We start from the raw sequence: 288,358 nt of genomic DNA, 5'->3' as shown, positions 1-288,358 counted from the left end.
GGCCTAGAGGTCTTCTGGCTCTTGATAGTGAATGATTGAATATTGAATGATATTGAATGCGACTTTGGGGTCGGTCTACACATTAAACTAAAAATAAAAACCTCCAAACGGAACTCCAAAGTGGGATGAAACACCTGATACTGGGTTTAGAGAGAGGAATGAAGGATAAAATTACCAGAAGTGGGGAGAAGGGACTTGGATAGTCAGTGCACCAAAAATACATAGAAAATTATACCATGTGAGAAAAGTTGGTCCTACCTAAAAGAAGGTTAAAGTTTTGCTTTATAGCCCATTAAATTAATCATGCCAGCCTAATAGCAATATTCTTAAAAATGGAAAACTTGTCTTTCTCGTTTTGTGTTATTCTTGAACACCCAAGATAAAGCATTTAATACAATACACATTCAATAAACATTTGTAGTCTGACTTAAGAACTCTGTCCACAGAAAAAGCCCAAATGGTTTAGGTGACAAAACAAAAGATGTCATAGGAAAAAATATAATATACTTTGGCAGCCTGACAAAAATTAAGTAGAAATAAAATAAAATTCATATTAGAAGCATTACCATAAAAATGTAAAATGAAAGCAAGGAAAAGGAAAGAGCACTCATGCTTTTGTACAAAGATGGACATCTCCAGTTTGTTTATATTTTTGTTTTTTCCATATAATGCTGGCATAAAGTGGTTGCTATAGCAGTTTTTTTATTTGTATAAATTTAAGGGGTACAAGTGCAGTTTTGTTAAATGGATACCTTGTATAGTGGTGAACCCCATGCTTTTAGTGTTACCAATACCTGAACAGTGTAAATTCTACCCAATAGATAACTTCTCATCCCTCAACTCCCTCTCATCCTACCAACTTTTGGAGTCACCAGTGGCTTTGATTCCACTCTGTATGTTCATGTGTAGCTCCCAGTTATAAGTGAGAACATGAGGTATTTGGCTTTCTGTTTCTGAGTCATTTCACTTAAGATAATGGCCTCTAGTTCCACCCATGCTGTTGCAAAAGACATTTCTTTCTTTTCTATGGCTGAGTAGAATTCCATTATACATATACACACACACACACACACGTACACACACACACACACACACACCCTATTCCAACATGGAGGATAACATGTATTTATATATGTATATATATTACATGCATGCACACATACCACATTTTCTTTATCCAATTATCTTTTAATGGACATTAAGGTTGATTCCATGACTTGCTATTGTGGATGGTATTGCCATCAATATATGAAGGCAGATGTCTTTTTGATATAATTTATTTTCCTTTGGGTAGATACCCAGTAGTGGGATTGCTGGATTGAATGGTAGTTCTATTTTTAGTTATTTGAGAAATCTCCATACTGTTTTCCTTGGAGGTTGTACAAGGAACTCAACTCAACAGCAACAACAACAACAAAAAACAATCTCATTAAAAAGTGGGCAAAGGACATGACTAGACATTTTCCAAAAGAACATACAAATGGCCAACAAGCATAGGAAAAGATTCCCAGCATCACTAATCATCAGAGAAATGCAAATTAAAACCACAATGAGATACACAATGAGATACCATCTTACACCAGTCAGGATGGCTATTATTAAAAAATCAAAAATAATAAATGTTGGTGATTATGAGGAGAAAAAGAAATGTTTTTTTTTTTTTTTTTTTTTTTGGAGACAAAAGTCTCACCTTGTCGCCCAGGCTGGAGTGCAGTGGCACCATCTCAGCTCACTGCAACCTCCACCTCCCGGGTTCAAGCAATTCTCCTGCCTCAGCCTCCTGAGTAGCTGGGATTACAGGTGTACACTACCACCACGCCCGGCTTTTTTTTTTTTTTTTTAATCTTCATTAGAGACAGGGTTTCACTATTTTGGCCAGGCTGGTCTTGAACTCCTGACCTCGTGATCTGCCCACCTCGGCCTCCCAAAATGCTGGGATTACAGGCGTGAACCACCGCTTTTCACACTGTTGTTGGTAATGTAAATTAGTACAGTCTCTATAGTTTTTTTGTTTTGTTTTGTTTTGTTTTTGTAAATGACAGTACTCCCACTCCAAAGAAAAGATCCCCCTTCCTCTTTGGGCTTCAGTATACTCAAATGACATGACTTAAAAATTAAAGGAAGGACGGGGAGAGGGAGGAAGAGAGGAAATTATTCTATTGAAGGAATGTGGTCATTTTAAAGATCTTTTACTACAATAAAAATTATATAGATAAAATGTATTTTCGCTTATGCTTTTGTGGCTAAAGCAAGAAAAAAATACATTTTTGCAGTTGAAATTCATGCTGCCTTAATTGAAGTTTTCCAGCTGTACCTAATCCTTCTTTATTTATCTGGCACATCCTCTCTGAGACTAAAACTTTCCCCCTGACTCTTTACAGTCTGAACTCCCATCCCCCGGAAATAAATTCATTTGAATAAGTATTTGTTGAGCAAGATATGGTTTCACTGAAATTAACTCACCAGCAAAGGGGCTCTTGGGAAGGAAAATAGAGAGTTGGACTGGAGAGGGAAAAAAGTGCAAGGGTAAAGAAAACTTCGTATTCCTGTCCACTTGAAAAGACAGAAGGGCTGCCTGCACTTTCCTGCTCTCCATCTCTACGCTTGGTTCAACACTCCTGTTGTCCTACCCTTCCCAGCAGGCTATTGCCTCCCCTGTCTTTGAACCATGTTTGTGTCCTACAAAATTCATATGTTGAAATTCTAACTCTTAATGTGATTTTATTAGCAGGTGGAGACTTTGAGAGATGATTAGGGAGTACCTAACCCTCATGAATGAGATTAGTGCCCTTATAAAAAGAGGAAACAAGGGATCTCTCTCTCCCGATCTCTCTCTCTCTCCTCTCTACCATGTGAGTACACAATGAGAAGACCACCTCTATAACCAGGAAGAGGGCCCTCACCACATGCTGAATCTGCCAGCATCTTGGTCTTGGACTTCCCAGGCTACAGAACTGTGGGAAATAAATTTCTGTTGTTTAGCCACCCCATCTGTGGTATTCTGTTATAGCAGCCCATCTAGCTCCCTCTGACTCTACCACTCCAAAACACACACACGCTCACACACACACACACTTTTCTGATTTAGTAGTAATAATGGTGTCAAACATTTACTGAACATTTAATGTGCAAGTATTGTGCTAAATGTTTTACAAACCTGATTGTCCCCTTCAATCTTCACCATAAACCAGTAAGTTAAGTACTACTGTAACTGACATGCAGGTTCAGTCCCTTGCCACTTGTGGAGTCCAATTAACAAGAGCAAGGTCTATTATTTAAAAAGTGACTTTTTATTCCAAAGCTAGTTTAGGGGAAGAAGTAGGTACAGGCTTCCTGCCTTAATGTACTGCTTTGCTTTTGGAGCAGGAAGTGAGTGCTTTTAAAAGGGGCTGTGGCATGAATGGCATGCAGGAGAGGAAGCAAGCAGAAGGGGGTCCACTTAACTCTCTTCGGTGCTTTATCTACCAGGCAGTGAGTTGGCATCTTCGTGGGCAGAACTAGATTGTAAAAGTGTTTAAAACTCTCCAGGTGGGAGAGAGTTTTGTAGTGGGCATACTTTGGGTTGTAAATTAACTGTTAACTCTTGTGGCAACCGTGTGGTAGGTGAGAGTTCTGCTCTGGAGCTTCTAAGCATATAGATGCAGCTGCCCTGTAAGGAGTGTCTGGTGAAGGGGAGGTAAAATGTTATAACTGCATTTCTAAAGAGCTAAGTAGGCAGTGGGGGGCAGGAGAAAATGGGGAAAGGAGAAAATAAGAGAAAAATAATTTTTAAAAAACTCATTCTGGTTTTTCTTAGAAAAATAGGGGTACTCAGTTACGCTACTTTAGCTCAATATTAACAACAGAAAACTCAGGCACAAAAAGGATATGATCTCCCCAACATCACACAGCTAGCAAGTAGTAGAGACAAAGTTTGAAACAAGGCTGTCTCCAGAGCTTGTGGATTTTTCTCCTTCCCATGTGCAAAAGCTTGGGGAGAGGGAAGTGTTTGGGTGAGGGAGAAATGACAAGATGGAGGAAGGTGAACAAGAAGGCACAATCCATGTTGTGGATTGTGGGAAAATGCAGCCCGCGCCCGGGAAGATGCAGATCAACCGAGCATGTACCAGGTGACGTCAATCTGAAGAGATCGAAACTTACCTGGCCACGCCTATGGAGACACCCCTATTACGCCCTTATCCCGCCGACTGCCCTCCCCCTTCCAGTACCAATGCATAAAAGTCCACTGCCGGCAGGAGCCGGTGTGACTTCTTTGGCCCCTCCTACTTGTGGACCGGAGAACCTCACCTGAGAGCGCCGGCGCGACTTCCCTGGCGACTTCCCTGGCCCCATACCTGAGGACCGGAGAACCTCGCCCGAGAGTGTGTGCATATTTGCAATAAAAGACTGCCGCTTTCTTATGTACTTTGGCCTCATGTTTAATTATTTAGCTCTCCTAAATTAAGTATTAAATTAAGACAATTATTAAATTAAATTAAATTAAGGCAGGAAGAAAATCTTTGCCTGATCCTACCATCCAATTAAGCCATTTTCCAATTTTCTTTCCTTTGGCCAGTCTACACCAACTGTTTATACATTGACTACTTGTTCTTTCTTCTCCTTCCTTTTAATTCATTCATCTTGCTATTCATTCATTTAGCTGCGTTAATATATGAGCTGCTGGAGATACAAGGATAGAAAAGCCACAGTACATATTTTCAAGGTACTTATAACATAGAGGGAAGAGAAAGACCCTTACAAATACTACAAGGTATGATACATTGCATGCCATAAAAGATATATATAAACACACTTATGGAAGTACTGAGAAGCAAACAGTTAACTAAATAAAGATGAATCACTGCCTGACTTTCTCTGTTACAAGGAGCACACGTGATAGGACCATTGAAAAGGCCTTTCCCTAATTCATTTATGTTGCAGCCTCCTCAAGAACTTGACTCTGTTGATTATCTTCTTAGAACTACCTGCTCCTTTTGTCTTCTGTAGTATTGCATTGTCTTACCCATTTGTTTATATAATGAGTATTTACTGAGCACCTATTCAACGTCAGACACTATTCTAGGCACTGGGAGTGCATAAACCACCTTTCTTTCTTTCTCTTTTTCTTTTCTTTCTTTTTTTTTTTTTTTTTAAACAAAGTCTTGCTCTGTAGCCCAGGCCAGAGTGCAATGGTGTGATCTTGGCTCACTGCAACCTCCACCTCCTGGGCTTAAGGGATCCTCCCACCTCAGCCTCCTGAGTAGCTAGGACTACAGGTGTGCACCATCATAGCCAGTCAAAAACATTTATACACATACACACACACACACACACACACACACACACACACACACACACACACACATATCAGTTGGTAATAGAAATACAAAGAAAAATAAAGCACAATAAGAAAAATAGAAAGGAATGGGTAGGGAGGGATGCTGTTTCACAGAGCGTAGGCAGGGAGGGTATCTCTGAGAAGGCGATACATGAGGAGAGAGCTGAAGGAAGTGAAGGATTGAGCCATGTGGCTGGCTGAAAGAAGTTTCCACACACAGAGAGAACAGCAGGTCCTGAGATGAAAGCATGCTTAGTGTGTCCAAAGAACAGCAAAAAGTGAGGAAGATACTAAGTGTGAATTAGACCAGAGTGTTACCAGATCATGTAGGTCATGGCAGAGACTGAGGGTTTCTGGCAATACACTCTAATTTAATGTTCTAAGCAAATCACTTTTGCTCTTAGGAGAATAAACTTCACGTTGGAGAGGGTACCAGACAGAGACCAACTTGGAGGTTGTTGCAATGGCTTTAGGAAAAGAAGATGGTCATTTTGTCAAGGGAGCCAACAGGGAGGGGCTGAGGATTATTTGCCTCCTACCTCTCTGCCGCTCCTGTGCCATCTTCTGAACTCGTTTATGCTCTTCTGATGTCTTAACATTAATTCACTTTTTGAGTCTTGGACCTTTGCTTTCTCTTCTCCCCATACTGTCTCTCTTAGAAAATTTGTCTGTCCCCAAGCTACCTCTCTCAGAGTATGGCCCAAGGGCTTCTCCTATGAGCAGACAGTTTCCATTTGACTGGCCCTGACTCTGTGTTCTAGTTTTAAAACAAACTAGTGCTAATAAATGATGTCATGTGATTGCATGGCTGTCATCTCATATTCATTTGCTAAAATTAAACTCCTCTTCCTGTCAAACTGAATGCCTTGTCTGATTGTATGTGTGTCTGCGTATGCATGTGTGTGTGTGTGTGTGTGTGTGTGTCCATCAATCTCCTAGCCAGTCAAACTTGAACTTGTTCTACGCCCATCCTCAGCTATAATTCTGACCTACTTTGGTTCTTTCTCATTGCGTTTTTTCCACTGACTCTTCTATCATCATAGTACTCATGCTTGGACAATTTTTCATAAGCTCATATACTTTAGAAATGTAAAGTCTCTGGCTATCATCAGTCTGGCAAGGAGAAAAAAATGAAGGAAGAGGGGTGGACTAAATCTCAATCAGTGGTTTCCTCTGTGTTAATCAGACACCCAGGTTCCACAGAGCTGCCTGGATAGCTGCCAGAATCAAGCAGTAAGAGACTTTCAGGCTGTGGCTCCAGTCCCCAGCTCCAACCCTGCTTCACTCACAGCAGCTCTTTCATTATCTGCTTTATATGTAAGTTCCAAGTATGATCACATCTGAAAATTTGTATCACTACCCTAAGAAAAAGTTCAAAAACCACTGTTAGGTGACTTTTTAAGGTCCTCAGTAGCTCTAAATTTTAAATCCTATGGACTCTAGTAATATAATTATAATAACAGTATTAGAGAAAAGAAATGTCTAGTTTAGACTTCTACTTATTACATGCATTTTTAGATCAGTTGCGGCTCTGACAACTTGAAAAATTTGAATGAGCTTAGAGTAAAATACAGAAACCATTTTGGGATTCCAGCAGTCAACAGTACAGTGTAATAAACCTATAAAAGCCCAGGATATTTGTAATGAAGTTGGGGAACGCTTCTAAGGCAACACATTTTCTGAAGTCCATAAGATCTCAACCTTCTTGCCAAATTGAATCACATTCTCATAAAATGCTTTCCACAGTCCATCTGAATTTAAACAGAGGGAAGATACGAGGAGTGGGAATTTCCAAGTTCCTATGTCTCATAGATATTTGAACTTTTTTGGCTTTTTCTTTGTTTCATACAACTTTGCAAAAGTAGATAAATAAATACCATTTAACATGCCTAAACAGCTGGTCTGGCCTTCATGGTTTGGGAGATGGAATGCAGTTGAACGGGTTCTGGTTAGTTAGGTTTCTATGTGACCAGTTGCTGAGAGAAACCTTACAAGCAGAGTGCCTCAAAGCCTAACCTCACTGACATAGTAGGGCAGCTGAGACTTCACCAGGGCTCGAGTCTGGGAAAGTGATTTTTCTCTTCACCTCTGGTCATCAACCTGACTTTTCTGCACCTGATTAACTCTGGGACTATAGGAATTCATCTAGGCATTATTATCCTTATCTATATACAAAGATTTTATGCCTGATGACTTAAAGCTGGTTGGAGCATTGGAAATGTATCTAATTTGAATTAAGATGTACTACAAGTGTTGTATAATACACACTGACTTTTGAAGACTTAGTGAGAAAAGAATATATGAAATATCTCTTTAATAATTTTGTATTAATTATATCTTGGCATAGTATTTGGATATATTGGTTTAAATAAAATATATTATTAAAATTAGTTTTCCCTGTTTCATTTTACTTTTTTATTTCGGCTGCTTGAAAATTTAAAATTACATACATGGCTCACATTAAATATCCGTGGACAGTGCTGATCTACACCCTAAAGGGACTGTGGCATACTGAAAGCACATAATATTTAGTGTGAGAAAAACCTAAATCAAGTTTCTGGTTTTATTATTTCTTTAAGTAGGTCACGTAGCACAAACGCTAACTTTTCCATTGACCTTAGCAAGTTATTACGTCTCTGTGTGCCTCACATAAAATGAATTTTCTCATCAGTAAAATGGAATCATAAAACATACCTTATAAGGTTTTGTGAAAATGAAATAATAAATGTGAAGAACAAAACCTGTCATATTAATAGTACCATATAACTATTAATTATTCATATCTCTCAACTTGCTTTTCCTTATATTGAAAGGAGAATGATACTTTAAAGGATAAGGTTATAATCCAATGAAATAATATATTTAAAATTAATTTATAAATCATTACAACTAGGCACATATGAGTAACGGTTCAGCTCTAAAAGTCAACAAATCTAGGCAATGCTTGATGGTCATTAACAAGTTCAAGTCCTGCCAAAGTAAATATAAGTTCAGCTTTCACACCTTTTCACTCCAGTGTATCAGTAGGTTGGTCTACTATGCATACTTTTTTATTCTATTACAGACTGTGTTCAAAGTGAAGTTTTAGTAAAAAGTCAAAAAAACTCAGGATTGATGTTAACCTTGCCCAATACTTATGTATATACACATATGCTGGGCATTTAACTTGCTTTCTCAATAATTTTGATACTGAATAGTTACTAGGTTGACTTGAGGCTTTCTATGACATATTATCCTTTAGAAGTATGTGGACATACTGTGAGAAAAAAAGATTTCAATTGTCATATATGGTACAGCTCCTGAAGGGAAGGAAGAGATTATTTTTTAATTTATTTTCAAAGATGCATAAGTGCTTGAACATTTATTAAGAGAAATAGATGCAAAAGAGTCATTTAATTTTTAATTGTGATAATTTTTTTAATGAGACAAGGTATCACTCTGCAGCCTAGGCTGGAATACAGTGGCACAATCATAGCTCACTGCAACCTTGAACTCCTGGGTTCAAGGGATCCTCCCACCTCAGCCTGTGGAGTAAAGTTAGGATTACAGCTGTGTGACACTGTGCCCAGCTAATTTTTTTATTTTTTATTATTTTATATTAATTTAGTAGAAATAAGGTCTTACTATGTTTTCCAGGCTGGTCTTGAACTACCAGCCTCAAGCTACACTCCTACCTTGTGCTGGAATTACAGGAATGAGCCACCACTCCCGGCCCTCTGATAATTTTTTTAAATGGAAACATGCATTCATTTATTCCACTAATAATTGCTGAATGCCTACCTTGTGACAGGCACTACTATAGGAACAGGGACAGAAAGACAGTCAACCCAGACTGAGGTCTTGTCTTCCTGGAGCTATGCAGTATCAAAATTACAGACAGAGCAAGTTAAATATCAAGCATATGTATATATACATACACAACTTCAAGGGTGATGTTGGCATGCATCAATCCAACTTCCTTGACTTTTTACTAAAACACTATTTTGAACATAGTTTGTGAGTAGGATAAAAAATTCAGTCCATCTCTTCACCAAATGTCAAGTTATGTATGTTCTTCTGTAGTAGTAAGACTCATCATGAAACTCCAGCAAGAATCTCACCTATTTGATGCCAGATGGCACAAAAAGCAAACCATTTATAGAGTGGAGAACAAGTAGACTATACACAAAAGTACTGCTGCTGCATGATTCCTAGTCTTTCAACCAAGTTCCAAGGATTTATGTGCTTTAACTCCCATTAGAATTTACAGAAATCAACAGTGCATGAACGGAATAAACAACCCTTAACTGGAAAATGAAGTCTTGAAGATCCCCAAGATAAAAGCCTGTCTTTCATATGTTTTTAATAATAATTTTTTAAAAAATTGACAAATCATCATCATCTATATTTATGGGGTATAATGGGATGTTTTGACCTATGTATACGTTATAGAAAGAATCTATCAAGCTAATTAACATATTAGTCACCTCATCAATTTATCTTTTGTTGTGATGAGAACATAAAAAATCTATTTTAGCAATTTTGAAATACACAATACATTATTATTAACCGTGGTCACCTGTAGTGCAATAGGTCAGTAAAACATTTTCCTCCAGTCTAACTGAAGCTTTTTACCCTTTGATTAACATATTCCCTTTCTCCATCCTTCTCCCTGCCGTCCATTGCCTCTGGTAACCCACTGTTCTACTCTCTGTTTCTGCGAGATTGACTTTTTTAGACTCCACAAATAGATAGATCACAGTATTTGTTTTTCTGTGCCTACTTAATTTCACTTAGCATAATATCCTCCAATTCTGTCTATGTTGTCACAAAAGACAGAATTTCTTTATTTTTTAAGATTGCGTATTACTACATGGTGTGTGTGTGTGTATATATATATGTATACACCACATTTTCTTCATCTATTTTTATCCACAGTGATGGATAGGTTGCTTGCATCAAAGGAAGCCATAGCTTTGTTTACTCATCCACAATGATGGATAGGTTGGCTGTTGTGAATAATGTCGAAATGAACATGGCAGTACAGATATTTCTTGAACATACTGATTTCAATTCCTTTAGATATATACCCAGAAGTGGGATTGCTGGATGATATGGAAATTCCATTTTTAGTTTTTTAAGAAAGCTCCGTACTATTTTCCAAAATGGCTGTACCACTTTACATCCCCTTTAACAGTATACAGGGGTTCCCTTTTCTCCACATCCTGGCCAAGACTAGCTATCATTCATCTTTTTGTTAGTAGCCATTCTAAGGGCCTTTTAAAATCAAATTTTAGAACTGTTTAGATTGTAAGTGGAGAGCAGATCACACAATATTCTGACTTTGCTTATTGGAGGCTAACTGTTGAAGAGCTGCCTCATGTAGTGGAAAACACTCTCTGGGCCGAGTCTGCAGACCACCTGGGTCTTAGTCCCTGACTCGAGCATAAATGTTTTAGATGTAGAAGAGCCAGTGTATGTGAAAGTGTGTTATATAACGCTATGCAGCATATACAACTGTACCTGCATAAGAACATTCCTGAACTGGTGAATGCCTGAGAGGAAATTGTAAATTTTATGTGATGGAATTGTTGTTTTTAATTAACTGATCGGATCTACTATGAAAGAAATGGAAAAGACCCTTGGCTCCCTTACAAGAAATCTGCTAGAAAAAAGTTGGAGCTTACAAAGACCTGTGGTTGTTGAAGAGTTTAATACAAGTAAAAGTGAAATGATAGCAGTCCTGCAGCTGCACACCACACCCCCATAGTAACTAGAGGAGTCACCAGGCTAATTAAAATCGCCAGAAATTTCCACATTCAGAATTCTCATAAGAGGATAGGTCATTTACCTGGATGCCTTCCAGCTTTTTGCCTGGACTACTGCCTTTCAGTTTACCTAGACTACTGTTTGCCCAAACAACTAGCAACTAATTCTGAAAATGTTAGAATCATAGTTCTATTCTACAACTATAATTGGGATTAAGTGATATGAAATGCACAAGTCAGAAAATATTGGAACCCTGGGCATGGGACTATTCCTACCTCCACCTCCTAAGCTTGTTCACATGCCCACCACTATGCAGTATGGTGCCATTTAGAGAGATGATGGGTAACAGCTAGAAGTACAGATTACAGTGTTTGTAGATGTAAGGCATTTGGTATTTTGAATCTCTAGATTCAAACAAGACACATTTTTCATAATACATGCATGCAACAGTATTCTTCATATCCCATAGAAATGATTAAAGGCCCATTAACTATAGCCATGCCAGAAAACAACTGCTATAAATCACTTATCAACTGCCAATACAGGATGTTGTGATTCTAGGTCAGATAAAGTCAACCAAATTCTATGTGCTGAAATTGTATGCACCCAGCCCTAGTCATTACTACCTTCTAAAAGTGAGCTGCTGCCACCCTGTTTTAAATTGTTGGAGGTTTCGTTCTGTGCTTCCTTGTTCCAGAAATTACAAAATCTTATTATCATCTCTGGACTGTGTTCAAGCTTAGAGGACTTAAAGAGTGATTTGGCTGGTAGCTTTTTTTTTATTATTATATTCAATTAGTAAGATGAATAAGCACTATTTTATATGAGACTTCTTATACTCAGCTCTAATTTAGGCCTGGTAAAGAAGGGAAAGGAATATCTTTTAAAAGGAGGACAAACAAAATGAAATAAACTGTAATCCTGATTTTTACCCAAGATTAACATCATCTTGCAGTTTTTTTCTGAGAAATGACCAGTTTCTGTTTCAACCCTTTGTTTTCCATCCTATAGGTAATTATTAATAATCCACAGGCAAAATTAGAGCAGAAAGTATCCATCATTTAAAAGGTTCTTTTTATACTATTGAGCTTTTTACTTCTGTACTGATAAATTAAGTTGTTTTTTTTTTCAGGATGCACCACCCTTTTTGCTATTAAAAAATTAATGATTGTAAGTCCAAAGCCAGATAAAAGCTGCAGATATTTTGTCATCTATTTGAGCACCAGGTTGTGAGCTCAAGGCATAAAATATCTGCTCTTGGCTCATAATCTGCATGAGAGACATTAACTTATTAGAAAATGGTTTAAAATTACTGAGTGGTAAAGCAAATAAAGAACTATGTAAATGCTAATGTAATAAGGCTAAAAAGCAAGCAAAATTACCCCAAATCCAGAGTAAATCTTTAGCCAAAAAAAACTTTCTGCCCATCATACAAATAATTATCCCAACCTTACAAAATTAAGAGAAACAGAGAGTCCAGTTGGAGCCTGTGCCATTGTCTTTCTTCTTCTTTTATATCCTCCTCCCCAACAGTGCCTAGTACAGCATCCTTTACGTAGTAGGATCATAACTTCCCATTGAACAAAACTGTGCCAAGTATCTTTGATACACTGGGAATGAATAGTGACAAAATAATAGAGCTCATATTCTCATGGAAACTAGAACATTTATTAAATGTATGAAATAACGCTATCCCCCAGGACTTATTCTTAATAGAGTCCTTTTTCAGGTGAAATTAGACAGATGATAGCACACTTCTGTTTTAACCAAATTAAAGTAGTAACCATATTTATGAGGGGTGGGAATTTTAGTTTTGTCTTTGTTTTTATTTTATAGGGTTAAGTTGTAAAGTTTAAAAAAAAAAAGAGAGAAACGAAGGTGGAAGGACTAAACAGAATGCAAGTTTGGTTAGTCAATATGAAAAGCTCTTTAATTAGAGTCTAAGGTAACTTTACTTATCTTAGAGTCTTTACTTTCAGCCATGTTTTAATTATGTTCATTTGTCAAAAAGCTGAACACCACAAAAGCTTCAATAACCATAATCTGCTCATATCATTTAATAAGTGCTTACGGTAATGGTCCTAATGCATTGCATGACTGAGACAACCTCTGCATAGTCAGAGAAAAAAATACCTCCTACTTCAAGGTTTAAAAATCATATTGCATTTTTATTCATGAAAATTCACAATGCATGTAAGATATATGTGACTCTCCATTAACCTGAATAGTAAATTAACTTCCTATTTCTTAATTATTTTACCAACACTTGCTTCTTCTTCCCACCTACCCTTCCAATACATTCACATGCACACACACTCACACCCATGACATACCCATGTGGGGGTCACTTTTTTGTCTTACATGGTTGAGGCTAACTGCATACTAAAAACAAAAAGGCAAAGGTGAATGAGACAACTTAGAATATTTTAACAGACAAAGGGCTTTTCCTCTAAGCTCTGAAGTTTCACCAGGCACTAGTAGGAAAACTTGCATTTGCTCTTTTCATTCACAGGGTCACATTTCAGTAATGTGTAATATAAAAAGAGCTTAAAGACTTCCAGAAGAAGAAACCATGCTGTTATTTATTTTAATAACCATCACTTTGTTCATAAAACATCAAGAGAATTCACTCGAACCTTTATCACTGAGACAGTGCTGTCATTAACGACAAAATAGTTTCTTAGCCTGACCTCATAAGCCTTTAAGCCTGTGTCCCTCGCTTGTTAATCCCTTATAGTCTGACTTTCTCTTCTGAAACTGCTTTCTCAAAGATTGCTAATGATTTTCCTCATCACCAGATCCAAGGATATCTTCTTATGTGTTGTTCTTCTAAATCTCCCAGTCACAACTGACACTGATGACCACTCCTTCTTTGAAATTCTCTCCTCCCTCAGGGTCTATATCATCGATGATCCTCCTCTTTTGGTTTGTTTTATGTCTAGTTCTTCCACGATTTTCCTGTTTCTTATATGTAGGCGTCCTCTTTGTTTTTCGGTTTGTTCAAATGGAGGGGAATGGGCATGCTTGTTTATTTGTTTAACCTCAAACTTCTTATCTCTCAACAATCTCTCTCGGCAATGTCGCCCAATAGTTTCTCTGTAAGGACTTTCTGAATTTGGGCTCTTCACTTCCAACTGAGTATAACACATCAACATTTGAATATTCCACCAGCATTTCACATTCAGCATGTCTAAAATTAACTCACTCTTTTCCTTACGAAACCAGCTCCTTCCTTTTTAATTTTTGTTTCCTCCAGTTAATGGTGTCTTCTGCCTCCCAGTTCTTCTCCAAGTTCCCAACCTGAGAGTCTGTTCTTACCGCTTGATCTCCTTTGCTTCCCTGAGCCACTTACTCCATAAGAAATATGGCTCCTCTTCCTTTGCTTCTCTTCATTTTTCCCACTCCACTTCCATCAGTTCAGGCTTTCGCTACTGTGATGTGTCCACCTGTAAAGTGGTCCTACCTCCCAATTTCTTGTAACTTGCAAGATCTAGCACAGTGCCTCACACAGTGTAGAAGGAGCTCAAGAAATATTTGTTAAATAAAGTGAATAAAGGAACGCGTCTTAAAGTTTTCTGAGAGGAGGAAATTGTCAACATAAAGGGAAGAAGAAAAGGTAAACTGCTGAGTTTTCAAAAGCCTGGCGGTTATCTTTAAAATTAAAAATGAATCATATTAACACTTTGGAACCTGTTATGGGGCAGAGCAGAGAGAAAAGTCTAACAAACGAACCTTTTAGCATTTTGGAAAGAAACATGCCAGATTTTTAATCTTTTAAAAACTCATTAACATTCTGAAAAAATTTCACTGTTTGGGATGTTCACAATTATGGTTATTCCCAACTCCCAAGACACAATTTTTCTAGCATATTATTTCATCATTCTGCTCCTCAAATAGATGAATATAATGCCCTAAAAACTTTCAGTTACTTAGATATCATTATGAAAAAGGTCACTTTTTGCAGCAACTAAGATGTGAAAACCATTATCAGCTAAGATGTGAAAGCCATTATCAAAACCATTATCAACTAAGACATGAAAACCATTATCAAAAAACGGAGATGTATAATCTCCCTTTCTATCGGTCACTTATTCCAGGTTAGTGATGTTTTTAAAATAATCAGTCAGAGAGTGTTTCTGTGCAAAAACCCTCAGTGAGAGCCTTTCTTACCAAGATAGCTAAAGTTTTTTTAAAAACTTTAAAAAGGCTCTTTTTCATATACAACTTTAAATTTTGGTAACAGTTGAGAGCACCAAGACACATGTTTTATGCTTTAAGCAGAAGACATGTTATTTGAAATGAATTACTAAAAATCTTTTTTTTTTTTAGAATGTTTTATTCTAGCCTATTATTCTCTGCAATTACCAAGTGTTATTTCCTGACACACATTTTCATGTAAACAATGCACAGAAAAAAAACACTGCTTTTGCTGAACATGATACTGTGCATGACTTGGCAAAAATCTGAAATAGATTAATTTTGAAAGGAAGGCCATTGGTTTTTAAAATAAAATGGTGTATACTTTTTATAAGAACCAAATTAAGCAAATTACATCTGTTTTCCTAATACGCTGATCAATATAGTGCATGTAATATTCCAACAGTTTGTAAATCTTCAGAATCCTTCAAACCCAAGGATTATGGCGTATAGTTATGTTTTATTTGCTTTGTTCTTTTACTCTTAACCTGAAAATCAAATTTTCTGGGTTTGGTGATATAAGGAATAATAAAAAAAAGAAATTAAGACCAATTAAGACTATGATCTAAACAATTTGAATCCATAACTTTACATTTGAGAACTTGTAGATGATACGAAACTTTTGTCAGCTTTTAGACATATTTTTTAAAGCCCTGCTGATGAAAGATGTAGCTTCCAGTGTTTTCTCCAGTAGAGTTAATGAACTAGATGGAAAATATCTCATTAATTTCTTAAGTCCCCTTGTGAGGCAAAAAAATGACATTCTTATCTAACAGCTGGAAAAGCTGAAGAATTAGTGGATGTAACTGTGCTCAACTGCAAAGGAAAGAAATAGCTTTAGTATACCCTGAGATGTGGATATGAAAGAATATTGCATACACACATACACTCTCCCTTATTTTTAAGGAATCAATATCTGCTTAAAGAATAAGGCTAGTTAAAACCCTTGGATCTTGGCCCTATAACTTTTGGCAGAGTATATTATTGCTTCATGACCTGGCAGTGCAGTGACTCTTTTAATTTACTTTTAAATAGCTTTTCCCTAATCTATACAACCTAACATCTGACCAATAGTGAATCTTCAGCAAACTTAAGTCTCTTATTCCATACATTTTTTTAAAACTGTAAAAATTCAGGAAATAACTTTTTGCAAAGTACATTGAAGCACTTACTGGGAAGCAAAAAAGCACAAGTTGAATTGATTTATAGTTGCATAAAAACGAATTTGACATTTTACTTAGAAGTTGCAAACCACCGCATGGTTTTGAGTTTTTGAATTCATTTGCTTTGCAAAAAGTGGAATGTTTCACTTGAATGGAAATGCCCTCAAGTTACTTCCAGCATGGCTGTAGGATTGATTTTTCTGGGTTAAGGGAGAACCAAAGTTTAGTGCCCTGTGTATATTCTTTTCTAAAAAAACAAACTATCATCCATGTATTTAAATGGACGTAGGAAATTCAAGAACAAATCAGGGAAATTTAACATCATTTCAGTATTACCAACATAGGGCTTTGTGTAACGACTGTGACATCAAGCTTTAAACAGATAAGGCTTTACCTCGGCTAGTCCAATAGAAATACAGTATGTAAATTAACCCATATTATCTGTATGCTGATTGGCCTGAGTTCCCCTGAATGTCACAATCTCACCATCCAGCAATGAGGTATTTTACTGCCGTCTCGAGATCAGATTATCACTGTAGAGAAGATTTTTATTTTTTGTTTCATTAACAGATTATTATAAAGCAATAAGCATGCAGAAAAAGAAGCAGACGTGTTACATTGGGAATTAATGAAAGCATGTCTGCTAGTTTTGGATAGGAGAACTGGGGAGTTCTTGCTTAAAATTTTATATCATCCCCACAAACAAAACTCTTCGGGAATGGTAAAATAAGAAAATGCATGATTCTAGAGGCATTCCTAAGCACCCACGTGTCAGGCTATGTGGTGTCTGTGGTATCATCCGACCTTTTGGACTGGTGTAAGTTTTACGTATTCGTTATGTTTCTAGTATTTTTCATCTGTAATAACAAAGGGGAAAAAAGGAAACTTGTACAGATAACTGCTTTGACATCACCCATCATTGGTCAGCTGAACTTGCAAGAAGGGAAAAGGAATACTGTTGCTTGGTGGGGTGGAATGCCAGGAATAGCCATTTAAACATTTTATAAGCCTGATTCTTTAGTGACATCCTTTAAGGTAGACTGAATGTAAATCATATTGTAGTTGTCCTCTGAACTTAGCTTTCTCCCTACTTTTACGCATATTTGCGTGCACTGGAGAATAGAAGATGACTAACAAAGACAGAGCTGCCCTAACTTGCCTCCCTTCTTCCCCATTGAAAAGATTTTTTGACTATGGGGAAAATAAATAAATAAATAAATAACTTTTTTTCTTTTTTCCCATTCTTTTCTTGTCTTTTTCCAGCCAACCTGCAAATTTAAAGGTTAGCTGGAGACATCATTTAAAAAAAAAAAAAAAAAAAAAAAAATCTAAAAGAAGCCTCCGGTGGTTTGGACCACCCTAAAAGGAAAAGGAAGAAAATGTTTGGGGAAGGTTAGGGTTCCGGGAAGCGGAGGGAGGGGGCGGGCGTCCGGGGCACTGTGACTTCCTCGTGCGCTGCCTTTGGGAAGAGGATGGGCCTGAGGTCCTGAAAGGGCCTTTCCAACCCCCCACTACAAATGCAGGGGGCGGTGTGGGGGAAGTTCGGAAGCAGCCACGAAGGGACAAAAGCTTAATGCTGCCAGTTGAACTGGACAGGGCAGTCAATAAACCCGGCCAGCTCTGGAGACAGGTAGGGGCTCCCGTTGGTTCCACAGTGGCTGAAGCAGCCCTGCCGCCGCCCTCGCCACCGCCGCCGCCGCGGCCCCTGCGTTACTGGGGGAAACGGTGCCGCTGCGACAGGGGAGGACGCGGCTGGAGCTCAAGGAGGCTCCAGCGCGCAGGCGCCGCCGAGCCCTGCCTGGATGCTCAGTCAAGGCACTAAGGCAAAAAAAAAAAAAAAAAAAAGAAAAAGAAAAAGAAAAAAGAAAAAAAAAAGAATCAGCAATTTATAGAAAGAAGAAGCTATAGTCTGTCGGGATATCCAACGCCAACAGGTAGGAGGATATACTCTTGGTTAAGTTTGGGGGATGTGGGGCAATGCACAATGTTGATGAAACTGCAGGTTCACCGGGAAAGAGCCCTCCCTCAGGTTGTGTGTGTGTGTGTGTGTGTGTGTGTGTGTGGTTTTGTGTGTGTGTGTGACAATAAACTGCATAATGGAAGTACATTCAGACAATGCACCTTCAGTAGGGCTTACTGAGAGTTCCATTTCTGGAAAGCCTTTCAAGACTGAGGAATATCAGACTGCGAATCACCGGGAACGGTTCCTTTGCAGCACAGAAGCAATCTCTCTCCCCATCTTCGCGTATGTAATGCATGTCTCTCTCCCTCTCCCCCTCCTCCACCCTCCCCCCATTATAAATCCAGGGGTGGCGGATTTCAGGTTTCGTAATGTTGCATGATGCGATCGGTATTTACCCTAGGATGTACCGGTGGGGAAATTAAAATCATCGAACGCAGTTTTGCCTGGGCTTCCATCAGCATATTCCGGGCCAGTGAGAAGTGGCAAAGGAAACACGCTTGGTGGGAATAACAGAGGAAGCCGATTTCCCTGGTGTGGTCCAGGCACCTATGAGACAATATGCATTTTGTTTTAAAAAGAAGCCACTTGTGATTTGCAACAAAGGTTATCAGTGTAAATGGGAAAGCCTTAATTGCCCAAGAAATACAGGTTCATGTTATATTCATTTGAATCCAGGCAGCCAAGGTTTACAAATGGAAGTGCATTATTCCTCTGGGTGTGTTTCCCTGTCCAATATTTACATTAACCATTTTAATAATCATGTGGGCTTAAAAGATTTGCCAAAAATGGGGGGTAGGGTGAAGAGGGAAAGACAAATGATTAAATCACATCAAATCTTGGGACAAGTAAGTTCCTACTAATTTTGAGGTCCAATTTTGAAATTTTGCTTTAAGATGAATCAACAAATACTCTTATGCAGCATGAATAGTGGCACTTAAGACATATTTTGCACAGGTTCTTTGGACCCACATCAAACAGAGAAGCTGCCTGTGAAACACTGACAGATACTAACGGATCTCAAAGAAATGTAGGTAGTGTCTCTGCCTCCTAATAGCAATCTTGTAGATTCCATTGCAATTCTACTGGTTAATTCCTGGACTGGCAGATTTTACAAGAATGGGACATTTTATTCCTTCTCTCCTGAAGGTACCTAATCAAATATATATTGTCCAAAATAGGGACATTTTAAAATTCACTTAGCTTGGAAAACTAAACAAGCCAATTCTCTGAAATCTCAAGCAAAAATATTTAGTAAAGCAAATATTAGTATTGAAAATTAAAACTTTATTTGCTTCCCCATAAGTGAACAGCTTTATGTTAGCACTGTCTGACATCATTGCTTGTTAACTTAAGAACTGATAGCTCTTTTTTTTCCAGATATTCTGATGGCAAATCAAATGGAAGAAAAGAGGAAGCATGACTGCAGATCAGATCAGTTCTCTTTGCGGATTATATTTTCAGTAAAATGTATGGATCTATCTTTACCTTGTTCTTATGTCTAGATCATGAGACTTGACTGAGGCTGTATCCTTATCCTCCATCCATCTATGGCGAACTATAGCCATGCAGCTGACAACATTTTGCAAAATCTCTCGCCTCTAACAGCCTTTCTGAAACTGACTTCCTTGGGTTTCATAATAGGAGTCAGCGTGGTGGGCAACCTCCTGATCTCCATTTTGCTAGTGAAAGATAAGAGCTTGCATAGAGCACCTTACTACTTCCTGTTGGATCTTTGCTGTTCAGATATCCTCAGATCTGCAATTTGTTTCCCATTTGTATTCAACTCTGTCAAAAATGGCTCTACCTGGACTTATGGGACTCTGACTTGCAAAGTGATTGCCTTTCTGGGGGTTTTGTCCTGTTTCCACACTGCTTTCATGCTCTTCTGCATCAGTGTCACCAGATACTTAGCTATCGCCCATCACCGCTTCTATACAAAGAGGCTGACCTTTTGGACGTGTCTGGCTGTGATCTGTATGGTGTGGACTCTATCTGTGGCCATGGCCTTTCCCCCGGTTTTAGATGTGGGCACTTACTCATTCATTAGGGAGGAAGATCAATGCACCTTCCAACACCGCTCCTTCAGGGCTAATGATTCCTTAGGATTTATGCTGCTTCTTGCTCTCATCCTCCTAGCCACACAGCTTGTCTACCTCAAGCTGATATTTTTCGTCCATGATCGAAGGAAAATGAAGCCAGTCCAGTTTGTAGCAGCAGTCAGCCAGAACTGGACTTTTCATGGTCCTGGAGCCAGTGGCCAGGCAGCTGCCAATTGGCTAGCAGGATTTGGAAGGGGTCCCACACCACCCACCTTGCTGGGCATCAGGCAAAATGCAAACACCACAGGCAGAAGAAGGCTATTGGTCTTAGACGAGTTCAAAATGGAGAAAAGAATCAGCAGAATGTTCTATATAATGACTTTTCTCTTTCTAACCTTGTGGGGCCCCTACCTGGTGGCCTGTTATTGGAGAGTTTTCGCAAGAGGGCCTGTAGTACCGGGGGGATTTCTAACAGCTGCTGTCTGGATGAGTTTTGCCCAAGCAGGAATCAATCCTTTTGTCTGCATTTTCTCCAACAGGGAGCTGAGGCGCTGTTTCAGCACAACCCTTCTTTACTGCAGAAAATCCAGGTTACCAAGGGAACCTTACTGTGTTATATGAGGGAGCATCTGTAAATCTTTAGCCTTGTGAAAACTAACCTTCTCTGCTGAGCAATTGTGGCCCATAGCCATATCTTGAGAAGAAATTCAAGAATGGAATCAGCAGTTTTAAGGATTTGGGCAACATTCTGCAGTCTTTGCAATAGTTCACCTATAATCCTATTTTAAATCTCAGAGTGATCCTGCTGACTGCCAGCAAAGGTTTGTAATTAAGAAAGGACTGAACCACTGCCCTAAGTTTCTTTATGTGGTCAAAAACTAGATAATGAAAGTAGCAGGTGCTAAGTATCAGTGCTAAATGCTCTGTATGTCACTACATATGAAAAAACATCAAAAAACAATTAGCATTGGACATCTTAATAAATTAAGTTGACATGAGTTAAATGTGTTGATAAAAACTAATTTTAGAAGTTTGAAGACTTTAAAACATTTCATACTATTATTGTTTTGCAAAGACTAAAATATTTGGGGACTTAAAGTACTGTAATCCACTAAAGATGTGCCAATGAATTATTGGAATATCATACTTTAAAAAACCGCCTTGTAAGTTCCGGGGAGCATTCCAAAGCAGTATATTGGTTCCAATTAGAGTTTACTTTTTTGTATTAATACATTGCTATTTCTAAATACCACTTTCCTTATCTACTAGTAAGATTGCTAGCATTGAACTGTGTTATGTGGTTTTTGTTGATTTGGTATAAAGTTTTTCCAATTCATTTATATTTTACAAATGCTAGATATTGGTCTGGGAGGCAACATTAATGGTACCAGCCTGTCACAACTGAGCAGTTCTAATAATGCAGAATAAACACATGTTGCCTTAAAGGGTTATCTAGTATCCTTCATCTTATTTAGCATTGGAGCAAATAGTCAAGGGAAATCGAATCAGTAACTGGTCATGGTCATGCATCTGAAAGTGCATGGAAGATCATTTAGTACTTTTTCCTTTTTTCTCACATGGTTTGAAACTTAAAGTGCACATCACTGAAATAATGAGATTTTCTTTTGAGGTGTGCTACCCTTCCTAGAGTGTTCTAAGAAGCAGGCAGTTGATGTATGTTTATATTTTAAGTCAGCTGTCAAGGGGAGACCACAGCCTTAGTATGACATCCTGCACAATTTGTGAAGCATTTATTCTACTGAAGGCACAGTCTTGTTTATACTTTCTGCACATTCAGTGTATTGGTCATTTAAATTATTTCAGTTTTAACTTGTGAAAGCTTATAATATGATTTCTGGTATTTTAGAAATACATTAGAGTCTGTGAGTCTCATTCTTTAAGATACAGATGTGTGAACTTCAATATAAAGTTGCATTTGCCAAAATTTACCCGTGTAGCCTGTTAATTTTCTTGAAATAAGTTTTACATTTTTGGCACTTAACAGCTTTTTTTGAATCTGGGCGGCAAGCACAAACTAGGAAGACTAGCTTTATTATGGTTTTGTTTTTTGATTCTTGTAGCTACTATATTCCAGACTGGAAATGTATGAATGATAATCAACATAATGCTGATAAACTGACATAATATTATCTTTAAAAGCATTATTTGGTAGTTTATTATAATCATCCCTCTATTATTCTTAAATACCAGTAGTATTTAGAGATGTGTACCTGCTTAATTAATTGGCTCAGAATTCTAATATAAATATCACACTTTAATTTGGAGCATAGTACCATAGAAATTTGGGGTTCTAAATATACAACTTGTAAGAATGGTTTACACCAACATTATGGCAAAACTAGAAAAAGTTATTATTTTTGTTTGCTTTCTGTTGTTTTGTTCATTGGTTGGTTTTTGTGAAGTTTTTTTTTTTGGTATTTGATAATTAAGATTAGGAATCTAATAGAACAGAAATCCTATTGCTATAGTACTTCTGTAAAGAGAGTATCAGTATAAGTAAGGAAAATAAATCAATGAAATATTTCGATGATATATGCAACTATTCAGTTTTGCTCATATAAGGACAGCTCAAGCCATGAATTAGTGAGCATTCTGACCTCATTTTTACTTTACACCAAAGTTGATTAGATCTGAGACAAAGTTTAATGCACAACAGTGAGTTGGATCTAGCAATAAAGTCTCCTTGGTACTGAAATCATTATCTAAAATAAAGGAAATCTTATCAAAAAAGATGTTCCGATAACATTGTGATTGCAACTCAAAAAAATTTACAGTAGAAACGTAATTGCAATGATGATAATGGTTAACTTTGCTTAGATGTTCAAATATCACCAGCAATCAGTAGAAAATTCAGCAATAATCTTAAGACTAGAGAGAACAGGTTCACCATTGCATAGACAAGAAAACAGGTATGGGTTAAGAGTCGGGGATTGAGGAGTCAAGAGCAAGGGCCACGTGAAGCTTCCCGACTCCACTGAGCTATTTGGAATAACCGATACCCACAGTTTTGGTAAGTGACCAGCCCCGGTGATCAGTGAGTCAGGCTGAACTGCAGTGACTTTAAGCCTACTCCTGACTAAGTTGGCATTTGCAGGTCAAGCAGGAAGCAGTTGACAAGACACATCCTCAGTGAATCAATGCCATTTGTAACTCAACTGGTAACAGTGGTAATCAAACAAAATAAAAGGCTACTTCAGTGTCTTAATGACCAAATCACATTATCTATTTTAACACTCATTCCAAAATTCAGTATTTAATGTAATTAATCTTTAATCCATAAAAATACATTCCCACTGTAGCAGGACAGGGGGTGTCCAACTTCCCTGTGAGACTGATTATCAATAATAATGTGTCCCTCTTGGACTTAGCACACATCTGAGATGAATGGTCTTTAAATCGTTTTTCATAATAGTGATGATATGTTTGCTTGGATATGTCTGTACTATTTCATCTGGTTCGTTTTGCACATAATAGATTTATTTGTGAGATGCCTGGCTGAAGCTAGGCATTCAGTTTGCGACTGTGGAATCCTATGCAGGTATTAACCAAGGCAGAAAGAGGTGAGTAACTTGACCAGTTCTCCACTGAGACCCTATTTAAATAACACAAAATTAACCATAGTGATTAGATGAAAAAAATTATTTGTAGATAGGATAACCTATTGACTCAATTATCTTTTGCAGATATCAGCAGGTTGGATTTCAACACCATGATTGTCTATAGAAGTTAACTGATTTATGATTGTTAACACATAAATATGGCCACTTATCCACTTGCCTCAAATTCCTTGAATGCTACCTGAATTGTTTGTTCATTTATTTACTTATTCAACAAATATGTGCTGGGTGCTGGGCTTGGTGCTGAGTGCATAGTGGAAAACAAAGCGGAACAGCCTCTCATTTAGATTTTTTAATCTAGTGGGAAAGAAATAATAAATACATAGTAGCAATGAGTTTTGAGTGTTGATATGGTAAAAATTCCTAAGAAGAACTTGGTCATAATGGCCATAAATGCACTGTTCTCCATTTTCACTTCGGGGCCTTATCATCTTTCTTTGCCCAGTGTTATTTGGGATCTCATATATATTACACATACTCCCTCAACTGAGAGGGAACCCCCTTATTCTATTCAAAGCACCAGGAACCTTTCATCCACACTTAGACGAATCACCATGTTGTATTTTAGAACCAGCTCCCATGTAGTTAATTCTATTTTCATAATAACAGCAAAACCTAAATTTTCCCTTCCAAAGTTAACTTCATATCCCAACTATCCACTTCCAAAACAGAGATATTTCAATTTCTTCAAGAGACATGGAGGTGTCTTTTCTGACATACTCCTATCTTCCTGCAAGATAGGATGAAAATGCGTGGGTAAAATGCAATCAAAGGAATGACTTATTTGTGTGTATCTTACGATGACTTGCAGGGACCCTCCCAAGTTACTTGTGAAACAGGGTGCATATCTTTTATCATTAAAGCATGCCACCCCTTCAATATTTTTATTGCTCCTTAATTGGAATACAATAAAACTCCCTAATCGCCTATCAGCTGAAAAGTTGGTTTGCCCTCCAAAATGTACTTCTATTGCAAGTACGATGAAACTGATTTATAACCATACAGATTATATTTTTCAGCTAAACTGTCATAATGAGTTGGGTTGCACCTGGGATTACTGTAGGACGGTTGCAAACAGAGCCAAAACTCTTCACTTCTGTGTATTCACTATTGGATACATTTACTGGGTTTCATTATTTCATGCCATGTGTAGCATAGGCTGTATTATTATTAAAACAAAAGCAGTTTGCATTAATTTCTTATTAAAAAGAAAAGAAAGAAGCTAAGATGATAAATGGTAATATTTCAAATACTGGCTAAAGACATTAATCAAGGTAGATGGTAACCAGAATTGTCAGATATTTATGGTTCTAAAATCTTGTGAATTTATTGTTCTATGCAAAAATAGATCATTTTCATGTTTGTTAATATTCTCTTATGAATATTTTAAATGGAAATTGCAGGATATACTAAGAATTGTTTACTGCTGTAATTTTTTGTTGTTATTGTCAACTGTGGGCATGTCAGCGTTCTGTGAGTTTCCTGATTCCCTCAGAAACTTTTTTTACACCACATTAAAAAGGTAGAATTGTTCAGTTTTGAGGCAAAAATTCATAATTAGTCTGTATAGTGGTTAAAGTGAAAATAACATTTGCAAATGTCTGGAATTTGTTTTTTGGCCATCAGTCAAAATAGTAAAATAAGTTAAAGGCATATTTGAATTGGAGCAATGTAGAGAGAAGTTTTTGTTGTTGTTTGGTTTTTTTTTGATAACTTTTTTTGCCTAATGCTGCAATGTAACAGGCTCTAAATAATATATTAAAACCAAAAAGCTTTAACTGTATGAAAAGATTATATAAACAAGTCCTGGTTTTTAAAATGGGGCAGGAGTTTTACATCATCCCTTTTTGCCAAAGGGATGATGTCCATTAGCTGCTCAATCCCTTTGGGTTAAAAGGCTTTTAAAGCCAGTTTTTCTCTCACCATAGCAGGCAGTTGTGACAAGGGCTGGCTCCCTGAGGAAAGCAAGGAGAATGTGTTTCCCTCTGAGTAACTGAAAAAAAAAAAAAGCCTCAAAGCCTCAGGTGGTTTGGGGTTTGGAATTATTCACACCTGACATTCACAGCCGCCTCCTTGGCTTCTGGGGACAGAGGACAACATCATGGTCAGAAAGACCTAGGTTCCAAGTTCAGTTTGGAGGCAGAAAGCAATTCCTTTTTCTTCTCTCTGTGTTTGGAAAATAATAGATTATTGACCCAAATATTAAAACTGATACTATAATGCGTTTCCTGGTTTGTGTGGTTTTGACAGACAATAAAGTAACATTTCACTTATAAGGGTATTCAAGATTATTGAATAAGGAAGCAAGTCATTCATTATCCCACAATATAAGGAAGATGACTATAATCCTACAATATAAGGAAAAGTGATTATAATTTTTAAAGCTGAATTGACACTTGAGCTTGAACTAGCTAAAGTTAATTAATTGTTTCTTTTCATAGCTTTCAGGGGAAAAATCTGACTAAATAGATGAAAAAAAAAGAGTTTGATCTTTTTCATCCAAAAAATTAAAAGTTAAAATATCATTTTCTTCCATGAAAAAGGGAATTTTTGAACATTTTTCTTAAGCATTTTTACTTAGACATAATTCAGTACAACAATCATTTATTGCACATCTACTGCATGCGTGATTTTGGGCAAGGTATTTAACCTTTCTATAAAAAGTGGACTGCAATGGTACATATGTCCTCGGGTTTTTGAGAGGATTCAGGGAGTGTGCATCCTTGTGAAGCCCTTAGCAGAGTGTGACATCTTAAATAAATGGTATTTTTTACTGAGTATGAGGGGCTGGCCCTCTCATGGTTCACCATGTAGCAGCAGAGATACCAACAAATTATGAGACGATGTGCTGAGTACTCTAAAGATGATATGTAAGATAAGTGTTCAAGGGACACAAACAAGCAATGAACTCTGTGAAAGTGGGAGCAGGAAGGTGAGATAGAAAAGGTGGCACTTAAACTCAGTCTTGAAGGAAAATTTTAATTTAATATGCTTGACAAAGTCGAGAAAGCCATTTCAGATAGAGGGAATAACAAGGCGAGCAAAAGGCAATGAGATATGAAAGCTCATGATGTGTTCAACATAGGGATTCACTAATCAGAGAAGTTTATGCGGTGTAGCTGGGATTTAGGTACTGAACACAAAGTACTGAACTGGGAAGGCCAGCATGGTGTAGAGGTTAAAAAGCGGGACATTTGGAGATTTAAGTCCTTATTCTGGCCCTTACTAGCTCTATGGTCTTAAACAAATCAGTTAAACTCGTTGAGTCTCAATTTGCTGATCTCTAAATTGAGGAATAAGTAGTAGCAACATTTTAAGATTTGCTTTGAGGATTAAATGAGATAAAAACATAACTATTATTTATTAAGTACTTACTATGTACCAAGCTCTGTTCTAAACACTTTTCATATATTAACTCAGTTGATTATCACAGTAATTAGATGCTGTGATTATCTATACTTTGCAAATGAAGAAACTAAAGCACAGAGAAGTTAAGTAACTTGCACAAGTTGGCAAAGCATTGCTGTAAAGCACTTAGTACAGTAACCAGCACATTGTGAACTTCAGTAAATTCTGGCTATTGTTATTGTCATTACTGCTGCTACTGCTGGTTTTGTTTTGTTTTGTTTTTGTTTTGTTTTCTTTTGTTCTTTTTAGATAGCTGACCAAGGTTACAGACTAATGGGAGCAGAAGTGACGGAGCAGAAACAGAGCTCCCAGCCTTCAGAATTCAGCTCCACCTTGCTGCGCTCTCTCTCCTTTCCCACTGAGAATCTGAAGGAAGCAAAGAATAGTAGTTCTAATATCCCTCTCCGCTTTCATATAGGATTGTATTATTGCAGAAATAGGAGAATCTATTTGATTTTTCAAATAACTTTTTAGAAGAACGTTGTTTAGATTTTAAAAGCGGGCTACACGGTTCACACCAGGTGGGGAGTTTACCTACATCCGGTTCATATTCTTCAGTACTAAATCAATTTTGTCACATTCTATGTAAAGTGATTTAAAGTTGATGATTATCATAGGCTGGGTACAGTCTTTTCTTGGAGTCTGTCAAGTCTCCCTTTAAAGCTCCACCTTCCAGGACCATTATTCCCAGTCCATGTCCCAACTAATTACACTTCTTTCCCTACTCTGATGTTGCTCTACAGCCTTCTGTAACACTAGTGTTTGTAGCTATATATAGTAAAGGGATAATTCATGGAGAATACAATGGCAGAATTACCCCATAAGTACTGTTTGCTTGTTATTTGCACATTACATGGTTTCCCCACTTTTCTAACTCTTGACTCGTGGTCAGCTGTTAACACACCTGGTCATTCGTCACATTTTTGTAGGCTGTTTTTTTGGCCATTTGGACCTCTTGCTTTCATTCCACTTGGGCTGGGCTTCCTTCTTTTTATCTGACCTCTTGCTTTACTTCTTACTGGCATCTTAAATAAATGGTATTTTTTACTGTGTCTGTGGGGCTGGCCCTCTCATAGTTCACCATCTAGAAGCAGAGACATCAACAAATTGTGAGACAATGTGATAAGTGCCATAAAGAAGATATGTGAGATAAGTGTTAAAGGAACTCTTGTATCAAGGTAGTTCCAACTTCTAACATAATAGTTGCTGGCTTCCTCCCATGCCAGCTTGGTGCTGTCTGTGGTCTCAGTAAACATAGCTTCTATTTAATTACCTTACGCAGTCAAGAAAAGCATGTCAGCCTGAATGTTAGACAGTGGGCTGCTGATCAGCTACAGGGCAAGGTCAATTCACTTGACCTCTTAGTCCCTTCAACTGTATAATAAAGGGGTTGAGTTCTAAAATTCCACTGGCTTGAAAAAAATCTATGATTTGCCCATCTGGGTCACTGATATTCCCCCGATATAAATGACATGGCTATTCTGAATCAACATAACTTCCCACAGCTGACACTGGTCCACTGAAAGCCACTTCCTATGTGTAGTACTCCAGCTAACTAGGTTTCTACCTAAGCAGTTGTAGGCCCAAAGTGATCCCTGCTTGTTGATATCAACACTGGAGAATGTCTACAGCACATTAAAATATTCTTTCACCGGGATTCTGCTTTATTCATGTGCCAACTTCATAATAGCGCTTTTAATTTTAATCAGACAGACTTGATGCTCTGCTTCCATTTCAGATGACTAAATTATGGATATTTGTGCCCCATTATTTCTTTGTATTCTATTCCTTGTATTTTGTATGTTCTCTCTCCAATTATAAATATGTTATAAATAGTTCATGGATTTCTTTTAGAGGGTATCAAACCTGTTTCAAGTTTCTGTTTCAAACATACAAACCAAAAAATTTAGGAAGATGTTTTAATACCACCACAGTTTTCAATTACAGAAGGACCCATTTTTGAATGGATACTTACTAAGCACCTACTTTATACAAGGAGTTCTACAGGGTTGTTAATAAATCCTTTGATCAAACCTGCTACTGGCTTGGGTTTTAGTCTCAGAGACTTGCAAACTGAACATAAATCTAGTTTTCTTTTTATAGATGCTTTTGCTATGCCTACCATTCATTAAAAAAATGACTTTTAAATTTAACCCAGTGCAAAAGTGCATACTATTTTTAATTACACACAAGGCTTAGATTTAAATGTCTATAATTAATAGTACATTTTTATTGATACTTTCTGATTTATATTTTAAAATGATTTATTTTGAAACATTCTTTTTGTATTTTGCATCTAGCAGCTTGTTGACTTTTAACTAGAAAAGATATTCTTACCATGGTAGTAACTTTTTATCTACTATTAAAAATAAGGAAGTTGGTAGGTAATATAGTAGAGAAAATAATCATGCATCCTAGAATTTATAATTCAAAGAAACAAGTGTTCCTGTTTTTAGATGGTCTTGATACACCCACAGAGCACTGGATATTCAGAACAATTATTGCCATCAATGTTTCTGGATATAATGCAACTGAGTTTCTTGATGCAGAAAGAACCTGTATTCTTCTCTGTGGTGCTATTATTTGTTATGCCTGGAAGGTCTTGAGCATTTTCTGTAGTGCATGAGCTCCAGTGCTTTGTGTTTCCATTATGGGCATAAAAAACTGTCATTTTCAGGAAGAAAAAACAAAAAAGAAGAGAGAAACACATTTTCTACTGTATTGAGTCTTACTGAGAAAGATTTGCTGTTATAATTTTAAAGCCAATTTAAATTGTATGTACATGAAAAAATAGATTCTCATAAATATTCAACTGAGAAACATTCTATTTTAAACCAACTAAAACTATACTTATATCGATAATCATGATCAATTATAATGTGTTCATCATAAGGATGAGGAGGAATATAATAAAGGAAATAGGAGACCCAGCTTCTTGCCTCAGATGCTTCTCCTTGGCAGAAGACAGAAAAACATAGTTAAATATATTTCACCATTAGCAGCAGAAACCAGGATGTACCACATACATAATCACCAAAGAGAAGTTACATAAAGAAATAAGAGAATGGTAGGCACCAGTGATACTCGAAAAAAAAATTATGAGTAGGAGAGTTTGAAAAGTTTGAAAGTAATTTTTAACAAAGGATGAGGCCAATTTTTTAAGTGGTTTAGAATTTGACCCCACTCTTTAAGAACCTTCAGTGTCTATTATATATCTGGGACCAAATTCAAGGCCCATTAGTAAGATCCTTTATGATACAGCTTTATTTTTATCTATCCAGATCATTCTCTCATTCTTTTCTGTTTTCCATTCTTTATCACCATTCCATAAATAAACACACACACACACACACACACACACACACACACACACACACTCCTACTTCTTTTTTATTTTTTTAAATACTTCAAGTTCTAGGGTACATGTGCACAATGTGCAGGTTTGTTACATATGTATACATGTGCCATGTTGGCGTGCTGCACCCATTCACTCGTCATTTACATTAGGTGTATCTCCTAATGCTATCCCTCCCCCCTTCCACCTCCCCACAATAGGCCCCGGCACACACCCCTACTTCTACCGGCATGTAGATACATACTTCTCCTTCTCTCCCAAGCTATCCAACTCAATCTATAGGCCCATTGGCCTTTAATCACTTTGACCCACAAATTAATTTCTCAATTTTCTGCATGCCAAAATTATATGTAATCAGTATGTGGCTTCACATGATGAGATGGAGTTCTCTAATTGCTTCAGATTTCTCTAGTAAGATTGTAAGCTCATGGGCCTTTTCTTCTACCTATTTCCTATTCCCACAAAGTATCCTAACTTAATACTAGGCAATAAGTAAATGTTTAATATGGAGAAATATTATTTACATATGATAGAAGAGAAAAAATACTAATTCAAAAAATTGTCCTATCTTTCTATCTCTTTTACTGGCACTCTTTTTGCCCTTGTCCCAGTTGGGATGCTAATTCAAATATTATGTCCAGAACAGGTGAGGTCAGTAAGGGAGGAGAGAGAAAAAAAGAAAATCTGTGATTACAATCTATATAAGCCTCTCCTCTCCCCTTTATGAATGAATATACTAAAATATTTTAACGAAAAAAGAACTTTAAAATTTTCTTTAATGATGATGAATTCTAAACTATTCATACTTTGTCACCTCACTCCCTTATGATTGGTTTCAGACAAATGGCCTACAGAATCAGAAAGGCTATATGACATTTTCTTTATAGCTGCAATTTTCATATAAACACGCTAAGCAATATTGAAGCAATATGTTCAACTTTTATAAGACATATTTTTATTTTAGGACATTTTTCACATTCAACGATATTCACAGATGGGGAACATTTTATTAATCAAGGATATCTCTTAATCTATGCTTCAGTAAGGACCTAAATTAGACTCCATTTAATAGATAATTCATTGCAACTTCAAAAAGTCATCATTTAGAAATCAGTTAAGTTCTAGTAGAAATTTTTTAAAGCCACACTTGCACAGATTACTGAGAACAAGATCAAGAACAAGAGTTATGCTTATCAAGTATAAAATACTGCCTTAACATCCATATATGTTCCCCAATAATTGAAATAAATTTATAAAATGTATTATAGAATAACCCAATTTTTATCAGATGTTTCAAATAGAGTGATTGAAAAATCCCTCTGAAACATCATTAAGAATGAGTCCATAATTTCATATTCCATTTCATGTGTTAAGAACATTAACCTAATAGCAACTGAATTTTTAATATATATCTAAGTATACTTTAGAATAATTTTGTTTCATTTCAAATAGATTACAGGCTGTTAACATAAATGCTGTTGAGTTTGGTGTATAATGGCACTCGCTATTTTTATTGAATTATTGTTATCATGATCATAGTTATTTTAAGTCATAATAAATGGGGACAATTTGGGTGTCAGTTGGACATAAGAGTAAGAAAGGCTTATAATCTTAGTTTATCTGAGACATGAACACCCTGGGTATTTATCAGTGATAAAACTGGATAGTTGGATTTCTTGATTTCACAATTTTTTTTAAAGCAAATGTTGTAAGTTCTAGGTGAACATAAGCCCATTTTTAAAGCTAATACCTTTTTTATACTAAAACCTTCAGTTTAAAAGTTCATCAGAGAATTAAATAATTGTTAGAACCAGGGACAAATAATTATAACCTTTGATTTTGTTAAAGGGTTATGAACTGAATGTCTTTCTCTATTCAGTTAACTGAACTTGGCTATGGTTTGGAATACTGAAGAAGGGATCATAAAGATTTTTCAATTGTTGTAAATCACTTTTCATTCACTCATTCAACAAATATTTATGCACCACCTACATATGTATCTTACATTATACATACTAATCTGGACAGCTGATTATCTCAACTCCAAAAAAAATTTTACCTTTTTAAAAAGTATTTTAGTAACTAACGTTCCAACTCTAGCTTTTAGATTTTAATCATTAAAGAAGATAAAAATCATCCTACATATTCATACCTGAAACACCTTGTTTCTCAAATCAGGAAAGCAAGTGCTTTATTCTATTAAAAATGATTGGATTCTGGGCGTCTTAATTTAAGCAAAAGACCAGTTATATCATAAAAGTGCATTTTACAGAAAGATGTAAATAAGGGAATAAGACCTTTGGCTTCTAAGCCTACAGAGGTTCCCAACTATGTGGGGATGTGATTTTATGCAGTGATGCAATGAAGTGATTTGGCTAACCAGCTCCCCAAGCTTCCAGATAGAAGTTAAGTTTCAGCAACATACCAAGAGTATTCATCTATTAGGACTGTGTTGTTTGGTATATTCTGAATTTGGTAAAAAGGAAATGAATTATTATTGATTTTATTTGCATTGGTTTTTAAATCACAAGGAAAGATGCCAAAAAAATGGACATTAGGGATTTATTTTTTAGCTTAGGCATACCTACCCTGAAGCAAAGCCACATTTTCCATAAATACAGTCAGTGCTGGACAAGCATATGAGAAGAGCAGACTTGTGGCTGGACGGGATTCTATGCTGGTCACTGAGCATAGTACAACACTGTGGATCCGGGAGGACTGAGAGTGACCCATGGTAGCATCAATCCCCTTCAACAGTCAAGTAACTTTTAATTTTTGCAACTTTAACAAGCTGACACTGAAGTGGAGGTAAGATGAGAGACAAATTGGGCTCATTAGAAAGCAGAAGAAATTTATGAACACCTTTTATTTCTCTGGAGCTACTTCTATCTCTCCAGACCGCAATTCACCTGCCTTCCTTTTATAAAAGGGCTAAAGCCTAATATCAGCCTGCCTCCATCATGTCACTGCCAAACACATCAGCAGTTGTTTTTTAGGTCAAGAGGTTCAAATGGCTGTTTTGAACAACCATTGCCAGTATAAGCATTTCTCTACTGAATTTACTTTAAACTATTCTTCTATTTTGCACAAATTGATATTGCTTTTACTCTGAATTTCTGTATTATTTCAAAACTTTTTGTGAACATCTTTTTTTAAGAAACTCAGATCCAATTACACTGCATTCACTTTTGAAGAAGGCACATTGAAAAAATGCAATTTCCTATTTCTTTTTCTTTGTCACCATTATACAGACTTGAAATTGTTAGGTGCCTCTTCTTTGTAAAGAATTTACCATAAAATTAAGATTTTTCCAGGCTATTGTGGCATAAGGGATCTAGATAAATCCATGTGTGAATGGAAGCCCACAGAAGGGCACATCAGTGGCCACAAAAGCAAGGCCTCCCACCCCACACAGCCCTCAGGAACTCAATGACTGGGTCTCACACATCAACCAAACAGAAGAGAAAACACAAAACGAAGGTTATGATTCTTGTTGATGAAATAAATGGCACCATAGGAAGAATAATAAAAACAGCTCTTTTAAGTCTATCAAAATAAAAAGTAATTTCTAAGGTATAAATGCCACAATAGGAATGAGTTAATAGGAAAATGGAGTCTGAAAGGCTCTGAAGAGAATGGACTTAATCGTGTCTAAGCTTATGAATCTGATGAATATTCCTATGCAATAATATCACAACAGATTGAATTCTTAATATAGAACGTCACATTGTTTCAGGAAATTAAAAGGAATTACAAAGTCATTACATAGATTGAAACTTCAGGAGCACAGAAGTATTGTTTTGCTGGCCATCCTGAAAGGCTTCTCTGAAAGTATTTATGTCTCCCAGTTTCTATATGTTACTAATTAATGGGTCACTTTAATTTGTTTATTAGCATAGAACAAATAAGTTCCATGGGGAAAAAAATGTTATTAAGCTCTTCATAGGTTTTGTGCATCCAAAAATGTATGTGTATTATTTATATTTTTACTTCTAAATGGATTACACCAGTGATATGGTTTGGCTGTGCCCCACCCAAATCTCATTTTGAATTCCCACATATTTTGGGAGGGACCTGGTGGGATGTAATCGAATCATAGGGGCAGGTCTTTCCTGTGCTGTTCTCGCGATAGCAAGTAAGTCTCCCCAGATCTGACGGTTTTATAAAGAGGAGTTCCCGTGCACAAGCTCTCTCTCTTTGCCTGCTGCCATCCATGTAAGACAGGACTTGCTCCTTCTTGCCTTCCACCATGATTGTGAGGATTCCCCAGCCATGTGGAACTGTAAGTACATTTAAGCCACTTTCCTTTGTAAATTACCCAGTCCCAGGTATATCTTATCAGCAGCGTGAAGATGGACTAATACAACTGGCATATTTTAGAAATACGTCTTTTCACATATCATAACAGGACAAAGCATACAGTTCTATCCAAGAGCCAGAAGACCTGAATTCTAATTCTGATGCTGCCGCTAACTCACTGAGTGACCGTGCCAATGTCAGCTAATCTTTTGGGACCTGTTTCATTATTCTCCAAACAACCTCTAAGAAAAACTCTGCTCTCATCCTCAGCCAGTTTCTTTCATTGTTTCAACTATGCCTTTTAAATCTAAGATTAATATAATGAAATTTTCATTTATATTCACTGCACAATTTCTTTTAATGAGATTTTTAATGGACCCATATAATAACAATAATCCCTACTTCCATTAATAGTTTGAAAAAATGGTCTGAAAAAATTTACAGAGATTCTAAATGTGTATAAAGGACCTACTTTATGCACAAAAAGTCTTCATTGTATGGGAAACGACTTTAAACAAGTATGTGTGTGTGTGCGTCTGTGTGTATGTGTGTTTGTGTATGCGTATTTATATATGTTCATATATCCTGAAAGCTATACAAGCCATAAAATGACTAAGGAGAATTTTTTTTCATTGGGAAGAAAAATAATGAATCACATAATTATTTTAAGAGAGGGAAAGAATGACTGAAATAACAAATTAGATGGGTGGAACACGTGACGCTTCCAGATTCAGACCCAATGGGGACTTCAGAAGAAGCCACGTATTGTTTTATTTATGGTTATAGGAACCAAATTCCTATACAGACAGAAACTAAAAGCTAACAGCATACAATAAAAACAAGGAAAACTTTGATAATATAGAAATAATTACAGCTTTATAAGATTTGCACCTCAAAACCTATCATCTCTAGCAAAAAGGTATGTTCTCGATCTAGTCATAGAGAGTAGAACCATTACAGGTAAGGGGTCAGCTTGTAATATGGACAACTGCTAGTTAAGGCTAACCTTAAAAAGAGTCGATGACCACCTACAGTGTATTACTTGAAGAACCATAAAATTCTTTCTCCTAAAATATATATTACCTCCTCTATGGCCTAACATTCCTGTCCAACAAGAGGCGTAACCTCCAGAAGGACACTGTGAAATCGTGTATGTGTAACATCATCGATTTGAGAAAGTCCCACTGCCCAACTCATCCTCTCTCAAACTACAGAGAGACCTTGTCCTATCAATTGTCCCCACCACACTCCTGAAAGTTGAGCCTCTCCTGTTCTGCCGGCTTTTGCTTTCTTGTATTTGTCATTTAAACATGTTCATTATTCTCTTACCTCAAATAGAGGATGAAAAACCCCTCAATCCTACATCTCCCTCCAGCTGTAATGCCTTCTCACCTCTTCCCAATCAAGTATCATCTTCTAGTCACTCTTCCATCAATGGCAGCCCTGTTTCCTTCACCACTTCTATTCCTAAGGTCCAAGAATATCAGGGCTGGTAAATCTAATGACACTTCTTTATTTTGAGATGGAATTTCGCTCTGGTTGCCCAGGCTGGAGTGCAATGGCACAATGTCGGCTCACTGCAACCTCCGCCTCCTGGATTCAAGTGATGCTCCTGCTTCAGCTTCCCCTAGTAGCTGGCACCATACCCAACTCAATTTTCATATTTTTAGTAGACATGGGGTTTCACCATGTTGGCCAGGCTGGTCTCGAACTCCTGACCTCAGTTGATCCACCCACCTTGACCTCCCAAAGTGCTGGAATTACAGGTGTGAGCCACCATGCCTGGCCCTTATGACACTTCTTGGTCCATGGGTTGCCTGATTTCTTAGCATCATCTGTCACACTTTACCACTCTGTCTTTCTTGTCATACTCTTTCCTTGGCCTCCACGATACCATGAGCACCTGATTTTCCTCCTACTTCTCTGGCCAGGCCATTTTGGTTTCTTTTGCAGGTTCCACTTCTTCCTTAAACATTGTTATTTATCCTTAAGATGCTACCATAGGTCATTCACACCTCTCTTTTGATAATGTCCTTGGAAAACCTCATGTGTCTGTGTATATATTTTTATATTTATATATATATATATATATAGCATGTATGTGTGTATATATAACACATATGTGTATACATATAGCATGTATGTGTACATATCTATATAATCTTATAATCAGCTGTGTTAGGGCCTCTGTTAACTATTTCAGCACCTTTGTGAAAACTAGAAAAAGATACTCCCTCCTTACTTAACATCTGCGAGATAGCTTTTACAAAAATATATAACTATACAATATCTATGATGTCAACCTTAGATGTGACACTTTTGTGTAGTGCCCAAACCACACAAATATATGGGTATGATTACAAAAGATGCCATCCTAGATTCGGATACAGCAATAGCTAACATTTAAGGCTTACTATGTGCCAGGCACTGTTCTAAGTACTTAACATATATTAGCTTATTTAATCTCACAACAATCCTATAAAGTAGGCACCATTATTATTCCCATTGGACAGACGATAAAACTGAGGTAAAAGAAGTTTATGTAATTTTCCCATGCTGGGGTCAGTATTTGAACCCAGGTGCCATCATACAATACTGCCTACTGAAGAAGTCTCATCTGACATCTCTTGAGACCTGAAATTCATCATGTACAAAACTGAGCTCATCATTCTTTACCAAACCTGCTTCTCCTGAATTTTCTGTATGTTGGTCTTGCTTTCATCTTTCTCACTGTTCGTTGGTTTTCAATCTATTTAATAAAATCTTTCTATTGCCATCTATTTCCTAAACTGGCTTCCTACTGATACTCATGAATCAGAAGACTAGAAAGGAAACTTTCTACCAGAATGTAAGCTCCATGACCTAGAGAATTTATCTTTTTCACTGTTGTATCCTCCTTGCCAAGCAAGAGTTCTTGGCACACAATAAGTGTTAATAAATATTTGTGGAATAACTGGATTCAGATATGAGCTTACCTTTTACTTATTTCACTTGTCTTTCACTTGACCCTCCAGGTCCCAGCCAGATGCCCTCTCTGTGGTACCTTAGCACATGGGTCCAATCACTTATTACAACCAGTCAGAATGCCCTTCTAGGCTGGGCCCTGTCTTTGCCATTCACCATATAATCCCTAAAATCCAGCACAGTGCCTGAAACAGAGTCCATTCATATTTGTCGAACAAATAAATAAATGAATGCATGAATGATCGCAGATTTCCTCCCCTTCTCTGGCTCATGCCATTTCATTGCTCGCTTGAATCACTGCAGAAGCCTTCAAACTGGAGGGACTGTGTCTGCTATTGCCCTCCTTCCAAAGTGTTTTCTGTATCTGTACTTCCTCCAAAATGAGGTTTCTGAAACCAAACTTGATGATGTTTCTGCCCAATTAAAAATCCTTGAATTGGCCGGGCGCAATGGCTCATGCCTGTAATCCCAGCACTTTGGGAGGCCAAGGTGGGTGAATCAACTGAGGTCAGGAGTTCAAGACCAGCCTGGCCAACATGGTGAAACCCCATCTCTACTAAAAATATGAAAAATTAGCTGGGCGTGGTAGCAGGCACCTGTAATCCCAGCTACTCCGAAGGCTGAGGCACGAGAATCGCTTGAACTCAGGAGGCAGAGGTTGCAGTGAGCCGAGATCGCTCCACTGCACTCCAGCCTGGGCAACAGAGTGAGACTCAGTCTCAACAAAACAAACAAACAAACAAACACCTTGAATGGCTTTCTAATGCTCTTAGGATAAAATCTAAACTCCTTGATACTGCTTATAAAACTACTTGTAACCTGAGCGCTGTGTACTTACGTCACCTCATCTATTTTCAATCCCTGTTTATACTCCATTCTCCAGCCATGCGAAACGTTTCCCATTACCATGAAGAAGTGATGCCCTCCTCTCATTGAGAGCTTTTGTACTTGCTTTGGTCTGGAAGACTGACTTCCAAACACCTGTTTCTCTTGATTAAGACAAAACTCTTTCCAGGAAGCCATTCCTAAACCCTCAATTCTGGATTCTGGTGCACATGCCATAGAAATTATTAGCATACAGTACTTCATTAGCCTACATCTTCTCCTCTTCACTGTAAGGCCTCTGGAGACAAATGCCGTATCCATCTCACTCATCATTGATTTCCACAAAACCTGTTACAGTGCCTGGCAACTGGTAGGTCCTCAGAATACATTGGTTGGATAAATATTCTCTAGCATTTTCCCATCCATTCAGAACACTTTCCTTGTCACGTTATAGGAACTTGAACTTGAAAGAAGAAAATAGGAGAGAAATAAGTTTGGAAGATGGGGTTGAGTGTCAATTTAAAGGAAAAATGTTCTGCACTAAAATTAGTGAATTAGGTACAAGTGGAGAGGACAAGCTCAGGAGTTCAGTGGCCTTAGGATATGACCCCTGTAACCGTAACAGGACAGGGAAGACTGAAAATTTCTGAGGACTTTAAATTAAGCTTACTCAATGAGAGCCAGGAGTCTTTGAAGACAGGCTTGACTGTCAGCTCTGAGAATCCAACACACAGAAGTCAAGGAAAGGATGACAACAGCTAACCATATATATATATATGTATATAATTTATTATATATAATAATATATAATATAATTTATTATATATAATATATAATAAATATTATTTACATAATATATAATATATAATAAAGAATAAATATTATTTATATAATATATAATATATAATAAAGAATAAATATTATTTACATAATATATAATATATTATATATTATATATAATAAATAAATTGATGGATGAATGAGTGCAGAATTATATATAATATATATTATTATATGTAATAAATTATTTACATATTTATTATATAAAAATATATATTTATTTTTATATAATAAATAAGTTAATGGATGAATGAGTGCAGATTTCCTCCAATTCTCCAATAATGCACTTGGCTTCTGGGAGGTTCACAAGCTCTGCTGGAAGAGCAGACCATGGCAATGAAGAATCCAGAGGGACGCAATATAGTGCAGTGTGAACTAGCCTTCTTCCTTCCTCTCTCCAGATACATCATAAAGTTCCAAGTGAGTTAAAGTTATTATCTCACTAAATTCTCTGTGAAGAAAGCACGATTATTAATCTCATTTTGCAGAGGAAAACATCAAGGTTCTGAGAAGAGAATAACTCGTTAATGATAAATGGTGTCAGGATTCAAATATGTGTCTGCCTGCCTTGTAAGCCCGAGCTCCTGCTCACCATGCTGTCCTGCCTCACCCCATAATAAACATCATATTTTGGTGCTTACTCTCTGCCAGGTTAGTTTCATTAATTACCTAATTTATCCACTCCCTACTCTAAGATATATAAACTGAGACTTAGAAAGGAAAAGTATTTTGCCTACTGTCAGGCAGATAAGAATTGAAGCTGGATTTTAAACCTATATCTGCCTGTCTCCAAAGCCCAAATGCATATCCTCTGGATTGTCACCTCTGTTTTGAAAAATTGATTTTTATTAAAAGAGGGATCTTTGGTTAGGGCCACGTGATTAGTCAGGGTCAATTGAGGTTAGAGTCTGCCAACACTGAGCTAGAAGAGAAGGACTTGAATCCTGCCTAGAGAGAGCTCTGACCATGACGGATCTTAATAGAACCCAGTCAGGTTGGGATAAGTGATGAAGGCATGAGGGAGAGGCCTAGGAAGAGAAAGGACAGGAATTTGAGGCAATCTGGACAGAGCATGTCCAGAGGACCAAATGGTTCCAACAATGCAGAATTGAGAACCAGTCTGGCTAAGATATCAAGCCAAGAATGAGTGGCTGTTGATAGAAATAATTCAGGGGAAAAATGTGATAACAAACCTATATTAACTACTTAAAATTTGTTTAGCAAAAGCTCTGGCTGTAAACCAAGACACAGTTCCATACTTACGCATATTTCCCTTTCTGTTCATTTTACATCCTATAGTTTGGTCATTCTGCAATGTTGCAATGAGACAGAATTTTCACTGCTCTAATCATTTAATATAGAGCATTTCTTTTAGGTTATAGAGACACTGCTGTGTGTGCTACCGTACCACCTAAATGAGGAAACTAGAGGAATAATGTCTTTTTCCAATCCAGGAAAGTAGCCACAATATGGAGTGATCTAGAAGAGACCAGCAGTGTGATAACTGTGACAGATTTTTTTCTTTCTCTCAGTTTGCATTAATTATTTTCTCCAATGTTTGTAATGCAATCGAATTATATTAAAAATAATAATTACTGTTAATTAGAATATGTAAATTAGGCTACAAATATTTTTCCTTTCTCATATGCTAATTGCAAAGAAGAAAGTCTATGTAGAAACCCAAGTGGAGGATCTACCAAATAAGGAAGAGCTGCTTTAGATGCAAAAGTGCCAACAGCAGTGAATTTCTTTGTTTGTTTCACAAGTTCATACATGGAGGTGTGGGTAGTTAATAAATGATATGTTAACAGATGATATTTGTATTCCCCTCTTTGTTAAGAGTCTGACAATACAGTGTGATGGCACCAGTGATAAAGTCAAGAATCTGGAGTCAGGTTGTAGATGTCCCACTAATTAGCCTCGCAGCTTTTAGGCAAATATCCCTCCTGTAGGCTTCTTTTGTCTCATTTGTAAAAACAAGATATTGGGATACAGGGTTGTTAAGATCTCTTTCTGTTCTGAGATACAGTGATGCTAAGTGAATTGATTCTAACAGCTCTAGTAGTTTTAGTAGCTGAGTATTGAAATCCTGATTGTGAGCCTAGCAACATGACAGTAACACTTAATAGTAGTAATTCATATCACAGGAATCCCATCTGATGGTCATTCACCCCTCTTCCTTCAACCCCTAGTCTGTAGCTGTTTCTAAACAAAAAAATAAGGCTAGAATGGAAATGGAAGCCAAATTCCCTGCAGCACCCTGAGAGTAGTCCTGTAGCACCTGCTTCTCTATTCTGTCCATTAAAATAAAAAATAAAATCTCCTATGTCCATCTGGCATCATTCAAAGGTTGCCAACCTGGCTTCATTCATGGGTACTAAATCCACTGACTCTTATCTAATACAAATTTTATACTTTCTATTCATAGACCCAGCATGAATGGAATCAGCAAATTGCGCTATAACTAGTTAGCTGCATTTAATTCCAATAAGCAAACCACAAATTTCATGTAACCAATTTTGCTCTATGTGCTTCAAAACAGATTTAAGAGAGCAATTTAAATTTTTGGAGAAGATAAGACGATTCCAACAGTGCACAGAGTTTATTTTAAAATAGCTAATAATTTGAAATCTAAGGTCACACTAAATGACAGAAAATAATAGATAAGTATTCAATAACAAAAATGGAAATTATCATTTAATTGGATGTACACAAATATAATTCTATAAAATAATGGCTATTAATTTTTTTAAAATAAAAAGTGACTGTGGCTATTTACACAACCTTGGGAAAGTTCGCAATTAAAGAGGCAATAAGGAAACAGGAAAACATTGCACATTCATTCCAATAAAAATAGTACCATAAGTATGAGGCGACTTCAAAAAGGTTGTGGGAAAATGGAATTAAAACACAAAAATAAGAATATAAACTTTACTTCTCAACATAAGCTCCATCATGTTTAAGACACTTATAAGTGATGGTATCAGCCACGTAGTCCATTTTGAAAGAACTGTGGGTCCTGGGAAGTTAATCATGTCAATAAAGTCTTTTTTACATTATTAACTAAAAAAAAATGGGTGTCCTTTAAAGATTTTTTAGTATTTGAAAACAAAAGGAAGTCAGAAGGAGCCATATCAGGATGGTAAGGTGGATGATAATGATTGAAACTCTTACAAAATTGTCCTTATTTGACGAGAAGAATGAGCAGGAGCATTGTGGGAGGTGAAAACTTCCTAGCAAAGCTTTACTGGGTGTTTTTCTGCTAAAATTTTAGCTTTGTCAACACATTCTCATAATAAGCAGATAATATCATTCTTTATCCCTCCAGAAAGTCAACCAGCAAAATGCCTTAAGTATCCCCAAAAAACTGTTGTCATTACCTTTGCTCTTGACCAGCCTGCTTTTGCTTTGCCTGGACCACGTTCACCTCTTGGTAGCCATTGCTTTGATTGTGCTCTATCTTCAGAATCATACTGATAAAGCCATATTTCATTTCCTGTTACAATTCTTTGAAGAAAGGTTTCAGGCTCTTGATGCCACTTGTTTTAAATTTCCCTAGAAAGCTCTGCTCTTGTCCGCAGCTGATCTAGGCACCATGGCCTTGGCACCCATCAAATGGAAAGTGTGCTCACCTGTGATTTTGCAGTTAAGATTGTGTAAGCTGAACCAATTGAGATGTCTATGGTGTTGACTGCTGTTTGTGCTGTTAATCATCAGTCTGCTTCAAACTGGACGCAAGTTAGATTCATTTTCTCTTCCCAAATTGATGTGGATGATCTGCCACTACAGACTTCATCTTTAACGTCATCTCATCTCTTCCTAAAATGAGTTATCCATTTGCAAACTGCTGACTTCACTGGGGCATTGTCCCCACAAAATTTTTGTAAAGCATCAATGATTTTGCCATTTTTACATCCAAGCTTCACCATAAATGTAATGTTTGTTCTTGCCTCAATTTTAGCAGAATTACTGTTGCCCTGATAGGGGCTCTTTTCAAACTGATGTCTTATTTCTGTTAGTGCCTCATGTTCAATTTTGTTCCGATATGCTATAATACATTATAAGAGAGTTTATTTTGATTCAAGAAAATGAAAACTATGCCTAGTTTTTTCATAACATGCATTTTCTATGAACTTTGTGTAGACATCTCATATGCATAATCAACCTAATGGTCTAATGAAATTTCTGTTTGTTATGAAAATATCAAATATCCATTTTGGCTCTTTTCCATAACATTTTATGGAAAATAAAACAGACCGTAGACATCTCAATTGGTTCAGCTTACACAATCTTAACTGCAAAATTACAGTTGAGCAAACTTTCCATTTGATGGGTGCTGGAAAGTAAAAGTGAAATAAGTCACTAAATCTTTTGATGCTAAGTTATAAATATATAAAGGTAAAAACTGAAGAGTTGGTCAGTCGGACAAAAATAAATTCTGGTCTTCTACTGTTTTTCTTTCTAGTTTATGTACATTATCATTCTAGGATACATAATTATGCAAGGACCATAAAGGTGTGTCATATTCCTTAGCCAAGGACAAGACGCTTTAATGGCAATTTTTACATTTATTCTTCCTAACCTTGTAAGAACTGTCAAAGCCAAGAAAAAGTGTTACCATATTTCACTCTGACCACTTGCTTGAGCTTAATTTCCACTCTATTACATATGAACTCTTGACGCACTTTATATAACTAAATGAGGGTAATACAGCAAAACAGGAGAAAGGATGATCAACCAGTAGCTATAAGAAGGTGATAGAGATTTAGAGAGAGCTGCGATTGTTGAAACTAAATGGTATGATGCACTGACAGAGGATGAGGTAAAATGAGGGAGAACATGTGGTCTGGGTTGTAGCCTTAACTCCAATTCACCTCTAATGAGGCTCAAAATCTGTTGAAGACATTTGGACCCTCTTACCCCCAGTTTCAATAATGTATCTGGCTCTCCTGCCCATTTGCCTCCCCAGCTCTCTCTCCTCCTCACTGCTGAGCCCACTGGACACTCATCTGTAGTTCCAGCTTCTGAGATTCATCTCACTTAGGTGATTTGGCACTGATTCATCCCAGCACAGTGGTTCTAAATGTTGGCTGAATAATAGAGACTTCTAGGTAAGCCCCACACCCAGCTTACACCCCAGACAGATTAAATCTGAATCTGGGGTGGGACTCTGAACTCACAGGTGTCAAAGCTTCCCATGTGATTCCAATTTGCATCTCATATTGGGAAACACAGGAGCTAGCTCCTGATTCTGATCACAAAATGTTTACCCTGATAATAAATTTGCTTCAGTAACTGGGTTTCTGAAAAATTTCTAAAGACTAATTGTACCCATTTGTACTCTAGCTGCAGTAACTAGTTGTATGCCTTATCCTGCGGGCTAGAGTTCTGCTTTAATATTCTGTCCAGTAATGCAGCTTTTCTAAGATGAGGTTCTTCTCTTCTCTAGTTAGCACCATCAAACCTGGACTCCAACACAGCTGCAACAAAACTTCTGATATTCCAAAAGCCTTTCTTTTTTTTTTTTTTTTTTTTTTTTGAGACAGAGTTTCACTCTTGTTGCCCAGGTTGGAGTACAATGGCGTGATCTGGGCTCACTGTAACCACTGACTCCTCATTAAAGTAATTCTCCTGCCTCAGCCTCCTGAGCAGCTGGGATTACAGCCCCCCGCCACCATGCCTGGCTAATTTTTTGTAGTTTTTAGTAGAGATGAGGTTTCACCATGTTGGTCAGGCTGGTCTCAAACTCCGCACCTCAGGTGATCTACACACCTCGGCCTCCCAATGTGCTGGGATTACAGGTGTGAGCCACTGCGCCCCGCCCAGAGCCTCCTCTTATGCTTCACTTTCCACAAAACTGTTCATAACCTTTCTATTTAAAAATATATTTTTATTATTAGAGGTAATACTTATCTATTGTTTAAGAAAATACTTAATAAGCCACTTAAAGAAGATGAGATCTGAAGCTGGGTCAATCCTACTCAGAGAAAGGGAGAGAGAGAGGGGTAAACTGTTCTACATTAGGGGAGAAAAAAGAAATTTTGTAAACAAAAGTGAATGAGCCACAAAGAAAGAGAGGGAGAAAGAAACCAGAGTGACATGTGCAGCAAAAGCATTATATAGTCTGGAATATCCCACAGGGTAGGGTAAGTGAAGACTTTGAATAACAGGGATACATAATGTATATGATGTTTGCTTTGAATTTATTTATACTACAGACCATATTATGGACATAATTTTCATAAACTAATGTATACTTGTATGTGTATATGTTCAGGGACAGGGTAAGAATTCAAACAATACAAGAGTATAAAATAAAAAGTAAAATTTTATTGTTTAGCCAAACCCCAATGGAAATAATTCTTAACAGTTTCTTGGTTACCTTTCAAATATTTTTAGTACATATATAAGAATATATACGGATAGTACTTATTTTTTAAATGATTAATTCTACATAGGTTCAAACAGTGGTTTTTAAAAAGATCTGCCATTATATTAACATAACATGATGATCTGATCATTTTAATGTATTTTATGATATTTATCCAGTGCTTGGTAAGGACTTGGAGCCCAACCTTGCTTGTCACATTCCTTGGATAATGAGTTGAGGTTTGGTGGCCACATTCACTCCTATAAAACGTGATGGGACGTTCTGTTGGAAAGCTGGGTCTTTGAAATTCTGTTCCAAAATCATATCTACTTAAGATATGTTCAAACTGTGGCAGGTACAGCAGGTATGACTAGAAGGCCCAGAAGAGAACAAAGGTATTTTTAATTTAGTTTACCCCTACACTGGGTAGTTTGAAACTATACCCATTACCCCCCAAATCTTTCAAATTTTGTTTTCAATTCCTCTATGTCTTTAATCACAAAACCTTTTACCAGGCTGAGACTTCTTTTTGCCTTCAGATTCTGACTTTTAATCTGTATAAAACTCTATAGTGTCCCCTTAAGTGAGTTGAAGCATAGTTGTCCTGCAAAAACTTTATTTCTAACAAATGAAAAAGAAAATCTTCTCTTGAAAATTTTGTAGTCATTCACCTCGTAAAACAGATTGGGGCACCTGAGATTTTTCTCAAGAGAGTTACTAAGTAGCTCTTCTCCTATTCCAAGGAGGTAAGTCTTTGATGATGCCCAGTCCTGGGTGGAACCAAGGTTTGGTGTGGGAGAAATTACATTTTTCTTTGTCCAAACTTTATAGTTGATGCTGTTTCTGTGTGTGGCACTAACATTAGGTTTTTTTCAGCAGTAATATCCTGGGGAGATAGAAGACAAAAAGACAGTGGAAAATTGTCAAGTTATGTAAGAACTGCTTAGAACAGAAAGATTTTTGTTCCCTCCCCACTCTACTTACAGTGGCCTTGAAACTCAAAAGCATGTCCCCATCTTCCCAAAGAAGGCATCTTCCAAAAGTAAGTTGGAGTTGGAGGGCAAAGTGGTGGAGGAGACATGGGGTAAGCTTGGTTCATAGTTATGAACCATCACTGTTATGAAAACAGACTTTATGGTCAATTAAAATTGCAGTATTTAAATGAAAATTGTTATCATATGTTCCCTAAGCAGAAGCAGAATAATATTCACCAATTATTAAGCACCAACTATGTTCCAGGCACTGTGTTATGTGCTTTACATACACAATTTTATCTAAAACTCCCAACAACCCTGTAAAACAAATGTTATTGTCTCCTTTTTAAAGATAAGAAAATTGAAGCTGAAAGAGGTTAATCAATTTGCTCAAAGTCACTGGGGATAAATGGTGGATCTGGAATTCAAATTTAGGTTTCTGGAATTCAAAAACATATGCTGTATTCATTAACAACAGAAGTCTTTATCATGTCAACAATGTATGGTTCGAAGACTACAAAAAAAATAGAAAGTTAAGTATTACGACCCTTCTTCATAGGTCCTCTAATTCCATCTTTCCACTCAATTAGGCAGCAAGAATAAGAGAGAAGTTATAAGCAGAAGGATTAAAAGACGTAAGGAGAGCTAGGATGAAGTGGGGAGAAGTACACTAGAAATTCTCAGGCCTACCTCAGAAAAGATATGTAAAGCACTAGATACGGCAGCCATCGCTGTGTTTTAAAAAATGTAGAACAGAATGCTGAGCATGAATCTCTTTTTGTGTTCCCAAGTGACAGCATTTTATGCATTGTTGCTTTTTTGAGGTTACAGAACAGAGAAGTACAGAATTTATCCTCCTGGCTTTGTATTTGCATTTTTTCAGAATTATGGGAGCGCATCTAGATGCAGACAGAATAAAGGCAAAGAATGCCTACACTGAAAATCGTCTGGAAAACAATAAATAGTATTCAGAGTAAATCTACAAAATGTATCCTAGAAAAACACACCAAGAGTACATATTTTTGGCAGATTTGTGCACCTTTACTCACCTACGTACGGAGAAAGACACAGACCTGTTTTCTCATTTATCCTCAAAATTTTCCTTTGAATTAGGAAATCCTTTACAGTAAGGAAAACTAAGCACAATAGTCACAAAATGTTGACCTGCACGTGTTAGATTCTGTAGTGTTTTTGTGTGTGGTTGGTTTGGGTTTGAGTTTTGCTTTGTTTTAAAAGATTATTCTATCATCTCTTTTTTAAAAAATGACATTTCAATGCTGAGATTACTAAGCTTAAATATCTCCAGATATCTGAGTGAAAAATTAAGTATGCACATACTTATTTGGCTATAATTACTCAATTATTCTAAAATTATTTATTTAACCCATTTATTTTATATCTATTATATGTAGGCAACATAGGAGAATAGGAGAAAGAATAATAAGATTGTATGCCTTCCACAAAGAAGCTTAGAATCAATTAACACAACAAAGGTGAATGCGTACATTATGATAATAATATAACTACTATCGTACTTATAGGAACTATGTCATAAAAGGGAAAAAATATATAACCAGCCAGGAGACCAGGAGTAGCTTGATGGAAAAGTAGCATTTGAGTTGGGTCTAGGAAATTATTTGACATAGGCAAAATGAGGAATTAAAAATGGCAGCATTCAGAAGCATGAAATATTAGAAGCATGAAGCTGGAAAAATTTAAATCATAATTTGGGGTATGGCATATATTCTACTTAAATTGTAGTCCAATATATATGTTGAAAATATTCTCAGAAAAGTAAATTTGGGTTCAAATTTGAAGGCTTGCAAGGGCTGACTGCACAGATAATTATGAGGAATACAAAGAGTAGAGGTGGGGTTTGTTGTTGTTGTTGTGGAAGGAATGCAATGATTTCCATCTTTAGACACTAAGGGCACTATGTCATGTAGGCTCAACTTCACCAGCGTGGAAGAAAAAATAATTTACCAGGACCTGAGTCATATTTGGTAGACGGGAAAATAGAACTGAATAGAAATGCCATAACAGCTAAGCAATAGCAAGGGCCCAGCTGAGATTGACAGCATGAGAGGATATGGGACCCGACAGTGCCATTTTGTCACTTTATTCAACAAAGTTGGAACAGATAAATAGTCAATGTGATTAAGGTTATCATTAATTAAAAGCATGTCACAAAGTCAAGACTGCAAAGAATTTTAGGATGCCACAAAAAATATTGAAGAGACATACCAAGAAGTCTGGCCTGGTTAAGAATGCAAGTGAATGCACAAAGTCATGTAACACAAGTCACATGGATGGCTTAGAGAATAGTGGGGAGTCTGTGAGTTGGAGATCATGAAAGGGAGAAACAGAAGCAGTAGGCGTGAGGGAAAAGAAAAAAGTGGAGAAAGACCCTCTAGACCCACAGAACATTATTTCATGCTAATGGATTTCAAAATATATGTATTCCAATAGTGAGGATAAAAACACTGGTATTTATTTAAAGTGGAAAAAGCAGAAGGAATACTCAGAGAAGATTGAAGGGCTTTTGCAAAGCATAATGCAGAAACTCACAGAGGACAAAAAAGGAGAAGTAGTAGGATAGAGCAGGTGTGGAAAGAGCTGAAGTGGAATAAGTACAGGTACCATAAGAGGAAGAGGAGGTACTGAGTGTCACAGGCAAGAGAGAAGCTGAAAATTCCAATCGGGGAGCTGTTATGTGGGTGAATTTTTCTTTAATAAAAGGTTTGGAGACTTGATTAGTCCTGGTGGACCAACTGAAATGGGGGTCATTGAAACTAGGCCATATAACAAAGGATCACAAACGGGTGGTTTAAATAAAAGCAAGGTATTATCTCATTGGTCTAGAGCATATAAGTCTGAGAGATCAAGGTGTTGGCCAGGTTGATTCCTTCTAAAAACTGTGAGGGAAAAGCTGTTTCACGCTTCTTGCCTAGATTCTGGTGGTCTATTGGCAATCTTTGGCTTTCTTTGTCCCATGAAAGCATTACCCCATCTCTGCCTCTGCCTTCATTTTCACATGGTGTTCTCTGTTTGTGTGTGTGTGTGTATGTGTCTGTGTGTGTGTGGCGGGGGTATGTGTCCAAATTTCCCCATTTTATAAGGATATGAGTCATATTAGAGCTCCACCCTACCCCACCATGACCTCATCTCAACTAGTTACATCTGCAAGGACCCTTTTTCCAAATAAGATCATATTGTGAGATACTGGGGTTAGTACTTCAACATACAAACTTTGAGAGAATATGCTTCAATCTATAACAGTCCACTTAGCATAATGTTTGTGGAATTGGAGCTATGAGATTCAGTCCGTCTAAGAACTTTATGGTCTTGATATCGCCTCACAGTTTCAAACACTGGGGAAGAAGTAGGTAATGGTGAACTACTGCATGTTTGGCCTCATGCAGACAGCCTTTGGATAACTGACTGTAGTTTTTGCATTTTGTATGGATGCTTAGACATTCATATATTCATAAATACAATCTGTGTGCATATAACTGTCTGCTAAAATGACCGTATACAAGTCATTCAAGTGTGAAGTGTAGAAGTGGGAATAATGCAAAGGAAGGCAAATTTGTAATATGATAATCCACAGGACAAGCATTACCATTCCATGCTGAATTCCTGAGATGTTCTCTCTGCAAGGCTGAAAGAGGAGTTCAGCCTTAGGCCATAAGACAATCAATGCAAGGTTGATGAACTGCAATTAAAACATGTCAAGATCTATAAGTTATTGAAGACAAATGGTCCTTTATTGAAGATGTTTCTCAAAGATAGGATACGTGATAGTCCTAGGAGACAAGAAATCAGTTCTAGAAAAGTCTTGGCCTAATAATCCTTCAAGAAAAGTTGACAACGTTCAAAATGTCAAGGTTTTTAACACTCCAGAAAAATACCATTTATGCCTTTGATTTTCCAAAGAATTCCTCAAAAGTAAGTTCAAAGAATTTAATGATAAAAAGACTTGCCCTTTAGAATTCCAAAAAATAACAAAAAGGTGATAGATAAAACTTCCATCTGCCTAGGACAGAGCACCTGGGGGAAGGGGTGGCTGTGGGTGCAGCTTTAGCAGAGTTAAACGTTCCTGCCTGCTGGCTCTGAGGAGAGCAGCAGATCTCCCAGCACAGCACTTCAGCTCTGATAAGGGACAGACTGCCTCCTCAAGTGGGTCCCTGATCCCTGTGCCTCCTGACTGGGAGACAACTCCCAGCAGGGGTCGACAGACACCTCATACAGGAGAGCTCTGGCTTGCATCTGGCAGGTGCCCCCCTGGGACGAAGCTTCCAGAGGAAGGATCAGTAGCAATGTTTTCTGTTCTGCAGCCTGTTCTGGGGATGCCCAGTCAAACAGGGTCTGGAGTGGACCACCAGAAAACTGCAGCAGACCTGCAGCAGAGGGGCCTGACTGTTAGAAGGAAAAGTAACAAACAGAAAGGAATAGCATCAACATCAACAAAAAGGATGTCCACATAAAAATCCGATCCAAAGGTCATCTACATCAAAGACCAAAGGTAAATAAATCCATGAAGATGAGGAAAAACCAGCACAAAAAGGCTGAAAATTCCAAAAACCAGAATGCCTCTTCTACTCGAAAGGACCACAACTCCTTGCCAGCAAGGGACAAAACTGGACAAAGAATGAATCTGACAAATTGATAGAAGTAGGCTTCAGAAGGTGGGTAATAACAAACTCCTCCAAGCTAAAGGAGCATGTTCTAATCCAATGCAAGGAAGCTAAGAACCTTGAAAAAAGGTTAGAGAAATTTCTAACTAGAATAACCAATCTAGAGAAGAACATAAATGACCTGATGGAACTGAAAAAACACAACACGAGAAATTTGTGAAGCACACACAAGTATCAATAGCTGAATCAATCAAGCGGAAAAAAGGATACCAGAGATTGAAGATCAACTTAATGATCTAAAGCGGGAAAACAAGATTAGAGAAAAAAGAATGAAAAGGAACAAACAAAGCCTCCAAGAAATATGGGACTATGTGAAAAGACCAAACCTACGTTTGATTGCTGCACCTGAAAGTGATGGCAAGAATGGAACCAAGTTGGAAAACACTCTTCAGGATATTATCCAGGAGAACTTCCCCAGCCTAGCAAGACAGGCCAACATCCAAATCCAGGAAATACAGACAACACCACAAAGATACTCCTCAAGAAGAATAACACCAAGACACATAATTGTCAGATTCACCAATGCTGAAATGAAGGAAAAAATGTTAAGGGCAGCCAGAGAGAAAGGATGAGTTACCTACAAAGGGAGGCCCATCAGACTAACAGTGAGTCTCTCTGCAGAAACCCTACAAGCCAGAAGAGAGTGAGGGACAATATTCAACATTCTTAAGGAAAAAAAATTTTAACCCAGAATTTCATATCCAGCCAAACTAGGCTTCATAAGCAAAAGAGAAATAAAATCCTTTACAGACAAGCAAATGCTGAGAGATTTTGTCAGCACCAGGCCTGCCTTATAAGAGCTCTTGAAGGAAGCACTAAATATGGAAAGGAAAAACTGGTACCAGCCACTGCAAAAACAAATACAAAATTGTAAAGACCATCGACACTATAAAGAAACTGCATCTAACGGGCAAAATAACCAGCTAGCATCAAATTGACAGGATCAAATTCCCACATAACAATACTAACCTTAAATGTAAACAGGTTAAATGCCCCAATTAAAAAATACAGACTGGCAACTTGGATAAAGAGTCAAGACCCATCGTTGTGTTGTATTCAGGAGACGCATCTCACATGAAAAAACACACATAGGCTCAAAATAAAGGGATGGAGGATATTTACCAAGCAAATGGAAAGCAAAAAAACCAGGGTTTGCAACCCCAGTCTCTGATAAATCAGATTTTTAACTAATAAAGATCAAAAAAGACAAAGAAGGGCATTACATAATGGTAAAGTGACGAATGCAACAGGAAGAGCCAACTATCCTAAATATATATGCACCCAATACAGGAACACCCAGATTCATAAAGCAAGTTCTTAGACAAAGAGACTTAGACTCCCACACAATATTAGTGGGAGACTTTAACACCCCACTGTCAATATTAGACATATCAACAAGATAGAAAATTAACAAGGATATTCAGGACTTGAACTCAGCTTGGGACCAACAGGACCTAATAGACATCTACAGAACTCTCCACCCCAAATCAACAGAATATACATTCTTCTCAGCACCACATCACACTTTTTCTAAAATTGAACACATAATTGAATGTAAAACACTCCTCAGCAAATGCAAAAGAACAGAAATCATAACAAACAGTCTTTCAGACCACAGTGTAATCAAATTAGAACTCAGGATTAAGAAACTCACTCAAAACCACACAACTAGATGGAAACGGAATGACCTGCTCCTGGATGACTACTGGGTAAATAACGAAATGAAGGCAGAAATAAATAAGTTCTTTGAAACCAATGAGGACAAAGACATAACATACTGCAATCTCTGGGACACAGCTAACACGTGTTTAGAGGGAAATTTATAGCACTAAATGCCCACTGGAGAAAGCAGGAAGGATCTAAAATTGATACCCTAACATTGCAATTAAAAGAACTAGAGAAGCAAGAGCAAACAAATTCAAAAGTTAGCAGAAGACAAAAAATCACTAAGATCAGAGCAACACTGAAAGAGATAGAGACACAAAAAAACCCTTCAAAAAATCAATGAATCCAGGAGCTGTTTTTTTTGAAAAGATTAACAAAATGGACCTCTAGCCAGACTAACAAAGAAGAAAAGAGAGAAGAATCAAATAGACACAATAAAAAAATGAAAAAGGGGATGTCACCACTGATCCCACATAAATAAAACTACCATCAGAGAATATTATAATCACCTCTATGCAAATAAACTAGAAAATCTAGAAGAAATGGATAATTCCTGGACACCTACACCCTCCCAAGACTAAACCAGGAAGAAGCTGAATCACTGAATAGACAAATAACAAATTCTGAAATTGAGGCAGTAATTAATAGCCTACCACCCAAGGAAAGCCCAAGACCAGATGAATTCACAGCCGAATTCTACCAGAGGTACAAAGAGGAGCTGGTACCATTCCTTCTGAAACTATTCCAAACAATAGAAAAAGAGGGACTCCTCCCTAACTCATTTTATGAGGCCAGCATCATCCTGATACCAAAACTTGGTAGAGACACAACGACCAAGGAAAATTTCAGGCCAATATCCCTGATGGACATTGATGTGAAAATCCTCAATAAAATATGGGCAAACCGAATCCAGCAGCACGTCAAAAAGCTTACCCACCACAATCAAGTCGGATTCATCCCTGGGATGCAAGGCTGGTTCAAAATACGCATATCAATAAATGTAATCCATCAAATTTACAGAACCAATGACAAAAACCATATGATTATCTCCATAGATGCAGAAAGGGCCTTCAATAAAATCCAACAGCCCTTCATGCTAAAAACTCTCAATAAACTAGGTATTGATGGAACATATCTCAAAATAATAAGAGCTATTTATGACAAACCCACAACCAATATCATACTGAATGAGCAAAAGCTGGAAGCATTCCCTTTGAAAACCAGCACAAGAAAAGGATGATCTCTCTTACCACTCCTATTCAACATAGTATTGGAAGTTCTGGCCAGGGCAATTGGGCAGGAGAAATAAATAAAAAGTATTCAAATAGGAAGAGAGGAAGTCAAACTGTTTCTGTTTGCAGATGACATGATCCTGTATCTAGAAAATCCCATCGTCTTAGCCCAAGAAAAGCTTCTTAAGCTGATAAGTAACTTCAGGAAAGTCTCAGGATACAAAATCAATGTGCAAAAATCACAAGCATTCCTATACACCAGTAATAGACAAACAGAGAACCAAATCATGAGTGAACTCCCATTCACAATTGCTACAAAGAGAATAAAATACCTAGGAATACAACTTACAAGGGATGTGAAGACCTCTTCAAGGAGAACTACAAACCACTGCTCAAGGAAATAAGAGAGGAAACAAATAAATGGAAAAACAGTCCATGCTCATGGATATGAAGAATCAATATCATGAAAATGACCATACTGCCCAAAGTAATTTGTAGATTCAACACTATCCCCATCAAGCTACCATTGACTTTCTTTGCAGAATTAGAAAAAACTACTTTAAATTTCATATGGAACCAAAAAAGAGCCTGTATAGCCAAGACAATCCTAAGGAAAAAGAACAAAGCTGGAGGAATCATGGCACCTGATTTCAAAATATACTGCAAGGCTACAGTAACAAGAACAGCATGGTACTGGTACCAAAACAGATATATAAACCAGTGGAACAGAACAGAGGCCTCAGAAATAATGCCACACATCTACAACCATCTGATCTTTGACACAGCTGACAAAAACAAGCAATGGGGAAAGGATTCCCTATTTAATAAATGGTGTTGGGGAAACTGGCTAACCATAGGCAGAAAACTGAAACTGGACCCCTTCCTTACAACTTATACAAAAATTAACTCAAGATGGATTAAAGACTTAAACATAAGACCTAAAACCATAAAATCCCCAGAAGAAAACCTACACAATACCATTCAGGACATAGGCATAGGCAAAGGCTTCATGACTGAAACACCAAAAGCAATGGCACCAAAAGCCAAAATTAACAAATGGGGTCTAATTATACTAAAGAGCTTCTGCACAGCAAAATAAACTATCATCAGAGTGAACAGGCAACCTACAGAATGGGAGAAAATTTTTGCAATCTATCCATCTGACAAAGGGCTAATATCCAGAATCCACAAGGAACTTAAACAAATTTACAAGAAAAAAATCAAACAACCCCATTAAAAAGTGGGCAAAGGATATGAACAGACACTTCTCAAAAGAAGGCATTTATGCAGCCAACAAACATACAGAAAAAAGCTCATCATCACTGGTCATTAGAGAAACGCAAATCAAAACCACAGTAAGATACCATCTCACCCCAGTTAGAATGGTGATCATTAAAATGTCAGGAAACAACAGATGCTGGAGAGGATGTGGAGGAATAGGAACGCTTTTACACTGTTGGTGAGAGTGTAAATTGGTTCAGTCATTGTGGAAGACAGTGTGGTGATTCCTCAAGGATCTAGAACCAGAAATACCATTTGACCCAGCAATCTCATTACTGGGTATATACCCAAAGGATTATAAATTATTCCACTATAAAGACACATGCACACATATGTTTATTACAGCACCCTTCACAATAGCAAAGACTTGGAACCAACCAAATGCCCATCAATCATAGACCAGATAAAGAAAATATGGCACATATATACCATGGAATACTATGCAGCCATAAAAAAAGGATGAGTTCATGTCCTTTGCAGGGACACGGATGAAGCTGAAAACCATCATTCTCAGCAAACTAACACAGGAACAGAAAACCAAACACTGCATGTTCTCACTCATAAGTGGGAGTTGAACAATGAGAACACATGGACACATGGAAGGGAACATCACACATCGGGACTTGTTGGGAGCTGGGGGGATAGGGAAGGGATAGTATAGGAGAAATACCTAATGTAGATGAAGGGTTGATGGGTGCAGCAAACCACCATGGCATGTGTATACCTATGTAACAAACCTGCACGTTCTGCACATGTATCCCAGAACTTAAAGTATAATTTAAAAAAAAAATAAAAAGATTAAAGTAAATATTAGATATAAAATATCATCACCTTTGAAATTATTGCTACAAGTATAATAGAGGAGGATATGAAAAATTTTATTTTTATTTTCGTTTTGTCATCTTCGTGGTAATTTGAAAGGTGCCCCTTACGTGGCATTCAGTAAAAGAGATTATTAAGTCCAAGCACAATGAACCTAAAATGCTCTCCCTCTCACTTCTCACCTACTCACCTTCATGTTTGAGCTAACTTCCCACTACCACCTTTGCCCCCAATTTATGTAGGGTTCCTGGAACTTTCAGAATATCACAGTTCTGACACACATGTGTATTTGTAAAAAATTGTTTAATTCCTGCTTCTCTGCATTAGACTCTAATGTTTACCAGAGCAAGTGAAGGGAAAATGTCTTTTTTGTTCACCATTGCATCCCCAGTGCAAATAGGTATTTCACTGTTTGTGGGAAAACATGAATAAACAAAGACTTTAAGGCAGAAGGACTAAATAGCAAACCGTATTTACTCTAAGTTGCTTGACTAGTTCCAATAAGAAAAGGGAAGATAATGTATACCTATTTGATAATATTCTGTGTAGATCTACTTTTTCTTAAATCTCCCACCATTTCCAGGCCTTCAGTTTCCACAGGAAATGTTGGAGTCAATACCAGGACTTCAAAAAGAACACTTTGGCACCATAAACACTCTATCAGTAGTATCCAAGGATCACACTCAAGCAGCCAATTGCATGCTTTTCACACAACCCCAGAAAGTTGCAATCCCCCATTAGAGGACCAAAGTGGGAGAATAAATCTCTTTTCCTAGATTTTAGCACCTAATTATATCAAAACATAGACTGCCCACTAATCGTAGAAAAAACACAGAGATGGTATTCACCAAAAGTTAAAGTAGTGAAAAACAAGCTTTTACTCCACTATTTTGCAATATCCATTAGAAAATACTCTCTTAACAGGTTCCTGTCTGGATAGGTTTTTGAATTGTGAAATGCCTTTCACTGTAATTGAAATGAATCATTCATTCCCTATGGAAATGTTCTACACTTGAAATTGCACACAACAGTGAACTGCAAAAATTAATTTATCCTGAAGAGGGAAATTTAATATTTATATAAATGTGCACACACACACACACACACACCCTTGTTTTCTGTCCAGTGAAATTTGGAAACTGAGGAAAACATTCTTGTGCATCACATTTCTGTTATAAACTTTCCCTGTGCATGATGAGAACCACTTTCCCCTGGTTTATCCCTGAGGATAAAAGCAAATACCTGCTCTAGAGGAATCAGTCTATGTTCAATGAAGGCATACAGAACCTTCGTAATTCAAACACACCAATCTATGGTGATGGTGGGAGGTGAGGAGTGGGGAGAGAGAATGATCTAATACGTAAAGTGAAAGACTATTAACCAAAGTTCTATAGCAATGAGAACTATATTTGCATTCAAACAATGAGCAATATTTGCATTCAAACAATGAGCAAGTTAGTTGAAATTATAGATAAGTCATATTTGACAACGCATTTGTAAGATTCTCTATGACAGCTTAAATTATTATTTGTAATATATACTCCATTTAATTGTCAAAAGATTTAGAACAGCTTGCAATAAAAGTAGATCATAAGTAAACAGGTGATTAAATATGAAAATAGATATCACAACTGTGAAATGGAAAGATATTTGCAGGATAGTGGTTGAAAAACTAAAATAATTACTAAAAATTGAGCACTGAATTTGACTAAGAAATGTCCTCATGGACAGTCCAAAAATGGAAACTTAATGGAAGTTTAGCTCTTCTTGATTAAAAATCTCATGTCAATTGCACTGGGGGGGAAATCTTTTTTTCTCATCCTAAGTTCCACAAGAAATTTTCTGCATGACTTCTTATACAAATGGAAGATTAGATAATAACATAATGGACCTGTTCAAAGTGATTCTGAAAAATGTAAAACTGTTTTTCATTAACTATTTTTCATTTCGCCCCTCTTATAAATTGGATAGTAAAGCATAAATCATTGAAGGTATTCCTCAGGGTAGCTAAATTAATACAGTCCAAATATTTACTCTGGAGTGATCCAAGTAACTGCAAGGGACAGAACTGATAGACCATAGAAAACTGTCACTCAAACCGCTTTAAGCCAGGGAAAACTATTCCAGCTTACTGAGAAACTCGACATGTAAAACATAAAAGTACAGCTGCTCTGACTGAAGATGGGATAGGGGAAGTCTGAGACCCTACCTTTCAGTTCCCCTCTTTACTCCTCCACCCCTGTCTCTGGTCAGCTCCAAGGATCTAGTAGACCTCAGACTGGAGTATAGATGCACTGTGTATTATGAAAGAGAAACTCACATGCATAAGGGAGCAGAGTGTTCCCTTGAAAGTTATTACTAACAGACTGCCAAAGAAAAGTGTGTTTCTGAAGAGTGCCCTGCATAAAATAAAATAAATCAGTATCAAAGCAAATTATATATGAGTCCTCATGAGTTTAAGACAGAGTTTTAAAAAAATAAAATATACAGGCTTTTCCCCTAAATTTATAAGACATTGCTAATTATTGCTGAAAAGTTAGAAGATTCAGAGACCACAAAAATTAAAATGATATATAACCCTACTTCTCAGAGAAAACCAATAACATTTTATTATATATTCTTTTTGTATGCACCCATACATACTTTCAAGAAATAGATTAGGATGAATACACTTCTTGGAAACCTGTTATTTTTACATATTATAAGTATTTTTCTACTTTATTAAGTATTCTTCCAAGGTATCATTTTTCATGTCTTCATGATGATTGTATGGTTGAAACAATCTTGCCAGTATCCAACATCTGGCCACATAAGTTATCTGTACAGTTAATCAACTGTGCTACAATGAACATTCTAGGATACATAATGTATAATCAACTGTGCTACAATGAACTTTCTAGGAGATACGTCTTTGCTTTTTTTCATAACGAATTTTTTAGAACCACATTGCTGAATCAAACGGCAGGCTATGTCTAAGTATTTTGATGCCCATAACTAGTTTGCCCTCACAACAAAACAAGAACGTTGTAGAAATTTACAGTTGCAGCAGGTTTGCTTCCTTAGGCAGCAAATTCTCAAATGGAAGTTAGTGTACTAGATGTTTCTTAAAGAGAGCTCTTAGAATCAATTTCTGTGGAAGGAAGGATTGTGCAGAGGTAGCAGCGGAGCCACAATGAAAGCTCAACAGTAACTCTCAGCTGACTCCGTGGGGAGCTCTGAAACTAGACTGGTTCTTCAGAATTGTCCTGAATTGGGCTGACACGACTAGGGATTTATACATCCCCATTTTTTCCACTGAGGCCATCCCTGAATCGCTGCAGATAAGACAGTTCCAGCAGGTAGCTCAAAAAGTGCTCCCTTGAACGAGGACATGGGCCACATATCACAATGTGGCCACACATCACAATGTGGCCACACACTAATATCTCCAGCACGTATGAGCAAGTCTGGTTTCCCTCACTTTGACACCACACTAATATGACACCTTTTGGTATCATAAACTATTTCACTCCTGTCATTTGAAAGGTGAATAATGGCATCTTGTTTATTGGCAATTTGGGTTTTCTGTAAATAAGCAGCTTATTCTTGATTTTTGCCCATTTTCCTATTAGAGTGATTTGCTTGGTTGGGGGGGATTGATTTGTTCTTTTTTAAAAAGCTCTTTACCTACTAACAGTATTAACCCGTTTGTAAACAATGCAAATATTCTTTCTCGGCCTATATGTATATCCAAAGTTGTTACAATATTTGATGGCAGAAACTTTCAGTTTATGTGGTTAAATCTTTTTATCTTCTTCTTTATGATTTCTGACTTGGGAACCTTGGTAATTGTGCTTAGAAAGGTCTTTGTCACCCCAAGAGTGTACCAATAGTGACCTGTATTTTTATTTATGTATAATGTTTATTTTATCAGGAAACTCTTGCCATAAATAAGGTAAAGAAATAACATTTCCCCAAATAGTCAATTATCTCAACACCATTTATTGAATTATTTATATTTTCTCTGATATTTTGAAATATCAGAGAAAAATTCTAATATTCTTACTATACTAACATCCAATGAATTTCTAATCTATTTTCAAAGTCCCTATTGAAAAAATGATTCATGAATAGTGTGCTTCAATGTGTCACACTGCACGGAATGCCTTGTATACATATTTTACCCAAAGTTTCCTAGTATCTCTCAAAAAGAGTAATTTGACATAAAAAAAACTAAATTAAATACTAAATATGAACATAACTTTCGATTCTGAATGGAGACTTTAAATTATGTCCAGCAACTGCTTTACCTATAGAATGCTAATATTATTTAGAATCATTATACACCACTTAGGTACCTTCTGTTTAAATAGCCAAGATGATTCTTTCTATTACTCTAAACCCAAGAGATTTAATCCTATTAAAAGTAATTCACATTAGCATCATTAAGAAGATAATCCTATCTGGCCTACATGCAGTTCCTTCCCTCCTTCGTTTCTTCGTTTTTCTTTTTCTTTCTCTCTTCTATTTTTTTCTCTAAACAATACAGCTTAGCTGTGTGTTTCTTTTGCCTACAAGAGAAAGAAACAGAAAGATAGAGGGGCCAATTTGGACAATGCTATCTCTACAGCTCTTTCTGCCTTTACATCAAGCAGTCAATCTCTGTACAATAAGTTGATAATAAAATAGCAGTTACACACATTTAATAAAATAATTTAGTTGCTGAAATTCTGCCCCATGAAGGGCACCATACTCTGCCTTTTACCTAAATAAAGACGGTCAGTCATCTTTTCTGTTGGGGGAGAAATTAGTCTGGTTCAACTTCAAGCCCTGGGTCACCTGGAGGAGTTGGATTCCAATCAAAAGTTTCAAGTATATTTTCTACACGTATAGAGAAATGAGTGTAGTAGTCATTAATACCTTTGACCACACAACATTTCTCTTACCTTCTTTTGGAAACAGTGGTGCTTGCCTCCATTAGGGAGCTTTCCCTCTTCCTCCAGTTCTGACTCTAAGATATACTCCAAAAAGAATCTGCCCTGTTTTTACATAATCCTCTTGTGCACACTATCACAGGTGGATACCCTACCACAAGTGGGTACTCTTCCTAAGATGAGCCATTCAGGATTTCTCTTTTGGATTTTTTCTAATTAAACTAAGGAGAGAACTTATTTTCTGGGACAAAACATGTAAGGTAGGAAGCCAACAGGCATAAGCAGCCATAGGATCCTGCCTTCTGGGATATGTCAAATTGCAACAGGTGAAGCTGAAATGGAAAGACAGAGAAACAATAGAATCAACACGTGCCTTTGAGCCTCTGGTTCCATTCATCCACAAAGCCTTTCATAGTCGAATTTCATAAATAACAAATTCCCCATTTGTGCTTAAGCTACAAGAGTGATGATTTTATTACTTGAAATACAAAAATTTCTGACCAATGAAATTACTCCTTCCATTGGTCCTAAACAAAGAGCAAAGGGGGAAATTACAGAACACTAAGTTTATAGGAGATGGGGCAACATTATAGAGAACCCTGTAGGTCATGACAAAGAATTTGAAATTAGCAATGGGAAGCAAATTTGTAGGATTTGACCAGAGATGATATAATATAATTTGCACTTTTAAAGATGAACCTTATTGCTGTGTGCAAAACAGATTATAGATGACTGAGAAGGTGGGGAAGTATGAAAAACTTGAGACTCCTTAGGAAATGCTTACAGTGGTACTGGTGAGAGAGGCTGGCAGCTTACACTACTAAAGTAAGAGGAGTGAAGATAGTGAGAAGTGGTTGGAAGCTGGAGTTATTTTTGCAGTAAACCAACAGGACTTGTTGAAAGAATGCAGTATTTCCTTAGGATACATTCCTAGGGGGGATATTATGGGGTCAGAAGATAAAAATATCTTTCTTATGTCTTTTTTAAAGTGAGTATAACAATTTGCAAATCCTGATTATAAGGGACTCATTTCTCCCCTCCCCATGCTTAAACAAACACTGGATATTCTCATGGGTTTTTAGAAAATCTTTGCTAATTAGATAAGCAAACAAAAAATAGTATTGCATTACAGTCTTAATGACACTTGTAATATTGAAAAAAATGTAAGCATGGATTATTTTCTTTGTGGGAAAATGATCATTTCTTATTTTTTGTCCCTTATGTATTAGGTTCTTTGTGTATTTCTTATAAATTTATATGAAGTCATGTAAATATCTTTTGTTAAAAATATTAATCTTTTGTTCTATTCATTGTAAGTAGTTTCTTATGTTACTGTTTGCCTTGTGGTTTTGGATAAATCCTTTTTATTATTTGTAATGTTTCAGTTATTAATGAACTATCTATCCAACTTGTATTAATTTCTTCTTGATCAATTGCCTTTAAGCTTAGAAAGTTCACATAGCCCAATCAGGAAATCTTATAAACATCTGTGCTTTTGGTGGTGGTGGTGGTGGTGGTGGTGGTGGTGGTGGTGGTGGTGGTGGTAGTAATTTTTGGTTTAACTTTTTTCACTACATTTAACTGATTGAATCCTCCTAAATTCTATTTTGTTTGTGCTATGAAGGATCACAATTCACTGTTTTCCCAATTGTCTCAAACTGTATATTAGATAACCAGAGAAATATTATTAAAGAATAACAAAAAGTGTGCAGGCATGCAATATAATAAAATCACAGTTCTTGGTAACCAGCTAAGGGTAGTGAAAGAAATAGCATTAAGATTTCATACTCTAGAGCAACATTTTCCTAATCGGTATGCCTCAGAACATCAACCTTCTGAGCCAATTCCTGAAATAAGGGTATTACTTGAATAAGTTTGGGGTACCCTACTATATCCCCCTCCCACATGGAAGAATAGTGGGGCACATTTGTATCAAAAACTTGAGAAGTATTACTGCAATTTGTTTAACTCTACTAACTTAGTGTTTCCCAAATCTTTTAAAATAAGAACCTTGCTTCAAATAACTGCTATAAACTGAACGTTTGTGTTACTCCCAAAATTTGGATGTTGAAAGCCTAACTGCCAATGTGAAGGTATGATGAGACGGGGCCTTTAGGAGGTAATTAGGTTAAGAGTGTGAAGCCCTCTTGAATGGAACTTGTGCCCTTATAAGAAGACACAGGAGAGCTTGCTTCTCTGCTCTCTGTCATGTGAAGATATAGTGAGAAGACAGTCATTTTTCAGACCAAGAAGGAGGCCCTTTACAGAACCTGACCGTGCTGGCTCCTTGATCTGGGACTTCCCAGTCTCCAGAATCAGGAAAAATAAATGTCTATTGTTTAAGCCACCCAGTTTATAGTACTTTGTTATAGCAGTCATAACTGACAAACACCAGAAACAACAAAAGGCATAGGTATACCATGGAACACACATGAGGTCATAACAGTAATGATTTCAAGATGTATTCAGACCAGTGCTCCATCTTCTGCAACATGGTTTATTGTGTTGAGATTCTATTTCTGTCTGCATATTATACCAAATAAGTAGCTGTTTACATACAAAATCATACTTAATTTTGTAATATAGTAACTATTTTTTAAAATCTTGCAGTTTTAACTCCATGATATACAGGATTCAAAATAAATGCATATAGTTCATGTCATTTAATATATAATGCTGTATTAGTCCATTCTCACACTGCTATGAAGAAATACCTAAGACTGGGTAACTTATAAAGGAAAGAGATTTAATTGATTCACAGTTCTACAGAGTTGGGGAGGCCTCAGGACACTTACAATCATGGTGGAAGGTGAAGCAAACATGTCCTTCTTCGCATGGCAACAGAAGAGAAAAGTGCAAAGCAAAGGGGGAAAAAAGCCCTTTATAAAACCATCAGATCTCATGAGAACTCACTATCATAGCATATTCCCATGATCTCCCCCCATGAACTGCTGCCATGATCTAATCACCTCCCACCAGGTCCCTCCCCCAACACATGGAGATTACAATTCAGATGACAATTCAAGATGAAATTTGGGTGGGGACACAGAGCCAGACTACATCAAATGCTAAGGTGTGTATTTCTATAACTGGAAAAAATGCTTCACCCACTCTGAAAAAGAGACTTTTTTAACTCCCACTAACATCATTCAGTTACTCTGATTAAGATAAATGAAACATAAGAAAGAAATGGTGAAGTGAGATAATACCTAAAATTTAATAATCCAAGATAATTTTTCATCCAGATACATTAGATAGGAACTTGCATTTGCATATTTTTCCAATTCCAATTTCCTTTTTTTTTTTTTTTTTTTTTTTTGAGACGGAGTCTCGCTCTGTTGCCCAGGCTGGAGTGCAGTGGCCAGATCTCAGCTCACTGCAAGCTCTGCCTCCCGGGTTTACGCCATTCTCCTGCCTCAGCCTCCGGAGTAGCTGGGACTACAGGCGCCCGCCACCTCGCCTGGCTAGTTTTTTGTATTTTTTAGTAGAGATGGGGTTTCACCGTGTTAGCCAGGATGCTCTCGATCTCCTGACCTCGTGATCCGCCCGTCTCGGCCTCCAAAAGTGCTGGGATTACAGGTTTGAGCCACCGCGCCCCGCCGCTATTTTCATCTTTCATAAATTGATAAGGTCACCTATACTATCCCTGATAATAATACACTATGTCTTTAATGTATGTTAATATAAATATTTGAACTAGTGAAACATCACCAAAGAACCAGAATCTGTCTTAAGAATAACATGACTTCAGATGACTTCATTCTCTAAAAATAACCACACACAGCAGTATTTGTTGCAACAAAAATTTATATACAATGTTCCACAAATATATCATGCAGGAGTCTAGAATGTTGACGATGCCTTCTTAGTATAAATGAAGGCTGAGTGAGTAATTTCTAGGCAGCATTTTTTAGGTCAATCTGAAAATGGTACTAGCAGGAAGATGCTAGAAGCATTCAAGTTAAAAAGCATTCAAGTTTTTTAAAAATGCAGATTTTGAATGGAGCATTATTCTCAGTGAATTAATTCAAATGTGCTTGCTTTGACTATATAATTATTATGATTTTTCTACTAGAACCTCACTATAATATTATCTGCTGTCACATGTCAGCAAATCTTAGTGGCTCTTCATTCAAAATATGTACAGAATTTAACTATTGCTCACCCTTTCTTCCACTACCACCTTAGAAGAAGCCACAGAAATCTCTCTCTCTGACCTAGGTTATTGTGACAGCATATTAAATGATTTCCCTGTTTGCACCCTTGCCACCTCTACAGTATATTCTCCACACAGCAGTACAAGTATCTTTGGAAAAATGTAAATTATGTCACTCTTCTGCTCAAAACCCTCACTTAGAATAAACACAAAGTCATTACAACAGCCTACAAGAGCCTACACGATCTGTGCCCCTCCCCACCCCATCCATGCCACCTCCTGGGCTCCATTCCCCTAACATTCTCTCCCTAGATCCCTGGGTTTCAGCCTCACTGACTTCTTTGCTTTTCCTCTGACACACCGAGGACTTGTTCTCTGAAGGACTTTGTCTTTGCCTAGAATGTTCTTTCCCCAGATATAACTAAATCTTTATACTTCCTACATCTCTGTGAAAATCAAGGTTCAAATCCCAGTACCACCCACCACCAGTTCTGTGGCTGCCATGGTTACCTATTCTTTCTTCTTCCTCAATCTCTTCTGTAGAAATGGAAATAATACCACATGCTCAGGCCTTTGCCCTCTTTCCTGGATAACCACTATTCTGAGATTTCTGCTTACGTCTGCCTCATTTCCTTCAGGTCTCTACTTATAGCTTATATGGTCTTTTTATCAGAAATCTTCCCTGATCACCCCACATCAGATAGCACACACAACACCCCTCTGTCCTTCTTCTCCCTTTAACCTGCTTTATTTTTTTCACAGCATTTTTTACTACCTAATATATTACATACTCATTTGTTCACATCTGTCTTCCTCCACTAAAACAAAAGTTCCTTCTATTTTTAATTTTTCTATACTTTTTTTTAAATAGACAAGGTCTCACTTTGTCATCCAGGCTGGAGTGCAGTGGCTCAGTCATAGCTCACAGCAACCTTGAACTCCAGGACAAAGTGATCCTCCCACTACCTCACCCTCCTGAGAGCTACAGGCACACACCACCATGCTCAGCGTTTTTGTTTTTGTTTTCATTTGGAGAGATGGAATCTCACTGTGCTGCCCAGGCAGGTCTCGAATTTGTGGTCTAAAGCAATCCTCCCACTTTAGCCTCCCCAGAAAGCTTCTTTTTGATACAGACTTGTGACTATTTTGTTCATTGCTATACTCCACCATCTAGAATTGTGGCAAATATCTGGCAAATATACAGAGCTTATCAAATAACATATTTGTTGAATAAATTAAAGAAGAAATTAGTATGCATTTTACTTAAGGTGAATTCATTTTGCAAGTTAATAAGATAGATTATTACTTAAATAATACATGGATTTCAATATAACCCAAGGCTTGCCTGTATCACACAATATATATCTGGAGAATAGTAGCCTTCAGTTCAGCATGATTTATACTGTGTGGAATCACAAGGTAAGCTAGGGATGTAACAAAATAAATACCAGTCTAGATAATTCTGGCCTTCAGAGTAATTACATAGTGGTTCAAAATATGCATTTTAATAATCTATAATAACAAAATTATCTAACAGCCTTTTGAAACCTCTACTCCCTGTACATGTGTGAAGAGTTGGGGCATTAAATCCAAACTGAAGAATATCAGATCTGATTATCAAAGTGCAGATCCACATTTGTTGGCTCAAGGAACGCTGTTAGCAGAGTTCCCATGCTAATACCAGTTTAATTTACTGTCAATAGTACACATTGTCTTCCATAAAGAAGCCCTAAGAGGTTGCATACCTATAGTAACAGATTCATTTTAATGAACCCTTTTCCATATTTAAAATGATCCTACGATATATGTTTGCCACAAAGAGCCAAATGAAATTTAATCATCTACAATATTATTTGCAAATTTTTATGTTGGAGAGTCTATTTTATATTAGAAATATATCCTTCTTTGAGTTAGAAGATAAAATCTAGGACCTCTCTTTGGAGACTATTTCCTTGACTAAAATAATACGTATTCCCTAGCTTCTTTCAATAGCAGCTAATCTAATAAAGCTCAAATTAAATAGTATAAAAAGGGCCAACTTTATTAGATTGTTAAAATAGATAACTTCAAAATTAGATTTTCTGGGAAATTGCTAAAGAAAATCCCTTAATATTCAAGATAGACACCTTGTCAATTAGCCAAATCTATTAGCTGGCACAAATTAAATTTTTACCACCTTGTTTTTTCTGTCTATCTAAAATATTCATAATGTATTGCAAGATTCTGAGAAGTGGTAGTTTGGGGTTGTGTATTTTACAAGAGGCTTAATTTGTAAAGAAAATATAAGAAAAATTTTCATATTCATATAAAATGAAGCAGATGGCTACTAGTTGTAATTCTGCTAAATTAATATACACACATTGTTTTGTAACTGCTATGTCTGTGTATAATGTTGGCTTTTACAATGTGAGTTAATTGTCAGACAAATCACTTTCATGCTGAAGATGGTGTAGAGAAAATAAATTAAGTCCAAATCCAATGAAGCTTTATTCCATTCTTTCCCTCCAGGAATATCAGAATTCATTTAACTATCCATTTGTCCTGATGAAATTCTCTGTTGTACACACAATACAGGTGAGCCAAGCGGCATTCTCAATTTCATCTGCTTTCACAAACCAAACAAACTACCAGAGTAGGGTGGTAGAAAGTACTGCAGACCCGGTTCCAGTACTGGTTCCTCTTTCGATTATGTGGCTCAATTCAGTTTCCTCACATGAAACACATGTGAGGAACACATGAAACACAGGAGGTAAAGCATGGGGCTTCAAACGTCTCTTGTTGGTATATTTTCTCCTATTTAAAACACATATCTCTAAAAGGGTCAGGAAGAGAGAGAGTTTGTTTCTTCAACAATGATTACAGCTCTCACATTTTTCTAAAGCCACAGAAGAGAATTTTAGAGCTAATGAGACCTAGAGATTATCAAAGTGGGAGATTTGATGCTGTTGATTACCCCCTGCTTCTGGAACTTTTATCCAAGTTTTCTTTATAAAATCTGATCATGTCACCTCTGGTTAAAAGCTTTTGTTTCTCCACTTGCTCACAGGTTGATTTGGACATCTTTCAATGGCACTACAGAAAAAAATCCATATAATTGAACCCACAGAACCCACCGCTGCTCCATTTCCTGCCACGCCTCTCTCTCCTTACACATTTCAGCAGACAATATCCTGAAAAGGCTCTGTGCATTTATCTGCATACTGTTCCTTCCACCTCCAGGGTCCTTATTCTCGTTTTTCCTTGGCAAACTTATACCTGTAGGGCGCCCTCTATTGAGAGCTTAACAGCTATCTATTTGTATTTCTATCACAGCCTTTATTACACTGTTATGTAACTTCTCTATTAAAGACAATCTACTCACTAAAGTATTACTTTTGAGGGGTGGGGGAAGAAATTCTGTCTCACTCAACTTTGTGTTGCCAGTATCTGGTACATAGTAAGTGTTCCATAAGCATTTGCTTTATGTGGAACTGTAGATAGATTTGGGCAATAAACAAGAACGGCTAGGAGCCAGCTCCAGCCTCAGTTGCTGCCTGGTGCTGTTACAGTTACCTAAAAAGTTATGGAAACATCCCCAGGATACATAATGTACTTCCTCATAGTAAATCAAGTTTTGACAGTTGAAAGATGAAAAAATATTCCTTTGATAGGTTTATCAGTCACAGAAAGAGTAGCACATTCTTCACTAAGGATTTTTTAAAAATAGAGCAACGAGTAGGTATAGACAGAAACTCATTTATAAACACTTTTTATTGCCCTCAGTGGATGAAACAACTCTACAGAGCATGCTTAGTAATAAAAATGTGGAAAGTTCAGGAGGTCAATTTTTCTAGGAAAAAAAAAAATGCTTCAAGACATCCTTTGTCACCTGCAAGCGCCTTTGAGTATCACCATTTGCTTGCTGGTGCTGAGATGAAAATGTTAACGGGAAAGGATCTCTCCCCAAAGTCAAGGAACTGAACTCAAGTAAGGACAGACTTATGATTAGAAAATGTAAATCTGTATGTTGAAATTTATTAACACAAACTGTTAATCCACAAACTTAATCATTACAGCAGTAAAAGTAGCGCCAAACTATTTTAAGGAAGAGTCTCAAAAAAGTTCTTGCACTGAAATGGGTCTGCAAAATCAAAATGAATTCTTAATTCAGGCTCCTTGGTCACTTTCTATACCAAGGCAGAAAATTATGTATATCATAAAGAGCAGCTTCTTAAGGTCTTTTTAATATCAGACTTGATTTAACCTGCCAGAAATAAAAGCCACAAATATCTTCTTAGAAAGAAAGCTCCTATATAAACTACATATGCTACATTGTACGTAATACATGCTCCATCTGATAACTTATATTTACTGAGCACATACCATGTGCCAGGCCTAATTGCTTGCCATGTAATCATTCAATTAATCATTACAGTCCCTTGAGGGAGGAATTGTTATTGTCATGTTTTAGTTGAGAAAACTGAGGCACAGAAAGCCTACATAATTTTTTACCTAACTTGGCTGGTTTGGATCAGAGCTGTATTACAAATCTAAAGAGCCTGGCTCCAACACTCTCAATCACCCCACCTCATTCTTCAACATTGACTATGTTATCCTCCACACAAGAGCAAGTTTTTAACAAAAATAGCTTTAATTGGCAATTTTTTCTGATAGCAAAAGTGAGCCACGTTCATTGTAAAACATTTTTGCAATCAAAAAATAAAATTATGTTTAAAAAGAAAGGATACAGACCTCAAAGAGCTTATAAAGAGTGCAAACTGTAGCAGTGTGGCCATAGAATTAACTGTGGAACTTTGGAACCCACAGAAAAAGAGCAGACCTCATTATCAATTTGTGAGTCATGCTCTAGTCTATAGATGATACTTTTCTTGATTAGAAAGCAGCAACTGCCTCTACCATCTGATAGTTTATAAATAGGCTCAGCTCCAACATAAAAAATAGAGCATCAGTGGTCAGAATCACCTCTGGATAGTTATTACTCTCTGCAATGATTCATCAGATAATAAGTGCTTGACATAATCAAAGACATTTTTGTGCCAGCAAGGCATGTAATGACTTTTTCTAGTATATTTCCCAATGGCTTTATTTTGTTTAAGGAAAACATGGAAGAAATTACAGTAACCTCAAGAAAGCTTAAAGCTTTTCCTGTATCTTTTAAGAAAATGAATCTTTTTTAAAAAAAAGAAAATCTTGAATAAAATGAATAAAAATCACTTATGCCATGACTAAAAAAAAAAAAAAAAAAGATGTTCTAATTACATCTTTATCTTTTTAAAATTCAGATATATTGTATATCAAAACCATATAGAAATTTCTAAACTTTTCCTATGAGTTCTTCATATTTTGATCTTACATGAAATATGGGTTCACCCTAGAATACTAACAGGCTTCTCTGTGAAGCACTAAAAATTTAAAAGAGTGAAGTTTTAAGATTCTAAAATTCTACATATTCACCATATAAAATTTACAATATCAACAGTGTGTTCATGGTGGCCTCAACAACTTAGGTAAGTGTTTTCTGAAAAAACAAAATTATAGAAAATATAGGTTTGTTATGTTTGTTTTAAAATACCAAAATAGAAAAGTATATGTTATAAATTCATCCAGCTAACAATATACAATCAGCCTCCATAACCATGAGTTCTACATTAGTGGATTCAACTGACAGCAAATAAAAAATATTTGGAAAAAAATTTCCAGAAAGTTGCAAAAAACAAAACTTGAATTCAGTGTGCTGAGTACCACATTGAATTCACATGAATGAAGTGAGGTGTAGGCATTGTATTAGCCATCATAAGTAATCTAAGATTATTTAAAGTATAATGTGGATGTGCATAGGTTATATGCAAACACTACTCCATTTTATGTCAGGGACTTGAGCATTCTCAGATTTTGGCATCATATCTTTGGGGGCCTCTAGAACCAATCCTCCAAGGATATTGAAGGACAACTATAATGTTGAAGACAATGACAGCCAGACTGTTAACATTTAGCATGATATAGGTGCAAGATAAATATTACATACTCAAAGTAGATTTTCCAAAACCAATACTCTCCTTTTTTATTTTTTGTTTTTTAAGACAGAGTCTTGCTGTGTTGCACATGCTGGAGGTCAGTAGTGTCATCATAGTTCTCTGCAGCCTTGAACTTCTGGTCTCAAGTGATCCTCCCCTCTCAGCCTCCTGAGTAGCTAAGACTACAGGCATGCACCACCACAGCTGGCTAATTTTTTTTTTTTTAAGAGATGGAGGTCTTACTGCATTGCCCAAGCTAGTTTCAAACTCCTAGCCTCAGGCATTCCTCCTGCCTCAGCCTCCCAAAGCTCTGGGATTACAGGTGTGAGCCACTGCACCCAACCCTAGCACTTTCATTATTCATCATCACTAAGGTTAAAATGAGACAACAGACATTGGCATGTGTGATATTTTCAATAATCTAAAATAAATTGGAATTGATTGAATACATCAAAGTGACAATTTAGTTTGGCTCTGTTTCCAAACTAAATTAGGATGAAATCTACATCTAAATCTATTTAATACATCCTGTATTAGAAATGACACAGTGGGCATGCAGTAATAAATCTGGTTAGTATTTCTCAGCCCTATTTTTAAAAACACAAAATTCTTTTTTTTTTATTTTTTTATTTTTTTTAATTTATTTTTTATTATTATTATACTTTAAGTTCTAGGGTACATGTGCATAACGTGCAGGTTTGTTACATATGTATACTTGTGCCATGTTGGTGTGCTGCACCCATCAACTCGTCAGCACCCATCAACTCGTCATTTACATCAGGTATAACTCCCAATGCAATCCCTCCCCCCTCCCCCCTCCCCCCTCCCCATGATAGGCCCCGGTGTGTGATGTTCCCCTTCCCGAGTCCAAGTGATCTCATTGTTCAGTTCCCACCTACGAGTGAGAACATGCGGTGTAAAAACACAAAATCCAAGCTGACCCTTTTATCAAAATAGACTGGAAGTCATATGTGATGGAATTTAGGTATTACTTATGATTAGAGCTATTATAATACTTAACAAGGAAATGTTTTCACATATCAAAACAATAATCCCACTTGATTTTTGTTGGTGTCTTTTGATTTATTTGAAATTGATACAGTGCTATATTTTTGTGCAAAAATTATTAATTGCAGAGTGTGTCTCATCTTCAGAAAGCCTGCTACCTACCTTGTTTTATCAACCTTACCACATCAATGATGGAGAATGTAATTCTAGATATATCCAAAAATAGTTATATAGAAGTAAATATTTTCTAGATTTCTACCTTTACCTTTAGATTTATTAAAAACTGGTGCCAAAATACACAAACTGTGCATTATTTCTTAGACTTTCCTACTTACGTTTTCTGGAGTTTATGTAAAAGAAGTTATTAATCTTTTGGGAATTATTAATCTATTAAAAATCTGATGATAGTTATCACAGTTTCCTTTTAAAAATGTATATATTCACAGTTTGTACCCAATTTCAGGACATCTACAGATCCCAAGTAAAGAATACGTTCTACAATGAATATTTATGAATACATCCCTTTTCTGGAAAGGACAACACTAAAAATTTATGATAATGCATTGGACTTCTCAAGAGAAAAATGAATCAGTGAGTTTACTGATGGAGAGCTGACATTTGAGGGGCTGATTACATATGGCAATGGAAGGGAAGTTCATCTGTCTAATGACAAACATATTTCACTCCCATAAGTGAATGTTTTTATAGCAACAAAAGGCCTATTCATCTCTTCGACAAGTTGTCTTCACCAAGTTTCTCATAATTCCCAACTCAAGTGGCTCAGCATTGCCAGTGCAAGTGAAATGGTTCCTCTTCTCCACATCCATTGATACATTAACCAGATATTTATTGAGTATCTACTATATGTAGAATCCTTCCTGAACAATACTAGGTGATATAGTTTGGCTGTGTCCCCACCAAAATCTCATCTTGAATTCCCACATGTTGTGGGATGGACCTGGTGTGAGGAAATTGAATCAGGGGGGCAGGTCTTTCTCATGCTGGTCTCATGGTAGTGAATAAGTCTCATGAGACTTGATGGTTTTATAAGAAGGAGTTTCCCTGCACAAGCTCTCTTCTCTTGTCTGCCGCCATGTAAGACATGTCTTTCACCTTCTGCCATGATTGTGAGGCCTCCCCAGCCATCTGGAACTGTAAGTCCATTAAACCTCTTTCTTTTGTAAATTGCCCAGTCTCAGCTATGTCTTTATCAGCAGCATGAAAATGGACTAATACACTAGTCTTTGAGGATACACACACAAACAAGAGATATAGTGTCCCTACACTCATTGAGTTTGAGTTCTAGTGAAAAGGAAGAGAGGCAATAAGCAAATAAGCAAATAACCAAGATAATTTCAGAAAGTAATCAGTGCCATGAAAATTATAAAAGAAGGCCATCCAATGAGTGACTGAGGCAGGGGCAAAGAATCTGTAGAATGTGATATTGATCTGCAATCTCAAAGGATGAGAAAGAGTTAGCTGTAGAAAGATTTGGACATAGTATGTAGCAAAGGGAACATAAAATAAAAGGTTGTGAGGTGACAGCTTACCTGGCATGTTCAAGGCACATAAATATGACTGGCATGGCTACAGTGTACTAAAGGTAAGATGAAGTAAGATAGGCAGGCTGGGTGCAGATTACATGGGGCTTTACATGTCATGAAAAGGAGTTTGAACTTCATTCCAAATGTGACAAGAAGCCATTAGAGAGTTTTACTCAGGGAAGTGGGCAACACAACCAAATGTTTGTTTTTAAAAAATGTATTATGTCTGCTATGACCTTAGATCCAAGAGTAGCCACAATAAAAGATGCAGTAGTTTCCACTCAGGTCAGATATATGGAAATTTCTGCTGCTGAAACTCAACAAAGCAAGTTGTCATCTTATGATTAACAATATAATTTTTAAAATATTTGCTATTAACAATTTTATAATAATGTGAGTTTTCAAAAGTCTTTAATTATACTAATGAAAGCTCTAACCCTCTCTCCGATTAACAAATAATTATCCAACAACTTCTATATAATAGATACTGGTCTAGCCCAGTACTTTTCAAAGTATCAGTGGTGAATAATCAGTTGTTTTTCTTTTTTTTTTTTTTTTTTTTGCTTTTCTTTCCCAATTTATTGTGGACTAATATTTTTATAAAATATAATAAAAATAAGCCATTAGAAAATGAATTTTAACATATTATTAAATTCAAGAAACATAAAATTAAATTTCAATACATATAATCAGAAAAAACACAAAGGGGACCGAAGAATTACAATAAATAGCAAAATTGTATGTGTTGTTTATTAAAAGAAATTTAAAGTGTACACAGGCAATTGATATAGAGACTTTCTAATACACTTGGAACTTTTTGTCCTTCCACAATGGTAACTAAAGAGTATGTAAAGAAATAGCAGTTGCCCATATTAAATGCCAATTCATACACTTTGAATAAACACTGATATATCAATATTTAAAGTTTTTAGTGCAATAAATGGGCTTGCATCTTGCTTGTTAAATTATCTAATCAAGGTTGGATTGACAACAATGCTACCTGAAGGAAATAATGAGTGCTAAACACTTTCTCTTTTGTTTTAATAATACACGATAAACAAACCAGTCTCACAAAGGTATACTGATAGAAATAAAAGAGATTTTAAAGCAATTTTGGCAATTGCTTTAAATATTCATTATTACCTTTTATACAAAATGAGGCAAATGATATATTTTCATCTTCAATACTTCACCATAGCCAATTCTTAACAACTTACCCAATAAAGTATTGTAAAAACTAAACTAGTCTATTCTTTGTTCAGTGAGCACAGGCCACAGTGTATAGACCTATCTTATGAGTTTACTAACTATGAACATGGATGTCATAAAAATGTCAAATTGCTATGAAAGCTTCTAAAGACTTGCTTCAATTTTTACACATCTCATCACAGAAAACAGTTATAAACAATTATTAGACCCACATCAGTCTAATCACTGTACTCCTCAAACTATGTGAATGATAGTTTGAGAACAGTACTCTTCAAACTATCAGTTACATAGTTTGAGGAGTACTATTCTAGACTACCTCTTCTATAAACAAAAAAGCTATATGTTTTTAAAATCATTAAATTGACCATAGAAGGATACTTTCTACTCATCTTGCTTATAGATAGCAAATATTAGAATTAGTAGCAATAAAACTCAGTGTTAACCAGGAAGGATTGCTGTCCATATGAAAAAGGAATTTGGGATAATTTATGTCTCTGACTACCTGGCACTATTTTCAATATCTGGGACTTGTTCTAATATATACTTTCCTACAATGATTTTCTATTTATAAGTACTCAGATCATTCTCTTGGGCCACTCCTCTCAAAAAAAAAAGAAAAGAAGAGAAAAAGATATTAAAGTAATTTAGTGTATTATAAAATCTAATAAGATTTTTTAAAAGTCTTATTCACTTAACCAATTTTATAATTTCAGCTTTTATTAGGTCAAAGGACTGTTACTATAAATGGAATCGTAACCAGTGGTGGGCTGGAGCTGGGTTATACTAGTCTGAGTTGAACCAATTGTGTTCATCTCTTCCCACTCAGCATTCAATGATTTCAGGTTGGCAGTTGAAATCGTGCTTGATGGAAGTATTTACACCATGGAAGTCAGCAAACACTACTAATCAAGGCTTTTTTCCCCAGAGATCTTGTTATTAAACATTTGCTGATTGTAATTAATGATAATTTCAAATTTCTTTAAAAAGGAATTGACAAGATGGCATTATAAAATTTGAAACATTTTAGGAACTATTTTTAAGACAGTCTGATTCACCATCTTTTAGCACTAGGCTAGGAACAAGAAAATATCCTCCTAGACTATATCATAAAATCTATCATTCAGTAAATTTACATTATTGTTTATATGTTTGTCCATATAGACATATGGGCAAAAGGTCACAAGTAGGAGTAGCTATGATGCAATGGGTATATAAGAAGAAGAGTATATTATGTATATATATGCAAATTTTTTTCAAACATGGGGTAATAATTATAATTCTATTGGCTGGAATATACTTGCAAAACTCCACTAATTTCTTCTAGGCAACAACAAAAACTAGATCTGGTGAAAATTTTTTTTGAAACAGTAAGAGAAAGAAAAGTCACTGTCTCAGGTAAAATGTAGGAGTGTTGGAAGTAGAACCCATATGCAAACAACCCATAGTGGTGTTTGCATCAACCAAGAAACAGCAGAGTGCACTAAAACAACTCAAATTCATCACTGAGAAATTATATTTTTAAAAAAATTATTCTTTGGTTGGGCATAGTGGCTCATGCCTGTAATCCCAACAAATTGGCAGGCCAAGGCAAGTGGGATAATTTGAAGTCAGGGGTTCAAGACCAGCCTGACCAAATGGTGAGACCCCATCTCTACTTAAAAAAATAAAATAAAATAGCCAGGCATGATGGTGTGTGCCTATAGTCCCAGGTACCTGGGAGGCTGAGGCATGAAAATCGCTTGAGCCCAGGAGACGGAGGTTGCAGTGAGCCGAGATCATGCCATTGCACTCCAACCTGGTCGACAGAGTGAGACTCTGTCTTAAAAAACAATTATTTTTTTAAAAAATGGGAAGAGGACAGATGCTAAGGATTTAATAAATGTTGGGTAGATGGGTAGATAAGTGGCAAAAAAAAAAAAAAGAAAGAAATGAGTAAGTTGCCTTGCTGATTAGAGTGGGATTCCAAGGAGGTTAGGAGTCATGTCAGGCCCCTCTAATCTGTGATCCTTGACTGAACACAGTCTGACTGTTGCTCTTGAAAATGCATGCCTACAGACACAGCAGAAAGCCAGTAAATCCAGTGACCCACCATTACAAGCATCCTAATTCAGTGCACATGAATCTTGGGGGCAGTGAAGCAGTAAGTAACCCCAGCTTTTGATACCAGGGGTTTCATAAATCAGTAACATCTAGCTCATTATATTCATTTATTCTCCTAATCAGGCAAAAGTGCAGTGAAAACCATATTGGAAATAAGAGTCACTTCAAACCTTAGGATAAATTTTTTCGAATATTGTGAAATAAAATATGTTTACAGAAAATACGTTTAACACATTAGCTTCACCTCCATCTTGTAACATTATCTGCTCAAAATAAATCTTCTTAAGGAATGCATATTTTCCCTTGAATAGTTATCTTTTTATGCTATTTGAATCTGAACTGATTTTCTCAGCACAGAAAAAAAAATAGGATCTTATGGAGAGATAAATGCTACTTAAAATAATGAAATACAGAATTAAGAAGATATTATAATAATTTAACCTTCCCATTTTGCAAAGATTTTCTTACATGGAAACATCTTTTTAGCAATTAGAAATTGCTAAAAAGAAAGTCCTCTGCTTTTTAAGTTATACAAAAAGATAATCTCTCTTTTCTCAGTTTCTTGCTCTCTTTTCTTTTCTTGTTAAGAGAGGGAAAAGGCCACATCACAGTGGTGCTCACAAGATACTTAACATTCTTCTTTTTCTAAGTGAGTTGTTGGTTCTTACACTGGCAGCCCTTTAATCACAGTGATAGCTTAGTGATTGCTTAGTAACCTATGTTTTTACCAACTATATGTATATTGTCCTTATATTTCTTAGTTTCAAAGACAAAAAAGGCTTATGTCAATATTAACTTCAACATAGTTTAGCAGCTACAAAAACATCTTTATAAAAATGTAAACAATGTGCCAAAATGTTATCAGTTTAGAAATAGAAGAAAAGCTAGATGTCCATTCCATTTTCTGATCTTTCTCTTATTGATTCAAAAGTTTTACAAATTAAAGATTAAAATGAAAAATATGATAGTGTTTTAGGAGTTTTTCAAAGGCTGCATAATCATAGTCAATATAATAATAATGTCTTCATTTGAGACAGTTTTCTTGTCACAGGATATAAACACACTTACTACTAAATAACAGTACTAAATAAGATGAATGAGTAATAAAAATCCTTTGCACTGAAGTTTCAAGAGGCATACTCCCAGGCATAATTATGTATTCACAAGTCATAAACTTAGCCTCCTCTATTTCTTTACATTTAGGAAAATAACGAAAGAATAACCACACATTTAATTTAGAAATAACTGTATTTTTCTTGAATTGTCACGTGTAATCCTCATTCATAGAATTAACTATTCACAAAAAATAAAAATCAAGAAAATAAATTACCTCACCAGAGAAAATCATCTTCACTAGAGGAAGACAGGAATGAAAGAAAGAAGGCAGAGAATATCACAAAACAACCAGAAAACATATAACAAAATGGCAGGAGTTTTTCTTATTTATTAATAATAACAATGAATATAAATAAACTCTTCAATCAGAAGACATAGACTAGCTTAATGAATGGAAAAACAAGACCCACTGATGTGTTGCCTTCAAGAAACTTCATCTATAATGACACACATAGACTGAAAATAAAAGGATGGAAAAAGATATTCCATGACAATGGAAACCAAAAAAAGAGCAGGAGTCACTATACTTATATCAAAGAAAATAGATTTCAAGACAAAAACTATAAGAAAAGACAAACAAGGTCATTATATACTAATAAAGGGGTCAATTCATCAAGAGGATATAACAATTTTAAATATATATGCACCCAACATGGGAGCACCCCAATATATAAAGCAAAAATTTTTAGAGCTAAAGAGAGAGATAGGTCCCAACAAAATAATAGCTGGAGACTTCACCCCACTTTCAGCATTGGACAGATCTTCCATCCAGAAAATCAACAAAGAAACATCAGACTTAGTCTGCACTATAGACCAAATGGATCTAACAGGTATTTACAGACATTTCATCTGAGAGCTGCAGAATACACATTCTTTTCCTTAGCACATAGATGATTCTCAAGGATAGACCATATGTTAGGTCACAAAACAAATCTTAAAGCACTCAGAAAATTGAAATAATATCAAGCACCTTATCAGACCACAACAGAATGAAACTAGAAATCAAATACAGAAGGAATTTTGGAAACTATACAAGCACATGGGAACTAAACAATATGTTTTTGAATGACCAATTAAGAAATGTAGAAGGAAACTGAAAAATTTTTTTGAAACAAATGATAACAGATGCACAACATACCAAAACCTATAGAATACAGCAAACGCAGCCAGGCACGGTGGCTCACGCCTGCAGTCCCAGCACTTTGGGAGCTGAGGCAGGCTGATCATGAGGTCAGGTGATTGAGACCATCCTGGCTAACATGGTGAAACCCCTTATCTACTAAAAATACAAAAAATTAGCCAGGCATGGTGGCGGGTGCTTGTAGTCCCAACTACTCAGGAGACTGAGGCAGGAGAATGGCATGAACCTGGGAGGCAGAGCTTACAGTGAGCGGAGATTGCACCACTGCACTCCAGCCTGGGCAACAGAACAAGACTCTGTCTTAAAAAAAAAAAAAAAAAAAAAGAATACAGCAAAAGTGGTACTCAGAGAGAAGTTTATAACTTTATAGGCACTTTATAAGTACCTATATCAAAAAAAGAAGAAAAACTTTAAACACAAAAAAGAAGAAAAACTTTAAATAAGCAATCTTTTTTTATCTTTTATTTTTATTTTTTATTTTTTATTTATTTTTTATTATTATTATACTTTAAGTTCTAGGGTACATGTGCATAACGTGCAGGTTTGTTACATATGTATACTTGTGCTATGTTGGTGTGCTGCACCCATCAACTCGTCAGCACCCATCAACTCGTCATTTACATCAGGTATAACTCCCAGTGCAATCCCTCCCCCCTCCCCCCTCCCCATGATAGGCCCTAGTGTGTGATGTTCCCCTTCCCGAGTCCCAGTGATCTCATTGTTCAGTTCCCACCTATGAGTGAGAACATGCGGTGTTTGGTTTTGTGTTCTTGTGATAGTTTGCTAAGAATGATGGTTTCCAGCTGCATCCATGTCCCTACAAAGGACACAAACTCATCCTTTTTTATGGCTGCATAGTATTCCATGGTGTATATGTGCCACATTTTCTTAATCCAGTCTGTCACTGATGGACATTTGGGTTGATTCCAAGTCTTTGCTATTGTGAATAGTGCTGCAATAAACATACGTGTGCATGTGTCTTTATAGCAGCATGATTTATAATCCTTTGGGTATATACCCAGTAATGGGATGGCTGGGTCATATGGTACATCTAGTTCTAGATAAGCAATCTAACTATGCATCTTTAAAACTAGCAAAGCAAGAGTAAATCAACCACAAAATTAGTAGAATAAAAGAAATGTAAAAGATAGGAGTGGAAATACATGAAATTAAAATAAAAAACACTACAAAAGATCAATGAAACAAAAAGCTGGTGTTTGAAAAGTTAAAATTGGCAAACCATTAATTAGCCAAACTAAGAAAAAAAAGAGAGAGAGAAGATCCAAATAAATAGAACCAAAAAGGAGATGGTACAAGTGATAGTGCAAAAATTCAAAGGATCATTAGTGGCTACTATGAGTGAGTATATGCCAATAAGTTGGAAAATCTAGAAGAACTGGGCAAATTCCTAAATACATACAACCTACCAAGATTGAACCTGAAGAAATTCAAAACCTGAACAGACCAAAAACAAGTAATGAGATTGAAGCTGTAATAAAAAGTCCTCCAGTAAAGAAAATCTCAGGACCTGATGGCTTCACCACTGAATTCTATAAAATGTTTATAGAAGAACTAATACGAATTCTACTCAAACTCTTCCAAAAAACAGAGGCTGAGGGAACACTTACCGACTCATTCTATGAGACCAGTATTACCCTGATACCAAAATCAAAGACACGTAAAAAAAGAAAACTACAGTCCAATATTTCAGATGAATATTAATGCAAAAATCCACCAGAAAATACTAGCAAACAGAATTCAAAAAAATGCATTAGAAGCATCGTCCATCATGACCAAGTGGAATTTATCTCTGGGATGCAAGAATGGTTCAATATATGCAAATCAATCGACATGATACCTCAGAGCAACAGAATGAAGGACCAAAACCATGTGATCAATTCAGTTGGCTGAAAACACATTTGATAAAATTCAACGTCCCTTCATGATTTAAAAAAAAAAAAAAAAAAAAAAAAAAACCTTTAAAAACTGGGCATAGAAGGAACATAACTCAACAAAATAAAAGCCATATATCACAGACCAGAGCTAGTATCAAACTAAACAGGGAAAACTGAAAACTTTTCCTCTAACGTCTTGAACACAACAAGAATGCCCACTGTCACAACTGTTATTCAACATAGTACTGAAAGTCCTAACTAGAGCCATCAGACAAGAGAACATATAAAAGGCATCTAAATTGGAAAAGAAGAAATCAAATTATCTTTGTTTGCTGATGATATGATCTTCTATTAGGATAAAACTAAAGATTCCACAAAAAATTTATTAAAACTAACAAACAAATTCAGCAAAGTTTCAGGATAAAAAAAATCAACATAAAAAATCAGTAGCGTTTGTATATACCATCAGTAAACAATGTGAAAAAGAAATTTTTTAAGTAATTCCCTTTACAATAGGCACACATAAAATTACATACCTAGGAATTAACTTAACCAAAGAAGTGAAGGACCTCTACACTGAAAACTATAAAACACTGATAAAGAAAATTAAAGAGAACACCAAACTATGGAAAAATATTTCATGTTCATGAATTGGAAGAATCAATATTGTTAAAATGTCTATACTACCAAAACAATCTACAGATTCAGTGCAATTCCTATCAAAATGCCAGTGACATTCTTCACAGAAATAGAAAAGACAATCCTAAAATATGTATGGAACCACAAAAGACCCAGAATAGCCAGAGTTAGTCTAAGAAAAAAGAACAAAACTAGAGAAATCACATTACCTGACCTCAAATTATATTACAGAGCTATAGCAACCAAAACAGCATGGTACTGGCATAGAAATAGACACATAGACCAGTAGAACAGAATAGAGAACTCAGATACAAATCCACACACCTACAGTGAATTCATTTGTGACAAAAGTGCCAAGAACATACACTTGAGAAAGGACAGTCTGTTCAATAAATGGTGCTGGGAAAACTGGATATCCATATGCAAAAGAATGAAACTATGCCCCTATATTTCTCCACATTTTAAAATCAAAATGAATTAAAGACTTAAGTATAAGACCTCAAACTATGAAACTAGTAGAAGAAAACTTTGAGGAAAATCTCTGGGACATTGGTCTGGGTGAAGAATTATTAAGTAATACCCCACAAGCACATGCAACCAAAACAAAAATGGACAAATGGGATCACATCAAGTTAAAAAGCTTCCACACAGAAAAGGATACAATCAAAAACAGTGGAGAGACAACCCACAGCATGGGAGAAAATACATGCAAACTACCCCTCTGACAAGGGATTAATAACCAGAATATATAAGAAGCTCAAACAACTCTTTAGGAAAAAACTCTAATAATCTGATCAAAGAAGGACAAAAGATATGAAAACACATTTCTCAAAAGAAGACATACAAATGGCAAACAGGCATATAAAAAGGTGCTCAACATCATTGATCATCAGAGAAACACAAATCAAAATTACAATGAAATATAATCTCACTCCAACTAAAATGGCTTATATCCAAAAGACAGAAAACAACAAATGCTGCTGAGGATGTGGATAAAGTAAACCCTTGTATGCTACTGGTGAGAATGTAAATTAGTACAACCACTATGGAGAATATAGTTTGGAGGTTTCTTAAAAAACTAAAAATTGAGTTACCATATGACCCAGAAATTCCACTGCTGAGTATATACCAAAAGAAAGAAAATCAGTGTATCAAAGAGATATCTGCACTCCTATGTTTGTTGCCACACTGTTTGCAATGGCTAAGATTTGGAAACAACTTAAGTGTCCATCAACAGATGAATGGATAAAGAAAATGTGGTACTTATACAAAATGGAGTACTATTCAGCCACGAAAAAGAATGAGATCCAGTCATTTACAACAAAATGGATGAAACTGAAGATCATTATGTTAAGTGAAATAAGCCAGACACAGAAAGACAAACATTACATGTTCTTACTTATTTGTGGGATCTAAAAATCAAATCAATTGAACTCATGGACAGAGAGAGTAGAAGGATGGTTACCAGAGGCTGAAAATGGTAGTAGAGGGTTGGGTGGGGTGGAGATGGTTAATAGGTACAAAAAAATTAGAAAGAATGAAGAAGAGCTACAATTTGACAGCACAATAGGGTAACTATAGACAATAACAACTTAATTATATATTTTTAAATAACTTAAAGAGTGTAATAGGATTGTTTGTAACTCAAAGGATAAATGCTTGAGGGGATAGATATCCCATTCTCCATATGTGCTTATTTTACATTGCACTCCTGTATCAAAACATCTCATGTACCCCATAAATATATACATCTACAGTATGTCCACACAAATTTTAAAAGGTAAAAATAAATAAAAATAATTAGCTATTGTCATTTCCGTTTTATGAATAAAGCAATGGGAGCAGAGGACAAATGAAATGAAACTATACTTATTCAATGCCACACATTTTATTCACAATAGAGATGCTAAATCAAACCTGACTTAAAAACCCAGGTTCTTCATCACCAGGGTATATTGCTTCATTTAGGTAACTGACAGGAAGTTTTGCAACTAACTCTTTTTGTAGGGTGCTTTAAGAAATCATCACATTACCTGACTTCAAACTATGCCGCAAGGCTAGAGTGACCAAAACAGCACGGTACTGGTACAAAGCAGACATATAGACCAATGGAACAGAAAAGGGAGCCCAGAAATAATGCTGCGCACCTGCAACCATCTGATCTTCAACAAAGTTGACAAAAACAAGCAATAGGGAAAGGGCTCCCTATTCAATAAATAGTGCTGGGATAACTCGCTAGCCACGTGCAGAAGATTGCAACTGGACCCCTTCCTTACACCACATACAAAAATCAACTCAAGATGGAAAAAAGACTTAAATGTAAAACCTAAAACTGTGAAAACTCTAGAAGTTAAGCTAGGAAATACCTTTCTTGACATAGGACTGGCAAAGATTTCATGATGAAGATGCCAAAAGCAATTGCAACAAAAACACAAATTAACAAACGGTACCTAATTAAACTAAAGAGCTTCTGCACAGCAAAAGAAACTATCAACAGAGTAAACGGACAACCTAAAGAATGAGAGAAAATATGTGCAAACTATGAATTTGACAAAGGTCTAATATCCAATATCTACAAGGAACCTAAACAAATTAACAAGCAAAACACAAACAATCCTATTAAAAAGAGGGCAAAGGACATGAACAAACACTTTTCAAAAGAAGACATACACATAGCCAACAAGCATATGAAAAAAATGCTCAACATCACTGATCATTAGAGAAATGCAAATCAAAACCACAATAAGATACATCTCACACCAGTCAGAATGGCTATTATTTAAAACTCAAAAAATAACATACTGGTGAAGTTGTGGAGAACAGGGAATGCTTACACACTGCTGGCAGGAATGTAAATAAATTCTGCCATGTGAAAAGCAGTGTGGTAATTTCTCAAAGAACTTAAAACATCATTATCATTTGACCTAGCAATTCCATTAGGGGATATATGCCCAAAGAAATAGAAATTGTTCTACCATAAAGAAACATGCACACGGATATTCACTGCAGCATTACTCAAAATAGCAAAGACATGGAATCAACCTAAATGCTTATCAATGGTACAACTGATAAAGAAAATGTGTATATTTTATATACACCATGGAATACTATGCAGCTGTAAAAAAAAATGAGATCATCCTTTGCAGCAACAAAGATGGAGCTGAAGGCTATTATCCTAAGTGAACTACACAGGAACAGAAAACCAAATACTGCATGTTCTCATTTATAAGTGGGAGCTAAATATTGAGTACATACAGACATAAAGAACGGAAAAACAGACATTAAGGCCTACTTGAGGGTGGAGGCTATGAGAAGGGTGAGGATCAAAAAACTACCTATTGGGTACTACTATGCTTATTAACTGGGTGATGAAACAATCTGTATACCAAACCTCCATGGCATTCAATTTACCTGTTTAACAAACTTGCACATGTACTCCTGAACCTAAAATAAAAGTTAAAAAAGGAATCAATATAAATGCAGTGTTTTTGAAACTCATAGAAAACAATCAGAACTCATATGAATAATGATAATTTACATGTGTATAATCATTTACTAAACTTTCCTGCACATTCTTTCTTTGGAACATCATTGTATGAAACTCGGAGTTTCCAATCTGAGTGTTATCTTTTTTTTTTTTTTTTTTTTTTTGAGACGGAGTCTTGCTCTGTCACCCAGGCTGGAGTGCAGTGGCCGGATCTCAGCTCACTGCAAGCTCCGCCTCCCGGGTTTACGCCGTTCTCCTGCCTCAGCCTCCCGAGTAGCTGGGACTACAGGCGCCCGCCACCTCGCCCGGCTAGTTTTTTTTGTATTTTTTAGTAGAGACGGGGTTTCACCGTGTTAGCCGGGATCGTCTCTCGATCTCCTTGCCTCGTGATCCGCGCGTCTCGGCCTCCCAAAGTGCTGGGATTACAGGCTTGAGCCACCGCGCCCGGCCTCTGAGTGTTATCTTTAAGCTTCCTTAAAGTTAACACACCCAGAAAAGTGTTTAGGTTAAATTCTACAGAGCAAGTCCAGGGCTTTTCACTGGGAACTATGTTGCCCTAACAACATGTACTTCACATAACCTCCAACTGGTGACCACACACAATCATGAGCATACTCTTAAAAGACTAATCAGGAGCTTCTAATTTTGAGCCCAGAGAAGATTAATTGTAGAAAGTTTCTTGTGACCTCATTCCTCACCTACTAAGATTTCAGAAGTTTGATATTGATGGATAATTGCCAGCCCAATGCTTTGTTTTCTCTTATGTGAATTTGGCCATTTTAAGAACAGGAATAGCTGGTTACGGTGGCTCATGCCTGTAATCCTAGCACTTTGGGAGGCCGAGGCAGGCAGATCACCTGAGGTCAGGAGTTCGAGACCAGCCTGGCCAACATGGTGAAACCCTATCTCTACTAAAAATACAAAATTAGCTGGACATGGTGGTGCACACCTGTAGTCCCAGTTACTCAGGAGGCTGAGGCAGGAAAATTGCTTGAACCTGGGAGGTGGAGGTTGCAGCGAGCCGAGATTGCACCACTGCACTCTGGCCTGGGTGACAAGAGTGAGACTCCATCTCAAAAAAACAAAACAAAAAAAACAACAAAACAAAACAAAACCACAAAAAACAGGAATAAAAACCAAAAGCTGTCACTGCTTCCTACAGAAGGATCGGGTAAGTTCAGGCATTCACCCACTCATCCCATCTTCAACAAATATGTATGTAACCTTACTTTTTTTTGCAAACAGGGGAAAGAATATCTTAACATTATTCTTTGTATCTAAGGAAAGGCAAATAATTGGCATTTTTAGTTTGATGTGGCAATCTAATCGGAAGGGCTTCAACTAAATGTTTACAGTTGTATTTTCTTTGGGTGCTTACTATTTTGTATCTTATACCTACTATACTGTAACAAAATCATCCATCAATGTCTAAGGTCATTCTAAATGATCAGTGAAATCAATGGCATGCATGTAGGTCAATCAAAAAATTGACTGGGCCACCTATTTATAATTTGATTGCACTGTACTTGACTAGCTATATCTGAAATAACCTACATGATACAAAATAATCATATCAGCAATTCAGTACTTATTGGGCAAGCCAAAGTTTAAAAATAAAGCAGGTTTATTTTATGTCACATTCAAGTTACTTGCTTGCAACTAGACTTTAAGATACAATTTAAAAACACTTTATTTAATAGAAGTATCCTTTCCATTGTAAAGTAATGAATGCATCTTGTAAAAATTCAGACAATACAAAAGTACATAAAGTATCAAGTCATCTCATAATACTAACATTGTTTCTAGTTTTCTAGGCAAATCTCACTTTAACCTTGTAAAGTTTGCTTTTTTAAAGGATCTTCTTCTAAATTTCTTAAACAATTATATAATCTCAAAGTTATAAATGTAAAAATCAGTAAATTGTTATCTCTCGGTGCAGCAATACTTGTCGAGAGAGAGAAAAAAACAAATCCCCCTGTCATTTAACAGCAAGTACATATTGTTTACTCTTGCCTCTCAAATACATGTGTTTATTATTTATAAATTCAATTATTTTATGACTATTCGATATTACAAAAAGTTGTTCTTTTTAAGCATTCTTTTCCATGTTCATTCATTTAATTTTTTAAATTAAATAATTTTTTAAAAATTTACCCATAAGAAAATAACTACTGTAATAAAATACAGAAAGTACATGTTCCCACTTGATTAAGTTGCTGGACTTACTTTCAAGAGACTATCAGTGGTTCTCAAACTTTAAGTGTGAGTTAGAATCACTTGTCAAAACACAGACTGCTGGGCTCCACCCTGATCTTTCTGAATTAGTAGGTCTGGACCGAGACTCACAAGTTCATATTTTGAGCAAGTTCCCAGGTAATCATGGTGGGTCTGATCCAGCTATCACATTTTGAAAACCACTATATAAAAGCATAAATGTCACTTCAGAACTCATCTTACTAACTGTTACTGAATCTTGATTTTAATAGACAATTTAGTGCTATGTATATAGAAGTTTTCTGTAAATGCTATTAACTAACCAGTTCTAAAACTAGATATAAAGCAAACTGGAGTACAAACCTACCAGCTACTAAATAATTCACCTTTTCCCCTAGTATGGCAATTGAGAAAATCTTGGCCTGGGCTTCAGAGAGCACGGGTGCATCAAATGGCCTTTGTTATTTTATTTTATTTACTGACAATAACAATTTCAGTCATCCTGATACAGGCAATACAATGGTAAAATAAAATATGCTTAATGAAACGTGAATGAAATTGTTGACTCCAGGATTTTTAAAGCAATGTTTTGACAATAGTAGAACGTTATTTTTAAAACAAATGAAAGCACAGCTTGATTTTTTAGTTTCATCATAACATTAAACTCATTTGCTAACATCTGGAATGTGTATATTAGTTTGTTTTGACAATTATCTTTCGCCCTGAGTTACTAATTTAAGTAACATGTTTCTTCTATTTTTCACCCAACACTATGATTAATGTAATCAATTAATTAATTAAAGGAGATATTTAAGTTCTTTCCCATAGTTGCACCAGTTCTACCAAATTCTGAATGCTACTTAAAATATCAATGGAACTGGAAGAAAATAGTTAATAATTATTCTTTCCTTTGACAATATGTTATGGTATTCATATGACTCCCTCTGGTGGCAAATGTAGCTTGGAATGTTAATCTTTTTCAAGGAATATGCATGTATACATTTCTTTTCATATAAAGTCAGTGATTCTTTCCCTCCTATTGTCTTCTCTATCTTAATGCTCTCAAAATCTGATGTGAGCATTAGAAGCTGTCAAAAATGCCCAATTCAGTCAATATGGATACTAAATTTCTGTTAAAAATTGACCTAGAAAATTGTGTCAAATCACTTATGCATCCTTTTAGGAATAAAACCAATACTAAAACAATTAATTAAAGAAAATGACTTCCCAAAATCAAATCTCAAACCCTCTAACTATAATGACGTCCCAAAATCAAATCTCAAACTCTCTAACTATAGTTAATTCACAGTAACATATAAACTTAGTCTAAGAATACCTAAGTGTCTGCATCAAAAAATATCCTCAGAGTTTCAGACAAATGAAAGTCAATCAGAGATAAATTTGAGTTTTACCTCTGCCACCTGGTGGATGGGTAACCTAAGTCAGATTATCTAACCTTTGTGAGATATGATTTTCATACCCATAAAATTGGATAATGCCTACTTTATGAACTTATTAAAATGATTAAACTAGGCAATGTTTTTAAAGGCCCATTACTGTGTCTAACATTTAGTAAAACACTCACTATTATTGTAGTTACTACTTTAATTAAAAAATTGAAGCAAAGAGAATTAGAAAAAGAGTTAGGAAATTGAGACCTTCCAAGCTCACCCCATCACCAGGCCAGCCCCCATGGTCTCAGGGATCAAGAACCACCCCTGTACCATGTCAGCGGCCATATCTTCAGGGATCCAGGCTTCAGATAGCTCCTGTGGACACGAGCTTCAGGCCCACACCTATGGACCCAGCGGACATGACTACCCAAGTGGACCCCAGAACCAGGTCAGTTGCTATGGACCCAGGAGCCAGACCTGCCCTAGTAAAAAGCTCCAAGCACACCCCAGTAGACAAGCTCCAGGCCTGACCCCACAGACCCAGGCACCAGGCCAGCTCCTGGGGACCCAAGTTCCAGGTCCACCCACTTGGATCAGCTGATCTGTATCAGATCAGCCTGCCCAAAACCCTAGCAGCATAAACCTGCTACCCATGGACCCAACCCATAGACTCTGCCAGACAGTCTTTCCCGGAATCTTTGGATAAGATGACTAGCGAAGGGCTTTACCTGCCAAAGCTAGTCTACAAAGATTGAAATAGGTCCCTACTTGTTCAAATATGCAGACACCAACATATGGCCAAAAGGATCATGAGTAATCAGTGAAACATGACGCCACTAAGAGAATAAATTAAAGCATCAGTAGCTGGCCCTAAAGAAATGTAGATCTGTGGACTGCCTAACAAAAAACTCAAAACTCAAAATAATTGTAAAGAAGCTCAGAACGCTACAAGAAAACAGTTCAAAGCTAAATGAAATCAGGAAAACAATACATGAACAAAATAAGTTTATCAGAGATAGAAGCCATAAAAAGAACAAAACAAAAATTCTAAAACTGAAGAACACAATGACTAAACTGACACATTCCATGAAGAGTTTCAACAGCAGGCTCGGTCAGACAAAAGAAAGAATCAGTGAACTTGAAGACAGGTCATTTGAAATTGCCCAGATTCGGGGGAAAAGAATGAAAGAAGAGAGAGGAAAGCCTACAAGATTTATAGGACACCATCAAGCAAAACAATATATGAGCAAAGAAAGGGGCAAAACGCTTACTTATTTTTTAAAAATAGACAAAGTTGTATGTATTTTTTGTGTATAATATGTTTTGAAGTATATTTACATTGTGGAATAACTAAATCTAGATAATTAACATATGGATTACCTCACAGAGTTCATCGTTTTCATGGTGAGAACACAATACAGTTACTCTCTTAGCATTTTTCAAGAATATAATATATGATTAACGATAGTCACTGAATTAGTTTGTTTTCACGCTGCTGATAAAGACATACCCACTGCTGATAAAGACATACCCAGGACAGGGCAATTTACAAAAGAAAGAGGTTTATTGGACTTACAGCTCCACATGGCTGAGGAGGCCTAACAATCGTGGTGGAAGGCAAGGAGGAACAAGTCACATCTTATGTGGATGGCAGCAGGCAAAGAGAGCTTATGCAAGGAGACTCCTGTTTTTAAAACCATCAGATCTTGTGAGGACCATTCACTCAATCATGAGAACAGCACAGGAAAGACCCTACCCCATGATTCAATCATCTCCCACCAGGTCACTCCCACAACATGTGGGAATTATGGGAGCTACAAAATGAGATCTGCATGGGGACCCAGAGCTAAACCATATCAGTCACCTTTTTATAACAGATACCTTGAATTTATTCTTCCTGTGTATATAAAATTTTGTGTCCTTTGACCAATATCTCCAACACCTTCATCTCCCAACCACAAAAGCCTCTGGTAACCATCATTCTACTCTCCACTTATATGATAGCAACTCTTTTAATTCCATGTATGAGTGAGATTATTCACTGTTAGTCTTTCTGTGGTTGGCTTATTTCACTTTGCATCATGTCCTCCATGTTCATCCATGTTGTAACCAATGGCAGGATTTCCTTATTTTTTTATAGCTGAAGAGTATTCCATGTGTATATATACCACACCTTATTCATTCTTTCATTGATGAACACTTAGGTTGATGATTCCACATCTTGGCTGTTGTAAATAATGCTGCAATAAACATGAGAGTGCAGATATGTCTTCGACTTACTGATTTCATCTCCTTTGGAAATATACCCAGACATGGGATTGCTAAATTATATGGTAGTTCTATTTTTAATATTTTGAGGAGCCTCCATACTGTTTGCATAATGGCTGCACTAATTTACCTTCCCACCAGCAGTGTACAAGTGTTTTCTTTTCTCCACATCTTCACCAGCACTTATTTTTTAAAATCTTTTTGATAACAGTCATTTTAACAGGTGTGAGGTGATATCACCTTGTGGTTTAAAGTTGTATTTCTCTGTGACATTGAACATTTTCTCACATACCTATTGCCCATTTACATGTCTTCATCTGAAAAATATCTTTTCAGGTCCTTTGTCCTTTTTTTGTTTTGTTTTTTGAGACAGAGTCTCACTCTGTCTCCCAGGTTGGAGTGCAGTGGCGTGCTCTCGGCTCACCGCAAACTCCACCTCCCAGGTTCAAGCGATTCTCCTGCCACAGCCTCCTGAGTAGCTGGGACTACAGGCACCCACCATCACACCCGGTTAATTTTTGTATTTTTAGTAGAGACGGGGTTTCACCATATTGGCCAGGCTGTTCTTGAACTCCTGACCTTGTGATCCACCTGCCTCAGCCTCCCAAAGTGCTGGGATTACAGGCCTAAGCCACCACATCTGGCCTTGCCTATTTTTTAAATCAGGTTATTTGTGTTCTTGCTATTGAGTTGTTTGTGAGTTCCTAATGTATTTAGGATATTAACCCCTTATCAGATGTACAGTTTATAAATATTTCCTCCCATTCTGTATATTGTGTCTTCATTCTGTTGATTGCTTCCTTTGCTGTAAAAAAGATACTTAGTTTGAGGTAATCTCATTTGTCTATTTCTGCTTTTGTTTTCTGTGTTTTTGAAGGTCATAAACATAAAGTCATTGTCCATACCAATGTCATAGGGTCTTTCTACTATGTTTTCTTCTATTACTTTTCTATTTTCAGTTCTTACATTTAAGTCTTTAATCTATTTTGCGTTGATTTTTGTATTCAGTGTGAGATAAGGTTCTAATTTTATTCTTCTGCATGTGGATATTTAGTTTTCCAAACACAATTTACATAAAAAATATATAGAAAATTTATGTTAATTAATCAATTTTTCACTAAAAAAAAAAAAAAGAAAATTGAGACCTCTGCCTGATTTTTGTCTGAACTTTTCAAAGCAACTACTTTAGCTTAGGTAACTGTGTGAGGTTCAGGTCAGAGGAAGCCCACAAAAGTGAAGAATGGCATTCTTGAATCAACTTCCCAAGTGATTTCCCAAGTGTAGCTTCATACACGTATGAAGCTAATCTGTTGTTTAAATGTGTAGTGTTTTAATACATTAACAAAGCACATCTAACTGCAACAGTGGAATATCAGAGATCTCTCCTTTAATTCAACTTGCCTGTAATTCTATAGTTAAGTCAATATGTGCATGCTTGTTTCTGAGCTAAGAGGTAATGATTGATTTTTTATCAATTCACTTTTTATTGATTGACTGTGATGTCTGTGTGCACATCTTGATTGATGACATCTGTGTGCACATTTGTGTTAACAGTTTTGATTGGTCAGTTAAAATAAGTTACTTGGCCTGCGTCATTCCTCTGTTGTTTTGTGAACACATTAATTTTTTGAGAGTTAATGGAATACATGCATGGCCACAAATGTGTGTGTTTAAGGATCTTTTTAATTGTCACAAACTTCATTTAGTAAGGCAGACATTTTACATTGTGAATTATTTAACCTTTCTTCCAAGAAAAAGTGATGCAAATATAGATTGGTCAGGGACAAGAGCATTATAGTTGGGCCATAGTGCTAAGGACATGATCTGTCTTTCATCTGGGAGTCTGTTTCTGCTTCTGAATGTCACTTTGTCTTTTTGGATGCCTGCCAATGCAGCTGAAGTAAGAGGGACCAGGGCTGCTCCATTTCCTCTTGAGCTATTATCATCACTCCTTCCCCTAGCAATGGCTTTTTTTGTTTTTGTGTCTGTATTTGTTGTGTTTTGTCTTGTTTTTGCCATCATAGAAGTGCAATTCAATATATAAATATGAATTTACAGGGAAGAAAGCTACTTGGCTTGCTTTGGCTCCTGCTCAGATTAAAACCAAGATATCAACCAGTAGTGCGAGAGTCCTTTGCCTGACCATGACTCTGTGCAGATATTCTCATTGACAAACTTGTGGGGAGAATTGGAATGTATTACTGGGCTTCTGTGTACAAATTAAGAAAATAAGAAAGAATGAGAAGAAATAGCACTCTGTGCTTTTCAACCAATATAAGTAAATTATCTAAAAGTATAAAGTAACTTCACAGTAATATAGTCAGCTTCCTACAGTTAATCATTTCTGGACCTAGCAAAAATTGATATTCCACTGCCAAAAAAAAAATCTGAAAAAGAACATTACCGGGGTGCTTTACGTCTTTTACATGTATTCAATGACAGAATTATATTTTATTCCTCCATTCCATTGCTCTACACATTTATTCACCAAGCCCTCTTGCCTTGCCTGTCTTCAAAACACCTCTCAAATGTATTACACATAGGAATTATCACCAGCAATTTCTCCCTTTCCTGCACTCTGTCTCACATAGAATAAATTCTTTAAAAGTAAAAAGTCAGATCTTTTCATCATAATTTCCAACTCCCCACAATCTACTTGGCATTACCCAATCACTCTCAGCTCATATTCTACCTTCTTCAAATCTGTCCTCTCTTTTTCATGAACTTATCTGCCCAACTGTTTTTCCTCCCTACCAAGGAAGTTAAAGTCCTTATTCCTATTTCATCCCCTCTCCTAAAAATTGGTTAGAATGTAGGCATTACATTCTCCTCTCAAGAAAGAGGAGGCCTATTTCTCAATTATAGTAAAAGAGGGTAGAGTATTTAAAAGGATTGAAAAATTACACAAATATGAAGATAGTTCTTTTGGGATTTCTTCTTACCAGGAGACTGGGAAAGTGAGGGCTCCAACCTGTCCCTCTGTTTCCACACAGCTAGGAAGATAAAGCTTCCCCCCACACACACACTACACCTGGGCATTGAGGCAAATTCTTTGCCTCGTACACACTCTGCTGTTTCTTTCTTTTAAAAAAAATTTTGGAGGAGCCAAGATGGCAGACTAGAAATAACTGTGGTCGGAGGCTCCCACCAAGAAGAATGAAAACAGTGAGTGAATTCTGCACCTTCAGCTGAGGTATCCAGGTTCTCCTATTTTGACTGACTAGGTGGTTGTCATGACCCATGGAAAGTGAGGAAAAGCAGGGTGGAGTAATGACCCACCCAGTAGCCACGTGGGGCAAGGGGAGGTACTTCCCGAACCAAGGGAGGTAGTGAATGATTGTGCTATCCCTCCCAGGAAACCATGCTTTTTCCATGGATCTGTGCAATCTATGGATCAGGTTATCCCCTTGTGAGCCCATGCCAGCAGGGCCTTGGGTCCCAAGAACAGAGCTGTGCAGATTCTCAGTAGCCACTTGGCTGGAGACTGCCTAAGACTACCAAGATCCCGGAGGAAGGGGTGGCTGCTGCCGCCTGCTGCCTGAGATGAGTGAGCTCCAGGGAGAAGGGGCAATAGCCATCAATGCAGTGCCAATCTGACCAATAATGAGTTATGAAATGATGTAGTAATAAATAGCCTACCAAGCAAAAAAAGCCCAGGATCAGATGGATTTATAGCTGAATTCTACCAGAAGTACAAATAGGAGCTGGTACCATTTCTTTGAGACTATTCAAACAATTGAAAAGGAAGAACTCCTCCCTAACTCATTTTAAGAGGCCAGTATCATCCTGGAACCAAAACCTAGCAGAGATACAACAAAAAAAGAAAGCTTCAGGCCAATATCCCTGATGAACAACTATGTAAAAATCCTCAATAAAATATCGGTGAACTGAATCCAGCAGCATATCATAAAGCTTATCCATCATGATCAAGTCAGCTTCATTCCTGGGATGCAAGGCTCGTTCAACATCTACAAATTAATGTAATTTATCACACTAAAAAGAACTAAGGACAAAAAAACACATGATAATCTCAATAGATGCAGAAAAGACCTTCAATAAAATTCAACATCCCTTCATATTAAAGACTCTCAATAAACTAGGTACTGATGGAACATACCTCAAAATAATATGAGCCATTTATTACAAACCCCTAGCCAATATCACACTGAATGGGCAAAAGCTGGAAGCATTCCCCTTGAGAACCAGCACAAGACAAAGATGCTTTCTGTCACCACTCCTATTCAACGTAGTATTGGAAGTTCTGGCAAGCACAATCAGGCAAGAGAAAGAAATAAAGGGTATTCAAATAGGAATACAGGAAGTCAAACTGTCTCTGTTTGCAGGTGACATGGTCCTATATCTAGAAAACCCTGTCGTCTCAGGCCAAGAAAAGGGTTTAAGCTGATAAGCAACTTCAGCAAAGTCTCAGGATACAAAATCAATGTGCAAAAGTCACAAGCATTCATACACATAAACTACAGACAAGCAGAGAGCCAAATCACAAATGAATTCCTATTAACAATTGCTACAAAGAGAATAAAATACCTAGGAATACATCTAACAAGGGAATTAAAGGAACTCTTCAAGGAGAGCTACAGACCACTGCTCAAGGAAATCAGAGAGGACACAAACAAATAGAAAAACATTCCATGCTTATGGATAGGAAGAATCAATATTGTGAAAATGGCCATACTGCTCAAAGTAATTTATAGATTCAGTGCTATTCCCATTAAATTACTATCAATATTCTTCACAGAATATTTTTAAAAACTAGTTTAAAACTCATATGGCAACAAAAAAGAGTCCATATTAGCCAAGACAAACTTACGCAAAAAGAACAAAATGACAAAATGGGAGTATCAGGCTCCCCAGCTTCAAACTATACTACAAGGCTACTGTAACCAAAACAGCATGGTACTGGTACAAAACAGACACATAGACCAATGGAACAGAATAGATAGCTCAGAAATAAAACTGCACATCTACAACTATCTGATATTCAAGAAACCTGACAACAACAAGCAATGGGGAAAGGATTCCCTATTTAATAAATTGTGCTGGAGAACTGGCTATCCATATGCAGAAAATTGAAACTGTACCCCTTCCTTATACATTATACAAAAATTAACTCAAGATGGATTAATAACTTAAATGTAAAACCCAAAACTATAAAAGCCCTAGAAGAAAATCTAGGCAAGACTATTCAAGACTTAGGCACAAACAAAGATTTCATGATGAAAACGTCAAAAACAATTGCAACAAACGCCAAAATTGACAAATTGTATATAATTAAACTAAAGAGCTTCTGCACAGCAAAAGAAACTATCATCAGAGTGAAAAGATGACCTATAGAATGGGAGAAAGTTTTTGGAATCTATCCATCTGACAAAGGTCTAATATCCAGAATCCTCAACGAACTTAAACAAATATACAAGAAAAAAACAAACAACTTCATTAAAGAGTGGGCAAAGGGTATGAACAGACACTTCTCAAAAAAAGACATTTATGCAGCCAACAAACATATGAAAATAAGCTGATCATTAGAGAAACGCAAATCAAAACCACAATAAAATGCCATCTCATACCAGTTAGAATGGTGATTATTAAAAAATCAAGAAACAACAGATGCTGGCAGGGCTGTGGAGAAATAGGAATGCTTTGACACTGTTGGTGGGAAGGTAAACTAGTTCAACCATTGTGGAAAGAGTGTGGAAATTCCTCAAAGACCTAGAACCAGAAATACCATTTGACCCAGAAATCCCATTACTGGATATGTACCCAAAGGAATATAAATCACACCGTTATAAAGATATATGCAGACATATGTTTATTGCAACACTATTCACAATAGCAAAGACATGGAACCAACTCAAATGCCCATCAATGATAGCCTGGATAAAGAAAATGTGGTACATACACACCATGAAATACTATGCAGCCATAAAAAGGAACAAGATCATATCCTTCACAGGGACACGGATGGAGCTGGAAGCCACTATCCTTAGCAAACTAATGCAGGAACAGAAAACCAAACACCACATATTCTCACTTATAAGTAGGAGTTGAACAATGAGAACACATGGACACAGGGAGGGGAACAACACACACAGGGGCCTGTCAGGGGTGGGGAGTGGGGGAAGGGAGAGCATCAGGAAAAATAGCTAATACTTACTGGGTTTAATACCTGAATGATGGGTTTACAGGTACAGCAAACCACCATGGCACATGTTTACCCATATAATAAACCTGTACATACTGCACATGTATCCCAGAACTTAAAATAAAATTTTAAATTCAAAGGGACCTGTGCAGGTTTGTCATATAGGTAGATTGTGTGTCGCAGAGGTTTGGTGTACAGATTGTTTCATCAGCCAGGTAACATGCATAGTACCCAATAGGTGGTTTTTTGATCCTCACCCTCCTCCCACTCCACCCTCAAGTAGGCCCTGGTGTCTGTTGTTCCCTTCTCTGTGTCCATATATACTCAGTGTTTAGCTCCTGCTTATAAATGAGAACATGTGGTGTTTGATTTTCTGTTCTTGTGTTAGTCTGTTTAGGATAATAGCCTCCACCTCCATCCATGCTGCTGCAAAGGACATGATCTCATTCTTTTTATGGCTGCGTAGTATCCTGTGGTGTCCATATACCACATTTTCTTTATCAGTTCTACCATTGATGGGCATTTAGGTTGATTCCAAGTCTTTACTATTGTGAATAGTCACTCTGCTGTTCCCTGCTGGCACACAACCACACTAGAGTTGTAGATAATCTTAGAGTCCAGCCTCCCAGGGTGTAGCTCATCGGATTTCTATATTGGGATTAATATTAAAACCTCAGCTTATCAAGGTCAGCTTGCTTCACTTCTGTTGAACAATCTTTGATTGCTCCCTTGAAGATCTTGAGGGTAAGGTGGTTTGAAGTAGGATTCAGATATACCTTTGTACTGGAAAAAAATACATTTTTTAGTTTTTTAAGTTGTCGCTGTTTTCATTTTTAATGTTTATTTATTTTTAAAAATACCATGTGTACATGGTTAAAAAAAAAAATTCAACAGGTAAGTGTTCCTCCTTCCCAAGTTCTGCCTCCAGAAATGTCTGTTAACTATATTTTACTATCACAATAATACTGTCTCTCAGTCTATGAATGGGGCTGTCATCATAGCCTACTCTGATGGCAGATAACAGATGGGAAGACAAGCAGGTGGCCTCAAACAGATTCTCACAGGTAGCAAATGTCCAGCTCTAATTTTGGGGAGGGCTTTAAGTTCTAGAAAACCTGAAAATGAGATATAAGGCTGACAGCCCAAAGATAAGCAGGACACAAGAAAAGTTTGGTACCAAAGCAAAAGGCAGATAACAGTTATCAGAGTAAGGGGCCAAAACTAGACCAACCACACAGATGGGCTGACCCTGAACCCCTCTGCTACCAGCCAAGTGTTCCTTGAATTCCCCTACATCATAAATATGATTGTTTCCACACCAAGGATGGAGGCTAGGAGAGCTAAGTCTCAGAGAGTAGAGAATCATGGTAGAAGGAAGATAGGCAGAGCATCATGGGAAGAGTCATTTCTGCATTAACACACGGCTCCTACGCATTTCCTTTTTGTGTGCGTGTTTGCCTTATCTATCATTTCAACTATGAAGTCCTTGAAGATAAATACCAAGTTTTTTTCCTACATTTGTACACAATAAATTATCAAATTTACTTATCTTCTGTGTACAGTCCACTGTTTTGAGTGATGTGAGAATTTCACATATTGATAAAAAAGTTTAATTCTTACCTTTCCATTAGAAGTTTGTTGGCCTTCTGAAGTGGGATACTTCCCTGAGGAAGTTAAAAGTGTTTCTGAAAAGTAAAATTAAATTATATTTCTGGTATATACACATTTTACCTACAGGTTGCCAAAAGCAATCAGATTATTTGGACTTAAGCATCAGAATCAAACTGAACTCCTTATTTTGACCTTGGATCAAAATGTTAATAGTATGATTAAATGATTGTTCAGAGTAAAACATAGTCAATTCTGGGAAGTTCAATATGATTAACATCTGATTGCTCTTTGCAATTTTGAATCCTTTTCTGGGGTTTTTATGTATAGTGTGATTGGATACACAAGAATAATCGGATAACACTCAGTCTGATATCAACCTCCAGGGAACCAATTGGAACACACACACACACACACACAAGTTTCATGGAGCCTAAATACTCTTCAGGTGTACTGCATCCTTCAGAGGTATATGGGCTTTAATGCCTAAATTATTAGGACTGTTGTTCAGCGAAGCAGTCTTGCTACTGTATTCCTTTCTGATCTCATCTCCTATTATTCTCCCACCTGGCTCACTCCACTCCCACCTTAGACAGGCCAGACATACTACTAACCCCTTAAGCTGTAGATTGCCTTTTCCCTCTATCGGAGCACTCTTCCTTCGGATATCCTCATGGCTCACTCTGTCAAGTTCACTTCCTTTGTACGATTGCTTGGATCCATCTCCCATGACCACAGAGCAATCTATTATTTTCTTTTATAACATGTATGACAATTTGTATATTTAATTTGTATATGTGATTGTATTTATTATTTAATTTTTTGTTTAATGGAAAATTTTGTGAAGGAAGAGACTTTGTTTTATTCCCCACTGTCTATTTAACAAATAGCCATTAAGTCTAACTATGTACCAACTACCATTATAATGGACACAGTTGTGAAGAAAGAATTTACGGTCTAGAAGAGTGAGAGGGGCATAGATAACACACAAAAATGATAACATGTTATTTCAAATGGTAATCAAGGCTTTGAAGAATGTAGAACATGGAAATATGATAAAGAGTGACTAATGGTTGAAGGGCTCTTAAAATTGGCTGGTCAGGGAAGGCCTCTTTCATTGGATTGAGATGGGAATTATATGATGGAGTCCATCGTGAGAGGATCTAGTGGCTGAGCACTCCAAAAAGAGGAAATAGAAAGTGCAAAGGACCAACACTAGGAAAAGTTTTAACATAAGGTGTCACAAAGAAATTCATTGTGTCCAGGGGTTTGTGAATGGCAGGGATGACATTGAATGGCAATGACAGAAAGGGACCAGATCGTACAGAGCCTTGCAGATCATGCTAAAGCATTAGATTACTTTGCCTTTTATGTGTAGAATAGATTACAGGAGAGCAAGAGAAGAGGCAGCAGGGAGGATAAGAGATGATGATGACTGGAATCAGAGTGGTTGTAGCCAGAGAGCAGTGGGGAAAAGTTGAAGTATAGATTAAAGGTGAAATTGACAAGACTTTTCAATGGATTGGATATATGCAATAAGGGGAAAAGGGGAATCGAGGATGACTCCTGGACTTGAACTGGACCTATTTAGTTGGCAGATGTCAATTCCATTTACTAAGGTATATATTCAGTGCTTTGCACAAGTAAGTGCTCAATAGCTATTGAATACATGAATCAACACTGAGGTTCTTGGTAAAATTTTGTTTTAATAAAACAGTTTCTCTGACACAAACAGAGGTTGGAAACTACAGCAATTAGAGTGATCTGGAGTTGTACATGCAGCTTTTTTTCTCATTTGAGTGAGTTGAAGTAATGACTTTACTATTTTTCTTGGCAGTTCTTCACATCCCCATAATGTAACAGTGGGTACATGCACACACAGAGCGGGCTTCTGGTAGGACCAGGGTAATGCCAGGCTTGATATGGATAGTCCTGGAGAACTTTGAAGATTACCCCTAGGAAGCTGGGACAGCTTGGTTGTGAATAAGTTTTCAGTTGCAAAACAATGGCTTGGTCAAATATGGTAGTTCAGACTGAGCTTGCAGTGTCAGAGGAGGGAAACTTGGTCAGGTAGGTTGGCAGTAAGACTGAGAATTAGGAACTGAAGACCCTTCGTAGAGAGCTCCCTTGAACAGGACAAGAGTACAGGCTAGAAGAAGTCAGAGATCCCCCTCTAGAACCCAACTCAGACAGCAGAGGTCAGAAGAGAGAAGAGGTTTATGTTGATTAACAAGAAATCATAAACACTAGAGAAACAGAGTGAGTCAAAGTTTGAGTTTCATCAAGAAAGGATGATTGTGCCCCCCAATTTTTTCAATTCTTTTCCACAGAGTAATTTGATGTTTTCCAGACATGCTAAGTTTACAGGATGTGAACCACTGGAAATTGAATGGGGAGTGAGAATGAGGGGCAAGGTATAGCAGAATCCTTTAGCTGAGGGCCTTGTAAATCACACCATATAAGCAATGACTTTCATTGACTATGTGCAAGGCCACCCTTAGGTCTGATTAGTTGAATAAATTGATCACAGCACGGAAAGGTTATCCACCTATAGAACTGCTGAGAAGAAAGTGAGGAGCAGGATCAAGAACAGATGCTTTATCTCCCATTAGGTTGCACAAACCTGGAAAATCTAGAAATCTGCTGCCACTCCCAGCACCTCAGACAGCTAACAGCAACCAGTGACAGACTCCAACTACCCAGAATAAAAACTCAGTGGGGCATCTGAAGTTGAAGGTTATAGATGTCAGCTGATCTGGCCTCTTGGGAAAGCTAGTGCTCTATTTCAATAGGATTATGAGGTTTAATTGATTAGTGCTGCTAAAGTGTGTACCATCTAGTCATAGAGTTTGTAGTCTTAGCTTCATAGATTTGAGTTAATTTCCTCCCAAGGGAGGCCTTTGCAATTTTCTTAAGTGATAGATTTAACCTAATACCCACAGTGGTTAAAATCTTGATAGTTAAAAAGTAAAAGTTAATGAGTTTCGAACAATCTGTTCCCAATATCCACATAATTTGTTTTCTTTTTTATGAATATTCCCAGATTAAGAGTGAATTGGATGAAATAGAAGAAATGCAAATCTATTCTTCAGATTGGGTTTCTGAGGCAACATCGAGCGCCAAGCAAGGGAAATTTCCATTTTCATTAAAAACAAATTCCCATTTTACTGAAAAATACTATCATTTTCTGACTGTAAGGATTAACAGTACTGAATTAAAATTCTACCACTTATTAACTATGCAAATTTGAACAAGTTACTTAATTTCTCTAAGTCTCAGTTTCCTCACCTGTAAAATAGTGGTAACAATAACTGTGACTATTAAATGAGATAATGCAAAATATAAGACTTAACACTTGCTTGGCAGATATATGCCACCTATTTATTGCTATTATTACTAAATGTTTGCGAATTGGTTTATCCTCTAATTAAGTAGCTACGGATGTGGGTATTTAATTTATAGGACTAAACTTGAACTCGAAAGCTTGAGCAAAGTGAACATTTTAAATAGTTTTTCAAATTATTTTTCTATTACTTCTCTGTGTCAAATCTGAGTCTAATTTACCTGAAAGATAACACTTAAAACTGAGGTGATTATTGTCCTGACAATTCCAATTATCCAGTCTTTTAAGGATCCTAATATGCATACATTATTCACTATAATCTTTTAATTTTTTAATGCTATCGGTTGGCTAAAGCACAGCTTGTTTGAGAAGATATTTCCTCAACTATATTTATAGAAAGAAAGGGTACATGCTACCGTGCTGTTTTGTTGAGTGAAATAACCCACAGAAAAATCCTAATCTTACTGCTAGGATAGTCTTAAAAAACAACAATCTACTTGAATTCAACTCTAAGCAGTATGTGCAAGGCACTAGGATACAATAATTAGTCATTAAGAAACAAGAGAAGCAGCTGCATTTCCTGTACAGTTCGTCTGAATCAGAAGCTGGAGAGCTTGAGAGAAATCTGTTTTAACAATTAAGAGAGATTTCTTAATCTCTATATGAACTATTAAGTAAGAAGAGTGAATACATGAATATATATTGAGAACACACCACCATTAAAAAAATCCATATCTATGTGTAAGGCTACATGTAAGAAAAGAGTTTTAAAGTCATAAAATGTGGGTCATCTTTGTGTGTTTAATCTTAAAGTTGAGTTAAGTTCTACTTTTGACCACACCTAACCAGGACTGAGCCATCCTCTGCCACAAACATCAGAAAATACAGACCAATATGCTCCCCAGCAACAGAGTAAATTCAAAATATCTGATGGTAGGAGAGGCAAGTTGTGCTTATCCTTTGGGCCATTGAGCAAATTTGGAATCATAGAAACCGTTTTTTTCCTACAAATACTTAGACTAGGAAATGAAAACAACAAACAGCACTTAAAATGATAGCATTGGAGCATGAAGACTTTGAGTATTATAATGAAAATCATTTTTATTTTTTTATTTATGAATTGCTTATTTCTGGAATTTTCCATTTAATATTTTTGGACTGCGGTTGAAATCACAGAAAGTGAAACCCTGGATAAAATGGGGATTACTTGTATTTCTTTTTTAAAAAAACTTTTATTTTAGGTTCAGAGGTACATGTGCAGGTTTGTAATATAGGTAAACTCATGTCATGGGGGTTTGCGGTACAGATTATTTCATCATCTGGGAACTAAGCCTAGTACCCAATAGTTATTTTTTCTGATCCTTTCCTCCCTCCCACGCTGCACCCTCAGGTAGGTCCCGGTGTCTGTTGTTCTCTATGCGTCCATGTGTTTTCATCATTTAGCTCCCACTTACAAGTGAGAACATGTGGTATGTGGTTTACTGTTCCTGCATTAGTTTGTCAAGGATAATGGGCTCCAGCTCCATCCATGTTCCTGCAAAAGACATAATCTCCTTATTTATGGCCACATAGTATTCTATGGTGTTTATGTTCCACATTTTCTTTATCCAGTCCACTTTTAATGGGCATTTAGGTTGATTCCTTGTCTTTGCTATGGTGAATAGTATTGTGAATGGTGGTGCAATGAACATTTGCATGCACATGTCTTTATGGTAGACTAATTTCTATTCCTTGAGTATACACCTAGTAATAGGATTGCTGGGCCAAATGGTAGTACTATTTTTAGTTCTTTGAGGAATTGCCATACTGCTTTCCACAATGGCTGAACTAATTTACACTCCCACCAATAGTGTATAAGTTTTCCCTTTCCACCACAGCCTCTCCAGCATCTGTTACTTTTTGACTTTTTAACAATAGCCATTCTGACTGGTGTGAAATGATACCTCATTACAGTTCTCATTTGCATTTCTCTAATGATCAGTGATTCTGAGCTTGTTGGCCGCATGCATGATGTCTTCTTTTTTTTTTTTTTTTTTTTTTTTTTGAGACAGAGTCTTGCTCTGTCACCCAGGCTGGGGTGCAGTGGCACGATCTTGGCTCACTGCAACCTCCACCTCCTGGGTTCACGCCATTCTCCTGGCTCAACCTCCCAAGTAGCTGGGACTACAGGTGCCTGCTACCACGCCTGGCTAATTTTTTATATTTTTAGTAGAGACGGGGTTTCACCGTGTTAGCCAGGATGGTCTCGATCTCCTGACCTTGTGATCCGCCCACCTTGGCCTCCCAAAGTGCTAGGATTACAGGCGTGAGCCACGGCACTGGCCTAGCCACATGTATGTTTTATTTAGAAAATTGTCTGTTCATGTCCTTTGCTCACTTTTTAATAGGGTTGTTTGGCTTTTTCTTGTAAATTTGTTTAAGTTTCTTATATATGCTAGATATTAAACCTTTGTCAGATGGATAGATCACAAAAATTTTCTCCCATTCTGTAGGCTGTCTGTTTACTCTGTTGATAGTTTCTTTTGCTGGACAGAAGCTCTTCAGTTCAATTAGATCCTATTTGTAAATTTCTGCTTTTGTTGTGATTGCCTTTTGTGTCTTTGTCATGAAATCTATGCCTGTTCCTAGGTCCAAAATGGAACTGCCTAAACTATCTTCCAGGGTTTTTTTACATTTAAGTGTTTAGTCCATCTTGAGTTGATTTTTTTAATTTTATTTTTTACTTATTTATTTATTTATTTATTTTTGAGATGGAGTCTCCCTCTGTCATCCAGGCTGGAGGGCACTGGCTCGATCTTGGCTCACTTCAAGCTCCACCTCCCAGGTTCACGCCATTCTCCTGCCTCAGCCTCCCGAGTAACTGGGACTACAGGCACCCCCTACCACACCCGGCTAATTTTTTTGTATTTTTTAGTGGAGACAGGGTTTCACTGTGTTAGCCAGGATGGTCTCGATCTCCTGACCTCATGATCTGCCCACCTCGGCCTCCCAAAGTGCTGGAATTATAGGCGTGAGCCACCGTGCCTGGCCGAGTTGATTTTTATGTATGGTATAAGGAAGGATTCCAGTTTCAATCTATTGCATCTGGCTGACCAGTTCTCCCAGCACCTTTTACTGAACAGGGAGTCTTTCCCCATTGCTTGTTTATGTCAGCTTTGTCAAAGATCAGGTGGTCTTAGGTATGTGACCTTACTTCTGGGTTCTCTATTCTGTCCCATTGGTTTATGTGTCTGTTTTTGTACCATTACCATGCTGTGAAAAGCTTTTTAAATACCACAAAATTGACATTCACAGTTAATCTCCAACCTCTTTTACCAATTATTACTTCCTTTTCAGAGAACATCATTACTTATGCTAAATTATTTAGTATATTAATGAGCAAAGTTTTATCTATAAAGAAATAAGTAATATATTTAGTAATTGTTATAGATTCTGATATACATATACATCAGAATCATAATCAAAACGTGCTGTTTTTATTAAAAAGCAGTAAGCTCACTTGCAAGTTAACACGTTCGCCTGACACACTTTTGTGGATACTGATAGAAGAGCCTCCTGAATCAGAAACAAAGGACCATTCATTACTCAGAGCAATAGCAGTAGCCAGAGTAACATTTGCATTTGCACCAGAGCCCCAATTCCCATAGGGTTATATTGTAAGAGTGGAACCCTGAGCTTAGGAGATCCAAATATTTTATAATAGGCAGTAAGAGTATCTGCCCATTGCTGCAGAGGGAGATACTATCTCTATGTCCCAAGGCCATAAGCAACCCTATCCTTTCACTGGAAAGAGACAACATCTCTATCTTCCAGATGTTTTCTCTTAGCAAACATGCTTGAAAAGATGGTGGAGAACAAAGGGTACTTAGTGCCTTGCTTTGCAAGATGTGCAGAAACCCATAGATAATTGCCTTATAACAATACTAAGTTTCAAAGGGAGACTTTAGAGGAAAGACAGAATCCTCTCCTGGTGAGTTTTCTGGTGCTGAGGGAGAAGAGTCCCCTTCATGCTCGGTAGGAGAGTTTGGGGAGAGCTTCCAGTTACTTGTGCCCTCACAAGAAGAAAATTTCATCTCCTATTCTTCCTTTTTTTTCTGTCCCAATCTCTCAATTTCCTGGAACTTGTTACAGTTGAGGTCTTGGCATTCCAAGACTTGACTTGAAAATCAATTGCCTTAAACATAATTTATAATGGGTGCCAGATTCCCTGACTATTCCTCTCACTGTCTCCAAACTGTCTCCCCAAAGGCCCTATTAACCCATAATGTATCTGATTTATAGAACATTCAGTTTCAAATGCATTGTAAATTAAATAAAGTTGGCAGGCTAGCTGGAGACCATAACCACCACTTATGGAGTGTCTCATGTGGGAAAATGTGTTCTTATTAATGAATCTATTTAACTAATGGCTTTATGGACCATGCCTCTTATTAGATTTTATCTTTTTATTTAATAATCACATTTTTAGAATGTCATTAGAGGAAGTTTACTTTTGCAACTGTCTTTGAAAGATGGCACTGTTTTCTGCAGCAGAAAAAAAAAAAAAAAAGTTTTCCTAAGCCAAAAGCCTGGAGAAAAAGTCTCTAAAACGGGATTAAAGCTAACAGTGTATAAACCAACATGCTCTCAGATTATCATAATTCTCTCCCTAGAGAAGCATGATGGCCAGAAAACAAATAGTAAAAGAAAAAAAATAACAATATTTCACAAAACTCTCAAAAATTAGTTTGTAATATGTCAGGAAGGAAAAGAACAGAATTATCTCTCACTAGAAGAGGATTCTAGTTTTGAGAACATCACTGAGTATTCCCAGTTTACATTCAAATTCTTTTATGTAATGGGGGCTCTTGTTATACAATAGAACATTACCATTTGTCATTACCATCAAAACTTCTCTAGTATTCCACTTTCAAGTGTGTTTTTGCTTAATTTTGTCCTATTTCACATAGCTGTAAAATCTTTTACTACATATTTTCTTATCTGTTTTCCCATTTAGAACTTATCAAACATTTTTAGCATTTCAACATTTTTATATCATACTTATTTTTAGAATTTATGCTCCAGGTTTTTTTTTTTTTTTTTTTTTTTTTTTTTTTTTTTGCTGGTTGAAAATTATCCAGTTAGTTATATTTTTCCCATATGGAGAGACAGAAAGCAACTAGCAAAGCCAAGTGTAATCTTTCCATGTTGTAGTGAAAGGGGCAATCACTATTTCTGTGCTAAAACAGATTGCTGACATTTTTTGTTTATCAAAGTGAGGTTTTCGGTAACTCTGCCACCTTTAACTGTCCTTTATTTTGCTGTTTTCATGAGATCTTATTTTATGCTGATCTTGGGGGAGAATGCCTCCTGGTTCTTCTGTAATTGTGGTTCTCCATCTCTTATCTATCTTATTGTTGAATTTGTGACTTATTTTCTGTATTTCTAGGGCATATTCTTGAAATGTTTCAAAATGTTACTATTATAAAATTATCAAGTTACTAAATTACTCTAGGAAGTAATTTTGAATATTATAGTAAAGCTCATATTAATTAACACCCAAAACTTAAAAATCTAAGTGAACATTATCTTCTTCAACATAACTGCCTTAAGAATTTCTACTTTAGTCCATCGATCTTGCCATCAATTAAAAACACTTTCAGGGACTCCTCTTAAAGGTTTGCATTTAGAACCTGCTGCTTTGTTTCAAATGAACCCAGTGGCAGCAAATGCTAATTTTTTAAGTGTAGACGTTAATTTTTGGATAGAGATAATTGTCATCAGTAGTGAATTGATTAATGATCCAACTAGAAGACTATTTGGAAGTAAAAGTATCTGATTATAGGGAATCAGAGTAGTAGTCTTGCCTGACTAAACTGGCTCTGAAGACAACTTCAGAAAGAACATCCAGAAAGTCTTGAGCCTTCTCAGGGGCCATTGGCTGCCCACATGCCTCTGGCTCCTTCACAAATCCCTGGTTCAGCCGGTGGTGGTGATGCATCACATAGTTCCTGGCATGCCATTGTCCTGAATTCGCCTACTAATTTTACCCTCAGAGAAACACAGAGTCTTTGGAGAGCTGTGAGGAGATAAGTGACATAAACTGGCATGTTCTGAAAGAATCACTCTGGATGCTGTGTGGAGAAAACACTGAAAAGGTAAGAGTAGAAAATGGAGTAGATACCAAGGGTTTATTAGGAAACTACTGGAATAATCCAGGCAAGAGATGATGGTGGCTTGACAAAGAGAGAAAATGGAAGTGGTGGGAGTGGTTGAATTCTGAACATATTTTGAAGATACAGTCAACAAATTTCCCAAACTTTGTCTAGACTGGGTCTCAACCAGAAGCAATTTTACCCCTCAAGGGGTATTTAGCAATGTGTGCAGGTATTTTTGATTATCAAAACTGGAAACATGCTGCAGTTGTCTAGTGGGTAGAGACCAGGGTTGCTGCTAAGCATCCTATATTGCACAGAACAGCATCTCACAACAAGATTTATCTGGTCCACAGTGTCAATTATGCTGCTGAGATTGAAAAACTGTGCTCAAGATGCACTTTGGGCATCCTTACTGTATGGTTAGGAGCGCTATAATTGTTTTTCCCATTATATTTTTTTCTGTTTTCCTTTTTTTAACTGATACATAAAATTGTATATATTTATGGTATACAGCATGATGTTTTGAACTATGTATACTTTGTGGAATGGCTAAATAAAGCTAATTAACATATGCATCACCTCGCATACTTATTATTTTTTTGGTGAGAACCTATCTATTCCCTCAGCAATTTTCGATTATACATTATTACTGAGTATAGTCATCATGCTTAACAACAGATCGCCAGCACTTACTCATCCTATCTAACTTCGGCCAATATCTCCCCATTCCCACACCACCACTCCCCACGGACACTGGCAACTATCATTCTACTCTGCTTCTGTGTGCTCAACATTTTTTATTTCACACAAAAGTGAGATCATACAGTATTTGTCATTCTGTGTCTCACTTATTTTACTTAACATAATGTCCTCCAGGCTCATCTGCATTGTCACAAATGGCAGGATTTTCTTCTTTTTAAAGGCTGAATAGTATTCTAATGTGTATATAAAGAGACAAAATTAGATAGAATATATATAACACTTTATTTGCCAATGGACATTTAGGTTGATTCCATATTTTGGCTATTGTGAATAATGCTACGTATTCTATGAATACATTGTATATTCTATGAATACATTGTAGCATTATTCTATAAATTCTATTCAATGTATTCTTTATCACAGTATTCTATTGTGTACCTACATAAAGCCAAAATTAGAAAGAATATGTGTATAACACTTTATCTGCTGATGGACATTTAGGTTGATTCCTTCTTTTGGCTATTGTGAATAAGGCTACAATGAACAGAGGAGTGCAGATATTGCTTCAGCATACTGACTTGATTTTCTTTGGATATACACTCAGAAGTGAAATTGCTGGATCATATGGTAGTTCTATTTTTAACTTTTTGAGGAACCACCATATTGTTTTCCATATTGGCTGTACTAATTTACATTCCTACCAAGAGCGTACAAGAGCTCCCTTTTCTCCACATTTATCTTTCATATTTTTATTATAGCCATTCTGACAGGTACGTGAGGTAGTATTTCCTTGTGGATTTTATTTGCATTTCCTTATTGATAGTGATGTTGAACTTTTTTTCATTTACTTATTGGCCATTTGCATATATTCTTGTTTTGTTTTGTTTTGTTTTTTGAGATGGAGTCTCGCTCTGTCGCCCAGCCTGTAGTGCAGTGGCGCGATCTCCGCTCACTGCAAGCCCCGCCTCTGGGGTTCACGCTATTCTCCTGACTCAACCTCCGGAGTAGCTGGGACTACAGGCACCCACCACCACGCCTGGCTAATTTATTTTTTATTTATTTTTTTTTTTCTTTTTTTGAGATGGAGTCTCGCTCTGTCCCCCAGGCTGGAGTGCAGTGGCGCGATCTCGGCTCACTGCAAGCTCCGCCTCCCGGGCTCACGCTATTCTCCTGCCTCAGCCTTCTGAGTAGCTGGGACTACAGGCGCCCGCCACTGCGCCCGGCTAATTTTTTTGTATTTTTAGTAGAGACGGGGTTTCACCGTGGTCTCGATCTCCTGACCTTGTGATCCGCCCGCCTCGGTCTCCCAAAGTGCTGGGATTACAGGCGTGAGCCACTGCACCCAGTCCATATATTCTTTTAAGAAATGTCTATTCAGGTCCTTTGCCAAGTTATTAATCAGGTGTTTTATGTTCTGGCTATTGAGTTATTTGAGTTCCTTGTATATTTTAGGCATTCATCCTTCATCAGGTGTATGGCTGGCAAATTTTTCTCCCATTCCGTAGGTTGTCTCTTCCGTAGGTTGATTGTTTCCTTTCCTGCACAGAAGCCTTTTAGGTTGATGCAATACCATTTGTCTATATTTGCTTTTGTTGCTTGTGCTTTTGGAGTCATATAAAAAAAATCATTGCTCAGACTAATGTTGTGCAGTTTTCTCCCTATATTTTCCTCTAGTAGTTTTTACAGTTTCAGATTTTATATTTAAGTCTTTAGTCCATTATGAGTTGACTTTTGTATATGGTGTCAGATAAACATCCAATTTTATTCTTCTGCATATAGGTATCCTGTTTTACAACACCATTTATTGAAAGACTGTTTTTTTCCCATTGTGTGTTCTTGGCACCATTGTCAAAAATCCATTTACTATAAATGGGTGGATTTATTTCTGGACGCTCTATTTTGTTTTATTGGCCTGTATGTCTGTTTTTATGCCAGCACCATGCTGTTTGTAGTATATTTTAAAATCAGGCATTGTGATACCTCCAGTTTTGTTCATTTTGCTCAAGATTGCTTTGGCTATTTGAGGTCTTTTGTAGTTCCATATGAACTCTAGGATTGTTTTTTCTGTTTCAGTGGACAATGTTATTGGAATTTTGATAGAGATTACATTGAATCTGTAGATTTTGGGGGGTAGTATGGACATTTTAACAACATTAATTTTCCAATCTATAAACACATGATATCTTTCCATTTATTTGTGTCTCTTTTTATTTCTTTTATTAATGTTTTATAGTTCTTAGAGTACATATCTTTCATGTCCTTAGTTAAATATATTCCTGTGTATTTTATTTATTTATTTTTGTAGCTATTGTAATTGGAATTGTTTTATTGGTTTCCTTTTTTGGATCATTCATTGTTAGTACATAGTTCATTGTTAGTACATGCTACTGATTTTTGTATGTTGATTTTTCACTCTGCACCTTTACAATATGAAAATATTCTGTTAAAATATTTACTAGTTCTGACAGTTTTTTGGTGGAGCCTTTAGAGTTTTCCACACATAAGGTAATGTCATCTGCAAACAGGAAAAATTGAACTTCTTCCTTTCCAATTTGGATGCCTTTAATTTCTTTTTCTTGCCTAATTGCTCTGGCTAGGACTTCCTACTGTATGCATTAGGGGAGCTCACTTTAAAAATTTTGATGATAAGCTAAAACTATTGTTCAAATGTCCATAGGAGAGGATAGACTCTAGTAAAATCCATTCATCCAGTGGACTCAAAGCCAAAATTCAAAAGAAGCTTCCCAGTGGACCTACTGCAGGACTAATGAGTACATCTTTTCAGATTTGGTTTGATCTACTAATGAATCCAGAAGGAGGTCAACTAAAATCAGGACTTTTGCTCAGACACCCAACATCTGGCCTCCACATCAGCCACTGAAGTACACATGCATGCAGGTTCCCTCTGATTTCCCTGAGATTGAGCAACAAATTAAGATAAATCTTTATGAGTCCAAGTGAAGCCTGCTCCACAAGTTTTCCAGTCTCGCTATGCCAGAGGAAGAAATCTGTTGTCCACCACAGCAGGGGGAACCACTGTACATATTTGCCATTTTAAGGATTCATCTACTTGGGGTTTCCTCACTCCATAAAGACATACCAAGCTCTGTGATATGCACCAAATAATGGTAACTTAGAGCACTACTCCATGAATGTAGGCCTTCTTTGACTTTTGGAAACATTTGGTTTGAGAAAATGATGATCAAGATTCTAAATCCCAATTCTAGGAGAAGTGGCTACTAGGTTGGGGCAAATAACAAAGTACCATGGGTGTTTCTCTTATCCATAACACATTAGAAAGGGCAAAGCCGTAAGACTCTCTCCCAGTCTCAATTGACAGTAAAATTAGGTCTTTCTTATTATCCATATATTTATTATTCAAGTCCTCAAACTTATAAGGTTTCATAGGCAGGCAGATGTAATATGATATAAAAATATGTGTTAAGGAACTGACCACACATGATATTCGTTTATACTCAAACATTCCTTCCTGCTTCACGTTAACTCTTATCCTATGCATCATTTTCATATCTTTGGCATTTTCTTACAAAAATTATGGCATGTTACAATTATCAATGAAACTGAAAATCTTGCAAAAGAAACAGACTTTCATGAAGTCTATAAAAGTGAAACTGGAAAACAACTCAAACCATTTCAAACCATTGAAAAATAAAGACTTGATGACAAAGTAAATCCTTCAAAGGACGGTTTGAAGAAGCCCTTGAATAGTTTGCAAAGATAACCTTCTTTATAAGCATGTCACAAAAGTCAAGTGAGAAGTGAAGGATGCCCTATTGTGCTATTCTATAATTTTGTTAGGAAAATTAACCCCTCAAAAAGCCTTTGATTTATTTTTTGTGCATCCTAAGAATTAGCACAATTATATGCAAAGTCTAACCTAGATGCTGTTAATTAGGAAATAAAATTAGCACCCTCTTATAATTTATAGACTAAACTAAAATCCTAGCTTTTCTTTCCAATATAAAAATAAACAGAAATTTTCCCCCAATTCCCTTATTCCCTGACATTCCACCATTCACATTACAAATTCAGTCCTTTCTTAAAGCTATGGTTTGCCTCTGCCTGTTTATTAAAGTGTGACATGTATCCTCCATCCTCCGGCTAGGACAACTTCCTTTCTTTTCAGTGGTTAAGTACTGGCTGGATTATTCACTTCCAGTAGTTGGACACTTAACTCCAGTGAGCTGCTAGGACACCTGGCCCAACCTCTCAAACAGGCCTTGGTCCTGACCTAACCCATCCTGTTCAGTTAGGTCAGGACCAAGGTCTATTTGAGAAATTTACTACCTAAACAAATGGATGGTCCTTTCAAAAAGCCAGAGGGTCCCGAGTTCAGAGCAGCCCCCAAAATGGCAAAACAGTTTGAAACTCAACATTTCAAATCAATGTCTAAACTTTAGATGATTCTAACTTGGTCTAAATTTGAACAGTTCCCCTGTCACTTTCAGAGCCAAACAAAACTCTTGTTGTGCTCCAAAACTCTTGTTTGTTTGTTTCAGAGCCAAACAAAACTCTTGTTCTTCCTCTTTTAAACTTCACAGATTGACCTGGCTGCAGAATGGCTTTATCCCAGTTTGCTGACCTGCCCTTCAGTTCAGGCCTAGCTCCTGTGAGCCTCCATTTTAAAAATGGAAAATGCAGGTTTAGAAGGATTAAGTGTTACTCAAGGTCATGAACCGAATAAGTAGCAGAGCTGAGATTTGAACCCTGGCAGCTTGATTCCAGAGCCTACGCACATCACCATACTGCAATATTGACTCAATTAGCATAGGAATATCAGGCAAAAATTGGAAAGAAGGCTAGTACTGTAGCAAGCCACTTAGAGAGAAACTGAATAATGATGACAGTTTCATGGTGAAACTTGGATCATACCAGGAGCAACTGCCTGCAACCCCTACACATGAGGGTGGATGCACCCATATAGGAATTAATAAATTTAAATCCCTAGAAATTTCTTCCAAAACAAAGCTGCTAGAAATCTTATATTATAAAAAAAAAACATTGTCTGGTGTTTAAAACTGGACTAAAATTTGAAACAAAAATAAACCAACAAAACCTAACATAGTGATTCTGATTCTTGCATTCAGTATACCAATCCTTGGGTATTTCCTGACTCTTCAGGAAATCTCTGTGCTTCTGTATGTTCATCTTAAACATATAACAACGCAGGTAATAATGCAGCTACACTCTCTCAATGAGTTTTAAATGTCAGTATTTTCTGAGACCATCAGAAAAAGAGTATCACACAAATTCAACATGACTCATCTTTTGCTTACTTTTAGCCATTCCTGCCATTTTTACATTCACTTGTATTACACTCTAATCTCTCTTACTTGATCATTGAAAGTCACAGCCTGTACTTTGTATCATATGAGTGTACAGCTACATAAAGAAACATATCCATCATTACTCATTTATCATTAAATTGGTTTTGTCATCAAACAACTGAAAAGGTTCCATCAAGAAACCAATCCATAGAAAACTAGATCATTTTTTAAAATCAGATAAAACTGCCCTTGTATTACATCAAAGACACATCAATTATTTTATCCTCTAAAAATTATATCATTTTTAGTGTAAAAAACCCATAAATTTGTTTCCTCCTTCATTATTGCTCTAACATTTGTGCAGTCTCATCGGGATATCAGCATTTGATTTTTTTTTTTTTTACATAATTCAAGTGATTTTTTTTGTACATAATTCAATGCGAAGTGTTTTTCTTTTCCACTGAATGTTTTTATTTGTGTCTCATTTTCCTTACCAGGTATTATTTTTGGTGATAGTGGACTAAATATCATTCACAATCTCCAAAATGATTTCATCTAGCCCTTTTTTAAAATTTCCGTGTGTGTGTGTGTGTGTGTGTGTCTGTGTGAAGCATATTGTGCTATTCATTTGAAGTTCCCTTTTAGGGGCTATGTTAATGGGACAACAGGAGAGCCTCAATTAACTGTGTAAAGCTTTGACATTATTATTACATTTAAGCAAACAAGCTTTCACAAGTTAAGATTTGTTAAGATTTAGGCTCTCTTTTGCTACTACAAAAGTTTCATTATAATGGTGGTTCCCAAAATGTGGTCCCAGGACCAGTGACATCAACATCTTCTGGGAACATTTTCAAAATTTTTGCTCCCCGTTCCCATACCCACAGAATCAGAAAGTATAAGGTTAGGGCCCAGCAACTTTGCTTTAACAAGCCTTCCATGTGATTCTGATGTACACTAAAGTCTGAAAGCCACTGCATCATGGAGATTGTTTTTAACGTCCTTGAGAGCAGGAATAATGTATTTTCTTGTTTGTATCACTCACCTGAGTGTACAGCACTGTGACTGGCACATAATATAGGTGCCTATTAAATAGTCTTGGTGTGCATAAATCCACTGATCAATTGTTTCTAGGATAAATTTGGCATTGTTCTCTCCTGACTTCTGTCTTCTTCACACTTGTCATCCATAAAATTGAGATGATTCTGTGAAGAGGCGTTAAGTATGAAAAAACATGACTCACGTTAGGCTCTGTCACTGTCTTCTCAGCACAATACTCTCACAGTGCCCAGTGTTACTTTTAAGTTCTCCATGATGAGTGGTTTTTCAGGACACTTAGAAGTAACTTGCATATCAAGGAGGAAGAACACAAAGAAACTGCAGGATATTGAACTCTGCAGAGCGCTACATTACACTTTTATCATCACATCATTTTATTTCCCTCCATAATGCAAGAGAGGAAGTCTATCATCAGATAAGCATTTAGCTTAAACACAGTTTCTGCTACATTGTTCCCAAAATATAAAGCCAAGAAGATTAACCGTGATATCTGAAACTGTAGTTATAATTCTATGCTCCAGAAGTAGTATTTGCCTGACCTGAGAATTATATAAGAAACACAGGGGGATTTTTTCCCCATCAGAGAAAAAATTGCCTTTATGAAGCTTTATGAAAAATGCTGCATGCATTTCTGTATTTCATGAAATATTTATGGATAATGACAGGTTTGCTAAAATTATGTAATCAGTTATTTCTAAATTGGTGCTGTTATAATTAATGTTTATTTGAAAATCCTCAGAGAGGAACAGAAGATACATCTCCAGTTTTGTAATGATCTGAGGTTATTCTCCTGGCTGCTCTTTCAAACACCTGGGCTAACACCTATGTAAATCAGATAATGCTAATAAGCACATATTAATGAAGGTCAAGCTTTACTGTTCACATAGCTAATTTAAAAAAAAAAAAAAAAAAAAAAAAAACTACTTTCCTCCTTTGGACAGTATTATTATCACAGATTCTTACCTGCAGATCAAACTACAGAAACCTCCCCCATCAGGCTTCAAGCCCCTCATCTCCCCTATTTTAAAATCCTCTTGCTTGCCGTTTCTAATAGTTTTGTCTGATATATTGTGAAGTCTGCTATTGTAGGAAGAGACTTGTATTTGGATTTCAAAAACCTGGATTTCAATTATTTAGCTACCATTGAAGGCAATCATTACTCCTTTGAACTGCAATTTCCACATCTGTAAAGGAAAAATGATAGGTTGGTGAAAGTGACCTTTAAAAAGTCAGTAACTATAGTTGCTATCAAAAGGAAAACAAACAAACATAAAATAACAAGTGCTGGTGAGGATGTGACAAAATTGGAACCCTTGTGCACCATTGGTACGAATGTAAAATGGTGCAGCCACTACAGAAAACAGTATGACTGTCCCTTAAAAGAATTAAAAATAGAATTACCACACGATCCAGCAATTTTACTTCTGGTTGTATACCCAAAATAATTGAAAGCAGGGTTTTAAAGAAATATTTGTATACCCACGTTCATAGCAGCATTGTTCACAATAACCAAAACGTGGAAGCACCCTGTGTCCATTAATAATGGATAAATAAAATGTAGTATATACATATAATAAAATGGAATAATAGTCACCCTTAAAGAGTAAGGAAATTCTAACACACGCTGTAAAATGGGTGAACCCTTTATGAGAATATTATGGTAAATGAAATAAGACAGTCACAAAAATGCAAATATTGCATGATTTCACTGATACAGGGTATTAAGAGTAATCAGACTCATAGACACGGCAAGTAGAATGGTTGTTGCCAGGATCTGGAGGAAGGGGAAAATGGAGAGGTTGTTACTTAATGGGTATAAAGTTTCAGTTTTGCAAGATGAAAAAGTTCTGAAGATTGGTTGCACAACAACATGAATATGCTTAACATTACTTAACTGTACATTTTTAAATGATTAACATAGTAAGTTTTATGTGTATTTTATCACAACTAAAAAATAAAAATAAAATCATTTGCTATACAAAATTTAACTTCTTATAATCTCCTTCCTTTGTCCTAGAATTCTGGAGTGAAAGTTTCATGAATATAAAAAGCAAGACAAGGAAGGGGCTTACGCTTAAGACCTTAAAGGCAACCACTGTGACAATCCAACCATTCTCTGGAGAATTCAGCAGAAAGCCAGTGGGAAGTAATGTTTTTTGTTTGTTTTTCTCTTTTTTGCCCTCCTGGCTATAATGAGAAGCCCAAGAAAATAAGTCTTTCCATTGCAGGTTAGCTAAATTGTACAAGCATTCAAATTTATCCCCTTTGACCCATATTCTGTCATCTCTATTTTGGCTTCCACTTTTGGAGAAGGTCTCCACCCCCTACCCCGGTCCTCTCCTCACTGCCCCATGCTTTGAATGCAAACACTCCAGATTCTCAACCTTCCCTCCTCCATTTCCGACTTCTCTTTCCCAAGAGTCAAAGCTTTTTCTGTACTAAATCTCTCAGATTGATGACAAATCAACTAAACTGCTATACTGATTTACGTTAGGTTTTGATTGTTGATTGTGGCTTACTCCAAAAATAATTTCAATTTTAGAAGAGCATTCAATGCCCAAACACAAAGTATTCATAAACCTAAGGTAAGAATTTCAGGCACTGTGTTTTATCCACTAGATTAAGGTATCAAGCAGTCCTTTTTGCCTTTCAAATCATGCCAAGTAATCAGCCGCTTGCTCTGCTGTATAAAGAACTATCTCTGCTCTTTAAACTATCTCTGTTCTTTAAACTCATGCAGTTATTCATTCAATAAGTACTTACTAAGCCTGAGCCACATACAGAGTACTGGCCTGGGTACTGTCAACATTTCTTCAACAGCCCAACAGGCAGCCTTTCCGTACCTCTCACTAAAATACCAATAAAAACACAGAAAGAAGAACGGAGCTCCCCGCAACACCGACAATCAAGATGGAAGCCAGCCTACCTCTGGCTGTGGGAAAGATTAATGATTCTAAAGCGGAGAGAGACATCTTCTCAGAAATAAGTACATGGCATTTCGCACCTTCAATCCACAAAAAAAAAGATGTCCTGAGAGAAAGGGGAGGAAGAAGCAATAAATAGTGTGTTGGCATAGATCCTAACACGGAGTTTAGAGGACGGTAAAGATTTTATGCAAGAAAGTATGACTTATGATAGAAAGTGTTTTTTCTCCATTTAGTGTTCCCTTTGTCTCCACAGGAGCCTGGTTCTTCAGGCTTCTGCAGAGTTCGTGTATCGCTGGGTTTAAAATACAGTGCTATAATTGAACAGGTTTTACTTTCTCTGTTTTAAAATTATTCTGTGTATTTAACCTTTTAAAATAAAATAATATGTTGAATACATTGTTGCCAAATTTGCGTGGATAATTGGCTCATTTATGCATTTTGTTTTTGGATAATAGCATTCTGTGCCTTTAAACCATGCTGCATTGAAAGTATACTAACATCCCCAGAGCTCACACAGTTATTTTTTAATATTACCATTGAAAATCTACTCCTATTACTGATTTTCATTGGTTTCTTCCAGTCCTCGATTTTTAAAATAGTATCTGAAGTGTAGAGCAGTTGAACAATCAATACAATTCCAGTGAAATTGTTTTTACAGGGAAAGCATATCAAAAGTATGATGTAAGTAAAAAGCAAAAACTGATCTCTGCTCTCAAGCAAATTCTAAAAAAAATAAAAATAAAAAAAAATTATCTTTACCTAGTTGTATTTGAAACAAATTAATAATTACTGGAGATGACAGTAAGCTGGCATGAAAAATACTTGAATTATTCTATCTGAAGGAAAGAAAACTCATGGTAGACAAAATAATTTTATTATACAATGGATTATTTTTATTTTTTAAATGGATGCCAAATAACAAACTCAACCAAAAATTAATCCCCATTTATAGATGAGGAAACTGAAGTGTTCTTTAATTATTGATAAATACATAGAGAGGGATAGAAAACTTTCTAAATTTGAGGGGGGTTTTTGTGTGTGTTTTGAGTCTTGTGCTGTAACCAATATTCCACTTTTTAATCTTTCAAACTTATCACCAAATAAACAGAATGCAGAGAAAAGGACATGAAAAACCTCAAGCTTAAAATGGCGTACAAACAAGACTGGAACATATAAATTAGTAACTTAGGCAGAACTGTGTTTGCAAGCAAAAATTTTGTAGAAAATTATAAATTATGATGTGAGTATAATGAAATAAAATTGTAATAATGTTCAAAAGCTGACTCTCCTTAAAATAATGTTATGGGAAACTTTCATTTTATAGCATTTATTTTCTTTTATTAAATATTATATATCATAGCTCAGATATAAATCTGACCTACCTTTTTTCACAACATAGCCCATGAGAATGCTTGAAAAGTTAAATGTCAGGATTATGCAGAGCCAAAATTAGCCAAGCATGGATAAAAATCAGAAAAGATATACCACAAATTGATAACAGTGGATGCCTTTACAGAATGGATTTGGACTTGGGGAAAGAGGGGGATTATTCTCTCGTGTCATGTATTTTGTTTAAATTATTTTGTTTAAATTAGTTATAATGATCACATATTACTTTTATGATTTAAAAAATTAAGCATTGAAACTTCTAATCAGATGTCAAATAATGCTGCTTCTGAGCTCAAGCAATTTCTGACTTAGGGGAAAAATATCTGCTAATGATCCATAATTTAATTTCCACATCTCCACATACATGAACAAGACTCAGAACTATTGCCAGTTGAGGTACAGGAGGGTGCAGAAAGGGAGGAGTACAGGTAGATGGAATTTTTTGACAATCCATGCATCCAAAAGAGTGAGTAAGGGAAGTTGTGGACAGGATGAACAGACTCTGAATCCAGATTCCCAAACAGGGCTCTGGCCCAAGTAAAATACTTCCTGAATTATTGTTATTATTAGTATTTCCACTTCAGTTGTTACACCTCATAAAATTCTACCAAGAAGATTATCCTTTGGTTTACATCTTTCTTAAAATGCAAATACTTCTGGAAAGGGTGAAGTGCTATCCACAATACACACATTAGTAAATGTTAGTTTAATTTCATGTCCTCATAATAGCCAGCTGAAATTAGCTTCTCTGAGGTGAGAAAAGTCAGACTATTTCTAACCTTATTTTCTTCTTTCTTTCTTTCTTTTTATTTATTTATTTATTTATTTATTTATTTATTTATTTATTTTTGTTTGAGACAGAGTTTCACTCTTGTTGCCCAGACTGGAGAGCAGTGGCACAATCTTGGCTCACTGCAACCTCCGCCTCCCAGGTTCAAGCAATTATCCTGCCTCAGCCTCCTAGTAGCTGAGATTACAGGCGCCCACCACCACGTCCAGCTAATTTTTTGTATTTTTAGTAGAGGCGGGGTTTCATCATGTTGGCCAGGCTGGTCTCGAATGCTTGACCTCAGGTGATCAACCTGCCTCAGTCCCCCAAAGTGCTGGGATTATAGGCAAGAACCCTCTCCCCCCCTGGACATTACGATCCACCTCGCAGGGGGGTGGACAACCCCTGCGAGGCGGGGAGTAATATCACCCCCCTCTACCCATCCTGGAGATTAAGACCCACCTCGCAGGGGGATGGACACCCCCCGCGAGGCAGGGAGTAATATCACCCTCCTCTCCCCCCCTGGATATTACGATCTACGTTGGACTGACAGCTTGTTTACAATGTCATGAGTAATATCATCTTCCCCTCCGGAAATTACGAACTATTTCCAGACAGATATACACCCTCTGCAGTATTGGGAGGAATATCGTCCTCTCCCCGCCCTTGATATTAAGAACAGTATCACAGGAGTGTTTTTACTCTCTGCGATATTATGTGTCATATCATCCTCTCCCACCTTGAAATTAGGAACAATATCACTGGGTGAGTGTACACGTTCTGCGATATTGAAAGTAATATCCTCCTCTTCTCTCCTGGATCATGGGAACAATATCACTGGGGGGTGTACACTTTCTGCTATATTGAGAGTAATATCATCCCCTCCATCTTTGAATATTACGGGCAATCTCATAGGGAGTCGTACATTCCCTACGATATTGAGAATGATATTATCCCCTCCCCCCTCCCGCATACTAAAAAAAAAATCACAGAGTGGCTGTACACCTCCTGCGATATACCTCCTGAGATGCGTAATATCATCTTCTCCCCTTCTGGATATTAGGAACAATATCACACGGGGGTGTACACTTTCTGCGATATTGGGGATTATATCAACCTCTCGGCCTTTGAATATTAAGAACAGTATCACAGGGTGGATGTACACCCCCTGCGATATGGGGAGTAATATCAGCCTCTCTCCTCCATGGACATTAGGAACAATATCCCAGGGTGGGTGTACACCTCCTGCTATGTGGGGAGTAATATCATCCTCTCCCTTCCTGGATATTAGGAACAATATCACAGGGTGGGTGTACACATCCTGCGATACTTGAAGTATTATCATCCTCTCCCCCTCTGGATACTAGGAACAATTATCACAGAAGAGGTGTACGCTCCCTGCGATATTGGGAGTAATATATCTTCTTTTGTGAATATTAGGAGCAACATCACTGGGTGGCTGTACACCCCCTGCTCTATTGGGAGTAACGTCATGCTCTGACCCATGGATATTAGAATCAATATCACAGGGTGGGTGTACACATACGGCGATATTGAAACTAATATCATGCTCTCCCTCCCTGACTATTAGGAACAGTATCACAGTTGGGTGTAGACCCCGTGCGGTATTAGAAGTGATAATAGTGATATCATTATTAATCATTAAATATTAATATTAATATTGATCATTAATAGTAACTAATACTGATTTCTAACACAATGCTATTATTAATTTTAATATTAATATTTGTTATTAATCAATATTGCTGATATTTTATTTACTATTGCTATTATTGATAGTGATTATTAATATTAATCGTTATTAATATTAATAATTAACATTAATTTTATTGTGATCACTAATTACTAATATCAGTGATTAATATTAATTAGTGTCATTTTATTAATATTAATAATGGACATTAATTTTAATTATTAACATTAATAAATATTCTTATTCCTGATATCAGGGGGGAGACAATGATATAACTCCCAGTATCGCAGAAGGTGTACACCACCTGTGTTGTTCCTAGTAGCCAGCAGGTAGAGGATGACATTACTCAAAATATCACAGTGGGTGTACGTCCCTTCTGTGATATTGTTCCTAATATCCAGCGGGGGAGGGGAGGATATTACTCCCAATATTGCAGGGGGTGTAGACCCCTCCTGTGATACTGTCTCTAATATCCAAAGGTGGAGAGGATGATATTTCTCCCAAATTCGCAGGAAGTGTACACCGCCCCTGTGATATTGTTCCTAATATCCAGGGGGCAAGAGGATGATATTAGTCTCAGTATCACAGGAGGTCTACACTCCATAGTGATATTGTTCCTAATATCCAGGGATGGAGAGGATGATATTACTCCCAATATACCAGGGGGCGTACACCCCTGCTGTGACATTGTTCTTAATAGCCAGCAGTGGAGAGGAAGATTTTAATCCCAATATCATAGCAGGGGTATACACGCCCTCCCCCCGCCCCCGTTATATTGTTCTGAATGTCCAGAGTGGGAGAGAATTATATTACTCCCAATATCTCAGGGGGTGTGCATCTTCCTGTGATATTTTTTCTTATATTAAGGGGGGAAAAGATGGCATTACTCCTGATATCGCAGGGGTTGTACACACCTCCTGTGATGTTATTCCTAATATCCAGAAGGGGAGGGCATAATATTACTCTCAATATCTCAGGGGGTGTACACCTCCCCTGTGATATGGTTCTTAACATCCATGATGGGAAAGGATGATATTACTCCCAATATCGCACAAGTAGTAAAACCCTTTCGATAATTTTCCTACAATCCGGGGGGAGAGGATGATATTACTTCCAACATGGAAGAAGGTGTACACCCTCCCCCGTGACATTGTTCCCAATATCCACATTGGCAGATGATGATATTACGCCCAATATCGCAGGGGATGTACACCCACCTTGGGATATTGTTCCTAATATCGAGAGGGGGAGAGGATGATATTACTCCCAATATCACAAGGGCTGTACACCCAACCAGTGATATTGTTCTTAATGTCGGGAAGGGAAGGGATGTTATTACTCCAGATATCGAAGAGGTTGTACTCTCCCCCTGGAATATTGTTCCTAATATCCAAAGGTAGAGAGGATGATAATACTCCCAATATCGCAGGGGGTTATACACCCCTCTTGTGATACTGTTCTTAATATTTAGGGGGGGAGACAATGATATTATTGTCCATGTCACAAGGATGGACAATACCCCTGTGAGATTGTTTTTAATATTCATGGGGGAGAGGATGATATTGTTCCTAATATCCAGGGGAAGAGAAATGATAGGACTCACAATATGGCAGAGGGTGTACACCCTCTGCATAATATTGTTCCTAATATCCCGGGGGGATTAGAATGATATTACTCCCAATATCACAGGGGGTGTACACGATCCCTTTGATATTGTTTCTAATATCCAGGGAGGGAGAGGATATTACCCCCAATATCGTAGTGGTTGTACACCCCCCAACATTGTTCCTCATATTTAGTTGGGAAGAGGATGATAATACTCTCAATATCTCAGAGGGTGTACACCCTTCTTGGGATATTGTTTTTTAATATCAAATGGGGGACAGAATGATATTACTACCAATATCGCAGGGGGTGTACACCTCCCTGTTATTTTGTTTTGAATATCCAGGTTGGGAGAGGATGGTATTACTGTCAATATTGCAGGAGTTGTACACCCCACCTATGATATTATTCCTAATATCCAGAAGAAGAGAGAATGATACTAGTCCCAATAGCACAGGAGGTGTACACACCCCTGTGATATTGTTCCTAATATCCAGTGGGGGAGACAATGATATTACTGGCCATATCGTGGTGGGTGTACACCACCCCTGTGATATTGTTTTTAATATCCAGGGGGAAGAGGATGACATTACTCCCAATAACGCAGTGCGTGTACACCAACTCTGTGGTATTGTTCTTCAAATCCGAGGAGGGAGAGGATGATATTACTGTCAATATCGCAAGGGGTGGACACCCTGTCTTTGATATTGTTCCTGATATCCAGGGGGGAGAGCATGATATTAATCCCAATATAGCTGTATACACCCCTTTTTGATATTGTTCGTAATATCCTGGGGGGGTAGTCTATATTACTGACAATATCACAGGGTGTGTACACCACCCCTGTTATATTGTTTCTTATTTCCAGCAATGAAGAAATTGATATTACTCCCAAAATGGAATGGGCTGTACACCTCCCATGAGATATTGTTCCTAATATCCAGGGGGGAAAGGATGATATTACTCCCAATGTTGCAGCGGGTGTATAATCTGCCTGTGGTATTCTTCCTCATATCTAGTGGGACTAAGGATGATATTACTCCCATTATTGCAGACGGTGTACACCGCCCTTGTAATATTGTTCTCAATATCCATGGGGGTAGAAAATAATATTACTCCCAATATCGCAGGTGGTGTACACCCCCCATGATATTATTTCTAATATCCAGGTGAGCGGAGGATTGTATTTCTCTCAATATCGCAAGTGATGTACACAATCTCTTTGATATTTTTCCTACTATTTACTGGGAGAGAGGATGATATTACTCCCAGTATCGAAGGAAGTGTACACGCCCCCTGTGATATTGTTCCTAATATCCAGGTTAAAAGAAGATGATATTATCCCCAGTATCGCAGGGGGTGGGGTGTACACTCCGCCTGTGATACTATTTCTAATATCCAGGGGAAGAGAGAATAATATTACTCTCAATAGCACAGGGGGTGTACACACCTTGTGAAATTGTTCTAAATATCCAGGGAAGGAGCCGATGATATTACTGGCCTTATCGCAGGGGGTGTACATCCTTCTGTGTTATTGCTCCTAACATTCAGTGAGGAAGAGGACAACATTAATCCCAGTATCGCAGGAGGTGAACAGCCCCCTGTGGTATAGTTCCTAAAGTACAGGGAAAAGAGAATAATATTACTCTCAATATCGCAGGGGTGTAAAGCTCCCCCTATATATTGTTCCTAATATGCAGCGGGGAAGAGGCTGATATTACTCCCAAAATTGCAGGGACTGTACATCCCTTCTGTGATATGGTTCCTGCTGTCCAGGGGGCTTGTGGTTGATATTACTCCCAATAACGTAGGGAGTGTACACCCACCCTGTGATTTTGTCCCTAATAACCACATGGGGAGAGGTGATGTTACTCCCAATATTGCAAGGGGTGTACACCACACCTGTGATATTGTTTCTTATATCCAGGAGGGAAGAAATTAGTTTTACTACCAATATTGAAGGGGTGGACACTCACCATGTCATATAGTTCTCAATATCTAGGTTGAAAGAAGATGCTATTACTCCCAATACAACAAGGGGTGTACACCCCGCCTGTGATATGGTTTCTTATATCCAGGAGGGGGAAGACAGTGTCATTACGAATATGGAAGGGATGTACACCCCCATGTAATATTGTTCTCAGTATCCAGGTTGAAAGAAGATGCTATTACTCACAATATAACAAGGGATGTACACCACACTTGTGATATTATTCATAAAATCTAGACGAGAGAATATTACTTCCAATTGTGCAAGGGGTGTACACCTCCCCGTGATATTGTACCTAACATCTAAAGGAAGAGATAATGATATTACTAACAATATGGCAGAAGGTGAACACCCCCCTGTGGTATTGTTCTTAATAACTAGTGAGGGAGAGCAAGATATTACTTCTGCCGTGGCAAAGGCTGTGCACCCTTGTGATATTGTTCATAATTTCCAAGGGGTAGAGAAGGATATTACTCCCAATACAGCAGTAGGTGTGCACCCACCCTGTGATATATCTCCGAATATTCAGGGAATCACAGGATTATATTATTTGAAATATCGCAAAAAATGTCCAGTCCCTTTATGATATTGTTCCTAATATCCGGAGGGGGCGAGGATGACACTACTTTCAACATCGCAGGCTGTGTACACATACCCTGTGAAATTGTTCCTAATATCTAGACTGGGAGAGGATGATATTACTCCCCGTGGAGAAGTAGGGTGGACACCCCCCTCTTCCCCCCGGATATTACCACCCACCTCGCAGGGGGGTGGACAACCATCAACCCATCACCTACATTAGGTATTTCTCCTAATGTTATCCCTCCCCTAGTCCCCCACCCCCCAACAGGTCCCAGTGTGTGATGTTCCCCTCCCTGTGTCCATGTGTTCTCATTGTTCAACTCCCACTTATGAGTGAGAACATGCAGTGTTTTGTTTTGTCATCTTGTGATAGTTTGCTGAAAATAATGGTTTCCAGCTTCATCCACATCCTGGCAAAAGACATGAAGTTATCCTTTTTTATGGCTGCATAGTTTTCCATGGTGTATACATGCCACATTTTCTTAATCCAGTCTATTTTTGATGGACATTTGAGTTGGTTCCAAGTCTTTGCTATTGTGAATAGTGCTGCAATAAATATATGTGTGCATGTGTCTTTATCATAATGATCTATAATCCTTTGGGTATGTGCCCAGTAATGGGATTCCTGGGTCAAATTGTATTTCTGGTTCTAGATCCTTGAGGAATCGCCACACTGTCTTCTAAAATATGTATTCACATTAGGATATTTCAGCAGGAAAAATAACAAAGCTTCCCCATTCCTACAAATGTGTTTATCAAATCAGTGAAAAACAAAAAAAAGACATAAAAACCACAATAGATAGATGAGAAAGAACCTGAATGAATCAACGGGTCACAAAAGAAGCTGATTGAAGAAAATATACAACCTCGCCAGAATTCAAATATACAAAATAAAATTTAAAAATATTTTAGCATGTTATAAACTGTCCTAAATAAATAATAATATACTTTTAGATGATAAAATTTATAGCAAATGATAATATGAAAATGATGTATTTTAAAATTAGGTAACTTTGAGCAAAGTGTAAAAGACTACAAATATTTGGGTAAAATACGATAGCATCTTCATTAACCCGTAACAATTATGAATCTTAATTCAATTCTTCTGTTCCATACAGATTTAAACAGAGGATTTTTTCTCTCAAGTTTTTTTCAGGGTTCCTCAACTGTTGGAGTTAAAATTGTTACTGTACCCTTTCTCATTTTAATAGTTATCTATGATCTCAGCTTACCTTTAACTTAGCTAGTAAAGTAAGTTCCCAGAGGGTTAACTCATTTCTTCAGAGTTCTAACTTTTCCTTTCTTATAGAATTTGACAGAAAGAGACCATGGTATAGGTCCTGCATTTCCCAGAATAACTTCCGTGTGACAGAATTCTTCAAATCAGCAGAAAAATTTCCTCTTCTGACCATATTTCTTTTTCATATCTATTCTTCTCCCTTTTTGTAACCAGGACTTATTTAAATCCAAATTCCCACAGCACACTTGGGCTCACATCGCATTTTCCCTTTAAAGCGATAGCAGGCTTTAGCTCACTTATAAGTCTACTTCTTGTTATTTAAGAAGACATATCTTTTCATTTGAAAACAAACTATAAAATACATTTAAACAGATACATAAAATTGTTTCTTTCTCTATACCAACTAATTTGTCCTCATAGTTGTACAAAAGCACAGATTCAATCTATTATAGCATTCTTTTAATTCAGTGCTCCCAGAAAATGAATTATGATATTCAGAAATGTCATATTTCTTAGTCATATCATTAATTTAAACTCTTGATAAAACAATGCTACGTATTTGAAAACAGATAAATATTTGTGATCTCACATTACCGACAAGACATTTTCAGTGATTACAAATAAACTCTCTGTATTTTTAGTAGCTCAGTTATTTTTTTAAATTCCTATTATTTCAGAAACCACATAAGAGTAAAACTAAAGATTCTAAAAATAGTAAAAAAAAACCTTGAAATATTCTTCTCTATTTTTCATTGAAATATTCTACGTCTATAATTACTTTTAATTAGGAAAAAATTCTAATTTTCTTACAATAGAAAAATATTACCACTCCAGTCTCATTTTCTGTTAACCCTTCCCTGCCCATTATTATATCTAGTTGCCTGAAATGCCTCTGGGTTTTCCTTTGCATTTTACAGATTCTTAATCATTTTTCAAGACCAACTCAAAGTCCTATATGAAGCCATCATTAACAACCAGATTTGAATCATTCATTGCATTATCTGTGGTCCTCTAGGTTTTTATTCATACTTCTTTCTACACATTTAGTATCTTTTCTTGAAGTTTATCTCACATGCATTTATATCTCCTTTCAGATTGTCAGATTCTTAAGGGCAAGCATAATGTCATCTTTTACCTTTATATTTTCAAAGTCTGGCAAAGTTGCTGGTACAAAATAGATGCCACATAAACATTTAATGAAAAGATAAATCAGTGTTAAGATTAGGAACACAGGCAGAGCAGTAAGACCTAGACAGGAACCAAAATACTTCAGCCAAGACGGAAGGAAAGGTTGTAAATAAACAGTATTGCTCCTTCATAAAGAAGCTTTCACCATTTCAAGGGTGAGGTGAAAAAAATCTTGGGAAGAAAATTCATCCAGATAATTATGAATTTGTTTTCAAAGCATTCATACTTTTGGTTTGGCCAAACTACAAATAGCTATGAATTGATTTCACAACATATCCTCTAAGAAATCAGGAAGAAACCAAGAAAAGCACGATTCAGAAAATTAGAGAATCGTTCAATGGGGTGATTAACATCTTTTTTTTTTTTTCAGCTGTTTTTATTTTTTATTTTTTATTTTTTTGCTTTCTTTTTCTTTTTTTTTTTAAATTTATTTATTATTATTATACTTTAAGTTGTAGGGTACATGTGCATAACGTGCAGGTTTGTTACATATGTATACTTGTGCCATGTTGGTGTGCTGCACCCATCAACTCATCATTTACATCAGGTATAACTCCCAATGCAATCCCTCCCCCCTCCCCCCTCCCCATGATAGGCCCCTGTGTGTGATGTTCCCCTTCCTGAGTCCAAGTGATCTTATTGTTCAGTTCCCACCTATGAGTGAGAACATGCGGTGTTTGGTTTTCTGTTCTTGTGATAGTTTGCTAAGAATGATGGTTTCCAGCTGCATCCATGTCCCTACAAAGGACGCAAACCCATCCTTTTTGATGGCTGCATAGTATTCCATGGTGTAACATCTTATCTATTATCAGACCAGGCTGTCGTTAGAAAGAACAAATGCAGCTTAATCCTATTTTAGGACCAGAGTGGGGAAACAATAAGCCTATGAAACCTTTAATATCTTTTGTATTAGCCAGAGTTCTTCAGAGAAACAGAACCATTATATATATACACTATCTTATAAATATATAAACATTTATAGGATACAAATATATCCTATTATTATAGGAATTTGTTATCTGGATTATGGAGGGTAACAAGTCCCACGTCTGCCATCTGCAAGATGTAGAACCAGGAAAGTCAGTGATATAACTCACTCTGAGTCCAAAGCCCTGATAAGAAAAGACCACCAGTTTCCAAAGGCTGGAGAATATAGATGCCTCATCTCAAGAAGAAGGAGAAAATTTATTCTTCCTCTGCCTTTTTGTTCTACTCAGTCCCTCAATGAATTGAATGAGGCCCACCCACACTGGTGAAGGAAATCTTCTTTACTCAGTCTATTCAAATGTTAAGGGTCCATAAGGACTTTCATTTGACATGCCCAGAAATAATATTTACCAGCTATCTGGGTGTCCCTTAGCCCGGTCAAGTTGACACATAAAATTCACCACCACAGTCTACAATATCCAAATAGACATGTATCTTCTTCTTCCTCAAGGGCACTAAGTAAAGTCTGTCTTTAGTTGAAACATGTGAGTGGCCTAGGAATATTTTAGATAAACTAGTTCTTATACCTCAAGCTAGTCAGAAGCTGTTCTCCAGTGCAAGCAATTGTAAGACTTTGCATGTATTCTGGTCAGAGTAAGCAGAATGTGAGAGTAAACACCTGAAAATTCTTGCCCGTGTTCCCCTTCTCCAAACTCCTGTAGCCTTTCCCTCTTCTGTAAACCAGTCTGTCTTCATATATATGTTAACATCATTAATTAGATTCTAGTTCCTTTCACATTTAATCATATTTCAAACATATTTCTAGGCCTTATTCTTCCAAATTTGATGAATAAAGTATACATAGATTTGATAATTTCATGAACTACATGAAGGTTTTAGTAATTTAACTCTTAGGATTTAACCTTATATTTCTAGTTCTGAGATAATCTCGTGCTAGCCTTCGGTACACTACCTCTAAATCTCAGTGGGTTACACTAATTTTATCTGTACATGTCTAATATTATAAGCCTTTGTGAAAACCACAACTCGACAAAAATAAGGTCCTTAGGCAACTCCTATAACCATTATTCACAGAGAGTCAACTCTAGTCTTGTTGAAGTGGAAGATTTTTGCAAAAACTTGACATTGTCCAAAATAAGCAGCTTGTTTAGAGCCTGAAGTATAGATACACAGTTATCTTTAATTGAGAAGTCTTCTGAAATTTTTGTTGTTGTTGTTCAACTTTGACTTTCTAATCTTTCGAATTTTCTAATGACTCATAGAGACACTATTTTTTGGGGCTTCAAATAAGGTAGCAAGCTTTTATAATATATTGGTCATAAGAGCTATAAAGATAAGTTCTTTTAAAACGCCCTACATCATTTCCCCAGAAGTCATACTTGATCTTCTTTCTCTCACAGCCCACATTCAGACCTCTTCGAAAATCCTGATGGCTCTGCCATCAAAATATATCCATAATCTGAATACTCCTCCCTCCCTACCCCGAGTGCTACCACTGGTCTAGGTCCTCTTATTAGTCCGTTCTCAAGCTGCTAATAAAGACATACCCAAGACTGGGTAACTTAAAAAGGAAACAGGTTTCATTGACTCACAGTTCCGCATGGCTGAGGAGCCCTCAGGAAATTTACGATCATGGCAGAAGGCAAAGGGGCAGCAAGGCTCTTTCTTCACAAGGAGGCAGGAAGGAGAAGTGCAAGCAGGAGAAAGGCCAGGTGCTTACAAAACCATCAGATCTTGTGAGACTCACTCATTGTCACGAGAAAAGCATGAGGGGAACCGCCACCATGATTCAATTGCCCTTGACACATGGGGATTATGGGGATCACAATTCATGGTGACATCTGTGTGAGGACACAGAGCCAAACTATATCAACCCTCATGAGTTACTATACCCTGAATTAATATAATTACCTCCCCACAACTGCTTTGTTTTTATCCTTTCTTCCCTCTAGTCAACACAGAAACCAAAGAGATCATTTTAAAACATTGATTTGTTCTCTTCTGCTCAAAACTCTATAGTGGCTCCCTATTTCAGAGTAAAAGCAAAGATCCTTACAGTGGCCTACAAGGCTCTGCATGGTCTACTCCTCCATCCCATCCCCTGCATTACCTCTCTGGTCTCTTTCCCTGTCTCACTCCACCTAAAACACATAGGCCTCCTTGTTCTTCTTCAAATATATCAACCACTTGGCCACTTAAGATGTACACATTGGTTGTGTCATTCATCTGCAATTATCCTTTACCTCTTTCAAGTCTATATTCAGTATCATCTCCTCAATGGGGCTACATGACCGCCTGGTTTAACATGGCAACTTTATCCTCTCTCTGGTACTGTTGATCTCCCTTATCCTGCTCCATCTTCTCTTTCTCATAACATATCATCTTCTAATAAACTAAATAATTAGTTTCTTCATTGTTGACCCACCATCTCTACAATATAAGCTTCTAGAGAGCAGGTATTTATCTGTTTTGTGCAGTGACATATCCCATCTACCTAGAACAGTACCTGGCTCATAGCAAGTGTTTAACAAATATTTATGAAATGAAAGGATGAATGAAAATGTTCCTATTATCAGTTAAACCAGTTATGAATTTAGAGTTCTTTTGCATGTAACAAAAACATGATTGCTGTGGTTTATATAGGAGTTATTTTTTCTCATGTAGACAGTCCCAGTTTTAGTACCAGATTTCTTATGTTTAAACCCCATCGCCCTTAGCATGGAGTTCCTTCCGTAGGTCCTTATGAGGGCTGCTGAACGTACAGACACTGTCCACTAGCTGAGTCTGTACCTTTTCTGGATTCTTAGTCTAATGACTTCTGATTGCATCTCATTGGCCAGGCAAGAACAATGGCATTCATAGCTGCAAGGAAAATTGTGCAGTGTCTATATTTTTTAATGGACATGTTGCATCCCATAACAGAAGATTAGAGTTAACACATGTAAATGTTTAGAACAATACACAACATAGAGTAAATGAGGCATGTACATGTTAGCCATTACCATCATCTTTGTCTTTTATTTTTTAATTCTGAAAGTGTTCTGTGAATATTTAGCCAATGAGAAAATTATAATGACTACATTGAATTAATATAATTAATATATTAAAGCTCTTAATTTATAAATAAAAGAATGATTAAAGTAGTTAAAATTCATTTGCTGTAAAGAACAAAATTGACAATAAGATCTGAGAGTTTAATTTTATGTAAAATCTACACATTAAATGCTACTTTGCTTTGAATCAGGTTAATTTCACACAGACAAAGTCATACTTATGTATGTTTTCTCAAATATTACTGATTTATTTGTATGCAAATACCTATTATGCATCAAGAATTTTTCTAGGAACTACTCTATATTCTGTGGCCAAAACAGTAAAACCAAAAATGTTTTTCCAGAGTTTGCATTCTAATCACAATAACGGTATGGAATTTATATTTTTAAAAAATCTATCTATAATCCCAACTCTCCAAATAACTTTCTAAATTAATTTACCTAATTCCTGAATATGAGAAAACTTCTAGAATAAACAACTTATTTAAAAATATGTTCCCCTGACTTTGAGGCTGCAGTGAGCCATGATCATGCCACTGCACTCCAGCCAAGGCAACTGTCAATAAATAAATAAATAAATAAATAAATCCTCCCTATCATAAGTCTTAGATAAGAATATCATGCAAAGTGTATTTTCTTCATGTTACAGGATAAGCAGTCTATTTCTTCCAAATTTTATAAATAACTAGAGTTTATTTTGTATATGCATAGTGTACTTGCACATGTACACTAATATTTCATTTTGTTTTAAGTCTTGATGTGCTATTCTTAACAAATTTATTCTGTTGAATTCATGTCTGTAAACATTTTGTGTGTAAAGAACCTATTGATCTAGACCTAGAGAAATCATTTATTTGTAAAATTATTTTGCAGAGTCATAAACATTAAATAACGTTCCTTTAAATTACTCACAAATATATAGGATAAGTTTAGGAGTGGGGAGAAATGGAAAAAGGTAATTACATTTAAAAATCCATCATTTGGAATAAGCTGTTAGCTGAAACCAATCTGAAACTATTTTATATCTTACGTTAGGTCAAGTCTAAAATAGAGAGCAATCATTTGGGAAGGAAATAAGCAACACAACTCAGAAATCCTATGAGAGAATTTTCAAGAAAATATTTATTTCAAATTACAGTATTTCTGTATTGTGGTGGGGGAATCATCCTTACCAAGGTTATTCCTGGCTGTCAGGGACTCGGGCTCACTTCCTAGACCCCACTTGTACCCCAGGCTCCCTGTGTATCACTCCTAACATAGCAACCTTGGGCTCAGTCACTTCAGTTCTGAAAATTGCTGTTCTCATTATAGACCTATTTGGTGGAGATTGAAGGAGCTATCTCAGCCCTCTTTTCAGCTATCAACTAGTACTTGCAGTTTCTGCTCACTTTTTGTTTTCTTCCTAGTCTTTGCTCATGATAGAAGCAAAGAGGTCAAAAAACAGCTCAATCAAAAACCTAGAATAAGGCTAATAGCCCAATTAGGCTATGTTGTCAAAGTTACAGCTTGAAATAATATGTCAGAAAGTCTGAAGAATTGGTTAACCTATTACCTTTACCCCAAACTGTTCACAAAATTGCAGTGTTTCAATCACAGTTATAAATCCTGGATCTTTCAGACAAAGAGTTCAAACACAGTAACAATGCTTTAAATAACCACCTTGTTTCTTTTTTTTTTTTCTGTTTTATTTAATATGGTCATTGACTACATAACATATACGTATTTAGTATGGATGTCCATTCTGCTTGAGGTGAAAATAAATTTTTGCAAAATACTTTACCCTTTTGGCACTGAATTTTGTGGAGATTCAGTACATAACACTTATGTTCATATCTCTACTGACCATTTCCAATTAGGACAACTCAGAGTACTTCTTTTTGTCAAAGGCTTTTAAATAATCTTTCTGGTTCTTAATTTCTGCTAAAAATAATGTGTGTGTGTGTATGTGTGTTTGTGTGTGTGTGTGTGTGTGTGTGTGTGTGTATTTAAGGTTAAGTGAAAACTATTAGAAGTAATAAGAATATTTAAAAAGTCATAGGTTACATAATTAACATTAAATATCAATAGCTTTCCAATATTTAATCAGTAGCCATATAGAAAATCTAATGGGAGAAATAGTCTCATTTGTAAAAAAAATTAAAATATAAAATACCTGTAAACTATAAACTTATAGGAAATACACATGATCCATATGCCTAAAACTTGCAAACTATACTAAGGAATTTTTTTAAAAGACTTAAATAAATCATAATACACACTATGTACTTGTACACTATGGAGATAAAAGTGTAAAGATGTCATTTCTCCCCTAAATTATTCAATAAGTTAAATGCAATAACAATTAAAATACCAAAAGGATTTCTTTTTCAACTAGACAAAATTATACTAAGAATAATCTAGAAAAAAAAACATGTAAGGATATTAAGAAAATTCTAAAATTGAAGAGTGAAAGGGACTAGCCCAACTAGCTCTTAAGATGCCATGTAGCTCCAGTAATTAAACAGTTTGGTACTTGAAAAGAAACAGATTATTAAAGTCAAGAAATAGACCAAAATACATATAGATATTACCTTTATGTCAACGTTGAGTTTCAAATCAATGTGGAAAAACTTCTGTTTAATGAAAACTAAAATTATAACCATAAACAGAGTCAAACAACACACAAGAAAAAGATTAACATGCAAAAAAATGATTAATTTCATTAATTTACAAAGAAATCATACATAGGAATCAGTATGGAAAAGATGAAAAAATCAAAGGGGACAATGGTAAAGATACACTTGAGTGTTTCAATAGACAAGAAATACAGATTGCCAATTAGCAAGTAAAATTTTCAATCTCAAGTTAACAATTTAAGAAATACAAATCTAAAAATATTTTATAAATAAGACTGACAAAAATGTAGAAGTCTAACGATATCCAATGCTGGTAAAGATTTGAGATGAGGACACTCTTACATACTGGTTGTAGAGGTACAAATTGATTTAAGCTTTCAGGAGGGTATTTGGCAATATCAATCCAAATTTTGAAACCACATGCTTTTTGGCCAGAAAATTCTCTGCTAGGAATTTACCCAGTGGAATGTTTACAAAGGTGCAACAAGATGTATGTGCTAGAATCTCTGTGGGATATTGGTTTAAAATATTAAGCTACAATCACATAATGGAATATGCAGGAATTTATAAAGAATGAGGGGATTTATATATGCTAATAAGGATATAATTCTAAAATATAAAATTCTTAAATGAATTTTCAGATGAGGAACTATATATATGAGTGTATTTATATTATATATAAAATATTATATATAATACTTTGTGAAAGAGAAAGAGGGAGGAAAATTTTTTTTTTTCTGGAACAAAGAAAGAAAAAAGTGCCTGTGATTACTTAGACAAAAAGTACTAGGGTCATAAGTTAAGTTATTGGGAAGGAGATAGAAAAGGGAAGCTTTCCCCTTTCAGTTTGTATCTTTCTATACCACATAGATTTTCCTTATCACATTCAAGTATTTATTTAATATATCAATGCATTACCTAGGTGACAAAATTTTAGGCCGGTATTTACTTTCATTATTTTATTTATCTAAATTAAAAATAAAACAAAAATTAATGCCATTTTAACATTTCAGATAAATTGCTTTATGTTGTCTATAATTCACTCTAAAATACTTCAGTATAGACAATATGATAGACTAGTTTCAGTTTAATCTTGCCCTAAGTAATTATCATTTGAAGTGTACTAATCAGGAAGATCTACTTCAGGGGTAGTTAGTGTTGACCCAAACCTGCAATCCAGAGGCAGCTACACCAGCCTTTCAAGTACAGTATTTTATCTCTGGTCAACACCAAAGGTTTTAGATATTAAAAGTGATTTTCACTGGTGAAATGTGTTCAGATGCATGCACAGGTTAGAAATAATGTACAGATTTTCCCACCTTTGAATGAATGGCTTAGTATCTAGGCAACTAATGTCCTAACACTTCTGAATAAAGCCCCAGCTTATGATTATAAATAAATTATTTGACTGCCTGATGGAGGATTTTTGTCACCTGACACTGCTAAATGGTTAGCTGCATTTGACACTGAAACATACATTTGTCTCTATTGATGTTCGTATGCAAGTTTCTGTTAGAGTGCCTAAAATGATGCGTTTGCAGAACAGGTTTTATGACTGTTTTTTTCTTTTTTCTTTTTTCTTTTTTTTTTTCATAGAATAACGTATTCCATTTTAATAATTCCTTGTCACCAACCTCGATTTTTTTTTTGAGTAGCATTAGGTGTATTTACGTTTTATTTTTTTATTATACTTTAAGTTCTAGGGTACATGTGCATAACGTGCAGGTTTGTTACATATGTATACTTGTGCCATGTTGGTGTGCTGCACCCATCAACTCGTCAGCACCCATCAACTCGTCATTTACATCAGGTATAACTCCCAGTGCAATCCCTCCCCCCTCCCCCCTCCCCATGATAGGCCCCGGTATGTGATGTTCCCCTTCCCGAGACTGTTTTTTTCAATAAACATTGCCATGAAATTTTCGTATGTGCAGAAAATTTGGTCTGAGACTCACTTTCATTGTAACATGTCATCTCATAGTGAAGTTATGGAGGAGGAAACCTACAGCCCTCACCTCAATTTGAATTATTGGAAGTCACTTCACATATCAACCCCAAAAAGATGAGTTATTGTGAATGACCAAATTATTTTAGACAGCATGCAAGAAATTTATAATAGAAGTTTTAAGAGTAGGAGCTACAAGAAGAGAGCTTAGCAACAATCTCAGCATGGTAAACTCCCTCTCAGTTATCATACCCTATCTCCAGAAATACAGACATGAAATTAGAAATTTAATATTTGATTATGGCACCTTTATATTTCTTTATTAGCTTATAGAATTATCTATTCCCCCCAACTTTCCTGTGTCATTTGAGATCACTATCATATTTCCAATTCTCCACCCCAATGAGCATTTTGCCTGGCACGTTGGCAACTTTTCTCTGCAAATATGAAAGTATTCTGCTGCTTTCTCAATAAGCAATGCCCAAGGACTTGTTTAGGGCCTTTCATCATTCTGCCAAAAGCCATGATAAAATCTTCTGACTGCAAAAATTCCTGAATTTGCAGTCAAAATATAGTCCTTCATAACATAAATTTCTGTTTTTATTCCAATTATCTTCATTTAGCATTGCCAGAGTACCCACATTACCTGAAATAACAGTTGCATTTTGTGGACAAAGTTTATTTTCTCACCAGTTTTACTCTTTGGGCATGTGTCACTTTTTAATTCCTATACACAAATTTAAATCATCTAATTATTTATTAACTTTTAGAATTTCATCCCACTTAGGTCTGTTTTGAAATATGTTCATTCTTTAAATCTAATGTAGTTCCAAGAGTAGTTAAAGTAAGTTTGAATATCTTTCCTTTGCAATTCTAAATCTTCTGTGTGATTGATGGGTAGTTTATGCTGGTATATCACTTTGGCATTACAAATTTAAGTTATATTTAGAGCTCCTCAGTCTCATAAGATCCTCCCCAATGTCCCTTAACAAAATTCTGATTGAGAATATTAATTATACATTATTTAATCCTCAAAGAAGATACTATCATCTATATTACAAATTAACTCCTTGACTGGGAAAAATTACATGAGACTATTTTATTCTTCTCATCTGGAGATGAAACTGCACGTCTTGCCATGAATTTTACACTGTGCCCTCAGATCACCTGATACCTGTGAAAACAGTTCTAATTACTAGAAACACAAAATCTGCTAAAGATCTCAGGGACAGGCTGGTTCAGTACAGTTATTTTAAAGGAAAATTGTGTTTCTCAGAGAGGTTTAACAGGTTGCTCAGGGTTATTTAGCATGTCAGTGACAATGGGAAACCAGAACCCAAATTTCCTGACTAGCCAATTTCCCCTAAGGCCACTTTCTTCTTCAATTAACTGATTCACTGAGGGTTTTTTCCTGAATAGTCTGGAACAGCCATGTCAGCAATGAAGAGTATGGTGAAATTGAAATAAAATCCACATGGAAATTTTGAACTCCATTGTTTAGATCTAGATAGATACCCTGAAGAATAGCAACATTAATTCCTTATCACCTTTAACAACAACAAAAATAATATCTGTTTTATGCTTTGTCCTTCATATTCCCAGATTAAGGGAGGTATGAAATTGATGGCTTTATTCCTTTTTTTTCCCTTTGTAGTCATCATATAAAATTAGAAACCCTGAAAATCTTTCTCTGATTGAACTCCCCTGAAGCATACTTTTCAAGTTTCATTCTTTGTGTTTCACATTTCATTCCTCATTTTGCTTCTAACCCTAAAACTGTGAACTTCTTTCCCTGTCCTTTTCTCAATGTTAAATTAACAAATGATGGGCAAATAGGTTCATAAATAGGTGAAATTATAAAGTAGGTTCTTTCACTCTGAAGCCAAGATAATTTTTCAGTTATACACATTTAATGCTTTCTAGTAATTGGCAAAGAATCTGAATAGTGCTGCATTCAAATGAATAAATTACTCCATAGCATGAAATAGTATGGTAATAATATGGGATATGCTACCCAGAAAAAGTAAGGATTTTATATCTACCAAATTATGGACAAAATCTAACATCTGTTACAATCATGAAAGGTGTGGGTTAAAAGTTTTTTTTAAATTAACTAAGATATACAATGTCTTAGAAATGCCTAAATATTGTTGAATATTGCCAACTATTTTTTTTAAATTTAGCTTGGCATTTTCTCATTTCCTTTGACAACATGTTTTGTACTGAACTTTTTAGTACCCTTCTCTTAAAAACTCAAGGAACTTTTACCATCTACTCCGTAGTGTCAATGCATTTTCATTTCTCATTCTGTAGTTCTCATTTCTCATTCTCATGGTGTGGTTCTTTGTTTTTGCTTTTGTTTTTGTTTTTTTTTTTTTCAAGAACCAGATTTGCAAGTAGAAAGATCTGTGTTTCTAAATGCATGGGACATGATACACTTGGAGAAGTGACTACCAAAGAGGCATGTTTATAACTGAATTCAGATGTAAGGGAATGAAAGACATTGCCAATTTTTATTGTTTTTTATTCTTTGAGGAATTATCTCTGTGGTCACCTTCTATGAAACATAATTTCCTTATCCATACAACAAAGATCCAAAATACATCATCTAAGTTCTAATTATAGGAAATTAAAGCAGCTACTTCAATGTCTATCCTATAACATAGCATAGTAACATAATCAGGTAATGTTATCCAGCAATTTCTTAGCCCACAACACTCCCCTTTCCTGTTGCCTGCCTGAACTCAGGTTTGGAATGAACACACATTTCCAAAAAGCCCATAAAGGTGTAATTATGAGATTTTTCTACTCTGGTAGCAGGTCGACAAATAATGAAGTCATAGTCTCTTCAATTGTAAAATCACAACACATGATATGATAGGCATTGTGATAAACCTAACACCTTACTATATTCAGGATTTGGAAGATGAAATTAAGTAGATATTCTTTGAAATTGCTGCTGCCCAATACACTTAAATACCCCTTCTCCCCCTTGGATTTTTGACTATTTCCTTTGTACAGCTAAAACAGAACAAAAACTGACAGATTTGTATTATGCTACAACATAAAGTAGAACTCTGAGTAAGTAAGACATCATACATTAGTATTATAAAAGTATATAATTATAAAATTGGGTTATAGATTCTTGTGATGAGGTATTTATTTTTCTTACCAACACTGGCGTCCAGTCATAGGAACTGAACTGTAAAGTAAAAGTGACCCTCCTTGACAAGAGTAAACACAAGGAATTAAGATGAAAGATGCCTTAGTTTATGTAATGTTTGGATTTCAGTGATTATTATTCTGAAAATAATCTTGAGTGGCACATTTGACATTTTCTGAAGCCAAAGTAAGTTTGATGTTAGATTTTGAAATGCAATGATTGAGATAGTTCATTGTCAGGTTTTCTACATTTTCTAGAAAATTTTAGAGTTATTCAAGAAATGTTAAGAATCAGTTCCCTTAGATGTGATTCTAAGGCTACCTGTCTTCTTATTTGTGAATACAGATGATTTTAAAATAAAGAGAAAAAGGGAGAAGATGGAAAAACTTAAGAAAAAAATAGTATTATCTGGTTAAAGAATCTTAAATAGTCATTAGTTATAAATCCTAATAATTAACATCATTACTTTAATAATGAATAATCAAGAAGATTTAAAACTTGGTATATTAGTCTGCTCAGGTTGCCACAAGAAAATATCACAAACCGTTGGTTTAAACAATAAAATTTATGTTCACTCAGAAGTCTGTGATCAAGATGCCAGTAAATTCAGTTTCTGGTGAGGGCTCTCTTCTGGGCTTGCAGACGGCTGCCTTCTCAAAATGTCCTCAACATGGTCTTTCCACTGTGAGTGTGTATATATAGAGAAAAAGCCCTTGTATCTCTTTGTCTTCTTAGAAGGACATCAGTGCTATGAGATTAGGGTTCTACACTTGTGACCTCATTTAACCTTAATGATTTTTTTAAAGGCTCTTCTCCAAATACATTGGGCATTAGGGCAGCACAAAATAAATTTGGGGGAAGGGAGAACACAATTCCACTCATAACATGTATGTTTTGGAATACCCCAAAATATTGGCTTTTCTACTTCAGGTCAAGCATTTCATGATAATTGTCATAAAATGTTTACTAATTGTGATAATCACAGAAAGTTAATTTTTAATTTGCAAGACCATCTCAATATTATCATATTATAAGAGTTTTATGCTTTGCCCCCAAGAAAAACAATGCAGAAAGATTGTAACACAATATAGTTAGCAAATTTATGTTGAAACGAGAATGTGAATGTGTCTGCTCCCTTCTTTAAGTAAGCTCAGTCCCCCTTCTTAAGACCATGCCTTTCATAATTCTTGATAAGTTACAAAGAAGGATTATGAGATGGGCTCACATATAGGGAAATTTCTCCTTATAATAATGGTAACAGTACAGCAATAGCAGAGTAGCTAGTATCAGACTAAATCTCTTGTAGACATTAATTACAAATTACAAGAAAAAAATACAAACACATACACAACTATTTGAAAGCAGTATAAAGTGTTCAAAAGCAGGTAGGAACTGAATAGGAATTTGATTATTGAAAGGAGAAAACAGTACTCAATAAGATCCATATTTATATATTTTCCCCCTAAGGCCATAGAGCAATTAGAACACAAACAGAAAGTCACATTTTTATTGGCTTAAGTATCAGAGGACAGAATTTGAGGATGCTGATAATTGGAAACTTTGTAAATAAATCCACAAAGGAGGGTGCCATAGAGAGGCAAGACTTAAAATCTTGATACAGACTACTTTTAAGCCTTTGGATAACCCCAAACTGCACATGTCTAGGGCAGAGTCCAAGGAGGACAGGGAACGGCAACTGAAGTAAGGTTTTAAAAGCTGGACAAGTAATCTAGCTGTTGACTACATCATAGAAAATGGAGTTTGAAGTTTGACTTTAGTCCAGTTGAAGGGGCTTGGTAAATGCCTCGAGCTTTCCATGGAAATAGCAGAACAATCATAATTTTTGATTCTAAAAAAATATATATTTTCTAAAATTGAATTATATATCCTAAGACTAAGAGCAAAGCTAAACACTAAGATTATGGGTAAAACCTTCCCTAACAAAGAATAAAATGCAAGCCTTGACAAGTTCAAGGTGATCAGCTAGTAACTTCACTGACAGGGCACATAAAAATTAACACTTCTCAGAGAGATATTTAAATATCCTGAGTCTCTATATTGCAACATTCACAGTGTGCAATCAAAAAGTACTAGACATGCCAAGAAATAAAAGAGTAAAACCCCTAGTCGAAAGAAAAAAGAATCAATAGAAAAAGGTCTCCAATTGGCCTGGATGTTAAAATTAGCAGGCAAGGACTTTTAAAGAAATAATCATAAAGATGTTCATGACTTAAAGAAAAAGATTATCAAAATGAGTGAACAGATGGGCAAATCTCAGCAGAGAAACAAAATTATAAAAAGGAACCAAATAGCAATTCTATGACTTTATTAGTCATCAGGGAAGTGCAAATTACAAACACCATGAAATACCATTTCACACCCTTAGAATAGCTACAATTTAAAAGGTAACAACACCAAGTGTTGGCAAGGATGTAGAGCAACCAGAAGTTTTGAACATTGCTAGGAAGAGTAAAAAAGATAAAGCCACTTTACAAACAAGTTTTGCCACTTTCTTATAAAGTAAAATACATACCTGTCCTAGGAAATCTCAACATTTCCATTCTTAGGTATTTATTAAAAAACAAATAAAAAATATTTCTACATAAATATTGCAAACAAATGTTAATAGAAACAACTCAAATGTTCATCAGCGGGTTATTAGACAACTAATTATGATCTGTTTATACAATGGAATGCAACCCAGCAATACAAAAAGAATGTACTAGTGTGCAACAACATAAATAAATATGAAAGACATCATGTTGTCTGAAAGAAGCCAGAGGCAAAGGAGCACACTGTATCCTTCCTTTTATAAGAAGTTCAACAATAAACAAAATATCCCTGTACTGACACAATCAGAATATTGATTTCATATGGGGAGCAGAGATTGATTGGAAAGTACATAGTGTAACCTCCTGGAATGATAAAACAAATTTTCTATATCTTGTTTAAATTGATGCTTACATGGCTGTATTCATCTACTGAAATTCACCACCATGTATGTATATTTTATATGAATTTTAAAAATGGTATCAGAAAGCATCTGCAGACTATATATTCACTTATAAAATTTAAATTCCTCAAGACCATTAGAGAATATGAACCCACTGCATGTAATTATTCTCCATGATAAAGCATTGCTATGTATAGTTGTCCATGTGATCAAAATAAATACTAAATATAGAAAGCAATGTGAGTACAAAAAAAGAAAAAGGAACAAGAAATTTTCCAGTCTTACAAAATAATGCTTACTTGGGAAAGGGAAACTACAGATATTTTCTGTTCCTTGTTAAAATTCTTTTTGCCTTCAGAAATTTACATTTTAAGTGGGAGAGAATTCAAATTGCTCCACTCCTTTGGAATAGATTCTGGGTCCAGCAAAGCAGAGTAAATTATTATAACATAGCATTTTAAATTGCATATTCATTGTATCCTAAAATCTTGTAAGTTAAAAAAATAGTGACAAATTGAAAGTTAACTCACTTATATTCTCATTTTTAAAAAGTTGTCACTAGAGGTACATTATTTTTTAAAAAGGCAATAAGGAGTGTGTGATTCTAAAGCAACTGTTCTCAACCCTAGCTGTACAATAGAATCACTTGGCCAGATTATAAAATACTATATACCAGGGCTTGACTCTTATTAATTAAAGCAGAATCTTTATGAGGAAAGAATTTTGTTCTATTTTATTCATTGTTATGCCCCCAGAGCTTAGAACAGTGCCTGGCACATGGTAGGCTCAATGAATATTTGATGAATGAATGAATGAATGATAAACAAGTTTTTGAAAGCCAAGGAATCATTTCGGTCTTATACATAATGGCAGAATCCCTTTAGATGACATAAAAGAAGCAATGCCAAGCTGCTATTTATTAAAATGTTTAATAATTTGTATTAACTTTAGCTGAAAATCATTAAGTTTTTATTGAAATTTCCTATGGATCAGGTATCATGCTCAGAGTAAGGTTTATAAATGTGAAACGACGTGGTCCTACATTTGGGAAATTCCCAGTCTATTGTAGATTAGTGGTAAAGAGAAAGTCTAGCATATAAACATTCACCCATTTATCTATTAATTTAGCACTTATTTATTAAGTGCTTATTATGTGCCATACACATATGTGCTAGGATACACTGTGGCAAACTAGGCAAATATAATACCTCTCCTCAAGGAGCTTACTGTTTAGTAAAGGAGAAAGACAATAAATAAGGAAACAAATAATAAAATGTGCAATGAATTCAATGACCTAAGTGAGTATAATGTTGTTATGTATTAACAGAATTTTGGTCAGGTGGAGAGCATTATTTTATATTGGATGGTCAGAAAATACCTCCCTAGGGAGGAAACATTTGTGTTGAGACATTCATGATGAAAAGAAGCCAACAAAGCAAAGTGCTAAGGGAAAAGAGTTTCTAGCAGAAGAAAAAACATGTTCAAAATACTTGAGGTAGAAAAGAATTTGACATGTTCAAAGACCTGAGATAATTCAATTGCTGGAACATAAATGGAAAATAGAACAAGTTGAAAGTGGAATAAAAGGTGGGGTTATAAAATGCACAGCCTGGTAGGCCATGGTAGACAGTTTGAATTTTATTAAGTACAACATGAATCTATTAAATAGTTTTAGGCAAAGAAATGGCATGTTGCAATTTGTATATTTAAAAGATTATTTCTTTTTCCTTATGTAGAATAGACTCAAGTGTGGACAAACATGGAGGCTTGTAGACTAGTTAGGAAGCCTTTGCAGAAGTCCAGGTGAGAGATGATAGAGGCAATACGTTGGTGCAATCACAGTGGCAAAGGGGAAAAGTGAGCAGCTCAGAAGGAATTGTTAGGACTCAGTGAGGGGTTGAGTGGATGAAAGAGAAGGAAGAATCAACAATGAACCCCAGAGTTCTGAGTTTTATAAATGGAAGGATTGAGGAAATATCTGCATAGATGAGAAAAAATAGGTCAATTCCACCATTTAAAATTTGAATAGAAAAGGAACCAACCAGGAGTAACCAGGATGGGGAAAAACAACAATAACAACAACAACAACAACAAAAACCCTAGAGCATGAGGAATCTCAGAATCTAAAAATCTCCCTTAAAAAGGAGAGTATTTCAAGAAGGAAGAAGTGATCAAATATTCTCAATGGTGCTAAGCAGCTAAGATAAGGGCAGAAAAGAATCCACTGAATATGACAAAATGAAGATTGTTGGTAATCCTAACTGAAGCAATTTCAGTAGAGTGAGTGAAATAAAATTCAGATAGGAGTAGGCTGAAAAGTGAATGGGAAGCAAGGCAGTTGAAGAAGCTGAAGCAGACAACTCTTTCAAGTTTAGTTTTGAAGGGAAGCAGAAAAATGAAATGAGAGCTGGAGGAAATTATTACTGAAGAGGAGATACCAGAGCATATTTGTGCATTGATGGGAATGCTCTAGTATAGACAAAAAGATTGATGATTCAGGGAAAGAGGGACTGTCAATAAAGAAGTCAGAAAGAGGAGCATAGTAAATTAGGGTGTTCTCAAAAGAACGTGACACCAACCCACACCAGTCAGAATGGCTACTATTCCCCCCACCCCACCCCACCCTGAGACGGAGTCTTGCTCTGTCACCCAGGCTGGAGTGCAGTGGCATGATCTCGGCTCACTGCAACCTCCACCTCCCGGGTTCAAGTGATTCTCCTGCCTCAGCCTCCCTAGTAGCTGGGATTACAGGTGCCCGCCACCAAGCCTTGCTAATTTTTGTATTTTTAGTAGAGCTGCAAATAACAGAGGTCTACTTGGGTGAACTTAACAATAAAAAATAAATAAATAATAAAATTAAGGGGGCTGTTCAATAAAAGGGTACAGGTATCCTATAGAATCCAAGAGTGGGAATACAATGACAGCCTGAGAAGAGGTTAGAATATGGCCAGTACTTTATTAATAATTTATCCTTTTCTTTCCCAGTCTGTTTCCTTCTTCTCCATTCCACATATTATAATATGGCAACTACCTAACTCATAATTATATTCTTTATAGGGGGAGAATAATTGACTCCATTCAAGTGTTCACTCTTGTTTCAATCAACTATGGCTGAAGAGTGAGGAGACATTTTTAATAAATATGGTTTCTGGAGGCCCATTCCTGTGGACCGTCAATATCATGGAAGATGATATTGTTAGAAGCTAGGCAGGCAGTTCTCAAACTGTGAAGCTATTGGAAGGTGTTTTTGTTTTTGTTTTAAGCATGGCATGGAAGGAACATGATCAAATCCATCATTTAAAAAAGAGAACTCCAGCAGCAATATGAATAATAGATTGGAAGGGAGATTAACCAGATTCAAAGAGGTAAGCCCAGTGAGAAAACCATTAAGAAAAATTACAGGCAAAAAATAAGAGAGTATTTTTTGTATTGGCAGAGTAATAGTAGCAACAGAAAGGCATGGGCAGATACTGAACACATTTCAGAGGTTGAATGGACTATATTTGAATATAAGTAGTGAGGAAAGGTGTAAAGGAAATGAATACTTCAAGATTCCTAGCTTGGGCAATAGGATAGATAGGACTGCTGAGAATTGAGACAAGGAAAACAAGAAAAAAAATATAAAGTTGGAGAGGGCAATCTTGAGCCTGAAAAGTTACAGTACATTCAATGTCAGATCCAAAGCTTAAGAATGTTGAGTGATCAGTATTTGAGAGATACATAGGTAATAGTTGTAGCTTCAGGATCACACAAGATTATTCAGAAAGCTCATGTAGAGTGAGAAAAGAGAGTAGTTTGCTCAGAAGATTCCAGCAGAAGAGATGGTACTAAAAGAAAGATAAAGAGTAAACAGAGACACACGAGAAGAATAAGAGCTGCATCTTAGAAGCCAAGAAGGAGTTTTAAGAGGAAGGAAATGATAAACAATCAAATTCTGCAGAAAAGAAAAGTAGGATGAGAGCTGAAAGAGGCTAACATATTTGACAATCACATCATTGCTGAGCTTTCTCGAAGCAATTTCCATAGAGTTGTTTGTGAAAACTAGATTGCAGTGGGCTGAAATTAGACCCAGAGACAAGGAAGTGGAAATGGTGCCTATGACCTGATCTTTCCAGAACTGTGCATTAACTGAAGTATATACTGCTATATAATGGTTTATTCTGTTAAAATTTATTTTATCACTATATTGTTTGGACTAAAACTAGATCATTAATAAAGCTCGCATTGAACCATGGACTCCTGACTTCCACATTTCTAGAAGTCATCTTACCTGCAGGCAAATTAATTCTATAGACTTCTGTAGATGTATTTCTAATAATATATCTCATCCTTATTTTCAGTGGTATTCATGGTATTTATTTTCAGTGGTATTCATGGTATTGTCTCCCACCATCTTTCATTTTTACTCCATCTCAGCGCTCAGACACATGACCTTTTTGCCAATCTCATTAAAGCTTGTGCTCATTTTGAGTTTCCTATCAATTGGGGTAATTGCTTCCTACACAAAACCCAGTCTCCTATTAACTGGCTCATTATCTTGAGTTAAAGGTTCAGAAACTTCTTCAAAGTGAAATCACTGTAGAGTCCTGAAAAGAAACTATTTTTGAAGATGCTGACACAAGTGTATGTCAAGACAATTCTTGGGTTGTATTCAGTGATTTACAGACCCAACCCATTCCTTGTTAAGTTTCTATCAGCATTGATTTTCCTCCTTCACTATAATGGTACATTTATTACTCTCCAAATCATAATAGCAGACATATAGAGTAGTAGAAGACAAAATCAGTTAACATGTTGATCACAGCTCTATGCTGATAGAGCTAACGTGGTTCAGAAAAGAAATACTATTAAACTTCCTCTAGTTCTCTCTCCAGCTGAAGACGATTAGCTTAATAAACATTTCTGCTCATTATTTCCATGCTAACTAGTTTTATCTTGGCATTTTTTAGGCTTACCTCATTGAGGCTGAACATCTTAAAAAGCTTCTGCTGCTTTGAGTCAGTGAAAAAGACCAAGAAACATGAATTTTTTTTAAAAAAAAAACATTTTTTTCAAATGTTATAAAATAAATAATATGAACTCTTACCTACAATGACTAATTTAAATTCTTCTTTGGTAGCACAGGTAAATATCTTCTCAAATAGATTTCTTAAGCATCTGTATAAGTTCAAGATGTACATCACTTCATGTAGAATAACATCTCCTGAAAAGAACTAAAATACTTCAGTGTACAACCAATGACCTGGCTATCAAACACTTATTTAGCACACATTACATGATGGACACTGTGATGTAGATATGGTCCTTGGGTTGTGTCCTCAAGGATCATACGGTGGGTTGAGGAGATACGATATGCTATCCATAGGAAAGTAAATAATAATATGACAGCATATTTTCAATGAGAAGTGAATAGTACAAAGAATAAGAGCTGTCAGATTTCAAAAGGAAAGAGCTATCACACTGAGGCAGAATAATTAGAAACTTTTCATGAAGGAAGTGATCTTTGTGCTGGATCGTGGAGAAAGTATAGAATGTAGATTAGCAAAAAGGCATGGAAAAGGCATCATAGGTAGGACAGACAAGTTAGGCAAAGGTCCAGTAGAATTGCTCAAGCTATAATAAACCAACTTGGCCTGAAAAAGGCCTGGAAGTATCCCCTTTTGTGCTCTGTGAGAAATTTGCCACCATGTAAAAAGTCTAACTAGCCTGAGGCTACCATGCTCTGAGAAACCCAACCTATCCAGGTGGAGAGGTCCTGTAGAGAATTGAGGCCACTGGCCCTGAGCTCCCAGTTGAAATAGACAATATCAACATGTCAGCAGGGTGAATGAGATCATCTTGGAACTGGGTCCTCCAAGAGTCCATCCTGCCTAAATTTCAGCATTTTGAGCAAATAAATGATTTATACCATTTTAAATAACTATATTTTTTAGTGAATCACTGACTTTTTTCTTAATTAAGCATGGGTTTAAAAACTATCAAAACCCTAGAAGAAAACCTAGGCAATGCCATTCAGGACATAGGCACAGACAAAGATTTCATGATGAAGACCCCAAAAGCAACTGCAAAAAAAGCAAAAATTGACAGACGGGATCTAATTAAACTAAAGAGCTTCCATACAGCAAAAGAAACTACCATCAGAGTGAACAGACAACCTAACAGAATGGGAAAAAAATTTTGCAATCTGTTCATCTGACAAAGGTCTAATATCCAGCATCTACAAGGAACTTAAATAAATTTACAAGAAAAAACAACCCCATTAGAAAGGGGGCAAAGGACATGAACAGATACTTCTCAAAAGATATACATGTGGCCAACAATCACATAAAAAAAATTCAACATCTCTGATGATTAGAAAAATGCTAATCAAAACCACAACGAGATACCATCTCATAACTGACAGAATGGCTATTAATAAAAAGTTAAAAAACAACAGATGCTGGCAAGGTTGTGGAGAAAAAGGAATGCTGTTACAAGGTTGGTGGGAGTGTAAATTAGTTCAACCATTGTGGGAGACAGTTTGTCATTTCCTCAAAGACCTAGAGGCAGAAACACCATTTGACTCAGCAATCACATTACTGGGTATATACTCAAAGGAATATAAATCATTCTATTACGAAGATACATGAATGCGTATGTCCACTGTAGCATTACTCACAATAGCAAAGACATGGAATTGACCCAAATGCCCATCAATAATGCACCAAATAAAGAAAATGTGGTACATATACACCATAGAATACTATTCAGCCATACAAAGGAATGAGATCATGTCCTTTGCAGGGACATGGATGAAGCTGAAGGCCATTATCTTCGGCAAACCAAGGAACAGAAAATAAAATACCGCATATTCTCACTTACAACTGGGAGCTGAATGATGAGAACATATGGACACATATAGGGCAACAACACACACTGGGGCCTGTTGGAGGGTGCAGGGGGGAGGAGGGAGAGCATCAGAAAGAATAGCTAATGGATTCTGGGCTTAATACCTAAGTGATGAGATTATCTGTGCAGCAAACTACCATGGCACATGTTTACCTGCGTAACAAACCTGTACATCCTGCACATGTACCCCTGAACTTTAAAAAATTTGGTTTAAATTGTGAGATAAGGAATCAAGAGGGCCTCTTGCTTCACTATTGTTCACTTCCCTAGCTTTAAGTTTTCTCTTCTACTTATAAGTATTTATCTTTAAATGCCATGTCAAATGATGACTGGTTAATTAATTATTATTTTTTAGTTAAAGGGTCCCTTCTTATGTTATTTATTTTTGAACGAGGGAAGACAGGAATATTTTCAAGACTCAAATATTTAAAAAGTTGGAGGTGGGGTAGGATGGGGGTATGTAATGAAGTAGAAAGAAAAGGAAACATGTAAAATCACCATGTAGGAGTCCAAAGTATCCAATATAAGCTACACCGTTTTGTGTTATCTAGCTCATAATTCTTTTTTGCCTAATTTCTCTACTTAGAAATACCATGTCACTTGTGGTACATTTTTAATTGAGAAAAGTTAATTACTAACCCTTGTTTTATAAAACTCATATGCTAATTTATGCTAGGCTAAAATCAACTTGGCAGATAATTATTTTTACATAACAAACAAAAGACTTTTCCTATCTGATGCTTTTCCCAAAACATGCAATATGAACCAAAGAGTAAAACAAAATAATGTATGACACTTATGTTCAACTAGTCTACCAACACTTCTGTTTAACTGATTTGATACATTCAGGAAAAATTTTCTTTAAAAGACATATTCTTCTAAAACTAATTCAAAACAAAACTCTTATTAATATTTTCAGTTCCTACCACTATCAATTATTTGGAATTAGACCGGGTTAAGAATTTAAAACTTTGCCTATCCTTTTCTATTTTAAAGTCATGGGTATTGATAAGGGACAAATATTCCCTTTGTGCCTTATAAGGAATTATTCCCTGATAAGGGAATTATTTAATCCCTAATTAATTATAAATAATTCCCTGACAAGGAATTATTTGATGTCTTTCATTTCCACTTATCTTCTCAGTTAACAGGTATGCCGAGCCTCTGCTATTTTCACAATAAACTGATTATTTGGTTGATTTAGGTAGCAAAAAAGATAATGAATCTGTATCAAATTTCTACTTACATTATTTTATGTATAGTAAATAAAAATTTCATTGCTGTGCATCTGTTACTAGTAACTACAAATTTTATAAAAATACAATTTTTTTATTTTTTGCCACTGAAGCTGCAATGACTAGGAGAATGTCTGGCATATAACAAGTGCAGAATTATTTTTAATAGCTTTATTAAGGTATATTAATATACAATAAAATGCACACATTTAAATTGATCAGTTTTGACATATGTACAGACTCATAAAACCCTCACCAAAATCAAGGTAATCAACAAATTCATTACTCCCAAAAGCTTCCTCACGCTTTCTTTGTAATCTCTCCCAACAATCACCCCACACCCCATCCCCATGCAACCAGTGATCTGTTTTCTGTCACCACAGATTAGTTTGCATGTTCTAGAATTTGATATAAGTGAAATTGAACAGTATATATTGTTTTCTGCCTGGCTTCTTTCACTCAGCTTAATTGTTTTGAGATTCATTTGTCATGTGTGAAACCATAGCTTATTTATTTTTATTCCTTTTTTTGACTAGTATTCGATTGTATGGCTGTACTACAGTTTGTTTATCCATTCATCTGTTGATGAACATTTGAGTCATTCCCAGTATGGGGCTTTTACAGATTAAGCTACTGTGAAGATGGGTACATAAGTCTTTATATAGACATGCTTTCATTTTTCTTGGTTGATACTTCAGAGTAGGATGGCTGGATCATATGGTAGGTGTATGTTTGACTTTTTAAGAGACTGCCAAACTGTTCTCCAAAGTGATGCTACTATTAAACATTTTCACCTGCATTGGATAGCATTCTCCCTTCCTCTCACTGTTGGTATGGTCAGTCTTTTGAATTTTATCCACTGTCATAGGTATACAGTGGTATCTCATTGTGGTTTTGCTTTTCCCTAATGTTTAATGATGTTTAGCATTCACGCATTTTTTTGCCATCTGTTCATCATTTTTAGTGAAGTGTCCTTATGTCTTTTTCCCATTTGGTATAGGAAGGGAGTTGGTTGTTTTCTTATTACTGAGCTTTAAAAGCTCTTTGTATATTCTGGATATAAGTCCTTTATGAGACATATGATTTCAAATATTTTCTCCCATTCAGTGGCTTATCTTTTCAGTCCTTTAACAGTGTCTTTCAAAGAGCAGAAGTTTATGATTTTACTAAAGTCCAAGTTATAAATTTTATATGGATTGTATTTTGAGTCAAACCTAAACAAAAATTGCCTGACTGAAGGTCATAAAGATTTTCTGCTATATTTTCTTCTAGAAGTTTTATAGTTTTAGTTTTTATATTTAGGTCTGTGTTCCACTTTGAGTTAATTTGAAGGGATTTTTGTTTTTTGTTTTTTGGTTTTTTTTTGCATATAGATGTCCAATTGTTTCAGCATTATTTGTTGAAAATATGATTCTTTCTCCACTGAATTGCTTTTGTATCTTTGTGGAAAATTCAGTTATTTATACACGTGTGGGTCTGTTTCTGAACTCTGTCTTCTGTTCCATTGATCTATCTGTTATTTATGCCAATACCACACTGTCTTGATTACTGTGGTTATATACTAAATCTTAAAATATTCAACTTTGTTCTGTGTTTTCAAAATTGTATCAGATCTTCTAGTTTCTTTGTTTTTCCATATGAACTTTAGAATCACCTTTTCTTTTCTTTTTTTTTTTTTTTTTTTTTTTTTTTGAGAGAGTCTCACTCCGTCACCCAGGCTGCAATGCGGTGCCAATGATCACAGCTTACTACAGCCTCAACCTCCTGGGCTCAGGTGATCCTCCCACCTCAGCCTCCCGAGTAGCTGGGACTATAGGCACACACCACCATGCCCAACTAATTTTTGTAGTTTTTGTAAAGACAGGGCTTTGCCATGTTGCCCAGGCTGGTCTCAAACTCCTGGGCTCAAGCAATCCTCCCACGTCCACCTCCCAAAGTGCCAGGATTACAGGCATGAGCCACCATGCCTGTCCCAGCTTATCAATTTCTACCAAAAAAAAAATCTTGCCAGAATTTTGCTTGAGTCTTTTTTTATTCTTTAGGTCAATCCAAGGAAAATTGACATATTATAACCATATTGAGACTTCTGACTCATGGCTCAATGTATTTTTATTAAATAAAAGAAGAATTTTTGAAACTTGAGTTTTGGAATAATTTTCAGAAGCTCCAGGAAAATTAGAAATATGTTTAACTGCTGAAAGAAACCATAGATGACACAAACGAATGGAAACACATCTTATGCTCGGGGTAGGGGGAGGAAATCAATATTGTGAAAATGACCATACTGCCCAAAGCAATCTATAGATTCAATGCAATTCCTATGAAAATACCATCATCATTCTTCACAGAACTAGAAAAAAAATCCTAAAATTCATATGGAACCTGCATAGCCAAAGCAATACGAAGCAAAAAAGAACAAGGCTGGAGGCATCACATCACCCGACTTCGAACTATACTACAAGGTTATCATTACCAAAACAGCATGGTACTTGTGTAAAAATAGGCATATAGACCAATGGAACAGAATAGAGAACTCAGAAATAAAGCCAAATACTTATAGACAACTGATCTTTGACAAAGCAAACAAAAACATAAAGTGGGGAAAGGACAACCTATTCAACAAATGGTGCTGGGATAATTGGCAAGCCACATCTAGGATAATGAAACTGGATCTTCATCTCTTACCTTATACAAAAACCAACTCAAGATAGATCAACGACTTAAATCTAAGGCCTGAAACCATAAAAATTCTAGAAGACAACATCAGAAAAACCCGTCTAGATACTGGCTTAGGCAAAGAATTCATGACCAAGAACCCAAAGCAAAAGCAACCAAAACAAAAATAAATAAATGGGACATAATTAAACCAAAAAGCTTCTGCACATCAAAAGAAAGAATCAGCAGAGTAAACAGATAACCCATAGAGTAGGAGAAAATATTCACAAAGCATGCATCTGAGACAGGACTAATATCCAGAATCTACAAGGAACTCAAACTAATCAACAAGAAAAGAAATAAATAATCTCATCAAAAAGTGGGCAAAGAACATGAATAAATAATTCTCAAGAAAGATATATGAACAGCCAACAAATATATGAAAACATGCTCAGCGTCACTAATTATCAGGGAAATGCAACTTAAAATTACAATGAGATACCACCTTACTTCTGCAAGAATGGCCATAATATGAAAAAGACACTTGCATATGCATGTTTATAGCCACAAAATTCATAATTGCAAAAATATGGAACCAACATACCTGCCCATCAACCAATGAGTGGATAAAGAAAATGTGGTAGATATACACCATGGAATGTGGTGTATATACACTCAGCCATGAAAAGAAATGAAGTAATGTATGTCACACCAACTTGGACAGAGCTGGAGGTCATTTTTCTAAGTGAAGTAACCCTAAGGAATGAAAAACCAAATAATGTATGTTCTCACTTATAAGTAGGAGCTAAACTGTGAGAATGCAAAGGCTTAAAATGATATCGTGGGCTTTGGAGACTTGCGGGGAAGGATGGGAGGGGGGTGAGAGATAAAAGACTACACATTGGGTACAGTGTACACTGCTCAGGTGACAGGTGCACCAAAATCTCAGAAATCAAAACTAAAGAGCTTATCACTGTAACCAAAAACCACCTGTTCACCAAAAGCTACTGAAATTTTAAAAAGAGATAAAATAAAAATGCATAGTTTAAAAATGTAGATAGCATTCATATGGTTCAAAACTCCAAAATTATAAAAGAATACAGAGTATCCCTCCCACTCTTGCCTCCCAGGAACCCAATTCTCATCCTCCATGATCTGCACATTAAAGGCTTCCTCATTCATTTTTATGACCCTGGATATAGGGCCATAAAATGGCCTGTGGGAATGTTCCATAATTTATTTAATCAGTGTCTTAGTGAGGGACATTTAGATTACTTCTAATTCTTTGCCACTACAAAAATTCCACAATAAATAACCGTATACAACCATAATTTCCTACATGTGTGTACATAGCTGAAGAATAAATTCTTTAAAATGGGATTGACACCTCAAAGGGTATAGATACTTATACTTTTGATAGTTATTGCCAAATTGCCATCCAAGGGTAATAGAAACATTTATATTCTCAATTTTTAGACCTTTGTAAATTTCATAGATGAAAAATGTCATTGGAGTGCAGTTTTTTATTTCTCTTACTATGAATGAGGTGAGTATATTTTGATATATTTTAGAACAATTTATATTTCTTTGTATGAACTACTTAAATGTTCTTACTTTCGTGTCTTCATTTGTACCTCAGTTTCCTCATAGGGTTGTTGTAAAGATAAAATAATTCATATGCAGAAATATCAAGAACAGTGCCTAGAACATAATAAGCACCATGTAAGTGGTTACTCTTATTGCCATCATCATCATTTGTTTATATCCTTTACCAATTTTTCTACTGGGTTGTTGATCTGTCTTCCTGTTTTTTGTAGAAATTACTGAAATGTAACAAGGGTGGCCACGTATCACACATCTCAGTTTGTCTGAGAAAGTCCCAATATATGCCTATTGTTTTAGCATAATAATTAATAATGCCGCTGTGCACTTTCAAATGGTAGTGATTTGAAAGATATGGTCACTTTCAACCGGTAGTGATTTCAATGAGGTAAAGTAAATTAAAACTGCATCTGGAATCAAAAAAAAGACAAATACATAGAAACAGAGAGTAGAATGGTATTTACTAGAGGTGGGGGTTGGGGACACACAAAGGGGATGGGGAAATGGAGGTAAAAGGGTACAAAGTTGTAGTTGTATATAGGATGAATAAGTCTAGAGAATAAGATTAAAGATCTAATGCATAGCATGAGGACTACAGTTAATAGTATTGCATTGCATGCTGGAAATTTGCTGAGAGAATAGATTTCAGGTGCTTTTACCACACACACAAAGGCGGAAAGGTAACTATGTGCGAAGATGTGTATATTAATTTGCTTGACTGCAGTAACCATTCCACTGTGTATATCAAAACATCATGTGGTCAGGAATAACAACTCAACCCTGTAATCCCATTGCTTTAGGGAAGGCAAGGCAGGGAGGATCCCTTGAGACCAGAAGTTCAAGACCAGCCTGGGCAACATAACGGGACCCCCATCTCTAAAAAGGAAAAAAATTAATTAGCCAGGTATAGTGGCATGCACCTGTGGTCCTAGCTACTCAAGAGGCTGAGGGAAGAGGATCACTTCAGCCCAGGAGTTTGAGGTTACAGTGAGCTATGATTGCACTACTATACTCCAGCCTGGGCAACACATTAACGCCCTATCTCTAAAAAGAAACTTTAAAAAAAATAATTCAGTATATATAATTTTAAAAAAAGAAATATCATGTTTATTAAAATATTATGGTAGTAAATTTTGATCTGGCTTTTCATAAAACATTTATTCTAATTGTCTTACAAAAAATTTTGGGGAGAGATAACAGTCAACTTTAGGAATTATATGGTGATTACTTCATACTTTGACAAATAAAACCTTGTAATTTCAGCGCTAATACGGGAATATGTTCTACCTTCAGGAAAAGAAAAAAAATGGGAAGTCAGTGACAAACTATTAAAATATAAAGAGAGACTGGTGTACATTTAATAAAAGAAGTGTAAATTTAGCTTCCTGCATTTAGAAAAATTTCACTTTTTCTGGCCCCTTAGAAACAATTAACATCTATACTATTTATTCACATTTGTACTTTTTTAACTTTTTGAAACACTTTCAGTCTATAATTTCTTTTTATTCACACAACTTTGTGAGGTAGGAATGGTAAGTTGTCATCATCTGACAGCTGAGGAAACCAAGGAACCTAGCAGATAGCAGATCACTTCCAGTCACAGAGAAAGCTAGCGAACACTGCTTCCTGATTACCTAATTCTCTTCCAGAATGTCTCAGCACTAGCCACCCCTGTGCAATAAAAAAATAGAACTCGCCACTGCATTCCAGCCTGGGCGACAGAGCGAGACTCTATCTCAAAAAAAAAAAAAAAAAAAAAAAAAAAAAAAAATAGAACTCGCTTCAGCTAGTTCAGATAGAAAAGGCATCCCAGATCTCCACAAGGACCAGAGAGGCAGACTTGGAGACTACGCAGCCCAGATCCCCACATAAGTTGACCCAGCAACTACTCTGGGAAAGACCCATTGCCCCTATTATTTGGCTTATAAAGCAAATGTTAGACATGGAAGGTAGACCCTCAGGCTTGGTGATCCTAAAAGAACTACATCTCCACTCTCCCTCAACAGGCCAAAAGATTCCCTGTAGCTTCTACTTCGTCATTTTGCTCTCTTCCAAATAGATACTTCATTCAGAGACTATGATTAGCAGAGTCTAGGTCACTTCTCTGAGCCCGCATTCAGAATGTAAGAAATCTCCCAAGGTAAAAATGATGTTTGAAAGGACTGAGTAGCCTCAACATAGCAAGGTACATCTCATAAAGCTTTCTCAAAATCAATGTGAGTCATAGAATTACTGGTTTGGGGACTGAAAGGGATCTTTCCAATTGCCAGTATTTTATAAATTTTAGGCCATGATTCATTAGAGGGCCATAAAATCAACATAGTGCACCCTATAGTTTTAAAAAACGAAAAATAGAATGGAAAATACCACCATGCACTGCATTAGTGAAGATAAGTATTGCTTGGTGAAACTTTTGTCCTCGTTATCTATGTGGGTATATATTCATATGTGTATATTTAGTATATGTCTAAGTATATTTAGTATATTTAGTATATGTCTAAGTGTCCTGTGCCCCCAGGTAAAATGTATTCCTCACTAGAGTCACGGTAAAAAAAAAAAAAAAAAATTGAAAAACACTAGTCAAATCCAACCTCTTCATTTTACATTTGACAGAGGATAAAAAAGGCTCAGAGAACCTTGCTCTGTTGGTTAATGCAAAGCTGGAATTAGGACACAGAAAATTTTAGTCCTACATTTCACTGTAAGGACATTATCTATCACTTAGAAGAAGCGTATTTCTTTTTTATGTAAATCTATTCCTACATTAGCCCTGTTATGATTATCAAATATATTTCATTAATTAGTATATTGCAAAATAGTATGTTTTACAATTGTATTTTGAGGTAAGCCTTAATTAATGATTGTCACTTGGTTAACACCAGTCTATTAACTTTTGAAAGATAACAAATCTGCGTGTTATTTTGAATACTTTTAATGTTCGCAGTTAAATTATGAATTGCAGGGAAGTCATTGATTGACATAATAGTGAAAGACATACATTTTTAAAGAAAATAACCCTATTAATAAATAGGATTTTTAAGTTGTAATCTGCCATATTGAATAGAAATATATCACTAAAAATATTTTTCTTGTTAGTTCTCCACTGTTTGTTTCTATCAAAACATTAAATATGGAATTTTCCAAAGAAAGTTTCTATGATTTGAAATAAAATATGAAAAACAAAAGGCTTAACAGTTTCTCAATAATGTGCTCAATTAATGATACATCTACTTTTTAAAATTCTGAATATAACAAATCATTTAAACTTCATGGATATTTTTATATTCATGGGTAAGAATTTTGCAAATAGTGGTAAATATTTTCAAAATAACATAGATTTTACTTTTCCAGTCCTCATTTTAACTGAATTCCTAAACATTCTATTTCTAAATAGTCATGAACCACGGATTTGTCCAGCTTGGAATACAGCCGTATCTTCAATAATAAAGCTGATCAAGTCTTTTTGCACAACTGACATACACTGTTGTTTTAACATTTTTATGTTTTAGAAACAGAAGTTTAATATTAATACTTTTATTTTGCAACATTAAAATCTGTTTTTATGATTTTTATAATAAAGAGGGCCAAAGCAAAGTAGATAATACCAAGTCACTGAAGAATAAAAATAAATAATGCTTTAGATCATTCAAAGAAGCTCAGTTTTTTTGTTTTTCTTTTTTTTCTTTTTTTTGTTTGAGACAGGGTCTCACTCTGTCACCCAGGCTCGAGTACAGCGGCACAATCATGGCTCACTGCAGCCTCAACCTTCTGGTCTCAAGCGATACTCCCACCTCAGGCTCCCAAGTAGCTGGAACTACAGTTGTGCACCACAACACCCTGCTAATTTTTGTATTTTATGTAGAGATAGGGTTTCGCTCTGTTGCCCAGGCTGGTCTTGAACTTCTGGGCTCAAGTGATCCTCCCAACTCAGCCTCCCAAAGTGCCTGGATTACAGGTGTGAGTCACCACATTTGGCCAAGAACCCCAATTTCTATTATGTAGCCTTCTCTCTTCTACAGGAATCCTCAAGAGGGTCAGAATGAAATGTTCAACACTTTTACAAAGTACACCCAGAATCTACTGGTTAACTCAGTGCCTCATCCCAGATTTTGATATGGATTTTTAAGTTTACTTTTCATCACCCATTAATTTTTTCAAACTCCCACTGAGAATAGAACATATTTTATTATCGCAATATATTGACCCTTTACATCCTTTGTAGGAATATGTGTTACTTATAAAAATATAACTGTAAACAAAGATGACAAGGTATTTTTCTCACCAAAAACATTTTTTCTGTACTGAGTGCTTCTTGAACACAGGAAGCTTACCAAATGTGAAAGGAATTAGGTGCAGACCGGTTAGGTAAGGCAAAGAATGAGGATGAGAAATTTACTTATCAGGGGTTTAGAGCAGTCATTAGAAAAGCCTCTTCTTCCCAGACTGGTTTGTCCTGCTCAGTGAAGAGTGTTTTATTCCAATATCCTCTTTCCCTAACAGGCATTTAAAATAATGAGAGAATTTTTTAAAAACAAGATATTTACAGTAAATAAAAACCTGTCACCACACGGGGGGGAAAGTTGCTGACATTTTCCTGGGCATAGGATATGCTCATTGAATATTGCACCAAGCCTGCTCCCTTCAGTGAATCCATTTTATCAGCAATTAGGACAGTTGTTTCCCTTAAATGGAGAATTCCATTACAATTCCTCAGCAACCTTAACAGATAGAAAGCTTTTTGTAATATTACTAACTACACAGGAGGAAAGTAGTTATAAACTCCCTTTTCTACTGTGGTAGATAGTCAGTTGAAAAAAAATGCCTTAAAATGTTTCTCAGGACATGTTGGCCTATCCCTCATTTGAATTTATGCATCTTTAAAATAAAATCTGCGCCTAGTATGGTGGCTCACACCTGTAATCCCAGCACTTTGGGAGGCTGAAGTGGGTGGATCACCTGAGGTCGGGAGTTTGAGACCAGCCTGACCAACATGGAGAAATCCCGTCTCTACCATAAATACAGAATTAGCCAGGCATGGTGGTACATGCCTGTAATCCCAGCCACTCGGGAGGTTGAGGCAGGAGAATCGTTTGAACCCAGGAGGTGGAGGTTGCAGTGAGCCAAGAATGCGCCACTGCACTCCAGCCTGGGCAACAAGAGCAAAAGTCCATCTCAAAATAAAATAAAATAAAATAAAATCTGGCTGTCCAGTTGTTATTTCTTCAGTTGCTTGTCAAAAAGTAATTTTAAAAGGTAGGACTCTTCAATCTGCTTGAACAATGACAACTAGATAGTCTTAAATAAGTTCCTTTTATTTTTTTTACATGAGTATTTTAAGTTAAATATTATACCTATAAGAATAGCTAGTTATGAAACAGCAGGAAATTCCCCATATTTATTAAAAATAGACATGTTTTGAAAATCTCATTAATGACTTTGTAAATTGTAATACCTACCTTTGGTAAGCGTGCAGTGAAATAAACAACCACAGGTACTACTGGACATGGCATAGATTGCTACTATCATTCAGAAAAGGCAATTTCACAATATACATCAAAACCCTAACATGTTTGACCCTTTGCTTCAGAAATTGAACTTTTAGGAGTTTAGACTGATGGAATGTATAATTTAAAAAATGGACAAACACTTGTGTGCAAATGTGTTTGTCATGACATTATTTGTAATACAGAAAAGCTGGAGAAAACAAATATACAATAACTGGGAATTGGTTAATGAAATAGTAGGCTGTTCATACAATAGATTGCCACATAGGCATCAAGAAATATCCCGTTTGAAATCAGTATATACAAAGAAAAAATGTTAACAGTTGTTATCTCTCAGTCCAGATGACTTATTTTCTTTACTCTTTTCTGTACTTTCCAAATTTCCTTCAGTGAACATCTTCATTTAAGAGGACTTAAAATTTCATTTGCTAGTAGTATGCTGAAAAGTTCTATATTTTTAAGAAAAAAAAAAAACTAGTTCTGCACAAGTGAAATTTAATGCTCTTTCTACTATCATTGTATCTTTCGAATATTTGCACCATTATTTGCCTTCCATATAAATTAAAATATGGAAAGAGCCAAAAGAGATATGTCATTCAAGCTCCCCTTTCTTCCCAAATGAAATTCCCCCAAACAAGACCACCACATTCCCAATTTATTAGGCACTTCCGTGTAACTTCTCTTCATAATTATAATGAGTTCTTTTGAAGTTTACATGTCCCTATCTCTGTTTGACCTGTCTCTCCACTGTGCTGAAGGGACACATCTTCCGCCTTTAAATTCCATCAATCTCCCTTCACCTCGCGCTTCTCCTGCGTCCTAGACAGTGTGTATAATTCTTTGCTCTTCATCGTATTCAATATAAAGAAGATAGCATATAAAAGTTACATAACGCAAGCTTTATTCGTTAGAAAATCATCAAAATGTTCCCATTGCAATCATTTCCGTAGACTGTCACGTAACCAACACCTGCAATGGGGAAGTGGTCCACAATCCTACACAATTCATTAGGGGCTCTCAGTCTATTGAATCTCTGACACTCCAGCAGTCTCGGTGCCACTTCAGGAGCCAATGCAGTCTACCTCTCTCCGGAGAGCAGTGTTCCACCTTAATGGGACAGAAGTCAACAATCACGTTCCTCAAAAGAAGGAAAAGAAGTGGCGGAGGGTGAACAGGTTGCCAAACCCACTTAGATACACTCCGCATAGGCTAATTGTCCAAATTAAAAGGCAGGAGGTTACCTGAGCCGACCATAAAAGCTCAGAGTGCTGAGGCGAATAAGGTCAGGGCAGGCTGCTTATTAACACCGTGGTCACTACAAAAGTTCTTGAGGGCATCTGCTGTGAGTTTTCCATCGTTACTTGTTGTCCTCCTGCATCTCCTGTTGCTTTTCTTGGCCCTCTCCATTTCGCATTTTCTATGTCCTTTGCCTAGCAGCAGTACTGCAGGCATTAACCATTGTCGACCTGAGAATTAAATTAGCATTTGGTAGCCAGACCTCTCTCCTTGAGCCTTAGAAAGCTTGTGTGCTTGAGTTCCCTGAAGTGTAACGTCATCTCAAAGCTCACGTAACTAAAGGGAACCTATATGTGACAAGGTGCAGCGGAGGTTCAAGCAGAGTACCTCGGCCGCATCGCAACAGATTATAAAGCGTAGGGGGTGAAAATAATGGAAGACATCAGAAAGCCGGGCTGTAAAAAAGCCCAAACTAAGCAAACTGAGACGCGCACGCGCGTTGCTCACAGCTCCTCTCCCGAGGCCGGGCCACAGCGCCTGCGCACAGAATCCGAGGAGGGTGGGGGGAGAGATGAGCACCCAGGCCTAGCGCTCCCACTGCCTCAGCCTCCCTACCCCCGCAAGCTCCGCCTCCTCCAGCTGCTCGCCTTCCCAAACAACCGGGTTCGCCGCCGGCGCTTTCTGCCCATTGGCCCTTAGTCTTTTCCGTTTCCGCCCAGCCCTCAAAATCCACCAATCAGCTTGCACTTTTGGGTGAGCGTCCACCTCCTAGGCTGTCGCTGTCGCTCCGGCTCCTCTGCCTCCTCCGGCTGCTGCCTCCGCTGCTCCCTCCTCCTACCCCACCTCCTCTATCAGGGGAGCGTCTGCGGGGGCTTGAGGGGCGGCGGCGGCGGCTGCGATATGGAGCCAGGGGCCGGAGGGCGAAGTACTGCTCGTGGGCAGAGGGCCGGGCCCCCGAACACTCCGCCGCCCCGGGAGCAGGAGCGGAAACTGGAACAGGAGAAGCTCTCCGGTGTGGTGAAAAGCGTCCACCGGCGGCTCCGCAAGAAGTACCGAGAAGGTAAACAGCGCGCTGAGCGAGGGGGGAAGGGGAGGCCTTATCAACCCCAACCCCTTGTCACCTCTTCCCTCCTCCAAAGAGGCCACCATTAAAACCTAAGGGATCTGCACGTCCCCCAAGCCGCTGCTGCTCTCACGGGCCTGGTCTGAGCCCCCTAGTCCGCATCAGACGCGCTCCTCCCCGCCCCCTTTTCTTCGAGGGCCCTTCGGGAGAGTTCTAGGCCTGTAAAGGAATTGAGTCCCCACCCCCTCCAAGCCCCTGTCCTCAGCCGGGGTGCTGAGGTTGTTGTCACGATACACACAAACACATACACGCTCACGGAGGACGTGGGGGTCGCTTTTTCCAAGAGACGCCAAGGTAAAATAAGACAGGTAAAATCCCTTTGTAAAAGATGGAAAGAAACCTGAGTTGTCCCTCCTTTATGCTTGACCTGCCAGCTGTCCATCTGCTTCCTCATCAGACTCCCTTCCTAGTACTTCATTCCTACAACCATGCAGAGCCTTCCTCGCGTTGGCTTCCAGGGCTGCGAAGTCAGCAGGCCTTTGAGCTGACTGGACTTAACATTATTAAAAGGGGGACGGGCTACACCCGTGGCCCCCAGTCCCGTTTCTTAAATACTTGGTCTTACTGTTTATTTAGACGGGTGAGGAAGAGATCTGGACAGGTTCTGAAAATACCGTTTAGATTGGAAGCCCCCTGAAGACACGTGCGGATGAAGCCCACCTTCGGCTTCCATGGATGGGGTTCCGGTGAGAACCTCCTCTATGGAAGCTCATAGGGGAAGAAGCCTTAGTGGCTTTTGCCTGTACCTGAAGAGTGTTTATAGTTAGAGTCTACAGTTATCCTTGATATCTTTAAATATAGGCTTTTGTACACAGCTATTTTATAAGATTTTGACAGTGAAAATTCTGTGTTTTCATAGGCTCAGGACAGAGACTTCTCCTAAGTACCGAAATGAAGAAAGCTTTCCACTGGTTCTCATTTTAGCTTAATTGCAAACTCAAAAGTCAGCAGTCTTCTGGTGTTAGTCTTATACTTAGTTAATAATTTAGGATTAGAAGGAAAATTATGGCAGTGAAGGAACACAGACGGGTGAGATCATGTTACTGTTGATTTTTACACACGTTTCAACTACTTTAGAAAGTTAAAACTAAGTATCCTTTGTTCTTTTGAATGTAGTTGATATGTTTCGTTTTTCAAACTTTAAAGGTTTCTTTCCTTAGCAAATCAAGCTTAGCTTTTAATAGAGGCTGCTTAAATAATCATCCCCAAATGCGGCTTGTAGTTATTGTTTAACAGATAACAATAGAAAGAATCTTATCAGACCTACTTAAGAGGTTGAAATATGTTTTTTTGAAAGAATGCTACCCAAACCCACAATTTAGTCAATAAAATGAGTAGTTACCATAGCAACAACTGCATCATTCTTGATATTCAAAGAATGCTCTTACATAATGGCATTCACTGTAGATTTCATGTTATTTGGAGAAATTAGGAAATAAATGGACACACTTTCCTGCAATTTGCCCTGCTATTTTGTACAAATTTAAGTGCATCTTTTTAAAGAGAGAAATGACTAGCATAGAATTCCATTTCTATTTTTACCTTTTAATAATTTCATTATTCATAAATGAATAAGTTCCACTCAAATTAACACACTAATGTGTCATCTCTTCAAGTGCTGTTTATATGTGCTTAGTTCCCACACGTTTAAACATGTTTTAAGCCTGAATATTAACCACAGGAACCCTTGTTTATAATGAGAATTGGAAGTTACCAGATCTAGAATAGATACATGGAGTTCGTAAGTGAATGATCTAGTATGCTTCTGGGGAGTTAATGTCCTGGCAGTTTAAACATTTGAATGAGACTATTCTTTAGGCGTTTTAATACCCTGAATTTCACTAGTGATCTAGACTTCTCTAGGCTTTGCTCGAATGATATACAAAGCCCCATCAGTGAATTAGCAGAATAAGTGATCCTAATGAGCATGTTCCTTCTGCCTTTATTTCTGACATATAGGCTAAATATTAGTGGTAAAAAAGCCATCTGTGAAAAACACTGCGCACATAATAATACTACGGAAATAATTTTTAGTGTTTTACTTTGAGGACTTAGTATTGTGGTAATAGTCCCTAATCTGTAAACATATTTTACAAGTTCATTTGCAAGTCAGCTGTTATCATAATCTGAAGCGTGCTTAAGTGCTAGATCAGTCTGCAGAGGCCTATTGAATCAGTAACATACCTGAACTATAGCACCAATAACTATGGAAACTGTACTCCTTTTATCACAGTTTCTCTACCAGCAAATGCAGTGAAAATTCCAGCTTAGGATCTTGGAGTTTTAGACTAGAAGGAACCTCTTAGCATTTAGCAATGATTCCCAAACATGGATGATCAGCAGATTCAACTGGGTGCCTCTTAGAAAATTCCTGTATTCTACCTCAGATCTATAGTTTAAGATCCCTATTATTAGGAATTAGAAATTGTCAGCCAGATTTTAGAGTGGTGATCTAATAGTTTCTTCATTTTACAGATGAGTGAGCTGAGTCCTAAAAAGATTAAAATAACTTTCTTGATGCTTTGGTAGTTCATTGTTAATACTATACATATTTTCTGGGAATAATACAGGTTCCCCATCCCCAACTCCAAACCTAGTGTTAGTGACTCCAAATGTTAGAATAGGAGGGAAAATGGGAAGCAGGAAGTGGTTCTAGAATTTGCATTAGGGGAAAAGATATAAATTGATGGGAATGGATGATCCATAGGCTAGGTATGATTAGCTGAGTTGGGGCTATATGAGGGGAGGGTTTTCTGGGGAGAGAGGGCAGGAAAGGAAATAAGTTAGAGTGGAATAAGGAGACAAAACGGTCATTGAATATCAAGGACAGGAGTGAGGACTAGATAATGACCGGGAGGTTGGAGAACAGAGCCTTCTTTTCCCTTATCTCTGTTAGTGGAATTGAAAATAAAACAGGAAAAAGAATGAAAATAACTTTTGTTGTTCTTTTTTGCTGTGATAAAAAAAGATTTTTTTCCACTGTTCTCCATCCGTTTGCCCAACTGATGCTAGTTGATGATGATGAACAGGCTTGAGTTGGGGAAGGGTGGACAGGGTTGTAAAGAGTAGCAGGTAGGCTTAATGCACTCTTTTCGTTTACCATTTTTCACTCCCCACTTTACGGCCTGCCCTGTGTCACCACTTAAGAGACTCTGCCAGTTTGTCTAAAGGTAAAGTGAGAACTAGAGATAAAGGTGTGTTCCAGGCAGCACTCATATCTGAAGCAGTTACTAAAATGAAATGATAGGGAGATGCCTAGCAGTGGTGATGCGAAGGAGTATTTCTGGTATCTGCCATTGATAGTTAAGAGTCAGTCTTTTAAAGTGAGGTTATATAAATGGAAATATGCTTGCACATATAGGTGTTTTCTGTCTTTGCCATACATAATTTTTAAAATTTGACCTCCATGTAAACCAAAAATATTTTAAATGTAAAAGAATTATATTATAGACAGCCTTTTAATAAAAAACTAGTTTTGCTTTTCAAACAGGGACTTCATTATTTAATCAGATGAGCCTGACAAATATGTATCACATCAAGAACTGAAGTAGAGCCACGTGTGTTTTTGGTTGTCTTTGTAGGATTTTTTTTCCATAATCGTATTCACATGAACCCGTTCCTATAATGATTGCTTTTATGCCTGGCATTTCTCTTTCTGAACTTAAAGCATTCATGTAAAAATTCCAAGAAAATGTAAAAGGCTGCAGTTGTCAGGAGTAAAAGTACACTTTTAATTCCATTTCGTTTTTATTTTTTTTAACCTATCTTATTAATATCTTTGGGACATTTTATCAAATTATTCAGTTCTTTAATTTACTTGTTCTGCATACCAAACAGATTTAAAACAGTTTATCACATAAACACCTGCAGCTTATAAATCAATCACAAAAAAATAAAAGTATGTTCTAAACGGTTAAAACAGGTATTAAGGTCATGGAATTAGGGGGTGATCTTAACAGGTGAATTAGAATAGCAGTGTAGGATAAGCTGAAAAATATATTTGTGATTGACTATTCTGCAGCAAACACTTAAAATGAGAATTGTGGGGGAAGGGGAAAAACCTTTGTATTAGAATAATTTTAAACCAAAAAGTCTAAAAATAAAAGAATGAATGTAATGTTGGTGTTTTTCCAGAAACAAAGTTTTAAATTTGTTTTAAGAATTAGAATGAGACTCCTTTTAATTGAACTTTTCTTATTTTTTTTCCTCAGTGGACTTTAAACATAGCTGCTTTAAAATTTTGACCAATTCCAAGACCTTAAGAAACTTTGAACAGATTCTTTTCTCAAGTGAGGTTTTGCTGTTTTCTTTTTATGTTGTTCTTATACTTATTCTGATACAGAATCAGAAAGCTTTTTGTGATAGAATATTTGCCTGATCAGTGAAATAAATAAGGTGAAGATTGTCCGCAGAAAATCCTGTTAAGTTTGCACTAGGAGAGTTTGAACTGCCATTCCCAGTAGAAGAAAAAATAATGAAAACAGTTCAGTAATCAGTAACACTAAAAGATAAAGGGACCATTTATATAGTCAGTTCAGTGAAGTACATGTAGGTATACAATGTACATTAGTATTTAGCTGTTTGATTTTGTTATTATTAGTGTTCTTTGTGACAGGTTATCGTTTTAGGGGCTTTTTGCAGTTGAAAAGATACACTAGAAGCCAAAAGCATTGGTGCAGATTCCTTGTTTAATGGAAAATAAACCCACAAACATAGCGGTTCTTAGCCTTGGTTCCACATCAGTATCATCTTTGGAACTTTGTGGAACACAGACATCTGTATATTTAAAAGCTCCCAGAGTACACAGTGGACAAAGAGGTTGAGAAACACAGCTGTTGTAGTAGGAGGAATCTAGGAGAAAGGAGGCTTTTATACTAACCTGATCCAAAGTTAATAATAGCTTAAATAACAATAGTGATGATGAAAATAGAAGAAGACAGACTTTGAAGATCAGAATAGGCAGTTTTAGTGAAAATAAAGAAGGGTCAAAGATGATGCCAATATTTCTTTCCTGGGAAAATGTAGATAGCTATTAGCATACGCTTTGGAAATGGTAGGGGTTGGGGGCAAGAGGAACAGGGTAGTCAGGCAGATTGGCTTGTTATAGGGATAATGGTAATGATTTAGTTTGCAGTGTATCCTTTGGAAGTTTAGAATTTGGAAGCCTTCTGTGGAGGTTGAAGCTTTGAGGCAAGTAAACTGCACAGTGGGGTTATAATATAGAACTGAGGACAGATCCTTGGAAGACACCAGTAGTTAAGAGTTTGGAAGAATAAAGTGGAACCATCACAGAACACAGGGAGTACACCCAGGGTTCGGGTGTCTGCTGTGCTGGGTACCAACACTGTAGTAGAACTATATCTGCCGCCATTTATGCATCATTTACAGTAGAGTGAAGGTGATCATAGTGACAGCCTAAAGTCCTCAAGAAAAGGTAAAATAATGTTTACTATAATATTGCTTAAGAAAATATTGATTTGCTTTGATTTTCAAAGAGTCCCAGTCTTTCAGAATCAAATCAGTATTTTCAGTTGGTTTTGGTGCATTTGTTTTCTTTAATAAGTATATATCATGTTTGCAGCTTTAGAGCATCTAAGGCAATGGTTCTTAAAATGTTAGTGGACTCCAGGATCTTCCAGTGAACTTTTTAAAATGCTGATTCTTAGGTCCCCAGAAACCAATTTGGTGGATCTGAGATTTGGGGCCCAGGAATCTGCATATTTAATGTCCCTCATGTGATTCTAATTCAGGTGATCATTAGAACACTTTCTGAGAAAACATTGAACTAAGATTTTTCTGTTGCAAAGAAAAGCAGAGTACTTTACTAAAGGATGTGCTTGTCCTGGGAGTTCAAATTGTTTTTCACATTCATTCCTTACTCATGTGTGCTTATGAAATACTTATTTCTGTCATAAAAATACAGTATACAGAGTAAAACATCAGTTGAGATAACTGAATGAGTTAATGATTTTTCAGTAATAGGTAGTCTCGCTACACCTCTGTGTAAAGAGCTACTTGTTTTTAAGGCGCACATTAAGAAGTTAGCTTTAAATTTCTGCATTGATAGTTTTGACACATTTTTATATTAGTTTTCCGTCTTTCGGGAGCCATTTCTATACTCTCTAAATAAGTCAGGCACATTTGTCACATAGTTCCTGTTGTAATCATCTCTTCTTGCAGTATTCTTGTAAATTTCCTAGAGCAATCTCATACATTGTCCACATTTGACAATTAAGTTGAGACTTTCTTGTTTTATCATACAGTACTTTGGAGCTCCTGTTTTTACTAGTCCTGGCTAATTAGCAAAAGCAACAGTATCCCTACCCTCTTCAAGTAATGAAAATAATAGTAGAGGCGTTAACCTTAGCTATTCTGTCTTTATGTCTTCAGGGTAGCATTAAGGATTGGATGACTCCTGGGCATTATCCCTGCCCCTCTTCCTTCCGCCACCGATTCAAGTAAAATTTTCTCAAATGTTCCTCTTTAAATCAGAAGTAATGATGTTCTGGAAGTTTAGCAGCATAATGTTTTCAACTTTAAATGTAGAGGATTGTGGCTTAGAGTCAGATCTTCAGGCCTCTTTTGAAATGACCTCTTCGTGGTTGGTCTTTTAGGCCTGTTTATTATAGTGTAAACTCTTGAAACAAAGATCTGGGTTTTTATTAATCATCACAACCCCATCCCCACAAACACAGTTGTGTACAGCACCTAGCACAGAATCCTACATAAGGTCCCTACATAAGTACCCCTCTTACCTTGTGCTTCCATAGCATGATTGTGCCTACCTTTATAGTGTTAATAACTTACCAATTCATTTGTCTGTTTTATCTGCTAAACTTAGTTCCTTGAGTAAAACTCTGCCTTTTATCTCTGTAGCCTTAGTACACAGCACCAGACCTTGTAGATTTAAGGCACACACACAAAAGAAGCTAATATAAATATTTCCAGATAGTTGAGTTTTATCTTTTTATATTCATAAGTTTAAAATTTTACTTGTGGATACCCATCTTTTCTAATTTATGCTCATGTCTTCTTAAATCGAGTATATTAGATTAATTTTACTTTTTTAAATGGTCCAAGTTATTCTGAATAGCCTTCTATTTTTCTATAAATATAATGGTAAATATATCCTTACAGTCATTATGGTATCGTTATTTGTTCTCATAAGGATGTTGTAGTGGGTATAATGTATGTCTCTCTGTATGTTGGTAATAAAAATGGTAATAGTGAGCTGGGCATGGTGGCTCATGCCTGTAATCCCAGACCTTGGGAGGCTGAGGTGGGTGGATCACGAGGTCAAGAGAGAATGAGACCATCCTGGCTAACACGGTGAAACCCCGTCTCAACTAAAAATACAAAAAATTAGGTAGGTGTGGTGGCACGTGCCTGTAGTCCCAGCTACTTGGGAGGCAGAGGTAGGAGAATCTCTTGAACCTGGAAGGTGGAGGATGCAGTGAGCCAAGATCATACCACTGCACTCCAGGGGTGACAGAACGAGACTCCATTCTGAAAAAAGAAAAAAAAAAAGTAATAGTTTTGTGTATTTATTTATATTTACAGATAAAAATTTTGCAACCCCAGTATATCAGTCTCTTAAATTTGAAGTGAAATTTATACTGTTTATAAAATCTAACATCTGACAACCACTAAACTATACCGATTTATTGTGCTTTAAGTGTAAATACACTAATACCCATTGCTGCGGTTATTTTAGAATAGATGGTTAATCTTCATACATTTAGAGCAGCATGTGAGTATCCATTTCCATTTATATAGAAATTAGGATAAGACTTTTTAATTGAACATATGAAAATCAAGTTCCAAAAGGCTGTTCATAAATCCTTTTGTTTGAAAGTTGAACTAAGCAAGTACTCTGTGTGGTCATAGACCCATCTGTGAAGTTCACTTTCACAAGGGAATAACATGTTGGTGACATGGGTTATGTTTTTTCTTGATTTCTTTCCATCTCCCTTATAGGATGTGTTCAGAGACTTGCATTTTGGAGTATTTTTATCATTGATATGTTTATAATAAAAGGCTATTCCAAGAACAGAAGATATACCATGAGCCAATGTTTGTAGATATTAAGTTCAATTCATGCATTTTTTTTTAAATTAAATTGGACTCTTAAGGTTGTCCCAACCCCCTTGCTCTCTATATTATTTTGCCAGGCTTTTAAACTCACAACCTTGCTATACACCGTTGGTTTTAAGCCATAGCTACCCGTTGGATTCATCTGGGGAATGTTAAAATAAATGACCAGTTGCCACTCCAGACCAGTTAAATGAAACTTCTGGGTGATTCCAATGTGCAACCAGAATTGGCAGCCAGAGTTGAGAACCATTGCCAGAAATCTAACAAATAATGCAGTTGCACAGACTAAATAACTGCATTTGACTGACAAAAGACCATTTGTTTGTGGTTAGTAGAGTCTGTGTACTTTCCTCTATTGCAAAGCTCTGCTCATATCCATAAAAGTTCATGAATTAAAAACTTATGAAGAGAAGCAGAGTTTGTGGTTAGGAGCATGACTTTAGCTTTTGACTACCAGGTTTGTTGTGTAACCTTGGAAAAGTTACTTAATCTCTCTATTTCAGTTTCCTCATCTATAAAGTAAAATATATGTCTCAATGGATTGGTATTGTAATTAAATGAGTTAATATTTGAAAAGCACTTAAAACGACATTTGGCATATAGGAAACACACTAAGCTTGTAAAATGCAGAAATTTAAAAATAACAGCTCTTTTATCTGTAGCTATACTGCTTCAATGCATTTAAGGACTATGACATTAAAGATTGAATGACTCCTGGAATTTTTACCTAGACTGTTCTGTAGTTTTCTCAGTATTAAAATGACTTTATCTTTTTCTTTTTTTTTTTTTTTTTGGGGTCCCTTTTGCTGTTTGTGTTTCTAAGTTTTTATATGAAAAGTCCAACATTTTTAGCATGTCAGATTATTGGTGGTATTTTCTTCCCACATTAGAGAAGTGACTATTCATAACATGTTGGCTATAAGATGCAGGTTTTCAAACTTTGTGTTTTCTGGTTACTTTTTGGTTCTTAATTACCGAACACCTTGGATGTTTTTTATCCCACTTTTAGATGTGTCACTGTATCAGGTACTCAGGTGCTGAGAAGACTGGTCTGTGTATGGCTTAACTATGTGAGACAATCTGAGTTCCGAACATTTTGTTTTAATGCCTTGAAGTGGTAGCTGAACTTGTTTGCACTTAGTCATGATTTTCTTTGCTTACCTTGTGTTAGAGAAAATGACCCTTAAAGGTACTTTGAACTTGAATTTGGTAGTCTGTTCATCTACAGATAAGGCATCTTAGGTCCCGTATTTGGCAATATGCCTAAGTCAGAATCAAATAAATTGTTCTGAATTTCTAAAAGTTTAAGACTTTTGATACTCTTTTTTTTTTTTTTTTTGCTTTTGTAGAGAATTTGATGGCCCTCAAATTTAATGAAATATAATTTTAATTTTGTAACATATACCATGCTTGTGGCACATCATTTTAAAAAAAATTTATTGAGGTATGATTCATATACAGTGAATTATGTCTATTTAAAGTATATAATTCCATAAGTTTTGACAATGCATGCATCTCTGTAAAACCTTTACCACAATAAGGTATAGAACATTTTCATCACTGCCAAAATTTCCTCATACTTCTTTGCAATCAGTCTCTCTGTATACTCTCAGTCCCACATGTCTTTTCACTATAGATTCACCTCCATTTATTTTCATTTCTTAGCTATTGTGAGTAATGCTGCAATGAGTATAGGATTGCAGATATCTCTTTGACATACTGATTTCGTTTCCTTTGGATAAATACCCAGAAGTGGGACTGTTGAATCATATAGTAGTTTTAGGAACCTCCATACTGTTTTGGCTGTACTAATTTACATACCCAACATAAGTATACAGGATTCACTTTTCTTCACATTCTCTCCAACCCTTGTTATCTCTGGTCTTTTTGACAATAGCCATCCTAACAGATGGGAGGTAGTATCTCATTGTGGTTTTAATTTGCATTTTCCTGATGATTAGTTATGTTGAGCACCCTTTTATATACCCATTGGCCATTTTTTGTGTTGTCTTTCGAAAAATATCTATTCAGGTCATTGCCCATTTTTTTTGTCAGATTATTTGTTTTTTTGCTATTCAGTTGTATGAGGTTTTTTTATCTTTTGGCTATTAACCCCTTATCAGGTATATGGTTTGTAAATATATTCTTATCTTAAAATGGCATCACATGTATACTTGCTAACTTTCTTATTTTCTGTGCTTTGTATGTTTTAAAAAGGAGAATTAGGATAGAGTTATTGAGAAAAAATAATATTTTTATATACATCAGGTGTATAAAAATCAAGTGGTTCTGGCATGTAAAAATGCATGAACCTTAGCACCACCTATTCATTTTTTTCACATATAAGTAATTATGTATTTGGTAGTGTTACTGTTGATTTCTCCTTGAGCTAATAAATTTTTCAAAAAGATCTGTGTACTGTTATTAAAGAACTTAATGAATATGACTGGACTGTCAGCTGCAGTTTTTTCTTTTGACAATAACACAAAATGGAAAAGCCTTTTTTAATAAACTTAAAACAATGGTCTCTAGAAAAATGACGTTGAATTTATTGCTTTTCTGACCTTGGAACTCTTACTTTGAAAACAGTAACTATTTTGAAAAATTTAAATTGTGCTTTTGAGTCACTACTACTTGCTGACAGCCATCAACTGTAGTTTGAATTTTATCTTAGAAACTAATTTGATTTGTTTATACTTTTGGCATTTATTTTTTGAGCATGATGAAAATTTAAATATTTTGTCCTCCATTGACTGAGCATCCTAATTAACTTCTCTAATTTATACAAATTATAAATCACAAGTAGTCTTTGCTTTTCCATTTATACTTTCTATTGGGAAAATCACACCTGGTTTTAATAGACATGTATAAATGAGTGACAAAGTATGATAAGGATGGCAAATGGGGGAGGTGTAAGATGATAAAGTGGGAGGCAGATAAACTGTCTTGAAGAAAATATGAATTCAGTTACATTTTGAAGGAAAAAAATGCTGTAGCAGATGGCAAGAGAGAGGTTAATTCATAAAGAAAGAATAGTATCAACTCTAAATAAATAGTGTAGGGATTCCATTGGTTCACTTGAGTTTGAAACTCTTTTAGAGCTGCACTTCTGGATGTTATATAGAGCAAAAATACTTTTAAATTCATTTCCTTCTACTTGTTTTTTTACAAAGGCAGTTGCAGTGTAATAATATCTTAATCCCAGCACTTTGGGAGGCCGAGACGGGCGGATCATGAGGTCAGGAGATCGAGACCATCCTGGCTAACACGGTGAAACCCCGTCTCTACTAAAAATACGAAAAAACTAGCCGGGCGAAGTGGTGGGCGCCTGTAGTCCCAGCTACTCCGGAGGCTGAGGCAGGAGAATGGCGTAAACCCGGGAGGCGGAGCTTGCAGTGAGCTGAGATCCGGCCACTGCACTCCAGCCCGGGCTACAGAGCAAGACTCCGTCTCAAAAAAAAAAAAAAAATAATAATAATAATAATAATAATATCTTAATCACAAAGTTATTAAAAATGGAACCCTTTTTAAATTAATGAATGTGCTATTCTTTCCTAGTTGTCGCTGTCTTTTTATTAGTAGCTCTTAATTTATTTTTTAGTTGTGACATATGTTTTTGAAGGTGAGTTTAGTCAATGCAGTAGTTACGGTATTATCTTGATGTAAGATTCAGAATAATTTGGTTCATTGATTATATTGAACTTGGTTTTGCAACTTTAAGTTGGCATCACTCGTGTTTAAAATTATGAATTTGTTTTTTAAATGGGTGTTTAAAAAAATTTAAATGTTATGGGATAACAATAAATAGAAGTCATATTAATGTGACCGTTTTCTAGAATTTTGTAAGACAATTTAAGCTGTAGAGCATGTATTTTTAAATTGTGCTTTCTAGAAATAATTTGTGAATTCCCTGTAGTTGGTCAAAGTAAAATGTATGTACTCCATTGCAGATTTTGTTCTCCAGGCCTCCCTTTCCCCTTGTACCTGTCTGTCTCTTTCTTTTTCTCTCACTTTTACTTTAAAACACATGTATTTTTTTCTAGAACGCTTATAAGAAATTGGTAAGAAAATGGGTTATTAATCACAACAATTTTGAGTCATTCACAGATGCCATTATATTAAAATAAATCACAAGGCTAATTATTAATTCATTGAGAGTTCTGATTGAACTTGAAGACCTAAATGTTTCTTATACTATGTTGACTAGACCTTTCATGCAAACTTCAAGAACTTCTAGCTCCGGATTTACCTTTTAATAATGAAAAAATATTGTCCTTTTAAATAGTATATCTTTTAATTATTAGTTGACCTAATAACTAAGTGATAACAAATCCTTAAAATTGAGTTTTAATATTTATATATGTAGTTTGAGTTGGTAGAGGAGTTTTAAATATGTATACTGGGGACTGGGGGACCCTAATTTTTTTGGATTTTAGAACCTGAATCATAGATTACTTTGAAAAACTTTGCTCAAAATTGAAATACCATTATTTTAAATACTATAAAAACAAAAAAAGGGCTATTATGAAAATGCTTATCTCATTCTGTTTTAATAATTTCATTTATTTTTAAAATTACCTTAAGCTTTCAGAGATATTTTGGGAAGTGGAATTTTCTCATAACTAAAGGCCAGCTATGTTTTTTGTTCAATTTTGTAACCACCAGACTTTTAACAAAATGTATACACAGTAGTCAGAGTTTGAAACATTTTTGTTTTATAAATAATATGAAATAAAAGTTTTGGGTCCAGGATGCCTTACGTAGCATATAGGGAACATATCAGGTTCATATCTCTTTTATAGCATTTACCACATTTTATTTACATGTCTTCTCCCCTTTTTTCGATACCAATGCCTGCTCATTAACTTTAATTATTTTCTGTAGCATTTAATATAGAGTATTTTTTAAAGAAAATCTGTTCAAAGAAGGAAAAGTATATACAATTGCATCATCTACTGTCAGTTATATATTTAAGTATACTTCACTTTATGAATCACATCAGTTTTCAGTGTCAACACACTTTGTGAGAGTCTGCAGACTCTTCAGTGTTAATGAAAACATTAAATTGAAGTTGTCTGTGGTTAATCTGAGTTGCATTAGCCTACCAAGTTTGAATTCTTCCTTAGAACTTCAGTTAGGTAGATAGCCATAAAATTTCATAAAGTGGTATTTCAGGGAATTGTGTTGAGTATGAAAAACTCGAGGTCTTCTAAAAAGTTGTAGGGTAGTAGGTTTCTGTATATTTTCAGTTCTTTGCATCTTATAGCTAGTAGAATAATTATAGAGTAAATTGAGTTTCAAAGTATATAGTGACATGGCAGGGACTCTTAAGAATTTGTAACACTTCTGTTGCCTCACATTGCACACCCTTTGTCCTCACCCATGGTAGATAGACACTTTGAGCTCAGAGTCAGCAGCCCTTACATAGACCCACTTTAAATGAGTGCTGCTTTTTTGTGTTCTGCCTTTCTCCCACACTGCTGGAGCCCACTGAGATTGTCCCCTTATTCAGTGGCTAAGTGCAGACTAGCAGTGCAGATTGTTAATAATTCTCAGTTAATACGGGATAAGAACTTAGAGATAAATGCCGTGGCCTCCCGTTCTTTAGATGCACAATTCTGGACACATTCAGTATGCTTCTCAGTTTGCCAACAGCAGCAAACTCAGTAATTCATCCTTGTATTAGTTTTTTCTCCTTGCCATCTTTCTGTTCACTTCCTCACTCATATTTCCTAGGATTCTCACCCAAATAAACTACATGGACCCAGTTCTTTGTCTTAAGTTGTACTTTTTTTTTTTTTTTTGATACAGAGTTTAGCTCTTGTCGCCTAGGTTGGAGTGCAATGGTGTTATCTCGGCTTACTGCAACCTCCGCCTCCCAGGTTCAAGCAATTCTCCTGCCTCAGCCTCCCGAATAGTTGGGATTACAGGCATGCACCACCACACCCGTCTAATTTTGTATTTTTTAGTAGAGGTGGGGTTTTACCATGTTTGTCAGGCTGGTCTCAAACTCCTGACCTCAGGTAATCTTCCCACCTTGGCCTCCCAAAGTGCTGGGACTACAGGTGTGAGCCACCGCACCCAGCCAAGTTGTACATTCTGTAGACTCCAAGAAGTCTTGCGGAAAGGAAAAGAAAATGTGTTTGTGTTAAGCATAGCTTTTCCCAGGTATATTTTGTCATAGAACTTGTGTTTGAATGACTCCTATTAACAGCACATGTAATACATTTATGTATTTGTTTATAATGTGTATATTCTATAGGACAGTGAAACTTAAAAGTTCGAAAAAAGGCCTTCTAAACCTAACGATCCAATATAATTATTGTATAATTAAAATTATACAATACCTTAATGAATGATTTAGTTTCAAATTTGGTGGATAAAGTCGGAAATAGTGTTGTGAACCATCATGGGTTTATGAAAGTGTCATTAATTAAAATATCGTTTCAGACACCTCACTTTCTGAAGTTCTATTTAGAGACTTGATAAATAACTCCATCTGAAAGATGTTGCTAAAACTGAGGAAAGCAGTAGTGTGTTTAGATTAATATTCCAATACAGCAGGCAGACCCTCAAACTGTTTCTTCAATAAACTTTGGTATGTGGTATTCTCACAGGAGCATTTGTGTATACCTTCTACTTGAACAGTGAATCTGTCTCAAACTTCACCCTTCTTTCTTTTTCCTTGGACTTGTGTTTTATCAGTAGTTATTTTATCACATAAGGTCATTTTAAAATGAAACTGCTGGAAAAAAACATTAATAGGAATTCAGGTCAAACTGCTAAAAAAAGAACATTGGCCATTATATTAAAATAAATCATAATTTATTACGATTTAACATGATCGAACTTGAATACTTAAACATTTCTAAAACTGAGGAATTTTTATTTGAGAATTTAGAAAACTTGTGCCTGCTTTTTTTAAGCTAATAGTTATTGCCAGTCTGATATGTAACAAATTGAGAGTCCAGTCGCTACCCAAATGTTAGTGATTAATGGAAATATTTGTATACGAGTACATAGCCCCCTCAAAAATAATTCTCTCAGGTTTAAAATCAGTATTCAGACCAAGACTCAGACTGATGTATAGCCATCTTAATAATGTGTGAGAGGGTTTGTTTGTATCCTTACCCTTCTTTCTTGATCAAATTAGAGGGCTAATAGTTTGGTTTTCAACTTGGTACTTATTAGACTAGACCCTAAAATACCCCGTAAATGGGATTAATTGAAAGTTTTTCAAATTTGAATAGTTAAGTATTTATTATTACATTTGAACTATTTTAATTCCTTTTCTGTTTAAAAAAAAAAAAACCTTAAGTGTAAGAATTCAATAATCTTAAGTGGAAGAAGAATTTTAGTATAATTATCTCCCACATTTTGCTGTTCTATTTATAGTTTTAAGTTTATTCTGTCCCCAAATAATGGCCTACATTTCATTATGGGGCATGAGGACCTAACTTCTATGTCCAAGGACAGTGAGTGAAACTACCTTGATAAATTTTGTTTACTCTTTTACCATTACAGTTGCATTAACGTCCTTTATTTAGCGATAACATTTTCCTACCTTTATCAGTCATTACAGTGATGTTTCCAATTTCATATTGTGATGACTGATTTAATTTTATTTTTAAAAATGTAGTAGCTGAATGGATAATATAGTCAGCTTATAGTTTTTATATAGGACATTTTTTAAGGCTTACAAACTTTGGAGAGGCTTCCAAAGTAATTTCCTTCAAGGCAATTTTTGACATTTTTGACCTAGAATTATAAATTTTTAAACTACATTATGCCTAGAGCAAGTCCAAGTGTGTAAATAGAAATATTTACTTGATTGCTTAATTTACATTGTCATCTTACCTACCAACCCCTTTTTAATAAATGTGGAAATACAAGAAGGTAACAGTCAATAGAAACACAAGAAAATAACAGTCAAGAAGCAGGTTTACGTGTTTGTACTCAGCTCCTGCAAAGTCATATTGCCCAACAGTGACAGGAAAATTAATTCTTGAGTACTCAGCTGTGATTGTTTCTTACCAGCATGTCTTTGGATTATTAACTGATAACTCATATATACAATATCTGCTTATATTTTGTCAATTTTTCCAGCTTCACAAACCTGTTATCAATCATTCATTTATTTATTAAATAATAATAATTAAAATGATGCATCCCTTTACATAAAGGAACTTTTATTTAAACATTTTTATTTTTATGTAAATATATATTTTTATTTAAGTATTATTTATACAATATTTAAACATGTAAACATTTATTTAAACATTTTAAATGTTTAAAATTTTATGACGTTTTACTTTATAATTTTGCTTGTATTTATCTTTAAATAATTTCAGATTGTGCTGAAACTTATTTCAAGAGTCTGACATGTTTCATGTAAACTTAATTACTTTATCTGTTTGTTTTTAGTGGGAGATTTTGATAAGATCTGGCGAGAACACTGTGAAGATGAAGAAACTCTTTGTGAATATGCTGTTGCAATGAAAAATTTGGCAGATAATCATTGGGCAAAAACTTGTGAGGGTGAAGGTCGTATTGAATGGTGTTGCAGGTAAGTACTTTTATGAATTAACGTTTTTGGTTTCTAATGTATTGTTGTAACTTTTTTTTTTTATTTTTTTGAGACGGAGTCTTGCTCTGTCACCCAGGCTGGAGTGCGTGGCGTGATCTCGGCTCACTGCAACCTCCACCTACCGGGTTTAAGCAATTCTGCTGCTGCATCCTGCTGAGTAGCTGGGATTATAGGCACCCACCACCGCGCCCGGCTAACTTTTGTATTTTTAGTAGAGATGGGGTTTCACTATCTTGGCCAGGCTGGTCTCAAACTCCTGACCTCGTGACCTGCCCGCCTGGGCCTCCCAAAGTGCTGGCATTACAGATGTGAGCCACCGCACCTGGCAGAAGCTCTTAAATCTAAGTGATGCTATGTATAATTCATAGTACCAAAATAGAATACCAGAAATACTATGAAAGAGATCCTGTCTTTTAAAACAACTTTTCTCCCTTGTGCTTCACTTTCCCTATGTCAATTTCATTCACCTTTTTAAATAAAAATGTTTTTGGCACATTTGTTCTAACTTTTAAAAAATATGGCTTTAAATGCATTTAATACATACAATACATTTAAATATAATGATTTAATACTTGACTCCTTAATAAGTTATGGTATAAAAATTTCTTTGGATAATTATATTTAGATTCAAGTAAAAGTTCTATAAAGTCTTAAAACATCTTAAAATTTTTATATCTTGAATTTCTGATGTATGATTCAGGGTATTCCAGCATTTATATTGACTTTGGATAATGTTTATTTTCTCATAATATAGATGCTAATGTTAAAAATACCAGAAAATGAAATAATGCTGATACTAGTTCTCTCAATGTGGTAAAATTATAAGAAAGGATAAGTATATTGACTAAACTTAAACATGAATTCCCTGAAAAACTACTTATTGGGTACTATGCTTATTGCCTGTTTGGTGAAATAATCTATATACCAAACCCCTGTGACATGCAATTTACCTATATAACAAACCTGCAAATGTAACCCTGGACCAAAAAAAAAAAAAAAAAAAAAAAAACTAGAGACTAAATAAAAAAACATTGTCTTTCTCATGGACAGTAAGTTTATGATAACTTCTGGTTTACATTTTCTTTCAATTTTTATTCAAAACTTTTTACATCTTATTTTAAAACTGTAATAATGCATTCATTCAACAAATAATTCAGAGAAAAATATGCATTTAACTTAGTTATTTAATAAATAATATTTAGTAATTGTCTGCTTTGTACCAGTCATATTATAGGCACTAGGAGTACAATAAAACTCACAAAATCCTTGCTCTCATAGAGCTTACATGCTAGTGGGGGTGAGTGGCCAGAAACAATATGTTGGTTAAATTTATACTAGTTCAGACAGTGGTGAGCGCCATGAGAAAAATAAAACAAGGAAAACCAAAACAATTTTAAGTAAGATTGGGGAAGAGGGTTTCACTGTTGTGATATGTGCCAATGATATAAAGGAAATGAGAGAGTAAGCCAGCCCTACCAAGTCTAAAGATCTTAAAGTAGAGGCATGCTAGCATGTTTCAGAAATAGCCAGGAGAAAAGTGTGGCCAGAGCAAAATGACAGAGGAAGAGAGGTAGAAAATAAGGTAATGAGCACTAGATTTTGTAGGGTCTTGTGAACCATTTTAAAGACATTGTCTTTTACTCTGACATGGGAAGTCATTGGCTGTTTTGACAAAAGAAGTGATAGGATTTTATTAACCATCTGCAGGTGTCAATAATTCTTAAGAATTAATTTCTGTGTTAAGAATAGACTATAAGAAGAGCAAGGGTGTCAGTAAGGGAACCCAGTTAGAAAACTGCTTTAATAATCATGGCATGAAATTATAGTTAAACAGTTGGTGAACGAGATAGTGAGTTGACAGGACGGTGTACCAGGATTAATGCTCAAATAAATATAATGACTCAGAGAGGAGCCAGGGAGATAATGGGGCACACATTTTAGTGATTATGATGATATGTAAGGGAATTGAAAATACAAAGTATAGTGAGAAAGTGGTACCATCAGTGGATTATGGAGTCAAAGAATAATGGAGTTGAGGAACTAAAGAAAGGTGCCAGAATAATAGGAAATGGGATGATTGGGGTTAAATGTTTTTATTTGCATTTCTAGAGAGAAAATGGTTATAAATCTGACTCTTCTGCAGAATATACATTTTCTCCCTCAAGAAACACAAAATGAGGCATACTACTGAACCAAATAGTTCCCCTGTTACAGAAAGTGGCAGTGTAATCCAATCAGGAAATCAGTACTGTTGCTGTTTAAGATCATCATTGTTGGATTTTAGCAGTAGTACTTTTAAATTACTATTACAGTACAGCAGGCAGGCCCTCAAACTTTATCTCTTAAATGAACTTTGATATGTGGTATTCTCATAGGAGCATTTGCTTTTACCTTCTGCTTAAACAGTGAATCTGCCTCAAACTTCAGTCTTCTTCCTTTTTCCTTGGATTTGTGTTTTATCAATAGTTATATTATCACATGAGGTCATTTTTTATGTAAACTGCTGAAAAAAATCATTAGGAATTTAGGTCATACTGTTAAAAAAAGAACAGTGGCAAGATATGGTTAAATTTATTATTTTTTTTACTATCAGAAGTAATACTAAGAGAAGTTATGTAATGTCTTTAAACATAAAACTAGGTTGAGGGAAAAGACTTTGAAACAATATTACATTTTGAAACTTGAGTTTTATATAATTATGAGCTATATGCAGTTTTTTTCTCTTTTTGATAATTCTAAAGGTAATGTCAGTTTGAAAGCTAAAGTGGGCTTTAAAAAGGGTTGGACAAAAGTTTGCTTTTGTTGTACTTAAAACTTATGGGAATATGTTATATGAGGTAAGCCTTGCATCCTGCTAAGGACAGAATAATAAAATTTTATATGTAATATGAAGCATTAAAAGCCAGGAAAAAAATGCAATATATAGGTATAGCTATACCTTCAATAAAGGAATTTGCCCTTTTTAGCTCTTTTAAATACAGAGAAACATATACTATAAACACACTATTTCCTGAAGTATTTGAAAGTAAATTGCAGATAACATTACATTTTATCGGTAAATCTATTAGCATACATCTCCTAAGAATTAGGAAATTTTTCTACATAACCACAACGCCATCATCATATTAAGACAGTTAACAGTAATCTTCTAATTTTCTAAAATATTTAGTTCATAAGATCAGATTTTTCTCACTGTCTTCAAAATATATTTTAAAATTTATATATATATATATATAATTTTTTTCTAAATCCAATCAAGTCTCATACATTGGTGGTTACAATTCTTTAGGTTCTTGGGGTTTTTTTGTTTTTTTCATAACATTGAGTTTTTAGACAAATGTCAGTTAATTTGTAGAATATCCCACATTCTGCATTTTCCAGTTATTGGTTGAAGTTGGTTAATAGTGTTCAATATTCTATATATATTTACTGATTTTTCTTTCTTGGCTTTTTAATCTATCAATTACCAATAAAGATGTTTTTAAGATACCGTTTTTCTCGGTTTTTCTATAATAGTTACTTGGCTCTTTAGAGATTTAATTTTTCTGTTGAAGTTCTCTGTTTTTATCCATTTGGGTTGTCTTTTTCTCTATTTTAAAAAAATAAATTTATAGTACTTATTTTAAAGTTTTTGTCTGCTTATTCTAACATGTCTTATCTGTGGGTCTGTTTCTTTTGGCTATTTTTTTCTTTTGGTTATGGATCATTTTTTCCTGCTTTATGTGTGGTAATTCTTTTTTTATACTGGCATTGTGTTTAGAAGAGATTGGCATAAATACCATTTTTCTCCAGAGAGGCATGCTTTTTTTGCTCTGACAGGAAGCTGGAATGAAAGACTGAACACTTTGATACCATCAGGAGTTGAGCTGTATTGGAACTGGATGACCGCTTTAGATGGTTTCAATTCACTTCTGGTTTCAAGTGCTTTGATAGTGAATGAATCCTGTTCTGTGTATATTACAGGTGCAGTCCTCTTGCAGGACATAAACCTAATCTTTTTCTGCTTTTTAGTCCCACTTGCAGCCTCCAGTGCTGTTGCTGCCTTCACATACTCATAAATAGACCTGTGGAGGAAATCAGGAGGAGAATGGGGAGAATTATCTCTAAATTTGAGTTTCTTAAAGATTTCAATCTGTCACACAGCCAAGCAGTTGTTAAAAGCTCTGCCGTTTCCCTTTAATCCAGCAGAGTATTTCTACCCTAGAAGGCTTGATTCTCTGCAGCCCAGGTACCATTTCAGCACATGCCCCAGTTCCTGTGATCCCTTCTCATTTTGGAAGGACTTGTACTTGTCTGTTATTTAGTTCCTTTAGACCCCTTTGCATTCTCATCTCTCATTATTTCTTTTTAATATGTTGTTTTTTAAATTCTATCATATGAGCTGCTCTGATAATCTGTATCCTAATTCCAAACTAGTTTTGTGTCCTACGTTCAGGTTTATCTGATTGTTTTCTCATGGTACCAATTATTTATTTCCTCAGTCTCATTTATTTTCTGTAAACTGAAAGTTGGGTCTGAAGGATTGATTCAGGTCCGGTATTTTTGCAAAAATATCTATTAGATGAAGCTTTATACATCATTTTGTGTCATATTAGTAGATTTTTATTGTGAGGTGTACCATCATTAGAGATACTAAATGTTGTCATTTGTTTAAGGTGGTATCTACTCAATCTTTTCATTGTAAACTTATCCCTTTATAATTAACGAGTAATATGTAGAGTGGTATTTTGGCTTGTGGAGCAATCCTCTTTCCTAACAGTCTTTCAACAAACAGTTTTACTTCCATTTGTTAAATAATATTTCATTTGGGGTTACAAAATAATTATTTTTAAAATTGTATTTTTTCTTGACATTTATTAGCTGGCATTCTTTTGTAAATAAAAGTTTTCCTTTATAAACAGTGAATGATGATTACATGTTATCCAGAAAAGCAGAATAAAAAAATATATGTAATTCTGTTTAATTACCAGTTTTCACAAAAGCAATTGGTATAATAGTCAATTACAGTTAGAATAAATGGGTTGTGGGTTTTGTTTTGTTTTTTTTTTTTTGGAATGTCACAGTAACATCTTAGATTTTTATTCCATTTTTCATTGTTAGTCTTTTTTGGGGGGTAGGGTGCTCAAATAATTTCATATTTGGCAGCAGGAGCCCAGTTAAAGTTTGCTTCTGTGTTTTGCATCACCTGTGAGCACTTTCTTGCTCTCTAGTACAAAGATGAGTCTTTGCTTCCCCTCGTCGAGACCTGGAATCAGACTCTTTCTTCAAGGAGTCCTAGTTTCATTTAGTGGGAAATAGCATTTGAAAAGTAACATCTGGGCACTAGATGTGCACAGGGTATGCTTTATTCTGCATCTTTTTGGTAAAGAGAATTAGAAAAATATATATGTTATAATATATAGTGTTATATATAAATATTCAATCAACTTCATAATTGATATTTTCCACTCCAATTTAATATACAAGATTTTTGCTTAACAACTTTGGTTTACATTTATATTTATTTTTGCTTAACTTCTCTGTTTTTTATTTCTCTTCTGTTACCCAGAAGGACTTGGTTCTGAATTACAGTAATACATTAGCCTTTTCCTACAATTTATATAAAATGATTTAAAAATTGCAGTACTGATCTTCTAAAAATAAAATAATTGAAATTTAAGATTTCTTTGCAGTTCTTTTGTCTTTAGAACATATCCCACCAAGGATCAGAATATATGCTTAAAAATTGCTTGAAATAGTTCTTTTCTGTATGGTTGTAATACCAATTTTGCTATACAGTTGATTTCACTTTATTTTCAATTTTGGGGGGTTTTTATTCTTTCTTTAATTTTGGAGAATATAAAACATTTACATGGTTCAAAAGTCAAACTTTATTAAAAAGTATACTCAAAAAAGACTCCTTTTTATTTTCTTCATTTACACCTGCCTGTTACCAACAAAGCTGATTCCCCAGAAGATGGGGTCTTTCCCTGTTCATTGTCACGAAACCAGTACACAAAACCAAAAGTGAGTATCAAGTAGTGCAGGCTTTATTTGATGGCCATGGAATTGAGAAGCAGGAGCATGGCTCACAATTCAACTTCTCCACTAGTGAGAGGCTGGGTGGTTAAAATACAGGGTTTTCGAATGAAGGCATTGGACATTAAAAGCAAGAGGATTAATATTCATGTCTTTTCTAGAAATGGGCAGTGAACGTTCTAGAACTGGAGTGCCACTGTCCTTTTTGTCCTTTTATGGCTTCTTCCAGTTGTTATGGTCATTTGCCAACAGTCATGGAACTGGTGGGAGTACCATTTCATTTAGCATGGAAATGAGATGGTAATGAAATGTGAGGTCTTTTCATTAAGTCAGCTATCTTGGTTCTAACCAGTCTCAGCTGGTCTCATTATTTCAAAGGGAAGTTTTTATTACAGGTATCCTGTTTCTTAAAGATAAGCAGAGTTGGGGCAGGGGGGCAGGGTCAGAATTCAACTATGTCATATAGGCATTACACCGGGTAACACCTCCTATGGGTAACCATTTTCATTTGTTTCGTTTTTATCCTACCAGTGTTTGTTTTTGCAAAAATAAACAAATTCATATCCATGTACATATGCATATGTACATATATCCACCTTTTCTTATCCCTGTAGGTGGTGGTGTGTTGTATACTGTTATATACTCTGTACCTTTCTTTTTTACTTAATATGAGAATCATTGTATTTGGTAGAGGTCAGAAGTCTTCAGAGAAACAGAAACAATAGGATGTGTCTGTTAGTATGTATAGTAAGATTTATTATAAAGAATTAATGCATATGATTATCAAGTTTGACAGGTCCTAAGATCTGCAAGGTGAGTGGGCAACGTGGCAGTCCATGAGAGCTGAAGGTATAGATCCAGTCTAAAGGCCAGCAGCCTCTAGACCCAGAAAGAGCTGATGTCTCACTTTGAGTCTGAAGGCGGGAAAAAGCCGGTGTCCCAGTTCAAAGGCAGTCAGGCAGGAGGAATTCTCTGTAATTATTCACGAGAGAGTCAGCTTTTTTGTTCTATTCAGGCATCAACTGATTGAATGAGGCCCTCTCACTTTAAGGAAAGGCAGTGTGCTTTATTTACATTCTAACAATGTAAATATTAATATCGTCCAAAAACACCCTCAAGGAAACACCCAAGATAATGTTTGACAACTGATACCTAAAATTAACCATCACAGGTATACAGATATATTCTTCATTTTCATAACTTGTTTACAAGCTTTTGCTGTTACAAATAGTGCTGTAATGAATAACCTTGTGTATGTGCATTTTGTATTTTTGTCATTGTATATTTGTAGATTCCTAGGTGTGGAATTGCAGAAATGGAGACTAAATGCATATGTGATTTTATTAGATGTGCTGCCAAATTGCCCTGTGTAGAGGTTATATCATTTTGCAGTTTCACCAGCAAATAAATAAATAAATAAGAATACCCATTTCTCTATAACTTCACCAACATAGGTTGTGGCTCAGCTATTGAATTTTTGTCTGATAGATTGGAATTGGTATCTCTAGCTTGAGTTTATGTTACATTTCTCTCATGAATGAGGTCAAGTACCTTTTTGTATATTTAAGAATCATTTGCCTTTTTTTCTGTGAATTATGTGATCATGTTTTTGATAGTTTTTTGTGTTGACTTTTGGTTTCTAATTTTTCTTGATTTTTTAGAGCTGTTTATATCATTTATAGATACGTGTGCCCTTTGTCTTTGACTCTATCTTTTGCCATACAGAAAGTTTTTGCTTTTACATAGTTAGATGTATCAGTCGTTTGTTTTATTGCTTCCAGATTTTGATTGTCTTAGAAAAGCTTTCCTAATTACCAGACTGTAGGAATTCAAATAACAGTTTGTTATTCACTCATGTTTTCTTCTAATACTTAGGGGATTTCTCTATTATTACATTAGATCTCTGATCTGTTTAAAAGTCAAATTTGGTATTTCTTGTGAAGTGTTAATCTAATTTTTTTCTACCAAAGTTATCCATTTCCCCAACATTTATTAAAAACTTTACCTTTTCTTCAGTAATTTGACATGACACTTACATGATGTACTAAGTTTCCCCACATAGTTGGTTTTGTTTTAGCTTTTCTGTCATATTCCCTTGTATATATCATTGATCCTTGCCTAATACCACCATTTTAATCATAAAGACTTATAATGCTGTTTTGTAGCATCTTCTTCCCATACCCCCCTTTCACACTATTCTTTTTCAGGGGTTTCTTGGTTTTTCTTGCTTTTGCTTTTTTCCACATGTACTTTAGGATCAACTGGTCCAACTACATTTTAAAAAATTGCTTTTATTGAGATTACATTAATTTTTCATAAATTGGGAACAACAGGTATCTCATTAATGTTGAATCATCCTATCCATTAAAAAGATATGTCAGCCGGGCATAGTGGCTCATGCCTATAATCCCAGCATTTTGGGAGGCCAAGGTGGACAGATTAGAGGTCAAGGGATTGAGACCATCCTGGCCAACATGGTGAATCCCCGTCTCTACTAAAAATACAAAAATTAGCTGGGCATGGTGGTGTGCGCCTGTAGTCCTAGCTACTTGGGAGGCTGAGGCAGGAGAATCACTTGAACCCAGGAGGTGGAGGAGGTTGCAGTGAGCCGAGATCGCACCACTGCACTCCAGCTTGGCAACAGAGCAAGAGTCCAGGAGATCGAGACCATCCTGGCTAACCCGGTGAAACTCCGTCTCTACTAAAAAATACAAAAAAACTAGCCGGGCGAGGTGGCAGGCGCCTGTAGTCCCAGCTGCTCGGGAGACTGAGGCAGGAGAATGGCGTGAACCCGGGAGGCGGAGCTTGTAGTGAGCTGAGATCCGGCCACTGCACTCCAGCCTGGGGGACAGAGCGAGACTCCGTCTCAAAAAAAAAAAAAAAAAAAAAAAAAAAAAAAAGGCTTTCCATTTGTTCTAGTCTACTTTAGTCAAAAGTAGCAGACTACTTTTGCAAAGCAGGGTTTTAAGGTTTTCTGTATAGTGGTTATGCACATTTCTTGTTGTGCTTACTCCTAGGTATTTTATCATTTTTATTGCTGTTGTAAATGTCCCCTTCCCTTCTGTTATACAGCTATGCACTGCATAATGACATCTCTATCAGCAGTGGAAATATATATACTATATACAATGGTAGTTCCATAAGATTATAATATCATAATTTTACTATACCTTTTCTATGTTTAGATACACAAATACTTAACCATTGTGTTACAGTGGCCTACAGTATTCAGTATGGTAACATGCTGTAGACATGTAGTAAGCTATACCATCTATGAAGTATACCCTGGTGATTTCACGATAATGAAGTCACCTTAATGATGCATTTCTTGGAACATATCCCCATTGTTAAGCAACACATGACTATATTCTCACAGGCTATTGTGTGTGTGTGTGTGTATATATATGGATGATTTTCATTTTTTAGTGTTTTACATCCTACCATTTTATTGAATTTTCTTACTGTTTATATGAGTTTATGATTGATTCTCTCCGGTTGTCAAGGTATATCTTTTATGTCATCTATAAATACACAAAGTTTTATTTCTTCCTCTCTTACTCATTTGACTAAATCTTTTTCTCTTGTCTATTACATAGCTGTACTTTATTCATTTTGCAGTAATGTATGTGGTGTATCCTCATTAAGTTGCTGGCTTTTTGGCTTATATATCTATATATGCATACACATGTATTTCTAATATTAAGGAAGTGTTTACCAACTTGTATTTTATTGAGTGTTTATATTAGGAATGGGTGTTGGATTTTGTTGAATGACCTTTCAGGATCTATGGAGAAGAATAAATGTGTTTTCTTCTTAGATTTATGAATATAGTGAATTATATTAGTGGATTTTCTTATGTTGAACCATCTGTGCATTCCTGAAATACATATCACTTAGTCATGTTTAATTATGTTTGCTAAAATTTAATTTCATATTTTTATTGATATTTATAAGTGATATTGGTCTTTATTTTTGTAATCTTTATCAGATCAGATAAGTATCATTGTAATTTTGCTCCCTGAAAATGAATTTGGAAAAATGTTTTTGTTTCTGTGGTTTGGAACAGTTTAAGTACTTTTGGGGTTGTCTCACATGCATCAGTGGAATTTTAATTTATAGAGGTGACTGAGGAAAACATGGAGTGATCAATGCCATTGAAATGATTATTTATTACTTATATTTCCTGAGAGAAGGGGACATACCACACTATGCAGGGCTACAAAGGAAGCACTAGATTTTGTCAGGAGTCAGAAGCAGGAGCTAAAGGAAAGCCTAGACCAGAGCCATTATTGACCTTTTATGGAAAAGACAAGGCAGGGCAGAGTAAACGGTTTAGGATTGGCTAGATTGAGTAATTTCAGTAGGCTGTGGGGACTAGGGGCTGTCCGTTGTTGTCTGGTGTATGGTCTTGAGTTGATTTAATAGTGGGGAATTATTGGCTTGTGTGTAAAAGTTAGATAGTGGTTGGCTTGCATATGAGGCATGTTTTCTGAAGTAAGTTTACCTCCTTAAGGAATTAGCTGGTCCTGAGAGGGCAGTCTCTCTCTGGATGTATAAGCACACCCTCCAACTCCCCTCCCAAAATATCAAAACATGAAAGATAAAGTAAAAAACATGATTAATACAGGGGTTATCTGGTTTTTGAAGGCTTATACTGGTGCTTTTTGGTTAGATTAACTCTGATAACTATTTCATCTTTGGATTTTTGTTTTGTTTAAACTTTTTATTTCTACACATTCAAGTTTAAGAAATTTTCCTATTCTATATATTTGGTGTATTTTTCTAGAAAACAAGTTTCTCAAGTTGCGCAAGTTTTTGTGTATTTGTTGGCACTCTCTTGTTCCTTTCTTTTGCTTTATTTTTCTAATCCTTTGAGTTCAATGTTTATTTCATTTAATTTTATTTTTTGTTTTGATATAAACATTAAAGCATCTCAGTTTTTATCAGATTGCTATTTTAGTTGCATTCCTTAGCTTCTGACTTGTAGTGCTTTCATTAATTTTTTAAGATTTTTTTTATTTTATTAGTATTCGCCCTCTGACCCAAGTTACTTTTTAAAAAAATAGCAGATAGAATGGATTTCTTGTTTTTGGTTAATTCTAGTTTTATTGCATTGCAATTGTATAATTTTGTCTGTATTTTTTCATTATGGTTTTTACTGTGGTTTTCTTCGTGACTTAATACACGTATATGGTAATTTTTGTGACTATTCCATGTGTAGTTAAAAAGAAGCTGTTCTCTCTGAATGCAGAGTTATCTTCTAGCAATAAGGTAAACTTTATTATGTTTTTTAGGGCTTCTGTAACCTTTTCATTCTCTTGATTGAAAGTGGAATGTTCCCTGTTGTTGGTGTTTGTCTGTTTCTCCATACATCTCATGGAATTTCTTCTTTGTAAAGATGGCTGCTATGATAAGTGGTACATAACTATTTATAATAGTTATAACTTTACTCGGAATTGAAGTGAACTGAATGCCTTTAGCATTTTAAAATACCCCCCTTTTTTTAAGTGATTTTAATGCTTTTTATTCCCTACTTCTTCACCAACATTTCCTAATCATCTCATAGATGAAGTTCATCTTCCAGTAGATTCTTTTTTTTTTTTTTGAGACGGAGTCTCGCTGTGTCGCCCAGGCTGGAGTGCAGTGGCCGGATCTCAGCTCACTGCAAGCTCCGCCTCCCGGGTTTACGCCATTCTCCTGCCTCAGCCTCCGGAGTAGCTGGGACTACAGGCGCCCGCCACCTCGCCCGGCTAGTTTTTTTGTATTTTTAGTAGAGACGGGGTTTCACCGTGTTAGCCAGGATGGTCTCGATCTCCTGACCTCGTGATCCGCCCGTCTCGGCCTCCCAAAGTGCTGGGATTACAGGCTTGAGCCACCGCGCCCGGCCTCCAGTAGATTCTTTAAAAACAACTTGGAATTATGATGTTCTCTGAGTTCACCCATCTTACAAACTGGTTTTGTATAATTTTGTTACAAGATATGTAGTTTGGATGGTTATAAAATCCTTGACTCACACTTTCTTTCCTTCAGCTTCTGAAAAAAATGTTACTCTACTTGGTCTTACTTTTTTATCTTGTTCCCCTTTCTCCTCTGGGTCCTTTTTCTCTCTTGCTCTCTGCTGAACCTTTTGAGAGTCAGTTACGGAAATTACCCGACTTTTCTTCCTGAATACTTCGATGTGTATCATGTAAGAATATTCTTCTTTGTAATCATAATACAACTATCACACTACAGAAATTTAATATTAATATAATGCTAACTAATAATGTAATCTGTAATCAGATTTCCCCAGTTTTCACAAGTATCCTTTATACCTGGATTTTTTTTTTTTTTCAATCCAGGATCCCATCAGGGATAACTCATTGCACTTAGTTGTTAAACCTTTTTGGTCTTTAATCTAGAAAAATTCTTCATTTTTTTTCTTTTCTTTTTTGTCTTTTTATGTTACAATTTTTTTTTTTTTTTTTAGACAGGTTCACTGTTGTTGCTCAGGCTGGAGTACAATGATGCAATCTTGGCTCACTGCAGCCTTTGCCTCCTGGGTTCAAGCAATTCTCCTGACTCAGCCTCCCGAGTAGCTGGGATTACAGGCACCCGCCACAACACCCGGCTAATTTTTATATTTTAGAAGAGGTGGGGTTTTACTATGTTGGTCAGATGGGTCTTGAACTCCTGACCTCAGGTGATCTGCCTGCCTCGGCCTCCCAAAGTGCTGGGATTACAGATGTGAGCCACCGTGCCTGGCTGATACGGCCATTTTTTAAAAGTCAGCATTTTATAGGTTGCCTGTCAATTTGGATATGTGTAGTTTATTTGTGATTAGATATAAGTTAAGTGTATCATTAGCAAGTGTTTTGCATAGGTGATGTTGTGTCCCTCTCAGTGTAATACATCAGGAGATACATGATATATTTATCCCAAGGTTGTTTTGTTTTTCTCTTTTAAGTAGACTTTATTTTTTAGAGCAGTGGGTTTACAACATGATTGACCAGAAACCCACAATAAAATTGACCAGAAAGTACAGAAAGTTACCATATACAACCCACTCCATCCCAAACATGCATAGCCTCCCTGTCAACATCCAGCACTAGAGTGGTACATTTGTTACAGTTTTTAAACTTACATTGATCAATCATTATCACCTAAAGTCCATAGTTTACCATAGGGTTCATTCTTGATGTTGTACATTCTGTGGTTTTTGAAAAACGTGTAATGACATGTATCTTCCATTATAGTATCATACAGAACAGTTTAACTGCTCTAAAAATCCTTTGTGCTGGCCTTTTCACCCCTGCGCAATCACCAAAAATTTTTTTTTTTTTTTGAGATGGAGTTTTGCTCTTGTTGCCCAGGCTGGAGTGCAATGGCACGATCTCAGCTCACCGCAACCTCCACCTCCTGGTTCAAGCAGTTTTCCTGCCTCACCCTCCCAAGTAGCTAGGATTACAAGCATGTGCCACCATGCCTGACTGATTTTGTATTTTTAGTAGACACGGGTTTCTCCATGTTGGTCAGGCTGGTCTCAAACTCCTAACCTCAGATGATCCACCTACCTCGGCCTCCCAAAGTGCTGGGATTACAGGCGTGAGCCACCACTCCCGGCCTGCAACCACCAATTTTTTTACTGACCTCATAGATTGCCTTTTCCAGAATGTCGTATAGTTGGAATCATAAAGTTTGTCCTTTTTCTGATTGGCTTCTTTTACTTAGTAATTAGCATGTAAGGTTCTTCTGTATCTTTTTATGGCTTGATAGCTCATTTCTTTATAGTGCTGAATAATACTCTGTTGTCTAGATGTATCACAGTTTATCCATCCACCTATGGAAGGACATCTTGGTTGCTTCCAAGCTTTGATAATTATGAATAAAGCTGCTGTAAAAAGTGTAACATTTTGCATTCTCATCAGCACTTGGTAAGCATTCTTGTTGCTTCCAATCTGTGTGTCGTCTTTGATGAGATGTCTGTTCAGGTCTTTTGCCTGGTGTTTAAATTTAATTGCTTTCTTACAGAGTTTTAAGAGTTATTTCTATATTTTGGATGATAGTTCTTTATTGTATATGTCAGCAGTCCTCAACCTTTTTGGCACTCGGGACTGGTTTTGTGGAAGACAATTTTTCCATCGACTGGAGTGGGGGCAGGTGGTTTTGGGGTGATTCAAGTGCATTACATTTATCATGCACTTTATTTCTATTATTACATTGTAATATATAATGAAATAATTGTACAACTCATCATAATGTAGAATCAGTGAGAGCCCTGAGCTTGTCTTCCTGCAATTAGACGGTCCCATCTGGGGGTTTTATGGGATACCGTGACAGATCATCAGGCCTTAGATTCTCCTAAGGAGTGTGCAACCTAGATCCCTCACATGCACATTTCACAATAAGGGTTTGTGCTTCTATGAGAATCTAATGCTGTCACTGATCTGACAGGATACATTAGAGCTTAGGCAGTAATGTGAGTGATGGGGAACAGCTGTAAATACAGATGAAGCTTAACTAACTTACCTGCCATTCACCTCATGCTGTGCAGCCCAATCTGACAGGCCACGGACAAGTATTCGGGGTTGGGGACCCCTGATATATATGATTTGCAAATATTTTCTCAGTGTCCGTGGCTTCTCTTTTCATTCTCTTGACAATGTCTTTCACAAAGCAAAAAGTTTTAATTTAGTGACATTCAGCTTATCAATTTTTTCTTTTATGGATCATGCCTTTGGTGTCATGTCTAAAAAGTCATCACCATACCCAATGCCATATAGGTTTTCTCCTGTGTTACCTTTTAGAAAGTTTATAGTTTTGCATTTTGCATTTATGATGCATTTCAAGATAATTTTTGTGAAATGTATAAGGCCTATGTCTAGATTTACTTTTTTTCTTTTTTGCATGTGGATGTCTAGTTCTAGCATGACTTGTTGAAAAAATTTTTTCTCCATTGTATTGCCTTTGCTCCTTTTTCAAAGATCAGTTGACTATAGTTTTGTGGGTCTATATTTGCACTCTCTAATTCTGTTCCATTGATGTATTTGTCTTTTCTTTCACCATTGCCACACTGTCTTGATTACTGTAGCTTTATAGTAAGTCTTCAAGTTGGTAGTGTTAGTCCTTCAGTTTGTTTTTCTCTGTCAGTATTGTGTTGCCTATATTGATTTTAGGTACGATGGAATATTATTCACAACTTTACTGATTCATAAGGTACACAGATATTTGGCTGAACATTATTTCTGGGTGTATCTGCGAGTATGTTTCCAAATGAGATTGACATTTGAATCTGTAGACTGAGTAAAGCAGATTGCCCTCTCTGTTGTGAGTGAGTAGGCCTTTTTTGAGGCCTTCCCTCTAGCTGGGACCTATACCATTGACACTTCAGTTCTTAGGCCTTTGAACTTAGACTACAACTTATAAAATGGTTCTCAAGCCTTTTTGGACTTGGACCAGAACTTATAAAAAAGTTCTCAAGCCTTTGGACTTGGATTGGAACTATACCATGAGCTTTCCTGGTTTTACACCTTAGGCATAGCAGATTGTGGGACATTTCAGTCTGCATAATCACAGGAGCCAATTCCTTATTACAAATCTCTTTTTAGATATCTATTTATATGTATATATATGTACAGATATAATAAATTTATCCTATTGGGTTTTTTCCTCCGAATATATGAATAGTTTATGCACTACAATTACAGTATTGAGTATTCTGAATTTAACTATGTATGTACCTTTACCAGTGAGTTTTATATTATACTTTCAGATGATTTCTTATTGTGTGTTAGCATCCTTTTCTTTCAAGTTGAAAAATTCTCCTTAGCATTTCTGGTAAGGTAGATCTGGTATGAAGTCTTTCATCTTTTGTTTGTCTACATATTTCTCCTTTGTGTTTGAAGAATAGCTTTGCTGGGTATAGTATTCTTAGTTGAAAATTGTTTCCTTTTTTTTTTTTCCTTCATATTCATTGAATATGTCATCTCATTCCTCTTGGCCTGTAAGGTTTCTACTGAGAAGTGTGCTGCCAGATGTATTGGAGCTCCTTCATTTGTTACCTGTTTCTTTTCTCTTATTGCTTTTAGGATCCTTTCTTTGTCCTTAACCTGTAAGAGTTTGATTTTATGCCTTGAAGGTAGTCTTATTTGGGTTGAATCTGCTTGATGTTCTTTGATGTTATAACTGCATATTTGTATCTTTCTCTAGGTTTGGAAAACTGTTTTTATTTCTTTGAATAAACTTTCTACCCCAATGTCTTTCTGTATTTCCCCTTTAAGGCCAATAACTCTTAGAATTGCCCTTTTGAGGCTGTTTTCCAGACTTTTAAGCGTACTTCATTCATTCTTTTTCACTCCTTTTTTCTTTTTCTCCCGAGTCTGTATTTTGAAATAGCCTATCTTTGAGCTAATTCTTTCTTCTGCTTGATCAATTCTGTTTACATAGTAATACATATTTTTGTTCATTAATTGAATATTTCAGCTTCGATATTTCTGTAGGATTCTTTAAATTATTTTAATCTCTTTGTTAAATTTCCCTGAAAGATTTATGAATTCCTTCTCTGTTTTTTTGAAGTTTGTTGAGATTCCTCAAAAAGCTGTTTGGAATTCCCTGGGAAGTCGTATATCTGTACTACTCCAGGATTGGTCACTGGTGCCTCATTTAGTCTCTTTGGTGAGGTCATCTTCTCCTGACTGTTCTTGATGCTTGTGGATGTTTTTCAGTGTCTGGGCATAGAAGAGTTAGATACTTCTTCCAGTCTTTGTAGTCTGGACTTGTTAGTATCCATCATTTTTCACAGGGCCTTCTAAGCTTTCAGAGTTAAAGTAATATCTAAGCCTGTGGTCACTGTAACCATTTCAGCCCTAGAGGGCACTCTAAGCCCAGGTATGCCGCAACTTCTGCACATTCCTGAATTCCCAGTCCTAATGGACTTAAAGGGAGAAGTTGCTGGGTTCCCAGGCAAAATCCCTCTTCTTCCCCCAAGTGGAATGAGTGTCTCTTTATGCTGGGCTGGCCGGAGTTGGGGAAGAGGTGACACAGACAATCTTGTGGCCACCATAGCTAGCCTCATGCTGGGTCATTTTTGAACTGCCATTGATGTTTACTGAAGGCCCAAGGCCACTTTAGTCAGCAGGTGATTAATCCTGTGGGGACTTGGGTCCATCCCCCCAGGGCAGAGGATTCCCTTCTGTCGCAGGCTGGGTCTAGACGTGCCATGTGGGAACAAGAGCCTGGAATCGGGGGCCTTAGGATTCTGACTGGTGCTTTGTTTTACTGTGGCTGGGCTGGTGTCTGGATTGCAAGGCAAAGTCTCCTATACCCTTCCTCTCCTTCCCCCAAGTGGAAGAAGTCTCTACTCTGCGCTGCCTAGAATTGGGGGAGGGGGTGATGCAGGCATTCCCATGGCCACCACAGCTGGTGTCACACTTGGTTGTAGTACCCTGGGCCCACAGCCTCTGCTGAGACCAGCACAGCACTGAGGCTTACCCAACGAGTACAGTTGCTATGGTCTGGCTGCCACTGACATTTATTGGGAGCCCAAGGCCACTTTATTCAGCCAGTAGTGAAGCCGACTAGGACTCAGATTTCTCCCACTAGGGCAGCAGATATCTCTCTGTCTGTTCAAGGATGGTCTAAATGCCCCCTGTGGGCACCAATAGATTTCTGTCCAGTGCTGTGTTCCACTGTGACAGGGCAATGTGGAGTTCCAGTGCAAAGTCCCACAATTTCACTCTCCCTCCCCAAAGCATAAAGATTATCTCTCTGGGGTGTGCCGCCTGGGCTTGGGAGAGGGATGGTATAGACAGTTCAAGACTGTCCTTCCTACCTTCTTCAATGCATCTTTTCTTGTTAGGCTAAAACCAGGTACTGTGATCTCTTAACTGATTTAGTTCTTATGAAGGTGCTTTTTTGTGTGAATAGTTACTCAGTTTGATATTCTTGCAGGTCTAGGTGGTGATTGCTGGAAGATTCTGTTTGGCCACCTTTTCATACATTTCTCTGTTTTATGCAGTCCTCATCTAACTCTGTACTTTGAGTGGCCTCCAAAGCCAATTCAGTCTCAGATTTTTATTTTTTCATTAACAGGTAAAATGAAGTGTTATTTTTTATTTCCTTGTTTTGCCATAGGTATGAACGCTAAGTGCTTTTATTTGCTCTCTTTATTGATCTATATTTTTTTGAGGGTATATGGAGATATTGGAATTTAAATGGTTGTCATTATTCTATGAGAACCTAGAATTTTAGCCCTTTAAGTATTTTACTGCCAAATTTCTTAGTAGCTGTTAGGTTAGACCACATAAAATTGCAATTTTTGTAGCTCAAGAAATTTTGAATATCACCAGTTTTATATGGTTCTACCTGATAGAAACATAAGCTTTTTAGTATAATTTCAAGTTGATAAAGTCTACATTTTTATCAACTTTACTGAGGTATAATTTATATACAATAAAATGCATACATCTAGTGTACAGTTTAGTGGGTATTTACAGTTGTTTACACTTATGTAACCACCACCACTATCAAGATATAGAACATTTTTCTCCAGAAAGCTCGCTTGTACCCCTTTGCACTCATCCCCACACCCTACCCCAGGCAGCCTCTAAACTGCTCTCTGTCATTAGATTAGATTTGTAAAGACCACATTTTAAAACTGACCTATGGATCTTGTGTGATTTGAAGCTTGCACACCTTGACTCTCCATCCTCTCTATATGTCCACTAGGCTCAGGGGTTTTTCTTTTGAGAATAGGTCCACTCATCTTCTGCCTAGTACTTTAAACTTCATGTACCTTGAACTAAGGTACATCTCTGAAGATTCATTCTGCTTTTCTCTTTCATGTCTTTGCTTATGCTGTCCTTTCTGCCTAGAAAGTTTCCACTCAACTTCACTTTCCTGGCTTATTCCTACTTACCTTTCTAAAATCAATTTATATTGCTGATTTTAGGTTGGGTTAGGTACTTCATTTATAGAAATAACTATCTTTGTTTATCTGTTAATCTCTATCAATCATGTTTTTTATTATTATATATAATAATTATTTGTGTCCTTTACTGAGGTAACAGTAGCTTCTTGAGGTTAAGAATTATGCCTTCTGCAATCTGGCCATCATGCACCTCTACACATGATACGTACTTAATAAATGTTTAATTCATGCTTAATAAGTTTCAACTTCTGCATATAGAGTTAAAACTAAATCTACATAGTATAAGTTAAAGAAGTCTTATGTAATAGGAACTAAGAAAAACTGAAGTTGAACTAATGGGTTCCTGTAAGCGTGAAGGAGAAATGGGCATAGTTCCCTTGGACTATAGTTGCACTTGCTGAAACCAGTTTTGCGTGAATTCTTTGCTCTTCAATTCTTCTTTTGCCATATATTTTTGGAACTTCACCAAACAATGTCTGTGGAGAATGATAAAGTAGCTTTGTGTAAAGTGTGAGCTATATGTAGTAAATTAAGTACAAATAAGAAGAAAAACGAGCTCTCTCTCAATATATATATACACAAATATACACAAATATATATACAGATATATACACAAACATACACACACACACACACACGCACACACACACACTCATCCTGACTTTGTTATCATAAACCAAGAGGGACCTCAAGAACAGCTGTTGGGTTATCTGTCTACTACTAGCAAAGCCAGCTCGAAATTAACTGTGACTACTATTCCTTCTGGATGTTGTCACTGCATAGTAGACTTATGTAAGCTTTGCTGGAGGAAGTTTTAGTCAAGAGAGAAGTTCAGTGAAACATGTACAGGCACATCTGTAATCCTGAAAAAAACGTATTTTTTATTTACTAAACATAATTTGTGATCATTCTTTATTGTGTAGTAATTTTTAAAATTTTGAAAGTGCTACAGGGTGCTCAAACTTATCTCAGTTTGACATTTTCAAAGCAGAAATCTTAAATTTGAAAGTTTCCCATCTTGATTAATAAAAGCCAGTTTTTTCTGTTTTATTTTATAGTCATACACAGTATGTTAAAATACAGCCTTATTTTTATTTGTAGTGTATGCAGAGAATATTTCCAAAATGGTGGGAAGAGAAAAGCACTTGAGAAAGATGAAAAAAGAGCTGTACTTGCCACTAAGACCACTCCAGCCTTAAATATGCATGAGTCTTCTAAACTTGAAGGTCATTTAACCAACCTCAGCTTTACAAACCCTGAATTTATAACTGAGTAAGTATACTTTCTCTACTTTGATTATCCTGGATAACTATTAATGTAAAATAATGCAGTGGTTCATACTAAACAATGAGCAGTTTACTTGCTTTTCCAGTAGTTACATAATAGGCTGAGAAATGCAGTTAGGTAATATTATTAAATTAAAAACTAGCATAAAATTGTAAGAGCTATCTGGAAAACTAGTGGTTCTGTAGCATGTGTTGTTCTAAATGGAAAATGAAAAAGAATAGTTCCATAAATATGATTATATAATTATATATTATGTTATATAATTATATATATTACATATATGTTATGGCTATATGTGTATATATAACATAATTGTTATAATAGTATTATAGTTATAATGTACAGTGTAATATATAATTATATAACAATATGTAATTCTTATGTAATTATCAAAACAAAGAATCAAAACAGAAAAATCCAATTAAACCATTTAAAGTGGCTATCCACTAAGAATTTACGAATAAGGAAAAATAATGGAAGGTTATTAATAAAACCAGTTGCCATTATTTTATTGTTGATAAGCAAATCTGCCTGCTAGTAAGATTATATGCATATAGGCACAAATTTTGTAAGTACATGACTATTATAATACAATTAATTATTAGTACAGGCATACCTCATTTATTGTGCTTTGCTTTATTGTACTTCGCAGATACTACATTTTTTACAAATTGAAAGTTTGTGGCAACCCTGAGTCAAGCAAGTCCTTTGGCACCATTTTCCCAATAGCATATACTCACTGTGGCTCTGTGATATGATTTAACTGTGTCCCTACCCAAATCTCATCTTGAGTTGTAGGTCCAATAATCTCATGTGTTGTGGGAGGGACCTCGTGGGAAATAATTGAATCATGGGAATGGTCTCCCCCATACTGTTCCCGTGGTAGTGAATAAGGCTCATGAGATCTGATGGTTTTATAAGGGGTTTCCCCTTTTGCTTGGCTCTCGTTCTCTCTTGCCTGCTACCATGTAAGATGTGCCTTTCTCCTTCCACCATGATTGTGAGGCCTCCCCAGCAACATGGAGCTATGAGTCCATTAAACCTCTTTTTCTTTATAAATTACCCAGGCTCAGGGATGTCTTTATCAGCAGCATGAAAATGCACTAATACACTGTCACATTTTGGTAATTCTCACAATATTTCAAACTTTTTCATTATTATGATGTCTGTTTTGGTGATCTGTGATCAGTGATCTTTGATGTTACTGTTGAGATTGTTTAGGGGCACCATGTAGGACAGTGAACTTATCATCCATATAAGACAGTGAACTTATTCAATAAATGTCATATGTGTTCTAACTGCTCCATGGATCCACTGTTCCCCAGTCTCTCTCCCCTCTCCTCTCTCCCTACTCCTTCTCCCCCTCCCGCCCTTCCCTCTCTCTTCCACCTCACCCCCAGGCCTCTCTATTCCATAAGACACTAGGGAAATTTGGCCAGTTAATAAACCTACAATGACTTTCAAGCATTCAAGTAAAAAGAGGCACATGTCTCTGACTCTAAATCAAAAGCTAGAAGTAATTAAACTTAGGTAGGCATGTCAAAAGTTGATATAGGCTGAAAGCTAGGCCTTTTCTGCCAAAGAGTTAACCGAGTTGTGAATTCAAAGGAAAAGTCATTTTCTTTTCTTTTATTTATTTTATTTTATGTTATGTTATTTTTTTATTTTATTTTATTTTATTTGAGACAGAGTCTTGCTCTGTCGCCCAGGCTGGAGTGCAGTAGCACGATCTTGGCTAACCGCAAGCTCTGCCTTCCGGGTTCATGCCATTCTCCTGCCTCAGCCTCCCAAGTAGCTGGGACTACAGATGCTCGCCACCACGCCCAGCCAATTTTTGTATTTTTAGTAGAGACGGGGTGTCACCATGTTGGCCAGGATGGTCTGTATCTCTTGACCTCGTGATCTGCCTGCCTCGGCCTCCCAAAGTGAAGGAAAAGTTATTTTTAAAATTAGAAGTGCTATTCAGTGAACATGGAAATGAGAAGAAAGTAAAACAACTTTATTGCTGATGTGGAGAAAGTTTGAGTGGTCTGGATACAAGATGAAACCAACCACAGCATTTCCTTAAGCCAATGCCTAATCCAGAGCAAGAGTCTAATTCTCTTCAATTCTTTGAAGGCTAAGAGAGGTGAGGAAGCTTCAGAAGAAAGTTTGAAGCTAGCAGAGGTTGGTTCATGAGGTCTAAGAAGCCATCTCCATGACATAAAGTGCAAGGTGAAGCAGCAAGTGGTGATTTAGAAGCTGCAGCAAGTTATCCAGAAGATCTACCAAAGACCATTCATGGAGGTGGCTATAGTAAACAACTGATTTTTAATGTAGATTTAAAAGCCTTCTATTGGAAGAAGAAGATACCTTTTAGGACTTTCTTGGCTAGAGATCAGAAGTCAATACCTGACTTCAGAGCTTCAAAGGACAGGCAGCCTTTCTTGTTAGGGGCTAATGCAGCGGGTGACTTTACATTGAAGCCAGTGTTCATTTACCATTTGGAAATCCTAGGACCCTTAAGAATTATGCTGAAGCTACTCTGCCTGTGCTCTGTAAATGGAACAAAGCCTAGATGACAGCACATCTGTTTAAAGAACAGTATACTGAATATTTAAAGCCTACTGTTGAGACCTGCTGTTCAGAAAAAAATATTCCTTTCTTTTTTTTTTTTTTTTTTTGAGACGGAGTCTCGCTCTGTCACCCAGGCTGGAGTGCAGTGGCGTGATCTCGGCTCTCTGCAAGCTCCCCCTCCCAGGTTCACGCCATTCCCCTGCCTCAGCCTCCGAGTAGCTGGGACACAGGCGCGCACCACCACGCCCGGCTAATTTTTTACATTTTTAATAGAGACGGGGTTTCACCGTGTTAGCCAGGACGGTCTTGATCTCCTGACCTCGTGATCCGCCCACCTCGGCCTCCCAAAGTGCTGGGATTACAGGCATGAGCCACCGTGCCTGGCAAAATATTCCTTTCAAAATATTACTGCCCTTTGATAATGTACCAGGTCATCCAAGAACTCAGATAGATATGTACAAAGAGATGAATGTTGTTTTCATGCCTGCTAATACAACATCCATTCTGCAGCCCATGGAACAAGGAGTAATTCAGACTTTCAGGTCATATTATTTTATTTTTTTATTTTTGGAGACAGGGGTCTCACTCCGTTGCCCAGGCTGGAGTGGAGTGGCATGATCACAGCTCACAGGAGGCTTGACCTCCTGGGCTCAAGTGACCCTCCCACCTCAGTCTTCCCAGTAGCTGGCACCACAAGCATGCACCCACCACCATGCCCAGCTAACTTTTTTTTATTTTTTGTAGAGTGTTGCCCAAGCAGGTCTCAAATTTCTGGGCTGAAGCAATCCTCCCGTCTTAGCCTCCCGAAGTGCTGGGATTACAGGCGTGAGTCACTGAGCCTGGCTCAAGTCATGTTATTTAAGAAATACATTTTATAAGGCTGTAGCTGTCATAGCAGTTTCTCTGATGGATCTGGGCAAAGTCCATTAAAACCTTCTGGAAAGGACTCATCATTCTAGATGCCATTAAGAACATTTGTGATTCATGGGAGCAGGTCAGAATATTAACGTGAATATGAGTTTGGAAGGAGTTTATTCCAAGCCTCATGGATGAAATAACTGCAGATGTGGTGGGGAAAAAAAGTAATAGAACTAGAATTAGAAGTGGAGCTTGAAGATGGGACTGAATTGCTGCAATTTCATGATAAAACTTGAATGGATGAGGAGTTGTTTCTTACGGATGAGCAAAGGAAGTGTTTTTTTGAGATGGCATCTACTGGTGAAGATGCTGTGAACATTGTTAGAATGACAAAGGATTTTGAATATTACATAAAAGTTGATAAAGCAGTGGTTGGGTTTAAGAGGACTAACCAATTTTAAAAGAAATTCTTTGAGTAAAATGCTGTCAAGCAGCATCACATGCTGAGGCTGCAGAGAAGTAATTCATGATAGCTACAGTCAATGTATGTGGCAAACTTTAGTGTTGTCTTATTTTTAGAAATTCTGATAGCACCCCAGCTTTCAGCAACCATCGTGCTGATCAGTCAGCAGCCATGAGTATCAAGGCAAAGCTTCCACCAGTAAAAAGATTACAACTTGCTGGAGGCTTAAATGATCACTAGCATTTTTTAGCCATAAAGTATTTTAAAATTAAGGTATGAACACTGTTTTTTAGACAATGCTATTGCACGCTTAATAGACTACAGTGTAGTGGAACATAACTTATATGCACTAAAAAACCAAAAAAAATGTGTAACTTGCTTTATTGCAGTAGTCTGGAACCAAAGCTGTAGTATCGCTGAGGTACTTAACTGCAATATTAAAATTGTTCCCATACCCTTTTACCCTATTGGTTTGTAGTATCAAGTGTATTTTATTAATTACTTGAAAATGCTAAACTTGAATAGTTTTATAAATATTCTTGATAGACACAGAAAATAATTATGAAAGTAAGATACTCTTAAGCAGTTCCAAAACTATAGATAACAACAAGCATTACTTTTGGTTACTTTGATTTTAAATCATATTGAAAATATCTAGTTTTAAGCAATTACATTTAAAAATCAAAATATCTTTAATTACTTCTGTAGGGAAGCATAAGGCATCTTTACCTTTATTCAGAGGTTACTACCAAGCATATAATGCATAATGACTTACTAAACATCCTTTAACTCATACGTTATGGACATTCTTAAACATTAATATTTTAAGTGTTGGCCAGTTAAAGAAATTATATAGTCATACTTCTATCAAACACAGATATGTATGGAAAATATCAGCTTTAGATTTCTATATATTTCTTTTTTACAGCTCTGTTATATTGTTGAGATTCCCTTATTTATTGAGTCATTGTTACTGTATTTTCCTTTGATTCTTTAAGCATGATTTCCTTAAATTTGTTGAATATTTTTAAGACTGGACATATCGATTGACTCATGCCTGTAATCCCAGCACTTTGGGAGGCCAAGACAGGTGGATTGCTTGAGTCCAGGAGTTCAAGACCAACCTGGACAACATGACAAAACCTGTCTCTAAAAAAAATAACAAAAAAGCCAGGTGTGCTGGCATGTGCCTGTGGTCCCAGCTACTCGGGAGGCTAAGGCAGAAGGATCACTTGAGCCTGGGAGGTGGAGGTTGCAGTGAGTAGAGATCATACCACTCACTGTACTCCAGCCTGGGTGACAGAGTGAGACCCTGTCTTTAAAAAAAAAAAAGTATATATAAAATATATATAATATATAAATGATATATATCATATAAATAATATATAATATTTATTATATATGTATGTATGTATACTTTCTTAAATTTGTGTGTGTGTGTGTGAGTGTGTGTATATATATATTTTGTAATCACTGCCTTAAAGTTTTTGTCTGTTTAATCCAACATTTGGGCTCACTCAGAGTCAATTTCCATTTACTGCTTTTTTCCCCCTGAGTATGGACTATGGTTTTCTGGTTTTTTTGGCATGTCTCATAATTTTTGGTTAAAAAGTATAGACACTGTCATGGATTTTTTCCCCCACAAGGGTTAGTGGTAGTGGTTGTTTCTCAGTAATTTGCGTAGACTTAATCTGTGGAATCTGTCTCCCTTATTATGCTTAGTTGTTTTTTTTTTTTTCCAGAGGTGGAGAGGGTTGTTATTTTTTATTTTTTAGGCTGATTTCCTAGGGGTTGCACCAGTATCTGTGTAATTTAGTAGCCAAACAATGATAGATCAGAGGTTGCGCTCAAACACCTCAGTCAGTAAGGCTTCCACCCTCTTCCAGTAGAGTGTGTCTTGATGGGGGAGTGCATTAAACATTGAGGTGCTTTTCAAATCTGCCTCAACTTTTACTTTCTTCTAGGCCCTCTTGGGTTTTCTCTGCATATTCACATAGCCTCCCCATCAGCCATGGCTTTGTGGGGAGCTTATCTCACTCCTCTGTACCTATCTCATTTCCAGGATCTTTGTTAAATTTCTAACTAGTCCTCCATTCTGCAGCTCAACCCAACCACAACTGCAGTCTGAGACTAGCATAGCTACTGACTTTCTATACTTGTTTCTTCCAAGTTTGCTGCTTTTACTGACACTGCTCTGTGTAGGTTTTATACCCTTTGCTCCAAATCAAGTTAGCCGCCTCTAGCAGTAAAGCTGCTATTTTTTAACAGCCAGGTCTGTCCTGGAGGAAGTTTCATACCAGCTAAGCAGGGGTTGGGGGTGGTGAGAGCAGCTCCAGGCAAAGATAGGGCAGATCCTTACTGTTCCTAAACTAGGTTCAGCTGGTTTTTATGAATAAACACTTTTCATCTTATTTGCCTTTGTTTGAGCCCTGAAGTAGTTGTTTTTGATGATTTTATCCAGTTTTATAGTTGTTTCTTGAATCGTGGAGGGGATTAACTTAGTATTGAAATGTAGCAGTAAAATGATTTAGCCCTGGATGGCTTGGTTTAGATTTTGTTCATTATAAAAACTCTGAACTCCTTAATATAGCATCAGTCCCCATTGTGTGTGTGTGTGTGTGTGTGTGTGTTGGGGGGTGTGTGTGTGTGTGTGTGTGTGTGTGTATGCGTTCTCATTCTTCCTTCTCCTCCCACTATTCTTGCAGCCTGTATTCTGGTTACATGGACCTATTTTAAATTCCTCTAGTGTGGTACATGTTTGTTCTCACTTTCTGGCAATTGCAAATGGGATACATTCTAATTCTGATAAATTATTGTTGTATTTTATATTAGACTATATTCGAAGCATGTTCTCTTCCAGAACTTTGTAGAACTTCCCAAAAGAATTGATACTCTTTGATACCAGTATTGAACTTTATAACTCTGTTGTGGTATTTATATTGTGTTAAAATTCACTGTTGAACATTTTTCTAAGTACAAATGAAATTGAGGTATGAAAAATTTGCCATAGAACAGATATTATAGACATAGAAAAAAAGATCACTTAATCCTGGTTACATTTAGGTACATTTCTTTATATTCTTTTTACTAGGCATTGTTATTTACACAAAAGATGCTATGTTGCATAAAGTATTTTGTAAACTTCTCTTCCCATGCCACTAGACTGCTGTTTTGCATAATATTTCATCATGAAAATCTACCACTGTATGTGTCTAAATACAAAATGATCTGAAATACCAAGTAATACTCCATTTTTCCAAAGAGAAATCTTTCTCTCAAGCATACATACCCCACATACCACTTTTAAATATGTAGATGAAATAAGGGTCAGATGTTTACTGGTTTAGTCACAGATATTGTCATATAGGAAGATGTGTATCCTTTACTATCAAAATCTATTCAACTTTTTAGTTTAGATAGCAAGTTCAGATATCAAGAGTTACCTTCTTTTCAGGCTTATCTCCAAATATCTTTCAAGTCATTTGATATCTGGGTTCAGATAGCAAGGATTCACATCGTAAAGATATATTTTTTTACACTTAGATTTCATGCATATCAAATTTTTGTTACTACTGGAGTCACCTTTAAGTCATCTATATCTCAGAATTTAGATATAGCACTTTTTGAATATGTGTATAACATGATTACTGGAAATTTTATCCCAAACCCCAATTACCCATTCCCCTAACACTAGGAAAGCTGTGTGTCTACTTCTCTTTCATTGTGTACACATATATTTGTAATTATCACAAAATACTTTGCTGACTTTTTAAAAGCATTTATAATTTTTCAAAATATTCAAATATACTACATATTTGGCCATAAAACACACCTTAACCCATTTGAAAGATCATTTTACAAAGTATGCCTTCTCTCACACTACAACAGAATTAAACTAGAAATCAGTAACAGAGAACTGAAGAGTCCCAAAATATTTGTAGATCCAACATCACACCTCTAAATAGCACAAGAGTCAGATAAGAAGTCTCAAAAGAATTAGAAAATGTTTTTGAACTAACTGAAAATGAAAATACATCTCATCAAATTTGTAGTGTGACAGTGCTTCGAGGGAAATCTGTAGCATTGAATGCACATGTTAGAAAAGGTGTAAAATCAATATGATAAGCATCTATATTTGGAAACTAGAAAAGTAAGAGCAAATTATCTAAATAAGCAGAAGAAAAGAAAAATTAGAACAGAAATTAATGAAATTGAAAACAGGAAAACAATAGAGAAAATCAGTGAAACCAAAAGGTTTCATTTGAAAAGATCAACAAAATTGATAGACCGGTAGCCAAGCTAACCAACAAAAAAGGAGATAAGACACAAATTACTAATACCAGAAATGAAAGAGAGCTCATCATTACTGATTCCATCAATAGTAAAAGAATAAAAAGGAATATTATGAACAATTCTACGACTACATATTTGATAACTTGGATGAAATGGACTGGTTCCTTGAAAGATACAGTCTACTGAAACTCAGACAAGGAGATATAGATAATATGGAAAGCCTATATCTGTTACAGAAATTGAAGAAATAATTAACTGCCTTTTAAAACAGGCAGCACCAGGCCCAGATGGTTTCACTGGTGAAATCTACCAAGCATTTAAGGAAAGAAGAATACCAGTTCTCTACAGTCTGTTCCTGAAAACAGAATCAGAGGGAACTCTTTCTAACTCATTCTGTGAGGCCAGCAGAATGAAGTTTAAGACACTGAACCAGTTTTCCCATTCCAAATCTGAATTAACATTTTCTTGTTCCTGACTGATGTATAAACATGATTATTAGATAATGACTGAATCTGTATTTGGGGGTTAAGTTACACTTTGGTTGCTGGTGATGGAAACAAACCTAAGGCCAGTAGGAAATTGGAGAATTTATCTAGTTGCCTGATGACATGGCTTTTTAATATCATCTTTTTAAAAACTAATAATATGATCTTATATTTTTTATTTATTTTTTATTTTTTTGGAGACGGAGTCTCACTCTGTAGCCCAGGCTAGAGTACAAGTGGCACATTCTAGGCTTACTACAACCTCTGCCTCCCAGGTCCTGGTTCAAGCAGTTCTTCTGCCTCAGCCTCCCAAGTAGCTGGGATTACAGGTGCACAACCACCATGCCCAGCTAATTTTTTGTATTTTTAGTAGAGATGGGGTTTCACCATGTTGGCCCAGGCTAGTCTTGAACTGCTGATCTGCCTGCCTCAGCCTCCCAAAGTGCTGGGATTATAGGAGTGAGCCACCGCGCCCGGCCCAGTGTGATCTTTTAAAGAAAACATCCAATAATTACTACTGGAAAGCTGTACTTCAACGTATAATTACCAAATTGGTACTAAATGTCTTTGCTTCTGTGCGGGGGCAGGGAGATATGGTGGAACCAAGTTTATGAAGTGATTTCTTACTAGGTAAGCAACCAAGGTACACTGTGTGAAGTCCTTTCAGGCCAGTGTTAGTTTTCCCCAAAACAGTCTTCGTTGTTCAAAGTAAAAAAAATGAGAGGGCTGAATAGCATAGAGACTTTGTAGGGCTCAAACATAAGCTGATGCTCTCTTTTTTGAAGGACAGTATGGTAGAATCTTGCTTTTATGAATTGTTCTTTCATTGGACGTTTAGGTTGTTTCCTTTCTCACAGCTGTTTTATTTCAGCAATAAAATCTTTGCGCTTGAGTTTGCATGTATTTGGGATGGATTCCCAGAAGTGGATTTTTAGGTTGAAGAGTATAAATGGCCTCTTGTACATATTACTGAATTCCTTTCCAGAAAGATAACATTAATTCCGTTATCTCTAGCAGTATAAATGCCCATTTAGCCAAAACTCACTAGCATTAAGTATTTTCATTTTTTCACTCTTTATTAACATGATGGAATAAAATGGTATCCCATCTGATATGATTTGGCTGTGTCCCCACCCAAATGTCATCTTGAATTGTAGTTCCCATAATCCCCACATGTCATAGGAGGGACCTGGTGGGAGGTAATTAAATCATGGGGGTGGTTACCCCCATGCCATTGTTCTCATGATACCAAGTGAGTTTTCACAAGATCTCATAGTTTTATAAGGGGCTTTTCCCCCTTTTGCTCAGCACTTCTCCTTGCTGCCACCTGGTGAGGAAGGACATGTTTGGTTCCCCTTCCACCATGATTGTAAGTTTCCTGAGGCTTTCCCAGTCATGCTGAACTGTGAGTCAATTAAACCTCTTTCCTTTATAAGTTACCCAGTCTTGGGTATGTCTTTATTAGTAGTGTGATAACAGGCTAATACAGTAAATTGGTACCACAGAAAGTGGAGTGTTGCTATAAAGATACCCAAAAATGTGGGAGCAACTTTGGAACTGGGTAACAGGCAGACCTTGGAACAGTTTGGAGGGCTCAGAAGAAGACAGGAAAATGTGGGAATGCTTGGAACTTCCTAGAGACTTGGGGGGCTCAGAAGATAAGAACATGTGGGAAAGTTTGGAACTTCCTAGGGACTTGTCAAATGGCTTTGATCAAAATGCTGGTAGTGATATGGACAATGAAGTCCAGGCTGAGGCTGAGGTGGTCTCAGCTGGAGATGGGGAACTTGTTGGAAACTGGAGGAAGGGTCACTCATCCTATGCAAAGAGACTAGCAGCATTTTGCCCCTGCCCCAGAGGTCTGCGGAACTTTGGACTTGAGAGAGATGGTTTAAAGTATCTGGTGGTAGAAATGTCTAAGTGGCAAAGTGCTCAAGAGGAAGCAGAGCATAAAAGTTTGGAAAATTTGCAGCCTGATGATGCTATAGAAAATAAAAAGCCGTGTTCTAGGGCTAAATTCAAACTGGCTACAGAAATTTGCATAGGTAACGCGGAGCCCAGTGTGAATCACCAAGACAATGGGGAAAATGCCTCCAGGGCACATCAGAGACCTTCACAGCAGCCCCTCTCATCACAGGCCCAGAAACCTAGGAAGGAAAAATGGTTTCATGGGCTGATCCCAGGACCCCCCTGCCCTGTGCAGCCTCGAGACACGGTGCCCTGTGTCCCAGCTGGTTCAACTCCAGCTATGGCTAAAAGGGGCCAATGTACAGTTCAGGCCATTGCTTTAGAGGGTGTAAATCCCAAGACTTGATGGTTTCCACGTGGTGTTGAGCCTGTGGGTGCATACAAAGTGTGTGAATAGAAGAATTGAGGTTTGGGAACCTCTGCCTAGATTTCATAGGGTGTATGGAAACATCTGAATGTCCAGGCAGAAGTTTGCTGCAGGGGTGGAACCCTCATGGAGAACCTCTGCTAGGGCAGTGTGGAAGGGAAATGTGGTCTTGGAGCCCCCACACAGAGTCCTTACTGGGGCACTGCCTAGCAGAGTTGTAGGAAGAGAGACACCATCCTCCAGATCCTAGAATGGGTAGATCCACCAGCAGCTTGCCTCGTGGACCTGGAAGAGCCACAGACACTCAACACCAGCCTGTGAAAGCAGCCAGGAGAGGGGCTGTACCCTACAAAGCCACAGGGGTGGAGCTGCTCAAGGCCATGGGAGGCCATCTCTTGCATCAGCATGACCTGGATGTGAGACATGGAGTCCAAGGAGATCATTTTGGAACTTGGAGGTTTGCTGACTGCCCTATTGGATTTTGGACTTATATGGAACCTGTAGCCCCTTTGTTTTGGCCAGTTTCTCCCATTTGGAATGGGTGTGTTTACCCAGTGCCTGTACCCCCATTGTATCTAGGAAGTAATCAACTTGCTTTTAATTTTACAGGCTCATAGGCAGAAGGAACTTGCCTTGTCTCAGATGAGACTTTGAACTTGGACTTTGGGTTAATAATGGAATGAGTTAAGACTTCGAGGAACTGTAGGGAAGGCATGATGGTGTCTTGAAATGTGAGGACATGACATTTGGGAGGGGCTGGGGTAAAATGATGTGGTCTGGCATTGTCCCCACCCAAATCTCATCTTGAATTCTAGTTCCCGTAATCCCCACGTGTTGTGGGAAGGACCTAGTGGGAGGTAATTGAATAATGGGGCAATTACCCCCATGCTGCTGTTCTCATGATAGTGAGTGAGTTCTCACAAGATCTGATGGTTTTATTAATGGGCTTATAAAACCCCTTGCTCTGCACTTCTCCTTGCTGCCACCATGTGAAGAAGGACGTGTTTGCTTCTCCTTCTGCCATGATTGTGTTTCCTGAGGCCACCCCAGCCATGCTGAATTGTGAGTCAATTAAACCTATTTCTTTTATAAATTGACCCATCTCGGGTATGTCTTTATTAGCAGCATGAGAACAGACTAATACACCATTGTATTGTGTACATTTCTAACAGATACATAAAATACAGCAAGGAAAAGCACATTTGTAAAATAGAAGGAAAATAGTGTGAAATTGGGAAAGTAAAATGCATTCTGTGAAATTCTAGTACTTGCCATGGCAGAAGTATGGCATGCATGTCATCATCACACTTTCCAAAATCTATGATAAACATAGGTAATTTATCATAGGATCATTCCTACAGAGCCTGGACTTGGCCTCAGAATGCTTTACGCACAGCACTCTAGAGCATTACCAGTAGTCAGTTTGAGAAAAGAAATTCATCCTCATCTGCCATTTATGTCCATTACCCTTGCTATAAATAGGAATACAGTTTTGACTTTAAGCTTCTTGGCAACTAAGTCATGGCTGTGAATAGGATCATTTCTTCATTTCCTTTTTTGCTGTTTTTTAGAATTATCTGTTTGGGGATATTAAGTGTTTACCGTTTGAGTTCTGTAGTACTCAAGATATACTTGCTACGTGTAGTTATTGGAGGAGGGGCTTTAACACAGGCTTCTCAGGTGAAAGAATGAAAGACAGACAAAAGGAAAGAAGGATGGAAAGAATGGAAGGACATATTTAGAATAGCAGGGTCATGTTTTTATAACAATCTACTTGAGATTGTTAACTGGAAAAAAGGAAGAGGAGAAGGACTAGTGGCAGTCAGTCAAAGGAAAGAGTACAAAACATGCTAGATGGTCACTGCCAATCCAAGAGTCTTACTATATAGGCCTTATCTCCATTCTGCCTTAAGATATAAAATATTGGACATATTCTTAAAAGATTTGTGACAAAGAGGTAATGTAATGCATGACAATAGGAAATTATCTAATAAAAAGGTCTGAATTAGATATTAATGATTTTTGCTAGTTCAGTTTATAACAGTTTAAATGTGATTTTTTAATATCCTTTTTAATGTTCTGTGGCTTAGGAGTTTTTTTTTTTTTTAAGTTAGCTGTTAATTTCTGTTCAGTTTTAACATTCTTTTTATTTTCTTGGACTTTTTAATATTGGAGGTGATCCTAGTGAGCAAAAGATGTACCAGTAGTAAAGGAGGAAGTTAAATGTCCTTTTTTTTTTTTTTAAGATGTTACAGTAGTAAAGGAGGAAGTTAAATTTGTTGTTGTTGTTTGTTTGTTTTTTGAGACGGAGTCTTGCTCTGTTGCCAGTCTGGAGTGCAATGGCGTGATCTGGGCTCACTGCAACCTCCGACTCCCTGATTCAAGCAATTCTCCTACCTCAGCCTGCCAAGTAGCTGGGATTACAGGCATGTGCCACCACACCCAGCTAATTTTTTTATATTTAGTAGAGATGGGGTTTCATCATGTTGGCCAGGATGGTCTCAATCTCCTGACCTCATGATCCGCCCGCCTCAGCCTCCCAAAATGTTGGGATTACAGGCGTGAGCCACTGCACCTGGCAGTTAAATGTCTTTTTAACATAATGTCTTTGGATCCTTAGGGTATCACTTTTCCAGCCAGAAACTCCTATGGCTGGTGGCGCCTTTGCCCAAGTTTTGCTTGAGCCCACTGGGCTCATTTTGCCAAATCAGCCTGGCAGGCTGTTAGCAGCTTATGCTGCTGGTCCAGATCCCATGCCTGCCAAGGGCGAGCCAGGTGCAAAGTGGCAAGGAGTGCGTTGAGTGAGCAATGGGCCACTGCACACAGCCAGGCATGCCAGCTGCTGTGGCGGGGCAGGCAGCTCCAGACAAGCCTGCTGCTGGATCCAGTGTACCACAGGCAGCTTCCACTGTGAGCACCCACGTCTGAACAAGGGGAATGCAGGGTGTCTGGAAGCATGAAGACACCAGCAACCCCAAAGCCCCAAGGAGGGTTTCATAGCCTTGGCTCAGGGAGCCCATCAGTCTGGGCTCCCCGAGGGGCCGCAGCTCTTCCCTCCTTGTTGCCTGCAACGTGTCAAGCCAGGTAGGAGGCCATTTCAGCCCCCTATTTTGTTACAGCTCTTTCAGTCCTGTCATTGGGTGGGTTCCTAGTTCTTTTCCCATATCCAGGAAAAATGAGGTTCACAGACAGCTGAAGGGTGGGCAAGGTAGAGAGGAGCTTCACTGAGTGATAGAACAGCTCTCAGGAGACCCAAAGTGGTAGCTTCTCTGCAGGCAGGTTGTCCTGACAAGTGTCCAGCTCTCAGCGGAGAGGAGACCCAGAGTTGGTAACTTGTTTCTGTAGGCAGGCAGTCCTGAGTGTAACCCTCACTGGAGGGGAGACCCGGAGTCAGTAGCTCTTATTTGCAGGCATGTCATCCCGATGAGTCGAGGAGACCTGAATTGGGTAGCTCCTTCCTACAGCTGGTAGTCCCAATGTCTGTTTGAGTCTAGCTGCGTCAAGGGATGGCCTGTACTGATTGGGCCATTGGCAGGCCCAGAAAAAGCACCATAAGCTCTCATTATGGGTGGCAGACTCCACCTGGAACTGACAACTCAGCCCCCTGGCTGAGTTGAGTCTTCAAGCTATCCCTGGCTTGAAGGTGGCACCCAGGCTATTCATGCCAAGGGGTGCCTGTGCTAAGCTGCCCTTACACCACCCTTGGCCTCCCTCCTATGCTCGTCGGTGCCCAAAGTCTGGAGGGGGCCAGGGTGGCAGGGGACTGGAGTGTCAGCACTGTACATGCACACCCAGCCAGGTTGCAACAACATCCGAACTCGGCCCACAACTTTGCTCTGAAATTGGAGTGGGTGGCAGGAGCAGGCCCTTCTGAGCCTGCAGGGTAGTGGAGCTTCCCAGGCCCCCAAGAGCGCTGGGATGCCCGGGTCTGCAGCCGCAGCTGAGCAGCTGTGCCCAGGAGGGCACAGCTTTCCCTTCCAACTTGGAAGGGGAAGGATCTTCCACCTGTTCCCAGGTCCTGCCAGCTTCATGGAGTGTGTAGCTCTGGCCACACCTCCCCTGCTGCAGCCAGTGTCTTTGCAGCAGCCACTCCAGACGGGCTGCCGCTGCCGTCAGTAATATACACATACAAAATTGTAAGTATTTCAATGATGGTTTTTAATAGTTTTGCTTCTAGTTTGAAATCCATTATATATTAATCAAATATATATACACAAATGTATTTAAACCTGAAAGTTAAATCCTACATGTATTTTGCTGAAATCCTAATTGGATAAGTTTGTAATTACAAATACCAGATGTCTCTGGAGGCTTAGTATTTAATACTAAGATATTAAGTCCTGTGTAAAAAATGCATAATATAGTTTTTAAAGCTGTTTATGCAGAAAGAATGCTTATTATCAACATCAGAATTGTTAAGTTTCCCTCCATAGATTTTCTAGACTTAAAAAATTATATTGAAGTTTATTAATAAGTGGAATGCAAATAATCTGTGCTTATCTGTTGCTTCTTTACAGTTTCTTACCTGATTTTTAGCACTGGCTCGGGGAATAACTTTGGGGAAATATCTAACATTCGGAGTCTCTTTTTTCTTCTATAAAAAAATGTATGATCATCTAGCTGGCTTTTTGGTGGGAAGAACTATGTTAAAAAACCCCAAAGCTCTACGTTTTCTGATCATGACCCAAAGCTCTAGACATTGAAAATGAAAATAGTGATTATAAGGTTCAAATCATCATTTGAGTAACAGCTCAGTAGGCAAATTCTTTTTAGAAGAATGTCATGATCCAGATTTCTGTAATGTGACTGTATAAATGAAAATGATGATTGCAGAATATTTTCTACTGAAAGAAATTGTCTGGAGAGATTCATAAAGTAGATGTGTTTCCTTAGAGGTACAGCATGTAGTTCTGTATATTATGTCCCTAACTAGTAAAGATTTACTATCTAAAACAAGTTGTTTTATTATTTTAGTAACTAGAATTGAATCTAATTTAATTAAAAAGGTTAACTAGACTTCTATGTAAAATTGTAGAAAGATAATTGAGTTTTTACTGTTTAGTTTTAACTAACACATGACTATTTTCAAATGAGTTTTAAGCTAAAACCCCTACCAGAGCAAGTATCTGTGAATGTTACTCATTTTGTGGGCATGGCAGATGCATGTTCTACAGGTTAAGCATTCCAAATCCGAAAATTCAGAATCAAAAATGCCCCAAATCTCAAACTCTTGAAGCTCCGATATGATACTTGAAGGAAGTGTTCATTGGAGCATTTCAGATAAATATAAGGCAAGTTATATATAATGCAAGTTTCAGATAAATATATGCAAATAAATAAAATGCAAATATATTCCAAAACCCAAAACACTTCGGTCCTAAGCATTTCAGATAAGTACTCAGCTTGTATTAGCTTATTTTGTGGCGATAATGGCAATTTAGTGGTTACCGACAATCAACTTCTGTATTCTCCTATCTTCCATCACTGCAATGTTATCTTCTTTTAAAAATCTTCATCTTAATTCTTGTGCTATAAAAGCCTGTTTTTTAAAAATAAGTCCATCTACTTGTTTCATAATAACAGTATTTTCCCTTTCTCTGTGTCTCTCTTAATTGTTGGTCCCGGATTCTCTGCTCTTCACACTCAGCACATGGCAGCCGCACATGGTGGCTTAATTAACTCCTATAGCTTTATTTCCACATATATGCTGATTATTCCAGATCTCTGTCTTCAGTTCAGACCGCCAACTTGACCTGCATATATTTAGTTGCCCACTAGACCTCTCTGTTTGTGTTTGTGCCAGTGAGATATCCTTGTGTCATAAGTGAGCTAATTTTCTCTCCTTTCCTACCTCCTGAATCACTCGCATTGATTCTTCTTCCAGAGTTCCCTATTTCTAATTAAATCCATATACACACCCAAGCCAGAATCTTTTAACATTTACTTTTGACCCTTTCCACTGTTTTACTTCCCACATCTGGTTAATCACCAAGTCCTACCATCAATTCTAAATTCTCAATTTTGCGTTAGTCTGTCTACCTCTATCTCATCTCTTACTAAGGGTATTGCAGTTAGTCTCTTTTTCCCGTCGTACTCCCATCTGTTCTTCACAGTTCAACTTGAGAGTTCTTTTGAAACACAAACCCGAAATGCCAGCTCTTTTACTAAAACCTTTTAGTGATGTCACTTTGCCTTTGAGATAAAATTCAAGTTCCTTAATATAACATAAAAAGTCCGTTATGATAGACCTTTGCCTCCCTTATTTCTCAGTACATTTTAAACTATATAAGTCAGTAATATTGAACTTCATTTTGCTTCTGCAAAATTCCAGCTCATGCCTAGTGCTTCCCTTCTGCCTAGAACATCCTTTTACAACCCATTACTTATTCCCTTTACCAGGATAATTTCCTGTTTGTCCTTAGACATAGTGTTAAATATTAAACTTTCTGATAGAGAACTTCCTTTACTCCTAGAGTTGTTATCATCAACAGGCTGCATACTTCTCTAGCACAGCACATCTCAGTGTGCTCTGTGGATCCCCAGGAGTCTGAGAAGCCCTTTCATAGAGTGGGGGGAGGAAGAGAATGGTCTGTGAATTCAAAGAATTTTTATATTCATACTAAAACATTATTTGCCTTTTTAATTGTGTTGCAATTTGTACTGATAGTTCAAAAGCAATGGTGGATAAAATTGCTGGCACCTTGGCACAAATCAGGGCAGTGGCACCAAACTGTAGTAATAGTCATTGCATTCTTCATACATTAGCAATTTCTTTTAAAGCCAGTTTTACTTAAAAATGTCATGGATGAAGCAGTAAAAATTAATTTTACTAAACTCTTGAGTAACTGTCTTTGTGTTATGTGATGAAATGGGAAGTGCGCAAAAAGTACTTCTGCTACATGCTAAAACATGATGGCATGACAATTATCCAGCCATTTTCTGTTTAGCCATTGTGTCAGGCTGTTCTCACATTGCTATCTATAAAGAAATACCTGCGACCGGGTAATTTATAAGAAAAGAGGTTTAATTGGCTCATGGTTCTGCAGGCTGTATAAGAAGCATAACATCAACATTGCTCAACTACTGGGAAGGCCTCAGGGAGCTTTTATTCACAGCAGAAGGTGAAGCAGGAACTTGCATGTCACATGGTAAAAGCAAGAGCAAGATTGGGGGACTTGGGGGAGTTGCCACACACTTAAACAACCAGGTCTCACAAGAACTCACTGTTGCGATGATAGTATTAATCCATGAGGGATCTGTCCCTGTGATTTAGACACCTCCTGCCAGGCCCCACCTCCAGCATTGGGGATTACAATTCAACGTGAGATTTGAATGGGGACAAATATCCAAATTATGCCAGCATACACCAGAAATTTACAAAAAAATGTGATTGCTGTTCTTATTGATAATTTTTTTGTTTTGAAAACCGTGGTTCTTTTACTGAAATTTTGTTCGCATAGGATGGTTTTATCATTGCTATTTTCGATGAATTAATAAATTTTTAAAAAATATTTCACCTATACGTTCTAATATGGTAAATAGCAATACATTTAACCCACATAAACAAATGCTTTTTGGGGTATTTGGTAATTTTTAAGAGTACAAAAGGGTTCTGAGACCAAAACGTTTGAAAACCCATGCTCTAACACATTGTATTTTTCTTATTCTAACTTTTCTTACATTTTACTATAATTATTTATGGTCTGTCTTTCCTGTTAGAACACACCATAAACTCTCTGGGGGTAAGGTCCACATCTGCCTTGTGGATAACTTAGCTCCTAGAAAACTGGCAGCACATACTAAGCCCTCAGTAAATACTTGTTAAATTAGTTCAGCAAACATGTGCTGTTAACATAGGTTAGTCATAAAGGATTACAAAGATAAATAGAGCATGTTTCTTACTCTTTTGCACCCTCTTACATTTACAATGATCTTATAGTCCAGTGGACCATGAATGCAACTAGCAAGAGAGTGTTATAAATGGAGTAAAAGGGAATGAGGGAATGTGCTGTGAAGGCAGAGGAATTAATGATAATTTTTATGGGAAGATTTGATGAATTAATCACAGAGCTAATATTTGACATGAGCCTTGAAGGATGACTAACAAAGGAATGAGGGCTTAACAGTGAGAAGGAAAAGATTAACAAAGACTTATAAGTACATAAATATGTTGTATTTTCAGAAAACAGTGACTTGTACAGCTGACTGAGTTTTAGATAATAAAGAACTTTGATTATGCCAAGCAATTCATCCTGTGTTTCTGCAGTAGAGGTGAAGCCATCTTAACATCTTAAGAAACAATATATTTAAAAGGAGGTCTCTGCGTCCACATGCTATTATATGGGTTGAAAGATACTCTTTAGCAGAGAAACTAATTACAATAGTAATAGACGAGACTGTGAACTCTGGGTAGAGCCAGAGAGAAGATGAGTACAAGAGATTTTACGGAGTTGTAATACCTGGTTGAGGTAGGGAAATACAAAGGTTGTGCTGAACTTAGCATTATCTCACAGAGTAGAAGACATATTATGGAGTAGAGGACATATTATGGGGTAAAAAATGAGAAAGAGTTTTAAGGAATGGGAAGATTAGTATGGTTTTGGATAAATTGAATTTGTACATATTTCCAGGACTCCTATGCCAGAACCTTGCATGTTGTTGAAAATATGAGTCTGGACCTAAGAAACAAGTTCGAAAATCAGAAAATAGATATAGAAGTCTCAACTACAGTCCAGGTGCAGTGGTGCATGCCTATAATTCTAGCACTTTTGGAAGGTTGAGACAGGCAGATCGCTTGAGGCCAGGAGTTTGAGACCAGCCTGGGCATCATGGCAAAACTTCACCTCTAAAAAAGATAACAAAAAATAGGCAAGCGTGGTGACATGTGCCTGTAGTCCCAATTACTTGGGACACTGAGGTGGGAGGATTACTTGAGCTCAGGAGCTGTGGTGAGCTAAGAATGCACCACTGCACTCCAGCCTGAGGGACAGAGCAAGACCCTGTTTCAAAAAAAATAGTCTCTACTACATTTGGCATTATTTTGATTGGTGGAACCACATGTCATCTGGAACATAACCAGAATCAGTCTGGAGAAAGATGATAGAATAGAAAAAGAGAAACTTCAATTGTGGAACTTTAGAGAAGGCTTACCTATAATGGTGATGAAGCCACAGTGAATGTAACAGTTCAGAAAGACAATCATCAGTGGGATACAGATTAAGAGGATGTTCTTGGATTTAATGGTTAAGTCATCATTGACTTTGAGAGAGATTTGTGCAATGTTAAGGGTGACATCTAAATTTCAATGATTTGAAGTTCAAGTGGGAGGTTTATAGAGATGATACTCATAAGAGAAGTGTGATAGGGAAAGGTTAAGGGGTAATGCCTTGAGGGAAATTCAGATCAGTTCTACCTAACTGACTATAGCACATATTTTTATTTTGTACGTGTAAGTCTATAGAGAAAAATATTAATCTTTTGAATATCTAAGATGAATTTATTTTTAATGCTAATATACAGTATTAACAAAATTAGGGAATGGAGAAAGCTTAGAAGAAGAAAAAAGATAGAGACTATTGGAATTAAAAAGTTATTCAGTCTGAAAAGCTGTAACTGAAAAGCAGAAGAATGTTCTGCTTCTGCTTTATCCATGACAGTATTAAGTACCCTCAAGCAACCAGAATGTTACTCACACAACCGGTGGGTTTGATCACTTGCTCATTATCAACCCAGTGACCACAACTAAAGATGAAGGGAATTTTGTTACTTATTACAAGTAAGGAGAACACCAAGGAGAGTTTCCAAAGCAGTGCCTCTCTGAGCTGGGGGCTGGGTCAGGTTTTATAAGCACAGGGTAATGAGGTGAGAGATGATTGGATCTTGCAGTCAGGTGATGACAGAGGCATCATCTGACTGAATCCTGCCATGGGTGATACCAGAACTCAATCTGATTGGATCACGGATACTGCCATGCAGCGTCCACTTCTTTCTTTAGTCTAAGCACTTAGATTCCTCCTGTGATTGCATGCTTGGTTTATCTGGGCTTATCAGGTTATGTGACCTAAGGGTCCATGGCCACTGAAGAATAGCTCACAGCTTTTTTGCATAAAAGTTGAGCCAGATTGCTTTTATGTGGTTATGACAATACATAGAATGATATAGTTTCAGTCATTCAGAATAATATTTGCTGAGTGTTACTGTATTTCTAGCTGCCTGTGCTAGGTAGTAATAAAAGAAGGGTAAGGTTTTTTTAAAACATCAAGATTAAGACAGATAAATATATGTAAAGTTACAGGTGGCTAAGTTTATATTTAATTCAACTTCATATTTCTGTATTATTACTCTTGGTTGCTTTATTTTTATTTTAGATTCAGGTGGTACTTGTTACAAGGATATGTTGCATGATGCTGAGGTTTGGGCTTCTGTTGATACCATCACTCAGATAAGTGAATAGAGTACCTAATGGGAAGTTTTTTATCCCTTGCCCTCCTACCTCCCTCCCCTGTGTTTGGAGTCCCCAGTGCCTTTTTCTCATCTTTATGTCCCTATGTGCCCAGTGTTCAGCTCCCACTTACAAGTGAGAACATGCAGTTTTGGTTTTCTGTTTCTGTGTCAATTCACTTAGGATAATGGCCTCCAGCTGCATCATGTTGCTGCAGAGGATGTGATTTTGTTCTTTTTTATGTCTGCATAGTATTCTGTGGTACATATGTATCACATTTTCTTTAATCCACTATTGATGGACACCTAGGTTGATTGTGTGTCTTTGCTATTGTAGATAGTGCTGTGATAAACATAAGAGTACAGCTGTCTTTTTGGTAGAACAGTTTATTTTCCTTTGGGTATATACTTAGTAATGGGATTGCTGGGTCAAATGGTAGTTCTAGTTTTAGTTTTCTGAGAAACTCCAAACCACTTTTCATGTAGGCTAAACTAATTTACATTCCCACCAGCAATGTGTAAGTGTTCCCTTTTCTCTGTATCCCTGCCAACATCTGTCTTTTGTCTTTTTAAGAATAGCCATTCTGACTGATATGAGACGGTGTCTCATTGTGGTTTTTGATTTGCATTTCTGATGATTAGTGATGTGGAACATTTTTTTCAATGTTTGTTAGCCACAGGTATGTCTTCTATTAAGTATCTGTTCATGTCCTTAGCCCAGTTTTTAATGGGGTAATTTGTTTTTTGCTTGTTAATTTAAGTTTCTTATAGATTGTAGATACTACACGTTTGTCAGATCCATAGTTTGCAAATGTTTTCTCCCATTCTCTAGGTTGTCTGTTTATTGAGTTTCTTTTGCGGTGCAGAAGCTCTTTAATTAGGTTCCACTTGTCAGTTTTTGTTTTTGTAGCAATTGCTTTGTAGGATTTAATCATAAATTCTTTGCCTAAGGCAGTGTCCGCTACAGTATTTCCTAGATTTTATTCTAGCATTTGTATAGTTTCATGTAAGCCTTTAACCCATCTTGCGTTAATTTTTCTGTATGCTGAGATGTAAGGGTCCAGTTTCATTCTTCTGCATGTGGGTAGCCAGATTCCCCAACACCATTTATTAAATAGGGACTTCTTTCCCCATTGCTTATTTTTGTTGACTTTTTTGAAAATCAGCTCATTGTGTGTGGCTTTATTTCTGGGTTCTTTATTCTGTTCCATTAGTCTACCTATCTGTGTTTGTACTAGTGCCATGCTATTTTGAATACTGTAGGCTTGTATTGTAGTTTGCAATTGGGTAATGTGATGTCTCCAGCTTTTTAACTTTGGCTTAGGATTGCTTTGGCCATTTGGGCTCTTTTTTGGTTCCATGTGAATTTTAGAATAGTTTGTTTTTTTTTTTTTTAATTCTATGAAAAATAACATTGGTGATTTGATAGGAAGAGCATTGAATCTGTACATTGCCTTGGGCAGTATGGACATTTTAACAATACTGATTCATCCAGTTGATGAGCATGGGATGTTTTTCCATTTGTTTGTGTCACCTATAATTTTTTTTTAGCAGAGTTTTGTAGTTCTCTTTGTCAGAGATCTTTCACCTCCTTGGTTGGATATATTCCTAGGGATGGGTGTGTGTGTATGTGTGTGTGTGTATGTGTGTGTGTGTGTGTGTGTGCACAGCTACTGTAAATAGGACTGCATTCTTGATTTGGTTCTTAGCTTGAATGTTACTGGTGTAGAATGGCAATTATAAATAATACAGAAATGCTACTGATTTTTTAAATTTCTTTTTATTTTTTACTACTAATTTTTATACATTGATTTGTATCCTGAAACTTCACTCACTGTTGAGGAGTCTTTTGGTGGAATCTGTAAAATTTTCTAAAGAATAGAATCATATCATCAGTGAAGAGAGATAATTGACTTTCTTCCTGTTTGGATGCCTTTTATTTCTCTTTCTTGATTGCTCTGGCTAGGACTTCCTTATAATTTTATGCTAAACTGTGTTGAATAGGAGTGGTGAGAGTGGACATTCTTGTCTTGTTACAATTCTTAGGTAGAATACTACTAGCTTTTGCCAGTTCAGCATGGTGTTGGATGTGGATTTGTCATCGGTGACTCTTATTATTTTGAGGTATATTCTTTAGATGCCTAGTTTGTTGAGAATTTTTATCATGAAGGAATGCTAGATTTTTCTATTGCCTTTTCTGTATCTAGTGAGATGATCATATGGTTTTTAATTGTTTATGTGGTGAATGACTTTATTGATTTGCATGTGTTGAATCAATCTTGCAGCCTAGGAATAAAGCCTACTTAATCAGGAATTAACTTTTGGATGTGCTGCTGGATTTGGTTTGCTAGTATTTTATTGAGTATTTTTTCATCCACATTCATCAAGGATATTGACCTGTAGTTTATTGTTGTTGTTTATTCATTGTGTCTTTGCTAGATTTGGTGTCAGGGTGATACTGGTTTCATAGAATGAGTTAGGGACGAGTTCCTCCTCCTCGATTTTTTTGGAGGGATAGTTCCAGTAGGATTGATACCAGTTATTCTTTGTGCATCTGGTAGAATTTGGCTATGAATTCCTCTGTCTGGGTTTTATTAATTACTGATTCAATTTCGGAACACATTATTGGTCTCTTCGGGGTTTCAATTTCTTCCCAATTTAATCTTTGGACATTGTGTGGTTTTAGGAATTTCCTCTAGAATTTCTATTTTGTGTGCATAGAGGTGTTCGTAGTAGTCTCTAGGAATCTTTTGTATTTCTTTGGGATTGGTATAATGTCACCTTTGTCATTTCTGATTTTGCTTATTTGAATATTCTGGTTGTTTTCTTTGTTTAGCTAGATAGTGGTCTATCAATCTTGTTTATACTATTAAAGAACCAACTTTTCATTTCATTGATCATTTGTATGTTTTTTTGTTCTTGATTTCATTTACTTCTCTAATTTTAGTTATTTTTTTTTTTCTGCTAGCATTGGCATCAGTTTGTGTTTTTCCAGTTTATTTAGGTATAATAGTAGATTGTTAATTTGAGATCTTCCTATCTTCTTGGTGTGGCATTTAGCACTACAAACTTTTCTCTTAATGCTGCTTTTGCTGCATTGTAGAGGTTTTGGTATGTTGTGTTTATATTTTCATTTGTTTCAAATCGTTTTTTGATTTATGCCTTAATTTCGTTGTTTACCCAAAAGTCATTCAGGAGCAAGTTGTTTAGTTTCCATGTAATTGTGTGGTATTGAGAGTTCCTCTTGGTATTGATTTCTATTTTTATTCCACTGTGATACAAGAATATGCTTGATATGATTTTGACCTTTTTAAAATTTATTGAGACTTGCTTTATCACTGAGCATGTGGTCGATCTTAGACGATGTTCTGTGTATAGATGACAGAAGAATGTATTTTATGTGGTTGTTGAGTGAAGTTGTCTGTAAATGTCTGTTAGGTCCAGTTGGTCAAGTGTCAAATTTATGTCCAGAATTTTAGTTTTTTGCCTCAATGATCTAAGCTGTGAATGGGTGAAGTCCCCCACTATTACCCGGTGGCTGTCTGAGTCTTTTCCTGACTATGGAAGTAATTATTTTATGAATCTACATGCTCCAACATTGGGTGTTATATTATTTAGGGTAGTTCAATCTTCTTGTGGAATTGAGCTCTTTATCATTATGTAGTGCCCTTCTCTGTGCTTTGTTACTATTGGTTTAAATTCTGTTTTATCTGATAAACAGAATTTTATCAATAGATAAAATTGTGCAATAGATGCAATGTATGCAATAGATCTTTCTCTATCCCTTTACTTTGAGACTGTGTGTTACTACATGTGAGATGGGTTCCTAAAGACAGAAGATGGGTGTTTTTTTTTTTAATCCAGTTTCCAACTTATGTCTTTCTAATGGAGCATTTAGGTCAGTTACATTCAAGGTTAATATTGATATGAGAGGTTGTGTTTCTTTCATAGTGTTACTAGTTGCTTTGTAGTCTCAATTACGTAGTTGCTTTATAGGATCTGTGGGCTATGTGCTTATGTATGCTTTTGTAGTAGTGAATATTATTCTTTTTCCTTGTTTAGAACTCCCTTAAGTATCTCTTGTAGGGCCTATCTGTGATGGCAGTGAATTCTCTTAGCGACTGCTTGTCTGAAAAATACTTTATTTCTCCTTCATATATTAAGCTTAGTTTGGTGGGATATGAAATTCTTTGCTGGCATTTCTTTTCTTTTAAGAATTTTTTTTTAAAAAAAGACAGAGAGCGGGAGCCCAATCTCTTGTGACTTGTAAGATTTCTCCTGAGAAATCTATTGTTAGCCAGATGGGTTTCCCTTTATAGGTAATCTAGCTGCCCAGAGGTTGGGGACCCCTGTTCTAAAGCAAAGCCATAATTTTTCATGTTTTGCATTTAAATATTAACTGTATTTGGTAAACAAGCTAACTGATAGGCATTTTATTTAAATATAGTTCTTTTCTGCTGAGTTTAGAAAACGTCTTGTGCTTTTTAGATTGTTATTCCATGCTTTATGATTTATCCATTCAGGAACATTATCCAAAAGTTTTGACACATAAAATCCTATCCTATTACTATAGTAAGAAAATAATTTTACTTAGACTGTCAGCATACTAAGTGGCATTGTACCTATAGACACCATAACTTCTTCATGTACGGGTAGTTTTGTATCATAAAGAATTCTCAAAAATTTTTATAAGAATAATATGAAATACAGAAGTTGGACAGTTATAAGAAGCCTTTTAATTCTATTTCCTTGAGAAATAGAAAATTCCTAATTATGCCTCATGCTTTGAACAGAATTAGTAACAATATATTTTCAGTAGTTATATATGTTCTTTAATATTCATAAAATTGAGTACACGATTGAAGTTTTAGCTTTTCAATTACATGTCCAGTGATTACGAAATTGAGAGGTTGAAAATTCACTGTTTTAAGCAAGCTTAATGCATTTTATCTTTGTCTCAATTGTATTGAGATTGACAACTAAGCTTCTTATCCCTGGCACTATTTTAATTTTCATTCCGGTTAGGATCCATTGCTAGGGAGCTAGTGCAGTCCTTTGGAGATGTTGAAACATTTGGCTATATTGTGTTTCAGTTTTCCAGTAATTTGTATCAAATGATGGATAGTACAAAGAAGTATAATTGACAATGGTATATGTAGGGGAAAACAAACCCCAGTTTTTAAATTCCTTCATCTGGTATTTAATGTCTTCCCCGCTTTGTTTACAATCTCATTCTTTTGAGAAAGTATAGCAGTAACTTTGTTTGAAAGCATCTTGAGAGGAGGAAAAAAAACAGGTAAGAAAAGCAGGGATTAGTGTGAAGTCTGCTGCTAATTGGAAAACAAAGGAAATTTTTAAACACTTCCGAGTTCTAGTATTCAGGCCTGGGCAGAGTCTGTGTTTGGGACCTACAGTGGAGAATAGGGGTTGAGTCTTTTGGCTTTCTAAACCTTCTACCATGAAGCTTATGGGGCAGCTGCTATTTAAAGAGGCACAACAGAAACTGAAACTCTATTTAAAAAAAAAGAGCCCTCTTCTTGGGTTGCACCCCACTCCCTTCCTGACTTCTTTTGTTTTACCAGGCAACAGCTGGTGTAGCCGCAGGCAGGTGGCCACTAGAACCCACGCCCTTTCTTCCCTGGCTCTTTTCACTCTCCCTGTTTCACTTGGCCTGGGGAGATTACCTAGCTGCGGGTCGGCCAAAGGCAGACGTGGCTTCTTTAGTCGTACTGTTGCACAGAGTTCTGAGATGTTCCCTATTCCAAATGTTATAATATATTCCATAGTAAGCTTATTCTTACTATGTGGATAATAGCCAAATTCCTAGTATTGAGCAACTGTATATGGAAGAATATATAGACATTTAATCTCAAATCTTATTCTTCATTTTTTAAATTGCAGTCCTCATGTAGCATTGTACATTTATTATATTGTGTATGGTTCACGTTCTTCCTCAGTTCAGCTCTCTATATAGAAAAGCATATAAAAATAATTCATAAAGCATTTTATTTATATAGCAATTACCTAAATTATATTTTTGCTCTGTATATTTAAGGATAATAGCTTTGTCTTCTTTATCACTGTATTGTTGAAACCTATGGAATGCCTGGCATGTAAGTACTTAGTATATAAATAATCTAATATAGAATGTTAGAGGGTAATTGCTTTATTTCTGAAGAATATCATGAGTTTTTTAGGTATTTTGTTTTAAGAGACAGGGTCTCACTCTGTTGCCCAGGCTGGAGTGATGTGGTGCAGTCATAGCTTGTCATAGTGAACTCCTGGGCTCATGCAGTCCTTCCCCTCAACCTCCCAAGTAGCTAATATATATATATTATATTATTCATATATATATATATATGAATGAATGAGATGGGATACCAGGCGCAGTGGCTCACGCCTACAGTCCCAACACTTTGCGAGGCCTAGGCGGGTGGATCACAAGTTCAGGAGATGAGACCATCCTGGCCAACATGGTGAAGCCCTGTCTTCACTAAAAATACAAAAATTAGCTGGGTGTGGTGGTGGCATGTGCCTGTAATCCCAGCTACTTGGGAGGCTGAGGCACGAGAATTGCTTGAACCCAGGAGGCAGAGGTTACAGTGAGCTGAGATTGCACCACTGCACTCCAGCCTGGTGACAGAGACTCAGTCTCAAAAAAAAAAAAGAGAGAGAGCAAGAGATGGGGGTCTCACTGTGTTGCATAAGTTGATCTCGAACTCCTGTCCTCAAGTGATCCTCCCATCTTAGCCACCCAAAGTGCTGGGATTACAGGCATGAGCCACTGCATCCAGCTGAGATTGCCAATTTTAAAATTAAGAGTATAGCATTAATCTTAAATTTAACCAAAGGTGAAATGTAAACTTCAGATGGAAGCCATCTTTGAAATACAGAAATTTTTAGGCCAGGGCTGGTGGCTCACACCTGTAATCCCAGCAGTTTGAGAGGTCAAGGCAAGCAGATCACTTGAGCCCAGGAGTTTGAGACCAGCCTGGACAACATGGCAAAACCCCATCTCTACAAAAAATGTAAAAATTAGTGGGGCAGCCAGGCGCGGTGGCTCACGCCTGTAATCCCAACACTTTGGGAGGCCAAGGGGGGCGGATCAGGTCAGGAGATCAAGACCATCCTGGCTAACACAGTGAAACCCCCTCTCTGCTAAAAATATGAAAAAATTAGCTGGGCGTGGTGGCAGGTGCCTGTAGTCCCAGCTACTTGGGAGGCTGAGGCAGGAGAATGGTGTGAACCCAGGAGGTGGAGCTTGCAGTGAGCCAAGATTGCACCACTGTACTCCAGCCTGGGTGACAGAGCGAGACTCCGTCTCAAAAAAAAAATTAATGGGGCACGGTGGTACACGCCTCTATCCTAGCTACTTGGGAGACTGAGGCGGGAGGATCACTTAAGCCCGAGAGATCAAGGTTGCAGTAAGCTGTGATTTTGCCACTGCACTCGAGCCTGGGTGACAGAGAGAGACCCTGTCTCAAAAAAGAAAAAGAAATATATAAATTTTTGAAGAACTTTAGCCATCTGAATTATTTTCCCACCTCAGTTCTCCTAAGCAGTAGTTTTGGACTTCAAAGAAGTATTGTTACCTGTGTTAATTTGACAGTGGTTAAAACACAGAACTTTCAGCTGTAAATATGAGTGTAGAGTAGTCAGGTACTTCAGAGTGAAGTCTATCTCACTCTCTAAGCCTTTAAGCAGTGTTTAAGAATCATTCTTAAGGAAAAGCCTATCCCCCCAAAGATCTTTGTCCTGTTATGGATTAACTTCAGGTTGAATACAAATAGAATCCACAGTATCCTGTCATTAAACTTTATCATAAAAACACAGGAGAACCCATGTCCAAATGCCAGATTTTTTTTTTAACTTTTAAATTCAGGGGTACAAGTGCAGGTTTGTTACATAGGTAAACTTGTGTCATGGGGGTTTGTTTTACAGGTTATTTCATCACCCAGTTATTAAGCCTAGTACCCATTAGTCATTTTTCCTGATCCCTCTCCCTTTTCCCACCCTCCAATAGGCTTCAGTGTGGGTTGTCCCCCTCTGTGTCCATGTTTCCTCATTATTTAGCTCCCACCTATAAGTGAGAACATGTGGTGTCTGGTTTTCTGTTCTTGCGTTAGTTTGCTAAGGATAATGGCCACAGTGGTCACTGTCCCTGCAGAGGATATGATCTCATTTTTTTATAGCTGCATGGTATTCCGTGGTGTATATGTACCACATTTTCTTTATTCAGTCTACTGTTGACAGGCATTTAGGTTGATTCCAGTCTTTGCTATTGTGAATAGTGCTGCAGTGAACATACATGTGCATGTGTCTTTATAATAGAATGATTTATATTTCTTGGGGTATATGCCCAGTAATGGGATAGAAAGTTATTTCTGTCTTTTGGTCATTGAGGAATCACCACACTGTCTTCCACAACTAGTTTACACTCCCACCAGCAGTGTGTAAGCATTCCTTTTTCTCCACAACTTTGCTAGCATCTGTTATTTTTTGACTTTTTAATAATAGCTATTCTGACCAATGTGAGATGGTATCTCATTGTGGTTTTCATTTGCATTTCTCTAATAGCAAGTGATATTGAGCTTTCTTCATATGATTCTTGCCTGAATGTATGTCATCTTTAGAACTTTGCTCACTTTTTATCGGGGTTGTTTTTTTTTCTTCTAAATTTGTTTAAGTTGCTTGTAGATGCTGGATACTAGACTTTGTCAGATACATAACTTACAAAAATTTTCTCCCATTCTGTAGGTTGTCTCTTCACTCTGTTGATAGTTACTTTTGCTGTGCAGAAGCTCTTTAGTTTAATTAGATTTCATTTGTCAATTTTTGCTTTTGTGCAACTGCTTTTAGCATCTTCATCATGAAATCTTTGCCTGTGCTTTTGTCCTGAATGGTATGGCCTAGGTTGTTTTTCAGGGTTTTTGTAGTTTTGAGTTTTACCTGTAAGTCTTTAATCCATCTCGAGTTTATTTTTGTATATGGCTTAAGGAAGGGATCCAGTTTCAAACTTCTGAATATAGCTATCCAGTTATCCTGACACCATTTATTGAAAAGGGAATCCTTTCCCCATTGCTTGTTTCTTTGAGCTTTGTTGAAGATCAGATACTTGTAGGTGTGTGATCTTATTTCAGGGTTCTCTATTCTGTTCCATTGGCCTATATATCTTGTTTTTGTTGTTGTTGTTGTTGTTGTTGTTTTTAAACCAGTGCCGTGCTGTTTTGGGTACTGTAGCCCTGTAGCATAGTTTGAAGTCAAATAGTGTGATGCCAGATTTTCATCAGCTGTCATAGTGGCTGAGAGCTTAAGAAAGGGTTAGAGAATTCTAACTTTTTTTTTCTTTTTTCTTTCTTTTTTTTTTTTTTTTTTTTTTGATGAGTCTCATGCTCTCACCCAGACTAGAGTGCAGTGATGTGATCTCAGCTCACTACAACCTCCACCTCCTGGGTTCAAGCGATTCTGCTGCCTCAGCCTCCAGAGTAGCTGAGATTACAGGTGTCTGCCAACACACCCTGCTAATTTTTGTGTCTTTAGTGGAGACAGGGTTTCACCATGTTGGCCAGGCTGGTCTCAAACTCCTAACCTCAGGTGATCCACTCACCTCGGCCTCCCAAAGCGCTGGGATTACAGGCATGAACCACCATGAACCACCATATCCAGCCCGGGTTTGAGAATTCTAAAACCATTAATTCTTCACTTAATAAGTGGCCCAAGAAGCATTTTAATTTTCCATACCATTGTATTAGATTGTAAAGCTCCATGAAAACATGTTAGAACTATATTATTTTCTGCTATGTCTCAAGGCCTGGCACCAGTAGCCTTGCATATAATGCAATCCAATAATTGAGTGAATGAATAAATTCTTTGTGAGAAGGGACCATAGAGTTAATTTTAATCCAAATTTCCCCCAAATTTCCCATAGTGCCAATCTCATGATTAAGTTAACTCTAATGTTATAATATGGAGATGACAACATTGAAGTTAGAAACAGAGAAAATTAATAATCCTCTGTTTTCTTTTTACCCCTAGAAGATCTCTTCCATGTTTTGTTTGTCTCAAAATAAAAAACAGTCTCACTCCTGTCACCCAGGCTGGAGTGCAGTGGCGTGATCATAGCTCACCACAACCTCCACCCGCTGGGCTCAGACAATTCTCCTGCCTCAGCCTCCCAAGTAGCTGGGACTACAGGCATGTGCCACCATGCCTGCCTAATTTTTGTGTTTTTTGTAGAGACGGGGTTTCACCACTGTTGCCCAGGCTGGTCTGGAACTCCTGAGCTCAAACAATCCACCCTGCCTCAGCCTCCCAAAGTTCTTGGATTAAAGGCCTCAGCTGCCATACCTGGCCTCTTTTCAGTTGTTTACCATTTAGTACAGTGATGTGACCCAAAGTATTTAGAATAGGATGGAGTCATAAATACAACAGATTAAAACATTAATGGATGATCCCAAGGAGGAAAAACAAAGGATTAAAATGTTAGGAAGTAAACTATTTAGGAAAAGGTTTTTTTAAAAAGGGGACTTTATATCTTCAGAAGATGTTGGTAATCTAATGGCTGTACTATTTAGTTCCTTACCCTAGTTTGCATAAGACAGTAAGTCCACTTTCAACTGACTTGTATTTAATGAAGAGGAGAGAATTTGTCAAGCATAGCAGATTAGAAACCTGAAGAAGACAGAAGAAGGATCAAATTTATTAATAACAAAATGTGACAGTGAGTCAAGGGACCAACTGTTTTTAGAGAAAAGTGATAAATAATTCCAGAAACAGCCATATTTATTGTAGAAGCCAAGTCCTATATGTCTATAAAAATCACTAATGGTCATGATGAATGCTATTATCAAGAAATTCTGTTGTCTTGAGATGGGGTCTGACAGTGTTGACCAGGCTGGGCTCAAGCAATCTTCCCACGTCAGCCTCTCAAGTAGCTGGGACTACAGGTGCATGCCACCACACTCAGCTCACTAAGTCATTTTTAAGAAGACTGGTAAGTCTGTATTAAATCATAAAAAATTTCTATTAAATATAAAACTTATATTTAAGCACTAGATACTTCCCCTTGGTTAAAGAAACGTGTCCTACCACAAAATTGAGTTGTCAAAAACTACTGCAATATAGTTTTCCAACAAGTTATTTGTGCTATAAATAAGAGATGAGATAATTGAAGCAAATAATATTTTAAAATATTATAACTCATCTGTGTTGTAAACCCATATCTCAAGACATAATTACTTAGGGCAATGTCATGAGCAAATGTAAATCTGTATTTACATTAGCCTTCTTTATAATTTTTTCCAACTTTTGTCAGGATCTGATTTAGTCATTTTTTGCTTCACTGTTGCAAAGAGTGTTTTTACTAGGAACAAGTATCAAATCTATTGACTTTTTTCTTGCATTTGCATTAGTTTTAGTTTTTTTGCAAAGAATCTTGATGAGCTACTCTTTTGTGAGACTTAGTTTAATTAAGTCAATAATTCACTGTATGCACTTAACTAAAAGCAAGGAAACTCAATACAGTCACAGTATGCAATAAGGGAACAAATAGCAGTGATGCCATTGTTATTCCCCCTTAACAAACAAAAAGCTCAACCATCAGATAACAGGGTTGTCTGTGTAGGGTTGTGTATTAGGGTTCTCCAGAGGAACAGAACAGAATAGAATGGGTATCATATATAGTCGTGTGTCACTTAATAACAGGGATGCATTCTGAGAAATGTGTCATTCGTCAATCATTGTTGTGTGAACATCTTAGAGTGTACTTTCACAAACCTAGATGGTATAGCCTATACATACCTATAGGCTATATGATATAGTCATTTGCTCCTAGGCTACAAACCTGCAAAGCGTGTTTTGTACTGAATACTGAAGGCAGTTGTAACAATGGTATTTGTGTGTCTAAACATAGAAAAGACACCGTAGACATATGATTATAAAAGATTAAAAATGGTATACCTGTATAGTGCACTTACCATGAGTGGAACTTACAGGACTAGAAGTTGCTCTGGGTGAGAGTGAGTGAGTGGTGAGTGAATGCGAAGGCTTATAGCATTACTCTATACTACTGTAGACTTTATAAACGCTGTGCACTTAAGCTATACTTTTTAAATTTTATTTTCAATAAAATCAGTTGTAGCTTACTGTAACTGTTTTGCTTTATAAACTTTTTAATATTTTTAGCTTTTTGACTCCTTTGCAGTAACACTTAGCTGAAAACACACATTGTAAAAAAAAATCTCTTCCTTTATATTCTTATTCTATAAGCTTTTAAATTTTGTGGTTTTTTACTTTTTAAACTTTTTTGGTAAAAACTAAGACACAAACACATTCATTAGTCTAGACCTACACAGGGTCGGGACCATTAATAACGCTGTCTTCCACTTCCAAATTTTGTCCCACTGGCAGGTCATTACTGGCCAAGGAGCTCTCATCTCCCATGGCAACAATACTTCTGGAACATTTCCTGAGGGACCTGCCTGAAGGAATACACTCTAATATAACAAAAGTGTAGTAAATACATAACCAATAGTTAGTATCAGGTATTATGTACTGTACATAATTCTCTGTGCTTTTCTATGACTGGCAATGCAGAATTGTTTCACACCAGCAACTCCACAAATGTGAGCAATGCATTGCACTACAATGTCACTAGGCAATAGGAAGTTTTCAGCTCCATTATGTTTATGAGACCACCATCATATATGCCATCCATTATTGACTGAAAACGTTGTTATGTGGCTCACAATTGTATATATAGAGAGAGAAACTTAAGGGACTGATTCACATGAATTGTGGGGGCTGACAGATCCAAAATCTGCAGGGCAGGCTAGTAGGCTGGAGACCCGTGGAAGAGTTGATATTGCAGCTTGAATCTGGAGGCTGCATTTCCTCTTCTGGGAGCAAACTCAGTCTTTTTCTATTAAGGCCTTCAACTGATTGGATGAGGCCCACCCACATTGTAGAGAGTAGTCTCCTTTACTCAAAGTCTGCTAATTTAAGTGTTAATTTCATCTAAGTGCCTTCACAACAACATCTAAACAGGTATTTGATCAAATATCTGGGTACTATGACCTAGTCAGGTTGACACATAAAATTAATCATCACAGGGTCTCAAGTGTCATTTCATGTATTAAATATCAATACAGCTTCATTTCTTTCAGAAATTAAAATCACAAATAAATAGAAGTTCTGATACTGGCTTGCCATACTTGTAAGTGATATTATATATTCTCTACTTTTAGGAACATAGTAATGGATACCCTGTACACATAGCCTTACTTGTTAAAACTCAAAGATGGATGTTTCATTAAGTATATACACTTTCACAAGTAAATCACTGACATATATTAAAATCATATTAGTTTGAATTTATGATTAACATCTAATCAAAAATTTATTTTTACTATAACTGGAAAAAGGATTTTTAGTAAATAATGTAAGAAGTATTTAAGCATTTAAGAATAACAACTTGATTTTTATTTTAAAAATTATAGACATTTAAAAAATATTCTGTAATGATTTTACTATCAGAATTACTATTATCTTCTGTTTTCTTATATATTTTTGCATTGCTGCTTTCAAAATCTGTATATTATTTTATATTCTATTTTTACTGTCAGGGTAAACATTCTGTATCTAGTGTGGTCTTCATGTTTATTTCTAATGGCTGTATAATCAAGTTCATGCTTCATATCTTTGTTTCTATCATGTTATCCTTAAGAGAAAATTTATAGTGATATTGCAGTTCAAAGACAATGAATATTTCATCGTTCTTACTAAATATTTTCATTTTGCTTTAAAAGTAATTTAAAAAGTTGCCACTAATAGTATTCAGACTCCACACCACACAAGTTAGCCACATCCAAGGAGTAAGCCTTTCACATGGGTAGACATTTATACTGACTTAAATAAGAGCAAATGGTGGTCCTGCCTCCTGACCCAGCCCTGGAGCAACAAAAAAGACCATCATGATTTATTACCCAAATACTCATAGCATTGCTTCCTCTTTCCCAGCCATATTGTGCATGGCAGGGGACACCTCACTCACCTACTTGCTGTTCTAGGAGGCCCAGTGTTTGCTCACCTCCTACTCTGACCCAGACAAGCTCATCTCACTGGGACGTCATAGGTTGCTGGCAGTGTGTGCATTTACAGGTTCAGGATATGTGTGACTTACACATTTGTACAGCCAGGTTGCTTCTTCATGGGCTCTGGAAAGCTTCTCTGGACAGGCAGCTTGGGCAGTTGCATACAGTTGCTCAGTTTGTACAGCAATAGACTAACTAAACATTTTTATTTGAAGAAGCTGGGGCGACCTTTTCTTTTAAATTCTTCTTCTGTGATGCAAAGACACAATATAGATCAGCACAGCTCTGAAATTTTTTCATTTTGTCACTGGTGTGTGATGATTGTATATATATAAATTTTATAGTTTTTGCAATTTATAACTTTAGATATATGTTTGTATTTGTTTTGTGATTTCTAATATAGATTAGTATTAATGGCTTTCAGTTTGCTTTTTACTTTCTTATTGTATTTGTTTATATTTTTACTCAAACCATTCTTTTGTGGTTTTATTTTAGCGCTGTAAAGATAAAAAGAACATTTTACTGCTGACTTCATTAGTTTTTTTCTTTAGCATAAACTCTGTATATTAAATACTTTGCGTTCAGATTATATGGAACTCAGCACCAGTTTGCCTGAGGTTTATGTGTATATGTGATTTAGGGAATGAATCTAACTTATCAGATAAGTTTATATATGGAGCTGAAGCTATCTGTATTCTGTTCCTTTGTTCAGTTTTTATTTACTATATAGTTTTGAATAGTTTAATTTCTGATTTTTCCTCATTTTTTTTTTTAGTTCAAAAAGAATTGTTTTAGGAGATACTTATTTAAATTGAATTCAATATGTAAATACATTTGGATGATAAATATTTTTACATCACTTTTCTTGTACAGGAACATTATTTGAGATAATCAAAATATTAATATTCCCTTGTGTTTTCTATCTGTTATTTGCAAAAGCTGTTAATTTTGAATGCAACTTTTTCAAGTACTTCAAAACTATAGCAAAAAAGATATGCAGAGGTCACTGCTGCTAAGCTGGTATTTGCTTCTTTACATCCTCAAAGAAGTAAATAAGATAAATAGGCTAGGCTTCTCATGCCTGTAATCCCAGCACTTTGGGAGGCTGAGGCAGGTGGATCATCTGAGGTCAGGAGTTCGAGACCAGCCTGGCCAATATGGTGAAACCCCATCCCTACTAAAAATACAAAAATAAGCTGGGTGTGGTGGCTCAATGCCTGTAGTCCTAAGGTGACTGAGGCACGACAACTGCTTGAACCCAGGAAGCAGAGGTTGCCACAAGCCAAAATCACACCACTGCACCCCAGCCTGGGCAACAAAGTGACACTCGGTCTCAAAAAAAAATAAAACTAAAAATAAAATAAAACAAAAATATAAAAAAGTAAATGAAAAATAAGCTTTTCTTTTTTAAAAAGTCTATAATTCAGGTATTAATTTCTACTGCCATTGTGATTTTTCTTCATTTTGTAACAGTCCAATCAAAATGACATTCATTTAACCGAATTTCCGACTTAGTTGTATACTCGTTTATATTCATAGCTTCAAAGAAACAACATAAAATTCAGCGTTTTTTATTAGCAAATGTGCCCACATATACACACACATGAAACACTAAAGTCTCAGTCTTTCTCATGTCACTCTCTAACCACAGAAGTAAAAATTCTGAATAAACTCCTAAAACTATTAGTGGCTAATAGAAAGTAAAAGTTTTTTTTTTTTTTTAATCCCCCCCAAGGATGGTGAGGTAGGCAGGATTCTGAAGATGTCCCCACTTCCAAAATTTTTATCCCTTGTTAATTGAGTCAAATGCTAATCTAGGTACTCCCAAAATGGTTTTGCAGAATCAATTGACTTAAAATAGATTATTTGGGTAAACTTAATCTAATCACCTAAGTCCTTAAAAGCCAAGAACTTTCTTGAGATTTAGCAGAAGAGGAGAGGAAAAGAGGATGTCAGGGAGATTTGAAGCATAAGAAGGATTCAATGTGCTATTGACTTTGAAAATGGAGGGGGCCGTGACCTAAGAAATATAGGTGGCCTCCAGAAGCTGAGAATGACTCCCAGCAGACAGCCAGCAAGGAAACAGGGACCTCAGTCCTACATCCATGCAAAACCAGATTCTGCCAAAATCCGGAATGAGGCTTGAAGTAGATTCTACCCCACATAGTCCCGAGATAAGAACCCAGACCTTGGTTTCAGCTTTATTAGAATCTAAAAAGAGTACCAGCCCTGCCTGCCTGCACTTTTGACCTATGGAATTGGATATCGTTTTAAAGTTAAGTTTGTGGTAGTTTGTTACCCAGCAATAAAAACCTAATACCTATGGTGGTTTTCAAAGTGATATATAACATTCATAGTATATATTTCCATTGCATATTAATCTTATGCATGGAAAACAGTTAAGATGTATCCAAACTGCCATTTCCTTCTATATTAGAAAGTATAAGTATTAAAAGCTCAGGCTGCTAAATATTTTAATCCCATCTGAAATCACTTATTAGCTATATGATCTTTGGTGTACTAAGACTTAGTCTCCATCTATAAAATGAGAGTAGTAGTACATACTGATAAGAACTTTGCATTGCTGCTGCAGTGGCCGCTGTCATTGTTACATGGTAGTGATATTCATGATGAGAACAACACAAAGAATATTGTCAATAAGAGCAGGAATCTGTACATTTACAGGAGAAAAGCCATGGCTAAGATCTTTTTACTTAATTCTTTATACCTTTCTCTGAGCTCTGTATATGGAGTTTCTGGGTTATCCTTTTATTTTTTCCAAATATTTTACTTAGAAACTAGATATACTTGCCTTTGTTAAGCCTCTATTCCCAGATCTCTGGTTTCAGTTTTCTAGAAAAGATCTGTAAGATAGTAATATGTTCTTGAAAAGGGAGTTTGTCAGCAAAATAAATTTGGGGAAACATTGGACTAAAGAAATAGAGTTCCTTAACCATACAGCTATTAGATGGTTACGTTCTTTGTGTAGCTTTTCAAAAAGAGAATATATTTCCCACATTCATTGACCTATTGACTAAAGAGCTTCTCGCAAGACTATTTCATTAAATGCTCTTTGAGAAAAACTTTTTTCAGATATAAATCATTAATTCTATGAGCCAATACCTGTTCCTTTCTTTTCTTGTTAAAACTTGTTAAGTATAGTATGATAGGCAGAATTTTTTTAATCTACTTTGTGCAGGTTGTTTAGCCCATAAGTAACCTTTGATCACCACCCTTACCTCTTACAATGAGTTTTTTATTTCCTGATCACCAAAATACAGAGGAGAAGCTGTTGTCTGACTGTTACACATTGCAATCAAAACCAATAATCTTTAACCAGTCAGTATTTCAGGGATTTTTTATGCATACAGAAATGAAATGGATTATATAAAAAATGCTAAGGGTAAGTTGCCAAATAAATGAGAATAAGCCTAGTCTCATGCACAGTCAGGAATTTTGTAACTATTTTTTTTCTGCTGTTCCTTAAATGACTGAGACAAGAGGAACTAATGATTTTATGTCATCTCAGGTATCTAGTAATAAATTTTACCCACTTCTCATCTAACAGCCCCAAAAGTAGACATTAGAAAAATTTCTCATGTATATGACTGTCATGAATTCAAGAAGTGACAATGCTGTTTACATACTGACTTTCAACGCATTTTCTTTTTTAATTTTCCCCGTTCTAAAAGATACGAGATAGAAACCTATTTTTCTCGTTCCCCTACTTCAAAGCAGCAGAGATGATCAATAAGGCCTGGATCATTGATTTCAAAGTATTTTAACCATAGAACCCTTTATTCAGAAGAAACCTTTTATGGAAGCCCACCATATGAAGCAAAATTGCTGTTCTGGTTGAAGGGTATAAAAGGTATAGCCTCCAGGTATATCTCCCATATCTGCCTTTGCCGGCCCTTCACTGACTCTAGAGAATACCTCCGGCTCTGTAGAGAGCACTTTGAAAAAACAACAACAAAAAAGCTACTGTAAACTACATATTTGGATAAATATTGCCAAGTTTTCTTATGTAATAAGCAAAAAAGCTTACTTAGAGTTACAGCTCTTTCTTAACATGTCTTGAGTAGTTCAAAATGCTGTTGTCAACACTGGCCACACACCAAACAGAAAATTATGTAGGAAATAAAAATCCTATATTTCCTTATTAAAATACATAACCAGCAGGGTGGGAATCAAGGGGGAGAGAGTAAAGAAATATGATCTTGAACTCTGTTTTGGAAAAGAAAAGACAATATTGACTTAAAAACCACACATGAAATTTAAATGTAAGTAGAAAATTATAATTTGAACAGCTTATATACATCATTATATATACCAAGGGTTTTTCCTCAATTCTTTTCCACTGAATAAAGGAAAAATTGTCAAGTGAAAGTTATAAGGGCTGTAAATTCTTAAGTTATAAAAATATTTTTAAATAATGCAGTTTTAAGATTCTCTGCATAAATTTGTCTAAAGAATCAGAAGTGAAAATTTAAGGAATATAAATGAACATTTCAAAGTAACATTAAAATGTAGAGGCAGCATAACAGAAATAAACTTTTTAGCCAAGCTTTGTTTTCCAATCAGTGTGTTTTATCACTTTACAAAATGTAAATGAAGAAATGTAGGGCAGATATGCTGAAAAGAGAAACCAGCCTAACAGCATTTTAGTTCGTTGTCCTTTAGAGAGTCTTTTGCTTCTAGGTGACAGAGTCTCTTTACACTTTTGATTCCATGTTGAGGCAGTGAAAGAAACTCTGGTTCATTATCATTGGATGTTACAGTGCCAGGATTACACCAGTTTTTATTCTATATATGACACACTGAGAAAGTTCTTGTTAGAGCTTTGCTGCTTTTAGATGTATATTAACCTGACTTACTAGATTTTCATGAAATGTGGCTCCTAATTTACTAGGTAGTAATTTTTAAATAATTTACAGCTGCAAGTTGATATAGAAAAACTAGAATTGGGCAAGAGAGTAGTATTTTATTCTGTCAAGGATTGACCAAAAATTTTGTAATTATTTTTTACTTTTTTCTTATTATTTGAATAGATTTGAGGAGTACAAATGCTTTTGTGTTGCGTGGATACATGGCGTCGTGAAGTCTGGGCTTTTAGTGTAAATGGTACCCAGTAGGTAGTTTCTCATCCCCCACTCCCCTCCCACCTTTTGGTGTCTCCAGTGTCTATTATTTCACTCTGTTTGCCACATTGACAAGGTCAATATGTTTGTCACATTGCTTAGTTCCCACTTACAGGTTAGAACATGTATTTGGCTTTCTGAGTCATTACACAAGGTAATGGCCTCCAGTTCCATCCATACTGCTGCAAAAGACATAATTTCATTTTTTATGGCTGTGTAGAATTCCATGATGTGTGTATGTGTGTGTATATATATATACACACCACGCTTTCTGTATTTAGCCATCCATTGATGGACACAAGTTGATTCCATGACTTTGTTATTGTATTTAGTGCTGTGATCAATGTACGAGGGCAGGTGTCTTTATATATAATTTCTTTTCCTTTGGGTAGATACCTAGTAGTGGGATTGCTAGATTGAATGGTAGTTACATTTTTAGTTCACCATTTTCCATAGAGGTGGCACTAATTTACATTCCTACCAATTGTGTGGTGGGAATCCTTGCCAACATCTGTTGTTACTTGACTTTTTAATAATGGCCTTTCTGACTGGCATTAGATGATATCTCATTGTGATTTCACATGATTAGAGCTACTGAACATTTTTTCATGTATTTATTGGAAACTTGTATGTCTTTGGAAGAATGTCTGTGTTCATGCCCTTTGCCCACTTTTTAAATGGGGTTGTTATTTTTCTTCTTAGGTTGTTTGAATTCCCTTTAAATTCTGGATATTAGCCCTTCGTAGGATGCACAGTTTGCAAATATTTTCTCCCATTCTATAGGTTGTGTGTTTACTCTGTTGATCACTTCTTTTGCTATGCAGAAGCTTTTAAGTCCCATTCGTCTGTTTTTGTTGCTTGTGCTTTTGAAGTCGTGCCTAGACCAGTGTCCAGAAGAGTTTTCCCTGGATTTTTCTTCTAGGGTTTTTATAGTTTCAGGTCTTATATTTAAGTCTTTAATCAATCTTCAGTTAATTTTTGTGTATGGTAAGAGATAAAGGTTCAGTGTCATTCTTCTGCATATGGCTATCCAATTTTCCCAGCATCATTGAATGAGTAGGTTTTTTTCCTCATTGTATATTTTCATTGACTTTGTCAAACATTAATTGGTTGTAGGTATGTGGCTTTATTTCTGGGTTCTGTTTTGTTCCACTGATCTATGTGTTTATTTCATACTAATACTACACTGTTTTTGTTATTATAGCCTTATGGTGTAATTTGAAGTCGAGTAATATGATGATTCCAGCTTTGTTCTTTTTGCTTAAGGTTGCTTTGGCTAGTTGAGCTCCTTTTGGGTTCCATATGAATTTTAGACTTGTTTTTTCTAATTCTGTGAAAGATGTTGATAATTTAATAGTGATTGAGATTGCTTTGGGCTGTATAGTCATTTTAACAATATTGATTCTTCCAATCCATAAGTATGGGATGTTTTTCCATTTATTTGTGTCATCATCTACATTTTCTTTCATCAGTGTTTTGTAGTTCTCCTTGTAGAGACCTTTCACCTCCTTGGTTAAGTGTACTCCTAGGTATTTTATATTTCGTAACTATTGGAAATGGGACTGAGTTCTTGATTTGGTTCTCCATCTGATCATTATTGGTGGATAGAATTGCTACTGACTTTTATATGTTGATTTTCACTTTACTGAAGTCACTTATTAAACAAAAGGTTCTTTGAAAAGATAAACAAAATTGATAGACTGCTAGCTACACTAACTGAGGGAAAAAAGGTGATTCACATAAGCAACAGTTAGAAATGACAAAAGTGACATTACAACTGATACTGCAAAAATACAAAAGATCATCAGAGACGCCTTGAGTCTTGCACAAACTACATGCACAAACTAGAAACCCTAGAGGAAATGGATACATTCTTGGAAACATCCAGTGCCCTGCAACATTGAACCAGGAAAAATCAGAAACCCTCAACAGACCAATAATTAATAGTGAAATTGAATCAGTAATAAAACCTCTCCCAACAACAACAACAAAAAGCCAAGGACCAAGTTCACAGCCAGTTCTACCAGATGTACAAAGAAGAACTAGTACCAGTCTTAAACTGAAACTGTTCCCAAAAATTGAGGTGTAGTGAATTCTTTCTAAATAATTTCTGTGAAGCCAAGATCACCCGGATTCCAGAGTCAGGCAAGCACACACACACACAAAGACTACAGGCCAGTATCCATGGTGAATATAGATGCAGAAATCCTTAACAAAATATTGTTTTGTATCAAAAATATAATATACCATGAATAAGTGAGTTTTAGTCCAGGGGTGCAAAGATGGTTTATTTTTTGTTGTTGTTGTTTTGAGACAGAGTTTCACTCTTGTTACCCAGACTGGAGTGCCATGGCACGATCTTGGCTCACTGCAACCTCCGCCTCCCGGGTCCAAGCAATTCCCTCAGCCTCCCAAGTAGCTGGAATTACAGGCATGCACCACCACACCCGGCTAGTTTTGTATTTTTAGTAGAGATGGGGTTTCTCCATGTTGGTCAGGCTGGTCTCAAACTCCCGACCTCAGGTGATCCGCCCATCTTGGCCTCCCAAAGTGCTGGGATTACAGGCATGAGCCACCACGCCCAGCTGCAAAGATGGTTTAACATATGCAGTCAATAAATGTCATTCATATAAAAAGAATTAAAAACCGTATGATCACTTCAATAGACACAGAAAAGGCATTTTATAAAATCTAGCATTCTTTCATAAAACCCCTCAACAAACTAGGCATTTCAGGAACATACCTCAAAATAACAAAAGCCATCTATAACAAACCCACCGCCAATATCATACTAAATGGGGAAAAGTTGAAAACACTCCCCTTAAGAACTGGAACAAGACAAAGATGCTCACTTTCACCACTGCTATTCAACATAGTACTGGAAGTCCTAGCCAGAGCAGTCGGGCAACAGAAAGAAATAAAGGGCATCCAAATTGGAATTTTCTCTGTTCAAATTTTCTCTGTTCACTGATGATGTCTTATACCTAGAAAACCCTAAAGAGTCCTCTAAAATTGTTAGTTAGAATGGTCTTTGTAGGTCATCTACTTCTACCCCCTCATTTCATGTTTGAAGAAACTGAGACCTAGGGAGGATACGTAAAATTCGTAAGGTCACATACTAGTAAGGTGTGGGTAAAGATAGAGCTCTGTTGATTATCTGTCTCCAGAGCCTTTTTTTACTGTACCAAACTATTTTCTATTTCTGTGGAGGGAAATTACATTGTGATTTTTTTATATTAAAGCATAAGTTGGTTTGAAAAATACTTCCATAGACATGTGTGTTTATTAGTGGAAGTAGAATTGGATTTAATAATCTTGCAGAAACCAATGAAAGAACCATTTAAGATATTTTCTTTTTTTAAACTATTTTTAAAATCAAAGTGAGTTTTAAAGCACTGTTAAGGGTAGGGGAAAAAAGTAGCACTGGATAAGTTTTGGGTTTTTTTAGAGTCTCGCTCTGTCACCCAGGATGGAGTGCAGTAGCACAATCTCGGCTCACTGCACCCTCTGCCTCCCAGGTTCGAGCAATTCTCTTGCCTCAGCATCCCGAGTAGCAGGGATTACAGATGTGCACCACCACACCTGGCTAATTTTGGTATTTTTAGTAGAGACAGGGTTTCAGCATATTGGTCAGGCTGGTCTCGAACTCCTGACCTCGTGATCGCCCGCCTCGGCCTCCCGCATTGGAGAATTTTTAAAGAAATATAGTGAAATAAGTGACTGCACAACATTTCAAAAGGCACTTTTACAGTGAGATTCAGAGTCTGTGGAAAGTTCATACCTACTTAGAAACATACACCTTTTCAGTTAACTATGCTTTCTGACTGGAATGATAGTCACCCACCTCAATAGTCTTCTCCTTTACTCTCCACCATCCCCCCTCCATTTGATCCTGGGAAAAGCTTGCTTCTTATGCAGGCTCCAGAGCCCCGAGTTTCCCTTCCCTTCCCTTCCGTGAGTGTTCTACTCCCATAAGATTTTGTGTACTCCTCTACCTAATGCAAACATTGCACTGTTTACATGTGTGTCTTCTTCACTGGACTAATTTCTTGAGTATCTGGACTCTCTTACTCAACTTTATATCTCAAGCTCTGAAACAGGCTTAACAGATACAACAGGTATTCAATAATATGTCAAATTATAGGTATGTATACATGTAAAACTATTTTTTAATGATAGTAAAGGTACTTGAATTTTTATAGATTTGAAATACTTTTTCACTAAATTCCAAATGAAAATAATGATTTCTAAACTGCGAAACAGTTTTAATAGCTATGTATTATAATTATAGCTACTTGATATAAGCCTCTATTATTTATTGTCTTTCAGAAGAAAATTGTTTTAAGATACAGAGTCTCACTTCGTTGCCCAGGCTGGAGCTCAGTAGCATGGTCATAGCTCACTATAGCCTCTAATTCCTGAGCTCAAGCGATCCTCCCACCTCAGCCTCTTGAGTAGCTAGGGCTACAGGAATGCACTACCATGACCTATAATGCTCATTTTTTTCTTTTTTAATTTTTTTGAAGAGACGGTGACTAGCTATGTGGTGTGGGCTGGTCTTAAACTTCTGGCCTCAAGCTGTCCTCCTGCCCTAGCCTCCCAAAAGCACTGGGATTACAGGCATGAGCCACAGCGCCTGGCCTATACTCATATTTCTGTTTTTAGAACTTGGGTTTTTTAGGTTGACAGTCCTTATAGTTGTAATATTTTTTCTTTTTTTTTTTTTTTTTTTTTTTTTGAGACGGAGTTTCGCTCATTGCCCAGGTTGGAGTGCAGTGGCACAATCTTGGCTCACCGCAACCTCCACCTCCTGGGTTCAAGCAATTCTCCTGCCTCAGCCTCCTGAGTAGCTAGGATTACAGGCATGCACCACCACTAATTTTGTATTTTTAGTAGAGACAGGGTTTCTCCACGTTGGTCAGGCTGGTCTCAAACTCCTGGCCTCAGGTGATCCGCCTGCCTCAGCCTCCCAAAGTGCTGGGATTACAGGCATGAGCCACTGCATCCTGCCTATAGTTGTAATATTTTCCACATAAAAAATTACAAATTATGATCTGAACACAGGTTTATCTTGTGTATTTTTGGTGGGTAGTGCTCTGTAAATAAAAGGTAATCTGAAATATTGTTTGGATAACAAAAAACTGGAATGTTCAGGTCCTTTAATTGTAGTAAGAAAGAATAGTTCAATTAGTATTATCAAGAAAAATAAAGATCCTGTTGTACTATTTGAGTATTTCTGCTGTTAAATCATTTATTCTTAATTTGCTAAGGCAGTTTTTTGAAATCCAGATATCTAACCACAAACTTTACCATTTAACTTGCAAATAAGATTTTTCCCTTAGGTAAAGTTACACTCTGAGAATTTGCATAAGGATTAGTGCTAGAATTTAGTCTTTTTTTTTTTTTTTTTTGAGACGGAGTCTCGCTCTGTCACCCAGGCTGGAGTGCAGTGGCCGGATCTCAGCTCACTGCAAGCTCCGCCTCCCAGGTTTATGCCATTCTCCTGCCTCAGCCTCCCGAGTAGCTGGGACTACAGGCGCCCGCCACCTCGCCCGGCTAGTTTTTTGTATTTTTTAGTAGAGACGGGGTTTCACCGTGCTAGCCAGGATGGTCTTGATCTCCTGACCTCGTGATCCACCCGTCTCGGCCTCCCAAAGTGCTGGGATTACAGGCGTGAGCCACCGCGCCTGGCCGAATTTAGTCTTTATCAATGTTGTTGATTCCATACATAAAAATTATCTTGATGTGAAAGTAGTTCTTATAGAATGACTTATTTTGGACTACATGATTACAAATCCTGTAAGAACTTACCATAGTAAGTCTAAGAGAAACCAGGGTAGCTATACATAGCATTAATGTAAAAAATTCTCTTGAGAAACAATTATAAGCAGTAATTAAAATGGGAAAAATGAGTAATTCAGTTTAATTTTATTCATATTTATATTAGGTATTAACTAATTTGCAGAAAATTTCTAGAATGCTCATATTCCGAAAAGGATATAAGTGGCTTATAAAAACAGATACAATTTTTTAAATGAGGAAAATAAAATGTATGAATATGGAACCAGAAGTGAGATAAATATAAACAAAACCTGTGGAAATGCTGGTGTGCTTGTTAGAAGTTGGCCACATATTTAGCTCATAATCACCGTAGGTTCCCTAGAAAGTTGTTCTATTCCTTTAAAATAGTTTTCATTTGACAGCCTTTTCTGTGTGAAAGGAACCTGTCCAGGTTTACTTCATTTGACACTTAACCCTTTATGGGGTCCATGAACAACAAGAGAAAACTCTTTTCATTCACCTTTTTTTAACTTATGTTTTAGGCTCAGGAGAACACTGTAGGTTTGTTATATAGGTAAACTCATGTCACAGATGACTTTGCCACCCAGGTACTAAGCCTAATATCTAATAGTTATTTTTTCTGATCTTCCTCCTCCCAACCTCTACCCTCAACTAGGCCCCAGTGTCTGTTGTTTCCCTCTTTATATCCATATGTTCTCATCACTTATAAATGAGAACATGCACTATTTGGTTTTGTGTTTCTGCATTAGTTTGCTAACTGTGATTACAAATACTGTAAGAACTTGTAAATCTAAGAGAAACCAGGATAGCTATACGTAGCATTAATGTAAAAGAATTCTCTCTTGCCAAAAAAAAAAAAAAAAAAAAAATTGTACAGATTATTTTGTCTCCCAGGTACTAAACCTAGTACCCAACAGTTTTTTCTGATCTTCTCCCTCCTCCTGACCTCTGCCCTCAAAGTAGGCCCCAGTGTCTGTTGTTTTCCTCTTTATGTCCATGTGTTCTCATCACTTATAAGTGAAAACATGCACTATTTGGTTTTCTGTTCCTGCAGTAGTTTGCTAAGTATGATGGCCTCCAGCTCCATCCATGTTCCTGCAATGGACATTATATATTGTTCTTTTTTATGGCTGCAATACTATTTCATTTTCATTATCCAGTCTACCATTGATGGGCATTTAGGTTGATTCCATGTCTTTGCTGCTGTCAATAGTGCTGCAGCGAACATACACATGCATGTGTCTTTATCGTAAAACGATTTGTATTCCTTTGGGTATACAGCCAGTAATAGGATTGCTAGGTCAAATGGTATTTCTGCTTTAGGTATTTGAGAGATCACCACACTGCTTTCCACAATGGTTGAACTAACTTACACTCCTACCAGCAGTGTATAAGCATTTTCTTTTCTACACAACCTCACCAGCATCTGTTACTGACTTTTTAATAATAACCATTATGACTGGTGTGAGATGGTATCTCATTGTGGTTTTTATTTGCATTCCTCTAATGATCCGTGATACTGAGCTTTTTTTTAATAGTTATTGGCCATGTGTATGTATTCTGTTGAGAAGTGTCTGTTTATGTACTTTGCCCACTTTTTATAATGGGGTTGTTTTTTCTTGTAAATTTGTTTAGGTTCCTTATAGATGCTGGATATTGGACCTTTGTCGATGCATTAGTTTGTAAATATTTTCTCCCATTCTATAGCTTGTCTGTTTACTCTGTTGGCAGTTTCTTTTGCTGTGTGGAAGCTTTTAAGTTTAATTAGATCCCATTTGTCAAAGTTTGCTTTTGTTGCAATTGCTTTTGGCATCTTGGTCATGAAATCTTTGCATATTCCTATGTCCAGAATGGTGTTGCCCAGGTTGTCTTCCAAAGTTTTTATCGTTTTAAGGTTTACATTTATGTCTTCAGTCCATCTTGAGTTGATTTTTGTATATGGTGTAAAGAAGGGGTCTAGTTTCAATCTTCTATGTAGGGCTAGTCACTGATCCCAGCACCATTTATTCAGTGTCCTTTCCTCATTGCTTGTTTTTGTCAGCTTTGTCAAAAATCAGATGGTCGTAGGTGTACAGCTCTATTCTGGGCTCTCTATTCTCTCCCATTGGTCTATGTGTCTATCTACCAGTACTATGCTGGGTATTTTTTTTTTTTTTTTTTTTTTATACTTTAAGTTCTAGGGTACATGTGCATAATGTGCAGGTTTGTTACATATATATACTTGTGCCATGTTGGTGTCCTGCACCCATCAACTCGTCAGCACCCATCAACTCGTCATTTACATCAGGTATAACTCCCAATGCAATCCCTCCCCCCTCCCCCCACCCCATGATAGGCCCCGGTGTGTGATGTTCCCCTTCCCGAGTCCAAGTGATCTCATTGTTCAGTTCCCACCTATGAGTGAGAACATGTGGTGTTTGGTTTTCTGTTCTTGTGATAGTTTGCTGAGAATGATGGTTTCCAGCTGCATCCATGTCCCTACAAAGGACACAAACTCATCCTTTTTTATGGCTGCATAGTATTCCATGGTGTATCTGTGCCACATTTTCTTAATCCAGTCTGTCACTGATGGACATTTGGGTTGATTCCAAGTCTTTGCTATTGTGAATAGTGCCGCAATAAACATACGTGTGCATGTGTCTTTATAGCAGCATGATTTATAATCCTTTGGGTATATACCCAGTAATGGGATGGCTGTGTCATATGGTATTTCTAGTTCTAGATCCTTGAGGAATCGCCATACTGTTTTCCACAGTGGTTGAACTAGTTTACAATCCCACCAACAGTGTAAAAGTGTTCCTATTTCTCCACATCCTCTCCAGCACCTGTTTCCTGACTTTTTAATGATTGCCATTCTAACTGGTGTGAGATGGTATCTCATTGTGGTTTTGATTTGCATTTCTCTGATGGCCAGTGATGATGAGCATTTTTTCATGTGTCTGTTGGCTGTATGAATGTCCTCTTTTGAGAAATGTCTATTCATATCCTTTGCCCACTTTTTGATGGGGTTGTTTTTTTCTTGTAAATTTGTTTGAGTTCTTTGTAGGTTCTGGATATTAGCCCTTTGTCAGATGAGTAGATTGCAAAAATTTTCTTGCATTCTGTAGGTTGCCTGTTCACTCTGATGGTAGTTTCTTTTGCTGTGCAGAAGCTCTTTAGTTTAATGAGATCCCATTTGTCAATTTTGGCTTTTGTTGCCGTTGCTTTTGGTGTTTTACACATGAAGTCCTTGCCCATGCCTATGTCCTGAATGGTATTACCTAGGTTTTCTTCTAGGGTTTTTGTGGTATTAGGTCTAACATTTAAGTCTCTAATCCATCTTGAATTAATTTTCGTATAAGGAGTAAGGAAAGGATCCACTTTCAGCTTTCTACTTATGGCTAGCCAATTATCCCAGCACCATTTATTAAATAGGGAATCCTTTCCCCATTTCTTGTTTTTCTCAGGTTTATCAAAGATCAGATGGCTGTAGATGTGTGGTATTATTTCTGAGGACTCTGTTCTGTTCCATTGGTCTATATCTCTATTTTGGTACCAGTACCATGCTGTTTTGGTTACTGTAGCCTTGTAGTATAGTTTGAAGTCAGGTAGCGTGATGCCTCCAGCTTTGTTCTTTTGACTTAGGATTGTCTTGGCGATGCGGGCTCTTTTTTGGTTCCATATGAACTTTAAAGCAGTTTTTTCGAATTCTGTGAAGAAAGTCATTGGTAGCTGGATGGGGATGGCATTGAATCTATAAATTACCTTGGGCAGTATGGCCATTTTCACCATATGGATTCTTCCTATCCACGAGCATGGTATGTTCTTCCATTTGTTTATGTCCTCTTTTATTTCACTGAGCAGTGGTTTGTAGTTCTCCTTGAAGAGGTCCTTTACATCCCTTGTCAGTTGGATTCCTAGGTATTTCATTCTCTTTGAAGCAATTGTAAATGGAAGTTCATTCATGATTTGGCTCCGTCTGTTACTGGTGTATAGGAATGCTTGTGATTTTTGCACATTCATTTTGTATCTTGAGACTTTGCTGAAGTTTCTTATCAGCTTAAGGAGATTTTGGGCTGAGACAGTGGGGTTTTCTAAATATACAATCATGTCATCTGCAAACAGGGACAATTTGACTTCTTCTTTTCCTAACTGAATACCCTTGATTTCTTTCTCTTGCCTGATTGCCCTAGCCAGAACTTCCAACACTATGTTGAATAGGAGTGGTGAGAGATGGCATCCCCATCTTGTGCCAGTTTTCAAAGGGAATTTTTCCAGTTTTTTCCCATTCAGTATGATATTGGCTGTGGGTTTGTCATAAATAGCTCTTATGATTTTGAGATACGTTCCATCAATACCAAATTTATTGAGAGTTTTTAGCATGAAGGGCTGTTGAATTTTGTCAAAGGCCTTTTCTGCATCTATTGAGATACTCATGTGTTTTTTGTTTTTGGTTCTGTTTATATGCTGGATTATGTTTATTGATTTGCATATGTTGAACCAGCCTTGCATCCCAGCGATGAAGCCCACTTGATCATGGTGGATAAGCTTTTTGATGTGCTGCTGGATCCGGTTTGCCAGTATTTTATTGAGGATTTTTGCATCGATGTTCATCAGGGATATTGGTCTAAAATTCTCTTTATTTGTTGTGTCTCTGCCAGGCTTTGGTATCAGGATGATGTTGGCCTCATAAAATGAGTTAGGGAGGATTCCCTCTCTTTCTGTTGATTGGAATAGTTTCAGAAGGAATGGTACCAGCTCCTCCTTGTACCTCTGGTAGAATTCAGCTGTGAATCCGTCTGGTCCTGGACTTTTTTTGGTTGATAGGCTATTAATTATTGCCTCAATTTCAGAGCCTGTTATTGGTCTATTCAGGGATTCAGCTTCTTCCTGGTTTAGTCTTCAGAGAGTGTAAGTGTCCAGGAAATTATCCATTTCTTCTAGATTTTCTAGTTTATTTGCGTAGAGGTGTTTATAGTATTCTCTCATGGGAGTTTGTATTTCTGTGGGGTCGGTGGTGATATCCCCTTTTTCATTTTTTATTGCATCTATTTGATTCTTCTCTCTTTTCTTCTTTATTAGTCTTGCTAGCAGTCTATCAAGTTTGTTGATCTTTTCAAAAAACCAACTCCTGGATTCACTGATTATTTTGGAGGGTTTTTTGTGTCTCTATCTCCTTCAGTTCTGCTCTGATCTTCGTTATTTCTTGCCTTCTGCTAGCTTTTGAATGTGTTTGCTCTTGCTTCTCTAGTTCTTTTAATTGTGATGTTAGAGTGTCAATATTAGATCTTTCCATCTTTCTCTTGTGGGCATTTAGTGCTATAAATTTCCCTCTACACACTGCTTTAAATGTGTCCCAGAGATTCTGGTATGTTGTATCTTTGTTCTCATTGGTTTCAAAGGACATCTTTATTTCTGCCTTCATTTCATTGTGTACCCAGTAGTCATTCAGGGGGAGGTTATTCAGTTTCCATGTAGTTGAGCAGTTTTGATTGAGTTTCTTAATCCTGAGTTCTAGTTTGATTGCACTGCGGTCTGAGAGACTGTTTGTTATAACTTCTGTTCTTGTACATTTGCTGAGGAGTGCTTTACTTCCAATTATGTGGTCAATTTTGGAATAAGTGTGATGTGGTGCTGAGAAGAATGTATATTCTGTTGATTTGGGGTGGAGAGTTCTGTAGATGTCTATTAGGTCTGCTTGCTGCAGAGATGAGTTCAATTCCTGGATATCCTTGTTAACTTTCTGTCTCGTTGATCTGTCTAATGTTGACAGTGGGGTGTTGAAGTCTCCCATTATTATTGTATGGGAGTCTAAGTCTCTTTGTAAGTCTCTAAGGACTTGCTTTATGAATCTGGGTGCTCCTGTATTGGGTGCATATATATTTAGGATAGTTAGCTCTTCCTGTTGAATTGATCCCTTTACCATTATGTAATGGCCTTCTTTGTCTCTTTTGATCTTTGATGGTTTAAAGTCTGTTTTATCAGAGACTAGTATTGCAACCCCTGCTTTTTTTTGTTCTCCATTTGTTTGGTAGATCTTCCTCCATCCCTTTATTTTGAGCCTGTGTATGTCTCTGCATGTGAGATGGGTCTCCTGAATACAGCAGACTGATGGGTCTTGACTCTTTATCCAGTTGGCCAATCTGTGTCTTTTAATTGGAGCATTTAGTCCATTTACATTTAGGTTAATATTGTTATGTGTGAACTTGATCCTGCCATTATGATATTAACTGGTTATTTTGCTCGTTAGTTGATGCAGTTTCTTCCTAGCCTCGATGGTCTTTACATTTTGGCATGTTTTTGCAATGGCTCGTACCGGTTGTTCCTTTCCATGTTTAGTGCTTCCTTCAGGGTCTCTTGTAAGGCAGGCCTGGTGGTGACAAAATCTCTAAGCATTTGCTTATCTGTAAAGGATTTTATTTCTCCTTCACTTATGAAACTTTGGCTGGATATGAAATTCTGGGTTTAAAATTCTTTTCTTTAAGGATGTTGAATATTGGCCCCTACTCTCTTCTGGCTTGGAGAGTTTCTGCCGAGAGATCTGCTGTTAGTCTGATGGGCTTCCCTTTGTGGGTAACCCGACCTTTCTCTCTGGCTGCCCTTAAGATTTTTTCCTTCATTTCAACTTTGGTGAATCTGGCAATTATGTGTCTTGAGTTGCTTTTCTCGAGGAGTATCTTTGTGGCATTCTCTGTATTTCCTGAATTTGAATGTTGGCCTGCCCTACTAGGTTGGGGAAGTTCTCCTGAATGATATCCTGAAGAGTGTTTTCCAACTTGGTTCCATTTTCCCCCTCACTTTCAGGCACCCCAATCAGACGTTGATTTGGTCTTTTTACATAATCCCATACTTCTTGCAGGCTTTGTTCATTTCTTTTTATTCTTTTTTCTTTAGGTTTCTCTTCTCGCTTCATTTCATTCATTTGATCCTCAATCGTTGATACTCTTTCTTCCAGTTGATCGAGTCGGTTACTGAAGCTTGTGCATTTGTCACTTATTTCTCGTGTCATGGTTTTCATCTCTGTCCGTTCGTTTATGGCCTTCTCTGCATTAATTATTCTGGTTATCAATTCTTCCACTCTTTTTTCAAGATTTTTAGTTTCTTTGCGCTGGGTATGTAATTCCTCCTTTAGCTCTGAGAAGTTTGATGGACTGAAGCCTTCTTCTCTCATCTCATCAAAGTCATTCTCCGTCCAGCTTTGATCGTTGCTGGCGATGAGCTACGTTCCTTTGGAGGGGGAGATGTGCTCTTATTTTTTGAATTTCCAGCTTTTCTGCCCTGCTTTTTCCCCATCTTTGTGGTTTTATCTGCCTCTGGTCTTTGATGATGGTGACGTACTGATGGGGTTTTGGTGTAGGTGTCCTTCCTGTTTTTTAGTTTTCCTTCTAACAGTCAGGACTCTCAGCTGTATGTCTGTTGGAGATTGCTTGAGGTCCACTCCAGACCCTGTTTGCCTGGGTGTCAGCAGAGGCTGCAGAAGATAGAATAGTGCTGAACAGCAAGTGTACCTGTGTGATTCTTGCTTTGGAAGCTTCCTCTCAGGGTTGTACTCCACCCTGTGAGGTGTGGGGTGTCGGTCTGCCCCTAGTGGAGGATGTCTCCCAGTTAGGCTACTCAGGGGTCAGGGACCCACTTGAGCAGGCAGTTTGTCCGTTCTCAGATCTCAACCTTTGTGTTGGGAGATCCACCGCTCTCTTCAAAGCTGTCAGACAAAGTTGCTTGCATCTGCAGAGGTTTCTGCTGCTTTGTTGTTGTTGTTGTTGTTTAGCTGTGCCCTGTCCCCAGAGGTGGAGTCTACAGAGACAGGCAGGCCTCCTTGAGCTGCTGTGAGCTCCACCCAGTTCGATCTTCCCAGGGCTTTGTTTACCTACTTAAGCCTCAGCAATGGCGGGCGCCCCTCCCCCAGCCTTGCTGCTGCCTTGCAGTTAGATCGCAGACTGCTGTGCTAGCAATGAGGAAGGCTCTGTGGGCGTGGCACCCTCCCGGCCAGGTGTGGGATATAATCTCCTGGTGTGCCCGTTTGCTTAAAGCGCAGTATTGGGGTGGGAGTTACCCGATTTTCCAGGTGTTGTATGTCTCTGTTCCCCTGGCTAGGAAAAGGGATTCCCTTCCCCCTTGCACTTCCCAGGTGAGGTGATGCCTCGCCCTGCTTCAGCTCTCGCTGGTCGGGCTGCAACAGCTGACCAGCACCGATTGTCCGGCACTCCCCAGTGAGATGAACCCAGTACCTCAGTTGATAATGCAGAAATCACCTGTCTTCTGTGTCGCTCGCGCTGGGAGCTGGAGACTGGAGCTGTTCCTATTCGGCCATCTTGCTCCGCCTCCCATATGCTGTTTTGTTTACTGTAGCAGCCTTGTAGTATCATTTGAAGTTGGATAATGTGATGACTTTTGTTGCTTAGGATTGCCTTGGCAATTTGGGCACTTTTCTGGGGTTCCATATGAATTTTAAAATAGTTTTTTCTAGTTCTGTGAAGAATGTCATTGGTAGTTTGACAGGAATAGCATTCACTCTGTAAATTGCTTTGGGCAATATGGCCATTTTAACAATATTGATTCTTAGCATCCATGAACATGGAATGTTTTTCCATTTGTTTTGTGTTGTCTCTGATTTCTTTGAGCAGTAATTCTCATTGTAAGGGATCATTCACTCTCCTGGTAAGCCATATTCCTAGGTATTTCATTTTTTGTGTGTGCCAGTTGTGAATGGCATTGCCTTCCTGGTGTATAGAAATGCTAGTGATTCCTGTACATTGAAACTTGTGTTTGATGAACACGAGTTCTGTGTCCTGAAACTTTGCTGGAGTTGTTTATCAGCAGAAGGTACTTTTGGGCCAGGACCAGGATGTTTTCTAAATGCAGGATCATCACGTCATCAGCAAACAGGGATGGTTTGACTTCCTCTCTGTTATATTTGGATGCCCTTTATTTCTTTCTCTTGTCCGACTGCTCTGGCCAGGAATCCCAGTACTATGTTCAATAGGAGTGGTGAGAGGGCATCCTTGTCATGTGCTGGTTGTCAAGGGGAATGCTTCCAGCTTTTGCCTATTCAGTATGATGTTGGTTATGAGTATGTCATAGATGACTCATTATTTTGAGGTATATTCCTTCAATGCCTAGTTTATTGAGAGTTTTTTTTTAATACTTTATGTTCTAGGGTACATATACACAATGTGCAGGTTTGTTACATATGTATACATGTGCCATGTTGGTGTGCTGCACCCACTAACTCATCATTTACATTAGGTATATCTCCTAATGCTATCCCTCCCCCCTCCCCCCACCCCACAACAGGCCCCAGTGTGTGATGTTCCCCTTCCTGTGTCCAAGTGTTCTCATTGTTCAGTTCCCACCTATGAGTGAGAACATATGGTGTTTGGTTTTCTGTTCTTGTGATAGTTTGCTGAGAATGATGGTTTCCAGCTGCATCCATGTCCCTACAAAGGACACAAACTCATCCTTTTTTATGGCTGCATAGTATTCCATGGTGTATATGTGCCACATTTTCTTAATCCAGTCTGTCACTGATGGACATTTGGGTTGGTTCCAAGTCTTTGCTATTGTGAATAGTGCCGCAATAAACATACGTGTGCATGTGTCTTTATAGCAGCATGATTTATAATCCTTTGGGTATATACCCAGTAATGGGATGGCTGTGTCATATGGTATTTCTAGTTCTAGATCCTTGAGGAATCGCCATACTGTTTTCCACAGTGGTTGAACTAGTTTACAATCCCACCAACAGTGTAAAAGTGTTCCTATTTCTCCACATCCTCTCCAGCACCTGTTGTTTCCTGACTTTTTAATGATTGCCATTCTAACTGGTGTGAGATGGTATCTCATTGTGGTTTTGATTTGCATTTCTCTGATGGCCAGTGATGATGAGCATTTTTTCATGTGTCTGTTGGCTGTATGAATGTCTTCTTTTGAGAAATGTCTGTTCGTATCCTTTGCCCACTTTTTGATGGGGTTTTTTTCTTGTAAATTTGTTTTGAGTTCTTTGTAGGTTCTGGATATTAGCCCTTTGTCAGATGAGTAGATTGCAAAAATTTTCTTGCATTCTGTAGGTTGCCTGTTCACTCTGATGGTAGTTTCTTTTGCTGTGCAGAAGCTCTTTAGTTTAATGAGATCCCATTTGTCAATTTTGGCTTTTGTTGCCATTGCTTTTGGTGTTTTAGACATGAAGTCCTTGCCCATGCCTGTGTCCTGAATGGTATTGTCTAGGTTTTCTTCTAGGGTTTTTATGGTTTTAGGTCTAATATTTAAGTCTGTAATCCATCTTGAATTAATTTTTGTATAAGGTGTAAGGAAGGGATCCAGTTTCAGCTTTCTACTTATGGCTAGTCAGTTTTCCCAGCACCATTTATTAAATAGGGAATCCTTTCCCCATTTCTTGTTTCTCTCAGGTTTGTCAAAGATCAGATGGTTGTGGATGTGTGGTATTATTTCTGAGGGCTTTGTTCTGTTCCATTGGTCTATATCTCTGTTTTGGTACCAGTACCATGCTGTTTTGGTTACTGTAGCCTTGTAGTATAGTTTGAAGTCAGGTAGCGTGATGCCTCTAGCTTTGTTCTTTTGGCTTAGGACTGTCTTGGCAATGAGGGCTCTTTTTTGGTTCCATATGAACTTTAAAGTAGTTTTTTCCAATTCTGTGAAGTAAGTCATTGTAGCTTAATGAGGATGGCATTGAATCTATAAATTACCTTGGGTAGTATGGCCATTTTCACGATATTGATTCTTCCTATCCATGAGCATGGAATGTTCTTCCATTTGTTTGTGTCCTCTTTTATTTCATTGAGCAATGGTTTGTAGTTCTCATTGAAGAGGTCCTTCACATCCCTTGTAAGTTGTATTCCTTGGTATTTTATTCTCTTTGAAGCAATTGTGAATGGGAGTTCACTCATGATTTGGCTCTGTTTGTCTCCTTGTGATTTTTGCACATTGATTTTGTATCCTGAGACTTTGTTGAAGTTGCTTATCAGCTTAAGGAGATTTTGGGCTGAGACAACGGGGTTTTCTAAATATACAATCATGTCATCTGCAAACAGGGACAATTTGACTTCCTCTTTTCCTAATTGAATACCCTTTCTTTCTTTCTCTTGCCTGATTGCCCTGGCCAGAACTTCCAACACTATGTTGGATAGGAGTGGTGAGACCGGGAGTTTTTAACATGAAGGGATGTTGGACTTTATCAGAAGCCTTTTCTGCGTGTATTGAGATGATCATGCGGTTTTTGTCTTTAGTTCTGTTTATGTGCTGAGTCACATTTATTGATTTGCATATGTTGAACCAACCTGACTTCCCCGGGATAAAGCCTGCCTGACTGTGGTGGATTGGCTTTTTAGTGTGCTGCTGGATTTGGTTTGCAAGTATCTTGTTGAGGATTTTTGCATCAGTGTTCATCAAGGATATTTATTTTTTTGTTTTCTTTGCCAGGTTTGGTATCAGAATGATGCTGGCTTCATGGAATGAGTCGGGGAAGAGTCCCTCCTCCTCAGTTTTTTGAAATAGTTTCAGTAGGAATGGTACCAGCTCTTTGTAGTATTCTACAGCTGTAGAAGTCTGTGAATCCATCTGCTCCTGGGCATTTTTTGGTTGGTAGGCTACTTACTACTGTAGAGCTCATTATTGGTCTGTTCAGGGAATCAGTTTCTTCCTGGTTCAGTCTTGGGAGGGGATATGTGTTCAGGAATTTATCTGTCTCATAGGTTTTCTAGTTTCACTCCAATTAAAATTTAGCAATTCTTTCTTTTATGAATGTAGGCAGCAAAACTAGTATCTATGACTTTATTAGAGAAATTACAGATGTTTGTATCATATTGTAGTTATATATCAGAATACTTATTCTCATCACTACTTTGAAATTATGGTAGTCAGTCATTGCATTGCTGAATCCTCATTATTTAATGTGTTACTTTAACACATATGTAATACTTGTTACTATATCATAGCTTTGTTTTTCTTGTAATAGTATAACTATTTCTGAATAACTAATTTTGTGATTTGATTTATTCATGCATTTCTGAAAGCATTTTGAAAAGGGATCTGTCCTCAGACTGCTTAAAGGGGTTGAGGGTCCAAAAATTATTTTAAAACCCTTGACTTAGACGAAGAAGGTGCACATGGTTGCATGATACAATCTTTGAAGAGTCAAATTTATTCATTAATTAGATGATTTAAATATTTGCTGAATTTAAGTTATAATTGTTTGGCAAAGGAGTTTTATTTGTTTGAAAACATTTAAGCAACTGAACATGCATTTTCAGGTAGTTACTCATGTTATAACAAGCACTTCTCTGTAGTTTTAGTTTTTTAATAATTTAATGAGGGACTGATTCTCAAGTTAGGTTCTCCTGCGATGTGCATTGCATATATTAATATGGAAGTAAAGTGTATCAGTTAAGATCACTTAAGATTGGCCCTCTAGCCTTTTTTTTGATGAAGAAAGTACAGTCTTTTAATAGATTATTCAAAGTCTGTTGTCTTTAGCATACTTAATGTATTCACGTAATATATTACTTTCACATCAATGAACAGTAACAAAACACTACCACTGTTTATTTACATACACTTTCATAACTATTGGCTATGTTGTCACAAACTGATTTTATGCTGACTACTTAGACTAAGATAATTTTATCTGTTTACATATTCTACTTTAAAAGTTAAACTGGAATATGATTATCTAGATATTCTAACCAATCTCCCAAACTGAAAACTTTTTTTAAATGATGGATAAATCTTCTTAGGTAAGAACTGATAAGGCCAAAATCCAAATAATGGCAAGAAGCCAGAAAAGTGAGCAAAGCATAAAGCTTCTGTTGAGCTGAGAGCATTGGTCCAAACTGGCAAACCTGAGCTTTGGTTTTTACACTCCTCTGATAGAGTTGAATCTCCAAACAGCTGCTTTCTCAGTTTGGTGAACCAGAAGTAAATCGGTTCCTTCATCCAAAGCAGACAGACCCCGAACAGGTTGAAACCATCGTACATCCCAAGCACAAATTCATAGTTCAAAAAACCTTGTATTTATTTAGTTGAAAGTGGCCCTAAACTGGTGGTGCTCCAGGTAGCTTGATACAGCAAAGACATTTCTACTCAAAGAATTTTCATAAATAATTTTTCAAGAAATGTAAATTGCTTATAGTAAAAATCATTACTAAGCATGTATGAAAACACGGTATAACCTAAAGTCAGCAGAGGCAGCAAGAACAGACGTAAAGGCTTTGTATATTAGAATTATGAATTACAATTTATAAAACAAGCTATTTTATGGTTCTGGGTCTTAGGTTTAAGTCTTTAATCCATCTTAATTTTTGTATAAGGTATAAGGAAGGTGTCCAGTTTCAGTTTTTTGCATATGGCTAGCCAGTTTTCCCAACACCATGTATTAAATAGGAAATCCTTTCCCCATTGCTTGTTTTTGTCAGGTTTGTCAAAGATCAGATGGTTGTAGATGTGTTATTTCTGAGGCCTCTGTTCTGTTCCATTGGTCTGTATATCTATTTTGGTACCAGTACCATGCTGCTTTGGTTACTGTAGCCTTGTAGTGTAGTTTGAAGTCAGGTAACGTGATGCCTCCAGCTTTGTTCTTTTTTCTTAGGATTGTCTTGGCTATACGGGCTCTTTTTTGGTTCCGTATGAAATTTAAAGTAGTTTTTTCTAATTCTGTGAAGGAAGTCAATGGTAGCTTGATGGGGATAGCATTGAATCTATAAATTTGGACAGTATGGCCATTTTCATGATACTGATTCTTCCTATCCATGAGGATAGAATGTTTTCCCATTTGTTTGTGTCCTCTCTTATTTCCTTGAGCAGTGGTTTGTAGTTCTCCTTAAAGAGGTCCTTCACATCCCTTGTAAATTGTATTCCTAGGTATTTTATTTTCTTTGTAGCAATTGTGAATAGGAGTTCACTTATGATTTGGCTCTCTGTCTCTTATTGGTATGTAAGAATGCTTGTGATGTTTGCACATTGATTTTGTATCCTGAGACTTTGCTGAAGTTGGTTATCAGCTTAAGGAGATTTTGGGCTGAGATGATGGGTTTTTTTCTAAATATACAGCCATGTCATCTGCAAACAGGGACAATTTGACTTCCTCTTTTCCTAATTGAATACCCTTTCTTTCTTTCTCTTGCCTGATTGCCCTGGCCAGAACTTCCAATACTGTGTTGAATAGGAGTCGTGAGAGGGGGCATCCTTGTCTTGTGCCAGTTTTCAAAGGGAATGCTTCCAGTTTTTGCCCATTCAGTATGATACTGGCTGTGGGTTTGTCAGAAATCGCTCTTATGATTTTGAGATATGTTCCATCAATACCTAGTTTATTGAGAGTTTTTAGCATGAAGGGGTGTTGAATTTTATCGAAGGCCTTTTCTGCATCTATTGAAATAATCATGTGGTTTTTGTCATTGGTTCTGTTAATGTGATGGATTACATTTATTGATTTGTGTATTTTGAGCCAGCCTTGCATCCCAGGGATGAAGCTATTTTAGAGAAAAGAATTGCTTGAAAATTTCTATGGGGAATAGAAACTTTTAAGACTAGCCATTTGGAAAGCCAAAATTATTTAACATAAACTCAGTATATGGAATGAATTGAAGGGGAATTATCAAACTAGGAAACATTATCATCCAGATAACATTATTATCTTGTCTTGCCTCACACAGACAAGAAAATGTAAAATACAAAAAATAAAATGGTTAAAGACAGAAGATAAAAATGAAGTATAACTTACATCTTTATTGGAGTTGCAGAAGGAGAGGAGGGAATAGGAAAGCCAAACCTCACTTAAAAGAAATTCTAAAGCTATCTTTCAGGCAGAAAAAAAAGTGATCCCAAAGGGAAAGTCTAAGGTGAAAAACAGGATGAAGAACAAAAAAATAAAGTAAATATGTTGCTAAATCTAAACAGATATATACCATTAATAATAATAGATTTAAAATACACAAAATGTCTAATTTGTGTGGTTAACAGAATTTTTAAGTGTTCTCAAGGTTTTGTATGGTCTGGGTGTGAAGACAAAGGCAATGTAAAATTTTCAAGTTAGCAAAATCAAAATCAAGGCAATGTAAAATTTTCAAGTTAGCAATTACTGAGATTTAAAAAGGAAAAATCTAAAACCAGTTCTCAACTTTAGCTATACAATACATTCACTTAGGGAGCTTTTGAAAATCATAATGCCCAGACTCCATTGTATCCCAATTAAATCAGAATCTCTGGGTGTTAAAACTTCCAGTGTGATTCCAAAGAAAGTATAGAATGTGAGAAAAGAAACATAGAATAGGTAAAGCAGATAGAAAGTACAAAAGTAAAATAATATAGATCAAAATATTCCAATTAAAACATAGATTGTCAGACTCTGCATATAAAAATCCAATTTATGCTCTTATGAGAGATACCCAAAACATGAGGCTTTAGAGTATCAGTGCTAGAGATAAAGGAGACATTTTTCATGATAAAAGGTGTGATTTAGTAGGAAAATATAATGTTTTTAAAATTTGTACCTAATAGTATTGCATGCATATATGAAACAAATATTGAATAAATAATGAAATTTATTAACACTTTATATATATAATGAAAATTGACAGACAAATCTACAGTTGTTTTGGGGAGATTTTTGATGGTGGTTTGATCCAGGATTCATCAAAGATTACATATAGCGGCTAGTTAAATATCTCTTGGACTGCATTAATACAGAAAACTCCCTATGATTAATGTTTCTGGTAAGCATGCTACATAGGTGATAATTGGGCTCTCAGGGCATCTCAGGGGCAAATGTCAATTTGTCCCATTTTCAGTGATGTTTGATCTTTTGACTAAGGTGATGTCTACTAGATTCCTCCGTTGTAAAAGTACCTTTAATCTGTAATTTGTGGAGTGAATTATACATGAACACCAAGTGAAGTTTCTGTTTTCACCAGTGGCTTTAGCATCCGTTAATGGTCTTGCCTAAATCAAGTTGTTTTTATTACAGTGGTTGCGAAATGGTGATTAATTTCTATCGTGCTTAAATATATTGGTTGGCATTCTTTTGTAAAAACATCTTTCCCTTCTCCCCCTTTCTTATTTGTTTAAGTACCTGTAGACTCAGATTTTAAATCATTGTGTTAAAGTTCATTCTTATGATGGTGAAATCATCCCAAATTAGGCCAATGGAAATGCCTTTAAAGTAGTTTCTTTTACCTTTTCCTAGTGTTTGAGCAGTGCTTTACTTTTTTGTACAATAAGATCATTCAGGCTTACCATATACTTTCTCTGCTTCAACCCTGGCATAAGCTATTCCTCTAAGTAGTACAGGTTCCTTTTAGTGAGAGAATGGTATTTAGAAACCAAATTTAGAAACCAAATTCTGAGTATTAGATATTCTCTTCATTACTGTGGTGTCACTGCTTGGACATCCTTTCTTATGAAACCTCTAATTCTAATCCATCACTGCAGGGTTTTTTCCATCCGTTCCCTCATTCTGAATTTGTATCTCCCAGCAACTTTAGTTTATTTGCCATTTGCTCAGCTCTTCAAGACACACAAAATAATTTCAAAATGACTATATCAGCACCACCACAACAACAAACATAAAAATTTTTCATGATAAAACTTCAGGGTATTTTTGCAGCCCTTTTTTTTTTTTTTGTCCTTAGAATATTACCCATCAAGATTATTATCTTCAGAATAGTATGTTCAAGTGGTATTGAATTACTGGTTTTCCTTCTGGGTTATTTGGCATTTAACTAGACTGATTAGTTTATCTTCTTATTGCATTGTATTTTTCTCTAGTCTACTGATTTTATTTTTTGAATATGTAAAACATTAACAACTTTCAAAAGTCAAAACTACAATGAAAGGTATACTCAGACATCCCATCTCATACTTAAAGCATCTTCTTTGTTCCAAATATTCTGAGGTTTTATTAGTTTCTGGTTTATCCTTTCTAGGTTTCTTTTTGCAAAAATAAACATATATATGAAAATAACAAAATACCTTTAAATCAATTTGCAGAGATTATTCTGGTTTTTTTTTTTTTCTTAATGGTGGAAGATTGAGGAAACATTTTAAGACTATCAAATATTTGAACAACATGGTTAGCAAACTTGTCCACTTATAAACATAAATGTAAAATCCTGAAAATACATATACACAGTCAGTTCTCATTTGTAAATTCCCTGTGAATTACCTAACTTACTAAAACTTACTTACTTGTAACACTACAATCAATATTTGTGATAAAAAATTTGACTCATTCTACACACAAACTTCCCAGCTGAGGTCCAACAAAGTGAGCTATGCCTTTTTTCTGCTGTCTTACACAAATACCCTTTTCACAGCCTATTTGGTGTTACATTTTTTGTTTGTGCTTTTTGTTGATGACTTTGCTTTTAAAACAACCCCCACATACGGTGTTGAAGTCTAGTGTTCCTAAGCACAAGAATGCTGTATAGTGCCTTACAAAGAAAATACATGTGTTATGTAAGCTTCCTTCAGGCATGAGTTATAGTGCTGTTGGCCCGAGTTCAATGTTAATGCATCAACAATATGTATTAAATATAGTGCTTTTAAACAGAAACACATAAATTCAAGGTCTGTGTTGATGAAAATGTTGTGACCAGAGACCTAATCCTGTAGTTTCCGTAAGAGCCATTGTTCAGCATTTAGTAATTCAACATTCATGGTCACTTTATAGAACCAAATGACTACAAGTAGTCAGAATTGACTATATATACACACAGACATATAAAACAAATCCTTCAGATTATGAAAAGAATTATATATAGAAACCAAATTAAGGCCTTCCAAAGAATGCAAGATTGATTTGACACTGTACAATTAATGAATTTTTTTCTACCACATAGTCATAGCTGCACAAATATATAGAATGCATTTGATAAAATTCCACATGGATTTGTGTCAAAAAAAGAAAAACCACCCTAGCTAAGCATAAAAATGACTTCAAGAAGTCCTGGCCGGAGCAATCAGGCAAGAGAAATAAAAGGAACAGATACGAGCAGAGTCCAACTATCTCTGTTTGCAGATGACATGATTCTATATCTAGAAAACCCCCTAGTCTCTGCTAAAAGCTCCTAGATCTGATGATCAACTTCAGCAAAGTTTCAGTATACAAAATAAATGTACAAAAATCAGTAGCATTCACATACATCAACAACATTCAAGTTGAGAGCCAAATCAAGAATGCAATCCCATCCACAATTGCCACAAAAAGAATAAAATACCTAGGAATACAGCTAATCAGGGAGGTGAAAAATCTCTGCAACAAGAATTGCAAAACAATACTCAAATCAGAGATTACACAAACAAATGGAAAACATTTCATGCTCATGGATAGGAAGAATCATTGTTGTTGAAATGGCCATACTGTCAAAGCAATTTACAGATCCAATGCTATTTTCATCAAAATACCAATGAACATTCTTCACATAATTAAAAAAAAACTATTTTAAAATTCATGTGGAACCAGAAAAGAGCCCAGATCACCAAGGCAATTCTAAGCAAAAATAACAAAGCTGGAGGCATCACATGTTACCCAACTTCAAATGATACTACAAGGCTACAGTAAGCAAAACAGCATGGTACTGGTACCAAAACACACACAGACCAATGGACAGAATAGAGAACCCAGAAATAAAACCTACAACCATCTGATCTTCGATAAAGTTGACAAAAACAATGGGGACAGGACTCGCTATTCAGTAAATGGTGCTGGGGTAACTAACCATATACAGAAGATTGAAACTGGACCTCTTTCTTATACCATACACAAAAATAAACTCAAGATCAGTTAAAAATACTTAAATATACAACTAGAAAAACTTTGGAAGATAACCTAGGAAGTACCATTCTGGACATAAAACCTGGGAAAGATTATGACAAAGATGCTAAAAGTAATTGCAACAAAAACATTGACAAGTGGGACCTACTTAAACTAAAGAGCTTCTGCACAGCAACAGAAACTATCAACAGAATAAACAGACAATCTACAGAACGGGAGAAAATATAACTATGCATCTGACAAAGGTCCAATATCCAGCGTCTATAAAGAATTTAAACAAATTTACAGGCAAAAAACAACCCCATTAAAAAGTGGGCAAAGGACATGAACAGACACTTCTCAAAAAAAGATAAACGTGTCCAACAAGCATATGAAAAAATGCTCAACATCACTAAACGTTAGAGAAATGCAAATCAAAACCACAATGAGACACCATCACAGGCATCAGAAGGGCTATTACAAAAAAGTCAGAAAATAACAGCTGCTGGCAAGGTTGCTGAGAAAGGGCAATGCTAATACACTGCTGGTGGGAATATAAATGAGTTCAGCCATTGTGGAAAGCAGTGTAGCAATTCCTCAAAGAACTTAAAATTACCACTAGACTCAACAATCCCATTATTGGGTATATACCCAAGGGACTATAAATCATTCTACAATAAAGACACATGCACACACATGTTCATCACAGCACAGTTCACAATAGCAAAGACATAGAATCAACCTAAGTGCCCCACAACAGTAGACTGGATAAAGAAAACGTGGTACATGTACACCATAGAATACCATGCAGCCATAAAAAAAGAATGGAATCATGTCCTTTGTAGCAACATGGATGGAGCTGGAGGTCATTATCCTAAGCAAACTAATTCAGGAAGAGAAAACCACATACCTCACATTCTCACTTATTACTGGGAGCTAAGTGATGAGAACACGTGGACCCAAAGAGGGAAACAACATACACTGGGGATTACTTAAGGGTGGAGACAGAGAAGGGAAGAGGATAAAAAACCTACCTATTGGGAACTCTCTTTATTACCTGGGTGACAAAATAATCAGTACACCAAACTCCTTGTACACCAAACTCCTAAGACACGTAGTTTACCTATGTAACCTGTACATGTACCCCTGGACCTAAAATAAAAGTTTATAAAAAAGGAACTTCAACTTTATCAAGGGTAGTATATAAAACCTATACCAGTTATCATATTTAATGGTGAAACATTGGAATGTTCCTTCTGATCTAGGATTAATAGCGTCCATCCACTTGCCCACTTCTATCTACCAACATATTGGAAGTCCTGGGCAGAGTGGTAAGGGGGAAAAAAATGGATGGGTAGGTAGGTGAAACACAAATGTTATTTTTCACAGTTTAGGAACTTACGTACCTAGAGTACACAAAATAATATACAGATAAGCAATCGAGATAAATTTAGTAAAGCTGCTGGATCTAAAAAAGATATGCATAGTAGCCACCCCTCCTTCACAGAGAATACATGCCAGCACCCCCCATGGAGGCCTAAAACCACAGCTGTTACTGAATCCTATATACATACTATGTTTTTATATATACATACCCATGATAAAGTTTAATTTATAAGTTAGGCACAATAAGAATAACAATAAAATAGAACAATTATAACAAAATACTATAAAAATTATGTGAGTATGGTATCTCAAAGTATCTTACTGTATTTCACTTACCCTTATGATGTGAGATGATAAAATGCCTATACAATGAGATGAAATTAGGTGAATGACATAGGCATTGTGACATAGCATTAGGCTACTGTTGACCTTCTGACCATATATCAGGAGGAGGAGGATCATCTGCTTTCAGTAATCCTAAATCATGAAGCCATGCCTATGTCCATTGTTAGATATCAGGATCATAAGATATCCTGTTAATGGCTAATGTAAAAAGTGTGGATACTTTGGACAAATGGATGTGATTCATGTCCTGGGTCTGACGGTGTGAGATTTTACCATGCTACTCAGAATGTCACGCAATTTAAATCTTATGAATTGGCTTATTTCTGGAATTTTCTGTTGAACATTTTCATACCATGGTTAACTATGGGTAACTGAAACCACAAAAGGTGAAACAGCAGATAAGGGGGGACTATTGTATCCAAGTCAATTGCATCTCTGTAACCAACAATAAAAAATGAAATTTAAAAAAAAAAAAAAACAGTAAAGTGTTCCATGGGAAAAGAGATAATAAAAGCATCAAAAACTAGGAAATACCAAGGAATATAACTCCAACAAAAGATGTGAGGAAACTTTTTAGAGAAAATGATCAAAACTATTGACAGTTTTTTTTTTTTTTTCAATTTATTTTTTTATTTTATTTTTTTTATTATTTATTATTATTATACTTTAAGTTGTAGGGTACATGTGCATAATGTGCAGGTTTGTTACATATGTATACTTGTGCCATGTTGGTGTGCTGCACCCATCAACTCATCGTTTACATCAGGTATAACTCCCAATGCAATCCCTCCCCCCTCCCCCCTCCCCATGATAGGCCCCGGTGTGTGATGTTCCCCTTCCTGAGTCCAAGTGATCTCATTGTTCAGTTCCCACCTATGAGTGAGAACATGCGGTGTTTGGTTTTCTGTTCTTGTGATAGTTTGCTAAGAATGATGGTTTCCAGCTGCATCCATGTCCCTACAAAGGACGCAAACTCATCCTTTTTGATGGCTGCATAGTATTCCATGGTGTATATGTGCCACATTTTCTTAATCCAATCTGTCACTGATGGACATTTGGGTTGATTCCAAGTCTTTGCTATTGTGAATAGTGCTGCAATAAACATACGTGTGCATGTGTCTTTATAGCAGCATAATTTATAATCCTTTGGGTATATACCCAGTAATGGGATGGCTGGGTCATATGGTACATCTAGTTCTAGATCCTTGAGGAATCGCCATACTGTTTTCCACAGTGGTTGAACTAGTTTACAATCCCACCAACAGTGTAAAAGTGTTCCTATTTCTCCACATCCTCTCCAGCACCTGTTGTTTCCTGACTTTTTAATAATCGCCATTCTAACTGGTGTGAGATGGTATCTCATTGTGGTTTTGATTTGCATTTCTCTGATGGCCAGTGATGACGAGCATTTTTTCATGTGTCTGTTGGCTGTATGAATGTCTTCTTTTGAGAAATGTCTGTTCATATCCTTTGCCCAGTTTTTGATGGGGTTGTTTGTTTTTTTCTTGTAAATTTGTTTGAGTTCTTTGTAGGTTCTGGATATTAGCCCTTTGTCAGATGAGTAGATTGCAAAAATTTTCTCCCATTCTGTAGGTTGCCTGTTCACTCTGGTGGTAGTTTCTTTTGCTGTGCAGAAGCTCTTTAATTTAATGAGATCCCATTTGTCAATTTTGGCTTTTGCTGCCGTTGCTTTTAGTGTTTTAGACATGAAGTCTTTGCCCATGCCTATGTCCTGAATGGTACTACCCAGGTTTTCCTCTAGGATTTTTATGGTATTACGTCTAACATTTAAGTCTCTAATCCATCTTGAATTAATTTTCGTATAAGGAGTAAGGAAAGGATCCAGTTTCAGCTTTCTACTTATGGCTAGCCAATTTTCCCAGCACCATTTATTAAATAGGGAATCCTTTCCCCATTTCTTGTTTCTCTCAGGTTTGTCAAAGATCAGATGGCTGTAGATGTGTGGTATTATTTCTGAGGACTCTGTTCTGTTCCATTGGTCTATATCTCTGTTTTGGTACCAGTACCATGCTGTTTTGGTTACTGTAGCCTTGTAGTATAGTTTGAAGTCAGGTAGCGTGATGCCTCCAGCTTTGTTCTTTTGACTTAGGATTGTCTTGGAGATGCGGGCTCTTTTTTGGTTCCATATGAACTTTAAAGCAGTTTTTTCCAATTCTGTGAAGAAACTCATTGGTAGCTTGATGGGGATGGCATTGAATCTATAAATTACCTTGGGCAATATGGCCATTTTCAGGATATTGATTCTTCCTATCCATGAGCATGGTATGTTCTTCCATTTGTTTGTGTCCTCTTTTATTTCACTGAGCAGTGGTTTGTAGTTCTCCTTGAAGAGGTCCTTTACATCCCTTGTAAGTTGGATTCCTAGGTATTTTATTCTCTTTGAAGCAATTGTGAATGGAAGTTCATTCCTGATTTGGCTCTCTGTTTGTCTGTTACTGGTGTATAAGAATGCTTGTGATTTTTGCACATTAATTTTGTATCCTGAGACTTTGCTGAAGTTGCTTATCAGCTTAAGGAGATTTTGGGCTGAGACAGTGGGGTTTTCTAAATATACAATCATGTCATCTGCAAACAGGGACAGTTTGACTTCTTCTTTTCCTAACTGAATACCCTTGATTTCTTTCTCTTGCCTAATTGCCCTAGCCAGAACTTCCAACACTATGTTGAATAGGAGTGGTGAGAGAGGGCATCCCTGTCTTGTGCCAGTTTTCAAAGGGAATTTTTCCAGTTTTTGCCCATTCAGTATGATATTGGCTGTCGGTTTGTCATAAATAGCTGTTATTATTTTGAGGTACGTTCCATCAATACCGAATTTATTGAGCGTTTTTAGCATGAAGGGCTGTTGAATTTTGTCAAAAGCCTTTTCTGCATCAATTGAGATAATCATGTGGTTCTTGTCTTTGGTTCTGTTTATATGCTGGATTATGTTTATTGATTTGCGAATGTTGAACCAGCCTTGCATCCCAGGGATGAAGCCCACTTGATCATGGTGGATAAGCTTTTTGATGTGTTGCTGAATCCGGTTTGCCAGTATTTTATTGAGGATTTTTGCATCGATGTTCATCAGGGATATTGGTCTAAAATTCTCTTTTTTAGTTGTGTCTCTGCCAGGCTTTGGTATCAGGATGATGTTGGCCTCATAAAATGAGTTAGGGAGGATTCCCTCTTTTTCTATTGATTGGAGTAGTTTCAGAAGGAATGGTACCAACTCCTCCTTGTACCTCTGGTAGAATTCAGCTGTGAATCCGTCTGGTCCTGGACTTTTTTTGGTTGGTAGGCTATTAATTATTGCCTCAATTTCAGAGCCTGTTATTGGTCTATTCAGGGATTCAACTTCTTCCTGGTTTAGTCTTGGAAGAATGTAAGTGTCCAGGAAATTATCCATTTCTTCTAGATTTTCCAGTTTATTTGCGTAGAGGTGTTTATAGTATTCTCTGATGGTAGTTTGTATTTCTGTGGGGTCGGTGGTGATATCCCCTTTATCATTTTTAATTGCGTCGATTTGATTCTTCTCTCTTTTCTTCTTTATTAGTCTTGCTAGTGGTCTGTCAATTTTGTTGATCTTTTCAAAAAACCAACTCCTGGATTCATTGATTTTTTGGAGAGTTTTTTGTGTCTCTATCTCCTTCAGTTCTGCTCTGATCTTAGTTATTTCTAGCCTTCTGCTAGCTTTCGAATGTGTTTGCTCTTGCTTCTCTAGTTCTTTTAATTGCGATGTTAGAGTGTCAATTTTAGATCTTTCCTGCTTTCTCTTGTGGGCATTTAGTGCTATAAATTTCCCTCTACACACTGCTTTAAATGTGTCCCAGAGATTCTGGTATGTTGTATCTTTGTTCTCATTGGTTTCAAAGAACATCTTTATTTCTGCCTTCATTTCGTTATGTACCCAGTAGTCATTCAGGAGCAGGTTGTTCAGTTTCCATGTAGTTGAGCAGTTTTGATTGAGTTTCTTAGTCCTGAGTTCTAGTTTGATTGCACTGTGGTCTGAGAGACAGTTTGTTATAATTTCTGTTCTTGTACATTTGCTGAGGAGTGCTTTACTTCCAATTACGTGGTCGATTTTGGAGTAAGTACGATGTGATGCTGAGAAGAATGTATATTCTGTTGATTTGGGGTGGAGAGTTCTATAGATGTCTATTAGGTCTGCTTGCTGCAGAGATGAGTTCAATTCCTGGATATCCTTGTTAACTTTCTGTCTCGTTGATCTGTCTAATGATGACAGTGGAGTGTTGAAGTCTCCCATTATTATTGTATGGGAGTCTAAGTCTCTTTGTAAGTCTCTAAGGACTTGCTTTATGAATCTGGGTGCTCCTGTATTGGGTGCATATATATTTAGGATAGTTAGCTCTTCCTGTTGAATTGATCCCTTTACCATTATGTAATGGCCTTCTTTGTCTCTTTTGATCTTTGATGGTTTAAAGTCTGTTTTATCAGAGACTAGTATTGCAACCCCCGCTTTTTTTTGTTCTCCATTTGCTTGGTAAATCTTCCTCCATCCCTTTATTTTGAGCCTATGTATGTCTCTGCATGTGAGATGGGTCTCCTGAATACAGCAGACTGACGGGTCTTGACTCTTTATCCAGTTTGCCAGTCTGTGTCTTTTAATTGGAGCATTTAGTCCATTTACATTTAAGGTTAAGATTGTTATGTGTGAACTTGATCCTGCCATTATGATATTAACTGGTTATTTTGCTCGTTAGTTGATGCAGTTTCTTCCTAGCCTCGATGGTCTTTACATTTTGGCATGTTTTTGCAATGGCTGGTACCGGTTGTTCCTTTCCATGTTTAGTGCTTCCTTCAGGGTCTCTTGTAAGGCAGGCCTAGTGGTGACAAAATCTCTAAGCATTTGCTTATCTGTAAAGGATTTTATTTCTCCTTCATTTATGAAACTTAGTTTGGCTGGATATGAAATTCTGGGTTTAAAATTCTTTTCTTTAAGAATGTTGAATATTGGCCCCCACTCTCTTCTGGCTTGTAGAGTTTCTGCCGAGAGATCTGCTGTTAGTCTGATGGGCTTCCCTTTGTGGGTAACCCGACCTTTCTCTCTGGCTGCCCTTAAGATTTTTTCCTTCATTTCAACTTTGGTGAATCTGGCAATTATGTGTCTTGGAGTTGCTCTTCTCGAGGAGTATCTTTGTGGCGTTCTCTGTATTTCCTGGATTTGAATGTTGGCCTGCCCTACTAGGTTGGGGAAGTTCTCCTGGATGATATCCTGAAGAGTGTTTTCCAACTTGGTTCCATTTTCCCCCTCACTTTCAGGCACCCCAATCAGACGTAGATTTGGTCTTTTTACATAATCCCATACTTCCTGCAGGCTTTGTTCATTTCTTTTTGTTCTTTTTTCTTTTGGTTTCTCTTCTCGCTTCATTTCATTCATTTGATCCTCAATCGCAGATACTCTTTCTTCCAGTTGATCGAGTCGGTTACTGAAGCTTGTGCATTTGTCACGTATTTCTCGTGTCATGGTTTTCATCTCTTTCATTTCGTTTATGACCTTCTCTGCATTAATTACTCTAGCCATCAATTCTTCCACTTTTTTTTCAAGATTTTTAGTTTCTTTGCGCTGGGTACGTAATTCCTCCTTTAGCTCTGAGAAATTTGATGGACTGAAGCCTTCTTCTCTCATCTCGTCAAAGTCATTCTCCGTCCAGCTTTGATCCGTTGCTGGCGATGAGCTGCGCTCCTTTGCCGGGGGAGATGCGCTCTTATTTTTGGAATTTCCAGCTTTTCTGCCCTGCTTTTTCCCCATCTTTGTGGTTTTATCTGCCTCTGGTCTTTGATGATGGTGATGTACTGATGGGGTTTTGGTGTAGGTGTCCTTCCTGTTTGATAGTTTTCCTTCTAACAGTCAGGACCCTCAGCTGTAGGTCTGTTGGAGATTACTTGAGGTCCACTCCAGACCCTGTTTGCCTGGGTATCAGCAGCAGAGGCTGCAGAAGATAGAATATTTCTGAACAGCGAGTGTACCTGTCTGATTCTTGCTTTGGAAGCTTCCTCTCAGGGGTGTACTCCACCCTGTGAGGTGTGGGGTGTCAGACTGCCCCTAGTGGGGGATGTCTCCCAGTTAGGCTACTCAGGGGTCAGGGACCCACTTGAGCAGGGAGTCTGTCCCTTCTCAGATCTCAACCTCTGTGTTGGGAGATCCACTGCTCTCTTCAAAGCTGTCAGACAGAGTCGTTTGCGTCTGCAGAGGTTTCGGCTATGTTTGTTATTGCCCTGTCCCCAGAGGTGGAGTCTACAGAGACAGGCAGGTTTCCTTGAGCTGCTGTGAGCTCCACCCACTTCGAGCTTCTCAGCAGCTTTGTTTACCTACTTAAGCCTCAGCAATGGCGGGCGCCCCTCCCCCAGCCTCGCTGCTGCCTTGCCGGTAGATCACAGACTGCTGTGCTAGCAATGAGGGAGGCTCCGTGGGTGTGGGACCCTCCCGGCCAGGTGTGGGATATGATCTCCTGGTGTGCCTGTTGGCTTAAAGCGCAGTATTGGGGTGGGAGTTACCCGATTTTCCAGGTGTTGTGTGTCTCTGTTCCCCTGGCTAGGAAAAGGGATTCCCTTCCCCCTTGCGCTTCCCAGGTGAGGCAATGCCTCGCCCTGCTTCAGCTCTCGCTGGTCGGGCTGCAGCAGCTGACCAGCACCGATCGTCCAGCACTCCCCAGTGAGATGAACCCAGTACCTCAGTTGAAAATGCAGAAATCACCGGTCTTCTGTGTCGCTGGCGCTGGGAGTTGGAGACTGGAGCTGTTCCTATTCGGCCATCTTGCTCCGCCCTCGACAGTTTTTTTAAGTAAATGGATAACTATTCATGTTCATGGATTTGAAGATTGAATATTATAAAGATGTTAATTCTCCTTAAATGATCTTTAGACTTAATGCCATACTAATAAAAGTCTTAAGTATATACTATACAGCAGTAAAAGTGAATTATAGAAGCACAAACAACTCAAAAACATAACATCAAATGAAAGCAGCAAATCACAAAACGTAGTTTAAACTAAACTGTAGACATAGGTACTTAAGTCTCTAGTACTCAGTCATAGGTACTTAAGACTATAAAAGGAAATCAAGGGAATAAATAAGGATAAGTGACTAAAATAAGGATAGTGACTACCTAAAATAAGGATAGTGACTACCATTTTGGAAGGGTGTGGGGGATGTCATCAGGGAGGATCATGTTTCCAGGGTGTAGGCATTATGTCTTGACCTGAGTGGTAATTACGTGGTCACTCACTGAGTGACTATTCTTTAAACTGTGTATACTTTATGCAAATAAAAAAATAAGGAGCTAAGCCAAATAATTTGAAATAGACTAAGTATATTACTGAGAATTGATCAGTTATTAAGCTCATCCATGATATGATTAAGTTATTGGTGATTGTTCCATAATGTTGAAGTAACTTGAATGGTTTAAGTTACTTCATTGAGATAGAAAATTCAATTTATAAGAAGTATATATTTTTTAAGACTCTCAGAAATGTTTTGCTACTCAGTTTACTAGAATTTATACTACAGAATTTAGCATATAGCAAATTCTACTTTTACTATACTTGGGAAAACCATTAGTGGAAGAAATACAAATTTTTTATATAACATGGTAATAGAGCGCAATGATACCTATCACTTTTTAAGCACTTGCCATGTACTAGGCATAGGGTCAAGTATGAAATGTATTATCTTATTAATTCTGGAAAAATGTCTAAGGGTGAGTACCACTATTATCCCCGTATTACATGTTAAGGGTCAGAGTCAGGTTATGATCTTAGCCTTTCTGATTTGAGAACTCCTTAACCATAGCCCAATAAGGATTAGAATGAGTATCTAGTAGTGTGTATAGTATTACATATTGTTACAGATTCTCATTTGGTTTTTACTCTCACTCTCTCATGAGGGTAGAGTTTTCCAAGAGACTACATAGCATGTGATATTGCAACAGCCTGAATGCAAAAGTAGATATTAGAATTCATTCATTTTCAATTAAGCCAGACATTAGAGACTTGAAAAAATATATTTTTTTAAAATGGGGGTTGGGTGGGGGGGCAGGCACAGTGGCTCATGCCTCTAATCCCAGTACTTTGGGAGACTGAGGCTGGAGGATCACTTGAGCTCAGGAGTTCAAGACCAGCCTGGGCAGCATAGCAAGACCTTGTCTCAATTTTTAAAAAATTAAATAAGTAAATATATATAAAACAAGGCTGTACTTTTTTACTGTCCTTTTTAAGTCTAATAAATGAATATATTTTAAGACTTGTTCATCTTAACTTCAAATATGATCATTATTAATAGATATAACTCACAGAAATGAAAGTTCATTGGGGGCCTTAGTAATTTTTAAATGTGTAAAAGGGTCCTGAGACCAACAAGTTAAAAAACTGATAATCTATGTGATTTATTAAATTCTCATGTTTGATTTTGTTCTTATAAAATATGTGTTTTTAGGTTGCTACAAGCCTCAGGAAAAATCAGATTACTTGATGTTGGCAGCTGCTTTAACCCATTTCTGAAGTTTGAAGAATTCCTAACTGTTGGCATAGACATTGTACCTGCTGTAGAGGTATGCATAGTTTTGTTTCAGAGTTCAGTATTTTACGTGTATATTTACAAAAGAAAAGCACTGTCTTTGTATCCCTAAAATAGCAAACATATTTCATGTGTACCCATTAAGAAGAAATTTCTATTCTAAACTAAATACATTTTGTGAAAAATTGAGCATTTAAGCAAATTTTGTCTTTATCTTCTTTATCATCTAAATAGCCATAATCTAGAACTATGTTAGAGTAAAAGCTTAGCAATTAAGAAACTCCACCTGGGCATGGTGGATCATGCCTGTAATCCCAACACTTTAGGAGGTCAAGATGGGCGGATTACCTGAGGTCAGGAGTTTGAGACCAGCCTGGCCAACGTGGCAAAACCTAAAAAATAAAAAAATTAACTGGGCATGGTGGCGGGCACCTGTAATCACAGCTACTCAGGAGGCGGAGGCAGGAGAATCGCTTGAACCTGGGAGGCAGAGGTGGCAGTGAGCCTAGATCGCGTCACTGCACTCCAACCTGGGCGACACAGTGAGACTCCATCTAACAATAAAAAGAAACTTCAGTAGATTACAGAATTCCACATAGCTGTAGTGTTTGGGTTTTGCATTTTGTTGTATTTGGTTTATTATTTTCTTTTAATGCATCTCTTTCTGAAATACATAGTGTTGTAGAGCCATTATGGAATGGTAGAAAGAGGCAAGGGCTTTTGCATCAGCCAGAACTTTATTAAATCCAGCTTGTTTATACTTGAGTCGATGAAACTACTTAACACGTGGCCTGGTAAATTGTAGGAACTCAGTAAATGATAGATTCTATCCTTTCTTTTGAGAACATTTCCTATGGGTCAGTTATTATGACACTATCATTTCAATTCAGTGAAGCAGGATCGCCTCCTTATCAGCTTGAACTTTAAGACGGAGTTTCGCTCTTGTTGCCCAGGCTTGAGTGCAGTGGCGTGATCACTCACTGCAACCTATGCCTCCTGGGTTCCAGAAATTCTCCTGCCTCAGTCTCTGAAATAGCTGAATTACAGGCATGCACCACCATGCCCAGCTAACTTTGTATTTTTAGTAGAGACTGGGTTTCACCATGTTGGTCAGGCTGGTCTCGAACTCCTGAGCTCAGGTGATCCACCTGCCTCAACCTCCCAAAGTGCTGGGATTGCAGGCATGAACTACTACACCCAGCCAGCTTGAACTTTCTTTTACCTTAATCATGTGATGCCAAGAGTTTGTGTTAAAGGCATTTTTTAAAGATAGATGACTCTAAAGTAGGCACATTATATCAGAAAAAGATTTTTTTCCAGAATAACATTAATTCATTATGTTTACCATTTTACTCTTGATAGAACTGCAGACACAAAAAAATTTTTTAAATGCATTTAAATATTTATAAAATGCATTTTAATGTTATTTTTAAAGTATGGATTAGAATATTAATATATCAGTTATTAGGGATTTTTTCCCTCTACTGCTGTATTCCCAGTACCTAGAAGAGTGCCTAGTATATTTAATACTTTTTTAAATAAAAGAATAGAATATTTCCAACCTAGGTTTGAACCTCTCCATCACCTTTTTCTAGTCTCTGATCCTCAGTTTTCTCACCTGTGTAATGGGGTTAGTAGTGGACCACATTTCATAGGATGTTGTAATGTTTTCTTGGGGAAAAAAAAAGTATTTAAAGCACCAAGCATAGTACCTCTTATGTAGTGCCTCCTAAATAAATGTTTGTTGTTACTACTGGTAAGTTCCTGCATGAAGATTTAACTTTAATTATGTATCAGTTTGATGAGCATGATTAAATCGGTATAACACTGAGGAACAAGCAAGTCCTAAAACCATTCCTGTTAGTTCTACTTTTGTCTTCTCTATGCTAAAATCACTGTTCTTAGCTTACCACTGCAGAGAATTTCTGTGCCATCAGGAACTAGTTTTAAAGCCCAGGTAGCTTCATGCATGAATTTTCTTCCCTTCCTTCCTCAAGACATACATGATTCAGGGACTGCTGAGACATCATGACCATTTGATCTGATCCTTAAGCTTAATATTAAATCTATCTATGGATAGGGTTATAAACACTGAATTGTATAGTCACCAGGGAAGACAAAAGGACTGCTATAAATAACTTAAGTGTAGAATCAGAGTTTCACAGTTCAGAATCCTATAATTTTAAAACAGAGTAAAGGGACTTACTCTTCCAGCCAAGATGGGATAACAGACCAGCTTTATCCTCTTCCACTTGAAGCAACAAAAATGTGGACATAATATTTGAAATAATTTGACACTGCACATCAGGTAATGAAGGACAGTGATCTCTGAGAGATGGAAAACAAATGAGACAAGCGCTACAGTTACTCTAGGATATTGCCTTGAGAGAGTTTCCAGGATGTAGCACAGAGAGAAACCCTAGCAGAGTTCAGGTGATTCCGTGACTTGTGAAGATGGAATTGTGAGTCCTCAGAGACCGAGGCAGCTCGTGTTTCTAGAATGGTCTACTGAAAATAAGAAAGCCATAGAAGGAAAACTCCAGAGGCCTGCAAAAGGTCCCCCTTTGAATACTCAGCTGAGTACAGATCAGCACACATGTATATGAGAAGACTACATGAGACTGTACTGTCCGAAAGGATTAGAGGTTACAGTGGCCAGCACTCACACAGGGAAGTACTAATACGGTACCTGTTCCCATCAGCCATACTGGAACATTCAAGATTCACAGACATTTAATAGAGTACACAGAGAAGGGTCTTACCTCAATAATGGAGAATAATTTGCCTTAGACTAAACACTAGTGCTCTAGTCCCACGTAACAAATCTTAAAAGCAAGACCCAAAAAGTTCAGGTTGTCTCCAGGTATCTTAACTACATCCCAGAACACAGTTCAGAAATATTTATAGCAATCCATAGTTATGTAGAACCCACCAAGGTAAAATTCACCATGTCTAGCATCCAAAAAAAATTATAGCCATGCAGAGCAGCAAGAAAATAGGACTCACAGTGAGGAGATAAATCAGCCAACAACGACCAACCCTAAACTGACACAGAAACAAGGACATTAAAATAGAGATAATACCCGTTTGGGAAAATTCCTTAAGCTAAACGTTTACACAGTTTATATTCTTCCGTTATGCATGTTATGCTTCAATACAGTGTTATTATTTTAAAAATATCAAAACTGTATAAAAAGCTAAGAAGAAACTGTTCTAGAGACAGTACTACAATGTGTGATGTGAAAATGCATACCGGATAGGATTAATGCATATTAGATGTTGCAGAAGGAAAGGTAAATTGAAGATAATAACACCTATCCAAAATGAAACACAATTTTTAAAATAGAAGAGCATCAGTGATACAAATCTAAGCAGCTAAATATAAACATAATTGGAATCCCCCAAAAGATGGGGTTGAAAAAATAATGGCCAAAAACTTTCCAATTTGATGAAAGCTTTAAACTCACAAATTCAGAGAAGCCCAACAAACTCCAAACAAAAGAAACATGAAGAAAAATTACACCAAGGAACATCAAATCAAACTTCTAAAACTAGTGATAAAGTCTTAAAAGCTCCCAGAAATTGTAAAGACACCTTAAAGTACTGAAATAAAAAGTCACCTAGAATTTTATACCCAGCCAAAATATCTTTCAAAAATGAAGATGAAATTGATTTTCTTCAGATATCTAAAAACTGAAATTATTCAATATTAGCAGGCTTATATTACAAGAAATATTAAGTTGGAAGTGCTTTAGCCAGGTAGAAATATGGCTCTACACAAAGGAATAAAGAACATTAGAAGTGGTAACTATACAGCTAAAAAGATTTTCTCTTCTTGTTTAAACTCTTTAAAGATAAATAAAAATAGATATTTGTGTGTATATATACTAGCAGCAACCAATCAGAAATTTAAATTAAAAACAGTACCATATACTCTAGCATCAAAAATATGAAATATTTTATATGTAAACATATATAAAATATGTAGCTCATAAATCTGACAAAAGTAGAAAAATCCAAATGCTGCAAACCACAAATTAGGAGAAAGTAAAGATGACCTAGGCTGGGTGCAGTGGCTCACACCTGTAACCCCAGCATTTTGGGAGGCCTAGGTAAGTGGATTGCTGGTATCCAAAAGGTCGAGACCATCCTGGGCAATGTGGCGAAAACCTGTCTCTACAAAAAAAAAAAAAGAAAAATTAGCCAGATGTGGTGGCACTTGCCTGTAGTCTCAGCTACTTAGGAGCCTGAGGTAGGAAGATTGCTTGAGCCCAGAGGGTGGAGGTTGCAGTGAGCTACGATCACACCACTGCACTCCAGCCTAGGTGACAGAGTGAGACTCTATCTGTATGGAATCAGTGCAGTCCTCACCAAACTCTTGTGGGCTTTTTTGTAGAAATTAAAAAACTTACTCTGAAATTTGTGTGGAAATTGAAAGGACCTAGAATTAATACCTCAAAACAACTTTGAAAAAGGACAGTGTTGGAGAGTAACACTACCTGATTTCAAAATTATAAAGCTACAGTATTCAAGACAGTGTGGTATTGATGTTCAAGAATATCAGTGAAATATAATAGATGGTTCACAAATAGGCCCAAACTTAGATACCTGATTTTTGCCCAAGATGGAGAGCATAGTCTTTTGCACAGTGGTGTTGAAGCAAAGGGGTATCCATATACAAAAGAAGAAACTTCAGACCATACCACACTCCATATAAAAAAAAATGAACTTGGCCAGGCACGGTGGATCATGCCTGTAATCCCAGCACTTTGGGAGGCCAAGGTGGGCGGATCACAAGGTCAGGAGTTCGAGACCAGCCTGGCCAATATGGTGAAACCCCGTCTCCACTAAAAATACAAAAATTAGGCAGGCATGGTAGTGTGTGCCTGTAGTCCCAGCTACTCAAGAGTCTGAGGCAGGAGAATCACTTGAACCCAGGAGGCAGAGGTTGCAGTGAGCCAAGATCATACTGCTGCACTCCAGCCTGGGCAACAGAGTGAGACTCCATCTGGAAAAAAAACTCAAAATGTATTATAGACCTAAATGAAAAAAACAAACTATAAAACTACTAAAGGAAAACATTTTGGAAAAAAAAGTCTTTATGACCTTGGGATAGGACAAGACTTCTTAGACCTGACTTCGAAAGCAACATCTGAGAAATAACAAATTGATAAATTAGTCTTCATCAAAATTAAAACTTCAGCTCTTCAAAGGACACTGTTAAAAGAATGAAAAGATAAGCCACATGATACTAAGAAAATATTTTCAAGTCATATATCATAAAGGACTTGCATCAAGAATATATAAAGAACTCTCAAAACCCAGTAAGAAAATATTTAAAATTTAAGGAAACCCAATTATTTTTAAATGGGCGAAATATTTGAACACTTTAACACAGAAGATATCTGGATGGCAGATAAATCTGGGAAAAGATGATAAACATCACTAACTCATTAGGAAAATGTAGATTAAAACTGCAATACCACTACACACCTATAACAATTACTAAAATGAAATAGACTAGCTATACCAAGAGTTGATAAGGATTTGGAGGAACTGGAACTCACATACTCCTGGTGGGAACATGAAACTACATAACCACTTTTGAAATCAGTTGGGAGTTATTTAAAAATTAAACTTACTACACCACCTACTGTATGATCTAGCCACCCAAGATATTTCCCCAAGACAAATTAAAGAATGTTGATTCAAACACATGAATGGGAATACTCACAGCAGCTTGAATTGTAATAACCAAAAACTAGAAACAACCCAGATATCCATAAACAGATGTATATGGATAAACCAACTGTGGTACATCCTTGATACAATGGGATACCGTTCTGCAATTTAAAAAGGAATAAACTATTAATACCTGCAAGAAAAATCTCAAAATTATTATTTATATGAAATTCTAGGAAATACAAACTTGAATATAGTGATAGAAATCACATCAATGATTGCCTGCTGGCAGGGGAAGAGAAGGAAGGGACTATAAAGGGGCATAAGGAAAATTATGGGATGTTGGATCTATTCATTAACTTGACCATGCCCGTGGTCTCATGAGTGTAAAAATACATCACAACTTGCCAGACTTATGCTTTTGTGTCACTTATACATGAGTAAAGCTGCCTTTAAGAAAAAGGGAAGAAGAAAAGCATCTTTTTTTCTGGTACTAGAACATTACGTATCACTTTTCCTAATAAACAGTCCAGATGACTATGTGGCCAGCTTGTATATACACTAACGTGAGTGAGGGATTAAGGTATTAGGTCATATCTTCGTTAATAACTATTGGTATATGACAGAGTAATTTTTGTCTAATTTTAAAATTGCTTTCTTCTGGTCCATTTCCATAGTTTTAAGATTTAGCAAATTATGTAATGTTGTTTATTCCTTTAGTTGTATTGTTTCCCATGGCCATTTGTCTAACTAAATTTAGTTTGTTCCAAACCAGGGATTAGCTTTTTAATAAAATAAAAGTAATGTTGAGGGTTACTTTTTAAATGCTTAAAGTTAATGATTTCAAATAACTTAAGTTTTGGAATCATTCTGCTTGTACAAATTTTATAATGCCTCTTTCATTATCCTCTTTAATTTATTTGATTCATCTTTATTTCATGGTATTTCTTGTTTAGAGTTTTTATATTAGCTTGTTTTTGGTAACTGTAAATGTTAAACTGAATGTAAATAGAAATGTCATTCCTGTAAACTGCTACCCAAATTAAAATTCATGTAAGTCCTAACCCAAAATACACACTTAAATTATTTCCCATTTTAAATTGTTAGGCAAAAATATATATTTAAATGATGATTAGCAAGTCTTTGGACTTAACTACTTTGAGATTTTTGTAAAAGTTGTGGTTGAATAAATCTGTTCAAATTTAAAATTTAAAAGGAAAAATGTATAATCAATGCTGGAATTATTACTATGATATGTGAAATGGTTTGCTGAAAAGTCTATGTATTAAAGTGGAAATAATCTTGAAGTTCTTAATATGCCTTGTTTTCTGTTTCTGCAGAGTGTCTATAAATGTGATTTCCTGAACTTACAGCTTCAGCAACCACTCCAGCTTGCACAGGATGCTATAGATGCTTTTTTGAAGCAGCTGAAAAACCCTATTGATTCTCTTCCTGGAGAACTTTTCCATGTGGTTGTTTTCTCTCTCCTCCTTTCTTATTTTCCATCTCCTTACCAGCGATGGATTTGCTGCAAGAAAGCCCATGAACTGTTAGTGTTAAATGGTTTATTACTTATCATCACACCTGATTCCTCCCATCAGAACCGTCATGCTATGATGATGAAAAGCTGGAAGATTGCTATAGAGTCTCTGGGCTTTAAACGCTTCAAGTACTCAAAATTTTCACATATGCATCTGATGGCATTTAGGAAAATCTCTCTAAAAACCACAAGTGACTTGGTTAGTAGGAACTACCCAGGAATGTTATATATTCCTCAAGATTTCAACAGTATAGAAGATGAGGAATATTCTAATCCTTCCTGCTATGTTCGATCAGATATAGAAGATGAACAACTAGCATATGGTTTCACAGAACTCCCTGATGCTCCATATGACTCAGATTCTGGAGAAAGTCAAGCCAGCTCTATTCCTTTCTATGAGCTAGAGGACCCCATATTACTTTTAAGTTAATATAGAAGCAAAAGGCCCTTTCAGTCCAGGCTCCTAAACTAATTGCTTACACCAATTGGAAATACTAACATGAACTCAGTACTGAAAACCTGGTTTGCATAAAAGAAATGCAGAGGTTTACAGAGTTTGCTATTTTTTTCTACTTCTCAATTTTAAAATTTATTCTTATATAGAAAGCTTAAAGTTTCATGCAGAGTGACTCATGTCATAGCAGAAACTTCTGTTACTTTAGCATTTAGCACTATCATAGAAAGGTACCTTTTTCTCTTTAGTGCTATTGTGAAAACAAGCATAATTTGCTATATGTTTTCCTTTTCAACTTTTCAGTGTTGACTATAAACCATTGAATGGGAAACTTTAAGATGTAGAAAGCTGTAGATTGCACTTTGATGACTCACAAGTTAAATGTGATACAGAAAAATAGATCGGTTAGTTGTTTTGTGATGCACTTATCTTTTTCTTTTTTCTAACTAAAATTGTGATGTTACAGAAAGTCATTTTATGTTCCTTTATATTTCCTGAACTTTTTGTAATTGGTGATAATTCTTTTTCTTTTTTCCTTCTATTAAAAGCTCATTTGACAGCATCAGACATTGGGGGAGAGATTTCCCCCAAAGTATGTATTCTAATTTCATTAGCCCTATCCATTAAACACCATTGCCAAAGTAGTATTTTCATAACTGTTGATTTGGCCTTGGTGTGAAGTATATTTACCTGAGAGTTCACTTTTACTTTTCTTAAACTTAGGTTTCATTTACAAAATGTTTTATTTAAGCAAGGAACAATGTAATACTCAATAATGACCTAAAACACCTTTTTGAAAGGGTTTGCACTTGGAAGAGTTTATGTTCTGTTGAAACCAACTTTGATAGGGTCCTTACCTTTCTGTGAAGGAGGTGCCGCACTACAAGTTTCAAATTATATGGAAAAACTTAAAATTAATCCTCTGTTGGTGATCTCATAAAATGGTTTTGACCTTTTGGTATCTTAATTTCTATCTAAACTCTATCAGAAAATTTTCTTTGACTATATCAATTAGTTGGCTGTGGGAATTTTCCCTTTCCACATTAATAAATGCCTTTCTGTGTTTCTGAATCAGAAGCAAATGATTAGGGAAAAATATATGTCCAAACAAGACAAGATTAGTTTAAACAGTTAAGAACATTTAGTCCACATTGTCTTGTCAGCCAGCAATTGTCACGGAAACTATCATTTTTAAGAGTGCCACTGTGTGGATTTTTTTTTTCAAGTGGTTATTACATTAAAATTACCTCATACTGAGGTTTTTGCACTGAAATATCACAGTTTCAGATTTCATGGTTAATGTTGTGCGTATGTTTGTATGTTTTTAAAGGAAACTTGCATTTTCAATAGTTGATCCTAAATTTCATAAACTGCACTTCTTTACTCTGGTAAAGCTGATGTTTTTGTGCTTATTGTGAATTGCCGTAGTACCTTTGAATGTCAAACTTTATTTAGAAATATAAAACTTATCCTTTATGATATAAATGGTTGAGTGTATGTACCCAGTATTTCAAATTAAATTTCACATTGCTAAATTAATGAAAGTAACAAGATTGTGATTTTTTGAAGTCAGTTGATTAAATGCAATAAATATTGGTTGCTCAAATATGCCACAAGTAACTCAAAATTTTTCATTTACTTTCAATAGCATAAGATTGCTTAATATTTAGGATTGACTGTTGTTTCCAGTTAAGCACTACAGGATTATGCCTTGTAGCTTCCCCAAGAGAAGGGGGGAAAAAAGCACTGTGTTGATAATACAGAACTATTTTGAACAATTTTGGTAGTAACTTTTACCATACTGTTTGCTTTTTGACTTGGGTAAATATCTTAAGAGAAAAGAAAACAATACACCAAATGAAAATGCTTTGAAAGTAAATGAAAACAGCACTTTTGAAAGGCTGGTGTAGTATGACCCTGGAGTCAGCCTTTGTGTTATAGCTAAAATGTTGGTGCTATAAATTCTGATTGTTTACAGATGTTGATTCTGCTTATGCTCCAAAGTGTGCATGATGTATTTTACGTAGTACTCTGAGGAAGTCTCTTTATAAAACCTACTACCACTTAGTATAAATTTGTTTGAATTTATATCATTTGTTACTGTAAATTCAGCTTATTCAAATTAGGTTGGCACAGATTTAAACTGATATACATTCCACCAAAGCCAATTCAGTGTATAAGTATTGAAGTATAAGCAGTCATTGCAGCTTGATGCCAGATCATGTATGTAATAACAAGTGGAAGTTAATAGGGCCTTCTAATACTGTATGGGTACTCCTAAGAATTATTTCATTTTGGATATAAAGAAGTTATAAGGCCTCCTGTCACATTCACAGCAGGTTCTCCAAAATAATTTGGTTGTTTCAAAAACAAATGGTAATCATTTGGTTGGATTCTTCAGGATCATGACTAGATCATATGGTTTTACCATAGTTGCCAAGTGGTGGGAGGTAGCATACCTGAAAATGTACGTGTGTGTTTGTTGTATTTTTTCACATTTTGTGAACAAAGCACATTTATTAAAAATTTTAAATTTTCTAGTATTCTTTGTCTGTTACTTGTAAACCGAAAGTTCTGTGGTCTTTGATGTATCTCACTAAGTGATTTTGGCATTGGGAAGCAATTTAGAACTTGAGTGACTTGTACAATTTTCCAACTGGGTTTCATTTTTGTTAAATCCCTTAATGTCATAAATTTATTTACTGAGATCCAGAGAACTCAAGTGACTTCCCATTGTCATGTTTTGTCATGTTTATGACAGAAGCAGGGCAACAGCATAAATTCTACTTCATTATGTGTCAACCATATCATATTCTTTTTTTTGAAAGTAAACTACATAATAATTTATCAGTTCTTTCAGGGCAGCAGATGTCTTTCTCGTAATATGAAAGGTTTTTTGTTGTTGTTGTTTATTAAACAAATGTTTGAATTCTGCCATGTGCTGTATTGCTGGGAAAGCAGCAAGGATTGGAGTGATCATTGTCCCCTGCTCTCGTGGAACTTATGACCTAAGAGTGAAGACAAGCATGCTACGTGTACTTAGTATCTGTATCCAAGAATGATTACCTGCTGATCCTATAGTTTTGCCCCTGCTTAAAATCCTTAATTCACAGACGTAGAACAGGAAATAAGAAAAGCTTTAAACACAAAACTAGCAAATTACATATTGTGGATAAGAGATGTATTGTTCATACCTCTAGAAAAGTATAACCTAAATATAAATTCTGATGTAAAAGCAGAAAAAAAAATGGATTCAAGCTTTTTGTTCCATTTTCCCACACTTTCTGAGCACCATGCAGCAATGCTATTCCTCTGCCAGAGTCCACACACTAGGTCAGCAGAAATGTAAATCAAAGATTTGGTTCCTTCTTGGTTTTGTGAATTGCTTGTTAGATGGTAACAAAGGTAGAAAACATTCTTTGTTACAAAAAAAAAACAAAACAAAACCTGTAATACAAACATTTACTACAAGGAATGTTTGTATTATAACTATTCTTCAAAAAAAAAACTGAATTGCAATAACCATGATAGTATGATAGTTCATGTTAAAGTCATATCCATGAGCTACTGTGAATGCAAAGCTCCCCAAGTATATTAGTGGTGGCCTATATATATATATATATATATACACACACACACACACACACACACACTACAAAACCCAACGAACAAGCAGGCTACAATAGCTAACAATTTTAAAGATCTCTAAGTGCATAAAAGGAGAGAGATGCTGGTTTTTCTAAACGTTTTTCTCTGATGAGAGAAATGCAAATTTCAACAATGGGAAAACCTTTTAAATTTACCTTAAACT

General features: G+C 36.6%; 2 protein-coding genes across 7 annotated transcripts; both read left to right on the top strand.

The window, feature by feature from the left end:
* The first annotated feature begins 17,866 nt into the window (after positions 1-17,866).
* GPR85 (G protein-coupled receptor 85) lies at positions 17,867-22,711 on the top strand. 6 transcript variants are annotated; one of them, XM_015134728.3, is made up of 4 exons: positions 17,867-18,359; positions 18,556-18,670; positions 19,343-19,415; positions 19,766-22,372. In XM_015134728.3, exon 4 carries the CDS (start codon positions 19,936-19,938, stop codon positions 21,046-21,048), a length of 1,113 nt encoding a protein of 370 aa, XP_014990214.1. In that variant the 5' UTR covers positions 17,867-18,359; positions 18,556-18,670; positions 19,343-19,415; positions 19,766-19,935; the 3' UTR covers positions 21,049-22,372.
* Positions 22,712-164,133: 141,422 nt separating this feature from the next.
* BMT2 (base methyltransferase of 25S rRNA 2 homolog) lies at positions 164,134-287,090 on the top strand. Its single transcript, XM_015134769.3, has 5 exons — positions 164,134-164,450; positions 181,032-181,173; positions 201,221-201,391; positions 276,791-276,905; positions 283,894-287,090. The coding sequence occupies exons 1-5, from the start codon at positions 164,291-164,293 to the stop codon at positions 284,521-284,523; spliced, it is 1,218 nt and encodes a 405-aa protein (XP_014990255.1). The 5' UTR covers positions 164,134-164,290; the 3' UTR covers positions 284,524-287,090.
* Positions 287,091-288,358: the final 1,268 nt, after the last annotated feature.

This window comes from Macaca mulatta, chromosome 3 (genome assembly GCF_049350105.2).
Source record: "Macaca mulatta isolate MMU2019108-1 chromosome 3, T2T-MMU8v2.0, whole genome shotgun sequence".
NCBI lineage: Eukaryota > Metazoa > Chordata > Mammalia > Primates > Cercopithecidae > Macaca > Macaca mulatta.
Note: the sequence above shows the minus strand (reverse complement) of the source record. Positions and strands in the feature narration are given on the sequence as shown.

Coding starts and splice junctions, on each gene's coding strand:
- BMT2 (XM_015134769.3), top strand. CDS start 164,291: ATGGAGCCAGGGGCCGGAGGGCGAAGTACTGCTCGTGGGCAGAGGGCC. Junction 164,451..181,031: donor CCGCAAGAAGTACCGAGAAG/GTAAACAGCGCG, acceptor GTTTGTTTTTAG/TGGGAGATTTTGATAAGATC. Junction 276,906..283,893: donor ACATTGTACCTGCTGTAGAG/GTATGCATAGTT, acceptor CTGTTTCTGCAG/AGTGTCTATAAATGTGATTT.
- GPR85 (XM_015134732.3), top strand. CDS start 19,936: ATGGCGAACTATAGCCATGCAGCTGACAACATTTTGCAAAATCTCTCG.